The sequence below is a fragment of the Pseudorca crassidens genome, chromosome 7 (genome assembly GCF_039906515.1).
Source record: "Pseudorca crassidens isolate mPseCra1 chromosome 7, mPseCra1.hap1, whole genome shotgun sequence".
NCBI classification, from domain to species: Eukaryota; Metazoa; Chordata; class Mammalia; order Artiodactyla; family Delphinidae; genus Pseudorca; species Pseudorca crassidens.
In genome coordinates this window covers 108,770,802-109,059,159 of record NC_090302.1, presented here as the reverse complement: position 1 = coordinate 109,059,159, position 288,358 = coordinate 108,770,802, and the positions used below count along the sequence as shown (strand labels likewise).

The 288,358-nt window shown below is 37.3% G+C and overlaps 1 protein-coding gene and 1 long non-coding RNA gene across 2 annotated transcripts; one reads left to right on the top strand and one right to left on the bottom strand.

Annotated features, from left to right (window-relative positions):
- Window positions 1-43,397: 43,397 nt before the first annotated feature.
- On the top strand, window positions 43,398-59,611 carry LOC137227154 (uncharacterized). The gene is made up of 3 exons (XR_010944723.1): window positions 43,398-43,996; window positions 54,593-54,769; window positions 57,268-59,611. It is a non-coding gene; the product is annotated as an uncharacterized lncRNA (long non-coding RNA).
- A 1,547-nt stretch (window positions 59,612-61,158) lies between these two features.
- Window positions 61,159-225,500, bottom strand: GLRA3 (glycine receptor alpha 3). Its single transcript, XM_067745337.1, has 10 exons — window positions 225,415-225,500; window positions 194,660-194,787; window positions 176,632-176,699; window positions 130,662-130,885; window positions 118,837-118,919; window positions 103,264-103,401; window positions 100,983-101,197; window positions 87,350-87,493; window positions 85,013-85,057; window positions 61,159-69,539 (listed from the first exon to the last, which is right to left on the bottom strand). Exons 1-10 carry the CDS (start codon window positions 225,483-225,485, stop codon window positions 69,261-69,263), a joined length of 1,395 nt encoding a protein of 464 aa, XP_067601438.1. The 5' UTR covers window positions 225,486-225,500; the 3' UTR covers window positions 61,159-69,260.
- Window positions 225,501-288,358: the final 62,858 nt, after the last annotated feature.

Genomic DNA, 288,358 nt, shown 5'->3' with positions numbered 1-288,358 from the left:
GTGGAATATCATGCACGCTGTATAAATATTATTTATTTTTGTTTGACTTAAATTTATCTCTTTTTAGCATTACAAAATACATGTTAGCTTTGTTGACGTTGGACTCTGGCGAGCAAGTTTAACCCTAACCCTGTACCTGATTCTGATGTTATTCGTATTTTCTACAGTTTCATTTCTTTTTGGCATATTCTCTGGTATCATCATTTAACTATACGAAAAGAGATCCTTGTTTCTCTTTTGCTGTTACTGTTACTGTTGCTGTTTTTATTACGCTCAGGTATAAACTCCCTTAAACACTTAGTACCTTAAATTAATTACCTCTTTATTTATTCCTTATCACTAATGTACGACCATGCTCAACACTGCCACCTACGCTGTCTTTTTCACACCATCATGTCAATTAAACAGTTTTGATGGTCTTCTATGACATTGCCTCTGGCCGTTAGCTCTCTCTGTATAAATAACTCAGTTGCGTTTCTTTCTTAGGCTTTTCTCTGTAGGGGGGCAACATCCACTCACTGTTCAGGTTACTCCCTCTTTCACTATGATCTAAGCAAGCGTGGGAAGGTGGCCTCACTTCTTCCTTGAATTCTTGTGCCCCTTTGTAAGAAACAAACAAACATGTGTGTAAACGTAATGAGCAGTTAAGTTTTTTTCTCTCATGGTGTTTTGGAGGAAAGTCAAACCCGGTTGCTCAGGTTAGTGTGGGTTCATAATCAGAGTAATATGATATTTGTAGAGACTTTCAACTAAGTGAGACAGACTAAAACACAGATCAAATAAAATTCTACCTGAGACTAAAACAACCATTGGAAATAATAAATCAGCCTTTTTCCCTTGAGTGCATACTTCAAATGTTACATTCAAACTTTCCCTTATTGTATTGAAACGGATGTATTATTGTTAGGGTGAGACAGTCTGAACATAGTAGTAATGTAAGTTTCAGAATCTTTTTGACGTATGCAAAACACTTCAGAGTCAACTGCCTAAAAAAATCCAAATCTGACAATTTTTTTTTACTATGAATCCAAAAACCATTTTAAATGAATCAATATTTTATGAATCCTCATACACAAAGTAGTTATATGCATGTATAAAAATGTGTAAAAGCTACTTTTTATGCATCTACAGACAATGTTTGGAGCCAATGTGGGTTCTCAGACACTTTGGATGATGTGTCTGTGGAAGGCAGATGGGACAGTGGGGTTTGGTCAGGGGAAAGAAGAGAGAGACTCAAGAGATAAGTCCAGGGGAGGTTGAGATGATCAGATTCCTCTGTAATAAGAAAGAGATGCCAGCTTTTGTTCAGACATCCACACGTCCGGCATCCCTAAAACTAAGAATGCAACGGGCATTTCAGGTCAAAGGGAGGCCAGGTCGAAGGTTGAGATATGTCAGGCAGAGAACGCCCTGCAGTAAATGGGTAGCTCTGTGTTCTAACTTCTATTTGAGGAGTCCCTGTCTTCGGGTAGAACCAGGGATTGCCGTACTTTTGGAGATCTGTTATAAATTTGATCATATCTTCACGTTTTCTCTCCTGGTAGAGTTTTTACCGGCCTCAGCCCTATTGAGTTGTAGCTAACTGAATGGGCCACAGGCGACATCTTGCTCCAGAGTTCAAGGGTAGGGCTCAATTAATGGAAAGAGATTTGTGGCGCCTCCACATAAATCCAAGGAATTCTAGAAACCAAGCCAAGTCAACCACTGTAAGTGGGAGCCAATGATAAGTGAAAATAGCTCCCCAGGCCACTGATACTTGACACTGAATAGCAACTGTATGATTTATATTGCCTTTATGTTTTTCCAAGATCAAAACATTTTTTAAGAAAAATTTTTTTTTCAAATATACTTTGAAGAATAATTAAAAGAACTTTAAAATAACTGAGGAAACCTTGGAGAAAGTGTTTTTGCCACCTTATTCAAGGCAAAGGGTAGAAGCTTTTTTTCTGCCTTTGTTTCATGTTTTGATCTCAAGAAACCATTTATTTTTCCTTTTTTGAGGCATTTAGGTAAAAAAGATTTAACTATTTCATGATAAATAAAGTCCCCATCCCCTTGAACATTTCAGATACTATTACTGTTCAGTATATCCCTCCTAAAATAGATACAGTCATTTGCATTCACACATGCCACTGTGCATTTAAAACTAGACGATGGGGCGGAGATGGAAACTGTTGAGATCGGGAATATCTTCACAAACTCTTCTATCTTCCCTTATTCTTCTAGTCAATTCTAAATGCATTTTGAGGAACTGTTAAATGTAGATATTATTTTATCAATAATATAGGAGCATAGACAAGACACCCCCCCCCAAATATTTCATTTAAAATCTAGAAAAACATTCTGTTTAATCCAGGTGAATAAGATCTAGCGTGGTGCAATGGAATCTAAGGAGAAGGTAAAAGGTAAGATTACATTTAGGTTTAAATTTTTTGCAAGAAATGCCTTATAAGTTTAGATAATTGCTAGGATTTTCTTTTTTACGTTAACGTCATCTGTTTTAGTCAAAGTGACACGTGCACAAATTAAAAAATCGAGAAAGTACTGATTATAAACGGTTTCTTGCCCCAGTATTCTCTGCACTCAAGCCCATTCCTCAGAGGAATGTGTTGTCAAATCTTTTAGCTATTTTTAAAACATTTTCTTCTTTATTCATACATATTATACTACTACTGTTAAGGGAGAAAGAGACAGACAGATAGACAGACACTGACTTCTTCATGATATTAGGGATTTAGATCTGTTATATAACCCTTGATGTTAATTTTTCATTTTCATACAATACTTTGTGTGTCTTGGACTTAAATTGCCTCACTTTTCCTGGTGCTTAGTTGTCAACAGAACAATCTCTAATATTTTCCCAAATGTTCCACCTGATATATCAAACACCTATCAATAAATTTGCAAAAAGTTCAAACATTTTCCTGTTTTGAATCTCCTTTTGTTTTAATCTCACGTTTTCCTCGTTCTTGATTTACTCGTTTATTTTGCTGAAATATATTGTCTAAGTGTTTCCAATTTTTTAAGCTTTCTTTATCTAAAATTATCTTTATTGTATCCTCACACTGATTTATAGTTTAGCTGAGGGTACAATTGTAGTCGAAAATCATTATCCCCTGGAATGATGAATATTCTGCTTTACTGTCTTCCAGCATCCAGTGTTAATGGTCAAACAATCAGTGGCTGTTCAAATACTTCTTCTATTCTATTTGAGTAGTTTCTCAATCTGTACTTTCCTCAAACTATTAGAATCCTCTTTTGATCTGTGGTGTTTTAAGCTCTCCCAGTGAAAAGTCTTGGAGTGGATGTGTTGCGACTGATGGGTTTCAATCTGGACACACGTGATGGGAATGTTCTGATATTAATCATTTTATTATTTTCCCCTGCTGTCTTAGCTGCCCTCTGTTTCTGGAGCTCCTTTTAGGTAGACACTGTACCTCTCAGACTGATACTCTCCTTTTATTTTTTCTCTCCTATTTTCCTTCTGTTTGTCTGTTTATGCCTTTCATAAAATTTCCCTAACTGTACCTCTATTCTTCTATTAAACTTGTATTTCATTATATTTTTAATTCCCAAGGGCCCTTTCTTTTCTCTGATTGTCCTTTGTTTAATCGATATATATTTTTTCCCACCTTCAGATCCATGCCACACCCCTGCCCTAATACCTGCTGCCATGAGTACTCATCTTTAGCTTGTCTGCGGGGCAAATTCATTAGTTCTTATGTCATAGCTTCCTCATTTTTCCCATATCAGTGACCAATCTCTGTCTACTTTTAATTTCATAAATATTTTTTCAAATCTCATCCTCTATTATTTCTTCTTTCATTTTTCTTTAGCCTTGTGGATTAATGCCCCGTTTGGTACTTTACTGTCACTTTAGTTTTGTCTTTGGAATAAGAGGAGCTTAATACACTATTCTTAAGTTTATCCTATAACTGTCTAACGTGAAACGACTTCTGTATATAACTTCTAGAATGGAGAGTTATCTCTAGACGTTGAAAATTTTCAGGACTTAATAAAATGAAGATGCTTTGGACATAAAAGTCTTTGTAAACAGCCAGCCAGCATCTGATTAATTTTAAAGAGAATATGAGAAAATTTTCCCTAGTACTTTTGTTTGAAGTTCCCTTAGCATGCAACAATGAAGAATCACGTACAATTTAAACGCCATTTGTCCCAACACATAATTAATCAAATAGACATGTACAAAACACTCCATTGTGCAAACCTAGAGTTATTTGCACTGTCCTACAAATAGCAGGAACTTTACCCCTTTCTCTCTCACCCTGAAAAGCACATCTGAATGCAAATGATTGTGAGTAATATTATTAATAAATTTACTGTATTAAAATTAGTGTCTTAAACTAAATAATTTATCTGTTTGGGGGACAATAATGACTACCTACCTCCTATCAAACACAAAACTAATTTCAGATGGATTGTTGATCTAAATATAAAAGGCAACACAATAAAGCTTCTGGAAGAAAATATAAAACAATTTCATCATATCCTTGGAAGAGGAAAAGATTTCTTAAACGAGACATAAAATCTACTGTGTGTAAAGAAAAATATTGAGAAATTGGAACTATATTAAAATTAAAGACTTAAGGACACCTTTATGAGATTGGATACACTGCAGACAGACTGGTAGAAAAGATCTGAAACTTATTTATCTGACAAAGAATACAAAAAGAGGATATTGAAAGAACTCCTAGAAATCAATAAGAAAAAGCTGAACCCCTAACAGGAAGTGGGCAAAAGACTTGAATGGGAGCATCACAAAAGAGGTTATCCAAACAGCCAAAATACTTATGAAAAAATGATCAACCTATCAACCACCAGGGAAATGCAGATGAAAACCACAGTGAGACAGCACTACACACGCACCAGGATAGAGTTGCCAAGTTTAGCAAATAAAATATAGAATTCCCAGATATAGGTGAATTTCAGATAAAGTGAATAATATTTTTGATATAAGTATGTCCCAAATATTTCAAATGTAAGTGGAAGTCCTATACTTTATCTGGTAACAGTAAGAAGAAAGGCTAAAATAGAAATGATTAGCATTATCAAGAGTTGGTGGCAATGTGGAACCTCTGGAACATTCAAACACCGCTGTGTGGAGTAGCAGTTGGTACCAAACCCCTTGGGGGAGCTCTTTAGGAATATTTATTAAATCCAAAGATAGTAAGTCTTAGGACTCAGCAATTCCTAAGGAATACACCAAAAGATATGTACATAAACGTTCACCACACCATTCTTTATATCAAAACTATTTTCAAAAAGCAAAACAAAATAGATGTCTATTAATACAGTAACGGACAAATAAATTATGGTATAATGATACACGGAATATCAAATAAGGAAGAACAAATGATTGCTGTACTCCACACTTTGATAACCCTGTGAGGTACAATATTGAATAAAAAAAGAGCCAGACAACCTACTACATTTTAGATGGCTCCATTTATTAAAGTTCAAAGACAAGCAGAATGAATCTCAGGGTGAGAGATCAAGGGTGAGATCAGGGTGAGAGATCAAGGTCATCATCCAAGAGGAGGCAGCGGACTTGGAAACGTTCCATTTCTTGATTTGAATGTCGGTTACATGGGTGTGTTGATTTTGGAAAACCGCCATGCTGTACGGCCTTTTTTTTACGTTTGGATATTTTGTTTATCCTGGATTTTTTTGCATTAAGATGATAATTGTCTTGATTACTGACTCTTTGCCCCCCTCTTCCATTTTGACTGAGTAGGCAGTATTTTAATCACTGTGTACAGCCTTTTGATCTGTGCACATTTCTTTGTGCAGATTATTATGTCAGTAAAAAGGTTTTGGGGGTTTTGTTTGTTTGTTTGTTTTAAACGAAATCATCCACAAAGTTAGTCATTTGTTTTCAGTGATAGAAAATTATTTGTGATACACGTGACAACTGATTTACCTGGTGAATAGTGACGATGTCTTTGAGGTGACCCACTGGAGAGCTCCTGAGCCTCTGCTCGGATCAGGGGTCTCTGCATTCTTCCCATCCCAGCTGGGGGAGGAGAAGCAAATGTGGCTGTTCCGGGCAAACACTCCCAGATGCACGTGTCAGCTTGTGCAAAATCACTGTTCCGCAGGGTCAGGTCATCGTGCTGTAAATCTGTCTCCTTCACTCTATTTTAAACGTTCTCTCTCTGGTGTGCTCTCTCCAGCTCCTGTCTTTTGTCTGAATTCTTAGCAGTTGGCTGGGACCTGGCTTTGCTTTAAAGTTTAAATGTTTCCTCTTTGCCTTGGCTTATGCTTCATGCTTGTTAGCACTTAGGATAATCCGAATCAATACCCACACCCTTCCTCCATCCTGTGCCCTGGGACGCTGCCTTTCTAGGATGCAGTAAAACTAAAAGCATCGTAGTAGAGAGAAGGAACATCACTACCAAGCTATTAACTATGGGGTCCCTTTATCTCAGAACAGGAAAGAAAGAAGTTACCACTGAGACTCAGCCATGTATCATTATCAGAAACTCTAATAGTCATGATAATGACGATGATATTGATGATCATACTAAGCGTATAATGTGTCATTGCTCCTGGGATGTGGTCTTGGCCTCTTGTTTGGTTGGAGACAGATTTCTAGTCTTCTGTTGGCTCTTCCTAAAACTCCCCAGATTTTACTATTATTTTTTAACTTAAGAACAACGCTTAGCTTTATATCTTCTCCGCGACTCTTTCTTGGCCTTCCTGCTATAAACTTGAGTACAAGTCCTTTGAAACACATGCTATTTTTCATGTAGTGGAGAGAAGGATCAGACAGATTTGCCTTTGTACCCAGGTTCCCAGACTTACTAGCTGTGTGAACTTAAGCAAGTTGTCCTATGAGCCTCTTTGACTCTGGTGTTAAAGACGATATTCAGATATAGAGCATGGAGTTATGGCTCGATTATATAAAGTATAAGGCACTTATCACTTTGCTTTGAATACAGCAGACTTTCAAACAATGCTAGTGCCTGCCCTTCATCCTTCTTCCATTCCTACCCTGACACTCACCGCTTAGCCGGTCCTCCCTAAGTTAGTTGATCAAAGTCCCCAAAATGTATCAATTCTGTGCATAACAACACCAGCACATCCATAGCTGCTTAAACATTCATTTCCTAGGGGAATACCTTCTAATGGTAATCTTGGTATATATTTATTGAATCCCATGCATTAACCATAAGCAAACTGCAGCTGAATAAAAGAATGGGAGGTGTTGTGGAAAGATCGATCACCTGGCAGATAAGGGCACACTAGGGATATGGAGGCAGAAGAGAGAGAAGAGAGAGCACAACCCAAGCCATGAGGAGGGTAGTGTCAGCGGAGAGCAGCATGTTCCTTCCCAGTTCTTCTTGTGAATCTTTCTCGTGCAGAACGGACAAAACTTAACTTTCATTTCCCCCAAGTATTCTCCTTTTGCTTCCTCACTACGACAGAAACAAAGAAGTTCTAGATACATAATAAATACGTGCTTGTTGAATGAGTTAAACAAATGCAGTAATGACCAGTGCAGAGGATGGATAAAGAGTTTGGATTCCGGTGCGAGAAAAAAACAGGCTTAAATGCAAGATCCGTCCCTTACTGTTGGAAAATTTAATTCAGTTACTTTGCCTAAGACTTGGTTTCCTAACGTGCCAAATAGAGGCAATAATACCTATCTCGTAGGACTGGGGTGAGGACTGAGATGAGGTTTACGTGGTCTCTAGCGCATGGCTCAACAGTGTTGATGACTAGCACGCTGACCACCACCACTGTGACTATTACCACCACGCTGGTTAGGGGTCATTCATCTCATGGGTCCACTTCACGTCTCACAGTCAAATACAGACCTTTTCTTCTTCCATTTATTTATTTATTATTTATTTATTCCCTCATTCATTCATTCAAGTATAGTTGATGTTCTATTAGTTTCAGGTGTACAGCGTAGAGATTTGATATTTTTATAGATTACACAGCAGGCAAAGTTATTATAAAACACTGACTATATTCCCTGTGCTGTATGTTACATCCTTACGACTTACTTATTTTAAAACGGGCCCTTTGTACCTTTGAATTCCCATCACCTATTTCACCCCTCCCCCACCCCTCTCCCCCATTCTCCTTCCATTTAAAGGGACAGAGACCCCAGGCTTGAATTCCTTCAGAGACACAGGCTCCCTCGCTGCTTTTGAGAGTCCTGGTTTGCTGACTTTTTCCAAAGTTGGGGTACTTGGAGTCCCAGCCTCCCTCCTTCTCGACATTCAGGAGTTACAAGAACCCCTCAGTCTTCTCTGAAGAACTGGAGAAAACCTTCAGTTCCTTGATATTCTGTACTCCTGGCTTAATAAATTTTCCTGCAATTAAATAATCTAGGTACTCTTCAAACCACAGATGAAAATAAGAAACACTGGTGGGTCTCTTCAGTCATCCAACATAAAATTTCCCTAGGCCATTTAAATCGGATGTATACGTCGTGCATTTTGTGTGAATAGGTTGTAATTTGTCTCTGAAACTTAGCTTTTTTATGGCTGACCCTCATTTTCCATCACATTTCTATAGGATAAATCCAAAAAACTTGCAGTATTGTAAACAAATATTTCTGAAAGCAGAGTACAACCTTTTCTGAAAATATAGGGCTCCCTTGATAACATTTCCTGCTGTTTTTGTCCAAAAAAGTGGTTTCTTGGAGAAAACTCTAACATTTTGTAGTACCAGCTTCTTTTCCCTCTTTTCTGTCATTTCCGTAATTTGAAATGTTTTGTTGTTGGCAGTGCTTAGGTAACCAGTTTATGACATCGGCAGGGTTTGATTAGGTATGAACATGAAGCAACTTTGTTCTTTCTCCCTAAATGCTCCTTTCGACTTCATCTGTCAAATCGTTCCCTTCTATCCCTGGATGAAGATTCCACAGCTTCTCCAGCCACTTTTAGGAATTAATGAATAGTAACTTTTTTTTTTTAGCAGGTAGAAAGTACAATCCAACCCAAACCATCAGGATGTCATCGTATTTAAATTTTCTCTCCTCCTCCAGTTCAGTCCTGCTGCAGAAAAATCTGTGGTAGGAAGGAGGATACTGAATTTTTTTTTGCACTGTTTCCCCATCTTTTCCTTTACGTCTTTCTGCTCCACTCACCTCGGGACCTCTGACTCTTCAGATGTCACGTGTGAGAGCATCAAAGGGTGCACGAATTCTTACTTGCCTGGTGCAGTTGTAATCTTGCCATGGACCCTCTGGTGTGGCAGGTTCCGAGTGCTGATGATTTCTCTTATTAGCAGACTCGTGGGTTCTTTGAAGTTCCCCCATAGGGAAGCCCCATCAGCTTCCTGAGGTGGGTCATATGTATCCCAGATGGTTCCCTAGGAGGCTGGCTTCAGTCCCTGGCTTCTGGCAGCCACCCCACACTGACTGCATCTCTTGGGTCACTTAATTCTAGACAGTGCTCTCGGGTGTCTCCTTTTTAGGGTGACACAAGCTCAGAGACTTTCATCCAGCCCCTACCTGGTCTATGAAACAGGACCTGCAGCTCTGGAAGTGGAGACCTGGCTCCACCTCTGGGCTTGTTGCCATAGTTTGCTCTAGTAAGCCTCGTGCCTCTAGACTCCCCAGACACGAGTCAGGTACCAGACCTGCATTCCTCAATTTCCTGAGGTCAAAGGATCATCCCTAATTCATCCTTCTCACTTAGCATGGGGGTTGGGGGCTTGGGTGGGAAGGAAGTCATCCATGAGGTGCTCTCATGCTGGAAACTCCTGAAGAAATCCATGGTCTGCTATCTCTCAATGTTCAAGCCTCCTTTTACATACATTTGAGAAAACAAATTAAGAAGTTAAGGGTCATGGGACTTCTTTCTTAGCATCTTATTAGTAAGTTTTGCACAGATGCTGGAACTTGTCTTTATTTATTTTTATATGTCAGTTGTACTGCTTTTATTATTATTAGTTTTTATCGAAGTATAGTTGATTTACAATGTTGTGTTAATTTCTGCTGTACAATAAAGTGATTCACACATATATACATTCTTTTCCATATTCTTTTCCGTTACGATTTGTCACAGGATATTGAATACAGTTCCCTGTGCTCTACAGTAGGACTTTGTTGTTTATCCAGCCTATAGACAATAGTTTATATCTGCTAACCCCAAACTCCCAATCCCTCCCTCCCCACCCCCTCCTCCTTTCTCTTTAGACTGTATGGGCCCTTGAAATTCTTTGTTCTCCACTGTGGAGGCTCAGCTGAGAGTAAGACAAGAAAAATATGTTGTACGTATGTAATAAAATACATGCCAGGCGTGGCAGAAAGGTCTTACAACAAATTTCTGATAGGTAAAACATTCATCATAATATATTAGTTTTGTTTTAATTTTATTAATTTTATTTTTTGCTGTGTTGAGTCTTTGTTGCTGCGCGTGGGCTTTTCTCTGGTTGCGGTGAGCGGGGGCTGCTCTTCGTCGTGGTGCGCAGCCTTCTCATTGCGGTGGCTTCTCTTGTTGCAGAGCACGGGCTCTAGGTGTGCGGGCTTCAGTAGTTGTGGCGCACGGGCTTATTTGCTCCGCACGGGCTTATTTACTCCGCAGCATGTGGGATCTTCCCGGACCAGGGCTCAAACCCATGTCCCCTGCATTGGCAGGCGGATTCTTAACCAATGTGCCACCAGGGAAGCCCCATCATAATATATTTGAAATTTAATAATGAAAGTATTGTCACTTATGATACTAACACAACGAATGTAATGGTATATCAATTGAATGTAAGCTACTGGTCCCTCTCTTTTTTTTAATGTTTGAAAATCCTCCTTTCTATTAATGTTACCATATTTATGTGAGTATCTCATCATTTTCCTTTGTTACAGGATGAAAAATAGTAAGCCAAGTCTTTTATACAAGCTCTAATCAAAACAGCCATTCTTGAATAGTATAAAAATGTCACTTCAAATGTTATTTGTAATAACACAAAATAGATAGTATATAAAAATAGTAAAAGCTTATTGTTAAAAAACAAAAAAACATAAAATAAATAACAAGGAAATTGAAATCACCAAGAATTCAGAAAACAATACTAGTTTTTTTTGAATTTTGATGCCTATTCTTCTAGTTTCTACTTTAAGAGTAGAAACTCTTAAGAGTATATTTTGATTTACTAATGAGATCATACTATGTGTATGCAGTTTATCCTACTTTTAAGTTTAATACTATACATTAGCATTAGTGTATAATAATATAGGCTATAACAAATATATTTTAATTGTGGAAGACAACTTATCATATAGTTGTAACACCATATACTTTATCACATCTTTATCATTGAACACTTATATAGTTCCCAGGTTTTATTATAATAAGCACATCAAGAAATTTCTTTACCCATAAATCAATATATACAGTTATTATTGTTGCCTTAGAATGTATACCTACACCGACTGAATTGAAGATCAAAGGGTTTGAACATTTTTGAGCTTCTTTAAATATATGTATATAATTATTTTCTAGATTCCACCAGCAATATATGAGTCCCATTAATGCCAAGCCCTACAAGACTGAGTACTGCTTTTTAAACTTTAATAATTTCACACTTGAAGATGGTATTTTGTTATTTCTACTTGTATTTCTCTGATAATCCTGCCTTTTAAGTGACTTCTGTTTACAGCACATAAAAATCTAAGCCATTGGAAATATTCAGTCTGAAGCTGCCTCACTCAAAATGAGATATTTAATGAGAATCTTTTCTAGTGGTTTTTTTAAAAAGAAAATTTGTATTGACCATGATGGTGGATTGGTAACTCTCCATGTGGAAGTCTGGGCCAAAACCATGTCGACTTTGGCTGGTGTTCTAGAACTTTGTGGTCTTGACTTTTCATTTATTTTGTGTGCAGGAGAGAACTCAACTACCTTCTAATTTCCGTGTGGAGTCAACCCTCTACTTCTTGTCCCCTTGCCTTTCCTGTGTCATCCTAACCACTGGTGCCTACAGGCACCAGTTCTTCCTCATAGCAGCAGCTGAATCCCATTTGCAGCTTTTCCAGAACTTGCAGAACCAGCTCCATCACATCTCATCTTATTGATTGCCCCACTGGGAGCAGGTGGCCTCTGCAGAAGTTGGGGTGCTTCTCCAACTTCCAAGGAGCCCTTCTCCAAGCTCAGGGGCACCACCATCAGTTGGCAGCCAGCTCCTCTCCCTAAGGAGTTTGTCACTTCCAGGGGCTCCTCCTATAAGTCTCTACATTTCAATAATCTTAACCTTTCTCCTTGTTTCCCCAGCCCTAAGGGTATAAGCTGTTTCCTGCAGTTACTGCCCCAGTGGTTAACTTCCAATTCCCTTTTTACCCTTTTGTTAACTAGTTAACGACTTTATATCTAGTTAGCAATTCTGTATATGAAACTATTTTCCCTTTAAATAACTGGTGAGATTTCTCTCTCCAGACCAGACCTTGACTGATGTACTCAGAAAAAGGCAGTTGCAGAAAATATGATCATATTGTCTTTATTGAAAATAAAGGGCCAGATGCTTACTACAAAAAACGGGCCAGAGAGTTGACATTTATTAATGTGCAGAAAACTTCAGGTTAGATTTGCATTTTATAGTTTGAGATACGTAAAATATGTTAGTATAACACCTTTTATAGTGGAGAAGATAAAAATGGCAAAACTAAAATCCGGAGTTTTGATGGGTTCTATGGACTGAATTGTTTTGTCCCCCAAAATTCATATGTTGAAACCCTAACCTCCGGTGTGATGGGATTTGGAGATAAGGCCTTTGGGAGGTAATTAAGGTGGAATGATATCATGAAGATGGGGTCCTCATTCTGGAATTAGTGCCTTTTTAAGAGGAGACACAGAGAGTTTCCTCTCTCTCCCTGCCACGTGAGGACACAGAGAGAAGGCAGCTGTCTGTGAGCCAAGGAGAGTTTTCACTAGAAACTGGCCATGCTGGCACCCTGATCTTGGACTTCCCAGCCTCCAGAATTGTGAGGGAATAAATTTCCATTGTTTAAGCCACCCCGTCTAGGGTATTTTGTTGTGGCAGCGTGAGCAGACTATTATAATAAGACAGAACAGTTTCCATCTCCTTTGAAAGAAATGATTAAAATTTGATGGCTTGGGAATGAAGTAATGAATGAAAATATTTTTAGGGAGAAATTCAAAGTGGAGGAAGTGTGTTTACATTCATTGGCTCAGAGGAATTCTGTGGTTTGGGATGTCAGACACCTAGGAGATTCTTAGAACTGACAGTCATTAATTTAAATCACAATGATATTTTACTCACTTATAAAACAACACCACTGACCTTCCAATGCAGTCTTCCAGGCGTTGTGTTAAATTTTCCCAGACCCAGTCTTCCTCTCTCATACGATCCACCTCAGTGACCAAGATGCTGTAAGAAATGATTGAAGAACAGATGGAAAAGAGTTATTTTGATCAGTACCAGACCGAAGCTGCAGCTGCAGCTTCTCCAGCACTATGCCCTACTTGGCCCACCAATCTTAGCCTTAATTTGTAGTATTTCGGTATTTTGAAGGACCAGATCAAATTTCTTGGGTTTGGTAATGCTTACCACGCTGGGAAGGAATTTTAGGTCACAGAACACTGAAAGGCAGGTTAAAATGACCTTTTCTCTGGCAGTTGACATAGGCCACTGTGCGTTAAGGAAAGAACAGGAAAGAGAGCAAGCAGAAAGCTGAAAGAAGCATCCTGTGGGTACTGTTGCCCAGAAACTGCTTATTACCAAGTCAACAACATAGGAATAGGCTGCAAAACCTATGCAAACCTGCAGAGGGGAGAAACACAAGAGAGTAAGCCTTGAAGTAAGATGTTTGGTTAAGGGAAAATAACGTAAATGAGATATAGACATTAAGAAATGAGGAAACACTTATCAGTACACATTGAGATTTGTGGCACATTCTAAGCTCTGAGAAAGAGCTGATGAATGCAGCATCTGGTCTTCTGGGGGCATGCTGTGGCTTCAGTGGCAGGAAGGAAAGAGCAGGGACACAGAATGTGAGTTTGTAGTTGTGAGTCTCCACTTTGGTATTCAATTTTTATATTTAAATCCATGTTAAGAATAAACATAAAGTGTGCCCTGTAATGCTATATATTTTTTCTTGCCTCTGAGCTAAATCAGGTGATTTCCCATTATTTTTCATTTCTAAGAGGAAGGTTATATTTAGATATTCACAAATCCAGAGACAGAGAAATCAGGAAATAAAATGATGCAAAAATAATAAAAATATTTATATAGTACTACAGTTGCTTCATGAGAGCTTAAAATAGTTTCCTTGGAATTTTGTAAGACTACTCTGTCTTATTAAATCTTTCTCAGTGCTCCCTCATCTGCAATCTTGCAAGTCAGAAATCAGCACACACGATATGGGTGTTTCTGTAACGACTGTGTAGCAGTTATTGGCAGAGTGAATTATAGTTGTAAACTACTAGCAGATTCACAATTATGGCATCATTTGTTCTCAGTGCGACACATGAAACCATGAGGCCTTGTACAGCTGCAGACTTGGGTTGTGCCTGCACCTTCCATGACCAGACAACCTACCACTGTCCCAAAACCAGAGTGAGGGAGAGGAGCAAATCCCAGGGTCAAAAGAGAACGAATAACTAGGAAGGATTCAAGCCTTCCTTCTCCATTTGCATGTTCTAATTGCTAACCTGTCAATAATCAAGAGTTGTTTTGTGGTTGGAAATTATCAGGAAACCCTACCCAGGTTTTAGAAATCCTGAAGTAGGAGGGTAGGATTACGTGGATCAGGGAATGTATAAATAAATACAAGAACGTAAATGTCAGGCCTGACCACCAGCTGGTTATCTGAAACAAGTCAGCAAAATGCCTTCTACTTACCGAAAACTTTTGTGATTTATGAGTCCTTAATCTTAAATGAGATTATTGACTGTTTGTTTATATCTGATCTACAAATACATAAAGTCAGTTGTACTTCTTCTTATTTCTTTATTTGCTCATTTATAGTAAAATAACACAGAAGGATACATAAAAATGAAGGGGAAAATCACCTGCAATCCCAGGAAGTAACCTACTATTATTTGGTTGTTTCCCTCCAGGTTACTTTCATATATATATTTACATAAGTGTAACCTTAGTGAAAATATTTTTATTTTAATAGTTTATAAATTATTGAATAAAAATTTATGTAACTATCCATTTAATGACAATATAACATATACCATAACTATATAGCATATATTTTACATGTAATATAGTATATGTAGTATATATTCTATAATAATTATATGGTATAATATAAATATTCTTTGTTAGAAAACAAAGTTACCATTTTTTTTTTTTCTATTAGAAACAATGGTTCTACGAATACCTTTATTCTCTCACTTTTGGGGTTTGTAGTTTTTAATTGTTACCAAAGACAGCAAAGATAAAAAACCTATATGGGAATGAAGGCTATGGCTTGGAACTCATTAATGTAGTAATGGAATTAGCCAACACACATTAGCTAGAGTTTCTAATCTACATTAGCTGAGCTGGTGCTTTTTAAAGGATGACTTAAGAGAATTACAGGACAAGAGCATGAAGCACTTCAGGGGCATTCTACTTCCTGGCTTCAATTTCTGACTCTACATAGTTCCCCCTTTGACTGGTGGAGACCCCTACATAAGGTGGGATCTGGCCTCCATGGAAATTGGAAACAGGTGGGCTTTGAAATGGTGGATAGTTTGGACCGGACACTGGAGGCTCATTGTATAAGCTTAACATGAGTTGGAAAGAAAAATAAAACAAAACCCAAGAAATTCCAGTGAAGGTAGAGAGAGCCTGAGGTAAGAAAAACAAAATCTGTGAAATTTTTCTTCAGAGACTCTTAGATTTCATGACCAGAATGGTGTGAAAGGAAGCAAAAGGAAGAAAAGGACGAAGACATTATTGGCTGCATTTTAGCATTTCCAACTGCCGTGGAAGTATGCAGAGTATGGAAAGGTAGTATATTTTGTCTAAGTCCAAGAAAAATTCATTTTGATTCAGTGGGGACTATTTAAAATAGACATTTGGCTACTTCGTAGTGACCTGGGAGCAACAAAAATCTGTTTTTCCCAATTTTTCATTAGCTCAATTTGAATCAAACTGCCAAAATGTTATTTTATGAATTTTATGGGTCAGCTTCAACTCTAAGTTAAATATAAACATACACACCCTTTAACCTCAGTTTGGTCTTATAACATACATATGTCTCACATAGATTTAAAAAAACTTCCAGTTACTGAATACATTTTTAAAATAAGTTGAATTTGTTGACTGGACTTTTCCAAGAAGGGTTTCCATGGATTTTTTGAAAATAAACATAACTGTGACCACAAAAATAGAACATTATTAAGATATTCTTCCTGATCTTCCCTTGACTCTTTTCCAAAACGAAAATTGAAACTTAGTTTGACCTCTTATACCATGGTGTTTGCCATGTATTCCAAAACCAATTATCATCGCAAATAAAACATTCACTAAAACAGCTGCCACGGAAAACTGAGTTTTGAATGAGGCGTTCCAGAGTTACGTGTTATCCTCAGCATCAGCATCAAATGAAACCTGATCCTTCAGAGGGTGTTTGTTACTCTAATTGGCAGTGTATTTACATTTTTTTTTTTACAATTTTTAGTAAACTGTAACTAGTATTGTTTAAGATAATATTAAGTAATACCACTTTGTTACCTCAATGTAGTTTTGACTAGAATATTCTTCTATTAAGAAAAGCCTAAAGGGAATCTTTCTATTCAACTAGTGACACAAAAAGGGCATTTTAAGCCAACTCAATGGACTGCTGTAAATTTTTATTCCATTCATAAAGGGGAGCCCCTCTGTCGATGTAACATACACTTTGACTTGGTATTAATTTTCCCCATCCCTGCTGCAATTGCACAGAGCAGACCGCCTTCATGCCACATGAAACCTTGTCCTTGCTCAGGGTGTGCACAGGGATGGACCAGTCGTTGAGTTGGACCCCTGCCCTCTCTGGTGCTCCACTGATGGCAAGTCAAAAGCCAGGATGGAGCCCTTCACTGAGGCAGGGTGATACACTTTTTTTTTCCTCCAGTGGTGGGATACAATCTTGAGCAAGAGTGTGTGTTTTAAGGGGACGTGAGGAGGCACTGATAGGGGATTTCTTCTAAATTTCTTGTATTTCCCCAGATATAATCAGTTCACTGTCTCATTAGACCTTTTAGGTAGTATTGCTCTAGACACTTATTTAACCTATAGGTATAGGATTTAGATGATAACAAGAACGATGATAAGGAACGAACACTTATGTAACACTTATTGTACACCAAGCATCATCAGCTGAGTACCTCATCTGACTCTAGGTAGGGAGCTTTATTACCCCATTTTGTAGATGAGGCAATAGAGGCTCAGCTCAAAGATGTTTAAGTAAACTGCTCAAGGTCACACAGAAGGTAAGTAGCAGGACTGAGATGCAAACTCAGGTGGTCAGGCTCTAACCTAACGTGCTATGGTGATCAGTACTCCTTGTAGTGTGTCCCTCTGTTACAAACAGATTTTAAAATAACCTCAGTTTTTCTAGCTGCGGTTTTCAATAATTTAAAACTATGGATTTTATTTATGAGGGCTGGTTCAGCCTCTTAAACAGAAATCATGTTATGTCTGAGGATGTCTGGGAGCTGTACACGTCTCAAGAGATTATCATATCACCATATATCATATCATCATATCACCTCACAGGTGACTTAAGAAGCTAGTTGAAAAGAGAAAATGAAAAGGCAAGTGTGCTGTCTGACCTGCGACCTAGCCCTACACAGTCAAAGGGACATTTTCCCTGGTTTCTTAGTGGAATGGTAACTGTTTATCAGAACTTGCTAAGTGCTGGGCATTGCACTAAACACTTTGATAGTAAGGTATCATTTAATTGGTATCATTTGCAATTTATAGATGAGACAGTGGAGGCTCAGGAGAGGATGCAATTTGCCAACTCTTCCACAGCTAACAAGCGGCAAAGTTAGGATTTAAGCCCCAGACTGTTTGGGTTCAGAGCTTATACTTTAAAAATATTGTACCAAACTTTTCCACAATATAGATCTGGCTCAAGGGAGGCGGAGTGTAATGCAGTGCACTTTGGCCCGTGTGGACCTTGCCGTTTTAAAAGCTCTGGGATGTCCTGTGATATTTTCCACAAGGATGCTGTCCACCATCCTTATGTGGCTTTGCAGTAAGAGATACCAGTGTGATACAGGAAGGAGGAGAGCATATATGAAATCCTCATCAAATCTGGAGAACAATTACACTGAAGTCTCATAGCAAATGACTGCAAACACTTAGTCAAATTTCCCTGTTAACGTTTCTGTGCTTCATTTGTATCTAAATGCTTTTGTAGTCTAAAGACATTTGAGTTGTTAGGTACTCTTTCATAATACAAATTAGAGATTTGGGGGAGGCTCAGAGTAAGTGAATACCTAAGCACAATAAGAACTCCTATGGTAGATAAAATTTGTCTCCCTAGAGAAAGAAATAATCTTTATCTTTAGAAATAATATTTATCTAAAGTCTGTATCTTGTAGGAGACTGAGTCCCTCGATCTCTCTTCTTTCCTTTCTAGATGAGAAAATTGCAAACACTCCCAACCAATTGAGAAGACATTTATCCTCTTTGGGTGACTCCCTCCTGGCTCCCCACCCCTCACCAAATTTCCTAGCTAAGTGTCCATGGCTACACCTATTTGTCCCTCCTTATCATTCTCTGGGACTGTGATCTTCCCTTGATCTGGGCCAATTCCTCAGCCTTCTTTTTTTAAAACTTATGTTTGTGATAATGTATGTGAAAGCATTTCGTGTAATCCCTGACCCTCAGCTTTGCACAATTCCAGACTTTTTTGTAAGAAGAGTCCATGCAGTAATCTTTTTGAAGGCAGGGACTAGGAAATTTATCTTGGATCTGTGTTTGCCTAGAAAGTATGTTGCTTTTACTGACATTTTATGTTTGCTTTCAGTGGCTTTGGGAAGGCTGTTGGAGCATATGGAGGGACTAAAGCTCTCAACAGTCCTCTCGCAAATTAGTGAGAGTTTTCTTACAAAAAAGCAAGTATTTTAGAGTTTGTTGAAATTTATCCAAGCTGTTTATTATGATACAGGAGGTCCAAACTTGAATATTTGACAGATAGCATGAAAAGAATGTTAGAAAATATGTTGGTTATCTTTCAGTTAACGAAATTTGACTGATTTTTTTTCTTAATAGGACAGTAGAGCAAGAATGCGGGTGACGTTATTGTTTAATCTCTCATCTGTTAGTATTAGTAGGGTACCCTACAGTTACAGCAGTTTCCGTATTTAAATACTCCTTTTACTCAGCTGACTTACGTGAAATGATGGCTATAACCGAGTTACAGTGGAGCCTGTGTTGGCCACCGCAGCATCCATCCTGTCCTTCCTTTATTGTGTAGCTGCAATGTGATTTGAGTTTTGTCATCCTCCCTCCAACTCTAGGGGTGAGCCCTGATTGTTCCAAGGCAATCAGAGCAATCCTATATTTACTTTGCCACAGTGATACTTTCTTGGATGGCTGAGCCATCCAGACAGAAACAAATCCACACATGACTCCAGGGTTTGGATCTGAAGTTAGTTAGCGTCTCACGAAGAAGGAATTGATTAGAATCAAACTTGGAACTTTTTTGATGACTGCAAGAAAATAGGAGATGTAAATGAGGTAGAATATACCCAGCAGTGCTTCCAGGATGAAGCCGGCACACCAGGAAGTACAGAGCCTAGAGAATCAATCACAAGGAAATAGAGTGTGAACCTTGATCAAGTCATGCCTAAAGTTTGTCCTCCTGGGCTCTCAGGTTCATAAATTAATAAACTCCCTGGATTGATTTTTGTTTTTATTATTTGCAACCAAAAAGCATCATAGCTGTTATAAGAGGGTATATAGCCAGTGCCATTTTGGTGTACTTTCATAAAAATAATAATGGTATCTTATCTTGGGTGAGGAACTTTGGGATTTGTTTTCAAGAATTTACCTGTTTCTTCATTAATATTTACAGTGGTTGGTGCACAGCAGTCCACAGTTTTGTGATTATCCTTGCTTCAAAAAGAAATTGTGATACAGAGAAATTAAGCACTTTCTTGCAATTTAATCCAATAATTATGTAGAATTAAGAAATTAGAGAAGAGATGTACAGGAAAATAGAGGGGAAGAGTTGAAACACACACAGTAATTTAAATGGGAAAAAAAAAAGCTTCTCTTGTTACCAAATTAAAGAAAAGCATCTGGGTTAGATCTTAAATTTGGAGAGAGAACATTTATGTCTTTAGTCTTGTTTTAATACCTTGAACTCCACAGTAACTAAGTCCTTTCAAAGCTTAATATATTGAAGTGAGAAGGAACACACAGAGTCCTAGCTGAAAACTGGATGCAAAGGAGGATTACCAGTAGAATGATAAGATGATAAGCTTATTATTAATATTTTTTTATTATTCCAAATTTTTTGGATTTGTCATGTTCATGTATTATGAATGAATAAGAATGAACAGTACCTTTTTTTTTTTTTCTAGTAATCAGTTATCTTATTGTAAGTTATTTAAGGAATCCTGGCACACAGTGGCTTTCCTGCCCAGTTTGGGGGTCTAATCCAGGGGCCTGTTCCTCTAGGATAAACCTGGACCAGGGACTATAGCTATCACCTACCACCAGGTCAGCTTCTACTTTTTATTTTCACCACATGACTAGAGGCACAAAGCTGTGCTGGGTGAGTCATTAGCTGATGGTCATTCTGTTGCTAGAATTTTCCATCCTGCAAAAGTCAAAATTACAGTGCTTGAGAGTCCCAAGAGATTTCAGAATGAGTTTCCAATCAAAACTCAGCATCTATGTGGATTAACAAGAAGGGAGGTACTCTCCAGAGTTCTAAAACATGGGCAGTTTGAGACAAGCAGACATGTGGCATTGTTGGTCTTTTTTCTTCGTTACAAAATGTTGAGCATCTGTTTGCAGCTGACATCATATTGCCTCCTTACTAAGTCTAGCCCTTTATATTATTTCCTCATTTATATTAAGCAGCCTTATGTTTTATGGTTGGTTGTTCAGATTTTCATGAGACAAGCTGGGTTATTTAAGGTATTTTTCTTCACTTTAGTACCTCTAAAGTAGAAGGCATTAACATTTTAAAGACATTAAGACCTTTCATGTTTGGTTATATGTAATATTGAATCGTCATACTAATATTGATTAAAATAGTTTCCAGACAAAGTACTAAGTCATCTATTGTATTCAATGACATTTACCACCTATATAACTTAAGCCCTGAAAGAGACTGGTATTTACATATAAAAGCTTGTGATCAAATTCCTGTATTATTCTCCAAATAATGCAGACACTGTAACTCTTATTTCTGACCATTACCAAAAAGATTTCATTGTTTTATTGCTCAAGACTGTAGAAGTATTCTGGTTTTCCTTAATTCAACCTTTTTTTAAAAATTGAAGTATATTTGATCTACAATTTTCAAGATAGACAGCGAAGTGATTTAGTTATAGAAATATATGTATATATTGTATATTTATATATGTATATATATATAAATATATAGACAGATATTATTATTTTTCAGATTTTTTAAAATTTTTATTTTATCTTGGGGTATAATTGGTTTACAATGTTGTGTTAGTTTCAGGTATACAGCAAATTGATTCAGTTATACATATACAAGTATCTATTCTTTTTCAAATTATTTTCCCATTTAGGTTATTACAGAATATTGAGGAGAGTTCCCTGTGCTATACAGTAGGTCCTTGTAGATTATCTATTTTTTATATAGTAGCGTGTATATGTTAATCCCAAACTCCTAATTTCTCACCCCCTTTCTGCTTGGGTAACCATAAATTTGTTTTGTAGGTCTGTGTATTTTATTTTTTAAATTGAGGTATAGTTGAATTATATTATATTAGTCTCAAGTATACAACATAGTGATTCAAAGTTTTTATAGATTATACTCTATTTATAGTTATTATTAAAAATGTACATTTCTTTTCATCCAGCAATCTCATTGTAAGCAATTTTTCTTGTGCACATACATGGAGACATTTTCCAATACACATGTACAAGATATTTATTGAACATAGTTTGTTAAAGAAAGCAATAAAGATGTCAAATAGAAATGTCCATCAGTGGGTGAATGGGAAAATAAGTTTAATTAATACACGTTGTAGAATCCTTTCTAATCATTAAGAAGAAAAAAAGTAGATCTATATGTACTTAAATACACACATAAATATTCAGAATATGTATATATATATATATATATGGTTTTTGTTGGTTTGTTTTGTTTTTTGGTGGAGTGAGTGCTGCAACTACTGCTTAAGAATAAAAGAGAAGAGAGGGCAGACAGCAGAAGCAAGAAGAACTACAATCCTATAGCCTGTGGAAAAAAACCCACATTCATAGAAAGATAGACAAGATGAAAAGGCAGAGGGCTATGTACCAGATGAAGGAACAAGATAAAACCACAGAAAAACACCTAAATGAAGTGGAGATGGGCAAACTTCCAGAAAAAGAATTCAGAATAATGATAGTCAAGATGATCCAGGACCTCGGAAATAGCATGCAGGCAAAGATCGAGAAGATGCAACACATGTTTAACAAAGACCTAGAAGAATTAAAGAACAAACAAACAGAGATGAACAATACATTAATCAAAATGAAAAGTACACTAGAAAGAATCAACAGCAGAATAACTGAGGCAGAAGAACAGATAAGTGGCCTGGCAGACAGAATGGTGGAATTCGCTGCTGTGGAACAGAATAAAGAAAAAAAGAATGAAAAGAAATGAAGACAGCCTAAGAGACCTCTGGGACAACATTAAACGCAAGAACATTCGCATTATAGGGGTCACAGAAGGAGAAGAGAGAGAAAGGACCCAAGAAAATATTTGAAGAGATTATAGTCGAAAACTTCCCTAACATAGGAAAGGAAATAGCCACCCAAGTCCAGAAAGCACAGAGAGTCCCATACAGGATAAACCCAAGGAGAAACACGCCGAGACACATAGTAATCAAATTGGCAAAAATTAAAGACAAAGAAAAATTATTGAAAGCAGAAAGGAAAAAACGGCAAAAAACATACAAGGGAACTCCCATAAGGTTAACAGCTGATTTCTCAGCAGAAACTCTACAAGCCAGAAGGGAGTGGCATGATATACTTAAAGTGATGAAAGGGAAAAACCTACAACCAAGATTACTCTACCCAGCAAGGATCTCATTCAGATTCGATGGAGAAATCAAAAGCTTTACAGACAGGGCTTCCCTGGTGGCACAGTGGTTGACAGTCCGCCTGCTGATGCAGGGGACATGGGTTCGTGCCCCGGTCCGGGAAGATCCCACATGCTGCGGAGCAGCTAGGCCCGTGAGCCATGGCCACTGAGCCTGCGCGTCCGGAGCCTGTGCTCCGCAACGGGAGAGGCCACAACAGTGAGAGGCCCGCGTACCGCAAAAAAAAAAAAAAAAAAACCACCTTTACAGACAAGCAAAAACTAAGAGCATTCACCACCACCAAACCAGCTCTACAACAAATGCTAAAGGAACTTCTTTAAGTGGGAAACACAAGAGAAGAAAAGGACCTACAAAAACAAACCCAAAACAATTAAGAAAATGGTCATAGGAACATACATATTGATAATTACCTTAAACATGAATGGATTAAATGCTCCAACCAAAGACACAGGCTTGCTGAATGGATACAAAAACAAGACCCATATATATGCTGTCTACAAGAGACCCACTTCAGACCTAGGGACACATACAGACTGAAGGTGAGGGGATGGAAAAAGATATTCCATGTAAATGGAAATCAAAAGAAAGCTGGAGTAGCAATACTCACATCAGATAAAATAGACTTTAAAATAAAGAATGTTGCAAGAGACAAAGGAGGACACTACTTAATGATCAAGGGATCAATCCAAGAAGAAGATATAACAATTATAAATATATATGCACCCAACATAGGAGCACCTCAATACATAAGGCAACTGCTAACAGCTATAAAAGAGGAAATCGACAGTGACACAGTAATAGTGGGGGACTTTAACACCTCAGTTGCATCAGTGGGCACATCATCCAAACAGAAAATTAATAAGGAAACAGAAGTTTTAAATGACACAATAGACCAGATAGATTTAATTGATATTTATAGGACATTCCATCCAAAAACAGCAGATCACACTTTCTTCTCAAGTGCACACGGAACATTCTCCAGGACAGGTCACATCTTGGGTCACGAATCAAGCCTCAGTAAATTTAAGAAAATTGAAATCATATCAAGCAACTTTTCTGACCACAACACTATGAGATTAGAAATCAATTACTGGGGAAAAACCATAAAAAACACAAACCCATGGAGCCTAAGCAATAAGTTACTAAATAACCAAATGATCACTGAAGAAATCAAAGAGGAAATCAAAAAATACCTAGAGACAAATGACAATGAAAACACGACGATCCAAAACCTATGGGATGTGGCAAAAGCAGTTCTAAGAGGGAAGTTTATAGCTATACAAGCCTACCTCAAGAAACAAGAAAAATCTCAAATAAACAATCTAACCTTACACCTAAAGTAACTAGAGAAAGAAGAACAAACAAAACCCAAAGTTGGCAGAAGGAAAGAAATCATAAAGATCAGAGCAGAAATAAATGAAATAGAAACAAAGAAAACAATAGCAAAGATCAATAAGACTAAAATCTGGTTCTTTGAGAAGTTAAACAAAATTGATAAACCATTAGCCAGACTCATCAAGAAAAAGAGGGAGAGGACTCAAATCAATATAATTAGAAATGAAAAGGGAGAAGTTACAACAGACACCACAGAAATACAAAGCAAGCTAAGAGACTACTACAAGCCACTCTGTGCCAATAAAATGGACAACCTGGAAGAAGTGGACAAATTCTTAGAAAGGTATAACCTCCCAAGACTGAACCAGGAACAAATAGAAAATATGAACAGACCAGTCACAAGTAATGAAATTGAGACTGTGATTAAAAATCTTCCAACAAACAAAAGTCCAGGACCAGATGGCTTCACAGTTGAATTCTATCAAACATTTAGAGAAGAGCTAACACCCATCCTTCTCAAACTCTTCCAAAAAATTGCAGAGGAAGGAACACTCCCAAACTCATTCTATGAGGCCACCATGACCCTGATACCAAAACCAGACAAAGATACTACAAAAAAAATTACAGACCAATATCACTGATGAATATAGATGCAAAAATCCTCAACAAAATACTAGCAAACAGAATCCAACAACACATTAAAAGGATCATACACCATGATCAAGTGGGGTTTATCCCAGGGATGCAAAGATTCTTCAATATATGCAAATGAATCAACATGATACACCATATTAACAAATTGAAGAATAAAAACCATATGATCATCTCAATAGATGCAGAAAAAGCTTTTGACAGAATTCAACACCCATTTATGAGAAAAACTCTCCAGAAAGTGGGCATAGAGGGAACCTACCTCAACATAATAGAGGCCATATATGACAAAACCACAGCAAACATCATTCTCAGTGGTGAAAAACTGAAAGCATTTCCTCTAGGATCAGGAACAAGACAAGGATGTCCACTGTCACCGCTATTATTCAACATAGTTTTGGAAGTTTTAGCCATGGCAGTCAGAGAAGAAAAAGAAATAAAAGGAATACAAATTTGAAAAGAAGTAAAACCGTCACTATTTGCAGATGACATGTTACTATACATAGAAAATCCTAAAGATGCCACCAGAAAACTACTAGAGCTAATTAACGAATTTGGTAAAGTTGCAGGATACAAAATTTTGCACAGAAATCTCTTGCATTCCTATACACTCATGATGAAAAATCTGAAAGAGAAATTAAGGAAACACTCCCATTTACCATTGCAGCAAAAAGAATAAAATACCTAGGAATAAACCTCCCTAAGAAGACAAAAGACCTGTATGCAGAAAACTATAAGACACTGATGAAAGAAATTAAAGAGACCAACAGATGGAGAAATATACCATGCTCTTGGATTGGAAGAATCAATATTGTGAAAATGACTATACTCCCCAAAGCAATCTACATATTCAATGAAATCCCTATCAAATTACCAATGGCATTTTTTACAGAACTAGAACAAAAACTCTTAAGATTTGTATGGAGACACAAAAGACCCTGAATAGCCAAAGCAGTCTTGAGGGAATAAAACGGAGCTGGAGGAATCAGACTCCCTGACTTCAGACTATACTACAAAGCTACAGTAATCAAGACAATATGGTACTGGTACAAAAACAGAAACATAGATCAATGGAACAAGATAGAAAGCCCAGAGATAAACCCACACACCTATGGCCAACTAATCTATGACAAAGGAGGCAAGGATATACAATAGAGAAAAGACAGTCTCTTCAATAAGTGGTGCTGGGAAAACTGGACAGCTACATGTTAAAGAATGAAATTAGAACACTCCCTAACACCATACACAAAAATAAACTCAAAATGGATTAGAGACCTAAATGTAAGACAGGACACTATAAAACTCGAAGAGGAAAATATAGGAAGAACACTCTTTGATGTAAATCACAGCAAGATCTTTTTTGATCCACCTCCTGGGGTAATGGAAATAAAAACAAAAATAAACAAATGGGACTTATTGAAACTTAAGAGCTTTTGAACAGCAAAGGAAACCATAAGCAAGACAAAAAGACAACCCACAAAATGGGAGAAGATATTTGCAAATGAATCAATGGACAAAGGATTAATCTCCAAAATATATAAACAGCTCATACAGCTCAATATTAAAGAAACAAACAACCCAATCCAAAAATGGGCAGAAGACCTAAATAGACAGTTCTCCAAAGAAGACATACAGATGGCCAAGAAGCACGTGAAAAGCTGCTCAACATCACTAATTATTAGAGAAATGCAAATCAAAACTACGATGAGGTATCACCTCACACCAGTTAGAATGGGCATCATCAGAAAATCTACAAACAACAAATGCTGGAGAGGGTGTGGAGAAAAGGGAACCCTCTTGCACTGTTGATGGGAATGTAAATTGATACAGCCACTATGGAGAACAGTATGGAGGTTCCTTAAAAAACTAAAATTAGAGCTACCATACGACCCAGCAATCCCACTACTGGGCATATACCCAGAGGAAACCATAATTCAAAAAGACACATGCACCCCAATGTTCACTGCAGCACTGTTTACAATAGTCAGGTCATGGAAGCAACCTAAACGCCCATGGACAGACGAATGGATAAAGAAGATGTGGTACATATATACAATGGAATATTACCCAGCCATAAAAAGGAACGAAACTGGGTCATTTGGAGAGACACGGATGGATCTAGAGCCTGTCAGACAGAGTGAAGTAAGTCAAAAAGAGAAAAACAAATATCGTATATTAACGCATATATTTGGAACCTAGAAAAATGGTACAGATGAACCGGTTTGCAGGGCAGAAATTGAAACACAGATGTAGAGATCAAACGTATGGACACCAAGGGGGGAATGCGGCGGCGGGTGGTGGTGGTGGTGTGATGAATTGGGTGATTGGGATTGACATGTATACACTGATGTGTATAAAATGGTTGACTAATAAGAACCGGCTATATAAAAATATAAATTAAATTAAATTAAAAGAATAAAAGGGAAGTTGCCAATTGATGAGCATTTGTCGCCCAACTCACCACTTTTCCTGGCCAATCTTTGCTGTAAATATCCTGGATTTAGTGGGCCATGTTGCTGTTCCACCCAGATTTCTGGGATACCCTTCTCTGTCTTCTATGAGGGTTGGTAGCGTGCCCTGAGATCTTCTTTCAGTGGCCGGGGTCCCTCTTCAGAGAACTGCCCTGGGGCCTCTGGAGCTCATTTACCAGCAGACGCAGTGAGCAGAAGTGCCTGGAAGCTTCCTACTCTACGCCCTGACTGCAGGTAAACGATGGCTGTTGAGTAGGAGAGTTTACGAAAGCCCGGCTTCCTTACCTGGGGTTGGAACACCTCTGAGGTGTCACTTTCATTCCCGTTTGTTGATGGAATCAGGCTGAAGCCTACCCAGCAGTGGGACTCATACCTGTGGTCCCCTCAATGCTTGGCTTCGCCTTTTTACTTTGACCTGCTTCCCCCATCTCTTTACCCATCTCCCCCAGGAATCCCTCCTTAAGGAATCACTTGCAAGTGAATCCTGGTCTCAGCATGTGCTTCTGGGGAGCCAGACCTAAGGCACTATCCACTCACATGCTGGTGTCATTCAAGAGCTCCTTACTGCTATTCTGCCTTCTCTAAAATATGGCAAGACCTTGGGCAATCCCAGATTTCTCTCTTATTTAATATGAGAAAACAAAAGTAGTCAATTCATAGGAGAGAGTCAGTGCAACTCTATCTTTAAAGATATATGAACATTATTACCTACCAAGACAAGTTCCAACTTTAGATGTTGGCTTTTTCATGATATAATGCCAAGTTCCCATGAAACGATAATATGATAGGACTGCTCAGACCAGGATATTGGCCTCATGCCTTCCTTTCTTGAATTGCTCAGCCAGTGTATCTAAGATGTAAATGCCTTAGGCCCTTTCTTTGGGCTTTCTCAGCTTTCTCTGCCAATCATGCTTTGGTTTTGTACTGTGCACCATTGTTTATCAGGAACAAATTGAGAACATTTAGTATCAAACAAGTGCCAACCAAACTCAAGTGGATAATGGAATCCTAGGCCCTGTCCCAGCACCTCCTCTTCTCTCCCCATGGATGAGAGATGCAGAAGTAAGAAGAATCCATTTCGTGAGTCATTTCTGAGCTCTAACTGTTGACTTTTAGTAGTCACAAGTTGAAAGCATGAAATGAGATTCGATTTTTAGGGAAAACAATTTCTGCTGCAGCAGACTTAGTGGTCTCTGCTGATGTTCCTTTCATGATTCCGAACAGCCTTATCGTAATCATATTTGATAGAATACAAGCTAGCAGAAGAGCTTGCTGCCTATAAACCATGCTTGAGACAAAGCCAAGTACATAATTAAAGTATTTCCATTCCATGGAAAATTTCTTTTCCATGGAATTTATGATTTGGGGTGTTTTATGTTCACTACAGAAATTGTAGTGTACGCAAATTGTACACTGTAACACTGATTGTCAATTCCCACCTATTTTTTCAAGAGAATTCCTTCTCTTCAGGAAAAGAATTTCCCCAAAGGTTAAAGTATGCCATCTTACAAGTTTTGAAAAAGGCTTACACTCCTGCAACGATAACCTTATCAAGATAGGATGGTACTATTTCTGGAAAATTCCCCACTCCTCTTCTTGGAGAGTTACCACCCCTCCTCACAACCAGGGGCAACCAACGTTATGTTTGTTTGGTTGGTTGTTTTGGTTGTTGTTTCTACCACTAATTTGTTTTTCCTGTTCCAGAACTGCAAATCAATGGACTTCTAGTCCATTTCGTGTCTAGTATTCGCTTAGCATAGTCTCTGGGAGAGTCGTCTATGCTGTTGAATGCAGCAGTAGTTTGTTTCTTTTTATTGTTGAGGAATTTTCCATTGAATGAATATACTAACATTTGTTGATGCGATGTGTTGTTGATGGTCATTGGGCTGTAAGAGTGTTTGGCTATCATGAATAAGGCTGCTATGATATTATATTAGTTATTGTGCACGTGTGTTTTCATTTCTCTTGGGTAAACATGTAGGGATGCAATTGCTGGGTCACGTTGTAAGTGCATATTTAATTGTATAAGAAATGTCCAAGTCTTTCTCCAAGTTGATTCTACCATTTTACATTCCTACTAGCCATGTATAAAAGTTCTGGTTGCTCCCAACATAGTATAAATGTTGTCAGGATTTCCATTTTAGCAATTCTCATCAGTGCGTGGTGGTATTTCACTGTGGTTTTAATTTGTATTTCTCTGATAACTAATGATTTTGAGTCCTTCCTAAGTGCCTTTTAGCTATTCATACACAGTATTCTTTTTGAAATATCTATTAGCCCACTTAAAAATGGAATTTTTTGTCTTCTTAATTATTGGGTTGTAGGAGTTCTTTATATAGATTAGATATCATATTTTTTTTCAGTTTGGGCTTTTATAACTATGTTTACGCATTCTGTGGCTTGCTGGTTCATTTTGTTAATAGGATCTTTTGATGAAAAGATTTTAATTTTGATAAAGTCTATTAATCATTTTGCTTGATGGTTATTACTTCTTATGCCATACTTAAGAAATCTGCATCTACCCACAGATCAAAAAGACATTCTCCTATGGTTTCTTCCAGATTTGTCCAAGCTGGCTAACCACTGGGAGGAGGGAAACTGGGGCAAGAGGCAGATACCTACCTGGGTTTGGAGAGGGATAGGTTTAGCCCAGTCCCCAAACACCCCTACTCCAAGCTATGAAGCCTTCCTCCTGAAGGGTTGAGGTGTGCAGTGGACAGGAACCAAGTGGCCTGGAGTGGGATGCAGCCCATACCCCTTCCAGGTTGTTGCTCTTTCCCCCCATATTGTGAAGACCCCCTTGTGCCTGAGAGCTTGCTCTTTGGAGAGTGCTGGGCCCAAAGTGGCCACGGCCAAGTCACGTGCTCCTGCCCACTGGCCTAGTTACAGGGACCTTGCCTGGGGGGAGGAGAGCCATGCCCCTCTGGATTTGTTACTATTTTGCATTCTTAGCGCCTGCCAATAAAGGCCATCTACCCTGGGAAAAGGCATTAAAAAAAATGTTTTAATACTGTCCTTAGTATTTACTCTTTGGAGTACTTTTTGCATATCTTATTTCCTAATTTTCCATTGGCTGTTGTCTCAAGTTAATACATGTTATATGTATTAACATAACATGTTATATGTCTCAAGTTAATACATAATATATGTTATGTTATATTTTCTGAGAAAAGAATTAGTGTTACTCTGTTTTGCTTTAAGGAAACGGGAGAAGAATATATGTCAGGATTGTGGCCGAAACTCGGCCTCTGTTCACCGGTGCCGAATAGAAACCCAGAGACACAGTTTTGGGTGAAGTAGGAAAGAGCAGCTTTTATTGCTTTACCAGGCACAGGGGCCACAGCGGGCTAATGTCCTCAAGACTGTATGACCCACCCTGGAGGGGGTAGTGAGGAGTTTCATAGTGTTCAAGGAGCAGGGCGTGATCAGCTTGTGGACAATTCTGGCATTGGTTGCCATCAAGGTGAAGTTTCAAGCATCATCAACCTTCTGGTTCCAACCAGTCTAGGGTCAATGTGCTTGTGGTCAGCAGTTTTCAGCTGGTGGGTCGGCTTCCTGTACCAACAACTTAGGAATGTAGGTCAGGCCTTTATCTATGTCTTTCAGGGAACTGGGAGTTCGGTGATTCTGCGATGTGGCAGATCTATAGTCTAAATTGTTACTGGTTCCCCAGCCCAACGGCTATTCTCTGTTTCTCCATCTTCACATTTCTCAATCATTACTCTTGAGTCAGCATTTTACTTCAAAAGACAAGGACACAGGGGCTTGTACACGGTTTCATGATGACTAGGTACTAAATACCAAATCTTTTCTAACAGTGACGTCAGTTTTTTTCCCACTAAAAATCTAGTCAAAATACTAAATGAATGGCCTGAAAAGACTTTGATCCTAGAACTAAAATTCAAGAACTACAAGAGAAAATATCACACAGGTGAGGATAACAAGATTTTACATAAAATAGACTGGGAAGACTTCCACCTAAGAGAATTTAGACACTCGTGCTGCTGCTGAAGTTTGAAAAATATTCATATTTCAAGGAAGATGCAAACCTAGGTTGCACGTGATAGGTGACCATAGTTGTAATACTGGAAACTGCAATGTGGTATTTCCAAAGGCAAACCAAAGAATGGTTTTCACATCTCTGTCTTAGAGCACTTATTAACAAAAACAAACAAACTTACTATTGTAAATTCTTCCTCTGTCCCTTTGGGATGTGTATGTATCCCCTACAACCAAGGGTGTCTTTTTCAGGGACTTGAAAGCCATTCCTTTGAAATGTAATCAGCAGGAAGGATGGGGCCCCTGTCTCCTATTCTCTGTGGGAGGACAGAATCTTAACTTCAGTAAGGGCTAGCTGGAAGGGACAGCTGGCCTCGAGGCAGCCTTGACCTTGACCTCTTACCCCGTTTTTTGTAATGTTTCACTTCCCTGAATGTGCTTGGGCCTCTGCTCACCACGCCCTCCACTCCCCCACTCTTCCTTTAAAACCCCAGTCGCCCCCTCACCAATCCAAGGAGGGCTAAGTTTACTCTGCACTCTTTCCTACTACAGGAAGTATCACTAAACAAAACACTTTTGCCACCTTGAACTAGTATCCAGCTTTATCTCTGACAGACAGCTGTTGTGTCGTGGAAAACATTTTGCTGAATTGCTGTGTGTGGTTAACGGTAGGATCCACTGAGAGAGATCCTCCCTTTTGCCCTCTATTTATTTCATGGTCCTTTGCATATACAAGTGTCTACGATTACCACAGTTTTAAATCTGTCCTGTCATCCAGACATTACTAGTCTAGTTAAACTTTCTAGTTATGGATTTGCAGAACTCTGTACTATTGGACGTAAAAATGCTTTCACTCCCATTTGGTGATGAGCAGGACCCCCGACTGACCTTATTTATCAAGTTGTTCTGCACATGGTTTTAAGGTCTGTAAATACTTCCTAGTTTTGAAGCCAATTGTTTAAATGTTCAGACTGTGCAGGTCATTTATTGTAGTTACAGGGTAGTTAGGCTGACTATTTCATCTCTAAAACCCAATGAGAAACTATTGCTAAATGTAATAAACTGAGATTTGTTCGGCCAACATATAAATACATGCGTTTTGCAATTTTTAATAATATGATCCAAGCAGAATATTTATGTAGTATGTATGTAAGTCAAAACACATTTGAGTGTGTTTTGTTTTGGTAAGGAGGTAAGCAGAATAGAACTTTTAAGTTTTAGGATTTACCGTAATAACAGATATTATTTATTATTTACATACTAGGAGTCAGAAACTTTATGTAGTTTATATTTAAGCGTTACAACAGAACTGCAGGGTAGGCAATACTTTTCCAACTTCAAAATGAAGGAAGTGAGACTCAGAAAGCCTTTGTAATATGGAATGTAAACCTCAATCTGTGTTATTCCTAAATCTGTGCTCTTTCTACTATGCCATGCTCCCTCCGGACTCACACACAGTTGATAGTTTGGAAAAGAAAGAAGGTTTTGCTGAACTATTCTCACGAATTTGCTCCAGAGTCAACAACACTGCAAAACTTTAAAGGGAAATCCCTGACTGAAACTTGGAGACCAAAGAAATGAGAATTTAGGGGCTGTTGCTTAACAAATAGAGCCAAAATAATTTCAAAAATAACTGCGTTCTATGATGACTTTTGTTTACTCCAAATTTAGAGTTCCAGGGGACCATGGAGAAAGGTAAAAACTTGGCTGTTTTGCAAACTTAGAATGAATACGTTGTATACTATTTTTTTAATGTTGCAAAGAACTTTCCTAGGAGGTGTGCTAAAATTATACAAAGGAAAAAGCTGTGTGAAAGGAAATTGGAGAGAAAATACAATAAAAAGCAAAAATATCCTCCATAAGTAGAAGTTAAATATTCCACTTGTTAAATTTTACCTCTTTTATGGTTTGTAATTTAATTTATTTTCTTGTCAGACATGGTGCTTAAGTAGAAATAACTCTCTGCCTTTTTATTTTTCTAGTGTGTTATTACTTATTTTTGCTTCTGCTCCAACTGGCAACCCTCTGTAGTTAAACTGCACTAATATGTTGAGGGTAATTATGACAATAAAATTAGTTTGCCTATTTGATATAATAAGTGGTCCCTATCCAAAGAATTTCTAGCCTTATGAATAAAATAAGTATTGTAACAGGGTTTGCTATAACTCTATAAGGCTAAGGGTGACATAAGCATTTTTTCAATCAGGAACTGAATTTCATATCTCTGAAGGTTTCTAAATTACCACTAGACAGGGCTTAATTTTAAGGATCAGATTAAATTTAGAATCCATAGTATGAACTCTTTTAGACTTTAGAATTAAACATAATTCTACACAATTGTGGAATTTCTCATTTTGGCTTTGTTTTTCCTCTACCCATCTTGGGTTCGTTGCCTGGAGCCCTATACATTAAACTTGAAAAAAACAGATTACCAAGAAAAAACATGAACACAATTTTATTAACGTGCATCACGCATGTACACATGAGAGTACTCAGTGATGAGTAACACAAAAGGGTGGTTAGAAGTTGGGTTTATACACCATCCAAGGCTACAGAAAGGGAAAGGTTTTGAGGGTTGGGAATTCTGAGTGAGGGACACAAGTTAATGGAATATGCCCAGGAAAAGTATGGTAAACAAGGGTTGTTTAGCATTTTTAGGGCAGATTTAAGTCAGAGATTTCTCCACTGATGAGTTAAGAGTCCTCTTCTTCCTGGTACAGGAGAGGGATACACCTTTACAAATGGAAATTTCCTTTACAAAAGGAAACCCCATTTTTAGAGCTTTTCCCGGATTTGCTGATTCTCTTCGGCTTTTAGATCAAAATAATCTATATGCTAAAGAGGCATATTTTGCAGTGGCATATTCTGGTGCCCTTTATGGTAATGTCTTTAAATCTCCCTTTTGTCTTTCAACATTTGGTCCACAGAATGGTCTTAGTACCCCCAACTATTTAAGAATAAATCCTTAAATAGTTATTATTATTATTTTTCATTTGGACACAACAGTAGAATTTCACAATCTCAGAAACAAAAAAAATTTTTTTGTTGTTGTTAGGGAATAATTTCTTTAAATAATCCAGAAAATCCAAATTAGTTGTTGTGTTTTCTTTCTGTGCATAAAGGATGGGGCTAATGAGAGGGTCTTGTACCCATCAATGTTTTTTTATGGTATTGGATTCATGGGGCGTCATGACAGCTTGGATTTGGACCCGTAGCTTTGGTTTGAGACAAAAAATACAACTGCAATGTTTTTACTTCTTTTTCAATAAAAATTTTTCCACTTTATTGTTAATAAAAAGCTTCTGCTTAGTTTCAGGGTTCTTCATCTAATGCTTTTTTAGTTTCTCATGCTTTATATCTTCTTATTGTATTTTCTAATCAACCTTTAAAGTGAAATTGTATGGTCAGTGCTGAAAAGACCCAAAAAGCTTAAATAATTTTCACTGCCAAGAAGGTTGTTTTTTTTCAGTCTTGTTTTCTCCCTCTTACTCTCTCTCCCTCTGTCTCTCCATTCTTTTGCTCACTTCTTTCCTTCCTTGCTTCATTCCTTCTGCCATCTTGACACTTTTTAAAATATATTTCAAATACATTGAATATTAGCATCTTCTGGGCTTTTGACTCCCGCCCCTGCTCCCACATAAGGAATCTAGTTTCTTCCTGAAGACTTCTCCCAGTTGTCCTATTTCTCATTGCTCTGTTATTCAGCACACGTTATAACTAAAAGAAGTCAGAATTAGAATTGTATGTGATGTAAATCAGCTAGGTCCTCTAATTTGATTACTTAAAATATTCTAGTTTATCTCTGCCCTTGAAATCTTTTCCCTCCTGCCCTTAACCATATTCTACTATTGTTGCCTTATGAAGTTGGATATAAACACAATTTAAAGAAGACAACTAGGTGTTACTGAAATCCAAATTAGGAAGCACAGATATTTTTAATAAACTTTCTCATTGTTGTGGTTTTTCAAACATGGAAACAAGCCCCAGTTGGGCAGTGTTGGGGGCAGCAGGCCTCTGGGACTCTGGGCTACAGTTTCCACGGGAATGTGTGCCCTTCAATTCCTAGTCTATCCATTTCAGACTGTGACTTCTTACACTTAATAGAACAGAAAAAGTAATTAGAGATGAGAAGGAGTGGGAAAAGAGGGCATTGATAAGAGAGATCAGGGTTAAATCAGGTCTTGAGGGAGGACACCGTGTGGGGGTCAATAGTTTGAACTCTGTTTATCAGAATTCTATGAACATTTCCTACCTTTCTTATTTCTTCTTTCTCAGCCTTTGAGGAATGATGTCATCTGTTTCTAGTGTGTTATGTAAGTCTTCTTCACATACATATTTTATGTCTTCTTTTTTCCGATACTTATTTTTGGATTTTATTCGAATATAAATATTTGACTTTATGTTTTCATACTTCATATAAATACAGTTTTATAAACCACAAAGGAATAAATTTTAGTCGTATCAAGTGACTCTGCAGGTGGGAAATACCTAGACACTTAACTGGGGCCTTTAAGGACCTTCAAAATCTGATCTATACCAACCTGGTCATCTTCCCAATTCCCTTACAGAGAAATTCACTGTCTGTTTGAGGAGACAGATATAAATACAAATAGAAGATACAGATGAAAACTCAGACTGACTAAGAAAAAGAAGTGATACTTGAATTGGGCTTTAAGGGGTGACTGACATTTCAGTAAGTCTCGGTGGATTAGTACTATCCCAGGAGTGAGAAACAATATGAACAAATTTCTGTATGATGGTTTGGCAAGTTTCCTGGTATGATTCGTCTCCAGGGTTGTTGTAGTGGTTGGTGAAGAGACGTATTTATTATTTTGGGTTAGTCATAGCCCTGAAAACATGCTCAGAGGTTAAGACATTATTCCATTGCTTCCAGAAGAATCATAAGGTATCTGGAGTGAGGAGAATGATAAGATTAAATCTGTACTTTAAAAAGAGTTGTTTTTTTCTTAAGCCATACCACCTCCTAAAAAACTATGCAATTTATTTATGTACTGAGTTTATTATTTACTATCTATTTTCAAGTCCACAAGAACAGGATATTTGGTCTGACTTTAAAAAATAAGGCTTCCAAATGGCTAGTATGTGCATGGTTCAGAGAAGATACTCAGTAAGTATGTGGTGAATGAAAGAACAGATACACACTTTGGGAAGTTAATTCTTGTGATAATGAGAAGGGCATGCACGTTGTCCGGCGATCCTGCTTTTGTTCAGTCTCCAACTCGACTGGTTCACTTACTCACTCTTTTTTTTTTTTCTTTCCCTTTTCTTTTTTTTTTTTAACGTCTTTATTGGAGTATAATTGCTTTACAATCGTGTGTTAGTTTCTGCTTTATAACAAAGTGAATCAGTTATACATATACATATGTTCCCATATCTCTTCCCTCTTGTGTCTCCCTCCCTCCCCCCCTCCCTATCCCACCCCTCTAGGTGGTCACAAACCACCGAACTGATCTCCTTGTGCTATGCGGCTGCTTCTCACTAGCTAGCTATTTTAGGTTTGGTAGTGTATATATGTCCAGGCCAAAACCATAATTCAAAAAGAGTCATGTACCAAAATGTTCATTGCAGCTCTATTTACAATAGCCAGGACATGGAAGCAACCTAAGTGTCCATCATCGGATGAATGGATAAAGAAGATGTGACACATATATACAATGGAATATTACTCACTTACTCACTCTTAAAGTCATATCCTGTATTTCCTTCTTGCTAATCCTCTCCCTTTTACCTATAGGGTATTTTCTGTGACCCAAGCCTTCTGTTCACCTACTTGAATCTCACCCACGAAAGGGAATAGAGAGAACATTGTACACCTGGGTCCAAACTTTTTTTTTTTTTTTTTTTGCTTCCTTAGGGCTGTTACCTCACCTACATGTAAAATGTGCATAAAAATCCTGCTTCAGAGAATTGCCATGAGACTAAAATGAGAAGACTTATAAAATTCCTAGGAAAGTAACCGATATAGAGGCTCACTAAACCTTAGTCTCCTTAGCTTTCCGTTCTTCAAGAACTCAAGTTTCTATCAGATCCTTAAAGTCTTTTCTGACCACCAGAGATCATGGCGCTGGCCCTCAGTGCTGAAATACATCCTTCCTCACACACTCGGTGATGATGTCACTTGGTTAGCATATGGACTCTCTTTTTGACGCAGAGCCCTGCATGGCCATGTATTCTAGCTGTTTCTGAATGTACGTGGCTTCAGAGTGTTACCACATCTGATTATCCTTTGTCGCCAACTGGAGCTACTAGCACATAACCTCATGTCCAATGAACGTTCCTATTTTTGTGTTTGCCTGCATTGCACTACTTTGTATTTAATCTTCCCCACATTTTATTCTTTCAATATTATTTACTGAGACCCTGTTGTCTAGGCAATGGAGATAAGACATTTTCTCTACCTCACAAAATTTACAATATCATAGAATAAAGTTTTATTTTACAACAACTTACTCCTACTAATAAAGTAACTGCTTTGTATTATTTGCAAAGGATTCTCTGGAGTGCATGCCATGAAATTTCAATAAACTTGAACCTTGCTGGGTTTTTATCTGAAGGACAACATAGGAGGGTTGGGTTGTGCTCTTATCAATTTTTCTTGCATCTATTTGCTGCCATACCATAAGTTCATTCTCTAAGTCTGTGAGTCTGATTTGTAAATAAGTTCATTTGTATCATTTATTTTTTGGTTTCCACATATAAGCGATATCATATGATATTTGTCCTTCTCTGTCTGACTTACTTCACTCAGTATGACAATCTCTATGTCCATCCGTGTTGCTGCAAATGGCATTATTTCATTCTTTCTAATGGCTGAGTAATATTCCATTGTATATATGTACCACGTCTTCTTTATCCATTCATCTCTTGATGGACATTTAAGTTGCTTCCATTATTGGAATATTAATAGTCAGTTTGCCCAGAAACTGGGCTTTGTTTTATTTTGGGGAGATTAAAGTGTTTAGAAAATCCTTCTTTTGGCAAAGCTATTTATTTAAGTCTGTAGGCTTATTGGGGTCTCAAAAATCTTAAATCTCAACATCTGAATATTGACAACACTTTCTTTACATTTTCTTTTTTTATCACCAATCCTGAGCCACCTTGAGGCAAAAGCATGCCTTCGGTAGAATGGAGATGAGATGGGTAGAAGGAAACGCAAAGGAGAAAAGGCACATTCATCCCGTCCTATACATATGACCAAGCTGCGCTGGGGAGGCAGCCGTGCCGCGAGGGAAGGGGCAAGGTCCCAGGGTCTTCATCTTTTGATAACAGAGGTGAAAGTTCACTGGGGAGCTCTAGGGTGGAACTTCTGGCAGGAAAAACTTCAAAACCAGGAAGGGCTTGGTGCTGCCATAAAGCAGAGCAAGAAAGTCAACCATGAAAAGGAAGCATTAAATCCAGCTGAGAAGGGAAGGAAGTGCAATGTCACAGCAGAAGTACTGAAGGCACCCAAGACTTCCCTGAATATTTTAGCTTCCTTTACAACCAGTGACATTACTCATGTGTTTCTCTATGTTGCATCTGCAGAGGGACTTATGAGAGAGAATAATTCGATGTATGGTATTCCTTAAGGATGGTAGGACGCTAGGTATACATTGCTAGTTGGGATGATGTTTCTTGTGGTCTTTATACAAAGAAAGTAGGTCGAGAAAATTTAGATTAGGTCTTGAAACCTATAGAATGAAAGCAAACCAAATTATCTAAGTCTTGGGCTTTTGAGCCTAATAGCCTATGCTGAAATTTACAATCAAAAGTCAACAGATTAAATCCATGGGGAGAAGGTATAATGATGAACACTAGATGATTGTGTTGAAAACTTTCATTTGAATACAGATCATCTGGGGATTTTGATTCTGGTTTCGTAGGTCTGGGCAGGGCCTGAGATTCTGCATTTCTCACAAGCCCCTGGGACAGTTGATGGCCTTAGTAGTCATGGACCACCTTTGAACAAGACGCTAAAGAAGAGCTCTCAGAGAGACTTGATTGGCCTACTTGGGTGTCAAAATTGTCCTGGGGGGGTCCTTGGACTTGTATTTTTCCAAACGAATTTTAGAATTCGCTTACGTAGTTAAGGGTGGCAGAAAATGCCACCCCAAAATATACCACTTGGCATCAGGATTATTTTGAGTTAACGGCACTTGAAAAACAGCAGATACCAAAGGGATACTCTGCCTGCCTGCTTTCTGCCCGAAAGCGGGAGATTAAACTCCATGTGAGATTTGCCTTCTCTGTCCTAGGAGAAAAGAAACATTCTTATCACCAGAGATGCTGAGTTGAGCCTGAGAAAAACCTGTACAAATAGACTTTGAAAAATAACTCTTATCTTCCTTTCGCCTCCCTCTATGTTTTAGTTACTTTTCTTCGGCTGCCACTCTTTGTTCAATCTACTAGATAAACATCTGGGTCTTGCTGCTGCTTCTTTGGGTCTTTATTTTCCTGTGGGGCTGTGAGGTACATGGAAATATCTGTATGCTTTTCTTCTGTGAATCTGTCGTCTCAGGCCCAATCACAGACGCAAGGAGAGTCCAGGTAAAGCTTTGCACCCCCTTACGGTAGCTTCATGAAAAATTCCCTGGATATTTTGGTTGAAATTACATTAGATTTGCAGATAAATTTGAGGAGAAATTGAGATACACATAACATTGAATCTTCCCACTCAGTATTAATAATGTCTTTCTCCAGTTATTTAAATTTTATTTATATCCATCTATGAAAATTTATAATTTTTCTGTATAGCAGTTTTACATTCCTTTTATTAATTTTGTTCCTAGAAGCACCATGTTTGTTGCTGCTATCACCATGTTTGTTTTTATATTAGTGCTTTTTCTTTTCTTTTTTTTTTCTTTTGGCCACACTGCACGGCATGTGGGATCTTAGTTCCCTGACCAGGGATCAAATCCCCGCCCCCTGCATTGGAAGCTCAGAGTTTTAACCACTGGACTGCCAGGGAAGTCCCATTAGGGCATTTTCTAATGGGTTATTGCTGGTGTGTAAAGACACCACTCACTTCTCCATATTGATCTTTCCCCCAGATTTCATGCAGAACCCTCTTATTTGTTCTAACAGGTTGTCTATATATATTTTTTAAATTTTTTCTGTGAAGGCAGATGTTTACAGATGACAGTTCTGTCTCTTCCTTTCTTCCCTGCTCTTATTTCTGATACTTCTTTCTTTTATTGTCAAGGAATTCCAATATGATGTTGATTTTTGTCAATCACAATAGACATTGTTGTGTGTTCTTCTCTTAATGGGTGATACAGCTATTTGTTCTCAGAAAAATTAAAATTATTTCCTACCTCAGGAAACTTTCACCTACCATTTCCTCTGCCAGAGATGCTGTTTCGTCCATATTCTTCCCAACTCTTCCCTACTCTTTCCTTTAGGTCACTCATGCCAAAGCTGAAATCTCACCCGTGAATAACTCATGATTATCTCATGAGTAATGCTACAGGAACCAACGACAAGCTAAGTAACTTAAGCAATTTAGGGGCAGTGCATTGGCCTCAAACTGAAACATGCGGAGGTGATTGTGGCTTTAGTCACAGCCGGGATTGGAATTGAGGGCTTCCTCTTTTTCTCTTTCACTTCTTGGACAAATTCCCTGTAGGTTGTAAATGTGACTGCGGCCAGCTTTTCAAAAGTTTAGCAACTCCACGAGATGGGAATTTTTTTTCTCTGTTAAAGTACCAGATTCTGACTGCCCTCCTTTGGGTTATGTGCTCATCCCCAAACCAATCCCTGTTATAGAGGAAAAGACACAATCTTATCTCCACGGTAGGTGGACTATAGGCACCTTGGCCAACGGTCTGTCCAAAATTTCTCAGTGCCGAGAGTGAATAGCTCACAGATCAGGCTGGATAGACCAAAACCTCTGAAGTCCACCAAAGTCGCTCAGAGGCATCCTTCCTGACACCCGCCCCCATCCTTTAATTCTCTCCCTAAGCCCTTTGTAACCTGCCTATCACTGATCCTGATTTGGAATTATTTCATTTAGGCATATTTCCTGAACTAGAAAATAAGCTCCACAACGGATGGGACACCAGCTTATTTGTTCACCGTTGCGTCTCCAGGGTATAGGCTGATGGGGGCCACATGGGAGGAATTCAATAAATATTTTGCTAAAAAGAATGACTAAATTGAACTGTAAATATCAGGAATCTGTACTTAAGAAGGATAACCTTCTAATACTTATTGAGGCGACAATACTCAATATTATCGTCTTCTTCACTTTTTTTGAAAAAAGTTGACAAGAGAAAGTGGAACATGAGCTTTTTGCTTCTCATGTTTAAGGAGGTCTGTTGCCAGTTAGATGCCTACTTACGGCCAAGCAGAGCTATGACTGTCACTGTGAACTTAAATGAATGAAAGGCCGATCTACATGAACAATTTATAAGTTCTCTTTTTTTCAGAACTACACCTTACTTTTTACACGTATTGATTATCAGTATGTTATTATATGTGTTCTTGTTATGTTATCTCAGTCATCTTACTTAACTTCTCTGAAAGCCTTCATTATCATGTCTGTAAAACTGGAGCCAATACCTACCTCACAGGATATCAGGAAGATTAAATGAGAAGATATATTTTTGAAAACTAAGTACAATACTTTGCAATAGTGGGAACTAAAAAATGATCATTCTTACTGTAATTGTTTCTGGCCTTCTGGTATAGAGTGTCTTTTTTGGGCAGAATTCTCGTCAACAACGTTAGAGGTGGCTGGATTCCCTTATAAGCCGTCTTTCATATAAAATCTTTGGCAAATATAGCATATACGTGGCATTCCTAGTACAGTCCTCTGTCTCTAGGCTAACCGTTTCTTTCAATTCTCTAAAAATCATATGGCAATTTCAGTATATGTGCCGCCAAAGCGAGCACTAAAAATCGTATTGCAGAGGACACAGTGACTAAGTAGAAAAGAGAAAAAGGATATCACTAACATCATTTTCTCATAAAACATCAGTGCTCATGGCAGGCACCTAGGCCTCAGGAACTCACCGATGTTCACGTGGGTGGTGGAGAAGTGGGAGGACGGGACGCTGGGAGCTGAACTTCCTGTTTCCCACCGACTGTCCTAAGGTCATTCCTTCTATGTGGCTTATAAAATGTTTCCTAGGGTTATTACAGATTAGCGTAGTAGATGGGTTTATCATTAAAGACATTGGCTTCCATGTAAAGTCATCTAAAACATGCCAAGTAAAAAATGTAGAAACAAGTGCAAATCGTTTCGAGCAGCAGCGATAGGCTGAACTGTCCAGATATGCTTGATGGACGCTTTCCTTCCGGAAGGCCCACTCCTTCACCTGAGCCAGCTGCATTCACATTCTTGCTCCCAGATTCATGACTTAGCTTTGTCCTTCTAGAACTTTCCCAGTGAAGACACTAGAAGCAGCTGGGAAGGGGTGCTCAGCCAGAAGGGGCTGTGGGACTCGATTTTGCAGGGAGACCTTCCTGGGATGTGAAAGCCGTACAGGAAGGTGAAAGATACCTGGAACCACAGAGCCAGAGAGGCAAATAGTATTGAAAGCCTGCGTTCAGAGCCAAGCCCTGCAGGACAAAGGAGACAATAAGAGAAGCAGATTAAGGTGTTCCAGTCGATTCCTTGAAACAGGTTTTGTTGTTTTATTACTTCCTCTTATGGGTAAGCCGTGGTGGTGGTGGTGGTGGTGGTGGTGGTGGTAGTGTGTGTGTGTGTGTGTTTGAATGTGAGGGTGTTTGGATGTGGGTGTGTGCATTACAAGAACCTGGACGAGATAGACACTTATCCCAGCAGTAAGCAAATAGGTAAGTCAGACTGAAACATATAGGGAACTATCAGTCATTAAAACCTCAGTCACTGATGCTTGATGCACTTGCTGTCTGATTTTCCAAAGTTTTGTATAGATTTCCTATTTTTCTTTTCATTTATTTATTTACTTTTCCCTTTATTTCTCCATATCTGCTTGGATACTTTCCTACTGCATGTTTGAGTGTTTGACGTATCTTCCAGGGACCAATTTCATTTCGCACGTATTTTCTCTTGGTTTCTTCTTGTCCGTTCATATTATTGCCTGCTTTTCAGTTTAGTTATTTTTCTCATCTTCTTTTGTTCCCATGTTTATCCAGAAATTGATTTTATGTTCATCCTTCGATGCTGGTTTCAACTCGTAAGTTTTGCCTGTGTGATGACTCACTTCCTGGATCGTGGGACACGGATGGGTGGATTTTTCAAGCCCTGCCGTGGGCAGCCCAAAGAAACCAAGAAGTAGTGTGCGCGGTCCCTGGGGTGAATGAAGAAGGAGAAGCGTCTGCTAAAGGGAGAAGGTAACTGCTTCCCCAAACCTTCGGCTCTTACATACTTTTATCCAAATCTAGCCTGGCTGATCATAATTTGTTTGAATTTGTGTACTATCCTCCCAAGTGACCTTTCTGTCGCCAGTCTTTGTAGCTCATCTGTCTATCACAAAGAAGCCCTGATGATTCTTTCTTAAAACAAAGCAAGTATGTTCTTTTTTTTTTTCCCCCGGTGCTATGCAGTAGGTCCTCACCAGCCATCTACTTCATACATAGAGTATACATATGTCAGTCCCAATCTCGCAATCCATCCCACCCCCTTCCCACCCCTGGTGTCCATACGTTTGTTCTCTATGTCTGTGTCTCTATTTCTGCTGTGGGGAGGGGAGTGGAGAGGGGGAATGGAGAGTTAGTGTTTAAAGGGGACAGAGTTTCAGTTTAGGAAGGTGAAAAATTTGGGAGAGAGACGGTGGTGAGAGTTGTACAACAATGTGAATGTACTTGGTGCCACTGAACTGCACAGTTAAATATGGTTAAAAGAGTATGTTTTATATTGAGTCTTTTACCACAAGAAAAAAAACATGTAAGAAAAGTATGGTTCTCCTCCAATGACACTCTTTTCTTGCTTTCCATTATCTAAGAGAAAACCCTCTTATCCCTACGAAGCCCAAGCTCGATTATCAGGATCTTCACAGCTTTGCTCCAACACCATCATTCAAGCCTCACCGCCCACTACCCATCACTCTTGTTTCCACCCTGGGGACCTAGACTCCCATCTAACAGTACTTCTTCAAACCACTTGTGTTATTTTCTGATTTGTCAACATCACATATATTCCCTCAGCCCAGGGTAGTTTTGTTTCTTCACTTCATCTTTTACAGCTCACTGTCAAAGATCACCTCTTCTTCCCACACTGACTTTCTGAAATGCTCACTCACGTTTAATGCATTTTCTTTATACCTTCATTGATAGTTGCTCTTACCCTCCTCTCCTCCCTTTCCCCCTTCTCTTCTTTTCCCTTTATTCTTTCAACTGTAGACAGAAATAATAACCAATCTATAATACAAATAGAAAAGAGTTTTATCTGAGCCCAGCTGAGGACTGTAGCCCGGGAGGCAGCCTCTCAGATGACTCTGAGGAAACGCTCCAGAGAAGCCCGGTTTTCAGGACAGTGTTAGATCTTGTCAGGACAAAGAATCTCAAACAAGTCAGGGGTACATTTCTTCAAGGTTTCGAAAAAGAAAAAAAAAACAGAACAGCTCAGCACATACACAGCAAGTCAGTATGGCCTTGGCACCTGGGAAGGAAGTCTTATCACTGAGGGAGTACAAGCATTGGTGTTCCAGGAAGGGAGACATTTAATTTTTATTTTTAACATGGACATTCTTTACTTCTGGTCCATGCACCCTTTTCTTTAATAATTAAAGTAGATGTGCAATGTATGTCTGATAGTCCACAAACAGGCTCTTCTAGTTAGCATAAAATTCAACTTAAATTGTGTATAAGCCAGAATGACTTCCCTAGACCTCAATATGTGAAAATTGCTTTCATCACAACAAATACTTTTGGAGTGTACCCTTTGTGCCAGATGGTGTGTTAAATGGAAGCCAAGGGTCCCTATCCTCAAGGAGCTCACAGTTGCAGTGCAACCTCATCGTTTATTGCTTGTGTCCCCTACTAGTTGTAAACTACTTGCAGGGCAGGAACTGACTTGTCATCACATTTGCAGTAATTGTACAGCAGAGGGCACAGAATAGACTCCCAGAACTGTTTCTAGAAAGAATGACCAAAGAAGTTAATGAAGTTTTTAAATAAAAAAATTTTTTTCTAGCTGTATTATGCATATTTAGTATGTTTTTGTAATCTGTCTGATAAAATGAACAGACAAAAACAAATGCAACGCTACCATTTAGGCACTGGACTGAGCTTGTATGTGCATGATCTCATTTATACTTCACAGCCCTCTGAAAAATGTTGTTATCTATAGTTGAGGAAACCAAGGCATGAATGGTCACTTGCAGATCTTGGTGGACTTCAGCGTCTGAGTTTTCAATCATTTGCTCTCTCAACTGTCTCTAAGTTCAGTCTTCTGGTCTCTCTTTGTAATGATTGGAGCTACAGTAAAACTGTTTTTTGTCATACCTATACATTAAAACTCGAATGGCCTAATATTCATTCAATGTATTATGATTTTTATGAAAGAAAACAATGTCCCATTTATAAAACAAAAAAGGGGGCTTCCCTGGTGGCGCAGTGGTTGAGAGTCTGCCTGCCGACGCAGTGGGCGCAGGTTCGTGCCCCGGTCTGGGAAGATCCCACATGCCACAGAGCGGCTGGGCCCGTGAGCCATGGCCGCTGAGCCTGCGCATCCGGAGCCTGTGCTCCGCAATGGGAGAGGCCACAAGAGTGAGAGGCCTGCGTACCACAAAAAAAAAAAAAAAAAAAAAAAAGGAACATGGAATGTTATAGTACTGAACATACACTTTTGATTTTAAATATTGAAAACAAGAGTATGTCATAAGTGGATAAACAACAAGGTTCTGCTGTATAGCAGAGGGAACTATATTTAATATCCTGTGATAAACCATAATGGAAAAGAATATGAAAAAGAATATATACATGTATATAACTGAATCACTTTGCTGTACAGCAGAAATTAACATAACATTGTAAATCAACTATACGTCACTAAAATAAATTTTAAAAGAGAGTATGTCGTAAGTTCCTTTAAGGTGTACACCAGAGTTATTGTTTGCTTAAGACTGTCTCAACTTGGTACAAAAAGTTCCTGCTTTAAATTTCAAACAGGATCACAGTAAATTTCATAATAACTTGTCAGCTTGTTTAAAGTAATGAGCTTCTGGAGGCTTACACCCCACTGGGCATGTTCTAATGACAAGGAAATGCCAAATGAAAGTACAATAAATCTGTACAATAGAGACTGGGTGTTGTGACAGTACCATCATTGGAAGATTGGTTTTATAATTTATTCTGCTATTATATTCCCTTAAATTTGGTCTCCATGCTGCTGGAAGGATTAACAAATGCCATTAACACATGTTTAGCCTGTTTAATGCTTTCATATACTAAATCAAATCTAAAAAGGAAGCACATTCTTTCAAACATATGGAAAGTTTTCTTTTCTGCTGCAAATATTAAATATAAATATTTAATATCTATAAATATTATAGATAAAGGCAAAAGTATAATATAAAATGCCTACTTCACTCAACCTTAAGATCAGTGTTATAATATAAAATAATATAAATATATAAGTATTTTATATATCTATTTAACATATAGGTTATATGCTATAAGGGTGAGTGAGGTGGACATTTTATGTTATACTTTTGCCTTTCCTGAGGGCCTACTATGCTTGTCTCTAATATGTTCACCATTTTACTTTTCAGAAATATTTATGGAGTATAACTAGCTGTTAGTTGATGTGTTAGTCTCAGGTACACAGACATAAAAAATAAAGTTTCACCTCAAAGAACTCAGTAAATTTGGGAAGATGGTCAGGAAAAACAATAATAACATAGAGAATAGCTGTTTTAATAGATGTATACACAGAGTATTTTGGAAGTCAAGAAAAAGTGACTCAAAGGAAAGTCTGAGTTTACTATAGTCAACATGCTTCTATAATCTACTTGATACTGTTTTCCAAGGGGAGCTGAGTATTGTAAGATGATGACATGATATTAACTGCACATATTAGAATGCCAAACTCAGAGAACAACAGGTATAAAGGTGTCCCTGACATATGGTAATATTTAGAAATTTTTCAGTAATTTAATATATTTGCAGCAAAAGATATATGTAGGTCCCAGCTGAGGGATATGGCTGGAGTAGTAGGATTTCCAGACTGCAAAAGTCAGTGATAGAGTTCCACTAGAGAATTTTAAGCGGTGATGTGACATGATCAAAAGTGTATCTTTCTTTTTAGAATTAGCCTTTTGGACTGGTTGAGGATAACTAAAACCTGCGGTATGGAAATTCTTTGGAATCCATATGAGAAAAGATTAAGATCTGAACTATAATAATGGCAGCGGGAACAGATACAAAATTACCAGAACACATAGAGACCCATAAATCAAAGGGTGGATGGTGAGAGCAAGACATTTCAGATAACTTGAAAGTCTAGGGCAAAACCTAATGATGCTCCTGAGAGACAGAACACAGGAAGTTGTGGTTAGTTAAGTCTGGCATTAGAAACGAGTTTAATGAATTTGGAACCCAGGTCAGTGAACTGGGCTGTTGATATTGACCTGAGAGTAGTTATCACATGGGTGATAGTTGAAGCTTTTTGTTTGGATGAAATTGTCTGAGAATCACACAAAGTGTGAGATGAAAAGAGCTGGGCATATACCCCGAGAAAACCATAATTCAAAAAGAGTCATGTACCACAATGTTCATTGCAGCTCTATTTACAATAGCCCGGACATGGAAGCAACCTAAGTGTCCATCAACAGATGAATGGATAAAGAAGATGTGGCACATATACACAATGGAATATTACTCAGCCATAAAAAGGAACGAAACTGAGTTATTTGTAGTGAGGTGGATGGACCTAGAGTCTGTCATACAGAGTGAAGTAAGCCAGAAAGAGAAAAACAAATACCTTATGCTAACACATATATATGGAATCTAAAAAAAAATGGTCATGAAGAACCTAGGGGCAGGATGGGAATAAACATGCAGACCTACTAGAGAATGAATGGACTTGAGGACACGGGGAGGGGGAAGGGTAAGCTGGGATGAAGTGAGAGAGTGGCATGGACATGTATATACTACCAAATGTAAAACAGACAGCTAGTGGGAAGCACCCTCATAGAACAGGGAGATCAGCTCGGTGCTTTGTGACCACCTAGAGGGGTGGGATAAGGAGGGTGGGAGGGAGGGAGACCCAAGAGGGAAGAGATATGGGGATATATGTATATGTATAGCTGATTCACTTTGTTATAAAGCAGAAACTAACACACCATTGTAAAGCAATTATACTCCAATAAAGATGTTAAAAAAAAAAAAAGAGCGAGAGCTAAAATTGAAGACAGCTGCTGTTGAGAAGCCCATGAAAATCAAGGCATAGAAGTGTCCATTAGGGTTGACCATATTAAGGTTGCCTTTGGGAGATAAATTTAGTTAGAATATGTGGGGTTAGAGCCAGACATAGTGTGATATAGATAATAATAATGTATTGACATGTAACAATCATTTTTTAAAATCTTTTATTTTAAGGGGATACAATGCCATTTTGATAAGTGAGTAAATTATATGCATGAATATGACAATGATATTGTTTTATGTCTTAGAGATCACCCAATCATACTCCATGTAAATAACTGAGTGACTCTCAAAAACATATTAGTCATATGGGGACAAGAAGTTTTCCAAACGTAAATCAGTATATGAGTGGTGAACTCACACTGGCTGATTTGACAAGTGACAAAGCACGCTATTTTGGAGATACTCTATATTACAGCAAGAGGACTTAACTTCAAAATCCAAGAGTTCTCATAAGGATTTGGGTGGAAGAGGTCTCTGCTCCAAAAGAAGTAAAAATTTTCCAGAAGAACAGCAAGTTTCATCAGCTTTCCTGACCAATGAAAAAGTTAATAGATTTTCAAGTGGATGAGGCATTTTTTTCTTTCCGGTCATAGAATTTGAGTGGAGGGCTTCCCTGGTGGCGCAGTGGTTAAGAATCCACCTGCCAATTCAGGGGACACGCGTTCAAGCCCTGGTCTGGGAAGATCCCACATGCTGCGGAGCAACTAAGCCCGTGCGCCACAACTACTGAGCCTGCGCTCTAGAGCCCGTGGGCCACAACTACTGAGCCTGTGTGCCACAACTGTTGAAGCCCGCACGCCTAGAGCCCGTGCTCCGCAACAAGAAAAGCCACCGCAATGAGAAGCCCACGCACCACAAGGAAGAGTAGCCCCAGCTCACCACAACTAGAGAAAGCCCGCGTGGAGCAACGAAGACCCAATGCAGCCAAAAATAAATAAATAAATAAATTTATATAAAAAAAAGAATTTGAGTGTAATTGCTGGTTGTGTTTCTTTTTTTTTTTCGGTACGTGGGCCTCTCACTGTTGTGGCCTCTCCCGTTGTGGAGCACAGGCTCCGGACGCGCAGGCTCAGCAGCCATGGCTCACGCGCCCAGCCGCTCCGCGGCATGTGGGATCTTCCCGGACCGGGGCATGAACCCATGTCCCCTGCATCGGCAGGCGGACTCTCAACCACTGCGCCACCAGGGAAGCCCGCTGGTTGTGTTTCTTGAGTTCCACTCTTGTTTGTCTTCATGAAACATCCGAGAGCAATAACTATGTTCGAAGTCTCAAATTAATTTATTCCACTTTTTTTCTGTTGTCTTAATTCTTTGTTCTAAGCATATCTTTCTTAGTTGACTTTAGCATCTGTTTTCATGGAAACTTTTATTTTCTCAGCGAATGTCTTGTACACTCAGAACCTTCCATCATTTATTTGTTCTGCTTTTTCTGATTTTGGATATTATACCGGAACAGATACATGGAACAAATTTCTCACAGAAAAAAAAAATCTTTGTAGTTACCATAGTCACCATATCATGAGTAGCATGGCAAGAAAGGGCAAGGTGATTAAAAATAAAAGATTGAATCCAAAAAACTTAAAGTTTATAAATAACCTAAGGTAACCTGTAACCAAGTAATAAGAAGACTTAATTAATGGGATATAATTGGATTTACTTTTCTGGACTGATGTTCAAGAGGAAAAATAAATTAAGCATTTATATCTGTGACCTGTATACTTCTGTATCTCTCTCTAAGCACAACAGAAGTTGTATTTGGAATAATTGCTTTTCAATATTTAAATTATCATATTTTCAAACAACATAATTTTACTTTCTTACTATATTATACTTACTACAGGAGAAAAGTAAATTACCAAGTTTTGGAAAATTTTTCAGTAGCAGTACTCAAATTGAATAGGTCCTTACATTAATACTCAATTTTAAAAAGTCAAATAACAAGAACATTCATCCTCCAAGCATATAGATTGATTACAATTTAACTATGACGTGTATATAGAATACTTGCTTAGTAAAGTATGTAATAATTTTAATACATGACAATCATATGTCACTGCCTTAGAATGGCCATATCAAGTAGCAGTGGATATATTTACATCATGGACAAAGTCTAGTACATCCCCAGGATTCAATAAATATGTTTTTAAAAAGTTGAAATATTACAGTCTTGTAATTTGACTAATAATGCAGATAAGACTCAATCCCAAAGAATCTGAGGCGCTTGATGACTGAATTATGTCCAGATCACAAGTGGGAAGACATGTGAGATCCACAGTATCTTAGATTGTCGTCTTATCAACTAAAAGGCTCTGTTTAACAAGGAAAATACAACAGAACACAATTTTCAAAAATATGAGGAGGTTAAGAATCCACTATTACTGCAGATCTTACCTTTTGAAGACATCATACCCATATTGAATGCATTTCTGAGATGTGTGCTCGGTTGAATCCAATTTTGAGCTGCTATTTTTAGAATCTTGTTAACTGAATTGACTGACCTTTTTAGCCCAAACAGTTGAGCCATGTTTGCTTGTATATGGCATTTTTACCAGCTATTCTTGGACTGAAAAGTGCTCTGTACTATGTGGTCTCAGCAATTCTGTTCACTGTATTTCTAAATGCTCTTAACAAAAAATCAACAAGAACTCTTATATTCATACCATGGACTATCATTCTGCCATAAGAAGGAGTAAAATGTTGATTCATGCTACAACATGATGAGCATAAGAAAAGCCAGATACCAAAGGTCAGATATTGTAAGATTTAATTTATACGAAATGTTTAGAAGAAGCAAATCTATAGAGATAGGTCAGTGGTTGCCTACAGGTAGGGGAGGAGTAGGGGGAATGGGGGAGTGATGGGTAACAGGTGTGGGATTTCTTTTTAGGGCAATGAAATGTTCTGGAATTAGATACTGATGGTGGTGACATAACCATGAATATACTAAAAGCCACTGAATTGTACTGTTTAATTTGTGGTATGTGAATGATATTTCAATTCAAATTTATAAAAATTAGCTACATCTTTAAGTCTTCACCTTTTGACTACTAAGCATGGATTAATTCAAAGTGTATTTTTAGCCTGTTTTGCAATTTATTCTTAAAAATGTATTTTTCGGGCTTCCCTGGTGGCACAGTGGTTGAGAGTCCACCTGCCGATGCAGGGGACGCGGGTTCGTGCCCCGGTCCGGGAAGATCACACATGCCGCGGAGCTGCTAGGCCTGTGAGCCATGGCCGCTGAGCCTGCGCGTCCGGAGCCTGTGCTCCGCAACGGGAGAGGCCACAACAGTGAGAGACCCACGTACCGCAAAAAAAAAAAAAAAAAAAAAGTATTTTTCTTAAAGGTAAATATGTGATGTGATGGATGTGTTAATTAACTCCATTGTGGAAATCCTTTCACAATGTATATGTGTATCAAATCATCATGTTGTACACTTTTTATACTTCAATTAAACTGGGGGTGAGGGAAGAATCTAGTAAGACAAAAGAAAAAAGAAAGGCTTAGAAAACTGGAGCTGGAGGATTGGGAAAATATAGATACATGAACAGTGAATAACCTGGTGAAAAGTAATATAAAGGAAATAGGAAGATTATGCGGGGATTTCTTCTATGCTTCTAAAATGCCATCTTAGTTATTAGAGCGTAGGTGTCTTTTATTTTCTCATATTAAAACTTCTCTGCTCAAATCAGAAACATCCAGGGCACTGATTTCACTTGGCTGTACACCTGAAACTAACACAACATTGTAAATCAACTGTATGCCCATAAAAAATTTTAAATACATGAAGAAAGGAGGACAGCACAAACAAACAGACAAAAAAGTATGTTTTTCTTGTGCAGATCGTAGTACTAAAGTGGTGTGAATTGTAAACCCTTTAATTAGGCTATAATTGATGTAGTCTGAGGAAAAACTGAACTTGAGACACACCCCAAGAATGATACCGGTGGTAGTTTTGGGTTATGATGACCTGTTTCAGTAAGTGCTATTAGTGATGTGATGTGTGGTTAATGATTTGATTTATGTTCATGTGCAAAATAAAATAGAAGTGCTGTATGAAGTGACCATGGTGGGAGTTTTAGTAGACCAATGTATGCCATAGCTGGACTTAGTTTATGTCCCATGTCTATGTAAATACTACTCCACATTCTGCAGTTGGCTCTGCTTGAAGGATCTGCATATGTACAAGAGTGGGTCAGCAAAGGAACAGCCAACCCTTGACATCTGGTGCTATTTCCACAAGTTTCTACCTAGTCCCATTTTATTTTGGCAACACAACTGGTGAATAACGGGATAAGTCCTCCTAAATGGATGTTTCATTCCTCTTAAAACTACTCCTGGTGGATGTAATAATTTATAAACCACTCCTTATACTTATACTTTACATATACGTGGTTGCATCTCACCAATGATGCTGTTTATCATTTAGTATACTTTTGGGTTTCCCCCCTTTCCCAAATGAAACCATAATGTTTTATGAATTTGTCTTGGATAGGGTAAGTAAGCGTTTTGCTATTTATATGGTCCCTTTCCGGGAGCCTCCAAATGAATGTTATTCTTAGTCTCCTCAAGGTTTTCTTATACACAGATTGCATGTTCTATCTTTACTATCTCTATACTAGATGACTGTCTTATCTCGACCACAACTAATGAAACCAGAAATGGTTACCTAAACCAAACTAGGTCGAAGTAATAAAGTGGGTGACAAATTAAGACCTAACAGAGATGCAAAACTCTGGCCGCCAGAAGCAGACTATATTGGAACGTGACGAGGTGGACCAGTTAAATTCTTGCTTTTGGGGCGGTTGAACTAGGGGACCTACTGAGGAAGTTGGTAGTTGGTAATGGTAACTAGGAGATCAAATGAGGAAGTTAGTAGTTGGTAATGGGAGCAGAAGCTGAAAAACAGTGTGGAGACATGACAAGTCTGGAGCAGCTATTATACATGGAGAAAAAGTTAGGGGAGACTCAGTCGTTATTCATGGGGGGAGTTGAAGTAAAGCTGGAGTATGTTTGAAACTCGGAGCCTTGGAATAAGTGAGCCACCAAGAGTAGGAAGCAGCGTGTGCCTGCCATTGAGGGTGTGACCAGGTAGTGACTTACGGCCTGTGTTCTGCTGTGTGTTTCAGATGGCTTCTCAAGGTCTAGGAACACTGGCTTGGCAGTGCCTCGTCACTATCTAGTCCACAGATACTTATCAACTGCTCTATGCCAAGTGCATATTCATTAATGAATAGGCGAGCTCTCACCCCTGTGGAGTTTATATTCCAGCAGATAAGATTATTTTCATAATTTTCTCCATATCTTTATAATAAACCTTTATCACCTGAATTAATGCAAGTGTGCCTTTTTCCCTTGTAGTCTGAAAGAGTCTAATAAAAATGCTATCTCTTTCTGTTTCATTTTCACAGGCATTATTTTAAAGTGGTTTTTTTTTACAAATATTAATGCATTAAACTTTCTTGATAATTCTAAAAGTATCAATTTTACAGAAGAGGCAATGAAGGGGAAAACAAGGTTTAAAGTTTTCACCTAAAACAAGGTTTAAAATTTTCTCCTAGAGGCTTCTCTGGTGGCACAGTGGTTGAGAATCCACTTGCCAATGCAGGGGACACCGGTTCGAGCCCTGGTCCAGGAAGAAGTTGCAGGGCAACTAAGCCCACGCACCACAACTATCATTGAGAAAGTTTTCCATAGGATTCTCACCTTTGCTACATGGTAAACCTCTACTGGTTCAGGTACCATTATTTTTTGCCTCTTCTTTAGATACTTTTATTCTGTGGAATTATGTGAAATGGTTGAAAACATGCAGACGCTTGGAATGATTACACAACCCCAGTTGGCCTCACTCTTGACTCCGCAATTTACAGAAGTGCTGACCCAGAACACAGACTGTTATGTTCACACTAAATTACTTACAAACATATTTTGAATATCATCTATCTTCTCATTTTTCTTTCGATTTATTGAATTTCGGTGTCATTCACCAAGATTCCCAAATCTACCACAAATGTTTTTGATATACACCTAGGAGCCCCAGTGGAGCAACGTTTGTTGAAATTCAAAGTTGAACATATGCCCTTGAAATTCACTAGCACAAAAGGCTTAAAATGTTTGAAATGCTGCAGGTGACTTTCAGATTTATTCCCTGAGGCATGTACCTGTTAACCAAGGAAACCTTTGGCAAATGTTACTAAACGTCTTACCGACTTGCTTTTTCACGTGTCCCCCGGTTTGTGCACGTGCCCCCAGTTTGTGGATTGGTGCTTATATATAGTCAGAATATTTATATTTAATTTTTTAAAGGAAATTATTAAGGAAGCTAGGCTAGGAGCATTCTGACAATTCATTACATGCTTCAGTTTCTATAATAACCAACATTTGGTACTTTGCTTTAGTTCATTAATTTATTTATAAAACAATCATATATTGATTGATCACTTACTAGTAAGTGTTTGATGTTGAGGTTACAAAAATAACCTATGGTCCCTAAAGAATGCAATTCTAACAGGGACGTGTAAAGAGAGGAATTATAGTCACGTGGTATTAGACATATGAATTGGGGAGAACATGTGTGTGTTCTATTGATCCTGACCCTCATTACTAGACTTTTAACTCCATCAACAGATTGTAAAGAATATTAGTCTTGTTATATCTGAGGAATAGCTTGCTCATGGTTTCATGCATGGAATGACACTAGGATTAGGAAAAGGTCGTAGGGAAACACATCTAATACTAGGTGGAAGGCTGTGGTTTCAGCATTTATAACAAAGGCAAATCCACATAGTTTTGCCCTCGAGCACTCTTTTTTCACACCCATTTGTGGGTTTTTTTGTTTTTTTTTCACTAGAGAAGACTAGAGAAAATTAATCTGGCTCAGAGGTGGCCGGACTACTGCTTGGCCACCCCCAAGGTTTAGGTTGCTTTTACGTGGACCAGTGATCTCATTATTGTGGTACATATTGAGCAGGACCCTGAGCCTTCTTACTCTCCCCTAAATTCTAATAGCTGATGATGACATAGGCAGGTATAAATATCGAAGGGGCAGACAACTTATTTATTTTGAAACATTTCAATGAAACTCAACCTGACTTTATTGTAATGGTTTGTAACTTGCCAGAAGGAGTCATATAAAAAATATTTTAGTCATTGAAAATTCATTGAAAATTTTATTCATTGAAAATTCAATAAAAATTGATTTATTTAAACCATGACTATGGTTTGATTTTTGTGCTTGCTTTTCCGTTTTTGAAAATGGCAGCTAAGCAGAGTTTATAAACTGCAACAATATCTTAAGGAAATTTTATTAATAAATGTACAGAAAGTGAGAGTAAACTCATACTTTCAATCTTACACTGACCATTAAACAAGCAATAAAAATGTCATAGATCTATTGAAGAATAAATACATACTTAAAGAAAGACATAAGGGTGAATAATAAAAAGCACAGAGACACCCAAATTAACTTTCAAACACTAGTTCAATTCAAGTAATTTCATGTTTGCTTTCTTCCTCCAATGCATGCTTCTATATGTTACAATTTTAGCAGATTTAGCATAGTATTTCAAGGCTGCTGTCAATTCCTATGTTTTTAAATTAGTCTGAAGTTGGAGTAGATTATCTGTAATTTTTCTTCTTAAATTATAATTTTACCATGTACAGTAGTGGTTTACAATATATTTTATTTTTCTTTAGGATGTCATAGATAGAGCAGAGATGAATAAAGAAATTTTATCTAAATGCTTTTCAAACCCAGGGATTCATGCATGAGATGAATGTTTTTAATGTCTAATTAAAGTAGTTCTTTTAATTATTAAATAGAAATTGAAATTAGAAATGAAATTTATCCACGTATTGAAAGCCAGAAAGAAACAGTAAAAGGAAACATCTGAATTAATGAAGTTTTTTTTTGTGGTTTAAGGAACAATTTAGGACACTATTGCTATTTTGAAAGTATAGATTTTAAATCATACATTGAAACAGGCAAATAACATGACTGATGGTTGGACTAAAACTTGGTCATCTCAAGACATATTTTAATTTTCCATAGATCATATCTCTTAAATATTTGTGGGGTTACATCTTCTACAGTATGAGTGGCCAGTTCACCCAGTCAGAGAATTTAAACCAGTCGTGTCAGTATTTTAAGATGGAGGTTCTTCGTATGCTGGGATGATGGAGAGACAGAGTAAGAATCTTTGTGTTCTCTCCTTTCCTTTTCTGTCTCTACATGTAGCGTTTCCAACCTTTTGGGATCCAGTCGATTGTGGAAGAGTTAAGCTGACACGAAACGAAGCACAGAGAAATGGAACATGACTGCTGGGATGTAGATGATGATGACAGCCCTGCATATGTTTTCTCGCTTTCAGAATTAGTATATATCCCCAGCAGTGCTGACTCTGTATTTATACTTCTTAAATTAGCTCAGGAGCAACTGCACGGCTCCCAGCAAGAATCCCTGATGCAATTGGAATGGAATTAGAAACCAAAATGGGCACCATGGCAGCTTTCCCTCTATAACACTGAAATTTCTCTTCTGTTTCTCTTTTTTATTTGTTACTTATTTTAACTTTATATTTCTTTCATGATATAGTTTTCTCAAACTTTATAGTGAAATTGTCACTCTAGAAAGACGTTAATATTTTTCTTGGAACTTCTGATCCCAGCAAACCAGGGCCCTCTTACCTCAATCAAGATCAACATCAGGGTCCACCTGAGAGGGGAGCCCTGCAGTCTGAAGCATGGGGTAAGATTGCCTGTATCTTTAGGCTCCATTTCATCACTAGAAAAATGAGGGTTTTGAGTAGGTCATCCCTCAAAACTCTGTTTAATAAAACTGTTAAAGAGTAGGATTATACTGACATGTATAACTTGTTTTCACTTTAATACACTCTTGTATGCCAAAATATTGCCCTAAGTCATCAGTGAAATGACATTTAAAATTCCCAAACCAATGGGAGGGAGCCATCTTGTGGTTTAGGCCCAGCGCAGCTTACATTTAGAAGAGAAAAGAATGTGAAACCTTTGAAAATGTAATATTATATATAACATTATATATAATATAATAAATATAATAATAAATGATAGATAGTTTATGAATGTGATCTAAAGTCTTAACTTACAGGTAATTAAAAAAACCCTTCAATTCTGGGTATGAGTAATTGTTCTTTAGACAATTCTGGGAACTTGTTTGAAACTAAGGGTATATAGCACATACCATGTTGTGATTTATTTTCTTATTTAATGAAGATGTTTCAGTAGGTACTGAGTTAGTAGTTGTAATGCTTACTGAAGATGCCAAAGGGGTTTGGCCCATCTCACTTAGGAAGTAATGCAGAAGACAGAATAATGATATGAAAAAGACAATTGCATATTACCTTTATATTCTGTAATTACTTTTCTGAGTCATAAGAATCAAACATTGATCTCTAGAATCAAACATTAACTCTCTAATTGATCAATTAGAGAGTTAAACATGCCGATAATGGCATGTGAGATCGCCATATTTTGTTGCTTAATAATACAATATATAACACATACTAAAAGGTATGCATGTTTAGCATAAATAACACCAATGTAGCAGTTAATAAAAATATGATAATATTAAATACTATCACATTAATATTACTTTTTAAAGTTTCCTTTTAGAAACTAATTTATATTGTTAGGTAAATAAGTCGTATGAACATATTTTCCCTAGGTGCATTTCTTTATATAAATAAAACAACTTTTTTCATTTATCCCAATATTTTCAGTAGTTAACTTTCACAGACAATATGCAAAAAGACATTTCTAACATAAGCAATTCAGCATCAGTAAATGGGTGCTGACTTTTCAGATTCAAAGTAAATTACAGAGAATATATTATTTCCATTTATTTCTCATTCTTCCTCTTTTTCATGTAACATGGATAAAAACTGAATCAATAACCTGAATTGCAAAAATATTTTAACTTGCTATATGCAACACATCAATTTAAATTCCATAATTTTAGAAAAGGTTGAGTCTTGTATAGAGATTAATGATTGCTCAGAAATGGTACTCACATAAAGTGTGCATAAAATAAGCCTCTTGTCCACGACACATGGTTCCTGCAGATGTTCTTTTCTCCTTTGCTTTGCTTCTGAAGGTGTAGGAAGCTTTCCTATTTGCCGCCCCTTGCAGGAGGGACTCAGAAAGATTTGTTGGTGGTAATGATGGGAACAAAGGAAGAGCCCAGAGATAATATCTCCAGGTAGACTTCTGGTGCCCATTCTGGTGTTTATTAAATACACTGTAATAGATTAAAACTATATTTCTTTCAAGGGGTTTAATAATCCATTATCAACCTTCTATCAGCAACTTTCTGGTAACTAAAAAAAAATAAATCTATGCTTTTGGATTTTCTACTCTGTTTCAAATAATTTGGAAATTTGAAAAAAATCCACTTTGTTTCCTATTTATATTTCATTCCATGTTTTTTTGGTTAGTCACTTAGCAAATACAAGGCTACACTTTGAATGATCTTGCATAGAACAAGTATTTCAAGCTAGGTCAATCTGTATGAAATTACTTTTTGGAAGAAATGTCACTGTTTCAAAAAAGACCCTGTTAAGTCTAGAAATACAATTATTTCTGTAACTAGTTATTTGGAAGTCTTTTTATTTATGTATGTATTTATGTATGTACGTATGTATGTATTCCAAAGAAAATTGAATCTAACATCGTCTCAAAAGATTGAAAGAATGATTTTTTATGGATGACTTAAACACAGAGACCCATTTGGAAGAACAGGAGCCATTAGGTTACACAAGCAGATGTTGTCATTTGGTTTCTAACTAGGATTCATTGTTTGGAGAACAAGTCTTCAGACCCTCTTGCCTCATGTCACAGCAAGGATGATGAGTGAGCCCAGCCTCCAGTTTCCAGTGTCCTGAGTGGGCTTTTTGGAGCAACACACTGTTGGGTAAAGACCGCCTACTGAGATAACTTGATAAGACAACACATGGGGTCAAATATTATATAGGGAAAGAGAAAAGCAAAATAGCTACATATTTATAGTATACCATAGTTCAGTAACTATGGTCAAATTGCAATTTAAGTTTTCCACGAATGGGTAATTAACAATGTAAATTGTACAAACTTATAAACAAGGAATATATACATAGAATATAAGTTTATCGAGGAAGAAAGCAACAGACAGCAAGAGTAAATTAGGATAAAATACCTAGAGAAAAACAACTAATTTAGTGGTACTGAAATGGTGAATAGAATGAGAATAATGAAAATATTTTAAACCATGAAAATAAACATTGGTTTTTTTAAAGTTATAGTTTACCAATAAGTTATGCACATTATGCTTATTCACATACATTTTGGTTAAGTATCTTTCACCTGTTGATACCTCTAGCACTTGTAGATGACCTTGCTTGAGTCTAGGGCAGCATTTCAGTCTAGAGTTTCCACTGACATTATGGGATGAACCATTCAAGTGCAAATTAAGAAGCTGGTGAAGTCCAGCTCATCAAGGAAAACACAGTGCCAATTTAGCAAGGAATTTCCAATCAATTTTCCTGAACCTTGTGCAGCCAATAAATACATAAAGACATATAAATTATAGGTACTCCAAAAATGAGAAGCAAGTTATCATAGACCATACTGCAATATTTTCTTAAATTTCCTATACATTAATTTTTCTCTTATTTCTTTATCAACTATTGTACCATCACTAAACTCCAGCCTAATTGTGTAAAGTAAAAAAAAGCATACCTAAATTCTAAAAAAAGACCAACATTCTATCTTGAAGTGGTCTCTATGGGCAAGTTAAAAGTGGTTTATTCAATAAATAGATTTTAAGGAAAAGACTTCCAAGCAAACAAAAATTATAAAGAATGTCAAATTATTTTTCTACATAGTAACACATCTTCTCTCATTCTATTCTGAGTTGAAAAGTTCCATTCACCAGCCTCCTTACTGTACTTTTCCTATAATGGAAGGTGTATGTTAAGGCTTCTCTGAATGATATATCACTGGGTTTGTAATCTCAGTATAATCCTTTCCATCAGAACAGAAATGTATGACCTTTGTCAGGAAAACAACACGACCCCCTGATAAAATTTGATAAAATGGGACAAAAGAATTATTCATATTCTTGAAAAGTGTTCATTTTTATTGTTTTTGATCAAATAATCTGCAGTTACATGATAAATACCATATACTATATATGAGTTAATGACTCTGACTTGAGAATTTGTCACTTGCAGAATTGAACTAAAGGTAATACAGAGAGAAACAAGTTGATAAAACCATGCATACAATTTTAAATATATTTTCAGCATAGTTTCCTGAAAAATATGACATCATCTGGACAGGAAGACAGAGAGACATCAAACTCAGGAAGACGTGTTTTAAAACTACAGAAAAATAATTAACACCGTAGAATAGCAATACTTTTTTTGGTAGTCTTTTAAACATCTTGACTCACTAATAATAAATCCCTGTATATGACATTACCATAGTACATTGAAAATATACGGCACATTTTCTTTTCATTTTGTTTTCCACAGCAGGTTATATAATATTCACAGAAGGACAGGCTACTTCTCTCTATTTTTCCCCAATATCATCATCTATCATACATTAAAATACAAACTGAAGGAAAAGCCATTGCATAATTCATAGAGATGAAAGTGAAGGCGTGCAAAATTATTCAGGCACGTTCAATACAGTCTCATGCCCGAATCCTTTCCTGGCCTTTGACCCACAGCTTTTTCCTCTTTGTTTACATTACAAACCAGATTGGATAATGAGTCTGTAGAGGGGTTGCCAGAAGGCACGTTGGCTAAAACCACCACAGAGAAAAACCATCTATTAAAATAAAACAACTTAAATCACTATATTTTTATTATAGCTTTACTCTAAAAATATTATGTGTGGCTGATAGTTCTTTAACTCATATTACTTTGTAGGTTTTTTTAAATAATATATTCGTATCATGAAATAGATTGTTAAATACTTAATTTAAAATTATTGTGTCATTATAGGAAGACATTTAAAATTACTAATGACAGTCTCTAGGTCCATCCACATCTCTACAAATGACCCAATTTCATTCCTTTTTATGGCTGAGTAATACAGAGTGAAGTAAGTCAGAAAGAGAAAAACAAATATTGTATATTAACACATATATGTGGAATCTAGAAAAATGGTACAGATGAACCGATTTGCAAGGCAGAAATAAGGACACAGATGTAGAGAGCAAAAGTATGGACACCATGGGGAGGGAGAATCGGGGGAGGGGGGAGTGGTGGTGAGATGACTGGGAGATTGGGATTGACATATATACACTAATATGTATAAAATAGATAGCTAATAAGAACCTGCTATATAAAAAATAATAAAATTTAAAAAAGAAAAAAAATAAACTTACTGCAAATGATTTACATAAACATTATATTTCATTATTTTATGAACCTGAAAACATCTCATCATTGTTTAACACAATGTGTATTGATGAGTGGCTTAAATGAGAATAAAGCTAATGATCAGGGATTGAAAAAGTGTATTGATGGAGCCTGCACACGGGCAGCAGATATGGAAAAACACATGATGAGCTGCCCTTAAGGGAATGGAGGAGACTTAGTTGGAATTTATTGAGTAAAAGTCATTTCTTGATGAAGATAAACTTTTTTTTTTAAATCACTTACAGCTGTGTCACAGCAGAAGAGGCTGGCTTCAGAATAATGACCTACCTGTTGCTCTAAGAGCTTGAGGAGAATGTGGATAATTTTGTATCAGGAATGTACCAGGGATGGTGAAGATTCTGACATTGGAAGGGAAGCTGAACTGAAACAACTTAAAGATTTATTTTTAATTTTAAGGACATAAAAGAGAAATAGTTAAAATGAATTTGAAGAAAAGATTAAAAAGCTTTCAGTGTTAAATCAAGTATTATTAGAATAGGTTTGTGTATGTTTATGTCAATTGTTCTCACTTGTGGAACTTTATCAATAATCCAGAATGTCATGCTTACTCTGAACATACCTTATTCACTTTTCACTCAGAAAAGTGCCAGGTACCTAGAAGGTGCTTAAGGAATAGTTGTTGAATCACTGATTGAATTATAATCTCTTATGCTGAACACTAGTATGTATACATGTTTAAAAATGTGTTTAAGAGGGCTTCCCTGGTGGCGCAGTGGTTGGGAGTCCGCCTGCCGATGCAGGGGACACGGGTTCGTGCCCCGGTCCGGGAGGATCCCACATGCCGCGGAGCGGCTGGGCCCGTGAGCCATGGCCGCTGGGCCTGCGCGTCCGGAACCTGTGCTCTGCAACGGGAGAGGCCACAGCAGTGAGAGGCCCATGTACCGCAAAAAAAAAAAAAAAAAAAAAAAATGTGTGTAAGGGATTCTGATGTACAGGTAGGAATCAGAATCACTATTTTTTAAAATACTACTCCACCACCTTTAAAATTCTCTTATTTTGTTTATGTGTGAGCCATAAAAAATACTGAGAAAACTGCCTGTTAAGACACTGTGAAATCATCCAATAGTACTAGTTATTACTGATCGTCTTTTGGAAGCACTGTTTGACAAATATTTAGTCATTCTTCAAAGACAGTCCGAGCAGTGTTTTAGAATTCTATCATTAATAGTTGGAGAAAATTTGATCCACATAGCTTTGTTCATGAGCTGTTGCAACAAAGTATTATGGTTTCATAAATAAGGGATGGCCAAATCAAATGACTGCACAGCTCATATTTCCCACCAGGAATCACTGATATTGCAAAACACGTCACAGGATTATGGACATTTGCCCAGAAAAGTTGACTTCCTTTGCATTTCCAATTTGAAGAAATTTACCCCATGAACAATATATAATGAGAAGTGTGTGTGCACGTGTGTGTATGGGTGGGTGTGTGTGTGTATGTGTAAGAGAGGGAAAAGGAAAGAGATTAAGGCAACATAAAAAAGGTGGAAGAAAAAATGAGTAAGAGGATCCTAGCAACTAGCTCAGGACTCTGTCTTTTGGGCTGATTTCTGGTAGAAGCTTCTCCAGAATATTTTCCCTGCCCTAGTTATTTTCAAATCCTAGGGGGCTCTATTTTATGCATGGGCTCTAAGCATCCTGGTTATGGAAGAATATGCGTCACTTTACTTTTTAAGTAATTAGAACAACAGCTATTTCCCTATGGAAGTTCAGTATATTCTTATAGAGGAACAGGGGCTGGGATAAAAGTTTAAATTTAAAGTTAATTAACTTAACACAATTCCTATGGTGTGCTACGTATTTATTCACAAAGAATTTATATAGCAATGAGAATAAAATGGGATTGTTATTTTTTATCACTCTTTGTAGTATATGAACCAGGAAATAAAAATCAATGCATCTGCTGAGGAAGACAGCTCAGGTATTATGGGTGTTTTGTTTGTATTCAATCAAGAGGGAATGTGTGTGTTCATATACACTGTATTTTCTAAAATATTTCATTGAAAACACCCCATTGTCTTACAGCCACAAACTGTAATTCTTCTTATCATTTTTAGCATCCCTTTAACCTCATTTTTTAAGGTCTAAAATATGTCTTGGAAACGAGAGATGGTGAGTGTTTGCTTAGTTAAAGGTTGATATTCAATGCTCAATTCAATTGGGATGGACATGATTGTTTCTGCACTGCTATGAATGGTCCCAAGCAGAGGATACAGTAAGGAATTACGGAGGCATTGTGGAGAACAATACTTGCTCGCCATTATATTCAAAATTTCAGTCTTTTATAGAATTCTAATCTTCATGGTCGTACTTTTCCACTGCCCATTGTTCAGATAGGTTCAGCTAGGGAAAGTGGCCTTGTCAAAAATATTGGAAAAACTGCACCAGAAAGTCCTTTAATGTTGCTTGAACAAGTTAGACATTTCTGCATACAGTTTTAAGAAATATTGAAATTTGTCACTTTAATAAATTGTGCAGTTTTTGCCACTAAATTCTTCTCTGAAATGCATATGATGCCAGCAAGTTTTCATAGTCTGCCAGAGCTGATGGTGCTAAAAGTTCCAACACTGCTATAATAGCGTGTAACTCAGTCCAAAAGCCAAGGCTAGGCAATAAAATTATCGAGTTCAAAAACTGAATACCCAAATGAACAAGCAAACTGTCGTTATCATAAATGTGCTTAAAAGGTAAGTATAATTCAAAAGGCAAGCTTGCAATTATAAAGGTGCAAAAACTATTCTCTGAGTCACTAAGACAATTTCCAACTAATCCCTTCAGTGAACTAAGATAATTATAAGTGCATAGACTATATTTCCATTGATGATATTTGCCTTGGATAGACTGTTAAAATTAAAGTGCCTTGAGGTGGAAACCATACTTATTCTCTTAATGTGTTTCAATCAAGTTCATTACTTTGCAGTCTTCACCTTGTCAGCATGAATGAATACAGACTATATAAAAGTTAGTGCTGTGTCCTAGGAGTGGTCTGCTTTTCTTTACTAGGTCAGCATCAACTAGCTGAGAAATACAGATGGTATACCCCCGTAAATTTTGAGAGCTTTTGCTATTGTCTATATTTCAAGGTCTGTGAAATCTATTTTAGAGTCGGACACATGACCTCAAAGATTGTTAATGATTGATTGGTCTAAGAACTGTGGCTTATATTCCTTCTGAGTTTCATTCTGAGAGGGCTCTAAGTGGCTGTCAGGGGACACCTGTGGATGTCAGTATTGCCAGCTTCCTACTTTTAATATTGAGAGTATTTTCTATGTTTAATATTGGCAAGTCCCATATTTCCTCCGGTCCATTTCATGGAATGTGTACTTTATCGATGAAAGAAAAATTTAGCTGCCAGTATAACATTCAGTCTTCCAAAGTGACTAGCAGGTGAGGTATATCATGTTAAGAATAGAAAAGTATATTTTTTAAATGGGATGAAAGACATTCAGAAAAGAGAATGTATAGTATGGAGGATACACGTATTATTCTCTTAAAATTATAACCACTTAGGTCGCACAGAGTGCTGAAGTAGTTAACATCTTGCTCTCTTCTATAAAACATGTTGGCTTATTTTTTCACATTTTTCCCTAAAATTTCCAGTATCTTCCATAAGATCCTGGGAGTTTATAAACCCAGTGTATGTATCTATATTTTAGGGGTATACAGATTTAAAGCATTTATAAATCAAAATTAAAGTAAAAATTGTTAGAATATAGCCATAGAATAGGAGTTGACTGTAGGATAAGATAAGTAGTCATGACAGTCCCTTAAATACAGCAACCGGGAGTTGGATGGGCTCTCCAGGTGAGTCACTGTTATGCAGAAACATCCAGAAAGTATGGAGAAGTTTTAAAGACCCTTGGCTTTCTTGCTTCTACAGTAACTTTCTGGAATCTCTTAAATAGTAAAGAAAGTTCTAGGTCCTCACTGTAATTGAACTCCAGTTCTAATAGTTGGGAAAGAAAGAGAAGGATGGCACATATATACTAAGGTACAAGGTTTCCTAAAAATTCATATGGAACCATAGATGTCAATGGTTGAGATACATAATTATAAAAAAAAGTGAAGTAAACGGCATGTAGAAAAATTACAAACTTTCTAATGTGACTATTTCAAAATGCTTCAGAATATCCAGACTAGAATTCCAGCTTATGTGTGGGTACTCAGGGTACATGCACACATTTTAATTTTCTCATCGTTAATAGATTTCTGTCTGGTTTAGTTTGAAATATTAGGGTTTGACACAGGGCTTATTTAGGCAAATACCATCTCGGGATGTTAATTATAATGTCGTTTTCCCATTTTAAAGGGTCTATGAGAGTTCATTAGAGGGGACAGATTCCTTTAAACATTTTGAATTCAGCTATATTTGTAATGTCACTGTTGCCATATGAGTGAAATGTCCATGTATTTTCTTAGCATAGTGAGACAACTATATATACCTAAGCAAAGTGTAATCCTTCTGAGATAGGGAGATTTCTACCATACCAACGCCCCTGCTGAAAAAGTTGTTGTGTGGCTAGTATTCTTATATTCTAAGTTTCAGGCTTTAAAAAGAGACATTTTTAATATTCTCAAATATGAAAACAAGTGATGTCCATGAATTTCTTTGGGAGCATAGGTCCATTGTATTTGTGTTTGCTTTTGGCATAATTCACTTAATTTAAGCAATGATGAAGAACTTTAAAACTAAGATGTGTGAAGTACAGAAAAATGTATTCAAGTATTTCAGAGACACATTGAGACAATGTAGTTTATCATTAATTCAAACCAACTAGCTTACCCTCAGAAAACACCAACAGCATATCTTGGTCTAATCTATCTTGAGTACAAGAATATATTTTCATGGTTTTGGTTCATACAATCCTCAGTGAAGAAGGACATGTTTAACTCTGGGGTGAACAGTCCTCAAAATAAGTAAAGTACATAGCAATAACTGCTTTCGGCTGTGGCATTTGCATTTAATGCCAAACATTTTTCTTTCCTAATAGTTTTAAATTACTTATAAAGGAGGGTAATTTGGTCTTTTACTAGCAAAAATTGCTAAACATACATTATTTTTTAAAGTTATTTAAAAAAATACAATTAGACCAAAGTTCAATAACATTGAGACATGTTAGCTTTAAATGGCAGTTCTTACTTTTAGTTTGATAGTGGTTAAAGGGCAGTAACTGGTACCATCCATTTCAAGAACTGGCTTTTTTTTCCCTCTTAAATCTGAGTTAATCGTTTTCTTAACGGTTAAACTTTTCTCTGTCAATAATCTGGTACGAGTTTCCATCTAGTGAATCTGACCAGTAATTAAACATTCCTAAAAAGCATTCTAGAGCTTTTTAAAAATACAACATTAATGACAAAAATAATGCAAAAGTGGCAAAACTGGAAAAGAATCAGAATCTGGTTCAGTTTAACCTAGAACTCTATCATATATTTGCACTTAATTACACTGCACGAAATGAGTTAATGCCCCATTGTAGTTGAAATAATTCCATGGGGATGCTGATAAATTTTAAGTAAAAATTTTATTTAGAATTATTCACATCTAGTGGATGGCTTATATATTGAAATCATTAATTCAGAAATATAAAATAATCAATCCTCACTTTGTAGAAATGACTTATTTATATAATTTAGAATTAAAATCTTCCATCTTTACATTTGGAGCTAGGAGTTGGAACCCATATAACTTTGATGTGAAAACTGTTCTTATGAAAAAATCTTTCTAAATCCATATTTGTTTTCAGTAAATTCATTTTTATCAAAATGTAAATACTATAATCCCATTGAATTTTAAAGTCTCATTCTAAGCTAAAATATAAAAGCCTTACTGAACTTTATTCAATTATATCAAAACAGTAAACATAATTACTTACAGACAATTAAGCAACTATTAAAAATCTAACAAAACAAAGATGCTGGCTTGAATTTTTCAGTGTTTGGCAATAATTAAAATTATTTAAAAAATTTAAAATACACAGCTATAACACTTTTTAAAAACAATAATGTTTTCAGTATACCTACATTCATTCATAGAGATATAAAGTTATGAAAAGTAGATTTTGTATATAATATGATCGCTTAGGCCATTAAAAAAATTTCCAAAGAGGGAAATTTAGTATTTTAAACAACTAAATTTAGTATCTAAACAACAAAGTTTTTAATTTTAATCTTCTAATTTAAATTTTTTATTCCCTAAATTGGTTCTATAGCATGTGTATGTACAATCTTCTATCATTATTGAGCAAGTTTCCCACTGACTTATCTGATTATTTTTCTATTTTGTAACTACAGTATAAGAAAATATTTTAAAGCCTCAAACTACTGATTTTTTATCTTCAACGTTTCCCCTTTTTCCTTTTCCAAAGTTTTCTGTGCAAATTTTACTTTTGTGATATTTAATATTGAATTAAAAATCAAAGAATTCCAAAGTAGTTTTCACATGTACTATATTATGTGATATATTAGATACGAACACGTTGACAGTAATACTTCCACTTGTACGATTTACTGTGAAAAAACAGATAATCTTAAATTAATATGAAATAGAATCCCTATAATATATATATTTTGTATCCATTAAAGTACTCAACTGCCTCATGACTTTGCATAGCAAATCATAATAATACCTTTCCATATGCCACATATGACAAATGGTCATTTGTACACCACACACACACACACACACACACACACACACACAGCCCTATGGCAAAAAACCTTCCTTCTGAGTTGACAGTTTGCACACTTGCACACCCCCAGAGACTTAATCTTGTTGCTGATGAATATCCTCATGCCTAAGAATTTTATAGATAACCCAGTAGAAAATATTAAAAATCAAAAAGGCTAATGGGAAGCAGGCTCGGGAGATGGTGTCAATCTTCTTGGCCCGGTCAATGAAGACCTTCCTCATTTCATCCAGGCTCTTTGGCATTACCTGGACAGGATGGTTTGGGCCCTTTGGAGTCACACCGTCTTTTGTTTGCAGACACGGTCCCATTCCATAGGCTGTGAAACTGAATCGGCTTTCCCTTACCTCATCATCCTGTCATAAGAAAAACATTAGAAAGCACTTTAACCCTGAGAAAACCATAATTCAAAATGAGTCGTGTACCAAAATGTTCATTGCAGCACTATTTACAATAGCCAGGACATGGAAGCAACTTAAGTGTCCATCGACAGATGAATGGATAAAGAAGATGTGGCACATATATACAATGGAATATTACCCAGCCATAAAAAGAAACGAAATTGAGTTATTTGTAGTGAGGTGGATGGACCTAGAGTCTGTCATACAGAGTGAAGTAAGTCAGAAAAGAGAAAAACAAATACTGTATGCTAACACATATATATGGAATCTAAGAAAAAAAAAAAAAGGTCATGAAGAACCTAGGGGCAAGACGGGAATAAAGACAGAGACCTACTAGAGAATGGACTTGAGGATATGGGGAGGGGGAAGGGTAAGCTGTGACAAAGTGAGAGAGAGGCATGGACATATATACACTACCAAACGTAAAATAGATAGCTAGTGGGAAGCAGCTGCATAGCACAGGGAGATCAGCTCAGTGCTTTGTGACCACCTAGAGGGGTGGGATAGGGAGGGTGGGAGGGAGGGAGACGCAAGAAGGAAGAGATATGGGAACATATGTATATGTATAGCTGATTCACTTTGTTATAAAGCAGAAACTAACACACCATTGTAAAGCAATTATCCTCTAATAAAGATGTTAAAAAAAAAAAAAAGAAAGCACTTTAGTCATGGAATAGGGCATGTACACCAGGCATTTCAGAACCATAACTTAAGCTTTATCATGATAAATGATAACATTATTATAATGAAAAGGTAAAACATATAAAGGTGAGTTGCTTTTCTTTCCTATTCAAGTTTTATTGATTTATCCCGCTGCATCATACAGACGTGTTCATTCAATGAAACACTCAAGTGTTATGTTTTAATGGAAAAATTAAATATTCTGGTATTGTCTACATATTGCTAGAATATCTAAATAAATTGAGCAAGAAAAAAATCTATTTGGATATTATATATGTTCATGTACTAGATTTTTTTCACATCATGTGTTTAAATGTGTACATATATGATGTCAAAGGGAAAATACCATGATCATAGTTTGAATTTTTCTTTTTCATGGAGGCAAACATTTTAATGCCTGTTTCCTACAATTTCATGTTACTTCATTGGGAAATACAATCTAGATCGACAACACTGCTTGGTTATTGTTATTCTCACTTGATGTTTTATACTAACCCATTTGGCATACTATCAGATGGCCAGATATTCTAGTTCATATACTGTTACTTATAAGGTACATTGGTTTTGTTGAAATTATGAAGGAAATCTGGCAGAAGTTTCATGTTAAAGAAAATTATAACTTATCATGGTCCTAAAAGTATTGTTATTTTTCTCTAAAATGTTGCAAATTGAAGAGAATTCTCCATGTATATATATGAAAAAAACAAAATTTAAAGAAAAAATTACTTAATAAAAACATGATAGGGCTTCCCTGGTGGCGTAGTGGTTGAGAGTTCACCTGCCAATGCAGGGGACGCGGGTTCTAGCCCTGCTCTGGGGAGACCCCACATGCTGTGAAGCAGCTGGGCCCATGCACCACAACTACTGAGCCTGCGTTCTAGGGCCCGCCCACTGCAACTACTGAAGCCCGCGCACCTAGAGCCTGTGCTCCGCAACAAGAGAAGCCACCGCAGTGAGAAGCCCGTGCACAACAATGAAGAGTGGCCCCTGCTCACCACAACTGGAGAAAAGCCCGCGCACAGCAACGAAGACCCAACGCAGCCAAAAATAAAATAAATAAATTAATTTTAACAAATGATAAATGAAATGTGTTCATGATAGGAAAATATGGTATTTAATCCTTTATAATGAAATTCATTAATGAATAATTTAATGCATTTGTTTGGAATGTAACTGTAGATAATTGCCAATTAATTGGATTTTTGCTACTAAAATTCAATGTTTAAAAGATGACATCTTAAAAAAGTTGTTACAGCTCAATTTTTATGAAAGTACTCTGTGATGGTAACATAAGAGTTAAAAGTAATTAACTGGCTCAAACTCTTGAAAATTTATTTTAGGTCTGTGATAGTACAGGCCTAATGAACAGTATATTACAAAATATGAAAGCGAAAAATAGAAATTTAAATGGATTCTAAAACTGAGAGGATGATCAAAGTTGATGTAATAATGTATGAAACAGTTTTTTGGGGAATTAGGAAATAAGGCAATTATACCTGAAAAACAGAAAGATATAATTACTGGAATATATCTCAACTGTAAGATGTATAAGCAATTGAATTTTGAGGAAACAAGTCTAAAATAAAAGCTGATGATCCAAATTACATGTAACTGTTGCAGTCTTACAAAAATTGGAAATTGGTTTTCTAGTGGTCTTTAATAGGGATGTTCATTTATACTGCCAATGTTTTTAGCCACCATGGAAATGTTAAGTCTAAGTAACTGTTTTCTTTTTATTGTCTTTATCTTTATGGGGAAATAATCGATACATCACCGTAGAAGTTTAAGATATACAGCATGATGGTTTGACTTGCACATATTGTGAAATGATTACCATAATAGGTTTAGTGAACATCCATCGTCTTGTATAGATACAATAAAAAGAAAAGAAAAAAATTCTCCTTGTGATGAGAACTCTTAGGGTCTACTCTCTTCACAACTTTCCACTATATCATACATGATATATCTTACAGCAGTGCTAACTCAAGTCATCATGTTGTACATTATGTCCCTAGAACTTATTTAAAACTGGAAGTTTGTACATTTTAACCACCTTCCTCCACTGTCCATCTGTTCTGGAGAATTGAATATTTTCAGACCTTTAGAGAGCCTCCCACATACACACTTGTCTCAAAACAGAGATTTGAGATTTAAGATTTAACATACATAGTGAACAACTATATTTTCTCAGTTGGATCTTTCCAGCAAACTGTGAGTAAAGGGGTAACACCAAGCCTGGCTGTTGAGAACTGCAGAGAAAGACCTAGTTCTTCCAGCATGATTTCCTTGAAAACAGGAATGTGGAGTCTTCTCCCTTTACTGTGGCACCTGCCCTGGGGGAGCAGTTCAGTGGCCTGAAGCCTGGAGGGGCGGGGGGAAGAAGCTCTTGAGTCGCTGTTGGACCTCCCCATGAAATGAAGATGCTGTGTCTGGTGTGTCACCTGCCTCGCATGCTCCTAGAGGACCAAGTAAACGCAATATTAGGTTAAAGCCTACTGTGTCTGGAGGGTCTGATTGACAGTTTGAACCTAAAACCTCAGTGGTGGTGACGGAAGGAGACCTGGCTTTCAGATCCTTTCAGACTCAATGCAGCCAAAGGTTCTGGGAGGGAGTTCTGATGAGAATGTGACACTGACCCTCCCTGGGTTTGAGGTTGCAAAAGCTCCACAGAAAATACTGGGGATAAATCATACTGTTGGGATATGGATGACACACACATATGCCCTGTTGAACTGGCAGATGAATGATGAGTGAGATAAAACCGAAGGGAAACAGGGTCATAAAACTGAGGAGAAAGCGGCTTTGTCTCCTAGTAACCGATTAGCTTTGTGCAGCTAAAACCACTTGGGGGAAAGAGAAACCAGAGCACGTACATCAAGCAGCTTTGCAGCCTGTGCTCACGATGAAAGCACAAGTCCAGTGGGGACTTCGAGGGACACTGCACTTCATCTTGATGTCACTCCTCTGCCACCCCAGGCAAATAACACTGGAAACTAGTGACTACAGTGCAGCCCTGGCCAGTGGAAATATAATGGGAACCACCAACGAAAGCTATGTGTGTCATTTTAAATCTAAACTTTACATTAGCTACATTTAAATTAAAAGAAATAGGTAAGATTAATTTTAATACGTCCTAAATATTATTCAAACGTTGACTCAAGTAGAAATTAAAGGAGAAATGTTGTGTTCTTTATTGCATACTAAGTCCTTGAAATCAGTGTGCACTTTACATTTGTAACACCCCTCAATTCAGACTCCATATTTCTAGGGCTCAACAGCCTCATGGGGCTAGTAGACACCACACGGGACAAAGTAAATAGGAGCTGGGCCGCTTTGCTGAGAAGAACCAGCAGATATCTGGGCGGTTCACACTTGCCAGGATCTTTAGGTTAATTGACATAAGAGCTGATCATTTTTCTGCATGCTGCAGCTGAAAAACAACGTTTGATGTGAATGCGAACTCCTAACTTGCTGCAATGTTGCCGTTTGGGAATTGCTGGCAGGCGTAAATTCAAGGACGCTTTTGGAGTGGGTGAAGCCTTGGGTGATGTGAATCTATGCTGAGAAGGAAAGCCGCCTGTTGTCTTTCTGCTGTGTACTGGAACAGCCCTGAAGAAGACGCAGCTCTCTTAAGGGATGTAGCAAACCTGGGCTGGCCATACAGTAATTAAAAAATAATAATAATAATGCAAAAAGAAAAAAAAATGAGCCTCCCCAAACCACATGCTCTGAGCTAAACTCTGGTAGACATGGTGATTCGGGGAGTCCCCCAGGCCTGGGTTCCCAGGTGGCTCTCTTTAGGGAGAGGCAGGAGAGTATATACAATTCATGGACACGTTTACTCTTGCAGCTGACATGCTGGGTTTCACTGAAGGAAAAAAAATCTGGGCCATTCAGAAGAAAGAACTTGGCCAGAGAAGACTCTATCAGCTCTCTTTAGGTGGCTTTCAAGACACAGAGTGAAAAGAGCGAAAACTGACAGAATTCCTATGAAAGATTTCCTGACACGTTGTCGCCAGCCGGGGGGGGGAAGAAAATCTGTTCTAGTTCCGGCAGCTGCTTCCCTTAAGGAACCCTGTTAAATCTGACACTCTCATCTCGGAAGTTAATCCAGTGGTGCCAATGGGAATGCAAACAAAAGGCGCTGACGCGGTGGCTGAATTGACTGCATCTGCGAAGACACAAAGAAGCCTGCCCACGAAGGCCAGGGTCTCCTTGTCCAGTTCTGAGTGGGGTCCCAGGCTGTGTGCCATGGTTAATGGAGAATGGCCAGGGGTGGTGAACACAGCTTTTTGGGATTGTGGAAGCCAGTGCACCATGAGAAGTAAGACTGCTGGGAAATGAGAAGGCGAAGTTAACAGCAATGTTAAAAAGCTGGTGGAGCAGAGAAGGAGGCAGAGTGACGCTGCATTCGTAGGTATCATGGTTGTAGTGAAAACTGCAGATAGGAAAAGAAGGGACTAAGACGTAGCCAGTAGGCAGTATCACCTCTGGCTAAATGTATAACTGGGAAGGATGTGACTGTGGATGAAGGACCTTGCCATTTCTGGCGTGAGCCTAATCTTGGACTGCTGTTCCTTAGCCCAGTTGTAATTGGATGTACTAAAATGGGAGCCCTTAGAATTGCCTAAACCTTCCGCTGTAGTAACTATTAAACAGCACAAGATTCCAGGGAGGTAAAGAAAACTCAGCTCTGATTAAGGACGTGATGGCAGCAGGGGTGCTAGCCCCTCGTTAATTTTCTCTGGAATAGTCCTGATTGGACTATGATAAAAATAAGCAGGTCTTGCAGGCTGACTGCTGACTACATGGGTTCACTAAGGAAGTCCCTACAACTGCCTCCACGAGGTGGACATGGTAAAACCTCTCTAGGTGTTTCAGGACAGAGGAGGCTGGTATGCTTTGGTCCACTTGGCTACATCTTTCCTCTCAATCCCAATCTAAAAAAACCTCAAACAGGGCTTCCCTGGTGGCACAGTGGTTAAGGGTCCGCCTGCCGATGCAGGGGACACGGGTTCGTGCCCCAGTTCGGGAAGATCCCACATGCCGCGGAGCGGCTGTGCCCGTGAGCCATGGCCGCTGAGCCTGTGCGTCCGGAGCCTGTGCTCCGCAACGGGAGAGGCCACAACAGTGAGAGGCCCGCGTACCACACACACACAAAAAAAACCCAAAAAAACCCCTCAAACACAGTGAGTCTTCATGTGGGGTAGACTGTCACCTTACTCTTTGTCCCTTAAGGAAACCTGACTTCTCCAACATGTGTCACAACCTGGTTGGAAGCAGTTTGGTCCAAATCATTGTCAGACTAAGCTGGTTAATGATGAATGAGAACTTTCCTCTTGGAGGAGAAAGTCAGGCAAGGTTTGGAAAGTGTAGTAGCACACGTGACTAGGTAAAGCTTAAGATTCACACTAGAGGCAGCCAAGAGTCAGAGCCCAGTGCCATCAGTGAAGTTTCTGGAAATATCCTGGATAAACCACTCGAGACAATTCACAAACAGTAAAGGACACACTGCTATTCTCCTGGATCCCACGACAAGGAAAACAGCGTTCAGCACTATTTGAAATCTGGCAGATACGTTCCGGGTTTCTGTTGGTCATGGTGTACAGAGTGACAGAAAGACAGGCTGAATTTTTTTTTTTAAGATTTTTTTTTTTTTGATGTGGACCATTTTTTAAGTTTTTATTGAATTTGTTACAATATTGATTCTGTTTTATGTTTTGGTGTTTTTGGTCGCGAGACATGTGGGATCTTAGCTCCCTGACCAGGGATCGAACCCACACCCCCTGCATTGGAAGGCGCAGTTTTAACCACTGGACCACCCGGGAAGTCCCAAGATAGACTGAATTCGAAAGGGGAACAAGGGCCAACTGTAAGACGTCTGAGGCAGGCAATAACCCAAGCTGCCTCTCTGAGGCCTTAAAAGTCATCAACTGTAGAGGTATCTGCTACTAAAACATGCAGTCTGGAGTTTCTGGGAAAAGCTCAATAATAGCACCCTAAGGTGGCTGCTAGGATTCTATACCAGAAAACGCTCTAATGCCGTGAGCAGATTAACCTATTTGAATGACAGCTACTGGCATTCTCTTGGGCTCTGGTAGAGACAGTCCCTAGACTAAAGGAATCTGAAGAATACCAGACTCTATTTAGGTCTAAGATATCTACCATGTCATGCGTGATGTCAAAATGGCATCTCCATTCAAGTTCCCTGATAAAAATGAAAATGACATATTCAGGAACAAGCTAAGAGGAGTAACTTGGGTGAAGTACATCATATGAAAATGTATCCTTTCGACAATGGACCCATGATGGAAGCTACCCAGAGTGGTATGAACCTCATGCTTCTCTTCCCACTGAGGAAAAACAGGTCCCTTCGTTCACCAATGGAAACTCTCATATGGATGGTCAGGACTCACAGCGTACCTGCAGTGGAATGAGTAGGTAAGTCTACACAATGGGCTGATTTGAGAAGCAGTGAATGTGGCAGTATCACAAGAACCGGTTCTTGATCTCAAAGCTATAGCTTTATATCTGGATATTCAGAGACTCCTGGGTCCTGGCCAGTGGCCTTGCGTTATGGTCAGGCAAATGAGCCCTTAATTGGGCAGTTAAGAACATCCCAAGGGGGCTTCCCTGGTGGTGCAGTGGTTAAGAATCCGCCTGCCAATGCAAGCAACACGGGTTCAAGCCCTGGTCCGGGAAGATCTCACATGCTGTGGCAGCAAATATGCCCATGCACCACAACTTCTGAGCCTGCGCTCTAGAGCCCGCAAACCACAACTACTGAGCCTGCATGCCACAATTACTGAAACCTGTGTGCCTAGAGCCCGTGCTCCATAACAAGAGACGCCACCGCAAGGAGAAGCCCGTGCACCGCAACGAAGAGTAGCCCCCGGTCACCACAACTAGAGAAAGCCCATGCACAGCAACAAGACCCAACACAGCCCAAAATAAATAAATAAATAAATTTTATATTAAAAGAAAAACGAAAAAACAATTTCTTCTTGAAAAAAAGGAACATTGCAAGGTGGGAGATGCAATTCCTTATAGAAATCCCAGGGTAGAATTAATTAGGTCATGTAGTCCCCATCTAATTACCAGCTCAGAAGGGGACTACAGCGCCAAGGCACATGTCTTGGATTGGTCTTTGATGTAGTCATGGTGGAGTCCAGGCCATGCAGCAATGGACAGAACATGTCCCTCTGTTGCCCAATGAAGCCACTGATGTGGTCAGAGCTTGTCTGGAATATTAACAAGATAAAGAATTGCTTGAAAATCGCCTTTGAGTTGAATCTCCCGAGGACAAGAGCTAACACACAGCTGGCAGATAGAATGCTTAGGGTCTTTGCCCAAGTCTCTTGGAGGATTCAGTGGATTTTAGCAGAAATAGATGGTCCATATTGGGCTTGTTTACACTGTAACAGAAGCCATAGCTGAAAATACTATTAATGGCTTGGAACAGGCACTTTTATATCAGTCGGGGCCCCTGGAATAGATCCCTTTGGAGAAAGGAACACATTTACAAATGGCTAGTGTATAAAATGGCCGAAGAACACAACATAGTAAGGGCATCTCACAGAGCTGAGGTTTAAACAGAAATTGGAAGGAGCAATGAAAACATTACTACTAAAGACAGGATGGCCAGGACATGAAGGGCTGGTTGGTTCACTGGATGAGTGCACAGACCACGTGGGTATGAGCGACAGTAAGGGGGAACACCTTTACAGAGGTTTCTGGTTTCTGGTAGTGGAAGTGTCGGGGGATAGAGAGCAAGGCTGTGACTTAACTCTGTCCCACCTCACAGGTTTTTTTTTTGTATTACCTGATAGCATGGTTTTGGGTCCACGACTGCATTTGCATTGTCTAGCTGAAAGGATCGTTGCTACTTAGGATACTGTATCTGTTTCTTTAGACTAGGAAGCCATTCATGCCCTCTGTAGGTGAGGGAACTAAGAGTCCTGTGTGCTTGAGAAGCTATAAGGCCTCGCACTTAGATGAAGACGCTTTATCTGCTCTCTCTCCTGCTTTTTATCCTACTGTAAAGCTGAGCAAATGACATATGAGATTAAAGTTTATTTCTGTCGTGCAAGTAAGTTGGTCTCCTCAACCTGTAATCAGAGCTATGGAGTTATACTGACAAAGCCACTTTACTCTGGATATGTGTTTAAATAGAAAATGACACTTGGAACAATTTAAACTTCATCATCTTCATACAGCACTCGTCCATCATAAAAGCTGGCAACGTGTAAAATGACCACATTCTATGTACATGCAATAATGACAGTCCAGACGAGGACAATATTTCTCACACTGTGGTCCACTCAGCAGCTGTCTCAGAATCGCTGGGAGGGACTGCTGAGATCCAGTTTTCTGGATCTCAGTTGCGGAGATCTGTACTCATTAACATTTAGGTTGTCCCAGTAATCTGCATTTCCAAGCTCTCCAGGTGATCATAACGCACAATTTGTGGAAACAAAAATTTCCAAGAGGCACAATGCAGCTATCCTAGTTAGCCTGAATTCATGGTGATATAACATTTTTTGAACACCTCTAACATTTTCTAATTTAAATTTTAAGTGGTAGCTTATGAAAATATACTCTGTAGTGACTTCTGTGTTAGTATGGAGGTATTATTTTATTTTTTAATAATTCCTGTTTTTAAGTAAGGCTGTTTCTAGGAGAGGCTATCTGTAAGGCTATTTATATGACCTGTATCTCTACTCATTTTTAAATTTATGACAGACCTAGGAATACTTTAGGAATAGACTTTGGACAATTACATTATATAATGTGACTTGGTGCAGTATTGTTTTTTCAAAAGCATCTGGAATATGATTTCACTAACAAATGTACCGCCAGTGGCTTTCCTGTTAATTTTGGAGGTGAAAAAATAGAAACTTTAATTTTAAGTAAAAATATTTCCCTTATTAAAATGTCTCATTCAAATATTTATTTCCTGGCAAAGGTAATAGAAAGCAAGATGTTCAAGGATTCTTGTTCTAAAAAATGAAAATAAATTGGGCATCTGCATTATTTTTTAAAAATGTCTGTGCTATAGGAAATAGTTTTCAACTATTTTATATAGTCACACAAATATATTCGATGGTCCAAATTTAAAATCTGACTCAAGATTGACATTGAAAATGCAAATGTTTTTATCGTAGTTAAGCAATTCCATGGCTTCATCATTTATTGCCGGGGTCTGGATAGTTCCAGTTATTTAATTCTCAGATTCTTGGTTTCTTATTCTAGGAAAAGATGATGATAGCACTACATAACAGATTTTTTTAGGGTGAGAAAAATACATACAACCCCCGATAATTGTTGCTATCGTATTATCAATATTTTGTTTGTTATAATTGTATTATTATAGACATCACATAATACACAATGTGAAAGAAAAATACAGCTTAAACAATTTTACCATTAGATATTGTAAATCTACAGAAACTAAGCGAGCACTAAAGTTCTGTATAAAATAGGCCTACCAATTGCTGACTCCCCAGATGGCCTCACACTTGTAGACTTTTCACTAAAAATTAACTGACAGCATAAAACTAGGAGGATCACTTGGCTGCCTCACTGTCTTACTGTTGTGATGGATGGGCTTTGCTCTACAACTGCTGGGATTCTTGCAGATCTAATTCCTGCAATCAAGGAGGCTTTAGTGTTGTTGGTATGTTCCATGAAACAGCACAGGTATTTGGGGTGAGCCCATGAGATGAGGCACATGGAGTCATCTTATTTCTTCAGCAACAGGATCTCAGCTCTACTGGACCAGACTCCAGTCGCTACCCCAGAGAGAGGATGAGAGAAGCAAGGACCTCTGAACTCCAAAACGATCTTATGATTTTTTTAAAATGACTTGACTTTGGGGATCTTTTTGAAGGGCTACACTTAAAATAATAATTTTAAGCATGAATGAAGTTTTTCTATTAGCTCATCATTAATAATAGATTGCTATACTAGAAGGTGCATTAAATTATTTTATGACTCAACTAATTTCTCTGTTTTGTAAAACTCAGTCATAAAATTATCCCGTGTTTATATATGTTCAGAGGTGCAGTGATATTCTTTATTCAAATTAACACTCAAATATTTTTTTGAGATAATTCAATTTTCTGGTGAGGTCTTTAGCTTGGGTTTCTAATGGACTAAAGGCCACAAAAGCAAGGTTTAGACAAACATCTAAAACTTTTGACTCAGGCACTATACGTTAGCCAGTGCTCAACGTTCATAAAATTAAGCCACTTTGCAACTCAAAATACAGACAATAATAAAGATTAAATAGAATGAATTAAAATGAACCAAAGAACGTGGCTGATTAAAAAAGTAAAATTGAAGAAACAGCTTCATTTACCCACAAGTCAATCCTCTTATGCTTCAAGCAAGTTAGAAGGGTAGGCAATAAAAAATATAAAAAGCCATTTTGTTAGTGTATAATTCTTTCTACAGGAGGACCTGTTTTCACTAAATATGGAAGTGAGAAAAATGTTTCAGTAATTAAGCAACAATACCATATTGTGAAACATTCTAAGTGCTTTTCACTTTAATTAGAGAATTATGCCAAAGACTAACTCATGTAACATGCATATTATAACTAGAATTATTACAGAAAGAAAGCCCAAGGGTAAATATAGTCATTCAGTTGAATTGCTTCATCTTTATCATCAAACATAATAAACTAACATATATATGAAACAAGAATTAATTTCCTATCCTCTTAGTCTTCAAAAATAACAATAACAAAAAATATTGTTTGCAGGCTTGGTGAAAGCATGAAGATTGCTAGTGAGCAGTGACAAAACATTAATTATATAAAACAGCGTGAGTGATGATTAATTATGTGAATTGGTCTGAGATACAACAGCACTAAGTATGTTACTTTCATCCTAATGTTTTTTCCCTACTGGATACCTTTGAGATGTTCTTTATACAATCAAGATGCTAAGTAAATTATCCCAAAGGTTTTTTTGTTTAAATAACTTTCTGTAACTTTTCATTGTCAAGTAGGAAAATGACAAAGGAAGGAAAAGTGAATTGCTATTAATTCCCATTTATATGATTTCAAAGTGTGTAGATTTTGAAAAAATTATTAATAAACAAAACAATGGCTTGGTTTTGTTGAGAAAAAATCAACATCACTTAGAAAATTCTAAGGTAAGAAGAAGTATGTGAATGAATTAAAAGTTATTTTTCTGAAATAAGAATCAGCTTAACATAAAACCCTCAGTTTAGACAACTATATACATTTCTATATCACTTAAAAATGGAAGGCTTAAAAAAATATAACTATATATGAGGTTAAAAATACTTTAGACTTGCAAGTCTATTGTCAATATAAAATTCCTTGAAATCCCAGGGGAACCTTGCATTTCTTATAGATGACATGAATTAATTATGAATTAGCCAAGTTTATGCTTGGCATATTGAATTTAGATTCAGAATGGTTTGGAGATTATTGAATGGTAAAATGTAAGCTTAAAAAGATGAATATTTTAGATGAAATATTATGAAAATGTAATACATATATTTTGGGGAATTGCTGAGAAGTCAATGAAATATTTTTAAAAATCTGTACATCTATTTCTATTTAATGTGCTAGATTCTTTCATTGCCAACTCATAATTATGGGGCAAAATAAGATACTATATTACAGTGGACAGCATATATAAAAAGCAGTGTATCTTTTTTAGTTAACTTTGTGATGGAAGTCACTAAAGTGTCACTAAATTAAGTAGAGATTATATTACTTTATTGAATATTATTTTCCTAAAGAGATATTTCAGAGGGGATATAGTTCTAAGAAATAGTTATGTTTAACATAAACTCAAAATATTTGTTGGCAGGAAATAATTAAATTCTTACAACTTTTGTTTTACTTGAGAAAATGGAATTTCTAACCCCTGTGTATCAGAGTCACTCATATAGAATTTACTTTGAAATTACTGAGAACCTACTTTTTTCTCAGGTATGTATCAAAGAAATTTGTAGGAAGTACTTACCTATTGAAAGAATATCTTCTACTCTAGAATATAGCATAAACTGACCTCAAATGGAAACTTTATTGAATAATTTAGTGTATATGGGTACGATGTTGCTTCCAAGCATGGAGCCTCATCCCTTCAACCAAAATAGTACACGTATATATTTGCATTTGTCCTAAGACTGTAGAGCTGACAAAAGGTTCAAGGCAGAAAAATCAATTATTTGTTATTCTTAAACGTTACCTTGAGTTATTTTTGAAGTAAGATAGGATATAAATACATATATAAATGGAAGTTTTTGTACTGATAGTCAAAATGCAGTCAATTATTTAAAAAAGATAACTATCACGCCTAACAAAATACAAACTTGGTAATTATTTTTTGAATCTAGAACTAGTGGTCCATTCTTATTTCATTTGTGTACACAAATAATAATTAATGTACAGTAATAAGTAGGAAGATAGAGGTACTAGAACACCGTGTGTATGTGTTTTCACTCAGCAAACCATTGCAGTATTCTACTGCAGTGCAGAAGCTGCATGAAATGCATTAAAGCAATCCCATATCATCCATATTGCTCAACAAATAACATATGTTCGGAAATATTTTGAAGACTTTATAACCCTCCAGGACTCAAGTAATGATATCATACACGGGAAGAGCAACTTCCAACCAAAATACTTTCATATCATGCATGCACCCACACACACACAGCCCCGGGGATAAGCATTTATGACAAGGTGCAGCGGTGGGTGATCAGCACGCAGCAGGCTACGACAGTGTGGGGTGGGGAAATTTGGATACAAGAGTGAATGTGCATCCTTTCACAGCATATAAAAGGTTCCCTGGTACCTTCATAGAGGAAAAAGTAAGGTGTAAAAGATTGTATGCAATGCCTAAGCCAATGCTGAACCAACTTAAAACTTTCCTTGGAATACCATGTACATCAGTGTACAGCCCTCTGTTGTGATCAAGCTTTCTCTAAGGGGGTGATTTTAGTTATTGCCCCTTTTGCCAAACTAAAGTACTAAGAAGAACTCATGCAAGTCAGTACTCATGACAAAGGGCATGGCATCCACCTTGAGCCTCCTTTTCATTATATTGATTTAAAGATTTTGATTGCTCAGATTGTTTCTAAGCAAAGTGCATAGTTTAAAAAAAAAAAATGAAGAATTCATTCAGCCCAGAAGGCTATTAGGTTGACAAAAATCGTTTTCAAAGAGTGAAAATGATCAACCCCAAATTTGCATGATGATTAGAATATTATAAAACTAAATGGCGTGCACGGATTTCTAATCAATGTATTTGCATTTATTGTATTTTAGAGTGTGTTTGCATTTTAAACGATATTGTAAAAAAGCATACTGTTTCTTTTTTAAAAAATAAGTATTTATTGACTGTTGGTGAAGGAAATCTGATTTTTTTCATCAGAGCTCTTTTTGCATTGTTTTGTAAGGCAATATTTAATTGAATACCTGTATTTTATACTAATGCTACTATATGTATGAACTGTTTAGTTACCGAAAATTTAAATATGTACCTTTCCCAAAGAGGCTACTATGGGCTATTGTGCAAATTCAAGGCAATTAATTTTTTAAAAATTACCGTTAGGATAATCAAGTAAAAGTAATTGGATCATGTGAATTTTTTTTCCACCAGGGATGAAAACTGAAGAAGTAGCTAGCTATGTTGGGAACAACTATGCAATTTTAGTAGAAAAGAAAAATAGTTTAGTGATTATTTTACTAAGGTGTGTAGTAGAATCTTCTGGGGAGGTTTTTCTGTTTTGTTTTTTTTGATATGGAGCTTTTTTTTTTTCCGAAAGTCTTTATTGAATTTGTTACAATATTGCTTCTGTCTTATGTTTTGTTTTTTTTGGCCATGAGGCATGGGGGATCTTAGGTCCCTGACCAGGGCTCAAACCCGCACCCCCTGCATTGGAAGGCGCAGTCTTAACCACTGAACGGACCTCCAGGGAAGTCCCTGGGGAGGTATTTTAAAATACACTGTATCCCAGAAATTTTAATTTAGTAGACTGGACTGTTTGTATATGATTTCCCAAGCTAAATTCTTGGCTTTTGGTATGTTTAAAATTTAATCACTGAGTGCTATATTATGGACCTCCAAGTCAAGCTACTGATATGCTCTACTGTAGATTACATTTCTAAATATTTAGCCATTATAATTGGACATGTGTCCTTGTGACCTCTTTTTAATCGAACACTTCCGAGGATGCTATCAAAACCAAAATCATTCATTTACTCTAAAGAATCTCAACATGTTTTAACATTAAGAAAGGATGCTTAAGATACACAGGCCGGACAAAGCATTTTATTTTTGCCTTATTTTTAGGTCTCTATTTTCTGGCAAGAGGGGCTGTTTTCAGAACTTATTTATATAAATAAATTTCCCATTTATTTTGAAACTAATTTTGTCAAGGCATATGATTATTTCTTCTATGGAGACTATTATAAGATACATGTGATATTTCTGTTTAATATATATTTTAAAATCATTTTGACCAGTTTGGTTAATAGGATGAAAGACAATATTTCAATATCTTTTGATTGAGCGAGGGAAGACAAAGGGAATTGTTAGAAAAAGAGAGTATCCTTAGCTGAAGGGGGTTGGTGGTTGTTCAGCTCTAAGTGTGCAAGGGGCTGTGTTTCCCCACCAAACACTGCCTGAGTGCACAGTATGCTGTCTGCATTTCTACCAATGACCACATTCCTCTACTTAGAGTTAAGAAAGTGAATTTACCGTGTCTGAGAAACGGTAAAACTTCTCCAATGCAAAAGCTTCTGTCTGTGGGAAGGTAAAGTGGACCAAAAAGGATTGAGAAACCAGAGATAGATGATTAAAGTCATAGATGATTAAATATAATTGCACAATTGGTTTTAATTGCATAGATCATCTTAACATACATATGTATCAATTAATAGATTTTCACATATGCAAGGTATCCACCCCCCAAAGTATGAAGTGAACTTAAAAAAAAAAAACACTGGATTTTTTTTCCTGCACTAAATGTTAATTACAATATTTGCTCCCTGAATATTTCAAATAGTGATTAGAAAATAATCAGGTGTAACTATTTTTGCATTTTGATACTTTTCTAGAGTGCCAATCACTAGAAACATTAATCTTGCTGTCTTTCTGTGAGCCAAAGAATATGGGGTGTCAAATATTTTTATCCCAATACACTTACAGGTGGTAAAATTGGATAAAGAGCTGCTTTGGTAAGGATTTTTTTTTTTTTTTTTAAGGAGAAATCAGAATTGAGTATCTAAACTTGTAGCCTGTTATGTTATCCATTAGCTACTCTGACTGCTGGATGTGTGATGGGTGCAGAAAATGTCTGAGCTCTCAGACCTCCCTTTGGACACCACATGTGAACGACTTCCCATTTCTGGTGTTTGCAGCACGTGGCTGATACATCCTACATGTAGGAAGGAGAAAAAAGGTACAGAAATGAAAAATAAATGTAAAAAAGTGAACGAAAATTAGAGGGGGAAATAAGTGTTGCTTTACTTCTGATTCATGTTAGAAGGAAAAATAGTCTTAATCAGTCATTAATGGGAAAAAAAGACAACAGCTTCACCCTGTGATACAGAATGCTTTGTTCTGTTACAGTGCTTCAGCCTGTGCCAGGTATCATATGAAAGAGAGGAGCAAATAGGCAGTAAGGGAGGGAAAGAGAAGGAGGAAAGAGAGAGAGGGAGGGTTGGGCAGAGTGAGAAAAGTATAAGGAAACCAGCAGACTGGGAGAGGTGGGGGGCAGGAGATAAAGAAAAGTTAATCTCTCCATGAAAATATATGTTAATGTATAAATGATGTGCTTTAATATTTATAAAAATTTGATCAAATGCAAGCCCTGGCATTGTTTCTTCTGTCCACCGTGTTACCCAGAGTATTGCAATGCTGAAATTCCTTCCATGCTACAGTGAATTGGGGTATTTATTGGAGCAGGTGATGATTCTGGGGAGTCAATTAGACATGATTGGATAAGTTACTGCCCTAGAATATGTTTAATACTGAGTAGGCTTAGCACTGGGAGATCATGGCTTAGAGCTTCTTAAAAAAATTTATAAAATATATAAATCACAGTCAGTCATTCAGAAACCATAAGAAATTCCTTAAAAAATTAAATCCTTAAAAATGCACACTACATATAAACCAGACTATTACTTTTAAGAGTTGAGAATGTTTTGACTTAAATATTACAGTATTTTGGATTCTGGCCACAATTTCTCCTGTAATATACAACTTTGATATTTCTCTTGATTAAGAGACCATTTGCTTTCAAAATGTCAGCTGGCACATTCACATTAAAAGTAAGCTCAAAGATATGCTGGTTGATAGAGACTCTCCCTTGCAGAAAAGGAAAGGGGCTAATTGAAATTATGTAAATATAAAGAGAGATGACATTACAAGTCTTAATAGAGGTGAACAACTGCCATCCTGTACTTACAAATCCAATTAGGAGATTACTTCTACAATTTCATGTGGTCTCCCAATGATGCTCTAAATAAAATTTCTTCTGGGTTTGACTTATCAAGTGATAGCAAGGCAAAAATACACCTTATTGTGTTTCGAGTGGGGATTCAGAAGAAATGTCTTAAAAACATAAAAGTTTACATAAAAAGGAGACCACAGAGTTTTACATCAACATCATAGTATTAATAAATAGGTGATATTTGATGGAAACAAAGGAATTAGTTCGAAAAAAGGTACAACTTTAATAGCTATATTTGTTGACTTATGTCAAGTAAAACCATCAGAAACACTGCAACCTTGCCAATAAGAAATGATAGATTTTGTTAGTGGAAACAAATAATGGTGTCGTTCCAGGACATACATTAGAAAGAAGTTGATAAAACTCTCATGTCACCAGATCTGCTGTGTATAGTTTGATGTTACCATTTTCTCCCTGAGGCTATTTTTGACAATGTAAGTTTCAGCTGGACAAAACCAAAGGGACATCATTTCATTTAGTCCCTGTCCCCATTTCCTCTCTGTACCTCCCTATTACATATGCCAAATTCACTTTCCAGGGAGAATTGTATCCCAGAGAACTTAATGCATTTAATCGCCTACCCTATTCTTTCTCTTTCGTCGAAATCTCAGAAGTTCTTTATGTTGTCTCGATACAAAATTGACAGCTGCATATTCCAGTAGTGCTGAAAACACGAAAAGGAGACACACTGCCATCCAAATGTCAATAGCTTTGACATACGAAACCTAGCCAGGAAAGAAACAGCGAGAAAATTGACTTGTCACTTCCATTGAGCACAATAATGAATTATACTATTTATATACCAGCTTGGAAAAAAAAACCAATGAAGTAACATTTCTTTTTTTACTTAAAACATTTTTTTTACTTAAAAATTTTTCAGAAATTAATTCTGCAAGTTTTATGTTTTAGTCATACATTAAAATGTGTATTTTTTCCTAATAAGTTTTTTCAAATGAAGCGCTAGACCAAATGTATGATGAAAGAAAATAAGATGAAATGTAATTTTACCTTCAGGGTAGAATAGTATCATGCTTGGTTAGTGTGCAGTAACATTGAAATATACCTTTAGGGTAGCAGAATGCTTGAAAAAGTATGAAGTAATATTGAAACATAGATAATGCTGTTGAACTTGTAGCTCCTTATTTTCTTCATGAAAAATGTTTTTTATTTTGAAATAATTTTAACCCTACAGACACTTTGCAAGCACAGTAAAAAGAATTCCCAAGTTCTGCAGTTGTTAACATTAAGTTACATTTCTCTCCCTCCCTCCCTCCTTCCCTCCCTCTCTCTCTCTCATCTCCATCTTTATATGCTTTTCTGCCTGAATTATTTGAGTGTAATATGCAGACATGATGCCCTGAACGTTATGTGTTTTTTCTAAAAAAAAAAAAAAGGACACTCTCCTACATACACCCAGTTAACCCTTCAGGTCTCACGCTAAACTTCACCCAAATCCGATTCAGAATCCCAGGAAACCTGTGCTTACCTGAACACATTGCATTGTAATTGCTTGTTTCTTGTTCTCTGTCTGTTTAGAGTGTGAAGTCTCTGAGGACAGATGGCATCTGTTTTGTTCTCCGCTGCAGTGTTGTTTGACCCATGTGTGAGTGAATGGGCAGATAAATGAAGGTGTAAAATGTCAAAACATGGGGAAAAGTGAGCCATAGGTGATGATTCATATGGAAATTCACTTTCTGGAGTGACACTCTGGTAATACCTTGGAATGAATTGATTTTCTTTTCAAAAGAGGTGTCAACTTACACCACATCCAATGGTGTCAACTTACATGTGAAATATGCCAACAAAGGGACCCTCTGGGTCTCCTCCTGCATCTTTTTTTTCTAACACCTTTATTGGAGTATAATTGCTTTACATTGTTGTGTTAGTTGCTGCTATATAACAAAATGAATCGGCTATACATGTACATATATCCCCATATCCGCTCCCTCTTGTGTCTTCCTCCCACCCTCCCTATCCCACCCCTCTAGGTGGTCACAAAGCACTGAGCTGATCTCCCTGTGCTTTGCGGCTGCTTCCCGCTAGCTATCTATTTTACATTTGGTAGTGTATATATGTTCATGCCACTCTCTCACTTCGTCCCAGCTTACCTTTACCCCTCCCCGTATCCTCAAGTCCATTCTCTACGTCTGTGTCTTTATTCCTGTCCTGCCCCTAGGTTCTTCAGAACTTTTTTTTTTTCAAATTCCATATATATGTGTTAGCCAACGGTATTTGTTTTTCTCTTTCTGACTTACTTCACTCTGTATGACAGACTCTAGGTCCATCCACCTCACTACAAATAACTCAATTTCATTTCTTTTTATGACTGAGTAATATTCCATTGTATATATGTGCCACATCTTTATCCATTCATCTGTCGATGGACACTTAACTTGCTTCCATGTCCTGGCTATTGTAAACAGAGCTGCAATGAACACTGGGGTACATGACTCTTTTTGAATTATGGTTTTCTCAGGGTATATGCCCAGAAGTGCGATTTCTAGGTCATATGGTAGGTCTATTTTTACTTTTTTTAGGAACCTCCATACTGTTCCCCATAATGGCTATATCAATTTACATTCCCACCAACAGGGTGAGAGGGTTCCCTTTTCTCCACACCCTCTCTAGCATTTATTGCTTGTGGATTTTTTAATGATGCCCATTCTCACTAGTGTGAGGTGATACCTCATTGTAGTTTTGATTTGCATTTCTCTAATGATTAGTGATGTTGAGCATCCTTTCATGTTTGTTGGCAGACTGTATATCTTCTTTGGAGAAATGTCTATTTAGGTCTTCTACCCAGTTTTGGATTGGGTTGTTTGTTTTTTTGATATTGAGCTGCATGAGCTGCTTGTATATTCTGCAGATTAATTCTTTGTCAGTTGTTTCATTGGCAAATATTTTCTCCCATTCTGAGGATTGTCTTTTCATCTTGTCTATGGTTTTCTTTGCTGTGCAAAAGCTTTTAAGCTTCATTAGGTCCCATTTGTTTATTTTTGTTTTTATTTCCATTTCTCTAGGAGGAGGGTCAAAAAGGATCTTGCTGTGATTTATGTCATAGAGTGTTCTGCCTATATTTTGCTCTAAGAGTTTTATAGTGTCCGGCCTTACATTTAGGTCTTTAATCCATTTTGAGTTTACTTTTGTGTATGGTGTTGGCAGTGTTCTAATTTCATTCTTTTACATATAGGTGTCCAATTTTCCCAGCACCACTTATTGAAGAGGCTGTCTTTTCTCCATTGTATACTCTTGCCTCTTTTATCAAAGATATGGTGACCTAATGTGCGTGGGTTTATCTCTGGGCTTTCTATCCTGTTCCATTGATCTGTATTTCTGTTTTTGTGCCAGTACCATACTGTCTTGATTACTGTAGCTTTGTACTATAGTCTGAAGTCAGGGAGCCTGATTCCTCCAGTTCCTTTTTTCTTTCTCAAGATTGCTTTGCATTTTCGGGATCTTTTGTATTTCCATACAAATTGTGAAATTTTTTGTTCTAGTTCTGTGAAAAATGCCAGTGGTAGTTTGATAGGGATTGTACTGAATCTGTAGATTGCTTGCGTAGTAGAGTCATTTTCACAATGTTGATTCTTCCAATCCAAGAACATGTTGTATCTTTTCATCTGTTTGTATCATCTTTAATTTCTTTAATCAGTGTCTTATAGTTTTCTGCATACAGGTCTTTTGTCTCCTTAGGTAGGTTTATTCCTAGGCATTTTATTCTTTTTGTTGCAATGGTAAATGGGAGTGTTTCCTTAATTTCTCTTTCAGATTTTTCATAGGAATGCAAGAGATTTCTGTGCATTAATTTTGTATCCTGCTACTTTACCAATTTCATTGATTAGCTCTAGTATTTTTCTGGTAGCATCTTTAGGATTCTCTATGTATAGTATCATATCATCTGCACACAGTGCCAGTTTTAATTCTTCTTTTCCAATTTGGATTCCTTTTATTTCTTTTTCTTCTCTGATTGATGTAGCTAGAACTTCCAAAACTATGTTGAATAACTGTGGTGAGAGTGGGCAACTTTGTCTTGTTCCTGATTTTAGTGGAAATGGTTTCAGTTTTTCACCATTGAGAATGACGTTGGCTGTGGGTTTGTCATATATGGCCTCTATTATGTTGAGGTAAGTTCCCTCTATGCCTACTTTCCGGAGAGTTTTTATCATAAATGGGTGTTGAATTTTGTTGAAAGCTTTTTCTGCATTTATTGAGATGATCATATGGTTTTTCTCCTTCAATTTGTTAGTACGGTGTATCACGTTGATTGATTTGCATATATTGAAGAATTCTTGCATCCCTGGGATAAACCCCACTTGATCATGGTGTATGATCCTTTTAATGTGCTGCTGGATTCTGTTTGCTAGTATTCTGTTGAGGATTTTTGCATCTATGTTCATCAGTGATATTGGCCTATAGTTTTCTTTTTTGGTAACACCTTTGTCTGGTTTTGGAATTAGGGTAATGGTGGCCTCATAGAATGAGTTTGGGAGTGTTCCTCACTCTGCTATATTTTGGAAGAGTTTGAGAAGGATAGGTGTTAGCTCTTCTCTAAATGTTTGATAGAATTCGCCTGTGAAGCTATCTGGTAGCTGGGCTTTTGTTTGTTGGAAGATTTTTATTCACAGTTTCAATTTCAGTGCTTGTGATTGGTCTGTCTATCTTTTCTATTTCATCCTGGTTCAGTCTTAGAAGGTTGTGCTTTTCTATGAATTTGTCCATTTTGGATATCTTTATTATCATTACTCTGAATTCTTTTTCAGGTAGACTGTCTATTTCCTCTTCATTTGTTTGGTCTGGTGGGTTTTTACCTTGCTCCTTCATCTGCTGTGTGTTTCTCTGTCTTCTAATTTTCCCTACCTTACTGTGTTTGGGGTCTCCTTTTCGCAGGCTGCAGGTTCGTAGTTCCCGTTGTTTTTGGTGTCTGCCCCCAGTGGGTAAGGTTGGTTCAGTGGGTTGTGCAGGCTTCCTGGCAGAGGGGACTGGTGCCTGTGTTCTGGTGGATGAGGCTGGATCTTGTCTTTCTCTTGGGCAGCACTGTGTCCGGTGGTGTGTTTGGGGTGTCTGTGAACTTAGTATGATTTTAGGCAGCCTCTCTGCTAATGGGTGGGGTTGTGTTCCTGTCTTGCTAGTTGTTTGGCATAGGGTGTCCAGCACTGTAGCTTGCTGGTTGTTGAGTGGAGCTGGGTCTTAGCGTTGAGACAGAGACCTCTGGGAGAGCTCTCGCTGATTGATAATACATGGGGCCAGGAGGTCTCTGGTGGACCAATGTCCTGAACTCAGCTCTCCCACCTCAGAGGCTCAGGCCTGACACCTGGCCGGATCATCAAGACCTTGTCAGCCACATGACTGGCATGCCTTCAGAGTTGGAGAAGCTGGCCTGCAGTGGCTGTCCTGCGCTGCACATTAGAATCACCTGCTTCTTCCTTGTTTTGCCCCAAAGGCAGTGTTCCACAGAGAAAAAGATTAGCCTTGAAAATAGTCACAGCTCTGTGATGGCTTTTTTTTTCCCCCTTTGTGCTTAGTCAGGTTTCACTTGCTCACAGGGGGCCACGTGCAGAGGCCTTGCACCCAGCTCTTCTGACCGGAGTTACTAGTGCGGAATGGCTGCTGCCAACACCTCAGCTCAGGCGGGCCATGTCAGTCCTCCTGCATCTTAAGTGTGATTTCTACTGATCAGAATGACCTCTACTGAGCAAAGAGATGTATGCCTTCAATTTATTCTAGTGCTGTGCTGAGTGTCCAGCTCTTTGTAAAGGGTAGATTTCAATCTCATGAGCTCTGCAATTATGTCAGAAATTTCTGGTTGCCCTCAAATACATACAGTCCTGGAAGATATAATACAGCTTTCAAAGGCACAGTCTCAAGCTACACCCTTCCTGGAAGAATATAACTCATAGAGTGTGTGTGCATTTTTTAACAACCTGGATCTATAATAACATGACCGAAGAGATTAAATCAGATATTTAACTTCCAAATGAACCCGATGACTGTTTTCAATGACAACAGACCTATGCAAACATCATCTGTGCAGCCAGCCTTCTGCTGCCTGTGATCCGTACCTGAGCGTTGAGCCTGAAAAGTCTATTTTCCTCATCCTCTCCTGACTCCCATCACCAACTTCAACTCTCTTTCTCCTCCATCGTCTCTGCCCCTCCACGGACAGCAAGCACAGGCCCTGGGAAGTTTGGAACTCTAGCGCTAGTAACTTCAAAATAAAGCAGCAGTTTCTACGCCAACACGTTCACGATGTATTCACAACACACGACTCACTCCCCCTGTGACTCAGAATATCACCTTCTTTCCACCCGCTGTCACCTCTGTCCTTTGGGGCAGTCTCACTCTAAGCCAGCCCATCCCTCTGGACCACCTTGCTGAAGTCCCATTGTCCACCGTGCTGTTGGAACCCTGACTCTATTTTAAGCAACCGTCTCTCCTCAGTGTGACTCCTTGGACATATGAGTATGAGAAAATGAAACCTGAATATCTGCTAATTAGACGCACCAGGCAGGAAGACTGTTGTCTTGGAAACCAATCCAAAGCCACGTGTGGAAGACCACCTCCTTCTCTCAAAGCACGCTCTTCCTGTGGCTCCTTGACCCACATTCTCTGGGTTTCTTCCCTCCACCCCACCCCACTTGGCTCCGCGGGCCTTTCCTCCCCTTCCTGAGATCCTCAGAGACATGGCCTGTGCCCCTTCTATTCTCACACTGACACTTCTCACTTCTAGCCCTTACCTGTTTCCAAGGTCAGTTCCTCCTCTGTGCTCTGGGCCTGCAAATCTCCATTTCCTGACTGAACCCCTCTCTAACCACGTTCTTACCTGACAGTACCTTCTGGATGGCACACGCACCTCAGACTTAATCTGACTTAAAAAGAACCTGTGAATCCCTACCAGACTCAGCCAAATGAACAGCAAACACACACAACGGCCACTTCCTCCTGGTGAAAAGGCGGTATGCTGTTCGTGGTTGTTCACCTCCAAATCTAGGATTCTCTCATATCAAAGACCCAAGCCTGGGAATCCTACCTTTTTGCTATTTCTCAAATGTATCATTTTCTGTCCTCTCCTACTGCCATTGCACTGATCTCCACCACAATAACCTGTTTCGCAGTTTCTCCTAGTGCTGAAGTTACAGAGATGAGGAAGACGGACAAGATACATCTTTAATTGAACCTACATTCAAGTGGGGGAAAACATACAGTAAAAAATAATCACATAAATAAAGATAATTTAAGAGAACTGCAAGAATGAAACTGCAATAGGGTAATGGGAAGAGAAGGACAGTGCGAGGGGGGCTGTGTTAGTTGGGGATGATCTGCAAAGGCCTCTCTGCAGATCTGACAGTTACCATCTCAGGCCACTTTCTTACTGGCTTACTGTGCTCTACTTTCCTTCCTTCAGTTCTTGGCACCTGAAAGCGATTGACAAGCTCCATCCTGACTCAGCAGCTTTGAACTCCTTGTTAACTTCTGTCTGGAACATTCCTTCCTTTGTGTAACTACTGGTTAATTCTTCAGGTCTCAGCTTAAAAACGACATTCTCAGGGAAACCTTCTACAAATGCCCAGAACCGTACAGCCCCTTCCTGCCTTCCTACCTCTGCTTTGCTCCTAGAACCCTTGTCTCAGGTCACTCATCACAGTTGTAACGATGTTTATCTGTGGGTAGTCCTTATAAGGTGACTGCTGGATAGCATCATTTAAATGTCCCCCCTTCAGCCAATGACTCTGTTCCACAATCCCTAAGGGCTATTTTCCAAAAACTTTGGTTAGCAGGATTCAAAAATGAGTATGTTCTTGAGGATTTCAAGGTGAAAGATCTATATTGATATTTTAGCAAACTATGTGTTGATAGCAAACAACAAACAATTCATCTTATTATTGACCTGGCCCCACTGTATCAACATTATCTATTTACATATCTTTCTCCTTTCAGGCTAATATATCTTGTGAGCTAAGACAAGGGCCAGATCTTATTTGCCTTTGTATTTCTAGGACCCAACACAGTGCTCGTTATACTATGGGCTCTCAGATAATGTTCAACTGATTGAACCATGTGAAGTGACTTGCCATCATTGGCCATTTATTATTACAGAAATAATTATAATAACTAACATGCCAAGAATATTCTTAGTAGTGTCCATAAAACTACTGAGTATTCTTAGTAGTAACACTTTTAATCCCCAGAATAGTTGAGGAAACTATTCCCATTTCAAAGATGAGGAGACTGGGACATGTAAAATAACTTGTCACATAGCTACTGCTATAGACTGAATGTGTCCCTTCAAAGTCCCAGTGTTGAACTAAAGCCCCCAAAGTGATGGTATTAGGAGGCTGGAGCTTTGAGCGGTGATTAGGTCATGAGGGTGGAGCCCTCATGAATGAGATCAGGACCCTTATAAAAAGGACCTCAGAGGGCTTCCCTGGTGGCGCAGTGGTTGAGAGTCCGCCTGCCTATGCAGGGACATGGGTTCGTGCCCCGGTCCAGGAAGATCCCACATGCTGCGGAGCGGCTGGGCCCGTGAGCCATGGCCGCTGAGCCTGTGCGTCCGGAGCCTGTGCTCCGCAACCGGAGAGGCCACAACAGTGAGAGGCCCGCGTACCGAGGGAAAAAAAAAAAGGGACCTCAGAGAGCTCCCTTGCCCCTTCCACCATGAAAGAACACAGCTAGTAGATCACCAGCTATGAACCAGGAAGCAGGCCGTCACCAGACACTGAATCTGCCAGTACCTTGATCTTGAACTTCCCAGCCTCCAGAACTGTGAGAAATAAGTTTCTGTTGTCTATAAACCAGCCCATCTATGGTATTCTGTTATAGCAGCCTGAACAGACTAAGGCAGCTACCAAGCTGCAAAGCTAGGATCGAAAGACAGCTAATCTGGCTAAAGAGCCATAAACTCAACTACTATTGTATCAATATATCACCTGGTTATTAGGCTGCTTCTATTGAAGCTACCACTGTAAGTTAACAACTGTGAACACACTAAGTAGAAATAACTCTCTGTATCTTAATATTCCAGCCTCTTCAACTTTTATCTGAGAGTTAAGAGTGAAGTCAGCACATAAAATACATGCTGTAAGGTCCTATATGTTTGTTGGTTCTGATCCGAAAATCTAGCAATCAGCTTCCTAAAAGACAATGTAGAAAAGGAGTTATGAGCACTGTAATTACCGCATAAAAATAAAATAGTTGCTCTGCAGAAGCAAAACTAGATCAGGGAAACATTGTATCCTCAGAAATACAATGAAAGTCTCCCCAGCAACATTCTCACATTAACTATAATGAAGTGTTTTTATGAGCTGGGAGACCATTGACTACTTGCCATGTGATAATCTGGGACCAGATTAGCTTGATAAATTACCACTTGAATGTGCAGAGCTGGTTTACTGCAAGGCTTTATCTTTTTCATTCTAAAAAATAAGTTTTAGGGACTTCCCTGGTGGCACAGTGGTTAAGAATCTGCCTGCCATTGCAGGGGACACGGGTTCCAGCCCTGGTCCAGGAAGATCCCACATGCCGTGGAGCAACTAAGCCTGTGCGCCACCACTACTGAGCCTGCACTCTAGAGCCCACGAGCCACAACTACTGAAGCCCGCACGCCTAGAGCCCGTGCTCCGCAACAAGAGAAGCCACCGTAATGAGAAATCCCTGCACCGCAACGAAGAGCAGCCCCCACTTGCCGCAACTAGAGAAAGCCCGCGAGCAGCAATGAAGACCCAACGCAGCCAAAAATAAATAATTTTTTTAAAAATTAAGTTTTATAATGTAGGGAAAGGAATATAAGCATCATAGGTTCTGTAGACTTCTTTCCAGAAGAAAGTTTTTTTTTCCAGAAAAATCTGCATTTATTCTACTTTGCAATGTTATTAGAAAACAGAGAAAGTCTGCTTCTGGTGTCCTGAATATGTGTATATTGGATTTTATCATGATTAATTATCCTGGTTATAAAGATTGGAATCCATTGCCCATTGCCCAATTTAATTACCGCTGATATTTACAATTTACTCTCCTTTAAAACTGCAGGGTATTTTTTTTTAGAAGAATGAGAGCTAATTAGAAAAGAACAGAGTAGTGAATACAAATACTTCATTTTCCTTCCCATCCCGTCTTTTCAGTGTAATGTCATGTAGATCTTTGCGTGCCCACACAATCATGGCATCCAAATATAAATATAGCAGTTAGATTTATATGTTCTGACAGCTGTAATCACTTCTATAGTTCGAGTCTTTATGAAGAATAAAAACTTAATATCAGTGCTTTGTGACCACCTAGAGGGGTGGGATAGGGAGGGTGGGAGGGAGACGCAAGAGGGAGGAGATATGGGGATATATGTATACGTATAGATGATTCACTTCGTTATACAGCAGAAACTAACACACCATTGTAAAGCAATTATACACCAATAAAGATGTTAAAAAAAAAACAATGTGAAAGCTATTATGTTTTCTAAGAACCAATGTTTTTATTATACTGTACAGTAGATACATGGCAATATTTAAATTCTTTTTCATTAATTTGGTGATTCTCAGGGGAATATATGATTCTACATAAGAGTAATTCAATTGAGTTTTTACATTCTTTTTGAGAGAGATGAAAAAATGGCATATTCTTGCTTTTCAAGTTAACTATGGAGTAAAGTTTAAAAGCTCACACTGTCTTTAAGTTATCTGCATGACATTTACTCAATAGACCTATATCATGTACTGATTTAGGCTCTGAGGATAAAAATATGTAAGAGATAGTTTGTCCTCTCAAAAAGCTACTCCTGGTGGGTTTCACAAACAAATTGAATGGGGAAAATTATTGCTGTATACCCAGATCTTCCCAGAGTTTTCTAAAGCAATTCTTTCTAGAATCATAGTTTACAAATTAAAATGATATTTTGTCCCTCCTATGATTTTCTCTATTCTTACCCATCCCTACACTTAATAAAAAATATAATTCCCTCAGTGCCAGGATCTTAACTATGTATCAGTGTAAATCAAATATATACTCAAAAATAGTTCAGTGACTAATACTATCCTCTCTTTGACCCCTGATTAAAATCTAATTCTCCCAAGGAGGATTGCTTTTCACATCTAAAAAAAAAATCACAAAATGTTAGGAATCTCAACGAGTTTGGGGGAAAAGTTTTGGGGTGAGTGCGTCTAGCTTTTAACTGAGCTGTCTAACCTATTCTGCGTGTGGGGGAGAGATGGACCTAGAAGAGGAAAGGAGAGAAGGGACTTTGAATATGCAGGTCCATTTCCAACTGGAGGAGGAGGGCCAACCACAAATACATCTTCTTTCCCCCTCTTTCTGGACTTTCTTTTACTCTTAGAAGAACCATCTCTGGTCTGCTTCCCTATGCATCTGTAGTTTACTCCTTGAAGTCTGAGCCTTGGGTGTCCTTTCCGATGATTCCATGTGACCGTCATAAACATCTCAAACTTAACATGTTCAACCATAGAACTCTTACCTCCCCCAGCCTTCCCCATGAGTAACTATTACCACTACTTGCCCAGTTACTTAGCCTAAGGCTACCCTTGACTCCCACCTTTCCCTTACTCCTCAAAGTCCAGTTCATAAGCAAACGCTGTCTATTTCATCTCTATTTGAAATTTTCTCAAAAAAAAAAAAAATCTACCTCTTTCTAAATCCATCTGCTACTCTCCATCTCTGCGACTACCAATCTAGCCAGACCATCCTCTGCTCTGAGCTATAGTTTTCTTGGTAGTATCTCTGCTTCCATTTTTACCTCTTCCTATTAAGAGTCTTCCAAACTCCATCCAAAATAAACTTAATCCTTACCAACTTCTATAAAACCCTCCACGACATGGCTCTATGATCACTGCCATTTTTTCTCACTCACTCTCCTCCAAATACACAATGTTAGGAAGTGTTCCTAAGTTTTGCAACTTTGAAAAAATGCTGGCCACGGGATGCATTGTCACCCTCTTCTGGCCACCTAATGCAGGCACTGCGGAAATGCCAGATTGCTCCAAGTTCCAAGAAATGAATCACAGGAGCCTTCTTGCTGTGGGCTATTACATGCCTGATCTATGACACCGCAGAATCCAGTGCAACAGGAAATATCAGCGAGGAATCTCAGGTCTGTAGTTCACAAGGCGTTGGCTCAAGTACATTTTCTGAGATTTTCTACTTTGGGTCTTACTTGACCAATGTCCAAGCTCCTTCTTATCTACAAGAGATGCATTGGCAGAGAGCCTGGACAGAACACTAAGCGATTATCATAAATTAGTGATTTATTGTTTCTTCCTCCTGTGTCTGATAATCCCCTATTGTTTTCCTGAATTTAATTTTGTTTTCCTCCTTCCTGGATTTTTGTCAGTATGAGAATGGTGGATGTTTCTGTGGCAAGATTTTCAGGCATTTGAGGGTTCTTTTGTGAGGTTGAGAATAGCAGATCTTAAGGTGCGTGGTTTCAGACTCCTATTCCTAAATGCAAGTGTGAGCCCTCGCCCCTTGCCTTTCCAAATCACAGAATCAAGATTGCGTTTTTCAAGAGAATTCTACTCTTTTGAATGATCTCATCCAATAGGATAATTCTTGTTTATTCTGGGACTTCAGCATCTGTCATCCTGAATTCTAATGTACATAACGTCTGTACATAACCCATTCCTTAACTATCACAAAGCCTAAGATGATATAATCACCAACTCTTAAGATATCTGTTTGCTAATCAATTCTTTAAATCTGTTATCATATTTCCAGTGTCTCTATGATCTGAGAGATGGAGAGGTTTTGTATATATCTATGTGTGTATTTGAGCTAATGACTGAAAATTTATTCCTTCCCTGAGATCACGGTGAAATTAATGCCTTTAAAAAAAACTTCTTGAGAAAAACTACGAAGTCATCTCAGACCTTTCTTTCCTTAAAACAACAACAACAACAACAAAAAACTCCTGTCTCTGTTCTGTTTTTTTAATTTATTGCTTTCTTTATTTCTGTTTCCTCCACCCAAACCTTCATGCTCTCCCAATTCTGCTTTCATCTCTGTATCCAGATGCCTTTTTGCTCTGCCTCACAGAAACTGTAATTTCCTTAAATGAATCACTAAAGTGCCCCACTATCTGGATAACAACTTACGGAATGAATGAGCTTTCATTTCTGTTTAGCTCGTGGAGAAAAAAATCAATAAGTAAACTGGCAATTTCATTTACAAATTGACTATGGAACTTCAACTATTACTCAGAGCCCTTGAGACATTTATCCATATATAGAAAAGCATTTAATCTTACAAACAGATTTACAATTTTCATTTGGATGATATTTTATAAAACACTAGTTGATATAGATCATTTTGAAAATACAATTATGTGTTAATAAAAGTAAACCTTATTTTGAAAGACAACCATTAAATCTTAGCAAGGCACAGTGAGCATCGTTAAATATCAAGTTCTTCTGATAGTAAGTAACATTTTTAGTGATAAAATATCCTGCCATCAACTTTTATTTATTTAGACATTTTTAATTGAATAAATTGAGCCAGAGGATGCAATTCATAGTAAGGGGTAAGGAAGCCATGACAGCAGATTTATAATTTACTTGGCATGGCAGGGAGATAGCATCAAATGCACCAGGAAAGTGAATATGATTTTATTACATTAACGTACATCATTGTAATGAAAAGAATAGTGAAGCTTGTTGGAGGTCAGACAGGATTACTTAATTTAGACAGTAGAAATTTCTCTCTTAGAAATTTTTTCATTTAGAAAAAGAAAATAATTTTCTATTGCTATGTTGCTAAATGCATAAAAAGGTATTCCTATGTTTTATTTCAGCACATCTTTAAAACACACAAAGTATATTTTATAATAAAGTGTTAACTGTCTCATGTAATTTATTGAATATTGTACTGACCATGGAAAACAGAATGGTTGTCTGGGTACAGAAGGGTTGTGAGTGTATCATCGTTTACCCTCCTGATCACGTGGCTGACGGGAGCTGTAGCTGCCACTGCCCAGCATCATGAGAGCAGATACCACACGTCACTGGCCCAGCAAAAGATCAAAATTCAAAACTCGAAGTGTGGTTTCTACTGAATGCCTATCACTTTCACACCATATAAAAGTCAAAAAAATCGTTAAGTCGAACCATGGTAAATCAGGGACCAACTGTAAATACTACTGAAAAAGATCTGGCCAAAATGGATAATGATATATATACATATTAGTGCAAATATGCGTGTGTGCCCATTTAGCGCACTCACCTTTGGTAAGGAAGCTCGTGATCCTGAACTCTGTGTAGTCATAGTCAGCACAGTGGTTATTCCCAAGGCTACCCTGGCTGGAGCAGCATCCATATTGATCCAGAATGAAACCCAGGAGAGAATGACAATCAGGAGACTGGGAATGTACATCTGGATCAGATAGTAGCCCATTTGTCGTTCAAGATGGAATCGCACTTCTATACATGTAAACTTTCCTAATTGGTTGTGAAATAAATGCAGTAATTGGTAAAAATAGGTCTTTGTTATTGCAGCAAATGTCACAATTTTGTTTTCATCATAATTTTGCCCTACACCTTTCTGTATAATTATACAATTATAATGAAATTATATAACTATTATTTCTGTATAATTATAAAGTTATAATGAAATGGGATCCCAAATCATATATGCAAATTGTTTTCTGTTTCTCATTTTTCTGTTAGCACCTAGAAGCAATGTAATAGAACAGTGTACTATTTCAGGAAATAATATATAATCTTATTACTTCACATTTGATTAGCACTTCATACTTGCAAAGTACTAAAATGTCTATTATTTCACTTGATTCGTGTCTGCTTTTATGCCTTCTTTTAAACACTGTACCTTGAGGTTCTAGCCAGGGTAATTAGGCAAACAGTTAAATAAAAGTCATTTAGACTGAAAAGAAAGCAGTAAAACTATCTTTATAAGTTGAAGCCATTACCTTGTATTTAGAAAATCCTAAAGAATTCACTAAAAATCTACTTGAGCTGAAGAGTTCAGCAAGGTTACAGGATACACTATCAGTATACAAAAAGCAATTGTGTTTCTGTACACTAGCAATGGAAAATCCAAAAATTAAATTGAGAAAACAATTCCATTTATAAGAACCAAATAAAATAAAATATTTAGAAATAAATTTAACAAAAAAGTATAAAACTTCTACACTAAAAATTACAAAACACAGTTGAACAAAATTAAAGAAGATCAAAATAAATAGAAAGTCATTTTGTAGTCATTAATCAGAAGAGTTAATATGGTTAAGATTGCAATACTTCCCATATTGATCTACAAATTTATTGCAATTTCTATCAAAATCCCAACTGGCTTTTATGCAGAAACTGACAGGCTGATCTTAAAATTAGTATGAAAATGCAAGGGACATACAATAGCCAAAATAGCCTTGAGGGAAAAAAAGAACAAATTTGGTGAACTCACACTTCCCAATTTCAAGACTTGCTACAAATCTACGATAATCACAAAATATGGTACTGTCATAAGTAAAGATATACGGATTAATGGAATAGAATTGAAAGTCAAGAACTGATCATTTATGGTCAATTGACTTTAGACAAAGGACTGAGACTATTCAACAGGGAAAGCATGGTCTCCTTAACAAATGGTACAGGGAGAACTTCGCTTTTTGGAACTTTCTGGAATTTTTTTTCCCAATATGTTCAATCCCCAGTTGGTTGAATCTTTGAATGTGAGCCCATGGATATGGAGGGCTGACTATATAGTGAAAGGCCAGGTCACAATTCTGGAAATGTTGAGCCCAAGAAAAATCATAGTTACTATATGGAAATAATAAGAGCAGCCACAGATGCTAGTGGGAGGCCACGCGCTCACCACTTTGGAGTGATGCATCATCTGTGGGCAGTTTAAGGGAACTTGTAGATTAGGCAATTAGAAGAGATATTACGGAAATAGCCAGTTCCAGTTGTGAGAGAAGTGAACAAATAACATGAACGTACAAATCTTGCAGTCTTTGATGTTGATGACTGTATCTGATATTTATTCTCAAAGGTAAAACGCTACTGTGTCAATGTGAGTAGTAGGTGCTTAGTAACAATATCTTGAAATGCATGACATTGTGGCTAAACTAAAAATTTAGGCAAGTGGAGCCTTAAAAATAAAGCGACCTCTTTCATTTTTTAAGCAAACACAATGTTTACAGCTACAGGACAGTTAAAAAGTACATTTTATCTCTCACATAGAAATTAAAGGAACTTTTTTGGAAACATCATTACTATGTAACTATAGGCATTTCACAACAAAAGAAATTAGTTAAATATAACTGAACACCAAGCATTTCTTTTTTTCCATACAAACCAATTATATAACAAGATGTGATGAGTCAAAGCTTCCGTAAGTTTCAAAGACATCCAGTCTCTGCTCTATGACTATAAAAAAAATTCAGCTATAAATTGTTAAAATAATTAACCTAGCGCTATAATTAAGAAACATCTGAATATCATAAAACCACAAGTCATAAGTGTAATGAAGAACATTCAACTCCTACCTGTGTTGTAATGTTTAGTGCAGTATCGTAAATCTTTCTCTTCTTTCAACAGAAACTGGGGCAAAGTGAGTCCTTCTGCCACTTGTACAGGTGCCTCATCTTGCCATTCAAAAATGAGATCATTCATTGTGTACCCAACTAGGCAAAACATAATAAAAATATTTATAGCGAAAAGGGCATTCAAAGGAGTGAAATTTAAAATAATCACTTGTAGTGTTCCCATAGGATGGGAAGACCAAACAGTGTCACCTTAACTCTATTGATTGAGCTATGCATGGCACAATTCCAGTCTACTGAAGTCTTTTCATACAGAATATTTATCAAATAATGTAAGAGAATGTAGTAGGCTAATAATAAGTATGGCATGGCATGTAGGAACCTTAAAGAATAGGCATATACATTCTTTCCTTGGAATGGGCAGCTACTGCATTAACTCAGCAATTCATTTTGGTTCCACTGCATTAGATCTCTCCTCACCTTTTCTCAAATTATTCAGGACCCCTTCAACAAAAACTGAAATTGTCACGGGTTAGGAAATGACCTAAACTATAACATCCATGGAGGGAACGAACCAGAGTTGATACCTTTCTTGGTTTAATCATTAACTATTTCAGTTTATGGCATCTGCTTCTACGTCCCGGGTCCCAAAATGGACAAAAGGATATTTTAGATAGAAATGTCTGCTGTTCAGGGAAAATCGGTATACAAAGAAAATCCACGTTTGTGGAGGGATAAACTCTTGCACATAGCATGAGTGAATTCTGACTAGAATTCACGAATATATTTTGTAATAAGCCAGCGTCTTTTAGCAAATTAAAATGTCATCTGTCTATAGGAGTGGTATCTGAGGAAAGCAGAATTTGATCTTTTTCTTCCCTCTGAGTGAGAAGCTGTTGAAAGGTGCACTTGAAGGCCGTTGCAGAGAAGGAGTCAAAGGGAACTTCACCTGCGGGGAAGATTGCAGGTGGTCAGAGTTCACAGCTGCCCCGGAGGTAGGAAGAGAGGAAGCACAGTCTGGCCTTTGAACTAAGGCAAGGGGCCAGGTAAAGGAAGCAGAAGCTCTAGGTGCATGAAGCAAGTGGCAAACAAGGGAAAGTGTCCCAAACAAATTCTCTGGTAGCTAATGTTGTCGACAAGGGGCTGTGTGCATGATTAGAAACAACTGGCGCGGGGCAGATTAGGCTGAGCAGGGCGAGGTGTCTGGAAGGGAACTGATCACCCTTCTTCCTCCCACAATACCTGGAAGACATCTCTGAAAGAGCTGAATCTGATCCAGCTGTGGTGATAGTGACTGGAGCCAGATGCCCAGCCCACCCTCCTGACCCGTGGGCACACCTCACGACATCCACTCCACTGGCTACGGGGAAGGTGGCTTTAGCAGCAGCAGCATCCGTATGATGGCTCATTACGGAGCAAGCGCTATTTGGTAGAGGTTGTAAAGTCCTCCAGACTGAAGGGGACACGCCTGAATTCTGGTTCCAGGACAGATAAGAAGACCTGCAAGACTGTCCTCTAGACCATTGGACTTAGCACAGCAAGGACTTATGTTTGACTTGCTTACACTGGAATACATTTCATTGAACCCTGCAATTAATGATTTGGTGGCTAATAATAGAAGGCTTTCACTTTTATCTGTAAGTCTTTTGATATATCCATTGTCTATACCACCTTACCTAAAGAGAAAACAGATGCACATTTCTCAAGGATCAAAAGGAAAATAGGCACTGATTCTTATTTACTTCCAGGTAAGACAAGTACCCTATTCTTCCATATGTGCAATCCCCGAAGACAAAAATATGTGAGATATTTCCCAATTTAGACAGATAAATGGAGAAATGAACTGAAACCCTGTTTTGTTTTTATGTTCTAAGTTTTTCTTAGGGTTTTCTGTGAAAAGAAAGTAGCTCTCTGAAATTCCCTCAAAGACAAGGCTTAGTTAGTCTCTGATGCAATTTATAGACAGCATACTCAGCTTGCTCTTGTGTCAAATAATCATGCACACTAAGTGATTTAGGCATGGGCATATCCTAGTCAAGCTATGCTATTTCCTTAAGGTCCATAAAGTATTTAAGTTTGAAACCAGAAGGAAAATAGTGAAATGACAATTTTAGGCGGTAATGCTTTTATTCTAAGTAACTAAGTGGATGTTCAAGGAAATTAACTAAATGGTAATTTTGCCTCAATAAGCCTTCAAACATAACTTTAAAAAAAAATCAGTACTTTTCTACACAGTTCACAGTGTTTTAGCATCCTTATGCTTTTGGTTGGCAGAACTTTATACAATTCTGAGAATTGCCAAGGTGAAGAGACCGGCTAATGAGATTGAGGCTGTGAGCTGAATGGCCTTGTACCATAATGAGTTCCACAACAAGGAATAGTTCATTGAGGGAACAAAAGCATTAACCCTACCTTCAGCCAACAATCTTATAGGGTAGCTGCAGGGAAACGTGTAAACAAATGACTCAATGAAAGCAAACACTTGTTTCTTCAACAAGTATTTGTTCAGCACAGACCATATGTAAGGCATCCTACTGGGTTTCATGGGATGTGAGGTGCTATTACCAGGTAGAAAATAAGTGGCACGGGGGAGGTTCAAAGTGCTACGTGCTTTCAGAAGAGGGATCTATAATAGCCATTTAAGCCTCATTTGAGTTGCACCTTGAAGAAAGGCAAGACCAGCATACAAAGAATGTGAGAGACAGTGAGGCACTCAGGCAAAGGAAATAGTATAATTGGTTGAAAGAAACCACAAACTCCCAAGGTTTATAATAGGAATAGCAATAACTTTATTTATCTAGAGCCAGTTTGCATGAAGAAGCATATGGAATGAAAAGATGAATTAATGTAAGATTACATAAAATTTATACTCCAGGTTGCAAAGTTTGATTTTTTAAAATTCCCTGTGGGCAATGATAAACAATTGAAATCTTTTGAGCAGGGGAGTGACATGACAAAAATTGTGCTTTAGAAACATTACTCTAGTATAACCTTCTCATGGGATTCACAAAATCCAAACTGCTTTCATATTCATAAGACATTATCTGCCTTTTTCCTTGTGTTGACATTGGTCCAGATGGTGAAAACACAGTAAGTAAAACTTCTAGTGCTTTAGAATAAAAGCGGTGGCTGCAGACTGTGCTAGTGGTTATTGTATTCTTTACTGCCGTATCTTGCAGTATAAACAATGCCATTTTATTTAAGAATGTCCTCAATCCTTGATGAACCAATAACAATTATAATCTTAGTAAATTTTGACCCTTATATAAATGTCCTTTTACTATTCTGGGTATCAAAATGGGAAGTACGGATAAAGCACTTCAGCTGCACGTTGTAACACGATGGTTCTTTTAAGGGAAAGCACTGGTGTGATTGATTTGCAAGTAAACCAGCTGGTTTTGCTCGAAACACCATTTTTACTTGAAAAAAAAAATGACTGGCAAACTGCGGTTATTACAATTAGGTATATGGCCAATCATTTTCTTGAAAATAAAAGAAGTGAGTGAACCTATCGTGTTGAGGGAAACAACTGACAGTATTTGTTGTCAATGGTAGATTTTGAGCTTTCTATTTAACATTAAATTTTGGAAAAATTATTTTCCCAATACTTAAAGATTTTTTGATGAGCTCAGTGGTGCTATTAACAGATGTGACTTTTCAATATTGTATAATGTTATGTGTCAATGTTTAGAATATCTGAATAAGTTATTAAGCTAATGTTTTCCAAATGATCAAAGCATGATGTTAAAAATCATGCATAGGCAAAAGATCCATTTAACGTTCAAGACACAAACAGATTTTAATTTACAAGAGCATGAAGAGTTCATTGAAAAATATACAGTAAAGTGATTTAGTTATATATTCATATTTTTTTCAGATTATTTTGCTGTATTTTACTATACACCTGAAACTACCACCATATTGTAAATCAATTATACTTCAACAACAAAAAAAGAAGAGTTCATTGCTATGGTTTCCAATTTCACACTGCAACCAAGATTTAAGAAACTACCACCTTCAGAAACTAAGGGTTTTTTCCCCCATATTACAGAATTTCCTTCTTTTTAAAGGCTGAATAGTACCCCACTGTATGTATATATTACATTTTTTGTCCATTCGTCTGTCAATGGACATATAGCTTGTTCCCACATCTTGGCTACTGTGAACAGTGCTACAATGAACACAGTAGTGCTAGTATTTCTTCAAGATCCTCATTTGAATTCTTGTGATAAATACCCAGAAGCAGGATTACTGGATCACACGGTAGTCTTATTTTTAGTTTTTGCGGCACCATGGATGAAGCTCAAGGATATTGTGCCGTGTGAAATAAGCCAGCCACAGAAAGACACATACGGCATGACTTCACCTGTATGAGGCATCTTAAATTATCAGATTCATAGAATTAAAGAATGGAATGGTGACTGTCAGGGGCTGAGGGATGGGGAAATGAGAATACTCAACAAGCATAAAGTTTTAGTCAAACAAGATGAATAAGTTCTAGAGATCAGCTGTATCGCATCATACCTACACTCAACAATAATGTATTGTACGCCTAAAAATCTGTTAAGAAGGTAGATCTCATGCTAAGTGTTTTGAACACAATAAAATAAATTCAATTTTAACAGGTTTATCTGCATTCTTGAGAAGGTAAAGAAAAAATTTTCATTCTTCCTCAATGGTTCTTCAGGAATATAAGGTAGAGGTAATACTTCAGTAGATCATTTTGTCAAAATTGGAAATTAATTAAATATATAGTTAAGGGAAAATAAGAAGTTAAAGAACTTTTCAAAGTTTCAAGTCTAAGTCACTGACAAGTAGCTATGCCACAGTCTTTGCTTACATGTCATGTCAGTAGAGTAGCCTTCTCTGACCATCTTATAAAATACTTTTCTTCCAATGAGTCTACATTACCCTTTCTTGTTTATTTTTTTCCTTTGAACTACTCTTTACCTGCCATGGTATATAGTCATCAAGTTTTTGTTTTGTTTATTTTTTATCTAGCCTCCTGGAATTTAAACTTTATAAAAGCAGAGATTATTCTATTTTAGTCACTGACATATTTTTCCAGTACCTAAAATAGTATGTAACATGTATGAGGAGGTTGACTGTTTGAATTAGAAATAGATAAAGGGAAAGGAGGAAGATGTGCTTGTGTGTTTGTATCTGATGGGTTTACTTGGGGGTACACTGAATTTAAGATGCTAGCAGGAGACGCAGGTATGGCTAACAAGTTTGAACGTTGATTTATATGTTGCAAATTGTTGAAATCACGGACCTATACATTGAAAGTGAGATCAGGATTGTAGTTATAAGTTTGAGAGTCACCTACCTAAGGATGATATTAAAATTATAGACTATCTGAGATTATCAAGGGAGATAATATATAAAGGAAAAAAAGCTATAGGAAGGATCAGAGAATTTTCACCTTGGAAAGAGAAAGGTGAAGACAGAAAAGTAACAAACAGGAAATTCAAGAAGGCACATTTCAGCTAAATAAGTGTAAGTGAGAATGTTCTAAAAGAATTTCACAGTGGAATTGGTAAGGTAACAAGTTTCCCTCAAGCAGAGGCTAGCAAATGATCTGTCAGGAATGTTATGAGACCCTTAATCATTGTGTTAGTTAAAATAGATGAACTCCAAAGTCTTTTCCAGCCCTCTGATTTTATGATATCATTGAATATAGCCTTATAAATCTAATTAAAATACACTATAAAAAAAGAATAGGAGGGCTTCCCTGGTGGCGCAGTGGTTGAGAGTCCGCCTGACGACGCAGGGGACGTGGGTTCGTGCCCCAGTCCGGGAGGATCCCACATGCCACGGAGCGGCTGGGCCCATGAGCCATGGCCGCTGAGCCTGCACGTCGGGAGCCTGTGCTCCACACAGGAGAGGCCACAACAGTGAGAGGTCCGCGTACCGCAAAAAAAAAAAAAAAAAAAAAAGAATAGGAAAGGATTAGTTACTGTTAAAGAAACAGACAGGCTGATCAAAGGAATCAAAGTTAAAGTGTAGAAAGCTATCTAAGCATGTATAAACATTAAAAACTTGTGCCAATTGCATGCGGCACTGTAACTGGGGGGAGGGGAGTGTAGAACATCAAGTGGACCATAGCAGTGTGAATACCTGTGGGGCGGGAAAGTAAGACGTAGGTATAATCTTGAGATGCAGAAAAAGCTTCTGGAGCCTGAACTTCTTGAGTGGTACCTCTGGGGCTAGTCGAGAGTGGGCCATAGCAGAACGCAGCCCAATGTTCAGCATCTGGTAACGACACTGATGTCCATGTGGAGAAGCGGCAGCATGGCCATAATAGCCTCACAGACTTTGGTTCAAGACTCACATAAACCCAGACACTGTTTCCTAACACTACGAAAGAGGGGGCGTCCTGAAGAATTTATGATGTTGGACTTCTCATCAACTTTGGCGAGTGGAGAGCTTGCAATGGATGTATGCAGAATTTTTTTAAATGTGTATAATTTTGTGCACGCAAATATCTTAGAAAATACACTCCTGATATATATTTAAATAAAGAATCATAGTTTGAAGCACCAAAAAATGGGTTCAATAGATATGCAGTTAATATGCTGTGGAAGTTTGCAATATTTGAAAGAATTGTAATTTTTCCTTGCGATCTTTTCCAGCCCTCTGTAAAAAAGCCCTCATGCAAATTCCCAATTTCTCTGACATTAGATAAGAAAATAGTTTTTTAAAAACTCTAATTAAACATAAGAAATGGTAGGGGGCTTGTATAAGATATCAGGAGATATAAATTTATAATCTTTTAAAAAATTCTTGTTATGTCATTAGAGAATTTCATATTAAAACAACAAGAAACCAACACACCTATTAGAATGACCAAAATCCAGAATACTGACAACACCAAATACTGACGAGAGGATGTGGACTAACAAGAATTCACTGCTGGTGAGAATGAAAAAATGGTACAGCCACTTCGGAAGACAGTTTGGTGGATCCTTATAAAACTAAACATATTCTTACCATAGGATCTAGCAATCAAAGGAGTTGAAAACCAAATGAGTCGAACATATGTCTACACAAAAACCTGCACATAGAAATTTATAGCAGCTTTGTACATGCCGAAACTTAGAAGCTACCAAGATATTCTTCAGCAGGTAAGTGGTTAAGTAAACTGCAGTACATCCAGATGATGGAATAGTATTCAGCACTAAAAAGAAATGAGCTATCAAGCCATGAGAAAACATGGAGGAACCTTAAATGCATCTTACTAAATGGAAGAAGTCAATCAATCTGAAAAGGCTACAACTCCATGACATTCTAGAAAGAGCAAAACTATGGAGGCAGGAAAATGATCAGTGGTAACCAGGGATCTGGGGGAGGAAGAAGTGAATAGGCAGAGCACAGAGGATATTTAGGGCAGTGAAACTATTCTGTACGATACTACAATGGAATACGTGTCATTACATATTTGTCGAAACTCAGAGAATGCACATCACCAAGAGTGAACCCTAATGGAGGTCCACGGATTGTAAATCTGGTGTGGGGTGTTGACACTAGCAGAGGATGTGCATGTGTGGGGTTGGTAGGGAAGTGTAAGGGAAATTGTCAATTTCTGATCACTTTTGTTGTGAACCTTAAACTGCTCTAAAAACTCTATTTTTAAAAAATCTCATCTATAAAAATATTCAAATATTACCAACAAGAAAAAATTTTATTACCGAAATGTTGCCCTGGAATTAATTTAACTAGTTCATTAATTTAATAAATAATTGTTGAGTTCCTACCCTATATAAGTACTTAGGTAAACGGCTGGAACTGCCCAGCTCCAGTCAAGATGCTCGTAGAATAGTGGCAGCTGACAATAAAACAGATAAACTAACAGATTGTGAAGAGTCTGATAGAGAATAAGCGGAGTTCTATGTGAGTGCAGAAAGGGGTCTAAACTAAGCTGGAGTACAGGAGCAGAAGGAGAATCAGATAAAGTCTTCCAGAGGAAAGACTGTAACAATTATTCAGGTGTAGCAGTATTAAATTAAATATTTACTCTTCTCAGATGTGAAAAATAGAGGGGTGTTTGTTTTCAATTATTTACAACTGTTTGTATCTTAATATGATGCCTCCATCCCATCTGATTGGGGTAGACTTAAAGATGACTCAGGGACTTCCCTGGTGGCACAGTGGTTTAGAATCCGCCTGCCAATGCAGGGGACACGGGTTTGAGACCTGGTCCGGGAAGATCCCACATGCCGCAGGGCAACTAAGCCTGTGTGCCACAACTACTGAGCCTGAGTGCTAGACCCCAGGAGCCACAACTACTGAGCCCGCATGCCACAACTACTGAAGTCCACGTGCCTAGAGCCCGTGCTCCGTAACAACAGAAGCCACCACAATGAGAAGCCCGCGCACCACAACGAAGAGTAGCCTGTGCACAGCAACGAAAAAAAGCAGCCAAAATAAATAAATAAAATAAATTTATTTTTTAAAAACGATGACTCAGTTGTTTTTTGAGAGCTTAGTGTCTTAAGAGAAAAAATATTCAATCTTCCAGGATTTCCCTTTTTCTTCCTTTCTCTTAGTAAAGGAGTCAGTTGGTTATAAGAATTCTAACCATACATCTTCGTTTGCCAAAACAGCCCTAGATTACCTTTTTTTTTCTCCCCTATGTCCTCTCTGACTTATCAGTTGTTCTAGATTCTTCATTTTTAGATTAGGTATCATTATTAATCATTGTTTGAAAATACATCATTATTGGTTTGGTATATCTTCAATTTTACTTCTAGATTCTCCCATAGTATAATTATGAAATATTAGGTTAAACCTGTAAAACAGCCCGCTTCAGCAATGTTCCCTCTATCTTTATCAGACCCCTTCAGTAACTAACATTTCAAGGGCAGCTAACTCCTGATCACAGTAGTGGCAGTAGTTTTCACCTTTGTTCCCCCCTCTGGGCACTTGGTGTACAAACCTGGGACATGTGTGAAGTGTCAAAGTGCCTAAGTGTCACAGAAAATTATGTTAGTTGTAACTGAAAGCTGAGTACTGCTTAGTACTACTAGCTTAGTACTGCTAAGGATCATATAGGAAGTAACCCGAATGCTTTAAAACCTACAAACATTTATTTTATTATTTGGCAACACTCATATTTTGTAATAAACTCTCCTAGGTGCAATGGCTAAAAGAATTCAATATTTACTGAAAAAGCAAGCACCAAATTTCCATTTCACACAAAAAGTTGATGGTGAAGGTGCAACTTGAACAAAATGTTGTTTATATTTACCATTCACGAAAGGGGCTACAAGGATAGCACTGTCCACATAAAAGCCACAAGACACAAATGAGCTAAAAACATATCAGCATCTATTTCAAAAGATACAGTCATTTTTGGAATACTGCCCAAATATGATCATTTGATAAGTGTGTTTGCAGGGGGAGCATTTACGTATCACTCTATGAAAACTGAATTTTTATTTAGATCGAATGATTATTTTTCTGAATTAATTTCACTCTTTTTTGACTTCAGGTTTTCTTGGAAAAGCGCATAACAGGAAATTTGCAAGCAATTAAATGATGGCAGTTTTGTTTCAGTATCATTTCCTCCTTCAAAGAGAAAATTGGTTAAAATGATTTTAAATGAGTTTGATTTCTAAATCTAATTCTTTTGGAATTACATGTGTTGAGGATGAAGTATGTGATGTCACTGTAAATTCTATTGTAAAGTCTGTTAAATTCATTTTAAAAGTTCAGCATTGAAAATAAATGTCACTTGTTTGTGATGGATCTGAATAAAATATTTGTTGGAACTCATCACCATGTTAAAAATTATGTTCTTACTAAATTGAAAAATCTATGGAGATGCAGTATTCTTGAAATTAGTAACGATGCACATATGATTTATTTTACATCCATAAGCTCTGCTCCATTCCATCAATTGAAGAGAAGTGATAGTTGTTAAATTTTACATTTTTATAGGAACGTCGAGTTAAGTGAACTATAATTCTCTGTGTGACAAAGCAGATGTTGAATTAAAAATTACATTTCATCATGGCATAACACATTTCTCTATTTACTGTTTGCCATCAGATAAATTTTTTTTTTAATTTGAACATTAGAAAGTACTTTAAAAATGAACTTATATATTCTGCAATGGTATTGAACTCTCAGTAAAAAGGTTCTCTAAATTTCGGTTGCATTTGTTCAAAATCAGTTGGAAATATTTAATCAAATTATGTTATGAATGGAGCACTAAAATTTTAGAGTCTGAAACTTTTTATCAGATAGGAATTATAAATATGACGTTTATATTTATATAAACGTCATATTATATATGATGTTTATATATGTATATATAAACAGGTACACATGTACCTGATGTATATATAAACAGGTACACATTGAGATTAATCCCTACAATATTAAGGGAGAACACTGAAGTCTCAAATGCTGTACAATATTTATTTATGTATCTAATAAATGTGCTTTGGAATATCTTAACTTATGAGAAAATTATATTGATGGACTGCTTGTTTTTAATTGGATAACTTATATTGAAATTCAATGGAATTCAGAAGGCCTATTTTCCAGCGTGTGAATTAGGTGAAGAATTTTAAAAGATTCCTAAATAAAAGCAACTAATTTGAGTTTTGTTCTATAAAAACATTTTTTGATAAAAGGTACTCAAGACAAAGACAGAGACAATATCTGTAAAAATATATGGGCTGAACTAGTTACCCACTTCAATACAAAGAAAAGTAAAATTAAGCTTTATAATTATCAAGTACTTTCGCTATCTCAACTGCATACAGATTATTTTCTTAATAAAACCATTATAGTCTATATAGCAAGATCCACTAATGGTGTCAACAATTTCAAATTTAGTACCAAAATTGCAGCTTTAAAGATGATTCCAAATTAGTTTGGTTTGATTTAGGAAGGATTATATTTAAAAACCTAGAACGATACTCATCCACTAATATAAAAATCATGTCAGTTAATAAATATATATTACAAAGATATAAAAATTTAAATACATGTGGTGCCCTTCATTTATTCTCCTAAGTGTCCCCATTTTGATGATAAATTATATGGTCACCCCTGTCATCAGATATACTTTATACCAGGAGGAAATCGTAAAAGTAATACTTATTTAAAGAGAAAATGTGGGCTGAGCATACATTTAAGTTCAAAACAAGTTTGAGATTTATTAGTAAATTATAGATTCACATTTAGTTCTAAAAGTGAACTGGAATCATATTTGGTCACATATAATCACATATATACATAATCACACACACACACATACACACGAGTAAAGGAAAAAGGGTCATGAGACAAACTCCAAAAGGGTTAATACACCTGAGGACAGTTGTGAGTCAAGGTTAAAGCATGTCCCTCTTTGTTTTTCTATTGTTCAAATTTTCTAGTACAAATTTGCTGATTTTGAACACATCATTCAAATGTATTCCATTATCATCTTTAAAAAATTTCATCTTCGGTCATTTTTTAAAAATAGGTTAAAAGACTACAGAAGAAAGTCAGAAAGAGAAAAACAAAACAAATACCATATGCTAACACATATATATGGAATCTAAAAAAAAGAGAAACGGTTCTGACGAAACTAGGGGCAGGACAGAACAAAGATGCAGATGTAGAGAATGGACTTGAGGACATGGGGAGGGGGAAGGGTATGCTGGGACGAAGTGAGAGAGTGGCATGAACATATATACACTACGAAATGTAAAATAGATAGCTAGTGGGAAGCAGCCGCATAGCACAGGGAGATCTGCTCGGTGCTTTGTATCCACCTAGAGGGGTGGGATAGGGAGGGTGGGAGGGAGACACAAGAGGGAGGGGATATGGGAATATATGTATGCCTATGGCTGATTTACTTTGTTATACAGCAGCAACTAACACAACATTGTAAAGCAATTATAGTCCAATAAAGATGCTAATAAATAAATAGAACAGTTTAAGAAAAACACCTTGAAGAATTTGACTTCAGTAGCTTTTACTTTGACAGGATTTTCTTAGCATCTGCTAAAAGAGTTTAACAAACAGTATCTCTATTGTTAGCTAAATTAATTTCTAATAAGGGGGCAGGAAGTGTTTAATGACTGAAATATGAAAGGGATACTTGAGGCAGTCTACCAACTCTTGATAAAGAAATTAAGAAATAAGGCGGGGCTTCCCTGGTGGCCCAGTGGTTGAGAGTCCGCCTGCCGATACAGGGTACACGGGTTCGTGCCCCAGTCCGAGAAGATCCCACGTGCCGCGGAGCGGCTGGGCCTGTGAGCCACGGCCGCTGAGCCTGCGCGTCCGGAGCCTGTGCTCCGCAATGGGAGAGGCCACAACAGTGAGAGGCCCGCGTACCGCAAAAAAAAAAAAGAAAGAAAGAAAGAAGGCAGAGGCAACAAGAGGCTTTGCTTTCCCGCATTGGGTTTTTGATTGATTGGAAATGTTCTGAGAAAGGCAGGAAGATGAAAGGTCTTGTTACATGAGCATGTGTGTCTGCAAAATAGCCCAGGAAGCTTTCCTTATTCTAATGAAGTCCAGTGAGCCAGCTGTCCTTAGGCCCTGTACCCTCTCATCTGTAATAACGAACATTCATGGAACTATGGATTTCACTCACTGCTACCACTTGCTCATCATGTTCCCCCTTTTTCTTAAAACTTCTTGGAATCCAGCTTTGAGCCTCATCATTCTAATCACATTTGTCTTTATCATCAATAAAAATGACTTTTTTCAAGTACTTTAAAAAAAAAAACACCATTTCACAGCACTTGATGCTCTTAAACAGATCTCCTCAGCTGCCCCTTCTCTTTTGAGATTGCATGATTGCGATTTTAATTTGCTATCTATGAAAACCCCTTGACTGGAATTCCTTCCAACAACCTCGAAATGAAGGCCTTTGTTAAGCGTTGGCTCTTCTTTGTGTGTTTGTTTTCATCTGTGCATTCTCTCCATTAAAAATTTCGTTATGGTTGAACCACTCTGTAGATGGCTGTTAATAGTATGTCTTCAGGTCTCACTCTTCCCTTTGCTTTATACCTAAATTTCCTGAACTTTAAATATATTAAGATTGGATTTATCAATATTCCCTTTAACATTTACTTATTCGATGTTTTCTTTCTCTGTCAGTATTTCCAAAACGATTCTACCTATGAAAGCTCTTTAGCTCTGACTCACTCATTCCCAGAGCCTTTGCATCCACTTTGTATTGAAGTGAATGAAGAATGGTGGAATATGCGCCCCCTAAATATGCCACTTTAGTAGAAGGATTATTTTGAGCTAAAGACACCTGAAAAACAGCAGATGCAAGAAGACCATTCTAATCTCCCCTTTTCTTCCTGAAAACTGTAGATAAAAACTCCCACATGAAAGACGTGCTCCCCGTACCAGGAATCAAAGCCAAGAGAATTCTGTACACACAGACTTTTTAAAATAATTCTCATCTTCCTTTAGTTTCCCCACACAGTCTAGGTACTTTTCCACAATTGCTTCTCTTTGTTCAACCTGGTATAAAAGCATTTAGTTTTGGCCACTTCCTTGACTAGTCATCTCCTTATGACAGATCCCATGTTATGTAAAACTTAACATTAAATAAATGGGTATCCTTTTCTTCTGTTAATCTATCCTATCTCCGTTTAATTTTCAGGCCCAGCCTGAAGAGCCTAAGAAGTTAAAGATAACATTTTGCCTTCTCTACAGCATCAACCTGTACTGTTCCTACCTTCCACATTGTTCCTTTTTGTCCCTACTTTTATTCTTTTTGTTGGAATATTATGAAACCTTCTTAAATAACCTTGGTTCCTCTGGCTGAGAGAATCTTTAAGAGCATAATATTGACCAACTCATTTTCTTGCTCCTACATCTTGAATAGCTCCTCACTATTGGATAACATCCAGCATCCTTGGTTTAGTAATTAGGGAACCAGTGTGGCTTAGACTATTTTTCATACGATTTTTTTTCTCGATTACTCTCCCATGTACCTAATTTTGCAACCAAGAAGCCTGTCCTCAAAATGCCTTCCTGGGGACTTCCCTGGTGGCACAGTGGTTAAGAATCCACCTGCCAGTGCAGGGGATATGGGTTTGAGTCCTGGTACGGGAAGACTCCACGAGCCGCAGAGCAACTAAGCCCGTGCACCACAACTACTGAGCCTGCACTCTAGTGCCCAAGCGCCACAACTACTGAGCCCGTGAGCCACAACTACTGAGCCTGCGCGCCACAACTGTGCCTAGATCCCGCACTCTGCAACAAGAGAAGCCTCCGCAATGAGAAGCCCACACACCGCGATGAAGAGTAGCCCCCGCTCACGGCAACTAGAGAAAGCCCGCGCGCAGCAACGAAGACTCAATGCAGGCAAAAATAAATAAACGAATTAATTAATTAATTTTTAAAAATGCCTTCCTGGAACAGTTAGAAATGCACACTGCTGGGAATCCTGTCTTTCTCCCCACCACCACCCCGCATTTTTTGATAAATAGCTCCCCCAACTAAAACTAGATTTTTATTTTCCTTTCATTTAATTTAGTAATTTGTCCATGAGTATGATTAATATTTAAGAACTACGTATAAAAGTAATGCATTTGAATTTAACAAGAAGGCGATATTATCAGAGAAACGGGTATTTCCACTTCCTCACTTTAATAAGAATCACCAAATGTGGAGGGCGGGTTGCATCCCCCCACGACATAGGCACGCCATCTAGTGGCAGCTCCCCCGCACTACAGACCTGGCCTCTGAGGCCTGCAAGTCTGAAGATCCACCTGCAAATTTTTTCTCAAGGAATATGTCAAACAGACATTTTTTTCTTGATATAACATAGTATAAGAAAAATATTGCATAATGCTTACTTTCTGTATGGCATTAAACACTGAAAACCAATTAAGTTTGGGCTGATTCTATAGATAAGTGCAGAAAAACAGAAGGACCTTAAGTTTTCGTGTGTTAACATTTAATCCGTGATGCACACGGATCCACTTTGAAAGAAGAAATTTAAAGAAACGCCTATAAGCTTGGATAAATCTCTGATAAAGTGTGAGAAATGTCTTTTCTCCGGAGATAACACACAACACAGCCAGCAGTGTACTCTCTGAGTAAATACTGAGGGGTCAACAAAACGGTTCAGAGTAAGCATAGCTTTGAAGCCAGATGGTTTGTTGTTACCACCTCCATAAATTGGGGCAAAATCACTTAAAGTGACCATTTCCATATGTGGAAACATGGGGATAACAACATCTTTGTTGTGAGTATGAGAAATAATATATTCAAAATGCTTGGACTACAGCAGACACTCCATTAAAAAGAATGGTAGTTTGTCTTTAATGGTCATCATCCTTTTTATCTTTGATTTGTATAGAGAGAATAGCTGTTTTTCAAGCTTAAAAACTGTTATTTCTAGTCCTGAATTTACTTCTTTATCACAGTATAGAGTGCATGTGCTGACAGACATCATTCCTTTCCATACTATGTAGAGGATAACATGCCCATTTAGTAAATGTTAGACAAAAACAATGACAAAATAAATTATCTATATAGCTCATCAAATATACATCTACTCTCTTTTTTTAAAGTATTCAGAAAAAGGAAGTTGTTCCTACTTACAGCTTTCCAGTTGCATAGTACAGGTCTGTACATCCATTGGAAAATTCTTGAGATCCATTGGACAGGAGAGTGTTAATGTCAATCTGAAAGAATTCAAAGTAATAAATTTTAAAAGAAATTTATAATATCACATTAATATTCTATTGTTCAAGGTACAATTGGAAAACCATGTTGCTTTGGTAATGACTAACATCTACTCAAATAAAATTTGCTCCAGCTTGGGTATGTCATTTACTGCAAAACAACGGTATTCTTTTACATCAATCTGGTCTGGGGGGAAAGAAAAGCTGTATATATAAACGTGCAATCACGTTTATTTATTTATCTATTTATGTTTTCCTTCAGAGAGGGCTAGAGGTGTCTGAGACCCTTAAAAAAGATATTTGAGTGTGAGTTTTATAAAATGAATACCAAAGGCCAAAGACACACTTCTCCCAAATCACTGGGACAGCACTCCTGAGGAGGGAAGGAGATCCAGGGTTTGGAGTATGAGTGTGCAAAAGGCTGGGTGCAGGGAAGCAGTGTGTCTGACAATTTTCATCGTCTTTGTAACTACACTGAAGAACTTCTCAGTGAACACCCAGAGTAAAACACTCAGAATCTGGAGGTCTCCAAAATTCTCGGTATTAAAGAGGGCTTCCCTGTCATGGAATTAGAGCATTTCACCAGATCTTATCAGGGCCACGAAACAGCCCTCTCGAAAACGTGGGACACAATTCCATGCTCAACAATTGAACTTCTGATGTGGCTTCCCACAAAGTGAGATGATCTGATGGCCACCCCAGCGTTCCACCCACTTTTCCCCCTTCCAGAAAGCTTTAGTATGTCGGCATTCCAGATAATTCACTACTCTTGAATGTCTTTTTCTTCGAAAAGTATATTACTGAGATATCTTCAAGGATTACCAAGAATTTGTAGTTTCCAGACGTGAGAAAAAGAGGCCCAGATCCAAACAAACCTAAGTTTATTCAAACGAAGTTCTTTCCGGAGAACTCTCTAGCCAGCCCCTTTTATTGAAAGTCTTCCCATTGAAATGCAATATATTAGTGGGCACCTAGGCTGAGTCATTCACATAGACTCTGTGACCACAGAGTTTATGGTCTCAGATCACTTCATTTCACTCTATTTCAGTTTTCACATCTCCAAAAGGAAGATAAGAATAGTACTTACTCTGGGGACATGTTGTGACCAATACATGAGTTAATACATATAAAACGCTCAGCTGAGTGCTTGACACATAGTAAACACTAAATCAACATTAGTTATTAAGGATTACTAGTACATTCTCTCAACCCCAGCCTTCCCCATCTTCTCCTCCCCCAAATTATATAGGATGCACACGAAGATGACTGAACTAAATCACTGGTAAGAAACTATTTAAAGTTTGAACAAAAAAATGGCCATCAGCTCCACTAAATGTAACCCCATTCTCCAAAGTGACATTTTTATGTAGCCCATAGACATAAAGTTATAATGGTGCATGTTTGACATTGAATACTCTTGGTGGGGCCCCAGTGACATCATTTGAGAGACATAAACGGACAGATGTGAAGCTGCTGGATTTTTAAGAGTCCCAGGGGATCATCTGACAATTCATTCAAGTCAGAGTCCAGAGCACACTAAAATAATTCACAGAATTTATTCTTCAAAAGCAGTTTTCTCCTAACTCAGCTAGGTTAAGTGATCCTGTAAGTGTGATCTTGTCCATTTGCAAAGTTCTCTCTTCAAAAGGCAATTGTAAAATCAGCTGGACACAATGTTCTCTGTCTTATAAAAGGGTTTATTAGAAGTGTATGAACAAATACATTTTGAACGTACACCCATTAATTTTCCAAACATCCAAGGCTCTCTGGTCAGCCAATTTCAAATGTTGGCTTAGAGAATTAATTCTGTGACCTTTTGTATGGAAGTAAATAGCATTCTCAGAATCTTCTCCAGATCTCACCATGCTTGTGATGTCAAATTCATATCCTAGCTGTTTTTCTGGTGTAAAAAAAAAGATATTACATAATTCTTAAAAAAAAAAAAAAAAGACCCCGGAAGGAATTATTTGGCAAAGAAAAACACTGTTTGTAGAACTTCTGTCTTAACTCATATCCTGAAAAAGTCTATTTATTGACTTTCTTTTTGTTTAAGGTACAATACAATTGCTTCTTTAACAGCACAAGGATGAAAAAAATGCGTCGCCTTGGTGACTGTGATCCTGAATTTCTTTATCAAAACATTACATATAAATTAAAGATTTGTCCTGACCACATCAAAAGAAAACTAAATCAAGAGGTAATTAATCGCATTCTCCTGTTTTGGAAATGTCTTCTTGTGTAAGAGAGGACACAGAGTTCTCTTTTCTGAGACAAGACACACAAACAGGATGTGCGTTTTTTTAATTTTCCCCTTAAAAATTCTTGGCTTAGTGAAGCAGTAATTTTAAAAAAAGATGACTATAATCTATGACAAACAACTCACCTCATTAAAATCAAGGTATTACCCATTTTCAAACAAACATTTCCCAGAGTATGCTGTCTATCTCAACCATTAATTGAAGTATTAAAAAAGGCTTTCTGACTCCATTTTAAGTTCCTTATGCAAAAGATAAGTATTTTAATAGTTTTTAATATTTCTAAATTTAGTGTTATAAGGACAATTGCCTCTTAGCTATCAGCTTTGAAGTATTATCTGTAATATCATACTAGGTAATACAGCTTTTGCTTACTATGTGGTAGGCACTATTTTAAATACTTTATATCTGTCTCAACTCATTTATTTCTTAACATGAATTTATAAGACAGGTAAGCTACATTACCTTTATTTAGAGATGAGGATATTAAGAGGTTAACTCACCTGATATTACAAAGCAGAAATTGATAGAGCTGAATTAGACGCTCTGGGGGTCTAGCTGTCCATTCTATGCCCTTAACATTTAAGTCTACTGCCTTTCAAAGGCATCAGAACATTTTTCATGAAAATGAGTTATCTAATTAATATGACTTTTAAAATATATATTTCTATAACACAAGAAATGATACATCTCACACACTATTCGTTATTAAATTTAAAGTAAAAGATACATAAATGGGGCTTCCTTGGTGGCGCAGTGGTTGAGACTCCGCCTGCCGATGCAGGGGACACGGGTTCGTGCCCCGGTCCGGGAAGATCCCACATGCCACGGAGCGGCTGGGCCCATGAGCCATGGCCACTGAGCCTGCGCGTCCGGAGCCTGTGCTCCACAACGGGAGAGGCCACAACAGTGAGAGGCCCGTGTACAGCAAAAAAAAAAAAAAAAAAAAATACATAAATGATTCTTCCCCCAAAAATCAGTTAACTTTAGAAAATATAAGGAATTTGCCCATGGATTTTACATATTTGCTTGAGTGATTTGATATTTTATCATGAATAATTCTACAGGAGAGATGAGATTGTTGGAGCACTAGAAGGAACATTGGTACTAGCGTTCTAATTGGAGTTTTGTTGTCATCCGATGATGGAGACGATCATAAAGCTTATTAACCCATCACAGTGCAAACTCAGTATTATTGATGGTCCCTTCAGGAAGCTGATATAAGCTGTGGACCTCTTCAGAAAAATATATAAAATCACACACATGCAGAAATCTCCTTACAACATATATTTTATGGCATTGTAAATTGATATCCTTTGAATAAACAGCCTCTTAAAAAGCATCTGTTGAAATCAGTTTGCCTTGTCTTTTAAAAAATTAATGTCTGTCAAAGTTCAAAAAATAAGTACATATTGTACAAGGAAACTTTAATTATTTTCACAACTGAATTTCAAAGAAAGTGGTTGTATTTAGCTTAAGTAAAAGTTGAAATTGTGTTATGATCTTTGACAACTCGCCGTGTTTGGTATTTTTGATGTAAAGTTTCTTCCTGGTATTTATTTGACGGTTAATACAATAATGCTTCTGCACTGTAAGTAGTAGGGTTGGATGTCCTGGTACATATTAGTAGTATCAGTAAATGAAGCAGCAGATAATATTTAACTGCCCGTGATGTGCTTCCATTATCTTGTGGATAGGATGTTACCATCCCCGTTTTCAATTGATAAAACCAAGGCTTAGATAGATTGTAATTTGCAAGAGTTCTCAAATTTGCTAATTTATGGATTCTGGAAAAGACCAGAACTTAAGGTTTTTTGGGTTTTGTTTTCTCTTTGGAAGGATAAAAATTAAAATCTTTAGTGCTAATTGTACGCCTGGCATTATCCTGAGTGTTTTACATAGATTATTTCAGGCTCAAGGTGATTAGTATTTTCACCATCATGCATGTAAGAAAAATGAGTCTTTCATAGGTAAAGAGACCTGCCCGAAATCACAGCTAGTAAATCACAGATTTACCTCCTGCTGGGTCTACCAAGATGGTAAGGCCCTGACAATACTTTCACCTGAGCCATTTCTCATGGCTGTTTCTGTAGCTGCTAATTTTGAGAGATGAGATAACATTCCCCTGGACAAAGAGAAGGTTTGCTTACAGCTTGCTATATAAAAGCAGTGGATTCCCCACACTCAGTGTTCCACAGCTGTGAGGCAGACCCGCAGGTGTGTTGTGCCCACCTGAGCCTGATGTATTGTTCCCACGAGACCTGAGGATGATGGGGAAGTTGAGCAAAGACCCTGAGGCTTCTGCTGCTTGCTGGCAATAAGGAATAAATTCCTTTGTCTCTGGCGCTGGAGTCCTGTGTCTGCAGTCAGCACTCATGAGATATTGGGTCGGCCATAAAGTTTGTTCAGGTTTTTCCGTAACATGTTATAGATACATACATATGATACATAATAGGCTAACTTTATAAGTAGAATAAAATCAAATCCCAAACTTGACGATCTAGAGTCATGTGTCTCACCCCAACACCCTCACTTGAAAAGCACTTCATTTAAAAAATATCAGTATAATTCATGGATATCATTTAGAAGTTCAGACAGTTATATAAAACATACTAAAATCAGCTGTACCTTTGCCCTGCCCATCCCTATCCCCAGTTCATTTCTAGCTCCTCAGAGGCAGCCTTCTTTAGATATGTGTCTGCAACTTACATTCATATATTTAAACTGCTATCACGTTATGCTTGATTTTTAAAATTTGCGAAGGTGTCTATTAAATTGCTACAAAGGAAAATAAGAATTTACTGCCCTTATACCACACTCTGTGTACACAACTCTCCAGCAGAATTCGAAATTCAGTTATGTAAACATTAATGGTTAAATTAATATGCAGTGTTTACATGTTGTGAATATGTAATTACTGTTCATGGTGAAGCTTAGTCATTTGCTGTAATTACAGTGCTTGGATAGCATTTTGTTTTCCCTAGTGTTAACAATTGTCTCATTTTAATCATCTCTTCCGTTTCTATTCCCTACTATTACTTCACACTCAACAAACTCCCTTTCAGAACCAAATCCCTCTCAGTGATTAAACAGGGCAGGCAATGGATCAATTCCTTGCTTTTCATAGAAATCTCATTTCTTTTTCTCATCTCCCTTTCTGGTCAGATATTGAACCTCTGTATTGATACTCTGATTTTCATATCCTTTCCTTCTGATTTCCTATTTCTTAATATCTTGATTCTACTTCTCGGCAGATTTCTTCACTTCATTTGTTCTTTGCAAGAACAAATATTTGATTGATGTTTTTTCCACTTTGGTTTACTATTTGCACTTTCTATGCTCTGAATGACTCCGTTTCTCCTTTCCTAAATGTCTCGTATTTCATGCCTGCTGTTGCATCATCTGTCCAGAGATTTTTATTTTTTCTTTATGGCCTTTTCTGCTCCCTGAATTTTCCCTTGAGTCATTTCTTTGTTTCTTTAATTTTCTTCTCTTTGCTCTTTATTTCCTCTGCATGTGTATTCTGGCCTCTGCTTCTTTTTTCATTACTGGTCCTATTGCAGGATGTCCTCCAATGTCTGTTTATATTGAAGAACGAGGTACTAAAAACTATTTGGAGTGCAACTAACAGCAGATGATTCACTGAGTAATGGTCTTCACCATAGGATGGCTGCCCAGATTTTTCACTGGTGGTTCCCCAACGGTCTGTACATCTTTCCTCTTGGGCATTTTAGGGGGAATAGGAATATCACCATTCAGTGTGCAGAACTCACAGAACCCTCATTTTCTTGGGGTGATGCTTCACCACAGATGCCAGGTGTGCCTGGAGTCCCTACTCTCCAGAAGTTCTTGGCCCAACTTGTGGAGGTTTTCTGTTCTCCTGCTTTCTGCCCAGTTCAGAAGGCAAAAAGTTAGATCCTAGTCTGAAGAACACAGGCAAGAAAATCAGGATAAAGGACTCACTGTCATTCCTGCTTAGGTTACATCAACTCTTTTGCTTTATCTCCTTTCTAGCCCCCATTTTCTTATTTATTTATTTAGGCTGTGCCAGGTCTTAGTTGCGGCATGTGGGCTTCTTAGTTGCGGCACGCATGCAGAATCTAGTTCCCCAACCAGGGATCGAACCCAGGAACCCTGCATTGGGAATGTGGAGTCTTGCACACTGGACCACCAGGGAAGTCCCCTAGACCCCATTTTCTGAAGTCCTACCTGCCTCAAATTTCTAAAAGTTTGAGGATATTATTTTCTTCCTTTTGCATTCCCCCACTTTGGCTTAGGTTTTGGTTATCTCTGTGAAGTCAGTTTTCACAAGTGCATTCATTTTCAAGTTTCCTAAAATATCTTGTCATTACTCATCTGTCACTGTTTTCTTTCCCATTACTTTCATCTTCCTGTGTGTTAATGTCATTTCATTCCTTATTCAGTTTATTTCTTTGTTTTAGTGGCTTTAAGAAGGAAGTACATCAGCCATAAAAAGGAAAGAAATTGGGTCATTTGTAGAGATGTGGATGGACATAGAGAGTGTCATACAGAGTGAAGTAAGTCAGAAAGAGAAAAGCAAATATCGTATATTAATGCATATATGTGGAATCTAGAAAAATGGCACAGATGATCTTAGTTGCAAAGCAGAAATAGAGACACAGACGCAGAGAACAAATGTATGGATACCAAGGGGGAAAGGGGTGGGGTGGGAGGAGTTGGGAGACTGGGATTGACACATATCCATTATTGATACTATGTATAAAATGGACAACTGACAAGAATACACTGCATGGCACAGGGAACTCACCTAGTGCACTAGGTGCACTAGGGAGGGAAGTCCAAAAGGGAGGGGATATCTGTATGTGTACGGCTGATACATTTGGTTGTTCAGTGGAGGCGAACACAACATTGTAAAGCAACCATACTCCAATAAAAATTAATTTAAAAAAAAAATTAGAAAAACATTTTAAAAGGAGGAAAGAGATTTCAGAAAGTATAATTACAAATTATACTGTCTCCAGATGATTATCAATTGAAGTAAATTGGCCTCCTAATGGTAGTTCAAGTAATCACAGATTAAGCTAAAATGCTGTCACCAAGGTGCTAGGAAATATGAAGAATTTTAAGGCAGAGAAAATGAAGAAATAAACATGTACAAAAAAAAGAGAAGGAAGTAGTGAGAAATGGATAAGTTCAATAAGTCAGGTTTGCCAGGATATTTTGCTTCTTTCTTTGAACAGGCAGGAAAGCAGATCTCTCATGAAACATCACAGATGCTCCATTTGTAAACTGAACAAGATTTTTTTTTCCTAGCACAACTTTTGTTAACAAAGAAACTGTTTGCCATTTGAAAATTTCAAAGTCCTGTGAGATTTCCAAAAACAACTCACAAAAAAATGAATTTAGTCTTTGATCATGTGAGCCAGGATAGAGCAAACAAAAACCAGGGGCCAAGAGACATCATCAGTTTCATCTGAACTCATACTGAAAGACGAAAAATGCAGTTCTGAATTATTCTATAACTTTTCTCAAAATATTAGAAGAAATGTGGGAAATTCATAATGGATGGCACCATTTTCCAAGTCCAATGACTTGATATAAACAACTAAATAGCCATAATCATATAGGATACAATAGAATACACACACACATTGCATTTCAATTCTATCAATGGAAATCTTCTAGACATTATTATTTTGCAGAATGATTATTTCATGCTACCTGGTGATATATTCTTGCAACCTATGACACCAAAATCTGTCTGAAATGAAAAGGTACCTTACAATTAAAAATAAATTATACCTTTCACAAAGTTAATTTTCAAATTAGCAGGAAAAGAGGTAAAGTTGCTTTGTTTACAGCTGGCATGGATCCCCTGATAGCCATCAGAAATCCACATCACAGAGGAGTCAAGGGTCGTGACTTCAGGTTAAAAGCCTCTGTCGCTTAAAACATATGTATTTAATTCATAAGTAATATATAACTCTTACTGAAAAAGTCAAACAATATTAACTTACATATAGTGAAATCTATAGTTCATCTTTATTTCTACCCAAGTTTTACAGCTCATTTCCATAACTGGTTATTCTTAACCAACTGTGGGCATCCTTCTGCACTTCTTGTATGGAAGTAGATATACGTGTATCTTTCCATACACTTTTAGGCTTAAATATATAGAATGTTTTAAACAAAAATAAGCATGAAACATTTCTAACCTTAAAGATATTTTGGAGTCTTTTTCTTATGAATACATTTAGGTCTATCTCATGCAGGGTACTTCTTGATGTTGGGCTATCATTGTGTTCTGTCTTGTTCTCATTTGTGAATATATAGGGTCTTTTCTTTTGTTGCTATTTCAGTGGTGCAGCGGGCATCTTTGTAAATGTGTCTTGTGTACACGTGAACACATAAGTAATGTAAATTCCTAGAAGCAGAATTGTTGAGGTGAAGGATAAGTGTATTTTATATTTTTATATATACTAAGAAATCATCTTCCCCAACAGTTAATTTCAAGTCATATGCCTACAAAAGGGTATTAGACAATGCTGACTATTACATCTTGTTAATTTCTGCCAATATGTTTATAAAAAATGTTTTATTATTTATTTTTCATTTTCCCTTACATCAATGTTATAATTTTTGCTTCAACTGTCAAATATAATTTAGAAAACTTAAGAGGAGAAGAAAAGTCTATTATATTTGCTCATATTTCTAAAGACAGTTTCCTTTCTTCCTTCTTGACGTTCCAACGCTGCTTCTTTTATTATTTCCTTTCTGTTTAGAAAACTTCCTTTAGCTATACTTTCAGGGGAGTTCTACTAGTAACAAATTCTCTTAGTTTTCCTTTATCCAAGGTCTCAATTTCCCCTTCATTCCTGAAGGATATTTTCACTGGGCACAAGATTCTAGGATGACAATTCCTTTCTTTCAGCACTTGAAAAATATGTGTCACTTCTTTCTGGTTTTTGTCATTTCTGATGAGAAATTTTTATTCATTTCAATTATTTTTCCCCTATAGATAAGCTGTTGTTATTCTCTGGATGTTTTCAGGATTTTTATTTAGTTTTCAGAAGTTTGTGTATGATGTGACTTGGTATGAATATCTTTGGGATTTAATTCAATATCTTGAATCTGCAGGTTTATGCCTTTTGCAAAATGTATATGCAAGTTTCAGTCATTAATTCCTCTAGTATTTTTTGTAGCTCTATACCCTATTCTCCCTCTACATCTGATTGTTAGACTTTTGTTATACTGCCAGAGGTCCCTGAGGCTCTGTCCTCCCCTGGTCCCCAATCTATCATTTCTCTGTTGTTCAGAGTGGGTAATTTTTTTACTATTCTTAGAGTTCACTGAATATTTGTCCTCTCCATTTTTCTACTGAGCCCATCCACTAGGTTTTTATTTTAATTATTGTATTTTTCAGTCCTAAAATTTTTATTTGGTTCCACTTTATACCTTCTATTTCTTTGCTGAGGCTTTCTATTTTTTTATTGCTTTCAAGCATATTTGTAAGTGTTCACTGAATAATTTTTGTCATGGCCATTTTAACGTCTGTCGATAATTTTAACAACCTCATCATCTTGTTGTTGGCATCTGTTGATTTCTTTTTTCATTCAGTTTCAGGACTTTCTGGTTCTTTGTATGGTGAATGATATTTGGTTGAAGCCTAGACATGTTTATAATATTTTATGAGACTCTGGATCTTATTTAAACTTTCTGTTTGCACTGGTTTTCTCTGACACTGCTCTGTCAGGGCAAGGGGGTGTGGGTGCTACCTTATTCCTTCCAGGTAGAGGTAGAAGTCCAGTTCATATCCCAGTCTAAGATTTATAAAGAAAAAATTATCCCACGAATTCACTTCCATGTTGTTTCTTGGGTTCCAAGGTCCTTACTCAGTCAATGTTATTATAACTACCATTGGGAGTCTCCCCAAGTTTGTGATAGACATTGTGTCTAGGGTTTTCAGTTGTACTTGGCAGAAGAACTAGGGAAAACTATATCTGCTCCATCTTCCCATTATCTTTTTATACTTATGCTTTTTAGTAATTTTCCAAAAAGGTTCAAAATTCTCTTGCTTAGACCTAGGATTCACCACTAAGCTATTCATTCATATGGGAGCACAGGGCTTAATTAGTGAATGAGACCTGAAATCTTCCTTTATGTATTATGCAACAATTAATGATTCAGAATTATATTAACACATATTAGCTAGTTTTCAGAAATCTGATGAAAGTGTCAATTCACAATAGAGTGATGTCACCTTGTCATTCTTAGGAAATGATAAATGTATTGAAAGGAAATTTGTTCACATGGAACAGAAAAATATGCAAAACAGATATAATATACTGGGATAGAGATATTAGCATTATTTACAAAACCACTTTGTAGAAAAATGTTTTCAAAATCACTAAGCTACTAAGATTAAATTTTCATTCCTGTTATTTCTATTTTATACTATTACCTGGCAAAAATAGCAACCATCCCTGATATTGAGCAGATGAACTCAAAATCAAATATACCCATTCCTGATGAGAAGAAAAGTTAACAAAAGGGAAAATAGAGAGGTAAAATCTAAGGAATTAATATTCAGGCTACAGCTCCAATATTAAGTTTACCTTGATACCTTTAAAACATGTTACTGATGATACAAATATTTTTGAAGCAGTTGCCTATTACAATAAATAGAGCATATTGTCTCCTCTAAGAAATATGACATGAATTCTCGTCCTAACTTCCTGTTTTTTTTTTTAAATTGAACTAAGTGATAAAAATAATTATGGAAAATTTAAGATAACCATTTTATTTTAGAATGTTTAGAATCGTTTTCAGATGGCACACAAGTCATCAAGTAGATTAGTGTAGCTATTTACTGAATCTATACCTGTTTGCTATTAAATGAACAGCCAAAGCTAAATGAGTTCTAAAGTTCAACTGTCAAGAAATGTTATTTTTTGTGTTTATATTTTGGTATTATTGTTATGTTTTGATATTAGCTTTAAAAGGCTACATGGTCTTCTGAGAAATGTATAATAAATAACTAAAATGTAAATAAGATCTTTTTCTAAAGGATGACCACAGAAGCTCAAGGACATCTTAAAAAATACATACACCTGATAAATAATTTATGGGAAATGAATCCCAGACAAGAAAACTTAAATATTTCTTCACGTATAAATATTTAAAGGAAGTATGCATACATAAAAATACAATCACAACATATGATTCAGGCTACGTTCAATTTGCCTTTAAACCACCCACTAACTTGGCTGATGTAAGAATCTGGGCCATTTGTTAAACAAGTGGATTTCCAAGAGTTACTCATATAGTTCTTGGATCTGGAACTTGGTGTCTTATTGTTGATTAAATATATTTGGGAAATGGTATAGTGGGAACTTAAGTGGAACAATGAAAGCACTTACTCAAACATTTTAAAACACTCACTAAAAACTAAAAAAACCCTGCTACTCTGTTTCACTGAAATCAGGAATTTAAGCCTATGGCTCACCTTATTGAATAAAGAACATTCCCATTCTTGAAAATTCTTAACAATTTGTTGTCTGTAGTAACTTCATGAAAGTTGGCTCCCTTTTCATTGGCAAAGAACAAATCAGGTTTCCAAATGGAGTCCAACATGGAAGGGTCTAGGTCTAAGGAGTCATCAGGATATTCACTATATGCAAGTCGAGGATCGTTCCATTTCTGACGAAGAAAGATATTCACTCTGTAATCCTGTGACAAAAGAAAGAAAGGGTGAAAAAAGCCTGGTTTAAAATATTTAGACTTGTATGTGTTAGTCTTTGGGCTGCGCTGAATTAGAGCAAAAGCCACTGACATCCTTGTGAGCTTTCCATACCCCTCAATCCTCACTTGTTACCACCAAGAGTCGTTCTAGTTCTGAGGATTTGCCCAGGTTTTTTGTGATCTATATGCCTCCAAAGAAAAGGCCACAGAAGAGCACAATTTTATCATGCTTGTATTTTGCTGTTCCATTAGAATTTTACTTTCCTGGCTTGTCCGAATAAAATATTGGAATTGCTATTAGACACTCAGAATAAAATATTTTCGGATTTGCATTTATTTTCTAGAACCATTTCTTTTAGTAGGTATCCATTAGCATCCAGAATGCATTTAGTGAAATTTTCTTGAAAGCTGTCTATTTTCTAAAAATGAACATATGTACTTCTTTACAATAAAGGCACATTTTCTCATCTTTAGTATAATATGTAAGTTCTATGAAATTGGTGATTTGGTAAAAATAAAAGGTGGTTTTCAAATAAGGGATGAAACCTTTTGCTAGGTGTCCCATGTGTTTTCCAAAGTGACAAATCCTTTAAGATTTGACTTAAGAGATTTCCCAATTAGACCTTTCATAATTAAGTTAAAAGAAGAATCAATGATTTCAAAGTCTTGCTCACGATTTCCAGACTAATGTATAGAGTGACAAAGATTGACAGCTACGTGTATGTGTGGTATTTTTACACAGTATATGAGTATAAGTACTATCTATGACTTTACAAATACAATTTTCCCCTTAGACTTTTGAAACGAGCAAATAAACATGCAGACTTCATTATAAGTATAAGTGAACATTTTAAGAAAGCTTCATTTCCACAAAAAATAGCCAGGGCTGGAGATATTCAGAGAAACTGAATATCAGTTTTCGTCTATTTTTTCATTCCTTGAATACCAAATTACCAGTAGTCAAAATACAGTGACCAAGCAATCACAAAGAATGCTTCCGTAATATCAGACCCGTAGATTGGTTATCTTGCAAGGAGGTCAGATTCAGAGTTTGTAGTGAATGTTACAAATGTATATGTGGCCTTGATCATTAGTTGTGCACTGAGATCCCTGTCTTCTAACTGTAACTAAGGTTACATACCAGATAGTATTTTTTCTGCTTTCTAGGTGCCCCATGTATTTTCCAAAGTGACAATGGAGCAGAGGTCACTTCAGCTTTCTACCACAAAGCTCACGATAATGTGGAAATCTCACCAGCCTCGAGAATCTGCAGAACTTATAAACGGGGATACATGAACAAGCTTCTACCAGACAAGGACGGGTCATCCTCTCCTAGACTAGGGTTCAGAGCCCCAAGAAGCACAGCTCCATGGCTGGTGGCCAGTTCCTGCATCCCTCGCTGTCCTGTAATCTGTGCATCCACCCTAACTACCACCAAACACATTTAGTCCAATGATTGGACTAAAGTCAGTTTCTCTCTGCCTGACCTCTAGGGAGGACTAAAGCAAGACAAGTTATAATGATACTTGCCAGGAAAAATAACTGACTCATAAAGAATTTCCTTTTGGACTGATTCTTAAGACATATTTTTAAAGGTGAAGTATTTTTATGCTGTAACAAATTTATTGATTGAGAACACACTGTGATGCTAAAATAAAAAGTCCTTTTAAGCTGTAGTCTATGTGATAAAATTTGGTAGACTCTCCCCATCTTTATGTGATTGGTTTACTGATAAACTTTATAGACACAATCTCAGATCTTCCAGGAATGCTTTTTGCTCCAAGAAGGAGCTGAAAAAGGACATCAAGTAGACTTCAGTTTCTGTTTCTAAATCACACAAGGAAAACATCAACTGTCATCTGTCACCAAGGCCGAATGTTATCCTGTATCCATTGTGCTCTTTTTGTGAATAACCAGGACTATCTTTGTTTACTAACATGTTGAGGTCTTCGGTTTAGAGCCAAGGTTCAAAGCAAAACTGAAAAATGACCATTTCCTGAAAACCCAGAAACTTAGGTTTCAACAGTCCTCACAATTTGGGTTTTGACCTGCCTGCAAATGAACATTGTAATGGGAAGCTTCCCATCTGTGCTCAGCAACCGATTATATTATTTCTGAATCCTGATCATAAGTGAAAATGTGCAAAGAAAAGGGTATAAAAAACATTCAAATAATACCACTCTAAAAAAAGTCCTTGTAACTCAAATTGAAATAACTTGCTTATAATAAAAGGCCATGGACCAAAGAAGGAAAGAGCTTTGCAAAACAGAGACAAATGGATGTGTATGCAGCATATGAAAAAAAATGTCAAGTGGACTTACTAAAGCCAGTTTAAAGATTCAGTCATTCCTTGGACATACTTAAAGACTAAGTGTTTCTGTTTGTTTGTTTTGGGGGGAGGTTTCTGTTTTATTTATTTATTTATTTATTTATTATTTTTATTAACAGTGTTGTGTTAGTTTCAGGTGTAAGTGTTTTATTAAAGGAATCTTCCCTGTTCGCCCTGGCTATGCTTCTATAAGGATGAAAATGTAGAAAGCTTATATGTGAGTAAAAAAAGAAGAAGAATAAATATGAGATAATACATCATGAGAATGAAATCAATATTTGTATCTCACATTTCTAAAATCCACCCATGTATTGAATTCATTCATAAATCTTATAAGGCAGCTGAACTGACATTTACGTGTATGGAATCATTATATTTTAGAACAGAGATATTAATGATTCTTTTTCCCTAGAAACTTCTTTTGTAGTAATATACATTTTTGCAAACCCTTCAGAAGTTAATTTTATTTTTTCATCATTTTGCATGTTACACAATTAATGAGTTATTTTAAATGTTATATAAGTGTATTATTAATCTTGTACAACAGTGATAGAAATGTAATCATTATTTCATAATATAGAAAGACTAATTTTGACATTCTGGAAGTCAAATTTTATTATTATTATTAGAATAGAGTGTATCACGCTATTCTAATCACTTTAAATTAATTGTGTAGGAAAATATTTTGTTGACCAAGTAAAATTATATATCATGTTTGGATTCGAAAATAAGTATCCATTAATACGTGGTTTAAATTCCATCTGTATGTCACATAGTAAAAGAAGAACCACACTAAATTTTCTGACCTAGTATTTGAAATTCTTACATTATGAGGTACAAATAAATAATAATTCTATTAGGCGAATATTATAATGATTATAATATACCAGGCTCAGAAGTAAGTCTTCTTGGGATCAAATGTCAGCTCTCACAGTGAATAGCTTTCTAATCTCCCTGCACCTTGTTTGTTCAACTGTGAAATAGGGATGGTTATAACAGCACATCCTCTGATAGAGTTCTTGTGAACATTGGATTGATCCACATAAAGTACGTAGAACCACACTCATTAAATGTTAGACCCCCAAAATTAGAAGCCATATTAGATAGAAATTTGCTTGCATTTTCTGTTTCTAAATTAGTTTTGAAGTACTAGGGACATTTTGATTTGAATCTGGGATAGTTGAATTTGCCATAGAAGAATATGGGACAGATAATTGTAATGTTGAAATCTGGTGAATAATATCTTTGAAAATTTGCAGAACTATTATGATAAGCTTATCGTTGACTTCTGTATTTCAACATTTCTGTATTTTTATATTTTGTCTTTAATCAATTGCCCCTCCTCCCTCTTTATATATAAACATACATACATATACATTTTAAATTTGTTTGAGTATATAAGGCCCTTTTCCCTCATAGCAAATACAGCTGTTCACGTTTCACTTTGTGCCAGATGTTATACTAGGTGCTTCATGGGTTACTTCTACTATTCTCATAGCAAATCTGTGAGGCAGGTGTGATTATTATGTGTGCTTAGCTTCACAGATGTGGAGAAAGGAACAAAGACACATTAAGTAACTTCAATGGGATTACAGAGCTAATAAATGAAAGAGCTATAATCCAGACCAGAAGTTCTGATTTCAGCGTTTTAACGATATACTGACTGCATAATACACTGCCACTCATGATTGCTTTGTATGTAAAACAAACATTTTATAAACTAACGCAGATTCTGGTTTATGTGGTTTATGGTGGGGTCTTTTGGTAAGGAATTTGGGGACTTACTGATCAACATGCTCGCTGATGGGAAATTGCAAGCACTAAAACTAAGTGTTCCCAGATTAAATCGAATTGTTGCCACATTGTCATTTGTCCTTAGGGGTACCCTGGTGGGAGACCAAATTTAGTAGAGAGCACAACCCTATGTATCAGCTAAAATGACATATAGAATATTATTGTCTTATTTTGCCTTACAGGGAAGCATAGGATTGCTAGAAATGAACTGAAATGACCAATTAGAAAAAAAGTAGAAAGAATCACCTAAAGTTAACAAAGAAAGTTAAGTACTTCTCTTTTCTTTGGTTCATAATTCAGTTAATTTTTAAATTCCTTAGTGTTTTCAGGCAATTTCTAATCCAGTAGCTAAGCCTACCCCCAACCCCTTCCCCCTTCCTTTTCTCCCTGCCTTCTCACTCCCTCATTTCTGCACTTTTGTGCCCTTTCCTCTCCTTCCTTCTCTATTCCTTTCTGTTTCTGTGTCTCTGTCTCCCTCTCTTTCCCTCCCTCTCTCCTCCTCCCCTTCACTCACAAACCTGCCCGCAGCACTCCTGCCCCCTCTGCCTCTTTAAAACCTGCTGCCAAATTATTATTTTGTTGTTGTGGGCAGGTGTTTTTACATTGTATTGTTACAGATCAAAGAAAATATATATCTACAATGCTGCCACTGTTGATACCTTAATACCTTTGTTTTCTTTCCTTCCTACACATTTTCACACAGTTGAAATTTATCATACCTGCTCTATGCATCCTTCATTTCACTTAATGTATTTTATGCATTTCCTGGTAATCCTCTTAATCATCATTCCAGTGGATATATGATGCACTTTTCTTACACAAATACTTTTTCATGTGATTGAAAAGGGTCTAGTGCCTATGGAATTACACAGTTTGTGAAAAACTGAAATGTGTTCATTTATTTTCAATAACCAAATATATATTTTTGCTTTATGTCTCAATAAATCTGAGCAAGAATTAGGAGTATAAAGTATTTCTAAAAAAGAATGTGCCAGGCATATAATCAGAAGGTAATATGTCTAAAACAAGACTCTTTGAAAATGGCACTGTAAAAATAATCATCACAAAACAGCACAACAATAACCACCAAGTACAGTATTTTTTCTGGACCACTTGAATGCTTTCCAGTTGATTATAAAAATTTTCATCTAAAATGGGGTTTGTAGTGGCAATTATCACTGCCTTTCTTATTTATAATTTGATTTAATGAGAATGGTTTTACGAATTCAACATTCAGTATACTAATTAATCTTTTGAAAAAGATGCTCTTTCCCAGGTTAAAGAATTCAGTTTCTACCTCTATTTTTAAAGTTATTGATGATACTGTTGAAGCTATTGTTAGGAAGTGGTACTTAACCTTATTAAATTATTGGAAATTTATTTGAGAGTCATGTGGTTTTTAACTTGATACAAATTTTGCCCCAGTATATCATTAATCATTTACTGTCTGTAAAAAGTAAGATGTGAATACCTAATGGTATATACATATATTGGAGCACGTGTACATTGAAAAGTTGAGATAGATTATATATTTTTAGCTAAAAACTCAACAGAATTTATTCAAATATTAAAAGATCAATATTATTCTCAAAGTTATTTAGCATTATGCAGCAAATGCTTATTTTATCATATATTGCCAACCTGGAATTTAGTTTAGTGTTGATAATACAATAGTGAAAGATAATCTCTGCTCTCCAATTGCTCACTATATTGTAGAAAATAGCCTGTAAACAGATAATTTTTTTCACATTATAATTGCTATGTTGGAGGCATGTACAGCAAGCTAGGAAAACACAAAGAAGGGCTAGCTAATAGGGACCAAGGTGGAGTGGTTGGGGAAGACTTCCTGAGGAAAATCTAATTGGGCTTCGTTTTCAAAATGAAATAAAATTTAGCTGGGCAAACATTGGGGCCATAATAAAACGTGTCCTGTAAAATATTGGACAGAAAATCCAGTAACCACTAGATTTTTGTATGATTAATATAGGAATCTGGCTGAATCTTAATTATTATAATTTTTATATATATATGGGGCCCTATGACTGCAAATTATTTTCTGGATGAAGGTACAAACTATATATACTTCTTAAAAGTATTGCTGTCTTACAAGACAAGAAGAGGATTCTTCAAAGACAAAAAGAGTAGCAAAAATAAGAGTGAGCTAAAACCAAAGGAATGATAAACAAACACAAATGCCTAAACTGGGAGACTGAGCCTTGGGCCACCACAAGGTAGAAAAACAGAACTTGTGACTGAGGATTAATTAATTAGACCCTCAATATTATCATAGATTAGGTTGAAACAAATATGAGCTCATAACAATGACAATACTTTAACTAAAGACAAAAGAAACCAGACATGAGCAGACATGGACTTCAATGGAAATACCAGATCAAGAATAGGAAATAAACATGTAAAATGTATTTAAAGAAATAAAAGATAAAGTTGATAATAGGAAGCTATAATACCAGAAATAGTTTTTAAATAATCGAATAGAATAATAAATGAAATGAAAATATAATTGTTGAAATTAAAAGTTTAATGAATGTGTAAAAGCATATAAGAATCAGTTGAAATGAGAATTGAACAGAATGTACAGCTAAAGAAATATCCCAGATTAAAATAGTGGGAGAAAGGGAGAAAGAAAAATTTTTTTAAAGTTGAGTCTTTAAGGATAAAATGGAAAAACCTGAAGTAATCTGCATCTAATTAGGATCCAAGAAGGATGAATTAGAGTAGAGAAAGCCAATAGTCAGAGAAAATGACAAGGATTTTCAGAACAAACATAAGAAACTAATGCTCAGATTCAGAGAACTCAAAATATATCAATAAAGGTATGTAAAAATAAGTTTATATGAAGACATTATATGAAAACTGCAGAATAGCAAAGGAAAAGAAAATACCTTTTAAAAAAATCACCTTTCTATTGCCAAATAATATTTCATTGTGTGGAATATCACATTTCATTTATTCATTCATCAAAAAGGAATGGAGTACTGACACATGCTACAACATGAATGAAATATTACACTAAAGAGGCCAATTACAAAAGACCATGTATTGTACGATTCCATTTATAGAAAATGTCCACATCAGACAAACCTATGGAGACAGAAAGTAGATTCCTAGTTGAGGGGAAGCAGGGAGTGACATGGATGTTAGGGAGTGATAAATGTCCAAAAATATTTGTGATGATGGTTGTGCAACTGTGTGAATATTCTAAAAATCACTTAATTATAGACTTTAGTTAGATTAATTGTATGGCATGTGTACAGTAAGTACTTATCACCTATACTGGAAAATACTTAGACTGGCAGAAGACTTCTCAACATCAATAATGAAATTCACAATATAATGGGTCTATTTACTCAAAATACTAAGAGAAAATTACAGTGAACTCTGAATAGTGTACTCAGTAATATAATCTTTCAAAACTGAAGATGAAAGAAAGTCATTAAAGAAAAATACACAGCTTAATCTTGAACATTTATAAAGTGGACTTCTAATCAATTTACTTCAGAAAGACAGAAAAAAAAAAAAGCCACAGAATCCGGTTCCGAAATGCAAACAGAAATGATGAGAGGGCCTTCCCTGGTGGCACAGTGGTTGAGAGTCCGCCTGCCAATGCAGGGGACACGGGTTCGTGCGCGGGCCCGGGAAGATCCCACATGCCGCGGAGCGGCTAGGCCCGTGAGCCATGGCCGCTGAGCCTGCGCATCCGGAGCCTGTGCTCCGCAACGGGAGAGGCCACAACAGTGAGAGGCCCGCGTACCGCAAACAAACAAACAAACAAAAAAAAACCCTCAAAGAAATGATGAGAAACTGATTAAAGTGGATATAAATTCAACTAGTCTTACTCTATATAAAAATGTTGCTATGAATACATAATTTATGAGGTTTAAATGAACTGAAAGATTGGAAAGATAATATCATATACTAAGACTAAAATTGTATGTAGAAATACATCCAAAATATGTTAAAGACTTTTATGCAGAACATTTTATAATTTCTTGACAGCATAAGTACTTAAATGGAGAGAGATGCCATGATTATACAAAAAAGATTAAATATTATGAAGGGAGCAATTGTTTCCAAATTAGTTGTTAGATTTAGTGCAATTTTGTCAAAGTCCAACAAATTTTTTGAGGAAATTGACAAGCAAATCTTTAATATATATTTATATTAATCACACAAATTATAAGCTTCAGGAATAGCCAAGGCATGTTTATAAAAGAAGAACAAAAGTAGAGTGATTTCCTGTAATAGATACTTAAAATGACTAAAATGCTGTAAGACATTATGATATTGGTGCAAAGATAAAATGACCAATGGGACAAAATGAAGAGTCTGAAAACAACCCTTATTTGATATATAAAGGAAGTAGTTTGCAGATTAGCATTGGGTGCTTAATAAATGTTTCTGTATATGACAAAAAGTTCACATTCTATCCCAATGTGACACCGCTCAAGAAAGCAAGTTTTGGGTAAAAGTTCAAGTATAAGAGTAAAATTTTTAAAAATAGAAGATATAGCAGAGTAGTCTATGGCCTTGAGGTAGGGTAGATTCTTTAATAAATTCTATGATGTCAAAATTAAGAAATTCTATTCATCAACAGGCCACTTAAGGAAAATGGAAAAACAAACCACAGTGGAAAAAGGTATTTGCCACACAGGTATAACTGACAATTGGCTACTGCCAGACTATAAAAAATCTCATACCAATGGATGAGAAAAAGACAAAAAACTGAGCAGAATATAGTCAGAAGAAGACATGTTTCACTGGGCAGAGACCACAAATGTCCAACAAATATGTGAAAAAATGTTCAAATTCACTGGTAAACAAAGATGTGCTAATTACGATATTGAGTACCATTTTATACCCACTGGGTTATTAAAAATAAGAAGTTTGATGATACGCAATTTGGCAAGGATATGGAGCAAAATGATAGTTTATATACTGCAGCTGAAAATAGAAAAAGTGGGGAAAATTGACATTGTATTATAAATTTGATATGTGAATACTCAAGATACAAAAATTTTAGTTCTAAGTATAAATCTTAAAGAAACCCTTCCACATGTGCACCAGGTGACATATACAAAATATTTATAGCAGCACCATTAGTGATAGTGAAAAACAAAAGCAAAACAAAACAAAGACTGGAACCAATCCAAACATTCATTGGCGGGAAAATGTATAATAAATTATGTCAACAAAATCAGATACCATATAGCTGTGAAAATGAATTAACACTACTATTTGCAATGAGGATAAATCTTAGAAATGTTAAATTTAGTAAAAAGAAAAAAGCATCAAAGATATGTTATAGCACCATTTTCATAAAATTCAAAACCAAGCAATCCTGCTCTCTCTCTCTTTCTCATTTATCTATTTCTATCTATTTCTCTTTCCCTCTCTCTAATAAAATTTTGAGAGCAAAGGAATTATAAACACAAAATAGTTCACAGTGGTTACCTAGGGAGATATTAGGAGAATGGGATTTGATGGATTATACAGGTATGTTTAATATTGGTAATATTTTAGTTTTGAAATTAGGTGGTGGTTTCCACAGTGTTTGTGTTATTAAATTATACCTTGTCACTTAAATATATTACTTATGCAATTACATACCAAAATATTATATCTGAATATGAAATTAATCACTGGAAATGCTCACTGGAACTACCCTATTCATTCATGGGAAATACCCTACACACTGTAGTGTTTTGTCATTTATATACTTTGTGCAATATATTTTATGATTTATAACATGTTTTTATTAGCATCTTGTTATGCCCATCTTACATGATGTTGTAGTCGGTAGAGTGATGACCCAAAGATGTTCAAATTTCAATCCTCGGGACCTGTGAATGTGTTAACCTTATTTGGCAAAAGAGATTTTGCAGATGTGATTAAGAACCTAGAGATGGGGTTATCTGGGTGGGCCCAATGTTATCATGAGGATCCTTATGAGTGAAAAAGAGGCAAAGAGTCAGTGTCAGTGATACAATGTGGGACTGGATTGGTTTAAGATGGGGGAAGAGAGCCATGTGCCAAAGAATGCAGGCAGCCTCCAGAAGCTGTAGAAGATGGGGATGAATTCACTCCCAGAGCCTCCAGAAGGAACATCGCCCTGCAGACACCCTGATTTTAGCCCACTAAAACCCATTTTGGAGTTCTGACCTCCAAAATTGTAAGAAAATACATCTTTTGTGGTTTTAAGCCACTAAGTGTGTGGCAATTTGTTACAGCAGCAATAGGAAATGGATACATATACCTCTTAAAATTGATTTGCATACATTCTCATTCTCATTTTTTGAAGAAGTTTCTAGAACAATAGTTGTTTTTTTTTTTTTTTTTGCTAGTCATTCAAGAGGGTAGAACATTTAAGGCAAAAATCACTGGATTTACAGACAAATGGAAAAAAATAACCCAGAATGCTTCCTGTTTGTAGGAGTAGTACTCAGAGATCCTGACTAATTTCAAAATGATCAGAAAATAACTTTCCTTGCTCAAAAAACAAGGATAAAGTGCAAACTTCCTAATAAATGTTTCGCTGGTTTAGTGTTATAAGATTTTCTCACTCCGAAGTACTGTACAACATAGGTTGCTGTGCTTCAACAAAGCGCAGAACACAATAGTCAATGGTGGGGTAATTACTCGTAATGTCAGCCCTTGTTGCTCCTACCATCTGCTCTACAAACCCCACCACAAGGAGGGTGGTTGTCTGGGTCCACTGATTCTGAAATAACGGCCCATTGGGAAAGTGCTTTTCCATTCTCACTACACCAACAGGGAAGAAAGCAGTTTTATAAGAACAATTTAGAGGTTCAGAAAGATTATTTCAAATCTCTCCTTGACGTCTTCATTATCCGTATGTTTAATTATTCTCTAGAAAAGGGCAGAATTATTTTAAAATTATAACTTTTGAGGAAACTTATTTATGTACCAATGCTGGAAACATTAAGTTAAGAATTCCCAAGAACTGAGTCGACTTTCAAAGATAAATGGAAAATGAAACATAAAATCAATCCCTGTTTTTCAGGAATTGAGAGGTATTTTCTTATAAGAATGGTATTTAGGACTTCCCTGGTGGCACAGTGGTTAAGAATCATCCTGCCAATCAGGGGACATGGGTTCGAGCCCTGGTCCGGGAAGATCCCACATGCTGCAGAGCAACTAAGCCCGTGCGCCACAACTACTGAGCCCACGTGCCACAACTACTGAAGCCTGCGTGCCTAGATCCTGTGCTCCGCAACAAGAGAAGCCACTGCAATGAGAAGCCTGTGCACCACAACCAAGAGTGGCCCCTGCTCGCCACAACTAGAGATAGCCTGCGCACAGCAGTGAAGACCCAACTGAGCCAAAAAAAAAAAAAAAAGGTATTTAAAGGAAATAGTTATATAAATTCATACGATTTATCAGGATCGATTAGAACATGTGTGTTGAGTCAGTGAACTAACACACTATGTTATTCATTCAGTAACCTCTGTTTAGATTTGTCTTAGTTTGTTCAGGCTGCTATAACAAAATACCATAGACCGGGTGGCTTATAAACAACAAAAATTTATTTCTCATAGTTCTGGAGGCTGGAAGTCTGAGCTTAGGATGCCAGCAGCAGGGTGAAGGCCCTCTTTCTGGTTTCAGACTTCTCACTGTGTCCCCACATGGTGGAAAGGGCTAGGGGCTCTGGGGGATCTCTTTATAAGGGCATTGATTCCACTCATAAGGGTTCCACCCAAAGGTCCTACCTACTAATACCATCACCTTGGGGTTTCAACGTATGAATTTGTGGGGGACACAAACATGCCGACAATAGCAAGACTGAAAATCAAACCACTGGCAAAAACAATAAAAGGCTACATTCATTTAGAACACTGCCTGTGCTTACACTCTAAGGGTAGAAATTCTGGTGAGGGAAGCTTAGTCCATGGGACCATTCTTCCGAAGTTGATGGAGGTTTACTCCAACTAATATAGTTCATCCAGTTTGGGCGTGCCCGGCTTTAGAGATAAAGACTACACAAAACCACTACTTCCAGTAGCTGCTTCCTTTCAATGAAAATCAGTAATTTACGTTGCTCTTTGGTTGTAAGGTAACAGATGATCCTCTGCCTTCATGTGCTCCTAGCTCCACAGGCTCCATCGATCCAGCGATGCCCTTCTGCCTCCGGTGCTCACCTGCCTTCCTACTTGATTCCCCTGTGTCTGCAAATTGTTTGCCCAGGGCTCAGGCTTCCCACAAACTGGGCTCAACAGTCAGGTGGAATGCTTTTTCTCCTTCACTGCAAGTTTTGCCAACAAACCTATAGGTAGGGGGGCAGAATGGCACCATTTCCTGCCTCATCTTTCTGCCCAAATCATTTCATAACATCTGCTCACTCCATTTTATATTATACCAAGTAGGAAGAGGAAGTTTATATGTTTCTCATGGTTAAAGCAGCATAGACATGGAAATTCTGTCACTACTTCCATTCATGACCCCAAGTTTGTATCAAAATGTATACCCAACGTAGAATGTGCTCACTTGTTTATTTCTACTTAATGCTAATCACATAACTGACACGTTAAAATGAACCTAACCCTTTACACATAGCACTTATTAATTTTCAATTTGTATATTGAATGACATGTGGGCAGTGATCTGCTTATTATTTATTTTTTGGACTTCCAGTAAGTAATTGTTCCACTACTGGAATGTATGATTTGGATCACAAAAAGCCCAAAGTCTCTTGGAAAATGAACTATTATTTGGTCTTCAGAACATCCTATGGTCAATCAATACTATAAGAGCTCCTCAAATAAAGAAATTCTAAGGACCCACTATTAGGAAGAAAACTTTTCTGAGGATAGCTGAGAGACACTTCACAGTTTAAAAGATGGATAATAGCACCACATAATAATAATTTTTTGAAGATTTTCCAACTAGTGTTTCCTTGAATGTCTGATGTGAACTGTGTTATATTTTATGTGTCTTTTTCTTTAATTTAAATTGTGGTCAAATACATATAACATTTACCATCAGTGACTTTTAGTATATTCACAATATAGTGCAACCATCACACTTTCTAGTTCCAGATAATTTTCATCACTTAAAAGGAAACTCTGTGTCCATTAAGTGGTCACTTCTCATTCCCCCTTCCTTCCAGCCCCTGGCAACTGATAATCTGTTTCCTATCTCTACAGACAGGCCTACTCTGAATATTTCATATTAATGGAATTATACAATATATGGCCTTTTGTGTCTGGCTTCTTTCACTTAGCATAATATTCCCAAGGTTTATAATATGGGTGTTTTTAAAGTGTATTTAAAAATACATAGACATCATCTGTTTAATTTACAGAAACTTGAAGGGTCTCACTGAGATAATTACACATACAAGGTGATATAATTTTAAAGATGTGTTTTTAGAAGTGAATGCCATATATGCCATATATATACATATATATATAATCAAAATCCACAAGAACATAAAAGATGAAAACAGTATTTTTAATTGAATGATTACTTTCAGGCTTGAAACTAGATACCTTAAATAAAATTTGTAATTGAAAAAATATTGATTAAAATCTGCCTTGCGTATAAGTTTTCAGGAATATATTTAATCTTATAAATGACTAACAGCCTCACCTTGCGTTACAAGTATTTTTCAATGATACTGATATCATATCATTAATATTGAGTATGATAGCAGAGTCTGACACTAACAGAGCATAGCTAGTCTTTTCCCACCGATCAGGTCTTAATTTACTACCATCTGTAATTTGGGATTAATGTTACAGAACAGACTAACAAAGGAAGATTTATTCTGAACCTATATAACATCAAACATTACTAAAGTAAATAAATTATGCAAATCCTTTCTTTACCTTAAGGTATTCCCAGTTTAAAAACAGATTTTTTAGTTATACACTAACATAATTTTTAAATTTAATATATTATTTTGCAACAATGTTCACACTTTCCTTCATAATTTTAATGAACTTTTAACACAGCTTGGATTTGGGAAAAGACATAGTTTAATAAATAAAAACAAAGGAATGCATATTATTGGCAAAGGATTTTTATTTTGTGTGCTTTTACATTTGTCCTCAGTAGAAAAGTCAGTCATGTAAACAAATTATTCTAATAAATGTTTTCAGTATTTTTAAATTGTTAACACTGAGGCTTAAAATATGACACTTTTATATTTTAATTGATATTTAAATTTTCAGTGATTTTTCTGAAAAAACTCCTTATGACCTTTGGAAATCTTTTGATTTATGAGGGCTTATACTGTATATTATTTACTATGAAATGGTAGAGGTTGAATATTAAAAGAAAAATGTTCCACTTTGGAAAAGTTTTAGTGAGCTAAATTTTTTTTTTTTTTTTTTTTTTTTTGGCGGTACGCGGGCCTCTCACTGTTGTGGCCTCTCCTGTTTCGGAGCACAGGCTCCGGACACGCAGGCTCAGCGGCCATGGCTCACGGGCATGTGGGATCTTCCCGGACCAGGGCACGAACCCGTGTTCCCTGCATCGGCAGACGGACTCTCAACCACTGCACCACCAGGGAAGTCCTTGCCACATTCTTTTTGATTAAACCAAGTGACAAAACCAATCCAGGTTCAAAGAGAAGAAAAATAAGATTCATTCTCCCTTTTGATGAAAGGAGCAGGAAATTCACATTTCAAAGAAGTATGCAAAGAGGTACGGAAAGTTATGGCAGTGATCTTTGCAAATCATCTACCATAAGGCATCAGGGCAATAGATGGAAAATCATTATAATGAAAAGACCACAACAGGTGAAAGGAAAAGCTGGCCTGTATTTCTCTCCAACATGCATACCTCACAGAGATATCACTGCTTTAAGTCATAGTAGTAAAATATTTTTAAAATATTATTAAAGAAAATTTATAAATTAATCAGACTTGCTCTTAAAAACAGTAGATTGACTACTTTTCTTTTTTCTGACTTAGACAACTTTCTCACGAGTAGAAGGATCACATAAAGTATTTTTAAAACAGAGATTTCTTGTGCCCATTTATATCCTAAAAATCACAAATACATCATAATTAAAGGCTATGTAGAAAAAAACCTAGGGAGGGCCATATAACAAGGGCATTCTGTATTTTGAATTTAATAAAGTATTACTTTAAAACTACAAGAATGATATCTTTTTATGATGCAGAACCTAGGTAGAAGAGATCTAACACTGCATGAGGTAAGAGATTATTTGCTCATCTCTGAGTTTTGTTCAGCTTTGATCCAAGTAAATAAAATTTTTCTTTTTTCAACACACATCATAATCGGCATGATCTAGAAATTTCATAACATGTTTTTGTAAAACTAAAATTAAAAAATAAACAAGTATGACAAAACATAATACAGCTCAGCGACTGTGTTTTTAAAAGAGAAAAATATGAAGAAAATATTTTAAAATTTTAAGAAATATTTTTTGTTAGGACTGACAAGCCAAAATTGAGTCATATTTGCATTCATATTGACCAGGGGCATATCTAAGTCATTTGGGGCTAAGAGAATGTATTGTTCAGTGTTTTTAATATATATGAAATATTTTGAAAAATCTGATTTGAAGAGTAAGAGCAGTAAATCTTGCTTTGAATATTGAGTTGGTCAGAATGAATTAAGTTTTATAACGTATTGCACAATAACTGTAGTACTAAAAATTGTCAAGGGCAAACAATTTAGCCTTAATAAGTAAGGCTTATAAGAAATAGAAGCCCCAGAAAAGAAAGAGGATTACAGAACTATATTGCATTTCAAATCCAATAGCCACTGGGCTTGTAGGGGGCAAGATACTGCTTCAACTGATGCAGAAATTTAAGAAGGTAAAATATCTACCTCTTTTGTTTGAAATGTTTGCTTTTTCCTCTCTGTTTCAAGAGAAGAGGGGAAAAAAAGTAGTAATTCAGACTAGCAATATGTCATTTGCAAGTTGTAAAGTTGCCATGATCACGGCAGACAAATGACAGCTCTTACAGTCATTTCATCACCTTTCCCAGAAGGACATAAAGTACTAGAAGAGAATGTCTGTGAATACATCATTCCCCTTCTTAAGATACCCTGGTCCTTATGAAACCCAACCTTTATCCTAAGGAGTGGAGCTGATGGGAAGGGATGATGCCATAGAAGAGAGATGGCAGATGACTGAAGGCCCATGCTGTGGCTCTTTTGTTTTACCTTGCCCTTCTCATTTCATAGCAGCAAGAAAGAACCACCTGTGTGATTATACAAACCTCCATGTATGTTGCGGAACAAAAGCATTTCTTTGGGAAATACAGAAATAAGGTATTTCCTCCAGTCTAATTTTAGACTTGCTGACTTACACAAATAGTAGAGAGTTCCTGTATCCTCCTGACCCAGCTTCTCCTAATGTTAATATCTTATATGACAATAGTATAATGTTTGGAACCAGAAAATTAACATTGATATGATACTATCAACTTACCTACAAACCTATTTTAAATTTCACAAGTTTTCCCTCTAATGTCTTTTTTTCCTTGGCCTAGGATCTGATGCAAGATCTCACATTGCATTTAGCTGTTCACTAGCTCCAATCTGTGACAGTCTCTCAGCCTTTTTTGTCTTTCATATCCTTGACGCTTTTGAGAAATACTGGCGAGTGATTTTATAGAAGTCCCTCGATTTGAGTTTTTGTGATGTTGTCTCACAGTTAGATTGGTATTGTTCGTTTGTAACAAGAATATCGCTGAAAGGATACTATTTTCTTCTAAGTGCATCCCATCAGGGCAGACGATGTTGACATACCTCATTATTGGTGATATGAAGCTGGATTATTTAGTTAAGGTGGTGTCTGCCATGTTTATTCACAGTGAAGCTACAGTGAAGTTTATTTGTTACTGTTTGCATTATATTTGGGGTCTTCCCACCCCAAATCCTGGCTGATTTCAATCATTTCTCTGTTTTTGCTGAGGTAAAACCTTACCATAGTTCTATAAGTCAGAGCTATACAAAATTATTCCCAGAGATCCCTAGGGCATTTTAAAGACTTTTTGTTATTTCTGAAATTTGTATGTTTCATACACTAGATGTTTACACTTAAGTCAGCATTTCCATAATTTTAAGTTGAAAAACTCTTATTCGAACAATGGTGTGTTTTAAAAGTGACAGCACCTTAGAATGACAAGTGAACTCACAGGAAGAATGGAGCCTTAAGTTTGAAGAAGTTAGGTCTATCTCAATTACATTCAGAATTTCTTTTACATACTCATAACCAAACTACACATGCTATAGATCCTATTGTGATATGTTCTATTATTAGTCACCCAATATTCTTGCTTTTCTCTTTGTGGCTCTTTCTCTGAAGTGGAATTATACATCCCTGCCTTCTGAACTCAGGAATGGCCATGTGACCTAAGAGGTAAATATGAGAAAATTAGACAGTGAGGTGGTAGGGGTAGCAGTAGAGGCAAGAATAGCTGAGGAAGGACCAGAAATGCAAAGGAAGGAGGCAAGATAAAATATGGCACCTGGAAAAGGTGAAAGTTCCATGATTTATCCGGAATGCAGAGTGGGTTAGGAGTTGGGATGGAGAGAAACATGGGGTGGGACAGGTTATATAGGCTATAGTAAGTCAAAGGAATTTGAATTTTTCTCTAAGAGCAAATAATTGGGAACCAATGAAGGAGCAGAAAAACGACAGGATCTTATTTGAATTTTGAACGATCCCTGTAGCTTCAGGGTAGAGGCTGGACGGGCAGTATAGCAGGCGCCGAGTTAGATGCTGTGGCTGTGACTGTCATGGCAGTGATAGATGATCTCTAGAATGGTGGCAAAGCAACAGACTTGAAGAAATATTTGGGAAGTGAGTTGCTGGGACTTTGTGATTCATTAGATATTGGAGTACGAGAGAGGAAGAAATGGATCCTCAGTTTTCTGGCCAACGCAATGAGATAGCCAACTCAGGAGACAAAGCAGACTCAGACACGGTGATCTTCAGGGTTTTGTGCAATTGCAGAAGATACACAGTTCAGATATTTGAGAAAAACTTATTCACTAAAGTGCAGTATCTGTGTACAATTCATTTAATCTTTGCTATTACAGCATATGTACAGGCTAGTTCAAATACTCTGTTCCAAAGTTATTTATGTTTGTTCTTTGCTTTCCCATCCTTTTCATGTACAGACAGGCTACAGCTACTGAGATAAAAATTACCACTACATGTGTGGATGGCAATTAAAACCAAGGAAGAGGAGTAACTCACATAGAGAGGATGAATATAGCAAGGAAAGAGCCTGTGATTGAACCCTGAGAATGCCCAGCATTCGGAAAACAGAAGGAAGAAAAGGCGATACATTTATTTGGGAAGTAGTGGTCAGAGTCAGAAAAGCAGGAAACCAAGGCAAGAGAGTTTTCAGGAAGAACAGCATGATCAATAGTGGCCAGTTTGCAAAGAGGTCAACAAAGTCAAGGGTTAAGCAATTTATTGCGGTTATTGAATACACTGGAAATAGGAGTTTTAGTGAAGTGATTGGTGAGAAGCCAGATTGAGGAAAGAGTACTAGATAAGGAATTAGAGAATGGGATCTTGTACAACCACTTGAAGTAATTCAGCTGTCAGAGGAAGCAGAGAAATATGGGAACAGCTAGAAGTGGATACGTCATCCAGGGAAAGGTTTAACTTTAAAAAGACAATTAGCAAATTGAAAAGTTTAAGGGAGGACACAAAGAAGGCAAGATCATAATGCATTGATAAGACATTGAAAGTGGTCCTGGAATACAAATGACTTCAGGATTTGATCTAGAAAAAATTGGGGATCAGTCTTATGTGAAAGGAGCGAAATATGCCTCAATATATTATCAGAAACATTGGTGTGGATACAGGCTGGCTCTTAGGTTTGGTGGCAGGTAGATAAGGGGGTTTTGTGTGCTGGTTTCTACTTTTTCTGTGAAGACAGAGGTAAGGTCCTCTGTTCAGAATGGGAGGACAGGTTTGGAAGTTTGACTACAGTGTGGTCTGCGTGGAAGACCCACACTCAACCTCCATTTGACCCTTCTTCTAATGCATCTTCCTGTGCTGCAGACACCAGAAAGACAGAACATTAAAGCGAGGGATCTTTAGACAGATAGACAGATATTAATAAAAACTGTATGTATTTAAGGTGTACAACATTATGTGCAGCATGTATATACATATACTTAAAGAAATGATTACTTCAGTCAAGCTAGTTAACATATCTCTTCACAGAAGTTACATGGAGATGTTAACTTTTTTTTGTGACAACACCTAAAATCTACTCTCTTAGCATCTTTCAAGTGTTCAATATGGTATTATTAACTATAGTCATCGTGCTGTACAAGAGACCTCTAGACTTATTCATCCTATACAACTGCAATTCAGACCCTTCGATGAATATCTCCGCATTTCTGCCACTGCCTACTCCTGGTAGCCACCATTTTACTCACTGCTTTTATGAATTCAGCTTTTTTTTTTAAGATTCTATAAAAAAGTGTGATCACACAGTATTTGTTTTTCTATGTCTAGCTTATTTCACTTAAAATTAGCCATCTTGGGAATTCCCTAGAAGTCCAGAGGTTGGGACTCAGAGCTTTCACTGCGAGGTCCCAGGTTCAGTCCCTGGTTGGGGAAACTATGATCGTTCAAGAAGCCACATGGTGCAGCCAAAAAAAATAAATAAACAAATTTTAAAAAAATTAAAACATAAAATTAGCGATCTTGATGTCACTTATGTCTCACCATTCAGGTGCACTTCTTGGCTTGACCACAACCTGCTCATTCTGAGTTTCTGGGGTTGTGATAGCATTGAGTTTTTCTGCAGCAGTATCAGTGGAGTACCCATTTTTTGTCACTAGTTTCATTCTTGTTGAATTGGGTCAACAGTGCATATCTAGCAGTTCGTGGTGGCTTGGTTGTTGTGATGGTTTCCTGAATCCTACATTTTAGCAGACAGTGTGATCCTGGAACCTCCTGATTCACCTTCCTTCTGATTCATCATCTTGACAGCAGCTTTGCTGACAAGCAAAATCTGTAGTATAATTCTTCTTCCACTTTCCAGGAATTTTATAGGCATCTGATTCCCAGGCGTAAATCCATTTCTGTGAAGTAGTTCCTGTTACAGCCACTGAACACCAACTGGATCAGTATTTGTCACCAGAAGTAAGTTGCAAAAAATGGAAACCACGGACTCTTCAATTTGCCTGTTTATCTTTGAAGACCATGCTTATTTCAACCACAGAAAGGAGAGGACACTAATAGTGCATGGAAACCAGTGGGAAAATGAACTGAAATTTTTAACCAGGACCATCCAAAGTGAAGTGTATGAAAAATGTAAGGCCATAGGATTCAGGGAAAGAGAAGTGGGCTGCTTGCTTCTAATTGTACTGGGAGTTTAAAGAAAAAAATATTCAGTTCAGGAATTTAAATCCTTAGGTGAAGGCATGGCTGGAAAGCCAGGGATTTCTCATGATCTTCTTCACAGAGTGTCTTATCTTCTGTAGCTTCCTGGGTGAAGATTGTATGGCTGAGAACTAGATGCAAAGGATGAACCTGTGGATTACTAAACCAGAAAGCACTTTCGATTCACTTCTTTGCAGGGTGACATATGTGAATGTTAGGGCCTTGACTGGGAAGGGGTGAAGCTTCAAGCATTAGAATGGTAAACATTAGGAAGATTTGGAAACCTCCAAGTATCCTGAGCAGCAAAGCTCCACTGCTCCTGTGTTTGCAAAAGCTTCTTCTTCTGGCCAGTGTGATGAGGGGTATGCCTATTCTCACTGTACTCTACTTCAACCAACCATCGTTGCCCCCAGACTTATAACTAGGATTAGATCTCAGAAAGCAGCCAGTGAGCCAGTTACAGGCAATCCCAGGAGGAGAAGTTTTACACCCCAAGGTATTGCTAGATGTTCCTAATTTATATGTGCATAAATATTTATATGTGGGATGGATTCTGAGAGTACTAGACCATGGAGTGTGAAATGAAATTTTAGAATTGGTTAAATTTATTGATCTGGGTGCCTTTACTGAGATTCTGGATTTAATGTGTTAGCTCAGGGAGCTAGGAGTTGTTCCGGTTGCTTGCTGATTTGGTTAACTAAAAGCTGGAACAGCAGGGACCTGTGCAGAATGAGGTTGGTATACTATACATTTGTTAGTCAATCACAGAAGATATCCAAAGACTTAGGAAATAAGAGACATAGAAATGGATTTAAAATGTGTGACCAGTTTATTCACTCCTCCCAGCTCAGTACCCTGAGAGGGCTTATTTACCAAGGCTTTGAAAAATACACTGGAGAGTGACAGAAAAGCATCTTTTTAAAAAGCACTGCGATGGCTGTCCTTTGAAAGCAATTGCCATCGTAAGATATTGCCACTGAAATGTGCTCCTAGATTTTAGTGGTGAGATAGTTGCCAGGGTGACAAATATCACTTAGCATTACTTACTTAATCCCAGAGGCAAAATAGACATAGTTCCCATAACTGGAGCAGAGTTGGAGTGCCTATTCAGAACATGTGAGCCACAGCGATCTTTGATGGTAGGTGGTTGATCATGGGGTCAATAAGTCTGAAATATATGGGTAACTCATTAAGGAAGATCCTACTTGTTCTGAATAATCGAAAGAACTCTAGGGCTGACGAATAGAGAATTTACTCAGGTTACCAAGAGAGACACAAACTTCATTTAATTAGAAGACGTGAGTTCACAGACTCAAGCTCCTTTGGAGAAGGACCCTCAGTACATCACAAATGCATGCTGTGTTTCTTCCTACAGGACTCAGAAGCAATGTATTATGACTGCATGCTGAGAAACAGGAAGTACAAAGATCAATCCTTCTGAAAATGTTGGACCACAGATCTCAGTTAATCCCAGTTCCTGGACATACGAAATACTACTATTGTCAACTGGTCAGAGTGGCAGGTTATGGGAGAGTTAGATAGTAATTAAATTTTGACGAGAACTTATCTCACTTTGGTTTCAATGATTCTGTGAATCCATTCTGTTTTATGTTCTCATTTCCTAAATGAATGGCTGGAGAGTTTATATATATAAAACCCCACCAACTGCAGAATTCTTACATAATCTCTTTGACTTGTGAAGTAAGAATTATTAAGATGAGAAGACTCATATGGAATTCTCTGAAGCCCTTTTCTTCTCAATACAGCAAATGAAGAGTAGCGTTGAATTCCTGGGAGAGCCAATGAAATGAGTGACTCCTTCAAAGACTTGCATGGTGGTGGGGTAGTGATTCCCTTCACATCTCCATATAACTTTCCTTTTGGCCTATGCAGCAGACACTTCAATCTTGAAAAATGACAATGGACTATTTTAACTTCATTCAGCTATTCTTCAATTACAGCTGTTGTTCCACGTGTAATCCCTTTATTGCAGCAAACCAATAGTACTGTCACCAGCACCTGGTTTATGACTGATGCATTAAAGACATTTTTCTATATCCTAAAGCAGAGAACATCAGGATCATTAGCTTTCATCTGGTATAGATATCTCTGCTGCTCTGCAGAGAAGAAATGGATCCAATTCTGCAGCCTAGTGCCATAATTGTCTATGAGAACGTTGATCACCCAGCTTCACAAGACATCCCACTGTTTGGCTATATTGAAGAGATCATGCTGCTAGAATAGGTAAGTAGAAAATAGCAGATGCCTTTAGAAGAGCCAGAGCGTAGGAGATAAGCCCCAGGAGACTTCAGCAATGTTTTAGGGCATAGAGGGATTGGAGCATGACTGGATAACTCTTTAAAAATGAAGGACAAGCTTTTTCCTTCCCACTAAGAAAGAGACAATACTGACTGGGCCTTTTTGAATTATGGCAACAACATATACCACATTTGAGTATGATGTTTTGCCCTGTTCACTAAGTAACCATGAGAATGCGAATTTTGAGCGGTAATCAACCTACCAACACTTCCAACACTTTTATAACTCTCTTCATCTTTGCACTGTATCCATTTCCACATAAAATAACTAGAGTGTGTTTTGTTTTTATGCAACTCGGTGCCAAAAGACAGGAGACAAAGAGATCTGAAATTAACATCAAAGCTTGAGATTTTTGAATTTGTTCCAACTTTGGAGGAAATTTCATGTTTTGACCAAGTGCTGGGTATCCATAGCGATGGGTGATGGAAGTTAAGTAAAAAAGATGTTTATCGAAGGTAAGCTCGGGGGCATGGAGAGGCTGGATGCTCCACCTGCTTAGAACTAAGGCCGACCTGGAGACGGAGGACCGCCAAAGTCTTAAATGCATGAGTAGAGTGACCACAGCCCTGGAGTGTGACAAGCCTATGCAGGGAAGGAGTGTGGATGGTTGAAGATAGTAGCTTCAAAGCCGAATTGAAGAGGAAGGGTCAGGAAGTGGAATAAAGTAAGGAGGACACTGAGATACTCCCTGACCTGAGGTTCGCGAGCGATGGAGGCTGAATGGCCTGCTCTTCACAGGTGACGGAAGTAATGGAGAAAGTCCTCCTTCAGTAATATCAAGAAAATGCAGCTACTCTTCATGGGCAAGGGTGTGTTTGTGTGTGGTGGGGAAGCAGCAGCAGACGAGCAGGTAGGAGTAGGAAGAAGATAGCTGTTAATCGGGAAACAGGGCTTGTAGAGGGAACAGTGGGCACATTAAGGAGGGAGATAAGACGTGGGAGGAGGGTCATAGGTGAGGCTGAGAGTAACAGTTTACTCCAAGTGCTGTGAATGAAAATATGTGGAATGTGAAACATAGCATCTGGGACCAGCATCAAGCTGTTGAAAAGATGACCCCTAAGCCCCATTCTGGTTAATGGGGGTGGAAGGGAGAGGAGGACAGAGGCCCATGACCGGGCCCTGGGCATCCTGCTGAGGCTTTACTAATAAATGGGTTGATCTTCAAGTTCTTAAGGAAGTTTTCAGGCCATTCTTGAAAGTGACTTATGAAGCACTTTCCCCTCTGTGACCCTATTTCTGTTTTATAAATAACTTCATTTGTACCATTTTCTTAGATTCCACGTGTAAGTGATATCATATGATATTTGTCTTTCTCTGCCTGACTTCCCTCAGCATGTCAATCCCTAGGTCCAGCCATGTTGCTGCAAATGGCATTATTTCATTCTTTTTTTATGGCTGAGTAATATTCCATTGTATATATGTACCACATCTATTTACAAAAGAGAAATAGAGTCACAGATGTAAAAAACAAATTTATGGTTACCTGGGGGGCAGGTGGGGGAGGGATAAAGTGAGAGACTGGGATTGACACATACACACGACTATATATAAAACAGATAACTAATAAGAACCTGCTGTATAAGCACAGGGAACTCTACTCAATACTCTGTAATGGTCTATATGGGAAAAGAATCTAAAAAAGAGTGGATATATGTGTATGTATAACTGATTCACTTTGCTGTACAGCAGAAACTAACACAACGTTGTAAATCAACTAGACTCCAATAAAAAATTAATAAAAAAAAGAACTTTCCCCTCAGAGATCTACTAAGGTACAGTGTCTTCCTAGTAAAAATTACTCTTATAGCACCTTAACAAGGAAAAGAGAAGCTTATCTATTTATCTATCAATCGATTTATTTTTGAGTAAATCACGCTTTTCTAGAACCTTCCTCTGGCTAAGCCACGATAGTAACATTATATGTCATATATACTATGTGTGTTTCACAAAGATCTGTCGCCACTGGAGCAGGCATGAGGGATGCACTCCATGGAAAATATTTTGAGAACAATTTTATCAAATAGTGAAAGATACGATGCAGCGATGTTTATATAAGTGAAGTCAAAACACAAAATCATCACAGAAGCAGAAAAGGAAATAAATTGGGCCCTTGTGTCAGACATAGAAAGTAAATCTGAAACAAATGTGAACATATTTACAATCTGTATAGGGGTGTGTGTGTGCAGGCACACACATCATGTTTGAAAAATAACCTTGAAAGAAGAATAAATTCATACATTAATAAAAGGGAGCCTATAGTTTGGCCTCCAGTCCATATGTATTAACAATTTTGTAAACAGCTAGCGGCATAAAAATGTATCCATTCCCCCTCAGAATCCCCAGTGTTTCTACCCCATTTTCTTCTGCTGTTCCAAATCCACCAAGCAACTAGGAGAGAAATATTAGCCTTGGGCAGTGCACTCATGGGCACCCCCGTGAATACATACTTTAGAGAATACATTCTCAACAAAGACAATATTGTTCCCAAGGGAACGAAAATTGGTTCTTAGTGGGTGAAAAAAACTTACTCTTTTTATGTATAATCCAGATACATACACAAAGTATATAAACAGATATACAGTATATCTGAATTATTAAAATTTCTTGGGGAGGACAGTTAGGGGAAAAGATGTCTAAAAAGGCTCCTTAAGGAGGCATAGTGGGGAAAAAAGGTTGAGAAACACTGCCTTAGAAAAAAATAAAGAGAAAAAGTGATACAGAGCATATTCATTTCATTTTGTGTCTGCTGTCAAGTTTTGATTAATCACATTTAATTATAGTGCATGGGTGAGGAACAGTAATTATCTTTATAGCTCGTTAAAATATGATAAAGAGTAAAATACATTCAGAATCTGAATTTTTAGGCTTTTTAGTAGCTGCTTCTTGGGATGTGTATATAACAAGCATATAATACAGGGTATGTTAGAATGGCCAATGATTATTGAAAGATGGGATGAGCAGAAACCATGGGAAGACCAGATGCGGGTAAGAAATGGCTCTAGGAAAGAGAAACCCAGTGAAAGAACAACCTAAAGCAGACTAAATAACTTCCACCAAGGAAAGGGGTTAAATTTCATCTCATCAGCTTGGAGAGGGATCTGGCTGCTCCCTTATTACCTCTGGGGGAGAGTCATGTGCCCGACTTCCTGGAAGTCTAGAAGTGAAACACCACCACTGCCCAACATCATTAAAGAGAATGGAGGCAAGTCCAGTGGAGAGACAGGGAGATAAGAGCTCAGTAGGATAAAGTAGGGGGAATTCTCCACTAATTCCAAGAAAAGAAGAGTCCCAGTTGGGCTGGGAGATTTAAGGAAGAAGCAAGCACTCCCAAATGTCTTCCCTGCCCTAAGATGAAAAACAAGACTTTATTATCATCTACAGAAAAATTGAATGGGTTTTGCAGATGATGGCAGCCCAGCACAGATTGTGAATATTTGCACTTTATCTTCTTAATGTTGATATATGTTATAAGTTCATTTTTGTGAATTAAACCTCTTAATATACCTTTGTGGCAGGATTATTTGTTTTATGCTTTAGCTAGTCTCTGGAGTGTTGGAAATGTTCCAAGAAACTACTAAGGAGATTTTCTAAAAGTTGGTGCAGGTTATAGTAATACATATGTGCTAATCAATCTGTGCTGCTTCTCCCGTAGGACAAATAGTCCCTTATCAAGCCTCCTTGACAAGATTGAGAGCAAACGATTTCCCTTATATTTTAAAAACCAAATCTTGAAGTACTAAACTCATTTGGGGGATCTATACACATCATTGTTGAGTGGGAATTTTCCATTTTCTAATTGACTGCCCAGCAACATGAGCTAACTGACTCTGTTGCCTGATCTGGTGTATTTGATAGGACACTTGCGGCACGGCCCCAGGTCCCTGTCAATCTGGATTGTTTGAAGCCCACCTGAAGCATAGTTAGTTGGCTTGTTTTTTTTTTTTAGATTAGGCTGTTAGTTTCATTCCAGCAACAGAAATGTGTCATCTAACTGGTCTAGAGAATGTCAGTGTTAACTTTAACTCACTCATCTGTGGAGATTCAGCATCACAGCTGAAGAGCTATTTGCAATTTAAATTGATTGCCAAGTATTTAACATTAATTTACATGCAAAATCCATGACTAACAAATTACGACTAGTGCCAATCATCTTAGAGAACACAATTCCCCATCTCGCTGCCCATTTTGTATTTAGAGGTTGAGATGACATTTTGGAGTGTATTCTTTCAGAAAATCAAATTCTCTTAGAAAAAGGTTCATGATGATAAAGGCCATGAAGAGGAACACCATTGCTCTGAACCGTTTATGGACTCTCAGATCATTTCTACGTCTTGTTAGGTGGCCAACAAAAGTGCTTAACTGATCTGGTAACAGTGAATTCTAAAAAATGTCTTCCTCTAGAGAGGACCTCATGCAAATAATAGTCACTTTGCATTACAAATTAGCTTTACAGTAAGGTAGAGGGACCGGAGTTAAATTAAGTGCATACATCTTTGATACTACATTTACCCCTAGAATCTTCTTCATTTACTCCCCACCTCAAATATTTCACATGCCTAAACAAAATACAATTTTGCAATCTACTCAGCCAGAGTAAAAGGAAACTCTACAAAGATATATATTCAAATAAAGGAGAGAAGTTGCAAAATATGTGCACGACAACTACCCCTCCCCCGCCCCTGCATAGAGTTTTCTTGTCATCAGTTTCTTTTTGGCACTTTCCCCCCACAGAACTGGAAATGTGCTTTCAAACGTTGTGTTTGTTTTAACAACACTGTAGCACAACTAGACAATTGTACTCTTTGTTATACCCTTTATAAGAAAATTTATCTGGGTGAACAAGATCTGCAGACTGTCTCTTTTTGAGATACGGTGATTTTAAGGATGGTGTTGAGGATGACTACGCCAGGCAGAGATTTATTCCTATTTCTGATGGGGTCACCAGGATGTGTAACCTTCATGCATACCTACCTTTCTGCAACCTCTTCCATAAATATGCCCTGTTTCTGATTCATGCTTATAAATGAGAGTTCAGAACACATTCATGCTGCCAGTCACTGGTTACTCATGCTTGAAATTAAAAATCTTTCAGACCAATGTTGCTGTGATATTTGGTGAGGCTTTGCCTATTACTCAAAGTAAGAAAAATAAGACAGAGAGGATAAGATGTTAACAGATATAATGTGGAAAAGATAGCAAGATGTTTTTGGGTTATTCTGAAAGTAAGTGAAATGGCATCTATCTAATCATATGTTATATTAACGTTATTAAATTTAGAAATATGAATTAGACAGAGCTAGTCACTGAATACCATTATGGCACTCATAAAATAAGTTCTTTTACAAGAAGTGAATTGTTTGGCAATAGATACAAAGTACCCATGACTCATGTGGGGAAAAGGTTACAAAAGGAGAGAAAAAATGGACTTCAAATTACACACATTTCTTTCCAAATGTCATGAAGAAAACATTACTGTGAAACCTAATTGATACCTGAAATAATTGCATCTTAATATTTCTGAGTTTTAAACATTATTCTTCAATTACCATAAGCACTATATAATAGCTCTAATTTCTTATCATAGTGAACTACCCACACAAAATTTTAGCATGTGTAATGAATTTATCTCTCTATCAATACAGCTGAAAAAAACACTTTTTGAGGACAGATTTTAAAATCCCAGGGGAAGATTTGAATTAAAAAGCCAAGTTCATTTGCACAATATGAGCCAACATTAACTTGTGTACAATAGTTACTTAGCTCCTATTTTAGCAACTGTAGCACCAACTTAAGATGGTGACAAAGACTCAGATGGCAAAAACAGATCATGCTGCAAAGCAGTAAACATAAGTTTATCCACTTGTGTCAAGTACACAATAGCGAAGTTCTCTTTTCAGAAACAATACTTTTGGTTAGCCAATATATATATAGGGCAACAAAGAATATACATACATATGTGTGTGTGTGTATGTGTATATTCAACAATACATATTTAAGAGCTACTTTGTGCTAAGATTATCCTAATTATTAATGATATAATGATGAATTTATCAGAGTGGACTGCTGCTCCATGGAGCCTATTATCAAAAAATTTTAAATAAATGCCCATAGAGTTAAACAAAATATTAAAAAGGAAAAGATAAATAGAACATAAATTTGGTTAAAATATAGGATGTCAATGAAGTCTATTTGATAGAGCAGTACAAGGAGTTAAATGCCTTCCTAACAGAGCCAAATAAAGTAGCATAAAAAAATCATCATCAGGGCTTCCCTGGTGGCGCAGTGGTTGAGAGTCCACCTGCCGATGCAGGGGACACGGCTTCGTACCCCGGTCTGGGAAGATCCCACATGCCGCGTAGCAGCTGGGCCCGTGAGCCATGGCCACTGGGTCCGCGCATCTGGAGCCTGTGCTCCGTAACGGGAGAGGCCACAACAGTGAGAGGCCCACATACAGAAAAAAAAAAAAAAAAAAAAAATCATCATCATAATGTGTGAATGAATTGCCTTTATGTAAGTTGTTATTTGCACTGAAGGAATCTAAAATGGATTCACATGAAATCACAGGTTATTTGAGACTCATATGAATTCCCTACAATTTACTTATTAATCACAATTCTTAAAAGACAGGGAATATGCAGCAGAGAAATATAAAAGAAACTCTGATGGAGGGAATGAGGTATAGAATATCCAGTGTAGTAGGTTTCACAGAAAGAACAAATGGAGAAATAAAAGTTGAGAAGTATTATTCTTAGAAGAAGATTAATATTAATCATAGATTCAGAAAGCAGTGAAAATCCCTTGCAGAATAAAAATCCATATGTAAGCTAATGAAGAAAAAAAAGGAGTTAAAACTAAATCACCAACAAGAGGAATGAAAACGCTGTCATTACAAATATCCCTCAGATGAAAGGATGAGGTATTGTAAATGTTTATGTCAATAATTTGAAAATTTTAAGGAAATGGACAAATTCCTTGAAAAACAAAACTTTTGCAAAATGTACAGAATAGAAAAACTGAATAGTCCTATATTTGTTCAAAGAATGAGATCTATGATTTGAAACCTTTCAACAAGTAAAATGACTGACCCAGAAAGCATAATTGGTGAGTTTTACCAAATACTTATGGAAGAAATAACACTGGTTTTACACAAACTATTTTAGAGAGTAGAGGAAGAAGGAACACTTCCTAATTTTTTGAACTATCATAATATTTTTTTTCTTTTTTTTCCTTTTTTTTTGCGGTACGCGGGCCTCTCACTGCTGTGGCCTCTCCTGTTGCGGAGCACAGGCTCCGGACGCGCAGGCTCAGCGGCCATGGCTCACGGGCCCAGCCGCTCCGCGGCATGGGCATGTGGGATCTTCCCGGACCGGGGCACAAACCTGTGTCCCCTGCGTCAGCAGGCGGACTCTCAACCACTGCGCCACCAGGGAAGCCCTATCATAACATTTTTACCACACTCTGCTCTTAACATTGTAGAAAAAGAAAATTATAGTTCAATATTCAGAGTGGACATGGCAAACCAAATATTAAAAAATTAAATCCAGCAATATATAAAAAGGGTAATCAATTGTGATCAAATGGGGTTTATCCAAGGAATGCAAGATGATTTACTATTTGAAAACCAACCCATATTTAATTTATTTGTATATGGTCCATAACATGAACAGAATGAAGGAGAGAAGTCAATCATTTCAATGAATGCTGAGATAGTACTGAGTAAAATTCAATGCCTCTTCATGATTAAAAAATAGCTAACACAACATTGTAAAGCAACTATACTCCAGTAAAAATTAATTAAACAACAACAACAAAAAACCCTCAGCATCCAATTAATGGAAGAAAACTTCCTCAATCTGATAAAGATCATTTAGGAGAAACCTAAAGGTAATACTCTTCTTAACTGTGAAATATTGCATGCTTCTTAACCAATATCAGAAAAAAAGACAAAGTTGGCCATTCTCCATCCATTTGTTTCAGCGTTGTACAGGCGTTGTGAACTAGTGCAGTAAGATAGGAGGGGAAATGAAGAGAGGACGAGGAGGAAAAGGAGAAGGACAGGGAAAAGAAGAGAGATATAAAGCATAAAGATTGGAAAGGAAGATGTACAACGGTCTTAACAGTTTGCATGAACATATTCACAGAAAATGCAAAGAAACTGGCAAACTACTAGAGCTACTTGTTACCAAGTTCTTAGAATATATGACAATATTCCAAAATATATTGTCTGTCTAAAGATTCATAGAAACAATTGGAAAAAGTTTTTAATTATAACATTTACACACACATACACACACACACACACATTTCCGAGCTCTGTCTGGTGAAAGGGCCTAGAAGCAATGACACTTCAGCATCAATGAGCACACCTAGTACCAAGATCTGGGTTTCTAGTACTATTCTCTAATAAAAGGAACTGAGGATCCTTGGAGAAATTGCTGATTCTAGGGCAGGAAATATACAAGATGAGCCTGGAATATCCTATACTGGCAGAATCCAAGGAAGCACACAAAAACCAAAATGATGCAGATATGTCAAAGGGACACAGGAGCAAACAAGATGAGCCAACCCAATGGCCAAAACTAGAACAATTTGTACAACAAAATGTATAGCGTAGCATTGAATTACAACCCAAAATACATATTGATATAAATAAATTATTGAACAAATAAATTAATGGAAAGGAATAAATAAATGTCCTTTATCAAAGAATCCCAAATAATGCATAGATATGACCCCATAAAGGAGGTAGAGCATAACTCTCCCCTACCCTTAAGTGTGGGAATAGTCACAGTGACTTCTTTCTGAAGAATACAGTATGGAGAAGATGAAAAAAAGGGGTAAATTTACAATGGAGTAATCTGACAAACACCTCAACCATGTGATCAAGCTTAACACACTACCCTAACTGACAATGCGTGGCTTTAATATGAAGTGATGAGAATGACACTTTACCTCTCTGGCCCTCCTTCAAAAATCTCATGATCCCAGTCTAGTCAAATAAAAATCTTCAACTGAGGGACATTCTACAAAATACCTGATCAGTACTCAAAATTGTTAAGGCATCACAAACAAGGAAAGTGTAAGGGAGACATGACAAATAAATACAATGTATGAGCCTAGATAGATTCTGAGACAGAAAAAAGACATTAGTAATTACTAAGGAAATCCTAAAAATGTAGAAACTTTAGTTCATAATACTGTATCAAATATTTGTTCATTAGTTGTGACAAACGCATCATACTAATGTGAGATGTTAACAATAGGGGAAACTAGGCAGGTGGTTATAAGGGAACACTCTGTACTAACTTTGCAAGCTTTTCATGGATGTAAAACTATTGTAGAATAAAAATTATTTTAAAAATTTAAAAATATAACATTCATAGCCATACATCAATACTTAGAAATAAATTTAACAAAATATATGACAACTTCTGAACAATGTAGGTGAAAGGACCTGCGGAAGACAAATCATTACAATATGTTCATGGATTAGAAGACTTAATACCTGTTTCTGGTTTGTTTTGTATTTAATGATTTCCATGTTCTGCAGACAGCGTGATGAGTGGGAACTTTAAAATCTGATAAAGGATATCTACACCAAACTCAAGCAAATACCATGTTTATTTTAGAAGTATTTCCTTTAAAGTCAGGAACAAAATAAATTTCATTCAGCACTGTTTTTGCTAAAACAGCAAGACAAGAAAAAGATACAAAGCTTATAAAAGACTGAAAAATTAACATGCTAATATTCCTAGACAATATGATTGCAGGAAGGAGCTATAAAGTATTAGGCCTGAAATGAGAGTATGTATATTAGGGCAATGTGAAAACAATCATGTTCTTATATGTCATCAATGAAGAGTTAGAAAACATTACTAAAATGTAATTTTTAAAATATATTTTAAAAATAAGGTGGAAATTGTCAAATTTAACAGATACGTAAGAAATTTTTGAAAAGTTATATGCCTTTGTTGAAAGATATTAAATAATACTTAAGTAAAGGGCGAGATATATTGTATTCATGAATGGGAAGACTCAATATTTTAAGATGATAATTCTTTCAACACTCTGCATATTCAAGTTTTATTTTGTGGAATTGACAAGATTCTAAAATTTATATGAAGAAGCAAACTTCGAAGAATAGTTAAGAATACTCTGAAAGAAAATAAAGTGTCTGTTTGGGAAGTATTAAATATCAAGTCCAATTTAAACCTATATTAAATTTAAAAATGTGTCATTGGTACAGGTATAGACAAATTGATCACTGGCACAGAACTGAGAACTTTGAAATAGACTCATTCAATTTAGGAATATATATGTCAGAGGTATAGTTACAAATTATTGAAAATAATTATTCAAGTGTGAAACAAATAAAACTTAATGCATCCTGCACATCATACAAACATATAGAACTACACAAAATTCCAGGTTAACTAAAACCTAGAGAGGAAAAGCAAAAAAATTTTAGGAGAAAATATAAAAAAATGTCTTTATGAATTTAGGTGAAAGAAGGATTTGCTAAGACAAAGCAGCACAAACCAGTAAGTAAAACAAGGTTACATTTTGTAAATGAAAATTTAAATTATTTCTACATTCCAAGACATCATAAACACATTGAAAAGAGCAGAATGGGTATTTTAAATGCATGCAACTGACAAAGTATTCACCTTCAGAATAATACATGTATGTGTGTGTGTGTGTGTGTGTGTGTGTGTGTGTGTGTGAGGGTTATTTTGTGTGTGTATAATAAAAGCAAACAAATATAAATGGGGAAGCAACACACAGAACCGTTTCGCACAAAGGACAACAGAGTGGCTAAAAATCATTCAAGAAAAATGCATAACCTCACTATTAATCAAGGAAGTACATGATAAGAAGCAATTAAAATCCAAGTGGGTAAATACTAGCTGTGGGAGATGTAAAACTCTAAATCTCATAAAATTGCTAGTAGGTGTTTAAAGACAGACTGGCCACTTTGGAAAGCAACTTAGTTAATATCTGAACCAAGTAATTTTACTCTTGAGAATATAACCTTGTGCCAAATAATTCCACTCCTGGGTATATACCCTACAGAATATCTTGCATATGTATACTAGAAGATAATGTGTGACAATTTTCAATGCAGAGGTTTTTGTGGTAGCAAAGACATTACAAATAATCAAAATGTCCAACAAATGTAGAATGAATACATTATGCAATATTTACTCAAATGAAAATGAATATAATAGTATAAGCATGGATTACCTCAAAAATATACATTTGAACCAAAATATCATGTTATATGTAAATACTACAGTGTGGCAACTCTGTTTATATTTCATTCATGCAGAATGAAATTTTATGTCTATCAAATTCAGGAACAAAGCTTCCTTTGGAAGGTAGAGAAATGTGCTTTGGGCAAGAGTTCATGGTCAACTTCAATTTATTTGTAATGTTTAATTTCTTAACATGGCGACGGGTGCATGAGTGTTACTTATTATCTATGCAAAAAGTGCATAACTTTATTTGATTAAAAAATACACTTACAAAAAAAGAATGTGTAGGAGTTTAAAGACTCTGTTAAGAATATGTGAAGGAAAAAAAAAAAAGAATATGTGAAGGAACGCTATCAATTTTTTATGCCACATTAGCTTAGATTTCTCTGCAGAATCTAACGACCCAGTGATTCAAAGAAACATTTACATGTGCATGATTACTGTTGCAACTAAATGTGAACCTTTAATTTCTGTGGAAAATGCAAGAACTGTACGGTTTGACCATTCTGTGAGAACACAGCACACGTTCAGACACTCTCATCCAGCCTCACCATACATTTCTGTATACAGGCATCTGAAAAAGCATTATACCAAAACACCTCAGCGGTTTTTTTTTTAACATCTTTACTGGAGTAAAATTGCTTTACAATGGTGTGTTAGTTTCTGCTGTATAACAAAGTGAATCAGCTACACATATACATATAACACCATATTTCCTCCCTCTTGCATCTCCCTCACAACCTCCCTAACCCACCGCTCTAGGTGGTCACAAAGCACCAAGCTGATCACCCTGTGCTATGTGGCTGCTTCCCACTAGCTAGCTATTTTACATTTGGTAGTGTATGTATGTCAATGCCACTCTCTCACTTCGTCACAGCTTATCCTTCCCCCTCCCCGTGTCCTCAAGTCCATTCTCTATGTCTGCATCTTTATTCCTGTCCTCTCCCTAGGTTTTACAGAACTTTTTTTTTGTTGTTTTTTTTTTAGATTCCATATATACGTGTTAGCATACGGTATTTGTTTTTCTCTTTCTGACTTACTTCACTCTATATGACAGACTCTAAGTCCATCCACCTCACTACAAATAACTCAATTTTGTTTCTTTTTATGGCTGAGTAATATTCGATTGTATATATGTGCCACATCTTTCTTCATTCATCTGTCCATGGACAATTAGGTTGCTTCCATGTCCTGGCTATTGTAAATAGAGCTGCAATGAACATTTTGGTACATGACTCTATTAGAATTATGGTTTTCTCAGGGTATATGCCCAGTAGTGGGAATTCTGGGTCATATGGTAGGTCTATTTTAGTTTTCTAAGGAATCTCCATACTGTTCTCCATAGTGGCTGTATCAATTTACATTCCCACCAACACTGCAAGAGGGTTCCCTTTTCTCCACACCCTCTCTAGCATTTATTGTTTGTAGATTTTTTAATGATGGCCATTCTGACTGGTGTGAGGTGTTACCTCATTGTAGTTTTGATTTGCATTTCTCTAATTATTAGTGATGTTGAGCATCCTTTCATGTGTTTGTTGGCAACGTGTATATCTTCTCTGGAGAAATGTCTATTTAGGTCTTCTGCCCCGTTTTGGATTGGGTTGTTTGTTTTTTTGATATTGAGCTACAGAGCTGCTTGTAAATTTTGGAGATTAATCCTTTGTCAGTTGCTTCATTTGCAAATATTTTCTCCCATTCTGAGAGTTGTCTTTTCATCTTGTTTATGCTTTCCTTTACTGTGCAAAAGCTTTTAAGTTTCACTAGGTCCCATTTGTTTATTTTTGTTTTTATTTCCATTTCTCTAGGAGGTGGGTCAAAAAGGATCTTGCTGTGATTTATGTCATAGTGTTCTGCCTATGTTTTCCTCTAAGAGTTTTATAGTGTGTGGCCTTACATTTAGGTCTTTAATCCATTTTGAGTTTATTTTTGTGTATGGTGTTAGGGAGTGCTCTAATTTCATTCTTTTACATGTACCTGTCCACTTTTCCCAGCACCACTTATTGAACAGGCTGACTTCTCTCCATTGTATATTCTTGCCTCCTTTACCAAAAATAAGGTGACCATAGGTGCGTGGGTGTATCTCTGGGCTTTCTATCCTGTTCCATTGATCTTTCTGTTTTTGTGCCAGTACCATACTGTCTTGATTACTGTAGCTTTGTACTATAGTCTGAAGTCAGGGAGCCTAATTCCTCCAGCTCCGTTTTTCTTTCTCAAGATTGCTTTGGCTAATCAGGGTCTTTTGTGTTTCCATACAAATTGTGAAATTTTTTGTTCTAGTTCTGTGAAAAATGCCATTGGTACTTAAATAAGGATTGCATTAAATCTGTAGATTGCTTTGAGTAGTATAGTCATTTTCACAATGTTGATTCTTCAAATCCAAGAACATAGTATATCTCTCCATCTCCTTTTATCATCTTTAATTTCTTTCATCAGTGTCTTATAGTTTTCTGCATACAGGTCTTTTGTCTCCTAAGGTAGGTTTATTCCTAGGTTTTTTATTCTTTTTGTTGCAATGGTAAATGGGAGTGTTTCCTTAATTTCTCTTTCAGATTTTTTGTCATTAGTGTGTAGGAATGCAAGAGATTTCTGTGCATTAATTTTGTATCCTGCTATTCGACCAAATTCAATGATGAGCTCTAGTAGTTTTCTGGTAGCATCTTTAGGATTCTCTATGTATAGTATCATGTCATCTGCAAACAGTGACAGTTTGCCTTCTTCTTTTCTGATTTGGATTCCTTTTATTTCTTTTTCTTCTCTGATTGCTATGGCTAAAGCTTCCAAAACTATGTTGAATAATAGTGGTGAGCATAGGCAACCTTGTCTTGTTTTGGTTTGTTTTTCACCATTGAGAATGAGGTTGGCTGTGGGTTTGTCATATGTGGCCTTTATTATGTTGAGGTAAGTTCCCTCTATGCCTACTTTCTGGAGGGCTTTTATCATAAATGGGTGTTGAATTTTGTCAAAAGCTTCTGCATCTATTGAGATGATCATATGGTTTTTCTCCTTCAATTTGTTAATATGGTGTATCACAATGATTAATTTGTGTATATTGAAGAATCCTTGCATTCTTGGAATAAACCCCACTTGGTCATGGTGTATGATCCTTTTAATGTGCTGCTGGATTCTGTTTGCTAGTATTTTGTTGAGGATTTTTGCGCCTATGTTCATCAGTGATATTGGGCTGTAATTTTCTTATTTTGTGACATCTTTGTCTGGTTTTGGTAACAGGGTAATGGTGGCCTCATAGAATGAGTTTGGGAGTGTTCCTCTCTCTGCTGTATTTTGGAAGAGTTTGAGAAGGATAGGTGTTAGCTCTTCTTCTCTAAATGTTTGATAGAATTTGCCTGTGAAGCCATCTGGTCCTGGGCTTTTGTTTGTTGGAATATTTTAAATCACAGTTTCAATTTCAGTGCTTGTGACTGGTCTGTCTATATTTTCTATTTCTTCCTGGTTCAGTCTGGGAAGGTTGTGCTTTTCTAAGAAATTGTCCATTTCTTTCAGGTTGTCCATTTTATTGGCATAGAGTTGCTTGTAGCAATCTCTCATGATCCTTTGTATTTCTGCAGTGTCAGTTGTTACTTCTTTTTCATTTCTAATTCTATTGATTTGAGTCTTCTCCATTTTTTCTTGATGAGTCTGGCTAATGGTTTATCAACTTTATCTTCTCAAAGAATCAGCTTTTAGTTTTATTGATCTTTGCTATTGTTCCTTCATTTGTTTTTCATTTATTTCTGATCTGATCTTTATGATTTCTTCCCTTCTGCTAACTTTGGGGGGTTTCTTGTTCTTCTTTTGCTTTAGGTATAAGGTTAGGTTGTTTATTTGAGATGTTTCTTGAGGTAGGATTGTATTGCTATAAACTTTCCTCTTAGAACTGCTTTTGCTGCATCCCATAGGTTTGGGGCCATGTGTTTTCATTGTCATTTGTTTCTAGGTATTTTTTTATTTCCTCTTTGATTTCTTCATTGATCTCTTGATTATTAAGTAGTGTATTGTTTAGCCTCCATGTGTTTGTATTTTTTACAGATTTTTTCCTGTAATTGATATCTAATCTCATAGCGTTGTGGTTGGAAAAGATACATGATATGAATTCAATTTTCTTAAATTTATCAAGGCTTGATTTGTGTCCCAAGATATGATGTATCCTGGAGAGTGTTCCATGAGCACTTGAGAAGAAAATGTTTTCTGTTGTTTTTGGATGGAATGTCCTATAAATCTCAATTAATTCCATCTTTTTAATGTATCATTTAAAGCTTGTGTTTCCTTATTTATTTTCATTTTGGATGATCTGTCCATTGGTGAAAGTGGGGTGTTAAAGTCCCCTACTATGATTGTGTTACTGTTGATTTCCCCTTTTATGGCTGTCCACATTTGCCTTATGTATTGAGGTGCTCCTATGTTGGGTGCATAAATATTTACAATTGTTATACCTTCTTCTTGGATCGATCCCTTGATCATTATGTAGTGTCCTTCTTTGTCTCTTGTAATAGTCTTTATTTTAAACTCTATTTTGTCTGATATGAGAATTGCTACTCCAGCTTTCTTTTGATTTCCATTTGCATGGAATATCTTTTTCCATCCCCTCACTTTGAGTCTGTATATATCCCTAAGTCTGAAGTGGGTCTCTTGTAGACAGCATATATATGGGTCTTGTTTTTGTATCCATTCAGCCAGTCTATCTTTTGGTGGGAGCATTTAATCCATTTATATTTAAGGTAGTTATCGATATGTAGGTTCTTATTACCATTTTCTTAATGGTTTTGGATTTGTTATTGTAGGTCTTTTCCTTCTCTTGTTTCCTGCCTAGAGAAGTTCCTTTAGCATTTGTTGTAAAGCTGGGTTGGTGGTGCTGAATTCTCTTAACTTCTGCTTGTCTGTAAAGGTTTTAATTTCTCTGTCGAATATGAATGAGATCCTTGCTGGGCAGAATAATCTTGGTTGTAGGCTTTTTCCTTTTATCACTTTAAATGTGTCCTGCCACTCCCTTCTGGCTTGCAGAGTTTCTGCTGAAAGATCAGTTAAGCTCATGGGGATTCCCTTGTATATTATTTGTTGCTTTTCCCTTGCTGCTTTTAATATTTTTTCTTTGATTTTAATTTTTGATAGTTTGATTAATATGTGTCTTGGGATGTTTCTTCTTGGATTTATCCTGTATGGGACTCTCTGTGCTTCCTGGACTTTGTTGACTATTTCCTTTCCCATATTAGGGAAGTTTACAACTATAATCTCTTCAAATATTTTCTCAGTCCCTTTCTTTTTCTCTTCTGCTCCTGGGACCCCTATAATTCCAATGTTGGTACATTTAATATTGTCCCAGAGGTCTCTAAGACTGGTCTCAATTCTTTTCATTCTTTTTTCTTTATTCTGATCTGCACTAGTTATTTCCACTATTTTATCTTCCAGGTCACTTATCCATTCTTCTGCCTCAGTTATTCTGCTACTGATTCCTTCTAGAGAATTTTTAAATTTCATTTATTGTGTTGTTCATCATTGTTTGCTCTTTAGTTCTTCTAGGTCCTTGTTAATCGTTTCTTGTATTTTCTCCATTCTATTTCCAAGATTTTGGATCATCTTTGCTATCATTACTCTGAATTCTTTTTCAGGTAGACTGCCTATTTCCTCTTCATTTGTTTGGTCTGGTGGGTTTTTACCTTGCTCCTTCACCTGCTGTGTGTTTCTCTGTCTTCTCATTTTGCTTAACTTACTGTGTTTGGGATCTCCTTTCACAGGCTGCAGGTTCGTAGTTCCCATTGTTTTTGGTGTCTGCCCCCAGTAGCTAAGGTTGGTTCAGTGGGCTGTGTAGGCTTCCAGGTGGAGGGGACTGGTGCCTGTGTTCTGGTGGATGAGGCTGGATCTTGTCTTTCCGGTGAGCAGGACCACGTCTGGTGATGTGTTTTGGGGTGTCTGTGACCTTATTATGATTTTAGGCAGCCTCTGTGCTAACAGGTGGGGTTGTGGTCCTGTCTTGCTAGTTGTTTGGCATAGGGTGTTCAGCATTGTAGTTTGCTGGTCATTGAGTGGAGCTAGATCTTGGCATTGAGATGGAGGTCTCTGGAAGAGCTTTCGCCATTTGATATTACGTGGAGCTGGGAGGTCTCTGGTGGACCAATGTCCTGAACTTGGCTCTCCCACCTCAGAGGCACAGGCCTGACACCTGGCCAGAGCACCAAAACACTGTCTGCCACATGGCTCAGAAAAAAAGGGAGAAAGAAAGAAAGAAAGGAAGAAAGAAGGAAAAGGGAAAAGAAAGTTATTAAAATAAAAAATTTAAAAGATTAAAAAACTAAAAAGTAATAAAAAAGACAGAAGAAAAGAAAGAAGAAAGCAACCAAACCAAAAAACAAATCCACCAATGATAACCAGTGCTAAAAACTATACAAAAAAAAAAAAATCCAAAAAAAACCCTAGGACAAATGGTATAAGCAAAGCTATACAAACAAAATCACACAAAGAAGCATACAAATACACAGTCAGAAAAAGAGAAAAAGGAAATATTTTTTTTTTATTTTTTAAAAAAAGGAAGAGAGCAACCAAATCAATAAACAAATCTCCCATGATAATAAACTCTAAATACAAAACTGAGATAAACATAAAACCAAAAATAAATTAGATGCAGAAAGCAAACCCCAAGTCTACAGTTGCTCCCAAAGTTCACTGCCTCAATACTGGAATGATTCGTTGTCTATTCATGTATTCCAGAGATGCAGGGTACATCAGTTGATTGTGGGGATTTAATCCACTGCTCCTGAGGCTGCTGGAAGAGATTTCTCTTTCTCTTCCTTGTTCGCACAGCTCCTGGGGTTCAGCTTTGGATTTGGTCCTGCCTCTGCATGTAGGTCACCTGAGGGCATCTGTTCCCCCACCGCCACACAGGATGGGGTTAAAGTAGCAGCTGATTTGGGGGCTCTGGCTCACTCAGGTCAGGGGGAGGGAGGGGCATGGAATGCAGGGCGAGTCTGCAGTAGCAGAGGCCGGCGTGACGTTGCACCAGCCTGAGGTGTACCGTGTGCTCTCCCAGGGAAGTTGTCCCTGGATCACAGGACCCTGGCAGTAGAGGGCTGCACAGGCTCCAGGAGGGGAGGTGTGCAGAGTGACCTGTGCTCGCACACAGGCTTCTTGGCGGCTGCAGCAGCAGCCTTAGCGTTTCATGCCCGTCTCTGGGGTCCGCACTGATAGCCGTGTCTCGCACCCGTCTCTGGAGCTCATTTAGGCGGTGCTCTGAATCCCCTGTCCTCACTCACCCTGAAACAATGAATGGTCTCTTGCCTCTTAGGCAGGTCCAGACTTTTTCCCGGACTCCCTCCCGGCTAGCTGTGGTGCACTAGCCCCCTTAAGGCTGTGTTCACACAGCCAACCCCAGTCCTCTCCCTGGGATCTGACCTCCGAAGCCCAAGCTTCAGCTCCCAGCCCCCACCCACCCTTGTGGGTGAGCAGACAAGCCTCTCGGGCTAGTGAGTGCTAGTTGGCACCGATCCTCCGTGCGGGAATCTCTCCACTTTGCCCTCTGCACCCCTGTTGCTGGGCTCTCCTCCGTGGCTCCGAAGCTTCCCTCCCATTACCCCGTCTCCACCAGTGAAGGGGCTTCCTAGTGTGTGGAAACTTTGCCTCCTTCACAGCTCTCTCCCAGAGATGCAGGTCCTGTTTCTATTCTTTTGTCTCTGTTTTTTCTTTTTTCTTTTGCCCTACCCAGGTACGTGGGGAGTTTCTTGCCTTTTGGGAGGTCTGAGGTCTTCTGCCAGCGTTCAGTAGGTGTTCTGTAGGAGTTATTCCACATGTAGATGTATTTCTGATGTATTTGTGGGGAGGAAGGTGATCTCCATGTCTTACTCCTCTGCCATCTTGAAAGTCTCTCCCTACCTTTATTGTTTTTATTTTGTAAAAATAATTTATTCTATGGGCTCTGGTGAAAAGTCATGGTTCATTGAGTAAATATTGACTTAAGGCACACAGCAGAGCAATTCTCTCTCCAGCATATGTGTGACAAGATGGAGAGCCATCTGTTTGCTGAAGATAGGACGTTATGACAATATATCCACTTTGAAATACAGCTCTATATACACACCCTAACTGCTATATAGTTACATATGAATTTTTTTTTAAAAAGTCCAACTTACAAATGCTGTCACCCCAGAATATAATCCTTATCCACAACTCACCACAGGTTTGCAGGAGTACGATTACTGAGAGTCACTTAATGTGGAGATATTAAGCTTCACCTCATTGTAACAATAAAAAAAATTATGTTCCTTTTGTCACCACCATTTTAAAAGACAGGATAGACGCATCTCTCTCACCAAGGCCATGTTGCAAAATGGAAGAGTGACTGATGATGGTAAACCAGTTTTTATTTTTAATTTAATCTTTTTAAGAACTGTGGTTTCCAACAGTTGTTGAATCATCATCTGCTGAAGAAGAATGTGAACTTGGGGTAATGGAGGCTAAACAAATCCTTAGAGAACCCCATTATATATAATGACGTATGATTCAAATGTGAGGGAAATTAGGGAAGTTTAGAATTTCCACAACATACATAGAAAATTTTTGATGACTATATGTCAAGAATAATAAAATTGTACTCAAGTGAGAATGGTTGGCACTACATTAAGTTAATTAGACAAACACTGGGAAAGGATGAGTTTAACAGTTAAAAAGAAATTTGTGCTTAAGCTATTGGGGAAAAAATGCACATAAATATTAAGAAAAACAAAGTTGGTGCAAGAAGAAGATGCAAAATATTTTAAAGATTCAAATTAACTTAATTTTCAAAAAATGGCTAAAGTAGAATATCTACTAGAGATATTTTCTCAAGAATCAAATAATTACCTCAAATGGGACTAAAGCTTATTTTAAAATGGGGAGAGATACAATAGGTTAGAAACTAGACCAGTAGAGGGAGCATAATATAGTTGGTCAACGAAGACACTAAGCATGGTTAAGATCTCTGTTAAGCAAAGATATAGAGATTGGGAGAATTATTCACTTTTATATTAGATATAAATTCTCAGATGCAAAGATATCCATTAATGATTACAAGTAATTTAAATTCCATCCTCTCAATTTAATACATTGTTTCAGTTGAATTCAGTTATTTGTATTGTAAGAACAAAATTAAGTATATTTGTATAAAAAATGTGAATGTTAAAAAAATAAATGCAAGATTTTGTAAAAATAAATTAACTTAATACTATGGCAAGTAAAACAATGGGGTAAAGTTTAGTTGCAGAGCTGTGATGGTGGAAACTATGAATAAAATACATCAGAGTAATCAAGTGGTAGCAAAATATTTTGATTCTTAAGATAAAAAAAAAATTGAATTTTCTCTATGCCTATGTAGATGGACACCATATTGCAGCTATCCTATCTGATACCAGTAAAATTTTTTACAAATATTGAATCTGATTATGTGAACAGAAATAATGTCACATGTTTATGAGTCTGGAAGGTTAAAAAGAAAGATATCAAGGTGGACTTAGTTAATTTTATAATACTTTACCTCTGGGGTGTTTGATTAATGTTCATTGATGCTGCTTGTGACTCTGAAGAAGTAAGTGATAGATGCTAAAAATGATTTCAAAAGGATACATTATGATGGAAGATGAAGGAATGGAAAGGATTTCTATGCTGTAGAAGGGAAATAAAACTGAGTGAGGGTCCCTGGGAGGGTGTATTTGCAATATTCTGCAAGCTTTTGGCATAATATTATTCTGCAAAGGAAGTCTGTCTAAAATTATTAAAGGTAAGAAATTTAGCAGATGTAGTCGTCATCCTATGGAGTGTGTGTTATAAACACTTAGTGCTAGACTGATGAACTATGTCATAAAAAGCAGCAACCTTCAGGAACATGACAATCTTTGAGGTTTTAATGAGGAAATCCAACCATGTCTTCTCTTTTTTCCAAATCCCTTCCTCCACCCCACAAAGACAAGTCAGGCTAGAAACCTTTCCAACTATTGCTGTTGAAACTGTTTCATGGAAATGATCTTGCAAAAGAGAAAGTATAAGCATATGTCCAGGCTTTCAGGATGATACAGTGTTGTATAGTAGCAATTAAAATGAGGAAGTTGTCAGGGCTAGAAATATAATTTGGGAGGTCTAGGTAGAAAAAAATCCAGTAGAGATTCCTTTGTCTATAAATATGATTTGAATTGGGTCTGTATAAATACAGGGAATAAATCAGGACCAGAATAAATAAATAAAAGTCATATGAGCATCCTAAAAAAAAAAGAATCAGGACCAAATATTCAACCAGAATCCAGAATATGTCAACTTTTGAAATAGGATTATAGTGACTTCAGGGCCAAAACTGCACCAGAACCACACTGTGCTTACACTAGCAAATCATGTCATTTCCTCTGTGTTTACACACAGGTACACACATTAGTGTTTATTTATATACTGCAGTGAAGATAATTCTATATAATGCCCCCAAAATGAGTTCAGTTCTTCTCCACTGAGGCTTTTATTGTAATTATAGTATATTGAGTTTGAATAGAACCACAGAGATGCTGCTAAATGACTAAATATTGCATACATGAGGAAAACAGCATTTTTAAAAAGTGGTGCCTGAATAAAGTCTCTTCCAGTTGAGAAAGATCCTCTATACACACACACACACACACACACACACACACACACACACACACATCTACACAGCCTCCCACATAATAATTTACATATTAGATTTTTCCTTAGAAAATTCATTATCAAGTCATTCTGATATATGTAAAATAAGAATAATTCTCTTACTTAATAATGGCTTTAGAAGCTAATAAATCTTTAAGCTTTTCATATCCTATTTTAGCTAAAATCAGCTTTGAAAATTAATGCACATTATACTTGCTAAATTTAGGAATGGAGTATAATTCTAGGTAATTTAAGAACCACAATACATAGTTTCAATTTTTAAAAAAAGTTCCTAAAAATAATAAAAAATAAAATTTAATTAATTAATTAAAAGTTCTGGCTAGACAATCTTACAAATATTCAGTGGTTCATGTGTCTATTTTATTTTAGCTAAAATGTACAATGAAAACTATAAGGCAAAGAAAAGATACAACATGATCTTTAGAGAAAGTTATAAAATTCGAAACAGAATACATTTGGTTTGGAAATGATAATATTTTAGCTTTAATAACTTGATTATGTAAAATGTTCTCAATTACACAGTGATGAAGTCTCAGTTCAGTGAGTTCAGTTAAATTAAAGCATATACCACAATTTGCAAAATAGTTATGATATTTGATCAAATATTATATTCATTTGGAAAGGTAATCAGAATACTTAAAATAACATTATGAACACATTTATAAGTATACAAAATAATTAAATGTGACATTATTTACTCCTATGCTTATGTCTGCTTATTAAAGAACATTGACAATAAATAAATAATTCATAAGGTAAAGTTTTAGTTTTAATTTGAGATCTAATATTTAGTTACTGAAATGGGAAAAATCAATCTTGTTTTCACTAACCATCTCCAAATGAAACATTGACTGCAGTTGATTGTAATTTAATTATACTATTAAGTTTATCTTTTAAAATCTCACTATATGAATTTTGGCTTTCAATTACATATTACCAGCAGAAAAATTGCCATGAACATGATTACAAACTACCCCAGTGTGAAATTCATTACGAAGTCAACATGCCTACTTACCATGGTTGTCTCAGCGATCGAACCAAAGCTGTTTATGAATATGTTGCACGTGACATTAACTGGAGAGCCTGAAAAAGAGATTAAAACAGAAAAGCTGTTTAGATACTGATCTAAAATATTTTCAAGTAGCTCCATGCCTCTAATTTGTCGTTTAAAAAAAAAAAGAATTCAAAGCATTTCATTATCTGGCTATAAAGCTTTGTCATTAGACTTGATAGCTATACAAGTAAAAAACACTGAAATATTGTGTGGTAGGGGTTAAAATAACTCAGTTAATCTCTGCCTAAGCTAGTCAGATAAAATCACACACAAAAGCTGATATCTAAGCCTAATTTATTTTGTTTTTACATGAACATAATTGAGTTACTTAATTTTACAAGGTTTGCTACAAAAAAAGACAGCAGCCCCTTCCCCTATACCCCCATTTAATCCCTCCCTGGAGATGATCACTTCAACTCATTTAAACAATTCTTTGGATGTTTACCTCAATTTCTCTGAACAATAAGTTTATTTTACTCCTTTAGATGTTTTCATTTTAGACATATGTTCTGACGGCCACAGCAGAAGGTAAGGATTTCGCTTTCTTTCACACCTTATTCCCACCCCTGCTACCTTACACCTCTTTTCTGTCCTCCCATTACCCAAATACAGCTACATTGTCACTGTTGTTAGATCACTATTCACTTTTTACTTTATTATGACAAGGTAAGTGTTACCTCCAACTAACCATATAATATACTATGATCACTCTTTCCTGCAGAACGTGTTCCTGAGGTCGATAATTGTTTTATATATTTCACATAGTTTCCTCCATAGGTATCATTAACTTATGCACAAGTTCTGAAATGTCTAAACTGTGTTTCTGTATCAGACTCATCAGATACTCTATTAACTTTCTCTTCCATCAGGCTTACTCCATTCTAGATTTGTTGTCCTGGAGCATAGCAGTCATCTTATGCTTTCCCATAATCCTCCTACTGGAGATGCTCATCCTTCTCCTTTGTGGGACCTCTTTTCATGGTCCCCATTCCTTCTTCCTTCTTGACCCATTTCTTCATTTTAGTGGAACATGTCCTTCAGTAATTTTTTGAGAAATGATGCATAACGATGTGAAGCTTTTCAGAACTTGCTTGTTTACAAATGTTCTTTTTTATGCCCTCACACCTAATTAACACCTAGATTTGGTACCACATTTTAGGCTGGAAATTGTTTTTTCTTCTGAATTTTAAAGACTTTTCTTCATTAGCTTCTATTTTCTAGTATTGCTGTTGAAAGGTCCAAAGCCATTCTGATTCTTGATCCTTTGTCAACATAAAAGGGATGTTCTCTTTGTACCAATATTTTTATTCTTTAAAAAAACGGTTTCATTAGTTAAGATAGCTTATCACTCAAGGTTTTAATTTACATTTACTTAATTACTGGTGCACAAGTTTCATCTTTGCTTTTCTACTCATTTTCTGATAGCATTTATCTTGCCAGAATGAGGTACAGAAAAAAAAAAACAAAAAAATTATTTAAAAGTAAAGTCTAGGGCTTCCCTGGTGGCGCAGTGGTTGAGAGTCCACCTGCCGATGCAGGGGACACGGGTTCGTGCCCCCGTCCAGGAAGATCCTACATGCCGCGGAGCGGCTGGGCCTGTGAGCCATGGCTGCTGAGCCTGCGCGTCTGGAGCCTGTGCTCCACAACGGGAGAGGCCACATCAGTGAGAGGCCCGCGTACCGCAAAAAATAATAATAATAAATAAATAAAATAAAAAAATAAAGTCTATCCATAGGCCTATGAATTCTATGTACATTGAAATCGCCTGGTGATCTTTAAAAAAGATTGATACATGATTCTTACCTTCTAATTTAGTTGGTATGACATGCAACCAAGGCACTGGTATTTTTAAAAGCTAGCTACATAATTCAGATGTGCAACATAAGAAATTCCAGAGTAGGAAACAGCTGTGGCCATTAGACCATAGGACTAAAGTGAATTGGGGTTTTATTAGAGATAGAGAAAATGAGAGACGGGAGTCAGGACTTAGAACATTAAAAATGCAAAGCTATTTATTTTAATAAGAGAGTTGACTATTATAAATTTGGTCAACCTGCTAACAAAACATGGTGGCTGTTATGTACTTAGAAAGAGCCCAAATTCTATTGCGTCGAGATGCCTAGAACATAACATTCAAACAGATATAGAGGCTACATTGTTTGAAATATGAAGGATGGACATTTAAGAAAACCTCATAAAAGTTCTGAATCCTGGAGGTGCTATAATTAGTTATTACTAGTAGAATGGGTTTCTTTTTTACCTTTAAAAAACGTTTTTTCAAAATGTTATTTCTAAATATTAACAATTTTTTGAAAATTTGTAGGATGATAGAAATGTCTTGTCACCACGTAAGAGATGAGAAAGCACAGGTATTGTACTCCACGATTATTTTATCCCACCATAAGAGACGTATGAAGTCACAATTAACTGTTAGAAGATACGTGTGTGTGTGTGTGTGTATATATATATATATATATTTTTTTTTTTTTTTTTTTTTTTACTTAATGTAAGTCTAAGGTGGTGAATTCTAAAATATATACACAGCCTGACTGGAATCTTGAAAAACTAAAAGCCAATCTTTGATATTCTCTAGGCTATTCTCTTTCTTCTTGAGAACTCTAAAATTCTGCTATTTTCGTTTGCTGTTAACAGCAACATGAATCTGGGGAATATCTTTTCCCTCAAGACATATTCTGTCATTGACTCAAATCCATTGGAGGAGGGAAAACGCAAACGTTTTAGTATTGGGTTAATTCATCTTCCAGTAAAATGAAGCTAGAGGTACATCCATGTTGGGGAAACATGGCCCTGTAAGAAGCTGCTGCTACACAACTGCCAGCTCTATCTGACTGTGATCTCTTTGGCTGAAGCTGGAATAAAGAGAAGCGGGGGGATGAATTTCTTATTTTAATTCAGCAAGGGGCAGAGCTTTTATTTTTTAGTCTCATCTTCTAAATTTAATCATTATGCTTAGAATTACAGACAATATTGGTGAAAAATAGGATGAAGGTGAAAATTCAGCATAGGCTTCAGTGACCTGAAGTTAGTAATGTCTGTTCTGATGCATTTCAGGGTCCCCTGAGAGCAGGTGCTGTACAGCACATCCTAATGATTCCAGAAAGGTTCTGAAAGGGAGCAATATGAAGTACTGTGCTAGGAGGAGACTCCTCTGATGCATTTGTTTTCTCCCTAAAATAACATGTTTCCGTAGAAGAGCAATAGTCCCAGGAGAGGGGGCTACTTTAGGCTTTCACTAGCAGTTGGGAACATGATGCCTCACACTGTATGAACCAGACTCCAGCCCTTGCTTCTCCAATGCCTCCCATCAGGTGCAGAAAACTCTTCCTAAGGTCAGAAAGTCAGCCTGCCCTAAGCTTTACTGTCTAATCCATCAGTTATCACACGTGTTCCTCACCTGGTTATTAGGACATACAAAAGTGCTATTTAGTTTCCATTTTACTACTTATTTGTAGGTATTCTCTTCTTCAGCATAAGGAAAGGTGAATTGGATTCAGGCACCAAACTTTAATTTCAAATTTGAAAAATAGAGCACTCACTTGAAAGATATACATATAAGATACATACTCACATGATATATATATATATATATATATAAAATACATATACATATATAGAATTTTATTTTAAAGAAATTTAAAATAGATTAAGGTATGAAGCAATTTGGAAATAAAGTCTACTGTTTTTAAAGATAGTCTTGGGCTAGATCATAGAATTTCTTCAATGTAATACCAAGGTATTTGGAATTTACTTTATGAACATGAAGGAGTCTTTACAGATTCTTGTTCATGAGAGTGTAGTAAACCAACACAACATGGTGAATGGTTGAATGGATAGCAAAAGCTTAAACACAGAGAAAACAGGAATTTATTGTAACAGTTTAGATGGGAAATACAATGGCCCTGACCAAGGACAGTGACAGTGGAGATAGAGTACAAGGAATGAAGTGGATACAGTTTATAAGGCAGTATATTCTACACTTTAAGATTCTGATCCATATCAGATCAGGGGTGCAGTCTTGGAGTAGTCTTTCTACCCTCACTATTAATATATATTATATATTCAAAAATTTTGTAGGGAATGAAGCTCAGAGAGGATTGTAAATCTTCTATTGCCATTACAGAGAGCACCTGTTTAGCAGTCATTGGTCAATCTGGTACTTCTCTGTGCCAAAGCAAAAAACTGTTATATCCATCTAATATACTGCTATGTTTAGCAACAGAGCAAATAACTGCTATAGCATCCATATGGCAAATTGTGCTTTAAAATTGTTCACTGCCTTAGCCATCGTTGGCCTGAAAAGCAAATGACAGTAGTTGCAGATGTTTTCAGCAGCATGTCTTCTTTTAGATGCCTCTTAAAGAAACAGAACATGGGGCTTCCCTGGTGGCGCAGTGGTTGAGGGTCCGCCTGCCGATGTAGGGGACACGGGTTGGTGCCCCGGTCCGGGAGGATCCCACGTGCCGCGGAGCGGCTGGGCCCATGGGCCGTGGGCACTGGGCCTGCGCGTCTGGAGCCTGTGCTCCACGGCGGGAGAGGCCGCAACGGTGAGAGGCCCGCGTATCGCAAAAAATAAAAATAAAAAAAGAAACAGAACAAGGCTTTTAAGCTCAGAGATGGACAAAGGCAAAATGGCAAAGTACAGTGCAAAGCCTTGGCAGTTACATTATTGTTATTCATGTTGGGGAAAAATTGTTCACCAGGCAAATCTAGAGCAAATAAACATAGAGACAAAAAATAACCCAAGTGTTCATGAAAATGACTCTAAAAAACTTTTAATGTAATGTTGCTTTAAAGCCACACCCTTTCGAAAGACATAAGAATGCAATCAAAACATTAAATTTCAAAAAAATCTGTTTAGTGATTTGTTTTTATTTTAGATAAATATATATATTTATGTAGTCAGGTCATGAGGAAAGATATTTATTTTTTAATTGACAAAAGCATATTTGATTGCTGTAAATCCATATTTTAGATTATTTTTTAGATACTTGAAAAAAGGTTTGAAATTTGTTATAAAAATAGGATCCAATTTATTCTTCCCTTTCCCTTCCCTTTCCTTCTTGAAAATGTAGCCGAAAGCCATTCTCTTGGGCAGTACAAGAAAGGCTTCCGCGCTGGGGATGGCTGTGGGGAGTGTGGTGAGAAGGACATCAGCGGGGAAGGATTTCACAGCATGGGGTGTTGAAGCCTGAGTGGGGCTGCCTTGCATGGGGAGTGAGAGTTTGAACAGGACCCTGAGGAATTTGTGCAGGAGAGGGAGTGGCAGCAGACAAGGGAGATTCATTACGTATTGCTCAAATATGTAATTATATTAAGGATAATGGGAGCCTTACTGTCAAATGAGGGAGTTAAAATATGGAGACTCAGAAACTAGAATAAACCTATGGTAGCAGAGATACCAGGGAGAACTCATGGTTTTCAGCAGATAGAGAATTAAATACATAGATCTAAACGAATATATGTGTGTGTGTATATACATATGTGTGTATATCTATGTATACTTATGCATATATGTGTATGTTTATTTATGCTCATATGTGTATGTATATAGATACATTCTGGCAGACACCAACTTAGCCAGTTAATCAAAGTGAACATCATCAGTCTTGGTAAAAAATTAACATCGTCCACAACCTAATAAGATGCAATTAGAACACAGCATCACTGCTGTGATATTCCTATCAAGATGCATTACCTAAATTGAATCACGAGGAAACATGAGACTAATGCAAATCGAGGAACATTCTGTTAAATAAAGGAATAATAATATCTTTTTAAATGCCAAGATCATGACAGTCATAGGAACAATGAGGCTCTGTTCGGACTGAAGGAGACAATGAGAAATGACCCGTAAAACACAAGACATGATTCTAAACCGGATTCTTTTGCTATGAAGCCATTATTTAGATAGTTGATAAAATTTGAACGGGAGCCTGCAAATTAGATGGTAGCAATATATCCATGTTAATTTGCTTGTTTCAGTGATTAGACTGTGGTTACCTAAGATAATGTTCTTTTTGGCATGATACACCCAAGTATTGGGGCATCAGGTCAACAACTTACTTTCAAGTGGTTTGGGCAAAAAAATAGTTTGTGCTATACTTGCAAATCTTCTGTTAGTTTGAGAATGCTTTAAAATAAAAAAAGAGAAATAAGTACTACAGAGAGAATATATTAGAAAATAATCAGGGGCGGAGTCAAGATGGCAGACTAGGAGGACGCGGAATTCTCGTCTCTGCACAACTAGGGCACCTACCAGGCACCGGTGGGGGACCACGGACACCTCAGGGGACGGGAGGAACCCCCAGCAACTGGGTAGGATGTGGAGTGTGGGGGGAGTGAGGGGAGGAGAAGTGGAGGCGGGACAGGACTGGCGTCCCTGAGGGGAGGCTGGGGAGGGGAAGGGATCCCACGCCCGAAGGGGGAAATTGGGGGACGACTGGGAGGGCAGAAGATCAAAAGGGAGCGTGGCCAGGTTTCCCCTGCCCACTTGGGCCCCCAGGAAACTGCTGAGCTGCCAGGTATGATCCTCTGCCCACCTAGGCCCCCTCCAGATGCATGGGTCCTGAGGGAGTGGGAGGGAGGGAAGGGGGAGCAAATGTGAGGGCCAGACCTACGGGAACAGCACTCCTGAGGGGCGGCTGGGGGAGGGGAGGAATTCCTACATGCAGCAGGACCCACCTATGGATAGGGGTCCAGCAGCGATGGAGGAGACCCTGGGGGTGATGGGGGAGGGGCACAGAGGAACAGAACGGAACGTGGCCAATGCCTTCCCTGTCCACTTAGGCACCCGGAGCTTGTTGGGCCCCCAGGCCTCGTCCTCTGTCCTCTGAGCCTCCCTCCTGCCGTGCAGAGCCGAAGCCCCGCCCCTACACTCCCACCCAGGGCCCCACCTCTACACTCGGAGACCCCCTCTGAGACCCCCTCCAACGCGCTGGGCCTACACCCCACCCACACACCCTCACTCAGGGCCCCACCTCCAAACTCCAGAACTCCACACTCCACAGGCTCTCCTTCCAACGTGCTGCCTCTCCCCTTCCACGCAGGTCCTAAGCAGAGGCCCCGCCCCACGCTCAAACATCACCCCCCCCACCCGCCTAGGTCCTGCCCCACCCTAAACCCCACCACTGCCTAAGTTCCACCCCTTACCTAAACTCCACACCCATTAGCAAGGCTTTTTTTTTCTTTTTTCCTCTTTTACATTCGGGCTCTGTTTTACCTTGTTGATTCATTCTTATTGATTCATTTATATTTTTATTTTTCCTAATAAATCTTTTATTTTTCTGATTTTATTTTATTCTTTATACTTTATTGTTCTCTCCTTTTGGCTTGTTCCCCCCGAACCCCCATTTTTTTTTCTCTTGTGGTTTTATTCTACCTTGTTGCAGTTGTTTCAATCATATTTCTAGTTTTCCTAATATATATATATATTTTTTTTTTTTTGCGGTATGTGGGCCTCTCACTGTTATGGCCTCTCCCGCCGCGGAGCACAGGCTCCGGACGCACAGGCCCAGCGGCCATGGCTCACAGGCCTAGCCGCTCCGTGGCATGTGGGATCTTCACGGACCGGGGCACGAACCCGTGTCCCCTGCATCGGCAGGCGGACTCTCAACCACTGCGCCACCAGGGAAGCCCCTAATATATTTTGATCTTTCTAATTTTATTTTGCTTTTTATTCTTTGATATTGTACTGCTCCTTTTTTTCTTTCTTTCCTTCTTTTTTTTTAGTGTGTGTACCACACCATGCAGCTTGTGGGATCTTGGTTGCTAGGCTGGAGGTCAGGCCTGAGCTCCTGTTGTGGGAGCTCTGAGTCCAAACCACTGGACTAACAGAGAACCTCAGACACCAGGGAATATTAATCAGAGTGAGGCCTCCTGGAGGGCCGAATCTCAGCACCAAGACCCACCTTTATCCAACTGCCTGAAAACTCCAGTGCTGGATGCCTCAGGCCAAACAACCAGTAAGACAGGAATACAGCACCACCCATCAAAAAAAATGAAATGACAAAAAAATGTTACAGACGAAAGAGCAAGGCAAAAACCTACAAGACCAAATAAATGAAGACAAAATAGGCAACCTACCTGAAAAAGAGTTCAGAGTAATGATAGTAAAGATAATCCAAAATCTCAGAAACAGAATAGAGAAAATACAAGAAACGTTTAACAAGGATCTAAAAGAAGTAAAGTGCAAACAAACAGTGATGAACAACACAATAACTGAAGTTAAAAATACTCTAGAAGGAATCAATAGCAGAATAACTGAGGCAGAAGAACAGATAAGTGAGCTGGAAGATAAAATGGTGGAAATAACTGCCAGGGAGCAGAATAAAGAAAAAAGAATGAAAAGAATTGAGGACAGTCTCAGAGACCTCTGGAACAACATTAAACACACCAACATTCGAATTATAGGGGTCCCAGAAGAAGAGGAGAAAAATAAAGGTACTGAGAAAATATCTGAAGAGATTATAGTTGAAAACTTCCCTAACATGGGAAAGGAAAGAGTCAGTCGAGTCCAGGAAGCACAGAGACCCCCATACGGATAAATCCAAGAAGAAACATCCCAAGACACATATTAATCAAACTATCAAAAATTAAATAGAAAGAAAAAATATTAAAAGCAGCAAGGGAAAAGCAACAAATAACATACAAGGGAATCCCCATGAGGTTAACAGCTGATCTTTCAGCAGAAACTCTGCAAGCCAGAAGGGAGTGGCAGGACACATTTAAAGTGATAAAAGGGAAAAGGCTACAACCAAGATTATTCTGCCCAGCAAGGATCTCATTCATATTCGATGGAGAAATTAAAACCTTTACAGACAAGCAAGAGTTAAGAGAATTCAGAATCACCAAACCAGCTTTACAACAAATGCTAAAGGAACTTCTCTAGGCAGGAAACAAGAGAAGGAAAAGACCTACAATAACAAACCCAAAACCATTAAGAAAATGGTAATAGGAACATACCTATTGATAACTACCTTAAATGTGAATGGATTATGCTCCAACCAAAAGACGTAGACTGGCTGAATGGATACAAACACAAGACTGGTACATATGCTGTCTACAAGAGACCCACTTCAGACTTAGGGACACATACAGACTGAAAGTGAGGGAATGGAAAAAGATATTCCATGCAAATGGAAATCAAAAGAAAGCTGCAGTAGCAATTCTCACATCAGACACAATAGACTTTAAAATAAAGACTATTACAAGAGACAAAGAAGGACACTACATAATGATCAAGGGATCAATCCAAGAAGAAGATATAACAATTGTAAATATATATGCACCCAACGTAGAAGCACTTCAATACATAAAGCAAATGCTAACAGCCATAAAAGGGGAAATCAACAATAACACAATCATAGTAGGGGACTTTAACACCCCACTTTCACCAATGGACAGATCATCCAAAACGAAAATAAATAAGGAAACACAAGCTTTAAATGATACATTAAACAAGATGGACTTAATTGATGTTTATAGGACATTCCATCCAAAAACAACAGAATACAATTTCTTCTCAAGTACACATGAAATATTCTCCAGGACAGACTATATCCTGGGTCACAAATCAAGCCTTGCTAAATTTAAGAAAACTGAAGTCGTATCAAGTACCTTTTCTGACCACAACACTATGAGACAAGATATCAATTACAGGAAAAAAACTGTAAAAAATAGAAACACATGGAGGCTAAACAATACACTCTTAAATAACCAAGAGATCACTGAAGAAACCAAAGAGGAAATCAAAAAATACCTAGAAACAAATGACAATGAAAACATGACGACCCAAAACCTATAGGATGCAGCAAAAGCAGTTCTAAGAGGGTAGCTTGTAGCAATAAAATCCTACCTCAAGAAACAAGAAACGTCTCAAATAAACAACCTAACTTTACACCTAAAGCAATCAGAGAAAGAAGAACAAAAAAACCCCAAAGTTAGCAGATGGAAAGAAATCATAAAGATCAGATCAGAAATAAATGAAAAATGAAGGAAACAATAGCAAAGATCAATAAAACTAAAAGCTGGTTCTTGAGAAAATAAACAAAATTGATAAACCCTTAGCCAGACTCATCAAGAAAAAAAGGGAGAAGACTCAAATCAACAGAATTAGAAATGAAAAAGGAGAAGTGACAACTGACATTGCAGAAATAGAAAGGATCATGAGAGAATACTACAAGCAACTCTATGCCAATAAAATGGACAACCTGGAAGAAATGGACAAATTCATAGAAAAGCACAACCTTCTGAGACTGAACCAGGATGAAATACAAAATATACACAGACCAATCACAAGCACTGAAATTGAAACTGTGATTAAAAATCTTCCAGCAAACAAAAGCCCAGCACCAGATGGCTTCACTGGTGAATTCTATCAAACATTTAGAGAAGAGCTAACACTTACCTTTCTCAAAGTCTTCCAAAATATAACAGAGGGAAGAACACTCCCAAACTCATTCTACGAGGCCACCATCACCCTGATACCAAAACCAGACAAAGATGTCACAAAGAAAGAAAACAAGGCCAATATCACTGATGAAAGAGATGCAAAAATACTCAACAAAATACTAGAAAATAGAATCCAACAGCACATTAAAAGGATCATACACCATGATCAAGTGGGTTTATCCCAGTAATGCAAGGATTCTTCAATATACACAAATCAATCATGTGAAACACCATATTAACCAACTGAAGGAGAAAAACCATAATGATCATCTCAATAGATGCAGAAAAATCTTTTGACAAAATTCAACATACATTATAAAAAATCTCCAGAAAGTAGGCACAGAGGGAACCTACCTCAACATAATAAAGGTCATATATGACAAACCCACAGCCAACATAATTCTCAATGGTGAAAAACTGAAACCATTTCCTCTGAGATCAGGAACAAGACAAGGTTGCCCACTCTCACCACTATTATTCAACATAGTTTTGGAAGTTTTAGCCACAGCAATCAGAGAAGAAAAAGGAATCCAAATCAGAAAAGAAGTAAAACTGTCACTGTTTGCAGATGACATGATACTATACATAGAGAATCCTAAACATGCTACCAGAAAACTACTAGAGTTCATCAATAAATTTGGTCGAGTAGCAGGATACAAAATTAATGCACACAAAATTCTTGCATTCCTATACACTAATGATGAAAAATCTGAAATAGAAATTAAGGAAACACTCTCATTTACCATTGCAACAGAAAGTATAAAATACCCAGGAATAAACCTACCTAAGGAGACAAAAATCCTGTATGCAGAAAACTATAAGACACTGATGAAAGAAATTAACGATGATAGAAACAGATGAAAAGATATACCATGTTCTTGGATTGGATGAATCAAAATTGTGAAAATGACTATACTACCTAAAGCAATCTACAGATTCAGTGCAATCCATATCAAACTACCAATGGCATTTTTCACAGAACTGGAACAAAAGATTTTACAATTTGTTGGAAACCCAAAAGACCCTGAAGAGCCAAAGCAATCTTGAGAAAGAAAAACGGAGCTGGAAGAATTAGGCTCCCGGACTTCAGACTATACTACAAAGCTACAGTAATCAAGACAGTATGGTACTGGCACAAAAACAGAAATATAGATCAATGGAACAGGATAGAAAGCCCAGAGAGCAACCCAAGCACATATGGTCACCTTATCTTTGATAAAGGAGGTAAGAGTATACAATGGAGAAAAGACAGCCTCTTCAATAATTGGTGTGAAAAACTGGACAGCTACATGTAAAACAATGAAATTAGAACACTTCCTAACACCATACACAAAAATAAACTCAAAATGGATTAAAGACTTAAATGTAAGGCCAGACACTATCAAACTCTTAGAGGAAAACATAGGCAGAACACTCTATGACATAAATCACAGCAAGATCTTTTTTGACCCACCTCCTAGAGAAATGGAAATAAAAACAAAAATAAACACATGGGACCTAATGAAGCCTAAAAGCTTTTGCACAGCAAAGGAAACCATAAACAAGAAGAAAAGACAACCCTCAGACTGGGGGAAAATAATTGCCAATGAAGCAATTGACAAAGGATTCATCTCCAAAATTTACATGCAATTCATGCAGGTCAATATCAAAAAAACAAACAACCCAATCCAAAAATGGGCAAAAGACCTAAACAGACATTTCTCCAAGGAAGATATACAGATGGCCAACAAACACATGAAAGGATGGTCAACATTACTAATCATTAGAGTAATGCAAATCAAAACTACAATAAGGTACCACCTCACAACGGTCTGAAGAAAAGGGAACCCTCTTGCACTGTTGGTGGGAATGTAAATTGATATAGCCACTATGGAGAACAGTATGGAGGTTCCTTAAAAAACTAAAAATAGAACTACCATATGACCCAGCAGTCCCACTATTGGGCATATACCCTGAGAAAACCATAATTCAAAAAGAGTCATATACCACAATGTTCATTGCAGAACTATTTTCAATAGCCAGGACATGGAAGCAACCTAAGTGTCCATAGACAAAGGAATGGATAAAGGAGATGTGGCACATATATAAAATGGAATATTATTCATCCATAAAAAGAAGTGAAACTGAGTTATTTGTAGTGAAGTGGATGGACTTAGAGTCTGTCATACAGAGTGAAGTAAGTCAGAAAGAGAAAAACAAATGCCATATGCTAACACACATATATGGAATGTAAAAAAAAAAATGGTTCTAATGAACCTAAGGGCAGGACAGGAATAAAGATGCAGACATAGAGAATGGACTTGAGGACACGGGGAGGGGGAAGGGTAAGCTGGGATGAAGTGAGAGAGTGGCATGGACATATATACACTACCAAATGTAAAACAGATAGCTAGTGGGAAGCAGCTGCATAGCACAGGGAGATCAGCTCGGTGCTTTGTGACCACCTAGAGGGATGGGATAGGGTGGGGGGGGGAGGGAGATGCAAGAGAGAGTGGATATGGGGATATATATATATGCATATAGCTGATTCACTTTGTTATACAGCAGAAACTAACACAACATTGTAAAGCAATTATACTCCAGTAAAATGTTGAAAAAAAAAAGAAAAAAAGAAACAAAATCTAAAAATATAGGGTGCAGAATTTAAATCTGTGAACATTTCAGGTGTTCATCTACAGTTTTAGAAAGACTTATTTTTTTTTGAAGTTTTCAACTTTTTTTTTTACATCTTTATTGGGTATAATTGCTTTACAATGGTGTGTTAGTTTCTGCTTTATAACAAAGTGAATCAGCTATACATATACATATGTTCCCATATCCCTTCCCTCTTGAGTCTCCCTCCCTCCCACCCTCCCTCCCTCTCCTACCCCTCTAGGTGGTCACAAAGCACCGAGTTGATCTCCCTGTGCTATGCGGCTGCTTCCCACTAGCTATCTATTTTATTTTTGGTAGTGTATGTATGTCCATGCCACTCTCTCACTTTGTCCCAGCTTACCCTTCCCCCTCCCCATATCCTCAAGTCTGTTCTCCAGTAGGTCTGCATCTTTATTCCCATCTTGCCCCTAGGTTCTTCATGACCATTTTTTTTTTGATTCCATATATATGTGTTAGCATATGGCATTTGTTTTCCTCTTTCTGACTTACTTCACTCTGTATGACAGACTCTAGGTCCATCCACCTCACTACAAATAACTCAATTTCGAGAAAGGCTTATTTTTAAGAGATTTTTCTTGTTAAAATGACCTTGTATTACACGAAAATAGAAAATACAGTTTTTTCAAAAAATAACTGTGAATTTTATTCAAGAAGCATTGTGTCTGGATGGATAGGAATAATTAAAATGGATAAAGAAGATTCTAACACTTTCCCTGAAAAAAAATATGTGCAGAAATGAGTAATAGGTACACATTCCATTCTGGGGATAGAATGAGTTATAGCAGAAGAGACTGTATGAAAATTGCACTTGTGATGTGGGAGAAAAGGATTAATATAGAGAAATATTACAGATGAAAAGACAGAAACCACAGAGACATAGTGAAGGCGAACAATGTTATTTCTAGATAAAGAGAATGGTCATTGGAGACAGAATGAAAAAACCTAACGAAAATGCAATAAATATATAGGAGGAATACACAAACAGGTGATTGCTGACAGAGTACTTTCTGCCTGAATCCAAATTAGTTTTAAGGTTATCAAAGACCAACTGAGGGCCTAAACAATAGAGTCAAAGGAAAGAAACAAAATCTAGAAAAAGCTGGTAGATAGTCTAGTGAAATAATATTTTATTGTCTATGGATGTACTTTTATTTTCTATGCAATTGCTTTTTGTCTGTTAAACTGGTTTCCAGTTTCCAATGATTCCTGGAAACTTCTATTTCAGGATGGAGGATCGAGCATAGTTTTCTTCTCTCCAAATGCATAAAAATGATATTATTGAATAAAAATGAGACTAGATATATCACACCAAAGAGAACGAGAGGGAAGTCAGAATTGGTTTAATCACATAAAATATAGAAGGCAGAAGAAAATGGTTGACAGACAAAACAGAGAAAAGTCTAAAATAAATGATGATTAGAACTGCATGGAGAAGGAAGCTAAGTGCTAAGAGGCACAAAGTTCAGGGTCATCATCCACAGGAAAGGAGGTGGGTAGTTAGGCTGGGCAGCAGGGGAGGCCATAGACACCTGTCTCAGGAAGCTCCCTGCTCCCTTATTCATAGTCCCCTAGAGCCGGGATGGCCTGGAATTTCCATGGGTTTGAAGGATGCACATAACTTTTTTTTTCCTTTTGCAAACATAGCTTATTAAGGTGATTGGAAATAATATGATTCTGTAAGCAATGCTGACTTTTTAAATGTTTTCTTTTTCCAGCTTTATTGAGATATAAAAGGCATACAACATTGTGTAAGTTCAAGATGTACAACGTGTTGATTTGATACTGCAATAAGATGATGACTTTAGCATTAGCTAACACCTCCATCATCACATAATTACTGTTTCTTTTTTGTGGTGAGAACTTTTAAGTCTATAATAGAGTACTGTTAACTATAATCTGAAGGCTATACATTAGATTCCCAGAATTTATTCAACTTCTTTTTGCAAAAAAAAAAAAAAAAAGGTAACTGGGGAAAACAGGGTTCCTGCCAGTACCTCAAAACGAAAGTCATCGCTATTCTGGCATTTGGAGAACCCCAGACCAAAGCCTCGCCACTCAACACTCACCTAAACCAAAGCTGTGCCCAGGGCAGTATCATCTCTGTCAGATTTCCTTTCCCAGAGAGAGAAACAGCAGAAAACTATCTCTCTCCATACACAGCAGACAAAACATGTATCAGCACCTGGGCAAATCAACTCAGCCCTTCCTCAATGACAAAGCATTTCCATCACATGCAAGAAAACTAATGGCTTCAAGAGAGTGAACAAGATGAATAAACATAATTATTCCTGCAGGAAAAGAAGAGAAACTATTGGGCAGAAAAGAAAAACAGAAGAGGTAGAATGCAAGAATGGAGGCGTCCAATTAGCAGTCTAGTTAGTGCAAAGAACTTTCATAGCACCTTCTTTGTAAAAGGCCTGGAAAGCCATCAAAGAGATTAAACAGATGCTCACTGGAAGTGACCAATTTTCCTTTTGCAGTGTTTGCCTCAAAGAAGTAGAATTGTGCTGAAGGTCTGTTGAGGCTATTCATCACTAATATTTTTGGACAATTTAATTTTTACCCAATTCAGGTACACGATTTTTACTATTATCATAAAACAACAAACAGATAAACATACAAAATAACACCCGCCTGGCAATGTGCAACACAACCTTCCTGCAGTTTCTGTGGCTTATGCCTGGTACTGCAGTGTTTTCTCTCAAACAAATAGGATCTTTAAAAGGTGTACTTATTTTAGAGAAATGATACAAAATAGTACAAATAAGTATCATAATTTTGTTTAAAGAAAAATGTCTACATCTAGAGTTTTTCAAACTTAGCAGTATACAAAAGAGCAAATACAAAGTTACTTTTTTTTTTTTTTTTTTTGCGGTATGCGGGCCTCTCACTGTTGTGGCCTCTCCCGTTGCGGAGCACAGGCTCCAGACGCGCAGGCTCAGCGGCCATGGCTCACGGGCCCAGCCGCTCTGCGGCATGTGGGATCTTCCCGGACCGGGGCACGAACCCGTGTGCCCTGCATCGGCAGGCGGACTCTCAACCACTGCGCCACCAGGGAAGCCCCAAAGTTACATTTTAATAAAGTCATTTTATAGTTTTCTAATAATTGTTCTTTTCTATGGTCTGGAAGGTAAATTTTGTTTTAATGCAAATGTACTTGTGAAAACAATCACAAATTTAAAATCAGTATTCCAGAAATAAATTTTATAATAATGTGTTTGAGACTGAAATAATTATCAATAATATTATTGTTAAATGTTGATAATTTGAAAGGCGAAAATGCTGTCACATTATTATAATTTGCACTTCATTGATTGTTAATTAGGTTGAATATTCTAATTTATCTTCTGCAAATTGTCTGCGAATGTCTCTACTAAGATTTTTTTTTTCCTCGTATGAAATTTATAAATTCCTGAAAGGTCAAACATACAGATTTTTCTCAATAATTTTATATTTTAAAAACATTTTCCTATTGTCTGATCAGTTATCTAGGTATTTTCTAGGTTGTTTTTTTTTTTTCCATTAAGATTTTAATCCATGTCCAGTGGTCAGGACTCCGTGCTTCCACTGCAGGGACATGGGTTCCATCCCTGGTCGGGGAACTAAGGCCCTGCATGCTGCACAGCACAGCAAAAAAATAAAAAATAAAAAAATAATAATAATTTTTTTTTAATCCATGAAGAAGTGAATACTAAATCATTTAAGTTATTGTAACATATTGTCACATCTGTTTGGCAAATTTCTGTTCCTATTCTTTTTTAAAAAATATATAGTTAATTTTGCTCCTTTATTTTTTTCAAAAAAACTTAGACTAGTGGAATATCACATTATTGATAGACATGCCCCTAAAGTCTCACAGTATTAATTCCTGGCTTTTGACAAATTGGAAGGGAAAGCATATATAATACCCACTTTAAATTAGTTCATTTGATTCAGTAGGCACATTTTTTAAAAGAGAAAGAAAATAGACAAGGGAATAGAGGGGAAGGTGGTAGGGTGATGATCGAAATAGGTGAAGGAGATTAAAAGTTATGAACTTCCAGCTGTAAAATAAATAAGTCAATGGTGATGTAATGTACAGCATAGGGAATATAGTCAACAATGTTGTAACAACTTTGTATGGTGACAGACGGTACCTAAACTCATTGCGATCATCATCTCATAATGTATAAACATATCAAATCATGAGATTGTACACAAACTAATGTAATGTTGTATGGTCCAAAGAAGACTAATTGTGAGAGCTATTAATATGAGAATATATTTCTTCTTTCAAGACATATCTTTGACCAATATAGTGCTTGGAGGATTATTGGAAATAAGCTTTAGAATTTGGGGGGAAATCAATTTGAAAATTTATCTTGTTTAATCATCTGTCATACAGAGTAAAGTAAGTCAGAAAGAGAAAAGCAAATACCATATGCTAACACATATATATGGAATCTAAAAAAATAAAAAGGTTCTGACAAACCTAGGGGCAGGACAGGAATAAAGATGCAGATGTAGAGAATGGACTTGAGGACATGGGGAGGGGGAAAGGTAAGCTGGGGTGAAGTGAGAGAGTGGCATGAACTTATATACACTACCAAATGTAAAACAAATAGCTAGTGGGAAGCAGCCGCATAGCACAGGGAGATCAGCTCGGTGCTTTATGACCACCTAGAGGGGTGGGATAGGGAGGGTGGGAGGGAGGGAGATGCAAGAGGGAGGAGATATGGGGATATATGTATATGTATAGCTGATTAACTCTGTTACAGGGCAGAAACTAGCACACTACTGTAAAGCAATCATACTCCAATAAAGATGTTAAAACATAATAAAAAATAAAACACATGTCATATATTGTAGTAAGTAAAACAATTACCTTTAAAATTGGGTCTGATTCTTGCATCATACCCCGATGTCCTTCCCATTAATTTATCCAGAAAGTCAGAAGGTGACATTGGGGCACTTCGAGACCTTGCACTATCTGTTTCCTTTGTTGCAACCAAGCTGCAAATGAGAAAAAATAATACAGATTTTACCCAAAGAAAAAGTCTTCCTAACAGTTGTTACCTAGAAATAGAAAATAAAAATGCTAAGCAAAAAACAAAAAAAACAAAAAAAAAACAACTTTATGTTCAATAAAACAAAAAAATACAGTTTGGGGCTTCCCTGGTGGCACAGTGGTTGAGAGTCCGCCTGCCAATGCAGGGGACATGGGTTCGTGCCCCGGTCCGGGAAGATCCCACATGCCGCAGAGCGGCTGGGCCCGTGAGCCATGGCCACTAAGCCTGCGCGTCCGGAGCCTGTGCTCCGCAACGGGAGAGGCCACAACAGTGAGAGGCCCGTGTACCACACACACACAAAAAAATACAGTTTGAAAACAATAAAACAACAAAAAAAGGTTTATATACTGTATAGTGAATATTATCATAGTAACAGATAGGTATTTATAGATTTACAGTCAGAATTTATAATTTTTCACATGTATTCAGGAGTGACAATATTTGAGTTAAGTCTGGAAACAAAGCCACTCCAAATTATTAGGCTTCCAAAATTTGTATTTATCCAAATTTGATTTCTGATTGCAATTTTTAGCTAAAATTATCCTAAGTTGTTCAGACATAAGAAAATATGAAAGTTCAGCTGTGAAATACAATTCTTATTGCTTTTATAGAGGAAAAGAACATCACCTTTCAAGTTTTAAGAATTGTTCTCAACAGTAATAAAATTTCGGTCCTATAGATTAAACAACAATGTTCTTTTCTTCAATTAGAGTGAGTGCTTCCTATATTAGTAACATACTCAGTTCAATTCATTCTGCTTTCACTTGATGTCATTCATACGCAGTACATTTTGTTCAGACCTAAAATTTGTGCATGGAGTTTGAGAAATTACCATAAATGTGGTCTGTGCAGTCGGCTATTATGGAATGAGAACCTGTGTCCAGGAAAGTTAAAGGGTTATTGTATTTTTTTCATTCAAACATTTTCCTTTTTCTGCAGCTGCTCATCCTAGAAGCCCACAAATGACTGAACCCCCGACCAGCTCCTCATTTACCTAGGTTGGTCCCAGAAGGTCTAGGCCTACTTGCTAATATCAAATGATTCTTCTTATCCACAGAGTTTGCTCAGAAAAGTGAAGCAGGCTTTCTGAACACACATCTGTTTGAAATATTTATATTCAACCTGATGTTACTTCCTGGCGATTGTCAGTCATCACGTCCTCCCAGCTCTGTCACTCAACTTAGAGCATCGCCAAACCCTGAACCTTTGTGGTCACTCTCAGCAGTATCAAGTTATTAAATTCCTCCTGCCAGAATGTTTAATAAGAAGGGAAAATAAACCTTAGAGCCATCACCATTAAATCGTCTACCACACACATATATTCAATAATTCATAATCACAACGGTAAAATCCAATATCAATGGTAATGTGAGAACAATATTTCTGAAAGTATAGTATCACAGTTAACAGCACCTATTAACTCTTGCCCTGTTCTAGAGGATATATCTAGTTCTGGACATTCTGAATCACTTATCTTCTCAATAACTTTGATTCTGTCTTTCTTTCTTTCTCTCTAAACAGAAGCTTCTTCTCTCCCTATTCTTCTGGTTCCATATTACTTTGTAAGCCTTTATCTCTGATTATTACTGGTCAGTTGAACTCCTTGCCATGCTGATCCCTGGAAAGTTTATTCTAATGTCATCATCATCATCATCATGAAAGGAAAAACAACACTCCTCTCCTCTCAGTAACTCCAGAACTTTCTTCTACCATCTGGTTTTAAGTAACTTTTACCTGCCCTCTTAAGTAGCATTTGTCCACTTTCCATGGCCCAAGAACAGCAGGCAGAAGAAGGCATTGTCAGAGCTCTCCTAGCTACATATTACTGCTTCTAAACTATTCCCTGTGTTTCCTTTGCAAAACCCTTCCTTTCAGTTGTCAGAAAATAGTACATTCTTTCACCAACAAATAAACCAACTTACCTGGCTCTGAACCAGTAATACTGTGTCTCTCTACTTTTTTTAAAAAAATTATAGTTAACTATGTATGCTGAATTGGCATTCCCTCACATTTTGCACTGAATGGGGGAGATTATCATAGGTTATCCATGTCAGCCCTATATGCAGTGACATGTATCCTTAGAAGAGAGATGCAGAGGTATATTTGATGGCAGGCAGAAGAGGGAAGGCAGTGTGGCCGAGAAGCAGAGATTAGAGTGATGTGGCCGTAGCCAAGAATGCCGGCGGTCAACAGAGGCTGGAATAGGAAGGGACTGAGTCTCCCCTAGAACCTCTGAGGGAGCATGGTCCTCCTCACATCTTGTTTTGGGCCCAGTGAACTGATTTCAGACTTCTGGCATCCAGAACTCTGAGAAAATAAATTTCTGCAGTTTTATGCCACCCAGTTTGTAGTAAATTGTTACAGCAGTCAGAGGAAACTACAAGAAGCCTTCCTGTGAATTTTTCATTTTAGTTACTGTACCGTTCAAATCCAAAATTTCTCTGCTGTTCTTTCTGTAATTTCTCTCTCTCTGTTGGTATTTTGTATTTGGTGAGACATTATTGTCATACTTTCTCTCCAGTTCTTTGGGCATGGTTTCTTTTAGCTCTTTGAATGTTTTTAAAATAGCTGATTTACGGTCTTTGCCTAGTAATTGACTTTTCTGAACAAATTCTGTAAAGTCTATATTATTTATCGTATATGACTATGCGATATCTTTTCACTTAGCTTAGAGATCAGCTAATAATTGGACAGGGATTTTTTAAAATTCCCAGGACCAATAAATCTCATAGTATTTGCTGGGGGTCCTGAGTTCATGGGGTTTTGCTTCAACTTTGAGTCAGGCAGTTGACAAATCTGCCTTAGCCTTTACCTCCTATTTACACAGGGCCCAAAGGCCTCCAGAGTTGAGAATTCAGGGTCTCTCTGGGTTCTTCCTGAGCATGCATACAGCCCTGGGTGTATTCATTTGCCAGGACTCTCTTAACGAATTACCACTGACTGGGTGGTTTAAACAACAGAAATTAATTTTCTCACAATTCTGGAGGCTAGGAATCCAAGTTGTTGGCAGGGCTAGTTTCCTCTGAGGGCCTCCATCCTTGCTTGTAGGTGGCCGTCTTCTCTCTGTGTCTTCACATGGTCCTTCCTCTTTGTGTGTCTATGTCTTAATCTCTTCCTAGAAGGACACCAGTCATATCAGATTAGGGTCCACCAATTTGACTCCATTATACCTTAATTATCTACAAATAAAGTCATGTTCTGAGATATTGGGAGTTAGAACTTAAACATGTGAAATTTTGGAAGGATGCAGTTCAGCCCACCATACGGAATGCTCACAGCCTTGTACATAACGTGTGGACTTCTAGATGCCCAAGAATATGTGGAGCTTTTCTAAACCCCTATGAACATATCATTCTGCTGCTTTTTCTTTTTCTTCTTTTTTTTTTTTGCAGTACGCGGGCCTCTCTCTGTTGCGGCCTCTCCTGCTACGGAGCACAGGCTCCGGACGCGCAGGCTCAGGAGCCATGGCTCTCAGGCCCAGCCGCTCCGCGGCATGTGGGATCTTCCTGGACCGGGGCACGAACCCGTGTCCCCTGCATCGGCAGGCGGACTCTCAACCACTGCGCCACCAGGGAAGCCCTGCTGCTTTTTCTTTTAAGATTCATGGTTAGTCTGCACCCACTGTTCTCTACTGCCTCAGGTACTCATGACGTTAAAAATTTGACAAACATCTCCAGGAAAGGGTAAGCTCCAAGTTAGGTCAAATAAAAGTCTTGTGAGTGGGGTATCCCAGAAAACCTCCAGACAGGTTAAATAATGACAATTTTCCAAGAATATGGTTTTAAAGGAATTCAAACTCCATTCTGTCCCCTCTGGTAGCTGCCAGGCTGCTGTTTTTACTGTTATTGTAGGCTATTGGCTTACAATGCTACCGTGGAGCTCGAGACAGGGGGATGGGAATAGGGCAAGTTATAACACCAGAAATCCCACTGTTCTTACCAAGATTCAGATGTTTTTCTTGATTAAACTAATTCGTGGATTACTGCACATCTCTGATTAATTACCAGAGTTCTGAACAAGTTGTCACTTTTTTTGACAGTTTTCTCACTGCTTTTACGAAGAAGGGAATTTACAGAGGTCGGTATTCCACTAATTTTGTTATCACTGATCTGACAGTGTGTTCCTAGATTTCTTTTTATATTTGTTTTTATTGTATTTGTGTTTTAAAGAGCCACACTCCTCGCAGCTCCATCCATCTTTCTCTCTGGATAATTGTAGTCACTCCTGTGGTAACAGCTAACTCTCATAATACTATTTTGTAAGACTCTAAAAAAAAATCTTTTCTCATAAGTAATGTAAAGATTTGCTTTTAAAAGAAAAGATACAGAGTTTACCTTCTGGGTTTCCCCATAACAAATAGTCAACACTTGTAATTGACTAAATACCAGTAAATATTCTATTAAGAGACATTCTTTTGATGTTATACTTAAAAATTAATAAAATCCCTAATATAATTTGATTAATGAGCTTTGAGAAGAATACATGAAATACACATTGGACTGAGATGGAGTGAAGGTAGGTAAGAGATGATAAATTATTTTAAAATTATAATACATAAACTTTTTAAAGACTTGTATAAGCTGAGAGGTTTACTAACAATACAATTAAAGCAACTTATAACAATAAAATTGTAAAGATATACCTTCTCATGCCAAAATGTATTTAAATATCTGTTAAATGCTGAAACAATGAATTCTGAGTTCTCATACAATTTGTTAGGTGCAAAGCACTCTGTTAGGAATGGTAAGTATGTATAACACAAACTTGAATCTGTAGTGTTCACAGTTCAGTAGATTACTCTGTCTGGGCCCATCTGGGTTCTACAGAGAATCCTTGGGAAGGCTCAGAGCACAGAAGCTGGGAAGTGAGATTATAGTGAGGAGAATGATAGGCTGGCTCCTTTGTTCCTGCCACTTCGAGCAAAACCTTCATGTTTTATAACGGATTCACAACCAAGCTCTGCATGATAATACCTATTAATAAATGAGAAAATTCTGAGCAGAGAAATAGTCCAGATTTCTTTACTAGTTATATTTCTTTCAGTGACACGAGAGCCATTCAGTGACTTATGGACAATTGATTTTATTTCTAAAGATTCACAGTTTTGACTCAAAAGGAATTACTGTTGGCAAAATTACATTGGGTATTTGGCTAAAAAGCATTTCTACACAGGCTATCCCTTCGCTTCTGAAAATGGTGGAGTCTGTGCATATGGGGAGACTTCTAATCACCTACAACTCTTGCTCTGGTATATTTCTCCTAGAACTTTCTTCCTATTACAGTAATATCTAGCACCATGGAGACTAGCACCGTAGGAAAAATGGTAGACTGTCTTCAGACAACTGTAATCATTTAAGAGAGCTTATAGTAATAAATACATACATACACAGTATGAGGCTCTGTGTGACCAATCTGAGATCTTACTCTAATCTTTAAATAGTCAATATCATCTATACTTACATATTCAAAAACATTTTTCTTAAGTTGTTAAAACTCAGGGTGGGGGGAGCTACCATATGATGCAGCAATCCCACTCCTGAGCATATATCCAGACAAAAACATGGTTCGAAAGGATACATGCACCCCAATGTTCATTGCAGCACTGTTTACAACAGCCAAGACAAGGAAGGAACCCATCGACAGATGAATGGATAAAGATGTGGCACGTATATACAATGGAATATTACTCAGTCATTAAAAATAATGAAATAATGCCATTTGCAGTAACATTGGTGGACCTGGAGATTATCACACTAAATGAAGTAAGTCAGACAGAGAAAGACAAATATCATATGATATCACTTACATGCGGAATACTTTAAAAAATGATACAAATGAACTTATTTACAAAACAAAAATGGACTCACAGACTTAGAAAACAAACTTATGGTTACCAAAGGGGAAAGGGGTAGGGGGAGGGATAAATCAGGAGCTTGGGATGAACATACACACACTACAATATATAAGATAGACAACCAACAAGGACCTACTGTGTAGCACAGGGAACTCTACTCAGTATTCTGTAATAACCTAAACGGGAAATAATTTGAAAAAGAATAGATATATGTATACGCATAACTCAATTATTTTGCTGTACACCTGAAACTAACACAACATTGTAAATCAACTATACTCCAGTATAAAAAAAAAAAATTCTTAAAAGGAAAAAAAACTCAGGTTAGGGGGAGGCAGTAAGAAGAAATCTAAGTTGCATTTAGAGTAGATTTTGGGGGTTTTTGTTTTAAGATTTTTTTTTTGATGTGGACCATTTTTAAAGTCTTTATTCAATTTGTTACAGTGTTGCTTCTGTTTTATGTTTTGGTTTTTTGGCCCTGAGGCTTGTGGGATCTTAGCTCCCAGACCAGGGATCGAACCCACATCCCCCTGCAGTGGAAGGAGAAGTCTTAACTACTGGACCACCAGGGAAGTCCCTAGAATGGATTTTGGATAAGAAACTTTATTATGAAGTCCATTTTTTTTTTTGTCTAAACCTTGTCTTTCAACATATTTATAGCAAGTTACTAAGTTGTTAGCAAATGACTCATGATCAGTATTTTTGAAGGAAGCATCTTTGGATATTTTAGAAGTCTTTTATTTATGAAAATCTCAAAACAATCTCTGCACAAATTTGCCTGGCTCCCACACTTGGCTTGTCTTTTCTATGCTGTGCCAAGTACTGAATTTACTATTAACTTTCTTGGAAACTCTAGGTGGGCTCATACACATTCCCATCAATTTACACATTTTTCACTTAAGAATCTTATATATTCTTATTTTTATAATGACTTGTCACTTGAAAGTTCAGAGACTTCAATTTCTGAGAGACTGGCAGAAGCCTATATTTTTTAAGCATTAAAATCAAATACCAAAATCCATCAAAAAGATAAGTCTCTCCCCCTCCCCTTCTATCCCCTCCCTTCCTCTTTAATGAGACAAGAAAGTAAAATATATCCACTTTTGGAGGGCAGAAATAACTGCTAAATAGAGATGCTGTAAAGATGGATTTAATATAATTGTCCATACTTATTTCACTCCGCTAAATGCACCTTAAAATTGAGAGAAAATATGAAAGCTGTAGCTAGGAAACGTAATATGGGTTTGAGATGAGTCTTGGCACGAGGGCCACAAATCTCTGTGCATCTATTTTCATGAGTTGATTTGCACAGAAGCACAGTGACTTATGGGGAATAAATCAGTGCCCAGACTCTTGAGGCAGAGAAGGTTTGGGGTATAAGGGGGAAAGACAGTTGACTATGTATTCTCTAGCTTTATAAACCAGTCCTATGGGGTTACAACACTTAGTGAAAAAAAAATTGTCACAGTTACTATTATTTGGAACTTTCTGAGCTGCAGACACAAGCAATTGATATTTCAAGCCCACAGTTTGAAAAATAAAACCCAGAATTGAAGAGATGAACATTCTTTCCAATTCTTTATGGCTTTAGTCTCTTTATGGGAGAACTAAAGAGAAACTGAAACATCTGAGAATACGTGATGTTTTGAGCATTTCACGCTAAAGCATCCTGCCTTAGAAGAGGACAGATTGTTTACCATGATGACACAGGCAGTGAAGCAGGCTTTAAGTTGATTGTTTAATATTAATTATTTTAAAAGGAGGCCAAAGTGGAAGAATATAAAAGGACTATTCTAGAATACCCTTGGAGGCTCAGAGAAATAACTCAAAATTAAAAGGGTACTGGGATCTTGATTCTTCCCACTGTGAGCCATGTGCCAGTGAAATATGATTATCATTTTAAAGCGATTTCATTTCTCTCTGCAGTTTGATGAGGCTTGGGTTATTTTAAATTCACCTAACAATAAAAATGGTAGCTGCTTCCTGATCTCTCAGGCACAGAATTCATGTATATATATGATATCATTTTATTCTCATAACAACTTTTCTAGTTAGATATTATTACTTATGTATTACAGATGAAGACACTAAGGTAAAGAGGTTTTTTCCCAGGCCACTCAGATATTAAATTTATAAGCCAATATTTTAATTTTATTTTTTTATCTTATTTATTCTATTTTTTTAATTAATTAATTAATTAATTTTTGGCTGCATTGGGTCTTCGTAGCTGTGTGTGGGCTTTCTCTTGTTGCAGCAAGCAGGGGCTACTCTTCATTGTGGTGTGTGGTCTTCTCATTGCGGTGGCTTCCCTTGTTGCGGAGCACGGGCTCTAGGCACGTGGGCTTCAGTAGTAGTGGCACGCGGACTCAGTAGTTGTGGCGTGCGGGCTCTAGAGTGCAGGCTCATTAGTTGTGGTGCACGGGCTTATTTGCTCCACGGCATGTGGCATCTTCCCGGACCAGGGCTAGAACCCGTGTCACCTGCATTGGCAGGTGGATTCTTAACCACTACACCACCAGGGAAGTCCCTATAAGCCAATATTTTAAATCAAATTAAACTTCCCACTGAAAACACTAGACAAGGTTAAAAAGAAAAAACTGTGCATCAGAGAGCTAAAAACACAGTGAAAAGTCACATGGCTAAGATCTAAGACAAGGAAACTTACAGAAGTGAGTTTCCCTTAAGGATGGCAATAAACTTCAGAGTACCAGCTGAGAGGTTAACAATCTGTGTACAAGTTTTGAAAGCTTTATGGATTTTAGGGGGACAAAAAGGCGTGAACTCCTATGAGGTGGTCTGAGATCGCAAAGAATTACAGCTGCTGAGTAAGAATGAAACAAATACAGAAGTCTTAGCAGGAAGCTAAGCATAGCTTGGAATTGTCTCCATTTCTGAAACTGGAATAAAATAATCACAGATTGCTAGCAACCTAGCTCTCTGATAAAAGCAAACATACATTAAACTCCTGCTATTCCCACACAAGCTTGTTTCTCTTCCATTCTTTTCAAACTTGGTTAATGGTAACAAAATCTTTACATTTCTCAGCTGGAAAATCTTTGATAACTCTTGACTCCTCTTGTATTCCACATATCATATCCTTCCAGTTGGTCCTACCTTATAATTTTATCCATAATCCAACCACATCTCACCATATCCTCTTCAGCTCCTCTGGTACAACCTACTGCTAGGCATTACCTTTGGAATACTCATTGGTCTTCTATTCATTTAATTAAATTCTACTTATCTTTGTGATCTTGGTTTAAGCATCATTTCCTCAGGAAGCCTTACCTATTCTATCTCATTCTGCAAAATCCTGTTACAATATTTATCAAATTTGTATCTCATTAACAGCACTTGTTACAATTGTATTTTTTTTTTTGCGGTACACGGGCCTCTCACTGTTGCCGCCTCTCCCGCACAGGCTCCAGACGCGCAGGCTCAGCGGCCATGGCTCACGGGCCCAGCCGCGCTGCGGCATGTGGGATCCTCCCGGACCGGGACACGAACCCGTGTCCTCTGCATCGGCAGGCAGACTCTCAACCACTGCGCCACCAGGGAAGCCCATGTAATTGTATTTTTAATAAGATTAATCAATCAATGTCTATCTCTGACTTTATAGGATCTTATATTTAAGCAAAACTCATGACTGTTGCATGTGTTTTAATAGCCCCAGAAGTAATCCAGAGCACCCACAGTAAATAACTGGATAAGTATTTTTGAAATGAATTAACTAAATATAGTGATGGAGAGGTCAAACATTATACACCAGAGAGTGTCCAACATTTTCATCCTTCTGTCCTTCTGCCCAAGTTAGGAGTGATGCTTATGAATAATCAGGGAAGAACCTAGAACAAATATTTAGAAACGGGAAAATCAGGATATAGAAATCTGAAAGAGAAAATTAAAGCAAAGTTATATGTCTGAAAATCGTCATTTAATGGTGGAACTGGAGAATTGTCAATTAGAATGTGATGGGTGCTTTTTTAGCCAGACCTGATTGCAGTGGTGTCTACGTTCAGTGCTTACATAAATTAGGACTTAGTAGGTATGTCTGTTCAATGCTTGCTAGTTGTCAGTGGTAAGTTACATATTGTTTGCGTGTTTGTATATGAAGGGTTAATACAGGGTTATAGGTGTGGGATAGGAGGTGGAGGGATAGGACAGGTGGAGAAGGAGGACTCCAGTGAAAGTAGATGACAGGCAGAGTGAAGTAAGTCAGAAAGAGAAAGACAAATATCATATGCTAACACATATATATGGAATTTAAGGAAAAAAAATGTCATGAAGAACCTAGGGGCAAGACGGGAATAAAGACACAGACCTACTAAAGAATGGACTTGAGGATATGGGGAGGGGGAAGGGTAATCTGGGACGAAGTGAGAGAATGGCATGGACATATATACACTACCAAACGTAAAATAGATAGCTAGTGGGAAGCAGCCGCATAGCACAGGGATATCAGCTCGGTGCTTTGTGACCACCTAGAGGGGTGGGATAGGGAGGGTGGGAAGGAGGGAGATGCAAGAGGGAAGAGATATGGGGACATATGTATATGTATAACTGATTCAGTTTGTTATAAAGCAGAAACTAACACACCATTGTAAAGCAATTATACTCCAATAAAGATGTAAAAAAAAAAAGTAGATGACAGGGATAGATAGTGTAGTCATCTGAGGTTTCTTAACTCTCATCGTTATACAAGTTTGTTCGTTTCATCTACAAAATTTATTTTTATCATAAAGTCACTCAGTTTTACTAAATGCTTTCAAAATGCTGTGCTCAAAACTCATGCTAATTGTTATAACTTCTATGGAAACTGTCTATTCTCATGGGTAGTAGTTTACTTCTTTATAGTTTTGACATCAGCTTATTTCAACTGAAAAATCTAAAAGGCCATAACACAGCTAATTAACTCATTGATTTGTAGCTTCTTAATGACTTGTTTATTTTAAAGAAAACTAATTAAGCATTTCAGAAACATTGAAAATTACTTAGAATAGACTCAATAGTTCTATTATGTGTCCAGTGCCCAAGATAATTAAATGAAAATCATCATAGTAGAATGGCTGAAGCTCCAGATGGACAGCCAGGAGGCTTACATTTTGTTCTAGTTTTGTCATTAACTAGTTGCTTCACGTTGGGCAAGCCAGATATTCTTTAACCAGTATAAAAATGGAGACTTAAAAGTGGTACACATTTTTCACAGAAAATTGCAGTAAAACAAATGACATATTCTACACATATGTTTCAAAAAATGTCAAATTCTTAAGCCAATGTTTGGATTTTGCCTTTGATAGCATGACTCTTTTGGTCAGGGATATTTTTAATTGAAATAAAGAGAAATTCACTCAAGCTAATTAATGTAAAAGGGCCCTGAATGGTATAATAGTATCTCATGAAATCCAAGTGTAGAAAATACCAACAAACTCAGGAAATACTGAGCACCATAAAGAAAAAATCTGATGGACCCATCCTAGCTTATGAATTCAATTCATGGTTGAAGGCACCTTAGTAAGAGAAGTTCAAAGTCATATTGCAAATGTATAATTATAGGGCCCCTAACTGACACACTTGTTTACCACTCTTCCTTAAATAACTTCTTATTCAGGACATTTAGTTTTCAGAAATCAACTACTGAATGAATATTTAAAGCAATTCTGGTTTTATATTGTCTTTAGTTTAATAGTTTTATTTCAGTTCTGGTATTCTAGCAAGATTTTAAATAATCAAAAGAAGTCTATCAATTGGTATAAATTCAGTGAACACTTCTAGGAGGAGGGGCTGCTGAAATAGTAGTCCAGAATTTCAGGCAGAAAAAGACTGAATAGACATACAAGAGAAAATATCTTAGAACCTGTGGTGTCATGGGAAGGACAGAGACTAAAGGAATTGTTAGTGTGTCTGGAATAGAGACAGAAAGTGTCAACGTAATAACAAATGAGGCTGGAGACGGCTGTAGGTACCTAATCATGCAGTGCCTCATGGATCACATTTTGGACTTCTGTCTTTACAGCTCCCATTTGGAAACAACTCCTGCGGTCAAAGTGAGAGCTGAGGATAGTGTGAGTAATTTTGATCGCAGTGGGGTTGGAGAGAGTAGAATAATCTAAGAGATATATATATCACTGATAAAATCCATAAAATTTAGTGATGGTTTGGTACTGGTTGGGAATGAGGAAAATGTTTCAAGCATGATTGCAATGATTTTAAAAATGCTTATTTAAATTTTTTGACACACCTCCCTTCAAAGGGTGGAGCCTAATTTTCTTCTCTTGAATGCTGCCTACACAATGTAAATTCTTGATGACATGAATTCTGTAGTTTGATCATAAAATGCATTGCTACTTCCACCCAGCTCTCTTCTGGGTCATTCACTCTTCCCTCAGCCACTCAAGTAGCTACATGGAAGAAAATGAGAGCTTCTACCAATAGGATTCACGAACTTGCCAGTCATTTGACTGAGCCAACTTGAAATCAGATTCTCTTCACCAGTCAAGCCTTCACGTGGCTGCAACCATGGCTGACATCTTGACAGTAACCTGACGAAAGATTCTGAGCTAGAACATCTACTTAAGCTGTTCCTGAATTTCTGACCCATGCAATGAACATTCATTGTTGTTTTAACGCACTAAATTTCAGGATAATGTGTTATACAGCAGTAGTTAAGTGATGTCGACCCAGCTTTCTGGCTAGAGCAACTGTATGGATGGAAACATCATTCACTGATATAGGACAGCGGGAAAAGGGGGACCAGCTTTGAGAGTTACGATAATGTGTTCAATTTTAGACCTGTTGAATTAAAGCATGGTTTTAAAACATCTAAGAGACACATATCCAATATCATAGGTTATCTATATTGAAAAACAGAAATTTGCAATGATATTTTACTGGATGGTTTCTTTGAAAACTTTTAGTAAGTATGCTGGCACCTAAGGGCCATCACACTTGCCACCCCTTCTACCTAAACCAATCTCCTCTAGATCCCACTGTATGGCTCCCTCGTCACCTTCAAGTCTTCACTCAAAAGGTCTCCTTGAAAATGTCTTCCCTTCTGCATATACACACTGCTATATATAAAACAGATAACTAATAAGGACTGACTGTATAGCACAGGGAACTCTACTCAATACACTGTAATGACCTACATGGGAAAAGAATCTAAAAAAGAATGGATATATGTATGTGTACAACTGACTCCCTTTGATATAAAGCAGAAACTAACACAACATTGTAAATCAACTATACTCCAATAAAAATTAATAAAAAAAAAAAATGTCTTCCCTTCTCACATTTTCTCTCTTCCCTATCTGTTTCTGCTTTACTTTTCTCCATAAAACATATTATTAGATAAAATACTATTCATTCACTTATTTATTTTTATGTTTTCCTCTACTGGAAGATAACTTCTTAAGAGCAGGGATTTTTGCTTATTTACTATTATACCCCCAAATCCTGGAACACTGATTGAGATATTATATAAATATACTGAGACATTATATAAAACCACTGAGAGATTATATAAGTATTTTTGGAATAGAGGAGTAAAAATAGTACTTGAAATATATCATGAGACGGATAGGGCTTCCCTGGTGGCACAGTGGTTGAGAGTCCGCCTGCCAATGCAGGGGACACGGGTTCGTGCCCCGGTCCGGGAAGATCCCACATGCCGCAGAGCGGCTGGGCCCGTGAGCCATGGCCGCTGAGCCTGCGTGTCCGGAGCCTGTGCTCTGCAACGGGAGAGGCCACAACAGTGAGAGGCCCGCGTACCGCGAAAAAAAAAAAAAAAAAAAAAAAAGAATTGTGCTGCTCTCCTGAATCTTATTTGACAAAACACCACTTAGACCTTTAAAATGTGCATAAAACTTTTTAAAAAACACATTCTCGGGCTTCCCTGGTGGCTCAGTTGTTGAGAGTCCGCCTGCTGATGTGGGGGACACGGGTTCGTGCCCCGGTCCGGGAGGGTCCCACATGCCGCGGAGCGGCTGGGCCCGTGAGCCATGGCCGCTGAGCCTGCGCGTCCGGAGCCTGTGCTCCGCAATGGGAGAGGCCACAATGGTGAGAGGCCCGCATACTGCAGAAAAACAAAAACAACAACAACAACAAAAAAAACACATTCTCTAAATTTCATTTTAATCTATTAATCTACTGTATTTCATAAAAATACAGTAAAATAAGGGGAAAAAAGCACCGTAATCCCACAAGCCAGAAATGAGTGATACAGAAATCATCCTTTTACTTGAGATGTTTAACTGAGTTATATTTACAAAGGAAACAATACAGCAGAAGTAGTACTGCTTTATTTTGATCTAATTGTGCTTGCATGAATGCTTACTAATAAAATGCATTTTTATAAATCCCCAAATCAATAAGATTGAGGGCATAAAACCATGATATTTTTAAAGCACCAGTCTCTGAGTCTCTGAACCTGAAAAGAATATTAAAGTGGAGCCATGCTAAGGTTGTTTTCTGTAATAATATTGAACCAGCAGAGCACCGACTTATTCAGATTATGGTAGATATTCCCTTTTGTGTGACTACAAATGTTTATGTTAATGTCACCTTTCAATGGAATGTGTTCTGACTTAAGCATATTTGAGTTATTGGACATTTTTCTTCCTGTGGTGCAGGAAGCCCTACATTTGTCTGTTCGTTACATTCCTTTAAGGAGAGAGGAATGGCACAGAAAAAAGAAGGGAATCAAACAATAAAGCAAAAAGGAGTTTATAATTGGAAGTGGTAAGGAAAGGTAAATATAGCAGTGAGTATAGTGTTGTTCAATTTCCCTCTAGTGAAAATTAGACTACACATCAAGGTTTTTACTGGATTATATTCTTTTTAAAAATTAAGAGTGAGAAGAGCTTAGCAAGATACAATCAGTTACTGTACATCATACTTAAAGCTAATATTCATCTGAGGTTATATACACCCTTCTCCCTCTGCCTCACCTCCATTCTTTCTTCCCGTTTCCACCTTCCTTCTACTTAGGTGCCTAAACTATTTTGGGCAAGACATTTACAGTTTCCCAGGAAACAAAAGGATTGTAAAAGCTTCTAGATTATAGAAGTTATTTCCTCTTCCTGTAAGAACATGTTTTCCTTTAATCAAGCATAACAAAATCTCTGGAGGTAATGCCTCCTAGGAAAAGACTACCTATTTTCAAGATTGAAAAGAAACGGGTCAGAGATGTGAGTGGACACACCTACACTGCCACACATGGTGTTCATGTATAGAACCCTGAGAAGAGCAAAAAGTTTGAAAGTGGGTCTCATTCTTATATTTTTTGATGAAACTATTCATTAAAAAAAACTTACTGTGATTCTAGCTGAATGAGCCACATTTCACCTTTTAAAGAATGATGTGATCATTCCTTTTTCTAGTGTAGAAGAGCCTAAATCACTGTGCTCTTTTGGAAAAATAAGCAGTTAATTTGAATTAAGTGATGTGGGCTCTACCTCTGACTTTGCCACCTAAATGAGCGAGGCCTGAATAAAGATCATGTCCTAGGCTTCATCCCGCTCCTCTGCAGAGTGATGGGGGCTTTTGCTCTCACGGGGCTGGACCGACTCTTCCAAGAAAGCTGGGAGCACAGCCTGTCCAGTACCAGAGGTAATGTGGACTCAGCTATATTCTGTGTTTTGTAACCGTTAAATCAGCCTAAACCTGTCTGCTTCGTTGTTCATCTTTATCTCGACTAATGACCTTGTCTCCTACTTCAAAGAGATAACTGAGCATGCAACTGAATAACAAAATCACAATTCCCATCTCTACCACCTGTCACATTCTGCCTCCGGTCCCAGAGAAAGACTTAAGACTTCTGGTTCAAAAGCTACCCCTCAACGACTGCTCTTAAAACTCTTCCTTTTCACCTCATCAGTGACTTTGCCCTTTCTCTTCTGAACCTCTCTTGTGTTTTCCTAAGCATTTCCTAATCTACTGACTTCTTTCTTCCAGGATGTGAGCAAGCTCAAATCTCCTTTCATTGTAAAAGCAAAATTAAACAAGCAAATGAAGAAGTGCCTGCCACATCTGTGTCCACTGTTACTTCCTCATGCAGTATAGCCTCTTCTAAAAAAGGGAATCTATATTTTTCTTTAACGCACAATTCAATCTTCTAACATAGCTGTACATGTATTTTTGTATCAAAAGGCTATTTATAATCTTCCACATTTCTTTTGGTTTTTATGGCATTTGATATTATTGTGTTATTGATCATTCTTTTATTTCCAAAACTTTTCTTTTTGGTTGTCTGACGCACTCCGTGTTAGTTCTCATTTTTCTCTTATCATAATCCCCATCCTTTTTTTTTTTTTTTTTTTTTTTTGCCAGTACCTCTCCTTCTGCTCATCCCTTAGAAGCTGGTGTTTTTAAGACAGTGCTTTTCAAATCTGAATGTGCTTTATGACTCATCTGCCGGGCTGGATAAAATGCAGATTCTGACTCAGTAAGTCGTGGTGAGTTTGCAGGTCTAACAGCCTCTCAGGTGATGGTTATTCTTCTGGTTAAAGGACCACATTTTGAGCAGCAGTGCCCTCGGCAGGGAAGGACTTTTTGACATCTGCAAGCCCCAGTGGATTACAGGTGTGCTGTGTTAGCCACAGCTCAGCCTGCAGTGTGTGAGATGGTGCAGCTAGAGCCAGGCTTGAGGACTGAGAGTCACCAGCCTTATTTGTTTGTACAATGAGATGAAACATCCATGTGTGCTCAAGTATTAAAAAATGTAGGAAAACCTTGCCCCAGAATTCTAGCCATCCAATCTTATCTAGTCCCAGGTCTTGTGTTCTCACCTCTGTGCTGAAGTTTTCCATCAACTGGATATCTCATAGGCATGACATTCACCATACATATCTGGAACTTAACTTATGATACTTTTCTACATGGCTATGCCTCTTCTCTTATGCCCTATTCTTGTCGTGGCACTATTTTTCACCCAGTTACTAAAGGTATAAATATGAGGCTTATCCTAGACCATTCTTTCTGATCCTCCACGTCCAAGCAGCGGACAAGACTTTTTTTTTTTTTTTTTTTTTGGTCATTTCTCATATTGCTCCTTTCTCTCCATTTTTGGGATGTCCTATTGCATTAACCGTTTTCTACTCTCCCTGAGGCCAGTTTTTCCCTTCCCCACTGTGAACATACTTTCTGTTAAGTTCTCCATATTGCTTCCTTTTTTTGGATAATAGTTATACTTTATTTGTATACTGGAATATTTATTCTTATCACAAACATTCAACCATTCTGCTTGAATATAAGCAGCATAATGTGTTGTAGAAAAATAATAAATTTCCCCTTTCTCTTGAGAAAAATCAAGGTAATGATCTCAAGTTGTGCATTTTTCTACAAATATTAGGATTGAAAAAATAAGAAAAAGGGGGTAAAAATAAAAATAATGCTAAACACTGAAAATTAGAAGAGTCAACCATGATATCTACTATTTAGAATAAGCTGATGTTTAGAAACATTTGAAAAAGTTTTGGAGATTTTCAGATGTCTTAAGTTTTCTTCAGTGTTTGCAGTAACTTTAACTAACCTGCAAAATTATCAAACTGTTCCCTTTTTTCTATATAATAATTTGGAAATGATTCATATTATAAAAAAGATATACAACCCCAATTTTAAAAATTAATGTTTGAAAAACAATTAATTTTGGCAAAAAGTAAAAGGTGGTATAGTTGAAACATTTTGAGAAACATTTTAAAATGGAAACTTCTTGGGACTTCCCTGGTGGTCCAGTCGTTAGGGCTCGGTGCTTTCACTGCTGTGGCCCCGGGTTCAATCCCTGGTTGGGGAACTAAGATCCCACCAGCTGCGTGGTGTGGCAAAAAAATAAAATAAAATGGAAACTTCCCTTTATTCTGGAAAATTATATAAAAAATATGACCTACATCCCCTCCAGCCTTGTCTGTCATCCTGCGCCTGACATATAATGTAGCTTCCAGTCACACTGAACCAGCTGTGGTTCCTACATTTTTAATGCTGGTTTGTGCATACATCTTTGCACAGGCAGTTGATTCTGCCCAGATCACCTTTGCTTCTCACTTTGACAATTCAATTCAAGGACCACATCTTTTGAAAAGTTGTCCTGCCTCCACGCTGCACCCCCCCACTAACAATTATGTGCCCTCTTGTGCGCTTAGTGAATCCTATGTTCTCATTAAAGCAGTTCTCTCTCTCTCTCTCTCTCTCTCTCTCTCACACACACACACACACACACACACACACGTATTATCACTTTCCTGTGTATCTCTCGTCTAGACAAGTGCTCTCCAAACTTCTATAATTGCCCACTCCGAAACTTCAAAAATATCCAAACATGCACTTCCAATAAATGTATACATTATTACATATATGCTTGCATGTATATGTATTGATAAATATGTTCCTTGACAATATTTTACTCATATATATGCATATTACTAGTAATCTATATATCAAATTTGCCTGAGGCTTATTTTATTTTTATCAATTTTTATTTTTTAAAACATAGTGATTCAATATTTTTATAGATTGTACTTCATTTGTAGTTATTATCAAATATTGGCTCTACTCCCTGTGCTGTACATTACATCCTTGTATCTTACCCATATTACTTCTTTAGTGATATTTCTGAGACACAGTCTGATCATGCTCCTTTCCTACTTGCAATAATTCCCTTTGGCTTCACTTGAAAGACTGAGTTCCATAACGGTGAACGTAAAATATGAGCTGGAGCCTCTGGACCTCCCTTCGCATGCACTTCCAAAAAGCCAAACATGCCACTTCCATTTGCAACTTAGTGGCCGGAACTTGGCCACATGGACACTCAAAGCTAAGAGTGAAACTGAGAAATCTTTAACTTCTTGGAAATGCCTTTAAAGATAAGCCTCTTCTTCTTTTCTGATAGCTGGAAAGCAGCTATGATTTCTGAAATCAGAGCATCTATCTTGGGTCTCAAGGAAGAAATCCTACGTTAAGAATGACAAAACAAGAAGATAGAAAGATCAGTGAACTCCCATTCCAGATGTGGTCTGGTTGCTTCCATGGTTTTTCTTTTCCTTTTTTTTTGAAAGAAAAACAAATCTTTCTTAAACCAATATTATTGTGCACTTTCTGTCAGTCACAAATGAACCTAATCTGAACTAACACAGCTATAAAGGGCTAGTCTGTTTATCCCTTGTTTATTTTCCTGCCACTCAACATCTTTCACATCTACCACTACAATGGATTTTAGAAAAAAAAATAGCTTCTTTGAATAAAGGCTACTGATATTAGGTGAAGTGAGAAATTAGAGCTGTAATCCTAAATACATATTTTCTCTTAAGGAGTGATTAGTGCGTTTCTGACTGTGTTCGTTTAAAAAAAAAATGTATTCCATAGGTGGATACAGCTTTACCCATTACATTTTTAAAGTAGCATGTTAAGTACAATCACTCAGTGTATAGAAAAGCCACCCAGCCCTTCAAAGACAGAGCTGAGATCTGACCCTGAGTCGTCTTTCTCTAAATTCCTTCTTGTTTTCACATGTGCACACAAGTGCATGCACAGAGAAGACTGAGGCAAGAAAAGTTAGTTTAGAAACCACCTAAAATAAACTAGCCCTTTCCTGTAGAGGTATAAATCTCATCTTCTTTTACTACTGTATTTTTGAGCTTGAATTTTCATATGTTCCAGGAATTTGAATTTTTTTCATACTGATTAAGATTTTCCGATGTAATTTTTGCTGTAAGTTGACGTATATAACCGTACAAAAGCACACAAAGAATGTCATACACTTTGGCCTTTTGAAGTAGAGCAAAATTTTAAGTTTACATATTATTATTTAGGGGGAGATAGTTAGACTACACATAAAACCTAATTCTCTATATAATCTCAGTAGGCACCAACTGAGGTCTGCAGTAGATTCTGTGTCTTTGATGATACGTACCGTATTTAAGATTTGTCGGAAGAAAGAGATAAGCCCAATTTCAGGAATTTAAAAGGGGAAAAAAAGATTTCATAATCTTTTAAAGGGTTTTAAAGTTTTTAGAAAGAAGCAACATGAGGCAGAAGGGAGATTTCTAATGGTTTTATCCATATAATCCTCTGCTACCTCTATTCTTCCCAATAAATAAAACAAGAGGCAAGAGAAAAACACGGAAGGTGCATTTCTTCTTACTAGGCAGTACTATACAAAGTTGGGTCCCTTAGTGTTTTAATAGACTAAAGGTAATTCTCTTCTTAAATAGGAGCAATTTAAGAACTGGTGGAAAATATCATTTAATGTATATTAGTGTTTTATTATTTTATAATAAGAAAGGAATTTATAGAGATAGATTGCTTTTAAGTTTTTCATTACGATTTTATCATGTGTCATTCTTCTTTCCCTTGTCAGGAATGTAATTGTTTATAAAACTATGAAAAGTCATAACTCTCTCCTTTTCTTGGATTTTTGTTTTATTTGATCTACTAATAATTAAGTTTCAGTACTCAGACTTCGGATACACATTTAAATGATACAAATTAAAAAAATATATGTATAGTGATATCAACAGAACTAGTGAATACAAAGTAGCTTATGTGAATATTCTCTTCCCTCATAAGCAAGTGATAACAATGAAATATTTTGTTTAGAGAAAACTATTATTGGAATAAATATTTGCGGATGTTTTCTAACACGCTACAATAGTCATATAGATTTTCCCCAGGAAGTTAGTTCTAAAACAACATAAAGCATGAATTTATTAGACAGGAAAACTTGGGGGGCCCATGGTTGAGATGTTACTATCAAGTTTGCCGTATCCTCCATTTCACATGGAGACTGGCCCGTTGTCTTTTCTAAGGATGCTTTTTCTGTCTGAAACACTCTTCCCTCTTTCTTGCCCACTCACATTCCATCAACTGTTCACGGTCCATTTAAATTCTCTGCCTCTTTATAAAAATTTTATACTCCTCTGCATTCCAAAAAAGATATTTTCTTTTCCCAGTATTTATAATTGTTACTATTTTGGGTAGTTGTTCATGATTACATTTTCAACAATTGCCAGCAAAAAAGAAATTGTCAATCAACCACCCTTTATAGAGTCTCTTGGGCTTAAAACATTAAATGTATGTGAGTAAACAGATTAAAGGCAAAAATAAATATTCTGTGATATCAATGGTTCTCAGTTTATCTAGGGAATTGGAAACGTGTCAGTGATTCTGATCCCAGAACTGTGAGAGGTGCCATAATAGAAATTCAAACATTATGCATTGAGAATATGCATTATTTATTTGATTATTATTTAGAATGGTCGTTTAATTATGTCTTCTTTTTTCACTGCAGAGATCTTACAAAAAGTAGATAATTAAAAATTATATGTTGCTTTAAAATATATTTTATATACGTATATATGTATTTTATATATACATGAAATAGTTATTTGCTACAACCATTTTTATATTAAGTGCTATTCCCTTTTTCCAATGTTTAAAAGAAGAAGCTATCATGACATGGAAGCTCAGTACTGCTTCATTTTGTAGAGGTGGGGATAGATCCCAGATAGGAACAAGTGAGACATAAGTAAGTAGTGAGGAAATGGAAAAACGTAGAAGAATATTTTCTGTGAAAGAAAAGAGAGATAAGAGGCAAGTGGGTAAATATATTACCACAGACAAATAAAATTGGGAATAAAGAGAAAAAACAAAGCACCAAATCTCTCACTAATTTTCCTCCTAAATGCTAGAAGGAAAGAAAGACAGCATAGTATTTTTATTTATGCCTAGAATTATTTATTTGAAATTGTAAATCTGCTTTGGGGGGGTGGGGAGAAGTGTTTCATTTCAGAAATGAGTGAGCCCTGTCAATGTGCAAGACACTCTTTTAAGCCCTGGTGATAGAACTAGAAATATGTTACTGTCGCTGCCGTCCAGGGCTTCACGGTTTGAACTAGAGGCAGTATTCAGGCCATTACCACAGCCCTGGGACATATGCAATAATAAAGGTACTGTATTCCTGGAAGCACAGAGGAGGTATCCTCACCTAGACTTGGGGGAGCTCAGAGAAGGATTCTTCAAGAAGGTAAAGTGAGTTGAGTAGAAATTAGCCAGACAGATAGAATGCATATGGTCCTCCCAGGCATTTGATGGATGGTATTTGAGTGGTTGTTTCATCAACGTTCACATCATTTATCTTCCCCCAATTCCCCACCTTAAGTATTGTATGGCCAGTATGAACCAAACCAAAGCAAAACAAAACCAAACAGCAAGATAAACATCGTTTTCTGATGATTTGCTGACATCTTACTGCCAATTAATAATCATTCCTACTTTCTTTTCTATTAGTAGCATTTTACTTGTTACTCTATTTTCTTTCAATCAGTTTTTTTGTTTTATGTGGACCATTTTTTTAAAGTCTTTATTGAATTTGTTACAATATTGCTTCTGTTTTATGTTTGGGTTTTCTGGTCGTGAGGCATGTGGGATCTTAACTCTCCGACCAAGGATCGAACCTGCACTCCCTGCATTGGAAGGTGAAGTCTCAACCACTGGACCGCCAGGGAAGTCCCAATCAGTTTTTATTTTAATGGTAACATTACTCTCAGCTTTTTGTACATATCCCTGAACTCCTGAATTGAAGAATATCCAGACCTTATGTCAGTACTAACTGTTGAGATCCTTTCTATAACAACTATAAATTTAACTTTAAAAAGGAATTTGAACTTTTTCATTTATCTTACTTTGAAAACAAAAGAAAGTCAACAGAGTCTAAATCATGGAAAAATAAACTGTAAATGATATTATCTCCAAGATTTTGTTTTTTAAAAAATAGTTTCATGAAATTATGAAAGTCATTGAACAGTGATGTTGGTAGAGGCAACTGTGATTTGAAATTTATTGATGGAAGCCTAGTGGCTTCTGGGAACTTTATGTACTTACAGAAAAAGATGTCACTAAAGTTTCCTAATGCTTTTAGGATTAAATTATCTTAAACGGTGTCAACAGATAAATGATTGCTTTACTTCTAGGTCATGACTCCAAACAATGAAACTATACAACTATAGTCTAAGTATCATAAAAAGTAGCAACCTTTACACCATGCATTCTCAAGAGGGGTGTTATCACCCCAAGGAGGGTGGGTGAGTTTTATCTTGGGGGTGAAAAATCTTATTCTTCTTACATATAAAGCACAAATCTATCTCTATCTCTATGTATCTATGGCTATATACTACACATGAGCAAATATACAATGTACTGTGATATTACAATTTCATGCAGGCAATTAGAAAAAAAAAGTCTAAAAATATCTTTAAAGGGCTCCTTAGGAGGCAATGATGGGGAAAATAAGTTGAGAAATAATGCATTATACAATAGAAATCTCAATTTCTCATGGTGATAAGGAGAAGCAAATCTATCACTTTTCCACTGGGAGCTGCCAATTTATGTCTGTTTTACAACTTCTCAGAGCCGGTAACATCTTCTGAGGCAATTTATTTGATCTTATAGCCTTTATGGTATCTTGAACACAAGATTCTCTTTCCACTCCAAGTAATAACACAGGTTGAAATAAAATTCAAATCTAGAGTTATAGACAGATAAACAGAGATGACAGGTAGGTAGGTGTCATCTCAGTGCGGATCTGTTGTTTTATCAAGCATCTACTCCACGCATGACATTGAATTAAATATTATGGCAGTAAAACAAGATCAGAAACAATCCTATCCTCATGGGAGTTACAATCAAGAAGGAGAAACAAGACTTGCATGAAAATCTAAAACACACATTTGAAGGTGATGTCACGTCCCCCCCCTAAGGTGGCATATTATAGAAAGTTGAGATTCTGCTTCTCTAGCACATTGCACACTGCCTGGAAATGCAGTCATTGCTCCATAGACTTTTATAAAGTTACAAAGAGATTCAGGTAGACTGCTACAGGCACCCTGCAACTGGAGTATACAAGCTTCATGCATGGAGCAACCACATGGAAAATATTATCAATTCAAACTGTGTCTCAAATAAAAAACACACTCTCCACAAGCAGGATGGTCATTTTAAGTGAAGAAGCAAGCATGAAAAAAAAGGGAAAAAATACAGAAACAAATATTTGGGGAGAGGGAGCACATGTGCCCAAAGGAAGTTTCCTATGTCCAGGAGAAAACAGAATGACATTTTGTTTTTTATTCATTAAAATTATTTGATAAACATTTTCCTTTTCAGGTAAAAAGGTCCTTATTGCTGGAAATTTTAACGTTTACAGGATGACTACCTGTTATAGATTTTTTTTTTTAATATTTATTTATTTAGGCTGCAACGGGTCTTAGTTGCGGCACGCGGGCTTCTTAGTTGCGGCATGTGGGATCTAGCTCCCAGACCAGGGATCGAACCCAGGCCCCGTGCATTGGGAGCGCAGAGTCTTACCCACTGGACCACGAGGCAAGTCCCTGTTATAGATATTTTTGAGAGATTTTCAAATTTAGGTACAATATTGGATGGACTAGTTACCTCCAATGTAAGCCCAACCAACCTATATTGGCAATGTTTGTAAAGTAGTATCAGAAATATCTCAGGGTCTATAAATCCTAATTGGTTATTTTTGTCAGTGTGTAAATTTTGCATGCACTCCTAGAGAATGCTTCATCGTTTGCATTGGAAGTTATTCCATGCAATAAACTATCTCAGAGGATGTTAATAACCTTTCCACTTTATGCTATTCTTAATTGTACCACTGAGGTTACTGCTTCTGTGCATCAAATTGTCTGAGAGGTACTGGCAATACTTCCTCCTAAAAATATCTCTAGTATGGAGATTCTGAAAGAATTTCAGAAATACACTGTAACGGAGCTGCTTTTTTTATTTTATTTTATTTTATTTTTTGCTATTGCTTCCTCTTCTGACAATATCTGAGGATTTCAAACTCTGTTTCTTAAAATGTGTGTGGTTGCCATGCAGTTGTTTGAATAGCTTCATTTTCTGGGATGAAAGAGCTCATTCTATTCACACACTCTGTTTGTTACTAAACAGTTGGTCCTGTTTTAGAATGCCTGCCTTCACTCCAGAACCAGTTCTCGAAGCTAACTCGCTTATCTCTCTTCTTGATGCATTTTTCCAACAAGACAAAGCTACAGCTTTCTTCTAGTGGAGAAAGACAAACCACCCATGTTTCAAAATGGACATCTGCATACACAGGAGTTCATTTTCAATAAATACAGTTAATCCAAGTATAACGCTAATCATTTGGCGAAGAGTTTAAGAGACAGGTTTGGTGGGAAAATCAAGGAGGATTCATCCAATATGCTTCATGTAGTAAGTAAAAGTTAAAGATGCATCTTCTCCAAAATAATTCCCTAAAAGTCTCCTGAGAAAACTTAAGTTTTTAATCATCCGTGACTGTGGACTAGTTTATGAGATTAGTTGAAATTAGAGCATTCAAAGGCTCTATAGAAAAGGGATAGATATATGCTATTGATAAGAGCAAGTCCTTGGGATCGACAGTATAAAATTATGATAAATCTATGACTTTGTCACTTATTTATGACCAGTCGCACCTCCACAGTTTAGCTCAGGACTCTCTCTGAGTACGTCTCTGTGCCCTGCTCTAAATATTCTACCTTCATCTCATATAAATATTTTTTCTGTTTCTTGTTCTTTGCACACAGTGTGATCACCTTTGTAACAGTTTAACTGTTCAGTCTACAGTTCAAGCATTGTCTCTGTGTTCTCAGCTGACAGCAGGATACCCAGATCTACTGCTACCATCTCAAACTCAAAACCAAGTTCACTGTCCCCTTTTCTTCCAACAATCCAAATCCTCTACCTGATTTTCTTTCTTTAAAGAGATCATATTTTGATGAAAAATTCAAACATGATCTCCAAACTCTAAAACAAGCAGATTGTCCTTTTCTTCTAGTAGTCTTGTCATTGTTGTCTGTTTACATAGTTTTTTACTATTACTGATGATTATTAGCAATCTTATGATTAATTGTAATTTTGAGGTAAACTCTACCTCTGAAAGAAAGGGATTTATAGAGATATTTTGAGCCCAGTTACCAGACCATTCCTATAATGATAACTATCCAGTTATAATTAAATGATTTGCTTCTAAATTTCATCCATATTCCATTATGAAAGGAAGCTGCAACTCCACATTTCGGCTGGTTTATTATTGTAGTCAGCTCAATAGTTGTTGCTAGCAGAATATGATTTTAAACCATAAATTGGAAATCTTTCAACTGAATTTGACCATCACCATTCCCTTAGCACATGATAGGCTTGTATCATTCCTATTGCATAGAATATTTTCTTTATATCTCATTTCTGCCCATTGAACAAGCATCTTATAAGATCCAGCACAAGTACCAACCCTCTGGGGAACTTCCCTATTTCACATTGCCTAAAACATTGCTGTTTCTGTTTGTCTTTTGTCACTGGACCTTTGTATTTTCTTTCCTGCTAGACTCTAAGTTCCATGATGAGAAAGGGGATAATTTCCCAATCATCCCTAGCCAAACTGTACCTAGCACAAACACGTGTGCACAGAATGTGATGAGGAAATCTTGTTGAATTGCTTAACATTACACGTTAAACACATATTTGGTGATTGACTTGCCTCAGTACATAGTTGTGTGATCAGGGGAGAGAAAAATTACATACAAGAGGAAATATTTAAAAGCTGTTTCCTGAATCTGCAGAGCAAACTGCTTGAGGCATTGACTAGAGAACTGGGCCACGATCCTTCTACACTTAGGAAAGCATATGATTATTTATAGATACAAAGGGAAGAAGCATATATTACGTGTAGCATAATTTAAAAACACTATGTAGAATCCTGCTACAGTACCTACATACAAGAAATCATCATAATAATGACTTTATCCCCTGAAGTACATTTTCTTCAAAATCTTACATAAGAAAATAGACCCAACATTAAAAAGAATTTTCCCCATCCTCCAAAACGTACCAAAAGCAAAAAATAAGAAATTCTATGCCAAAATGTTTTTCTTAGGCTTTGAAGTAAATCAAGAAAACATTTTGTTTGTGATTATCATAAAGTATGAAATTCATACATTCAGTGTTTTGACACAATATACCATAATTTATTCAAATAGCAAGTCTGTGTTGGTATCAAACTATAAAGATGAAAAACAAAATTGTATGTTGTGAAAATAATTAATTTAGATGAAATATTTTTGGCAGTTCTCCTGCTTTTGGAATTTGTTCTGTAAGCTCTTCATAATCATCACTTATTTACATTTCAAAGAAAGCTGAACACTGGTGTTTTGTTCTTTATTTTATTAGTATGAGAAGTAGAATCCAAAAGCCATAGGAAAATTTTTTCAAAAAACAGCAATATCTGAGCAAAATGTGAAAATTTTAAAAACTTCACTACTAGGAAAGGTAGATTTTTTATGTCTGTGTCTGACTTGTATTTATTAAAAGAATTCACCTCTTTAATAAGTTCCCTTTAAATATTACATTACTAATACCTGATGTATTCTGATAATGAATACTCCTAATTATAGTATAGCAGTAAATGTTTTTGTTTTGCTGTTTTTGCCTTAATAAAACTCATTTACTGGGGTTTCCCTTGTGGCGCAGTGGTTAAGAATCTGCCTGCCAATGTAGGGGACACAGGTTCGAGCCCTGGTCCAGGAAGATCCCACATGCCGCGGTGCAACTAAGCCCATGCGCCACAAGCACTGAGCCTGTGTGCCACAACTACTGAAGCCCACGCGCCTAGAGCCCGAGCTCTGCAACAAGAGAAGCCACCGCAATGAGAAGCTTGCATACTACAATGAAGGGTAGCCCCTGCTCGCCTCAACTAGAGAAAGCCCACGCGCAGCAACGAAGACCCAATGCAGCCAAAAATAAATTAATTAATTAATTAAAAAAAATAAAGTGGTACTGACTTGTAGAATCTCTGTGGGGAGAGAAGCTTCCTAATTAAAAAAAAAAAAAACTCATTTACTAAAATGTAGAAATTATGCCAAGATAGAAACTAAAATATTATCTGTGGACTTGCAATAATAGTCTACGAAAGCACTATAAATTTTTATAGTAATGTTGCACTGATCAAATTTTGTACTAGTAATAGCAACAGGAACTCTCATATATTACTGATAGGAGTTTAACTAGGTAAAACTACCTTAGAAAACTTGCAGTATCTACTAAAGCTAACCATACTCATATCCACCCTATATTCTAGCAATTCCTCTGCCTAGTGAAACTCTTGGACCCAACTTATATAGTCCCCAAAATGCACGTATTCACATGTATTCACCAAAAAAAGGCATGATCAAGGAGGTTCATAGCAGCACTAGCCAAAACCTAAAAAAATACCCAAATATTCCTCAGTAGGACAATGGGTAGATTGTGATGTCTTCATATAATGGAATACCATACAGAAATGAGAATAAACAAGCTACTGCTACATGCTATAACACAGATAAATCACATATGTTTCATAAAAATAAAGCAGACTCAAATAAGTATATAAAGTTCAAAAGCAGGAAAAAGTTTTATTGTCCCATAAGTCAGGATAGAGATGATTTTGCAGCAAAGTAGTGCTTGGGAAAAGATATGGTGGTAAGAGGGGGCATGGTGAATGCTCGTGTGATGCTGACAATTCTACTTCTTGATCCGTGGTCTCTTGACATGGTGTTACCTTTGTGCCACTTTATTTGGAACTCTGTTGTTTGCACATTTTTCTTTGTGCATTTATATCTCAATAAAAATTTTTAAAACCTTAAACCTATGGAAAAAAAACGCTTCTACTAGTATGTTATTTAATTAAAACTTCATATATGGTTTCTGGTTGTTGTTCTTACTTCCAAATTTCCCTGGAAATAATATTTTTCAATTAAAAAGATATATTTATGAATTTAAACAAAATACTTTTTTGACTTTAGTTTTTCCTTTACATGTTTCCTTTTTTGCTCAATACCTCACGAATAGGCTTAGCGAACAAAAAATGGTCTCCATAAAGAAACTGTATTTTGCAAGATATTTCCAGTAGAGGGAGCTTCACCTTCTAAAGGAAATTTCTATAGAAAATTTTCCTTCAAGGACCATCACTAAAAAATAAAAATACTTAATTTTTTTATGTATGATTAAAGTTCTTCATAGAGTGATGAGCTACTCTCATCTAAGACCAGTCTAAGATAGAGAAAACTTTTTTTCGATTTGTGAACGAAAAAAGAAAAACTTGATGAAGAATATATGTATCACCAAAACTTCTATATTGGGTATGTCTTTTTCAAGTGATTACATTTTTAGACTATTCATAAAAAGCATTTTAAACTAAATTATTTAATATTAATGAAGATAAATTCTAAGAATATATCATAACAAATATTATGGTGATTTGCCATTATACAAATTTGACCTCATCGATCAAAATATTTTAGTTATTAACATTAAACTTCCTAAACCTAAGTATCTATCAACTAAGCTCTTCTGATTTCTTTGAAAAAAATAAATATGTGTATTATCTAAGATATTAAGAAATAATTATGGTAAAATAATTTATCTTATGACATGAATTTTGTACTCCTTTCCATACAATTTACATAAATGTAAAAGCTCTACATTCTTTGCTTTGGTCACTACGTATGAAACTTGTAACAATTGTAAAGTTACAAAAATTTACTGTCATTAAAATATTTTTCACTGAAAATATTCTGATTTACAATGGTTTCAACACCTCACTTCAGAAAAAATCGATAATTTCAGAAATATAATAACCTTCACAACTAGTTCCTGTTACTAAAGGTAGTTATGGGATATGCTATGTTTTTCTAATGTGCCTAACGATAAAAACTTGACATAGCAACCCAGAAAAGAATATTTATATACTTCAAATGGAAACCATTATACAAATAACTTAGTTACTCTCATTATTTGATTTCAATCTTCTTGAAAGTCTTGTGAGCCAAAAAATGGAAATTTTAAGGTAATTATAATAGTAAAGTAAAATTTATATTGTTGGTTCAAAAATCCATGAGCAGTATCTTGCTTATACATTGTTTGATGAAGAATGGGGGTTAAATTACTTGATCTGTGTTTAGTCTCTCTTCTCTTTTAATTAAAAAGAAAAAAAAAGAAAGCCTACCAAATATGACTGGATATGATAAGAAAATGACACATCATAGAACAATTTTACCATTCAATAGGTTTCTTATTACTTTCTCCAAAATAATTATTCTTGGCATAGAACATATCTGGTGATTTATTTATTATTTTGCCTCCATGAACCAGGCTCTTTAGAAAATAGTACTTGCAAGGCCTTTATTATTCTATTCATTTGAACTTAACCTCTAGATATATCAACAATGTTCAGAATATCTCTGATCACTAAATGTTTATGCTCTAGATTTTTTTTTTGTCTTTTAAAAAGTAAGTAATGTTCCATTTCTAATTACTAAATGTTTTGTAACTTTCACAAAAGAGAGTAACACCCAGAATTTATAATTCACTTAGAAAAAAGAAACACTTAAAGCAATTTGAGAAGGAAGACCTAGGCTTTGGAAATATTTTTTTGCTAGGGTAACCTCAGCTGCAAATAATATAAGATGCCAGTTACTAAAATACATTAATTAGTGAAAACAGAGCAAAGTTATATGTTGTAGAGGTCTCAAGAGATAGACTGCTAGATACATTTAGATAGAAAACAATACGATTTAAGGGACACTTTCAACAAGTCAACTTCGAGTTGCATTCTTGGTTTCATCCATGACAAGTAGTTGCAAGGCTTGAATGAGTTCTCCAACTGTTAAATACAAGTGGACTCACCTGAGTAGCAGTGCTGCTTCCCAGAAGTAAAATCCCGAAACTAATGTCCGAAAGTGTCTCACGTAGGCCATGATACGGAGGGAAAGATTCACGACTCTGAAATGAGTCTTAGCCAAGGCATGGGGAAGGAGAAAGCCGGGAATGAGAGTGTGCAGTCTAACTGCGTGTGGTGTTGGTAGAGAGCAACGCCTGGAAAGCTTCAGCACCTGAGACAGCTCCCCGCGATCCGCGGAGACCCTCTCTTTCAAACACTTGAAATTCCCTTTCGACCCCTTCTCTGAGCAGGAGCTGAAGGGAGATTCACAGGATTACACATGTGCAGGTGATTTATACAGTGACAGCGGAATAACGGATGAGATGAGAAGTCTGAGGTGCCTAGGTTCTGGGCAGCAGTTCACGGGAGCTCTAGCGGCAAAAGAAGAATGCTAGTCCTTTCCTGACTCAGACCCACGACTGGAGAAAGAGCAACAGCGGGAGCAAGGATGCGTCTGCACCTGCTCCAAGCGCCGCCCGCCCGAATCCCACTGTCCACCTTTGGGTAAACCCCGGGCCACTAGCGTGGCAGAGGGAAGCGGGGGCGGGGCCAGACGACACGGTCTTGCCAGCCAATCACAACCGCACAGCGGGGCAGAGTGACAGGCCACTCACGACGGTAGGCGGTGCTTAGCTAGCCAGGCTTTTAAAAAAAAAAAGAAAAAGAAAGAAAAAAAAGGCGTTGAGTAACTGGTGCAGAGCCTAAACCGCAACTGGAAGGAACTGGGGGAGGGGAAGCCTCTGCGCTAAGAACTGGGGGAGTCAGCAGCATTTATGGATTAGGTAGCAGAATCGCGCTAGAGGGACCCTCCATTGTTCCCTTCCGGGAGAAGGCGCAATTTAGTAATAAAAGGTCTTTTCGGATGTGACCCTGTCTCTTTGACCTTACATCAAAATGCAAGAGTCAACAGTAAACCCAGACCCTTGGAGAGGTCTAGGGAAGAGCAGAGAATGTGGTGCTGAAAACCAGCGGAAGAGGAGAATCAGCTGCTTCTAGAATCGTCTCACAACCCTGGCCGGCTTCTGGCCGGGAAACGTTGTTGACTAGAGTCAATTGAGTTTCCTTCAGTGACAATACGGGTTCTAAAAAGATGAAGGTGGGAAATCTAAAGAGGTGGCTTCTGAGGGGACAACGCTACACACACACCCGTTTTTTCTTAGGCGTTTTCCATATCTTAACATTAAGCTCCAGGGAGAACGACAACTAGGTCATATGGTTCATCTTTTCTTCTGCCATCCAACTCTCTCCCTCGCCCACCCCTCCCTAACCATTTATATGGGGACTTGGATTGGAAGACTGGAAAGGGAAAGTGAGTGCGCGTGTGTGTGTGTGTGTGTGTGTGTGTGTGTGTGTGTGTGAGAGAGAGAGAGAGAGAGAGAGAGAGAGATCATGCACACGTTTCTATGCTTCTTCATGCACCTCAAAATAATGGAATTTTTAATCATTAAAACTTAGGCTATTAGATCTTTAAGTGGCTTTTATTTACTATCAACTAGGATCAAAATACTCACTCCTTGAATCTTAGCTTTTTCCCAAAACTCCCTCAGGTATTTATTCTGAAAGCCCTACTTTAATCTCTTACTTTTCTCAATGACCAAACTACATGCCAAGAATGTCTTTCCTTTCTCACAAACGTTTTCTTCTTAATTAAATCCAAGAGCAATTGACATATCAATTATCCCATAATTCTCTGTTTAACTGGAAAAGTATGTCACTAATTTTTACCCTCCAAATGAGGGCACGGTGAAAAAAAAAATCTTTCTCTTTACTCTTTAGTAGACAAGCTTATTTATATTCCGTGTAAATAAAGAAATTTTGGATTTATTTCCAGACATATTATTAAACCTGCCTCTTTTCACATTTGGTTTTCCGACTTAAATCACAAACTTCCAGAAGCCTCTTAAGGAATATAGTTGATTCTGCCCATGAATGTTTCTATCTTGAGAAGTGTCATATAATTTTAATTAACGCTGTTTTTCAGTGAATCTTTGGAAAGCTTTCTAAGTGCAAATGCTTTTTAGTTGGTCATTCTTTGAATAGCAGTAATTGTTTTAAAAACCACACACAATCAAAAAACAAAACTTACTATATTTCAAGAAGACCTGGGTTCCTTGCCTTGCTTCATCACTAACTATCTTTGGAAAAGTAATACATTTTTAAAAATACTTTTACTTAATATATCTTTAAAAATATATATTTATTGAGGGAACTGAATGAAATGACTTCTGAGATTTATACTCTGGCCCAAAGGAGAGAGCCAATGAATGTTTAAGTGAGCAAATCAGTGGATAATATTTAAAGCTCTGTGTTTACATTAATCTGGATAATTATGTTACATGATAGCTTAAAAGGCAGGATAATTTTAGCTGTTTCATCTCATCATTAACATGAAAACATAGGAACGTTAGACTTTATCAAATTTATATAGTCAATCAGTTTATTGAATATAATGTCATATAAGAGGATGGCTGGAATCCCCATATTACTTGTTTTTCTATTTCTTGCTTTTTTTTTTTTTTTTTTTTGACTGCGCCCTGAGGCATGAGGAATTTTAGTAGTTCCCAAACCGCAGAATGAACCCGTGCCCCTGCAGTGGAAGCGTGGCATCCTAACCACTGGACCGCCAGAGAATTCTCCCCATATTACTTGTTTTTCATAGCATCATGATTATTTCCTTCAAATTACTTATGGCAAGCTACCATTCCCCTCATTTATTTGTTTGACTTTTCCACCAGAGTGAAATAATGGCTGTTATTTAGCACAGCACCTAGCATACAGTAGATAATCAATGTTTGTTGAATGTGTCAATGATCATACTAGAAATATGATTATTTTTAAATTAGTAAATGAATGAATTTGTTACAGTGTGTGGGGTACTAGATTAACTTTGATTAAATAATTAGAAATGAATCAAAGTGCGTCATACTGTCTTGTTTCTTTTAACATTTGATGATTAATTTCCCAGTGCTTCTTGTCTATGTTGTTTATGTTGTTTATTCTTAATTTCTATAAAGTCAAAATAAATTTTATGCAACTACATATTGTGGTAGCCATTCTTGTAAATTTTACTCTTTGGAGAATAATTGTCCTGATTGTATGGTAGGTGAATGAATGTGTTTTTGGGAAAAAAGACCATTTTATGGCTGATGAGCATCTGACTAGCATTCATGTAAAATTAAGCTGGATTCTGATATAGCCAAATCTCTGCTCTTCTTCTTCAGGCCTTTATTATTTCCTTCTTGTACTAATAGATTATTTTTCACATTGGACAAGACATGGCACTTCTGAGCTAAATGAGATATTAATCTTCCTCATATTTAATATTTTCCTTTTACAAGGAAGGAATTGTAGCCCAAAGTGGTTAAGTGATGGTTACTAACCTTCATATTCAGCAAGCTGAAGATATCAAAACTGAATTTGGTGCTTCAGGTGCATTGTCCAGTATTTTGTATACTACCACAGAGCTATCTTTAATGGTGTATTTTCACTATTGTTTCAAGATATATGCATATTACTTAAGCTACAGAAAAGTAGATCAATTTCAATGTAAAGATAAAGCTTTTTTCATATGCTCAATTGTTACTACCAATGAGCTAAACATATATAATATTTTGTACATACTGCTAAAATGATTTGTTATTTAGTGAAAATTTTACTTACTTTTTTGAAGTTAATGTAGTATCGGGTTAATAACTATTTACTGAGAATCGATCAGATTCAGTAGCACTGGGTCATTCTAGTCATCTCATCAAAAGCTTGTGTATGAGTCAAAATGTCAGTTTTAAAACTTATAAAAGGCAATGTCACTTTTGGAATAATTAGAATAGTCACATCTTTGAATTAACACTCTAGGAAGATTGAAACAAAGCTTTAATTTAGGGCTTCCCTGGTGGCGCAGTGGTTGAGAGTCCGCCTGCCGATGCAGGGCACACGGGTTTGTGCCCCGGTCCGGGAAGATCCCACATGCCGCGGAGCGGCTGGGCCCGTGAGCCATGGCCGCTGAGCCTGCGCGTCCTGAGCCTGTGCTCCGCAACGGGAGAAGCCACAACAGTGAGAGGCCCGCGTACCGCAAAAAAAAAAAAAAAAAAAAAAGCTTTAATTTAAAAATCAATCAGGAAGTCACATGTTTAATACAAATTAGGTAGAGGAGAATTAATCCTATGGCAGTGATAGATATCATCACCAAGTATGTGTGCCTAGTGAATTTGTCTTTTGCATAGGGATCTACATACTGAACAGACTACAATAATAATGACATGTTAGCTGATCAGGTGACCCTCCTTTTTTGAAATAATAGCAGAAATATCCAATGATTTATCTCCTTTTTTTCTTTTTTTTCCAGGCTACAAAATTTTTCACATGGATCTCAGCAAAAGTCTCCTAATTTTTTCTCTTGCTTGCTCTCTTATTCCCCTTGATTAACCCTCCACTGTGAATATTAAGGGGTTTTTGTTTGTTCTTTGTTAGTTTTAGTATACCGAATGATGTCACTTCTATTCCTAAGACTGTTCAATGCCTTTCCATTGCAACAGATTGAAATCCACATTCCTCTTCACAGCTGGCTCTAAATGATTTTCCACTGACAATCTCCTCAGCCCTTTCTAGTGTGCTTTTCCCCCATAATGCACCAGTCACATGAGCTGTTTCTTATCTCATGATTTCTCTACTTCAAACTTTCTTCCTCTGTGCTTCTTATGTCTAGTCTCTTTCAGCCATTAACTCACAGTATAAATCTCTCTCTTCCTTTCTTTCAACAAGATTTCCCCTAAACCTTTATATTAGGATTTATTTCCTGCAGAAATCAAACTAGAATTTGTTTGAATCCTCCTGGAAGGCAGGGGAAATGTGCATCCTTATGCCTGGCACATGTCTGGCAGGTGGTAAATGAGCAAGAAATATTTGTTGAATGAACAAATGCAGAAACTTTCTCTGCTCTTTAGTTCTTTCTTTTCAAGATTCCATTCTTACTAATCTCTTTTAACCTATTCTTTCTTCATAAAATTGTTTAGATTATAGTGTTCTCTCCAGGCCAGATATATTCCTTAGCCATCTAAAAGTAATCTTTGAGTTTATATGTGGGTCTTCAGTTCCCTCTGAGAGTGCCTTATTTATAAATAAGATTAATATAATACACTCTATTATGATATTTACTTTTTTAACTCTCAGACTGTCATCTTTTCTCCGAACTGCAGTGAAAATCTGCCATAATTCCCTAAATGACTTCAAATAGTGGGATATTTGAAGCGCTTAATTAATTGGATATTTTGTTCTTTCTCTGAATATTTGGTCTCAAGTAGGCACAACTTGTAAAAGTACTTCCAAATTATTTCCTTAAACAGTTTCTTCACCAACAAATATAAGGTTTATAATATGTACCATCTTGGGAGCTTCCTGAGATATACATGTGAATGGGAAACAAATCTTGTCCTAGAGGAACTATAATACATAGTGTGTAAGGTGTACGTGAATATTCATAGTATCTCATAGAATGTTAAGTATTGAAAGAAGCAAAGAGAAATGCTATGGGAATTCAAATGCATTACTTCAAAATAGAAAGCACGAGTAGATTAGAAAATGTTGATAGAGTGGGGAATATTCAACAAAGCTTTGAAACCAGTTCATGGTTCATTTTTAGAATCTGAATGAGTGGAAACTATAGCAGAAAAACTTTGTAGGAGGGTAAAAAAAAATCTTCAAAAGCTTAGAAGCAGAAAAAAGTGGGGCAAATAGGATTTCAGTAACAATATTTGTGCAGTTAACTACTGTATTGGATATTTTACGTCTTATCTTAATTTCTGCTCTCAAGATTCTAAGGTATACATATTTCTGACCATGTTTTAATAATGAGGAAACTGAGTTCCCATGATTTTAAGAAGCTTTTCCAATATCACACTATTATTATTTTAAGGCAGAAATGACCTTCAAGTTTTATCTAACTTCTAAACAATTTATACTATCTAACTTCTGAACAATTTATACTATTGGTATGAAAAAAAGGATGACTGAAGGAAAATAGTGGTAAATAAGTTTGAGGCATATCATGGAGGACTGTAAATACTGGGTCAAATAATGAACAAATTTAAAAATTGTTGCTAAGTTTTCTGGTTAGTTGACAACATGTAAATGTGGTTGTAATGTCAGGAGATACCTTCACCCACTTGTTAATACACCAACCAATAAAACCTCCATTTCATACTTACACTCCTGAGGAGGTTTTCTCATCATGTAGATTTTTTTCATCACAGGCCTCTTATATAAATATAAGAAATATAAAAAGCTTTAAAACAAACAAAACCCCAAACACCACAACCTTAACTGATGTTTTCATTTTTCACCTGAGATGAATTATGAGTATGATACTCATTCTCAGTATCATATATGTGTCATGATATGCTAAATTGATTATGGCAGTCAACTACAGATTGGAATATATTGCAATATGTTATTTTCAAAATGAGTAACAACACTACTTCCAAACAAATCCAATAGAATATTTTCTCCAAAACTCTGATTTAATTTGAAAATGAAGAATATTCATATATATTGTTAAATATCCAGGTTAGAAAAAAACTGAAAATTTCAGCAATCCCTTAGCCTTATCATACTTTATATATTCTTGTTGATTATCACTAAAATAATATTATTTTCTTCATAGGTCAGCCACAGGACACGTACTACTACTAAACTTTAATTACTTGTGATTTGAAGTCTACATACTGCAATTCTATTATTGGTGGATAATACATAATAAGGTATATATCCATCTACACAGCTTTTGTCAGAAATAAAGTAAGAAGATAATTAGGGTGCATATACAATTATCAGAATATGTAATGATATGCTATAAAAATTAATAATTTACCTCTATAGAAACAATTATAATCCATGAATTGATATAACTAATAAATATTCTATGATTTTGACTATTAATTTCTAATTTCTGAAAACGAACAAATTTATATGTATTTTACAGGAAAATTATCACTCCCAACTTTCTCCAAAATTTCTTTAAGATTTTCTTAATGACTTATTTTTAGTATTTTTGACAAACTAAAAACAAAAAAAGCCCATTCCCCAAATACCTAAAGTACGAAGAAAAAAAGCTCATCCCCCAAATACCTAAAGTATGAAGAAAATACTTGTTTAAAAAACCTAAGTGGTAAGCTGAGATTGCATAGAAATCAGAGGCCCAAACTGATGAAAAATCAGGAAGCTAAAAATGCAAATGAGAACTAAAACTGAAAAGATTCCAGTAGTAACAAGCTGATCCCTCTTGGACTGGAGTTTCAGTGTTTACCAGTTGCCCACTGAATTGGAGACAAGAACTAGAACTCAAAGACCTAAAAGACTTGCTTTTTTTTAACCAGAAATCCCTGGAATTGATAACCACAAGAAGCAATTGAGAAAAACTATACACATCCCAAAGGATTCTGAGAAAGAAACTTGTCTGTCCCAGCTTTAGCTTGGAATGGAGGAAAAAAATCTCATTGAAGAGTTATTTGCCAAAAACTAGCTCACACACAGTTTTGAGCCAGAATTAACACCACATGTGGCCACATAAATGCAAGTTACAAATGTGTATTTAATTGGTGCTGTCAATGTAATATCCTTAGAAAACTGGCAGAAACAACTATAGTTACTTCCTAGAGGAATATATCTTAGGACCAAGTCTGAAAAAATTTCCTTAGATAAAAGTCCAAAGAACATACGCTCAATATCAAAAAACAAAACACATGAATAGACAATCACCATGAGTTATAGTCAACAAAGCAGTTAAAACAGAATTACAAGTGCAAAGACGGTAGGCATTTGAATAAATGGCTACAGAATATAAAATAAGTGCGTTTAATATGTGAAAAGAACAAAAATATGACTAGGACTATAAAATTGGCCAGGTAGTTGTGAAAGATAGCCAAGAGAGTATCTAAAAGTAAAAGTTACAATAGCTGAAATTAAAAAAGCATTTGATAGCTGAAACAGTGGATTTAATATGATGAAATATAATTAGTGGGTTAGAAAATAGATCCAAAAATTTACACAGTATGAATCATGCAGAGTAAAAGATATTCAAAACAGGTTTAAAGACACAGCAAAGAGATTCATAATTTCTTACAAACATTAGATTTGTGTTCCCCCCAAAAGAAAGATGTGTAAATTAAATGGAGTGTAAGTAAAATATGAAAAAATAATAACTGGAAATTTTATCAGAATGATTAAACACGAATTCTCACAATATAGAAGTGCAAAGTGTCCCAGTAGGACAGGTGGAGAAGAAACTACAACTAAAGTCATCTTAATACTGTTAAAGAAAAAATATTCAATACCAATTGTTAAAGCACAGTAAGGAAGACTTTATTCAAGGGGGCAAGGGGACTATCACAATAGGTAGAGGACCACTGAGATGGAATTTTGCAGTGGGGGAGACAGATTAAACTCAACTTCAAGTACAGCATGGGCGAGCGGTAATTTATAGCCAAGGAGCATGGTGGGGGTGGGTGGCTAGAATATTACTAAGAGGAAACAGGGGTAAGGGAAAATTCTGGCTAAACCAACCTAACAGGATTCTTGCTATGGGGCAGGTCAGCCCACCTTGGGGCTGGTGGAGGATGAGGAACTTGATGAGATTATCAATGGTCATCAGATATTGGAGCGGGGAGGGGATTCTGATTAAAATGACTTAGCAGAATTCTTGCTAAAAGTGGACAATGCATAGATGAACACAGAAGCCAAAAGTCAGGCCAAGTTGGAAAAGAGTGCAGGGGAGGCTGAGAAAATTTTGTCAATACAGCTATGTATTACTAAAGACAAATAGAAGGTCTCAAAATCCACTACAGAGAAAAGACAGATTATTTTTTAAAAATGAAAATAAAGACTAACAGCTATATATAGTTTATAAGAATCAGGAATAAGCTAAAGGCTATCTGGAAGGGTAAAACTAAAAGGTGGGGGGAAAGTACATCAGGTAACTGCGAACCAAAAAAAAACAAAGCTGGTGTAGCCCACTAATTTTAGACAAAATTAAAGGAAATTACTTATGTACAGAGAAAGAGGGTCTTTACATAATGAAAAAAGTTTCACCAAATAGATATGAAAACTAAATTTTTATGCACTTAAAAATGAATAATACAGCTTCAAAACTGTAGAGCAAAAAAAACAAAATCCACCACTATAATGGGATAGTTTAATATACTATTCAGTAGCTGTTGGACCAACCTTACAAGAAAATCTAGATATGAATTTTGAAAAAATTCTTTTCAATGCTTTATATATAATATATATGTAATTAACAAATTCGTTCTAATGAATAGTTATACAATATTACATCCCAACATTTTGTAATAAGCATTCTTTTTAGACATGCATTGAACATCTATAAAAATTGAACATAATAATGTGGGCTATAGATAAGTTTCAACTAATTTAAAGAAGTGGTTATCATCTCAGAAAATGAACCCATGACTGGAATTCAATAAAATTAAAATGAATAAACATGCATTAAGAAACTTGTGGATATAAGCAATGATATAAATAATTGAAATTTTAAAATAAAAATACTACATATTAAAAGAAGATAAACCTGTGATTAATTAGAAATGTATAGCCTTAAATGGTCATAAAATAAAGGCTGAAAATTAATAAGATACAACTTATGATGTTGGAATGAACAAATGAATGAATCTCATAAATGTAGAAATAAAGAATAAGAAACATAAGAACAAAAATAATTTAATGGAAAACAAATATGAAATAGATGATCAGGAAAGCAAAATGTTGTTTTTGAATTTTATATTTCACAAATTTAGTAATAATATATTAGTCAAGTACTGGTAGGCAGAGCATTTCTTAAAAAATCAAGAAGAATAAAGACTGACAACCCAATAGAAAACAAATATGGAAAGATTTCAGGAAGAGGAATTAAAAAAAAAAAGAATTAGGTCATTTATAAAGTTAAAGATGTTAAACTTTATTTGTAGTTAAGGAATGCAAATTAAATGAGACACAATTTTAGAGCCAAAAGATGGGCAAAGTTAAGTTTAATCATAATACCAATTGTCCCAAGAATGTGGATCAATGTAGAAGTTATACAGTGTTAATGAAAATATACATGATATTATACCAATTAATCTAACGGTTGTGAGCACGTTGTGTATTTTGTTTGCAAAAGGAAATTGTCTATTTTCTCCTTTTAAATTAAAATTGTCTAAAAAATTATTTTGAGTGGCATATTTTAGAATATTTCTTTTTAAAAAATTTTTATTGGAGTACAGTTGTTTTACAATGTTGTGTTAGTTTCTGCTGTACAGCAAAGTGAATCAAAGAATATTTCTTTTTTAAAGTCTACTTAGCTAAGAAGTTAGTAACTATCCTATTTAACAAAAAGTGACATTGTTTAAAATGATTCACTAATTCTTTTACTCTTGAGTCTTCAAACTAAAGCTTCTTTTCCTTTCTGTAATTTTCCCTGCCTTTCACTAAACTTAATTGAAATGTAGGCTATGAGTTGTTTTACTAGAGAGGGTCCCACTTGACACTTAAATAAAGTGATTAGACTTAAACAATGACAAGTTCTTACGCCCACTAGTTACTTTTCTGCTTTAAAAAAAAATGTATTGCAAAGGCAATATTTTATGCTTTATTGTTCACTCAAGTGAAAATGCAAATAAATTACCCAAAAGGTGGTTTATAGATAAGAGAGTTTGTAGTAACAATAATGCCTTTGAGTGTTTTTATAAATACTCATTTATTTTTCAGCTGGTAATATGTACGATGAACATTTAAAATTTTAGTTTCTTATGATAATTGTCTCTTGGCTCTCATGATCCCCTCAGGTCTTTTGGACTAGAATCCTTTTATCATTCTATCTACCTGAAGAATTTTGTGTTGCAATACGCCTACCTTAACGGCATCTGAGGTCATCACCAATCTAGAGCTTAATTAATATATTCAGCAGAGTCTCAGGGATAGACAGTTGACTTAAATATGGCTGTTGTGGGTTGAACCATATCCCCTGAAAAGAGATATGTTTGAAGTCCTAACCCCCAGTACTTCAAAATGTGACCTTATTTGGAGATAGGGTCTTTATAGAGATGATCAAGTTAAAATGAATCATTCATTAGTTTGGGTTCTAATGCAATATGACTAGTGTCCTTATAGAAAGGAGAAATTTGGACACAGAGATAGACAGGCTTAGAGGGAAGATGATGTAAAGAGACACAGGGAGAAGATGACCATCTAACAATCCAAGGAAAGAGACCTGGAACCAATCTTTCTCTGTCAGCCTTCAGAAAAAACCAACTCTGCCAACACCTTGATTTTGGACTCCTACACTCCAGAAAGAACTGTAAGACTGTAAATTTCGGTTGTTTAAGCCACCCTATTTGTATTACACTTCTATGGTAGCCCTACCAAATTAATAATATGGCTCTCTACATCTTTTCTCCAAATTCCTGACTACCTGTCTTTTCCAAGTCAAATTGGTGTTGAAACTGATCTATATCTGGGAACAGGTGAAGGTTTAGGCTCAGAGGAGATCTTGATGGAGAGAACTGGTACAGACTCTTTCTTCCTTGGGATAGAGTAAAGTTAACCACAATCTTGGAAAAACCTGGCACAGAGATTCTTAGAGGAAATTTTGACATTGATGAAAGTTTGTCCAATAAGTGTGACCTTAGGGACTATGGGGGAGCTGGACTAGGTCCTCTGCTCCTGAAGTTGAGAATAAACTTGGAGACCTGGAAACAGGGAAGCTTTAACCTGCTGCTCAGCGGGGGACCTGCAGCCCCTCTGCCCCGCGCAGCTAGCTCAGTGTTGCAGAAACAAGCTCCACTTGTTTACTTCTACCACCAGATCTAAGGGCTAATAAAGAAAATAACAAACCATCTAAGGGATTCTAACAGCCAGAGGGAGGAAGATCCAGTCAGTACAAACACATTTCATGCCAGCAAAGCAGAGTTGCTGTAAGAGACAGAAAGCCACTTGAACAAATAACACAAACACTTAAGGAAACTCAAGTGTATCCCAATCACTTGAGTTTGTTTTGAGGAACTATAACTGAATTAAACATTTTTAGGCCCGTTTCCTTGTCAGTTACTAACAGAGAGTTTTTCTCATTTTCTTCAAATTATGAAAAATCTGTTGACATCAGCCAATCAAATTAGTTTTTGCCACATGTACAGTTTTGTCAGAGTTTTGTTCCCTCATGTTTATTGGTGCTTGAAAATTTAATACTTACTATGTCACACAGAACATTGCTGTTTGAAAATCTGTTACTGTATCACATATATAATGTTTATGATATTAATTCTGTGGCTAAGAAACAATATGATATTTTATGTGTTTTATGGGTTACCATTAGAAATTTTGATTTGTTAATATTAACTTCGCCTCATTCTATGTAGTGTTTAGGAAAATGAAGAAGAGAGTTATAAGAGAACAAAACTTGTTAAGTCCTGTGAGTTGTCCTTATTATTTTTGGAATTAATAAACAGCTATTACGTACTTAACTCTTTCGTCCTCAATATTTGAATTATTCTCAGAATATCATGCTTGTTGTCTTTATAATACCAATTTAAACATAGAAGTACTCTTACTTAAAGATGTTATAAAACATTTATCTTAATAAGATTATGTATACTATATATTTCCTTTCTGAAATAATTTTTCGTATTATGGTATCATTTATGCTTTATTTTGGCATTCATAATTTTGCTTTTAGGCAAAGCATTTTATCATAATTTCATTACAAAAGATTTTCTCCAGTCAGATTATATTTTCCAGTTAATAATTTCTTGTTTTTTTCTATCTTAAAATAGAATTTTCCTACATGCTTAACTTCTTCAAACGTATTAACTAGTGTATTAGGTGAAAACTACTATAATATCAGAAGAATTATGATAATTTGCTTTGCAAAACTTCAAATGAGTTCCAATCTCTTAAGTGTTCTGTTTTATACATAATATATGATCTGTTCAGGGGATAATGTGATTCATTACACTCATGCATAATTTTGTGCTCTTACTTATCTGAAACTATACTGATTTATTTTCCTGAGCACAGTAGTTAGGTTGTAGCTGAGGGTTGCTTTTTTTTTTCTTTTAAATTAGTCACCATGCCATACTTTATATCCCCAGGATTTATTTTATAATTGGAAGTTTGCATATTTTGACCCCTTCACCCATTTCACCCACCTCCCAACCTCCACTTTTGGCAACCACCAATCTGTTCTCTGTATCTATGAGTTTTGTTTTGTTTTGTTTGTTTGTTTTTAGATTCCTAGAGAGATCATACAGTATTTGTCTTTCTTCTGTCCAACTTATTTCACTTAGCATAATGACCTCAAGGTTCATCCATGTCATTTCAAATGGCAGAGTGTCCTTTTTATGGCTGAAAAACATTCCTTTGTATGTGTATATATGTATTTTATATTATGTATGATTATATATATATATATATAAAACACTTTCTTTACCAATTCGTCTATCTATGCACAATTAGGTTGCTTCCATATCTTAGCTATTGGAAATAATGCTGCTATGAACATGTGGGTTGCAGATATCTCTTCAAAGTAGTGTTTTCATTTTCTTCAGATACTTACCCAGAAGTATAATTGCTGGATCATATGGTAGCTCTATTTTTAATTTCTTGAGGAACCTCCACACTGCTTTACATAGTGGCTGCACCAATTTACGTTACCACCAACACTGCATGAGGGTTCCATTTTTCCACATCCTCGCCACAACTTTTTATTTCTTGTCTTTTTGATAATAGCAATTCTAGCCTGTGTGAGGTGATACCTCATTGTGGTTCTGATTTGCAAATCTCTGGAGATTAGTGATGTTGAGCACCTTGTCATGTACTGGGGCTTGATTTTTACTTCAAAACTGAAACAGTTGCAGCTTTAATAATTGTCACAAATTTATTTCGGAAAACGAATTCTTCTTAATTGACAAACTTTAACACCTCCATCCATCTACCCACTTAATAGATTTAGATATCCCTCCTCTATACTGTATGCTTATATCAATTATAGAATTTATTATATTTCAAATTTTTATTTACATGCTTGCTTCATCAACTGAACTGGGAGTTCCTTTAAGGATAATATTGTCTTTGGTCTACATCACAGCCTTGAAACTTACTTACATACCTGACACAGAATACAGGCTAAACAAATGTTTAGAATGAATGAATGAGTAAAGTGTGTATTTTTATTAACAACTGATGTAGCATCTCTTGGTTAAGTTGGAATTTTTAGCCAGAGTGATTGATTTGCCCTCATTTAATAGTAACAGAACTAATAAATGGTCTACATACCAATTCAGCCTGTTTTCATACCAAAGGATATTTTTCATATTAAACAGATACTACTGAAACAGATGTTCCTCAATTAGGTGCCCAAAACAAATGAAACAGAGCTGATGCCACATATACAAACAAATGTTTCACAGTTGTAGTTTCAAATCTGTGGTCATGATGGTTAGTATTCTATTTGTGTGCAAAAAATTTTTATTAGTCATTTTCTGGACATGTTTGAAATGCTAAGTATCTGAAATACTTAATATGCACTTTCCCTTTCTTATGCCCTGGAGGAAATCTGTGAGAAGTGTAAATATTTTGAAAGGATTAATTTTTAACACCTTGTAGATTTTTCATTATTTGCGTTCTAGAAATATAATTTAATGTGAGAAAGATATTTATTTGCTGAGACACTGGAATTTTAAGGAAACTTCAAGACCAAAAAAGATTTTTAGCATTGGATATAACTGGTCTGAATTCAGGTCCCAGAATTGTCACTTAACCTCCTTGTTATTTTGGATGAAATCCTTGTTCTAACTTAGCTTTAGTTACTTATTATAAAATTAAAGTTATGATATTTTATATATTTTCCTTTCCTCTTCAGTTTCTCCAAATAAGTCTGACTTCTTTAGAACTTCTCTTGAAACTTCCATAATTATTACCTGAAAAGTTTGTTACTCTATATTCCTATTTGATTTTATCTACTTAAAAAACATTTTAATGTATAAAGATATTTCTATTTTATTAACTTTTAAAATAATAGCTTTGGGGCTTCCCTGGCAGTCCAGTGGTTAAGACTTCACCTTCCAATGCAGTGAGTGAGGGTTCCATCACCGGTGGGGTGGCTAAAATGCCACATGCCTTGCGGCCAAAAAACAAAAACATAAAACAGGAGCAATATTGTAACATACTCAATAAAGACTTTAAAAATGGTCCACATAAAAAAATCTTTAAAAAAATAAAAAATAAAATAGTAGCTTTATTGAAATATAATTTACATTCACATTATACAAATTCACTCTTTAAAATTACCTTTTAAAATGCACATTCCTCCATGTGCATTTCAGTGGTAATTAAGTTTATTCATATAACTATGCAACCATTCCCAGTATCTGATTTTAGAACATTTTAACCACTCAAAACAAAACAAAACAAAAACCCATACCTATTAATAATCACTTCCTATTTTCCCTGTCTTCTGCCCTTGGGAACCACGAATCTACTTTCTGTCTCCATAAACTGACCTATACTGGACATTTCATATAAATGGAATCATACAAGATGTGTGCTTTTGTGACTAATTTCCTTCATTGCATAATGTTTTTCAGATTTGTTGTAATACATTGACCCTGATATCCTAAATTAGTTTGATGTCTAGCAAACATAAGTACTTATGGTTCTATTTTGTTTTTATCTAATAGACTTTATTTTTTTAAAACAGCTTTATGTTCACAGCAAACGAGAACAGAAGACACAGAGATTTTGCATTTTCCCCCTGCACCTACTCATGCATAGCCTCCCCATCATCAACATCCCCAGACTAGTACGTTTGTTATAATTGATGAGCCCACATCTGAACATCATTATCACCCAAAGTCCGTAGTTTACATTAAGGTTTACTCTTGCTGTATCACGTTCTATGGGCTTGGACAAATGTATAAGGACATGTACCTTATAGTATTATACAGAATAGCTTCACTGCCCTAAAAATCCTCTGTGCTCCACCTATTCATTCCTCCCTTCCTGCCTCCAAACCCCGGGCAATCACTGACCTCTGTCTATAATTTTGCTTTTTCAAGAAATTCATATGGGTAGAATCATGTACTTCTGACTGGCTTCTTTCACTTAGTAATATTCATTTAGGTTTCCTCCATGTCTTTTTTTTTTAAGATATTTTTTGATGTGGACCATTTTTTTAAGTCTTTATTGAATGTGTTACAATATTGCTTCTGTTTCATGTTTTGGTTTTTTGGCCACGAGGCATGTGGGATCTTAGCTACCCAACCAGGGATCAAACCCACATCCCCCACATTGGAAGGTGAAGTCTTAACCACTGAACTGCCAGGGAAGTCCCCCTCCATGTCTTTTAATGGCTTGATAGCTTATTTCTTTTTAATACTGAATAATATTCCATTGCCTGGATATACCATAGTTTATCCATTCACCTACTGTTTCAATTCCATTTATTTCTTCTCCAATTTTTATTATTGCTTTTGTTTTGCTTACTGTGGATTTAATTTGCTCTTCTTTTTAGTTTGCTAAAGTGGAAACTTAGAGTATTGATTTTAGATCTTTCTTCTTTTCTAATATATTCTTTCAGTGTTATAACTTTCCCTATAAACACCGCTTTTGCTGCATCCCACAAATTCTGATAAACTGTGTTTTTATTTCCATTTAGTTCAAAATATTTTTAATTTCTCTTGAGATTTCTTTTTGACCTATGGGTCATTTAGAAGTATGTTGTTTATTCTTCATGTATCTTGGGATTTTCCATTATCTCTCTGTTATTGATTTCTATTTTAATTCCATGGTGGTATGAGAAGAGATATTATATGATTTCTATTATATGTTAAGGAGTGTTTTATGGCCCAAAATGTGGGCTATTTTGGGAATTGCTTGATGTGAACTTGAGAAAAATGTGTATTTTGCTGACGTTAGAGGAGATAGACTGTAGATGTCCATATATGCAGTTGATTAATGGGGTTGTTAGTTCAGTTATGTCCTTACTGATTTTCTCCCTGCTGAATCTATTCATCTCTGATAGAGGTGTGTTGAAATCTCCAATTCTGATAGTGGATTCAGTTGCAGTAGTGGAACTGGTGTGAAAAGACTGTAGTAATGCCATGGTGAGGTGCGGGCGCGTTACACATTCCTATGCTTAGTTCTCAGTCTTTTAATAAGCTTATGCCCTCTGGGTGGTAAACTTCACCAATGCTTCTCAGTTGTTTCTTTTTTTTACCCCTTAGGCAGTACAAGATGGCTAGAATGGTCTGGAGTTGGGTATTCTCTTCCCTCAGGTCAGTTAGGCTCTGATAAAACCCAAGCAGTTTAAATTAGGCGGTAGTTAAATGGTAGGCGGTAGTTAAATGGTTTCTCCTGAGGACAAACCTTGTAAAGAAGAACAGAATGCTCTGGTGTTTTTAAAAAAAGGCTTCTTTCTCATCTTCCTGCTGGAAGTATGAGAGGAAATTTTCTCTGCTGTTCACCCTGAGAACCTGGTAGAGCTCCAGGATGTAAAACTCACAGAAGTGTGGGACCCACTCACATGATCCTGGGTCCTCTGGAGTTTTTTTTGGTTTTTTTTGTTTTTTTCTACAGGTGCTCAATTTTAGTAGATGGTCAACTTCAGTAGTAATTATGGAATTCCAATGAAAATAAAAAATGAAATATTACTGACCTCAAATATACTAGCAACAATTAACATCCTTAGCATTACTAAGCAGTGGCATTCATCGCTTGTGAGAAAGAAAATTCAAATAATCACATAGAAGAGCAATTTGGTAATATCTATCAAAACTAACTATGCATGTACAATTTGACCCCCGAATTAGTCTACTAACTATACAACCTAGAGAAACTCTAACACATGCAGGCAATGAAATGATATTCATTACAACACTATTTTAAGCCCCACAAAATAGAGAAAACTTGTGTCCATCAATAGGAAAATGAATTGTACTTTTTAAATAATAAAATATTATACACAATGTTAAGTGTATGAACTGGAGCTCTCTGTACCAGCTTGGACACAAAGAAATAAGCTCTACCCCAGGATCTGGCCCTGTCAATCATCAGTTAGATAGATAGATAGATAGATAGATAGATAGATAGAACATTCTGTCCAAAAGGTGCAGAATACACACTCCCTTCAAGTAACATGGAACATGCCCCAGGATAGACCACATACTAGGCCACAAAACAAGTCTCAACAAATTTAAGAAAACTGAAATCATATCAAGCATGCCCCCGACCACAATACTACGAGACCAGAAATCAACTATGCTGTACACCTGAAACTAACATAATATTTTAAGTCAATTATATTTCAATAAAAAACAAGAAACAAGTTGCAGAAGAATATATGTAGTGTTACAAAATTTAAAGTCAAAAAAGAAAATGATTCGTTTAATAATGCAGTTATATGTAATAAAAGTTTACATGGGAATGATAAATAACAACTTGAGTACCATGATTACTTCTACGTAGGGAAGGGACCAGATATTATGTGAGTGGAATACCAACCAAGGGGTCTTCAACTGTATTTTTTTTTAACATCTTTATTGGAGTATAATTGCTTTACAATTGTGTGTTAGTTTCTGCTTTATAACAAAGTGAATCAGCTATACATATACATATATCCCCATATCTCCTCCCTCTTGCGTCTCCCTCCCACCCTCCCTATCCTACCCCTCTAGCTGGACACAAAGCACCGAGCTGATCTCCCTGTGATATGCAGCTGCTTCCCACTAGCTATCTATTTTACATTTGGTAGAGTATATGTGTCAATACAACTCTCTCACTTCATTCCAGCTTACCCTTCCCTCACCACAGGTCCTCAAGTTCATTCCCTACTTCTGCATCTTTATTCCTGTCCTGCCCCTAGGCTCTTCAGAACCATTGTGCGTTTTTTTAGATTCCATATATATGTGTTAGAATACAGTATTTGTTTCTCTCTTTCTGACATACTTCACTCTGTATGACAGTCTATAGGTCCATCCACCTCACTACAAATAACTCAATTTCATTTTTTATGGCTGAGTAATATTCCAATGTTTACATGTGCCACATCTTCTTTATCCATTTATCTATCGATGGACACGTAGGTTGCTTCAATGTCCTGGCTATGGTAAATAGAACTGTGATGAACATTGTGGTACATGACTCTTTTCGAATTATGGTTTTCTCAGGTTATATACCCAGTAATGGGGTTGCTGGGTCATATGGTAGTTCTATTTTTACTTTTTTAAGGAACCTCCATACTGTTCTCCATAGTGGCTGTATCAATTTACATTCCCACCAACAGTGCAAGAGGGTTCCGTTTTCTCAACACCCTCTCCAGCATTTATTGTTTCTAGATTTTTTGATGATGGCCATTCTGACTGGTGTGAGATGATATCTCATTGTAGCTTTGATTTGCATTTCTCTGATGATTAATGATGTTGAGCATTCTTTCATGTGTTTGTTTGCAGTCTGTATGTTTTCTTTCGAGAAATGTCTATTTAGCTCTTCTGCCCATCTTTGGATTGGGTTGGTTGTTTGTTTGCTATTGAGCTGCATGAGCTGCTTGTATATTTTGGAGATTAATCCTTTGTCAGTTGCTCCGTTTGCAAATATTTTCTCCCATTCTGACAGTCGTCTTTTCATCTTGCTTATGGTTTCCTTTACTGTGCAAAAGCTTTTAAGTTTCATTAGGTCCCACTTGTTTATTTTTGGTTTTATTTCCATTTCTCTAGGAGGAGGGTCAAAAAGGATCTTGCTGTGATTTATGTCATAGATTGTTCTGCCTATGTTTTCCTCTAAGAGTTCTATAGTGTCTGGCCTTACATTTAGGTCTTTAACCCATTTTAAGTTTATTTTTGTGTATGGTGTTAGGGAGTGTTCTAATTTCATTCTTTTACATGTAGCTGTCCAGTTTTCCCAGCACCACTTATTGAAGAGGCTGTCTTTTCACTGTTGTACATTCTTGCCTCCTTTATCAAAGATAAGGTGAACATATGTGCATGGGTTTATCTCTGGGTGGGTTTGGGGGCACTGGTGTGCCCTGTGACCTCACTTCTCTCTTATGAATTTAGGCAGAGTTGTTGATTTTTCACTTTGCTTACCTTTGTACTTGTTAGGATGAGTGGCAACTTCTGCTGGACCAGAAACCTGAAGTTTCTGATAGTCTTAAAGTATTTTAAAAGCCTGACCTGATCTTAATTTTTTGGGATTTTTCACAGCTTTGGGGATTTCTTGTCTTTTTTAATTACTGCATATTCTGGTCTGTAAAGAAGACTTTGCTTGAGACTAAATCATATTCATTTTAAGATGCAGGCATATTTAGAGCATTTCAAGTAGGCAGTGGGGTCTATGTACATGTATAAGTGAATATTAAGGGGGAAAACTTATTTTAAAGTAGAGTCAAGTCATGTAAATTCAATGATAAATTAGCCTCGTTTCAGTTCCTCAGTATACTTATATATACTTAACTCTCTCTTGCTTAAAGAATTTAAATTTGTTCTTGCCTCTAAATTGAATAGTTCCTCTCTGCATTATTGACTCCTCTTGTCCTTCATGCCTCAAGTTGAATAATCACCAAGGAAGACCTTCCTGACCAGCCTGTGTAAAGCAGGCACTATATCTATAACTTTCTATTATATCACCCATTTTATGTACCTCACAGGTGATGATTATTTATTTATTTATTATTTATTTATTTTTTTTATTCTCTGTCTCTCCTCCCCTAAGGTAAGGTCCAAGAGGTAAATACCCTCCATGACTTCCAATCTGCATTTCCTGTGTCCTAAGATGCAAGAAAGAGAGAATGAAAAAGAGAGACAGATAACAGAGAAGGGAAATAGGTGTTTTTCTATAATGTGGGATATGAAAATTTGAGAAGTCAGATCAGAGACAACATTTATGCTGATTGATGAAGACCAAGGTGAAAAATAGCAAATTTGGGAGTATTCCTGGCCTAGGCTGTGGGTCCTCAACATTATAAGTCATCAGTAGTTGGTGCAAACGTCAGCACCAAGGTCAGCTCCTGGGGCCAGACATTTGAATCTGTGCAGCAGCAGATGCAGTTGAGTCTCCAGTAGGTATTGGTAGCACAGTTGACACTTGGGGGATAGCAACAACTGAGATATGCAGTGAGCAAAAGAAGAAAGAGAAAGTGCTAAAATACATGCAGTAGTCATGGAGACAACTCAATTCTTGGAGCACTGAGTATGACACTTTCAGGAATCTCTCAAAATTATCTAAGAAGAAACTGGGGGAGGCTGGATTTCCTGAAGAATAAATAAGAACATACAGTACCAGAGAAACTTTACTTTGCAGACTTGTTTTTAATCTTTTCGTACTGTCAAATGAGGTCTAAGAAATAAAGGTTTCCTTCTGCAAATAATTAATTTTATTTATTTGTCCCTTTGAGAAAGAAATCAGGACACCAAAAAAAAAAAAAAATCACCACCTATCTCTAAAGATTTTCTGTACACAAGAGAATATAAAAATCTAAAACAAGTAATTGTTCTCTTTTTTTAGCCATATAAATTAGGGGAAAAGTAGATATTTAGAATAATTAAATTGTTTTTTTCGAGTGCCTTAAGTTCAAAGCCACGTTCTCTGCAACTTAATGTAGAAAAACATCATGACAAGTATTATTAACTCACTTTTCCAAATGTTCTCATATCCCAGTCATGCTATGTAAATTCCCCCCAGGGTAAAGCACATACAAACACTTTATTTGAGTGTCATCTTTTCTGTAGCACAAAGTGAAATTTCTAGCAACCCAGTATTGGCTATGAATGTGGGCATTGCTCTTGTCTCCACTCCTAAACAATAGACCACTAGTGGTTACTTAGGTTTTGTATGCCAGTTTTTCACAATTGTGAGAAAAGGGTTTCAGCTTGGTCACAGAGTTTCACAAATAAATGTTGAGTAGATGCTACCTTGGTCATTGCTCTTAAATTTTTGTTCCTTACTTTGTGGAAATACCTGTGGTGAGTAAGGTTGTGAGTTTTCTTGTGTCTTACACTAATCTATATCATATAGAATATATTCTTTCTTACAATGACTTTAATATAGTTAATGTGATCTACCATTTCTCTCTACAGAGAATCACTTCAACAGAGAATCACTTCAACAGTACTTGAAGACCATGCATTACTTTCAAGGCCTAGGATCACAAGATGTTGAACCATAATTTTTCATCCAAGTCTTATACCTTGCACCTAGATAGTATTAAAATTTCATATTTTCTTAGAAGACCTAGGAGCTGACAAAACCTTAAAACAGTTTCAGGTAAAATTATGTTTTATGTTTATAGATGAAGCCTAAAATCAAATTTATTGTTAAATCTTGACATTTATCTAAGAGGAGATTCAATTTAGAAATAGCTAAAGGGGGGCTTCCCTGGTGGCACAGTGGTTGAGAGTCCGCCTGCCGATGCAGGGGACACAGGTTCATGCCCTGGTCCGGGAAGATCCCACATGCCACGGAGCGGCTGGGCCCGTGAGCCGTGGCCGCTAAGCCTGCACGTCCAGAGCCTGTGCTCCGCAACGGGAGAGGCCACAACAGTGAGAGGCCCGCGTACCGCAAAAAAAAAAAAAAAAAAAAGAAATAGCTAAAGGGTATTTCTGAAATTAGAGATGAGATTTGAGGGTCAAACACAAAGAGGATACCTTTTATTTTTCAGTCATTTTCTTTTTCCCAATGTTGCTCTAGGTAAAACAGGTGCATATTATAGTTATTGTTGGATTTTCTCCAATTTATGACATTATGTATTTTACATTCCTGTAAAACTGTCTGTGAGAATAGGGATTTTATATCTAGAAAGTAAGAATGATATTTATAAATCTATAAGGCAGGACCTATAAACTAATATTTCTTGCTCAAAAAGATCTCATAAATTATATATAGCAGATACATGAATACTTACTTTCCTTTCAACTATGCTCACATTAAAACATGAATCTTTAGCCTTCTTTAATTTTTCCTCAAAATATGTATATATATATATATATATATATAAATGCTTTCAACTTTTAGAGCAAATATAGTAGCATAATATTATGCCTATGAGGATAAGACAGTATAACTATCAAAAGAATAAATGAATTACTATTTATGTGCATAGCCACATCTTTTAGGACAACAGACAGTCACAATATAAATTTAAATAAGTGATCATGTCTCATATCAGAACTGTTTTAGCCTGAAGATTGTGATGCATTGTCATTTACAGTAACAACTGCTTCCTTAACAAACTGAAAGAAATTTTATTTTTTTCCTCCTCAATCAACAGAAAGTCATGGATCCAAAAAGAAATATACACCACAAACTGGAAATCATGACCTGTATGCCATGTTCCTGGAGTTGGAAGTTTGGACAGATCATATTTTCACAGCAGGAGTGCTGTCTGTCTGAGAGTCCTTGGCTCAAGTGGAGGTTTCAACATACCCAATTCTCAGACTACATGCATGGCAATTCTACAGCACTGCATAGCAGCAAGCCACGGTCTCCTTCCTCTTAATGGACCTTTACTGCTCAAAGTCTACCACTCCCAAGACCTGTGTTTGGGATAACTGTAGCCCCAAAATGTGTTCACACAAGCACTGGGCTTTAGTTATTGTACCTGAACTACACAGTAGGTGTCCTGCCTGCTTGATGGACTTTCTGCCTCTTGATCTTGGCTACCAGTGTCATGTCTTGTTAAAACAACAACTTGATCACAAACTTCAAACCAGTTGAATTTCTCAAACCACTTGAAATCCAGCCCTAATTCATGCACCCCTCTGTAACAAATTTGACTAAATGCTTCCAGACTTTTACCCCACTCCCTGAGCCATGTCTTCTTCCAGAATTTTTTTTCATGTTTTCAGAGAACATTTATTAAATGTTCATGACACTTCGTTAAATAGAAAAATGTGAGTTACCAGACTGTGTGTTTGGACTAAATGTTTCTATTCCTCTCCCCACAACCAAAATTCATATGCTGAAGCTCTAGCTCCCTAGTGTGATGGTTTTGGAGGTGGGGCTTTGGGGAGGTAATTAGGTTTAGATGAAGTCGTGAGGATGGCGTCCCATGCTGGGATTAGTGCCCTTATAAGCAGAGGAAGAAAGATCAGAACTCTCACATTGCACCACGTAAGGACACAGCAAGAAGGAAGCTATGTAGTAGCCAGAAAGAGGGTCTTCGCCAGGAACTGAATTTGCCAACACCTTGATTTTGGACTTCTCAGCCTTCAAAACTGTGAGAAACAAATGTCTGTTGCTTAAACTACCTAGTCTGTGGTATTTTGTTACATTAACCCAAGGAGACTGACATAGTATGCATACTGTGTTCCCATGTTCTTCCAGTATTTTTTTGCATGAATCTTCATCTAGGATGTCTACATTAGAACTCCCTTTGAATCCTAGCTGCTTAATCCACTGATGCCCTGTGTGCCTGACTTTAAACTTTTTCTCTAGAAGGTTTTTAAAAATTAAGAAATCTCTACTTTTTAGGGTTTAAAAGACACGTGAACCTAGCTAATATAAAATTAGGACATTTGCATTATGGTGGGAAGCATCATAATCTTAACACATACTTGATAAACTATTTTTAAAAAAGCAAACATTAATTGTGTGGGTACTATATTTCAGGCACTGAGTTAAAATTTCACATACTTTATCTCATTTACTCTATCAAGAACCCATAAAGGAGTTGCCAGTATTATTTCCATAATATAGAAGAAGAAAGCAAGACTTAGAGATGTTAAAAACAAGACAGCAGACCCAGAATGGAGTTGCTTATGCTAAACCCTGTGTCACCAAGTTAAGACTTAACCTAATTACAGTTTCTGCTTCAATAGAATCTTAAAACCAGTCAATCAGAAATCACCTGATCAACACTAGTTAGTTAATCTGCCTGATAGACCCCTGCCAACCTCCAAAGGAAAGTACCCTTGCAATAACCAACCTGCTTTTTGCTTATTATAACTTCCTTGTTCCTGCTCCATTCTGCCCATAAAAGTCTTTCACTTTATACAGCTCCTTGGCCCCCCTTTCTATCAGCCAGATTAGATGCTGCCCCATTCATGAATCACTGAATAAAGTCAATAAAATCTTTAAAATTTACTCAGCTGAATGTTTGCGTTTTTTTTAACAGAGAGATTATGTAACTTGTTTATGGCCAAACAGCGAGAGCAGATATGACTCATCCCTATGGCTGCCTGACTCCAAAGGCTATGTTCTTACCTACATCTCACCAACATTAAGATTTAATGTTAATTAAATCTTACCCACCTCTGAATGGAAGGCTGAGGAAGATGACTTGATTTCTTGTTGCTTTAGACAGGGTATACTGCCTTACCTATGAATATATTTTAGAGTCATGAAAGGTGTAATTGATTTTTCTGTTTTAAAATTATAGTCAATGTTTATGATAATCTATAGCTGGTTAGTCAGGCTATAAGAACTATGCTGCTAACAAATTTTCATTTCAAGTTGGTGTTTTGCTAGCCATTCACAGACATATTTGATTGGTTTCAAGGAGCTCTGAGGATTAGTGTGAGTCCATAACCAAAAACAGAAAAAAAATAGCAAAAGCTGGTGTCCTAGAATATGGTAGTAGTTCAAATGACTTCATGAAACAATTTTAATTTTACTTTAAATAATAAATAATTGAGTTTTAATAATATATAGCTAACCATTATGTTTACCATGATAAAGTTTCAAGATAAATGATAGTACCTCAGTATAATCTACATATGATACATGGACATCATGAAATATTATCAATAAATTGAGAATATAAAAGTAAGAATATTTTCATGTTTTTGTAAATGATTTTTTGAAACTAAAAATCTTAAATCTAATTGGTTAGAAGTAGAATGTACCATTTCACCTGCCAAGAGCCTTGAGAGAATTTCCTCACATTGGAAAGTCTGGGCGCATAAGAATCTAGCACCATCTCAGATGATTGTGTCCCCAGGATGTTTTCCTCTTCCTGGCACAGGAGAAGGAGACATGTTTACAAATTTAAATTTCCTTTATAAATGTAAATTTCCTTTACAAAAAGAAAGTGTTTGCTCTGTTTTTAGAGCTTTTCCTGTGTCTGCTGTTCCTCTGTTGTCTTTAGCTCAAATTAATCCTTACGCCAAAGTGACATGTTTTAGGGTTGCATATTCTGGTCCCCTTCTCTGATTAACCAGCAGGTAGGGTAAAATCTCAAACTGTTCACAGTTCTTGATGGTTTTGTCTATGGAGGAGGGCTGCTGAAAGAGGAAGGACAATGACCTCACACTCTGAGATCAGTGATATGATTACCTGGAATTCAGTAGAGAGTGTTGTCACCCACGTGTTCAATGTGGGGAGGACTAAGGGACAGCAGTGCCCTGCCTGTTAAAAAAAAGTTCAGAGGCTGAGTGGTGAGATATATGACTGAAAAAAACTGGTCAGATGGTGCCTTGGTCATTTTCATCTTATCTGGGTGAGTGGAGGAAGAGGTATTATCAGGAAGATGGGGTGGCCATCTCCACAGTCCCATATGAAAGGTAATGCCATTGTGGCTACTGAGCCAGGGAACTCCTAAGCTGAAATAATGTTGGCAATGAGGACTTTGCTCTACAGTATGGAAGTGTGCATGTACTGAAAGCGTTAGAAGTTCATCTGGTTGAGTAGAAGGATGGAAGAGATTGGAAGATGGCTGAGTAGAAGACCGTGCTCTCACTCCCTCTTGCGAGAACACCAGAATCACAACTAACTGCTAAACAATCATTGACAGGCAGACACTGGAACTCACCAAAAAAGATACCCCACATCCAAAGACAAAAGAGAAGCCACAATAAGATGGTAGGAGGGGTGCAATCACAATCAAATCAAATCCCATAACTGCTGGGTGGGTGACTCACAAACTGGAGAACACTTATACCACAGAAGTCCACCCACTGGAGTGAAGGTTCTGAGCCCCACGTCAGGCTTCCCAACCTGGGGGTCCGGCAACAGGAGGAGGAATTCCTAGGGAGTCAGACTTTGAAGGCTAGTGGGATTTGATTGCAGGACTCTGACAGGACTGGGAGAAACAGAGACTCCACTCTTAGAGGGCACACACAAAGTAGTGTGTGCATCGGGACCCAGGGGAAGGAGCAGTGACCCCAGGGGAGACTGAACCAGACCTACATGCTAGTGTTGGAGGGTCTCCTGCAGAGGTGGGGGATGGCTGTGGCTCACCATGAGGACAAAGACACTGACAGCAGAAGTTGTGAGAAGTACTCCTTGGCATGAGCCCTCCCAGAATATGCCATTAGCCCTGCCAAAGAGCCTGGGCAGGCTCCAGTGTTGGGTTGCCTCAGGCCAAAAAACCAACAAGGAGGGAAAACAGCCCCACCCATCAGCAGACAAGCAGATTAAAGTTTTATTGAGCTCTGCCCACCAGAGCAACACCCAGCTCTACCCACCACCAGTCCCTCCCATCAGGAAACTTGTTCCAGCTTCTTAGATAGCCTCATCCACCAGAGGGCAGACAGCAGAAGCAAGAAGACCTACAATCCTGCAGCCTGTGGATCAAAAACCACATTCACAGAAAGATAGACAAGATGAAAAGGCAGAGGGCTATGTACCAGATGAAGGAACAAGATAAAACCACAGAAAAACAACTAAATGAGGTGGAGATAGGCAACCTTCCAGAAAGAGAATTCAGAATAATGAGAGTGAAGATGATCCAGGACCTCGGAAAAAGAATGGAGGCAAAGATCGAGAAGATGCAAGAAATCTTTAACAAAGACCTAGAAGAATTAAAGAACAAACAAACAGAGATGAACAATACAATAACTGAAATGAAAACTACCCTAGAAGGAATCAATAGCAGAATAACTGAGGCAGAAGAACGGATAAATGACCTGGAAGACAGAATGGTGGAATTCACTGCTGGAGAACAGAATAAGGAAAAAAGAATGAAAAGAAATGAAGACAGCCTAAGAGACCTCTGGGACAACATTAAACGCAACAACATTCGCATTATAGGTGTCCCAGAAGGAGAAGAGAGAGAGAAAGGGCCCAAGAAAATATCTGAAGAGATTATAGTGGAAAACTTCCCTAACATGGGAAAGGAAATAGCCACCCAAGTCCAGGAGGCACAGAGAGTCCCATACAGGATAAACCCAAGGAGAAACAAGCGAAGACATATAGTAAACAAATTGACAAAGATTAAAAACAAAGAAAAATTATTGAAAGCAGCAAGGGAAAAACGACAAATAACATACAAGGGAACTCCCATAAGGTTAAAAGCTGATTTCTCAGCTGAAACTCTGCAAGCCATAAGGGAGTGGCATGATATACTTAAAGTGATGAAAGGGAAGAACCTACAACCAAGATTACTCTACCCAGCAAGGATCTCATTCAGATTCGATGAAGAAATCAAAAGCTTTACAGACAAGCAAAAGCTAAGAGAATTCAGAACCACCAAACCAGCTCTACAACAAATGCTAAAGGAGCTTCTCTAAGTGGGAAACACAAGAGAAGAAAGAAACCTACAAAAACAAACCCAAAACAATTAACAAAATGGTCACAGGAACATACATATTGATAATTACCTTAAACGTGAATGGATTAAATGCTCCAACCAAAAGACACAGGCTCGCTAAATGCACACAAAAACAAGACCCATATATATGCTATCTACAAGAGACCCATTTCAGACCTAGTGATGCATACAGACTGAAAGTGAGGGGAAGGAAAAAGATATTCCATGCAAATGGAAATCAAAAGAAAGCTGGAGTAGCAATACTCATATCAGATAAAACAGACTTTAAAATAAAGAATGTTACAAGAGACAAGGAAGGACACTACATAAGGATCAAGGGATCAATCCAAGAAAAGATATAACAATTATAAATATATATGCACCCAACATAGGAGCACCTCAATACATAAGGAAACTGCTAACAGCTATAAAAGAGGAAATCAACAGTAACACAATAATAGTGGGGGACTTTAACACCTCACTTTCACCAACGGACAGATCATCCAAACAGAAAATTAATAAGGAAACACAAGCTTTAAATGACACAACAGACCAGATAGATTTATAGGACATTCCATTGAAAAACAGCAGATCACACTTTCTTCTCAAGTGCGCATGGAACATTCTCCAGGATAGATCACATCTTGGGTCACAAATCAAGCCTCAGTAAATTTAAGAAAACTGAAATCATATCAAGCATCTTTTCTGACCACAACACTGAGATTAGAAATCAATTACAGGGAAAAAAAACGTAAAAAACACAAAGATATGGAGGCTAAACAATACGTTACTAAATAACAAAGAGACCACTGAAGAAATCAAAGAAATCAAAAAATACCTAGAGACAAATGACAATGAAAACACGACCATCCAAAACCTATGGGATGCGGCAAAAGCAGTTCTAATAGGGAAGTTTATAGCTATACAAGCCTACCTCAAGAAACAAGAAAAATCTCAAATAAACAATCTAACCTTACACCAAAAGGAACCAGAGAAAGAAGAACAAAGAAAACCCAAAGTTAGCAGGAGGAAAGAAATCATAAAGATCAGAGCAGAAATAAATGAAATAGAAACAAAGAAAACAATAGCAAAGATCAATAAAACTAAATATCAATAAAACTAAAAGCTGGTTCTTTGAGAAGATAAACAAAATTGATAAACCATTAGCCAGACTCATCAAGAAAAAGAGGGAGAGGACTCAAATCAATAAAATTAGAAATAAAAAGGGAGAAGTTACAACAGACACCGCAGAAATACAAAGCAAGCTAAGAGACTACTACAAGCAACTTTATGCCAAGAAAATGGACAACCTGGAAGAAATGGACAAATTCTTAGAAAGGTATAACCTCCCAAGACTGAACCAGGAAGAAATCGATAATATGAACAGACCAATCACAAGTAATGAAATTGAAACTGTGATTAAAAATCTTCCAACAAACAAAAGTGCAGGACCAGATGGCTTCACAGGTGAATTCTATCAAACATTTAGAGAAGACCTAACACCCATCCTTCTCAAACTCTTCCAAAAAATTGCAGAGGAAGGAACACTCCCAAACTCATTCTACGAGGCAACCATCACCCTGATACGAAAACCAGACAAAGATACTACAAAAAAAGAAAATTACAGACCAATATCACTGATGAATATAGATGTAAAAATCCTCAACAAAAAACTAGCAAACAGAATCCAACCACACATTAAAAGGATCATACACCATGATCAAGTGGGATTTATCCCAGGGATGCAAGGATTCTTCATTTTACACAAATCAATCAATGTGATACAACATATTAATAAATTGAAGAATAAAAACCATATGATCATCTCAATAGATGCAGGAAAAGCTTTTGACAAAATTCAACACCCATTTATGAGAAAAACTCTCCAGAAAGTGGGCATAGAGGGAACCTACCTCAACATAATAAAGGCCTTATATGACAAACCCATAGCAAACACCATTCTCAGTTATGAAAAACTGAAAGCATTTCCTCTAGGATCAGGAACAAGACAAGGATGTCCACTCTCGCCACTATTATTCAACATAGTTTTGGAAGTCCTAGCCATGGTAATCAGAGAAGAAAAAGAAATAAAAGGAATACAAATTGGAAAAGAAGAAGTAAAACTGTCACTGTTTGCAGATGATATGATACTATACATAGAGAATCCTGAAGATGCCACCAGAAAACTACTAAAGCTAATCCATGAATTTGGTAAAGTTGCAGGATACAAAATTAATGCACAGAAATCTCTTGCATTCCTATACACTAATGATGAAAAATCTGAAAGAGAAATTAAGGAAACACTCCCACTTACCATTGCAACAAAAAGAATAAAATACCTAGGAATAAACCTACCTAGGGAGACAAAAGCCCTGTATGCAGAAAACAATAAGACACTGATGAAAGAAATTAAAGATGATACCAACAGGGCTTCCCTGGTGGCACACTGGTTGAGAGTCCGTCTCCCGACGCAAGCGACATGGGTTCATGCCCCGGTCCGGGAAGATCCCACATGCCGTGGAGTGGCTGGGCCCGTGAGCCATGGCCTCTGAGCCTGCGCGTCCGGAGCCTGTGCTCCGCAACGGGAGAGGCTACAACAGTTAGAGGCCCGCGTACCACACACACACACAAAAAAGATGATACCAACAAATGGAGAGGTATACCATGTTCTTGGATTAGAAGAATCGATATTGTGAAAATGACTATACTCCCCAAAGCAATCTACAGATTCAATGCAATCCCTATCAAATTACCAATGGCATTTTTTATGGAACTAGAACAAAAAATCTTAAAATTTGTATGGAGTCACAAAAGACCCCAAATAGCCAAAGCAGTCTTGAGGGAATAAAACAGAGCTGGAGGAGTCAGACTCCCTGACTTCAGACTATACTACAAAGCTACAGTAATCAAGACAATATGGTACTGGCACAAAAACAGAAACATAGGTTAATGGAACAAGATAGAAAGCCCAGAGATAAACCCATGCACCTATGGTCAACTAATCTATGAGACAGGAAGCAAGGATATACAATGGAGAAAAGACAGTCTCTTCAATAAGTGGTGCTGGAAAAACTGGACAGCTACATATAAAAGAATGAAATTAGAACACTCCCTAACACCATACCCCAAAATAAACTCAAAATGGATTAGAGACCTAAATGTAAGACAGGACACTATAAAACTCAAAGAGGAAAACATACGAAGAACACTCTTTGACATAAATCACAGCAAGATCTTTTTCGATCCACCTCCTAGAGTAATGGAAATAAAAACAAAAATAAACAAATGGGACCTAATGAAACTTAAAAGCTTTGCACAGCAAAGGAAACCATAAACAAGAGGGAAAGACAACCCTCAGAATGGGAGAAAATATTTGCAAACAAATCAACGGACAAAGGATTAATCTCCAAAATATATAAACAGCTCATGCAGTTCAATATTAAAAAAAAAACCCAATCCAAAAATGGGCAGAAGACCTCAACAGACATTTCTCCAAAGAAGACAAGCAGATGGCCAAAAAGCACAAGAAAAGCTGCTCAACATCACTAATTATTAGAGAAATGCAAATCAAAACTACGATGAGGTATCACCTCACACCAGTTAGAATGGGCATCATCAGAAAATCTACAAACAACAAATGCTGGAGAGGGTGTGGAGAAAAGGGAACCCTCTTGCACTGTTGATGGGAATGTAAATTGATACAGCCACTATGGAGAACAGTATGGAGGTTCCTTAAAAAACTAAAAATAGAATTACCATATGATCCAGCAATCCCACTACTGGGCATATACGCAGAGAAAACCATAATTCAAAAAGACACATGCACCCCAACGTTCATTGCAGCACTCTTTACAATAGCCAGGTCATGGAAGCAAGCTAAATGCCCATCAACTGACAAATGGATAAAAAAGATGTGGTACATATATACAATGGAATATTACTCAGCTATAAAAAGGAACGAAATTAGGTAATTTGCTGAGACGTGGATGGATCTAGAGACTGTCATACAGAGTGAAGTAAGTCAGAAAGAGAAAAACAAATATCGTATATTAACGCATGTATGTGGAACCTAGAAAAATGGTACAGATGAACCGGTTTGCAGGGCAGAAATTGAGACACAGATGTAGAGCACAAATGTATGGACACCAAGGGGGGAAAGCGGCAGGGGGCGGGGGGCTTGGGGTGGTGGTGTGAGGAACTGGGCGATTGGGATTGACATGTATACACTGATGTGTATAAAATTGATGACTAATAAGAACCTGCTGTATATAAAAAAAAAAAAGTTCATTCAGTTGAGCCCTGAGTGATCGACAGCTGAAACTGAAAACAAATGTGCCATGCTTACCAATGTGAAGCTGTGTTCTCCCTCTTCTCCCACTGGACTCTCACCTTCCTTCTATTCCAATTTCATCTGCTTTAAGGATAAGGAGGATTTGTGGTGAGGCCCAGATCTCTCTGGTCCCAAGGAGGACCAAAGGCCATATACACTCTGAACTATGGGATGGAGAGGGTTTTAAACTTTTATAACTCTATTGGATCTGGCACCCAAAGTGCCAACCTTCTCGCTTCCATGGGGCGAGGAGGTGTCCAAATATAGCTAACACAGTTAGGCTAGGGTTCATAGGGGTCACAGTAGGTGAAAGAAGTTTGGACCAACTCAATGTACTTTTTTTGGCTGCTTCTACATCTCATGTATAGTAGGAACGGGTATATTATATGCATGTACTTCCCATCCCAATAGTGTCAGGGGGGTTCTCCTAGGAGTTGCTGTAGAAAAGTTGCTTCTACCTCTGGAGTACTGCAACCCTAGCTCTTTGAATTTCAGTGACTGATGATTTTGCAATTGGAGCCTACTGTGGGTTGAATTGTATCCTCATAAAAAAATATGCTGATGTTCCAACCACCAATACTTGTGAATGTGATCTTACTTGGAAATAAGGTCTTTGCAGATATCATCACGTTAGGATGAGAGCACAGGGAATTCAGTTGGGCTTAATACAATGTCTGGTGTCCTTGCAAGAAAAAATACATTTGGACAGACACATACAAAGGGGACACCATGTGAAGGTATAAGACACACAGGGAAGAAGACCTTGCAGTGATGGAGGCTGAGAGTGGAGTGAGTCAGCAGGAAGCCAGGGAATGCCAAGTATTTCCGGAAGCTTCCAGAAGGTAGGAAGGGGCAAGGAAGCACCTTTCTCTAGAGACTTCTGAGGAGACATAGCCCTGCTGACACCCTGATTTTGGACTTCCAGCCTCCAGAGCTGTGAGGGAAGAAATTCCTCTTGTTTTAAGCTACCTAGTTTGTGGTACTTTATGATAGTCCTAGGGAACTAATACGTAGGCTCTGGTTTCCACCTAGAGTGGCCAGTTGGGGGTTTGGATTCATCACCTGCCTGATGCGCCTATCAGGAATAGATCCTTTGAAAAGCAGCTATGAGCTTGGTACCGGGCTTTTGTCGAAGCTGAACTCCTGACTTATACAGTCACTGTTGTTAGTGCCAAGTTCCTGTGCCGAATGCACAGCAAGGCCAACAAACCAAAACGTCAGAGTTTGGAGCAGAGAAAGGTTTATTGCAGGGCCAGGCAAGGAGACAGGTGGCTCAAAAATCAAACCCCTGAGCTCCCCAAAGGGTTTCAGAACATCATTTTTAAAAGCCAGGTGAGGGATGGGGGTCACAGGGTACGTGGTCAGCTTGTGCACAGGTCTCTGATTGGCTGATGGTGATGTAACAGGGTGGTATCACAGGGTTTAACATGATCAGTCCTTAGGCTCCTAGAGGCCTGGGGCTATGTGCTCATGGACATCAAGTAGTTAACACCTTCCATTTGGTGGGGGGGTTTCACATCTGTAAAACAACTCAGGAAATGTGCATCAAATACTATTATCTAGGTACTTCAGGGAGGAGCTAAAGCAGAGGATATGGGGAAAGGGTCTGTCCCGGGAAGGCCCCATAGGGTCCTGCTCAGTTACACTGTGACTCTCCAGTCTGATATTCCCATTTTGGGGTGGTTCAACTCAGCCTTGATGATCAACAAGGTGGGAAGTAACTATCAAGCCTCACTTGTTAAGTAGAAGTGACACATTCAAGCGTGCAGCCAGCCTTGTTCCAGTGGAATCTCTGCTTTATGTGAAAAGGTGGCAGCTGTCCCTTTGGGGTAAACATTATATCCCACTCTACAGCCTAAAGCAAAACTGCTAGCTCAGTGGGGCCCACCATTCACAAAAGTTTCCCTAAAGGCCTGGTTCTGAATCACTATAGTATTGATAAATGGAATATTGCCTGCCATATCAGTAAACAAAGGACGTCACAGTCATCAGTGATTGTAGCCCCAGCCTGAGGTGAGCTGGTGAGCCCTGAGGGAACTCAGGAAGAAAAGAATACCTACCATCTAGCAGCCATCAGACTGCAGCCACTCCCCACAGTGAGCCCTGAGAAAACTCAGGATGTGAAAACACAGGATACTGCCCTCAGAGAGCTGAGGTGCATATCAAAGGAATGATTTCAGTGAGCCCAGGCTCTTGCACCTTCCCATACACAGAAAAGCACTAAATTCCTTAACTTGACATATCTGGTTTTCTTTAATTAACAATAATCTTTTGACTTTCACACTACCTGCCCTTGGTTGCAAAACTCCTACATATCCTGGCTCCCCCCACCCTCTCCTCCTTCGAGCAATTCTCTAAGGGTTACTTGAGATGCTGCCTCTGGAGCCTGAAGTCCTAAAAATTCCCACCAAATAAAACTTAACTCTCAACTTTTAGGTTGTGAATAATGTTTTAGTCGACAGTAGCCACTGGCATACTGGACTGTTCAACTTCAGCCCTGACTATGCAGAACCAAAAGCACTGGTGTCACTCCACTCAGCAGGCAGAAACAAAGGCTATTCTCATATCTCTGGCCAATACCCACTTTAGTAAATTGTTTTCTATATTTTTTCTGGATTGTGAACTGTTGCAAGTGACCTAGCTGTTAGGCATGCCATTTTAAACATTGGAAGCTGGCAGATTAAAGACACCTTTCTTTGGTATTACAGGCTATAGAAACAAATTGCAGTTGCTGTTCAAACTCTCCAGTTTGCCCCTATAAGTGTTCATGGTAAGGGCCTGTTTTCTAATACCAACTACAATGAACAATGGGCTCATAGACAAGGTATTTGATGGACTTTTCACACTCCCTACTATCCACAAGCATCTGGTATTACTGAACTTCGGAATAAACTCTTCGAAAATTTACTCAAAAAATTTTTTGAGTCTATATTCTTTCCTTCCTCTTGAAACACATGCTTTAGAAAACCACGTTAGTCAGTGACTTAGTCTCCAGAGATGCATCATTTCCTCTTGGGTGTTTCCTGGGTAATGATCAGGATGAAAGTGATGGGGGTTATATAGACCGGTTTTGAAAATTCAGGATTCTGCCCTGACCATTCCTGGGTATGCTGCTTCTATTTTCCCCCCTAGCAAGAACCTTAGTCTGGCCTTGTTTGTGTACCCTCTTGGTAGCAATCCAGTGAAAAGAGGACCTAGGTGATGCAAACTTAGTTCTGATTTAGCTACTTCGGTTATCTTATTGGATTAACATGGTCATAGAACATAATGAAATGATTACTTGCTTGAGTACACTGCTTGCAAAGTTCCTCTTTAGTGGCCCATGTGTGCACTTTTGGACAATGCAGTGGGTTTCTTTAGGTTTCATAAAAATTCCCTTGTACCTCTTGTACCTAAGTTTTCCAGACAAAAGGTTTGGGTGTGAGTAGGGAATGGCTGGGTAAAAAAAAAAAAAAAAAAAAGATGCAGTTATAGGTACTGGAAAGGGATTTGTGTTGTAGCAGACAGATACTGTAGCAGACAGATCCCCAGCAACTCCGCCTCTTTATGTATGTGGTGACAGAAAGCTTAGCAAAGTTGTCTACCAATGTTAGCAGAAAGCAGAACTTGTAAGTGATGAACTTGTTTGTTTAGCGGAGGAGATTTCCAAGCAAAGTGGTAAATGTGCCACCTGGTTTCTTCCTTCTGCTTATAATAAAACTACAAGTGAGAGAAATTGAGGGTAAACTGGTCAACAAAAAGGATCGAGGACTTGATGAATTTGGAAATCCTCACATGTTCAGATGGCAAACGATGCTGCAGTTCAGGCATCACTTCTGAAATCTTGGCATAGGGAAAAAGCCAAGGATGGTGACTACATAAACTTCGGCTAAAACTTCAGCAAAAAAGTATCTATTCTCACACAAAAAACCCTTGAAAAGATTAAGGGTGTGCCTCTTAGATCCTCTTAATCAAACCTCCAGGAGGCTTAAGGGCACTGACCCTTATCCGTCTCCACAGGAAGGTAAAACAGAGAAGGCAACAATTTGGAAAGATCTGTAGAGATGGATTTTGTCAAATGGAGTTAACTCCATTGAAGTCCAGGGAAGTCCTACAAAGTTTTTAAGAAGTTTATTTCAAAAAACAAAAACCCACTGATCATTGGACTGAAAGGGGCAGAGAGAGTGTAAGATGAAAAGAAGTTGTCAGATCTCCAAAATTCTGCTGGCAGGAAGCAGACTGATAAAATAATTCAGCTTTAGAAGTGTGCAACCTTCTATCAAAAAGGAGGAAATCAAAGAGTGGAGCTGAATGACAGGGAGGTTTAACCCCAGATTTTTAAAACTAATCAAGAAATGCAGGGCTTACCTGGTGGCGCAGTGGTTGAGAGTCCGCCTGCCGATGCAGGGGACACAGGTTCGTGCCCCGGTCCGGGAAGATCCCACATGCCGCAGAGCGGCTGGGCCCGTGAGCCATGGCCGCTGAGCCTGCGCGTCCGGAGCCTGTGTGCCGCAACGGAAGAGGCCACAGCAGTGAGAGGCCAGCACACCGCAAAAAAAAAAAAAAAAAAAAGAAATGCAGAAACATTTGCCCAGCTGTATTTCAGAACTGCTGAACCATTGGCCCCTTTGTACCTCCCAGTGTCCCTCCTTTTTGACTGTTGATGCATAGCAGAATATGCCACCCCAAAACATGACTTTCTGGCATAAGGATCATTTTGACCTGACTCATTTGAATAACTGCAGACACAGGAGAAACTCTGAAAACAGAGAGGTTACCCTTTACTAAAGGAAATCTACACTTATAAACAATTTTTACATTAGAAAGGGGTTCTCTACTAGGAATGAAACCGAGCAGGACCCTGTGGGGCTCCTGGGCATGGAAGCCTGTCTGTGTCCCCCATTTCTTGTTTTTAGGGAACAGACTCCAGTCTCCATGACCTTCTCTGAGTTCCAAAGGGCAGATTCAAACAGTTGCTAATCAGGGAAGGGAGGGGTGGCAGAGACAAGGGAGGAGCAGTCAAGAAACAATAGTGCACGCTTGGGGCAGGTCTTGGTTCTGCCTCAAGGGATACACACATAACAGTATCTTTGAGCTCTTCTGCAGAACTAAAATCCCCACCAAATGGAAGATGTTAGCATTCTTCATTCCAGAGAAGACCACCTGAGGCCAGATTAAAGAAGTGCAGGCCCTGCCCATGCCCTAATCCTTAACAGCAACGCCACCCTTGAACCATTGCTATAGAACTCCTCATCAAATCCCCCCAGGTTGGGACACACAGTTTCTGAGGGCAGGAGCCCACTGTGTCCCCTTTTGTTTGACAAAGCAATAAAGTTATTCTTTTCTACTTCACCCAAAACTTGGTCTCCAAGATTCGATTTGGTATCGGTGCACAGAGTTTTTGGCATCAGGAAGACAGCTATTAACAGAGATAATTTTTTCACCTGAGAGACTTATCTGCAGGGCAGGGCAACCTTTGTTTATCAAACATTTTCTGCACTGGCCTTCCCGCGAATTTCCTCTCCCCTCCCCTTTTTCTTTCTTTTGTCTTTAGCTGAAGATGATATTTAAGCTGGTGGCTTGGGCCAATTCAGGGAATTAGTTTTCCTGGGTATCTCCCATGTATACATGAAGTATACGTGCTAATAAAACTTCTATTTATTTTTTCTCTTGTTAATCTGTCTTTTATTATGGGGGAGGGATGTCTCAGAACTAAAAAGAGTAGAGAAAAAATTATTTTTTCCCTTTCACACAGTCTTTAGCTTTTATTCTATGTTATTCTCACCATTTTATATTGGTGTTGTGGATGTTGACGGCTTGTCTCTAGTTTTGCAGGTGCACAGATGGAGAAGAATTATGCCCTAGGAACAAAGAATTACCTCACATTACAACCAGGAGTCTCCTCTGCACCTGGACCTTATTTAGACGATGAGATTTTGGACTTTGGGTTTGATGGATGAATAACAACCTTGAGGCACTGAATGTATGCTGCATGTAAGGAGGGACACAAATCATTGAGGGGCAGAAAACAGACTCTGGGAGCACAGACTACAGGATGACGCTCACTCAATAATTCCTTCCTCTTGGTGTACATTCCCCTGTATAATCTCTTTCCATTGATCATGGGCATTGTGACAGCAAAGGTGATGTCATCCCATGATTATTTTACAACCTTATATGGCAAAGGTGATGAGATATCACTCCTGTGATTATATTGTGATATCCACATGTTGCTGGCCTTGAAGAAGAAGTGAGCTACTGTGTAGCAAGGAACAGTGGGGTTTTTTTTGTTTGTTTGTTTTTGGCCATGCCACAGCTCGTGGGATCTTAGTTCCCTGACCAGGAATTGAACCAGGGCTCCCTGCAGTGGAAGCATGAAATCTTAACCACTGGACCACCAGGGAATTCCCAGGAACGGTGGTTTCAAGAGCTGTGGGTAACCTCTAGTTGCTGAGGTAGTCGCCAGTAAGAAACTAAAGTCCTAGTCCTACAGCCACAAAGAAATAAATTCTTCTAATTATTTGAGGAATCTTGGGTGCAGACTTTCCCTCAGTCAAGCCTCTGATAATACCACAGCCCTGACCAATACCTGAACTTCAGTTGATGAAACCCTGAGCAGAGGATCAGTTAAGCCATGCCCAGACTCCTGACCTACAGAAATTGTGAAATAATAAGTGGTAGTTGTTTTAAGCTGCTAAATTTGTAAAAATTTGTTATACAGCATAGAAACCTAATACAAGGGTGATGAAGGAAGGAAAGCCTCAGCGTTTTGGGAAGGAACAACACAGACCCCAAGAGGGAGGGAGAAAAAAGGACATTATTATTTTTTTATCTTTCTGACAACCCAAGGAACTTTTCTTATAAAGAAAAATGCCTTGATATGCTCTGTGATGGTTAGTTGTATGTGTCAACCTGACTGGGTCAGGGGATGCTCAGACAGCTTGGTAAGACATTACTCCTGGATGTGTCTGTGGAGGCGTCTCTGGGAGAGATTACCATGTGAGCCAGCAGACTGAACAAAGGAGATGCCCTGCACACGTGGTGGGCACCATCCAATTGGATGAGCATCTGAGAAGAACAAAAGGGGATGAAGAGCAAGTTCACTATCCTTGCTTGTGCTGAGACACCATCTTTTCCTCTCCTTGGACATCAGTGTTCCTGGTTCTCAGGGGTTCAGGCCTTCAGACTTGGACAAGGGTGTCACCACTGGCTTCCCTGGATCTCAGGCCTCCAGGCTTGGACTGGAAGTAAACCCCTGGTTTTCCTGGGCTTCCAGGTTGGTGATGGCAGACTGTGGGACTTTGCAGCCTCTATAATCATGTAAGCCAGTTTCTCATAATAAATCTCTTCTTATATCTCTCTATATATCCAGTTGGTTCTGTTTCTTTAGAGAACCCTAACACTTGTTCTCACAGACTGTTGCTAGCATCTTAAATTTTATTGACTGCTGGGAATTCCCTGGCGGTCCAGTGGTTAGGACTCCAATCTTCCACTGCAGGGGGCACAGGTTCCATCCCTGGCCAGGGAACTAAGATCCTGCATGCAATGCAGCTCGAAAAATTTTATAGACTGCTAGGTCTACAAATCATCACCAGGTGACAAACACAATCTGATCATCAATCTCGTTGATAATTCTACTGAAAACTGCAGAGGATGGCTCCAGACCCTTTACCTGCCTCGGGGTAAGTAATAGACTGTCCATCATTTCTGACTCAGGAATTTTGTGCTTTCTGTCTGTATCCATGAAGTTGTGGCAGTCTAAGCTGTGAAGTTACAAGTAGGGAAAACTCAGACCTTTCATAGTTCTCAACAAGGTGATATGTGTCACTTCTGGGCCAAGACAGAGGAGAAAATTGTATGCATGTTCTCTCCCCCCGCCCCCCCCCCCTTTTTTTTTTACCTCTATTAGGCAGAAGAATGCAATGAAAGGAACTGTTTCTCTCAATCACTTCATGAAAGACAGCCCCCAGGATAACAGGAAAAATTGGTTGTTCTGTTAGATAAGAGAGAAATGATTTTTTAGTATACTAACTCACTGAAATATTGGGATTTATTTGTGATAGTGGTGGGAGGTGTGCATTAATTTGACCAAAAAATGACAGACTGACAAATGTGAGTGGCTGGACAGTACACACATGTGGACTCCTGAAAATACTTGTGGAAACCAGCACTGATGAGTGCTTAAGGCATTCCATTTTAGTAGGCACCCGAAGGAGTGATTCTGTTTACTCATCTGCCAGGTTATATAAGCTGTAATGTCAAGGCCTAAAGTTCCATAGAGTAAAGGGTGTGGGGAGAGGAACCAAGAAAAGACAGGCTTGAGCACGATTTCTAAGAAAGAATTTTGGCATGGTTCCTGGTACTCTGAACTGGCTAGAAGCAAAAACCTTCCCAAGTCATAGGGAATTTTATCGCCGAAGAAACCAAATCCCAGCATAGAAAGCCTTCGACATTTGTTCCTTAAACTGCCACCAGATCCCAAAACTTACCAAAGCAGAAAGCAGTCTGCCAAAGTTACCAGCATGGAGTATATAAGTAACATTCACCCTACCTGTGACTCTACAGGAAAATGAAGAAGGAAAAACTGTGCAGAACATAGTCAAGGTTCATAGAGAACAAAGTTCTGGGTCATTAGTTTCCAAGAGCAGAATTGTGATCTAATCAAGTAAATTTTCCACCTCTATCAGGGCAGGTCTTTGTGGTGCCTTCCCACAGGATTCCCTTCTCTGAATGTCCAGGTGTTTTTTTCCATATAATGGATCTCTTGTCCTTGCTCTGTAGCTGTATAGTGGATGGGTGAGGGGATAAGGGTATATGATTATACCTGATAGCAAGATCCTGGATTTTGAGCCCAGAGCAGACTGTCTGAGCCAAAATTTAGAAGCAGTCTGAGTGCCTGAATCGTCAAGTGGAAGAAAGAGCCACATGAATAAATTTGTGAGAAATGCAGTTCTATTATGTTAAGCCACTGAAATTGGAGATTTATTTCTTACAGGACTAGTGTTACCCTAAGTTGGTGATTCTCAAACTTATTTTCATTTTCAGCCCGTAGAAAGCTTTTTTTTAGACTTTTTTTTCTAATCACAGCCTCTGCATTAAATTTTAACACCATAGATATAATCTATATCTGTTTACTTACTATATGTGTATGTCACTGTGCTTTACAGAGTAAGATTCACCTCCTTCCCAACCCAGAACCAATTTTTGTCCCCTTGGGGGCACTGTTGCCCTGGTTGAGAACACATGCCATAAATGATAGTAAAATGTATCTGCCTCCTGTTCATCTCTCTTACCTCAAATTTCCCTCCTGTCCCTGCATACTGATCATTTATTTTAGCCTTTTTTCAATTCCTTGAACATACCAAGCTCTTCTGAACCTTAAGAATTTTTTTCCTGGCTTTTTTTCCCCTTGAAAACTCAATTTCAGGATGCACTGCTGCCTTCCTCTAATTTTTCATAATATTTCTTAGCATTTTCTTAAATGATACTTTTGCAGAGAAACCTGCTTTTAAAGTGGTTTTCACATTTGTCTCTTAGTACTATTGTTTTCTTTAATACCACTTATGACAATTTATAATAATATATTTGACTGTTTTGATACTTTTCTCTCAGTATTGTTGTTTTCTTTTAATACCACTTAGGACAATTTATAATACTATATTTAACTGTTTTGATACTTAACGTCTGTTTCACTCACTGAGAGACACTCCATATATACTCAGAACGTAGTGTTGAAATAGATTTCTAAGCCCAAGATAGAGCTCCTCCTACCCGGGGTGCTGTGTCAGAAGACTGAAACGTAGGTAACTCTAGTGTCCCTGTAAATGCTCCCCTTGACTAGAAATGCAGTGCATGTAACCAGGCAGCCGATTCCCAACTGCCAAAAATCTGTAATGATTTCCTGGTTCTAAATAAGGTCAGATATGCAACCCCAGCCAACCAACTGAAACCAAATACTCTCTTATTTCCTGATTGGCCTGCTAGCTTTTAAGGAAACCCCTGACCTCCTAGCCATTCACGCCCTGTTTCTGCATACTACTTCCAACACTTTACAAAACTCACTCTTCCTATACATCCAATGACAAATTTAAATTATGAAGGAGTGATCACAGTTCAGGTGGACAAAAATAGAGTCAGGCAGCCATTGAGGATCTGGTCTCAGACACGCCTCTGCACACTGAGAACTTGAACTTTCTCTGAACTGTACCACGTTCAAGGACACCACCAGCTGTATTCAGAACACCTGCCAGCTGCAACCTTGTGGTCTCAAGGTCTCCCCTTATAACTATGGAAGCTTTTCGGACCCCAACCAATTCTTTCTTATCCAGCATCCCCACTTCTTGCCAGGTCCAATTATAATTCTTGGTAAACAACTCATGTAACTCTCTGTAACCTTGCAGTTTTTTGCCTTTATAAGCCTCTCCCATTTTGTAGTCCGAGGGAACATAATTCAAGTGCTTCTTGAATCTGTGCCTGCCATACTGCAATCCTAACAAGCCTCAAATAAACACCTTTTAATTTCAATCAGGTCTCTGTTTCTGAAATTTTGGTTAACACATCCCTTGGGAATGCTCCACTGCTTGTGAGGCACTGTACTCATCCAATCCATGGGTTTTCCCTTGAATAAAGGACATCAAGCTCATTATGAAACTGAGCAGGACCTTGTGGGGTCTTCCTGGGTACAAGCCCCTCCATGTCCTCCACTGCTTGTTTGGCTTTCCCCAAGTCCCAAAGGGCAGACTCAAGCAATACATGATTAGAGAAGTGGAAAAGGCAGAAATGAAGGAAAGCAGTCCAGCAAGAGAAGTAATAATAGCTTGAACAATAGTCACAAGACTCCTAGTTCCTCCTGAAGGGATATAAATAACAATCTGATGCATCTCTTTGAGTTGTTCTGTGAGACTAAGACCCTCACCCAGTGGAGGATGATGACTACATGCAGACCACAAACATGTAGACCCCAGACTGGTTGGAACCAGAAAGTCAATGATTAATATTCTCTAAACATCACCCTATTACCTTACCACCAACCAATCAGAAGAATGTCCATGAGCTGATCACACATGCTGCAACCCTCACTCCAAACCCTTCCCCGGAAGCCATTTGGAAGTTCTGGTCTTTTGAGCACTAACTACCCATTCTCCTGGCTTGGCGCCCTGCAAATAAATGCTGTACTTTCCTTCACCACAACTGGTGTCAGTAGATTGGCTTTGCTGCCAAATCTGGACCAAGTTCAGTTCTGTAACAATTTCTAAAAATTTTTTTGCTATTTGACCATAGCTAATTAATATTGAAGAGTGGATATAAAAAAGTATAAGTGAAGAAACAAAGGCAGGAAGGAAGGAGGGATAAGAGGAAGAAAAGAAATCGACAGCAGGTCAATTCCATTCTTACTTTTATAACCTTCTCCTTCCATTTTCTCTTTGCTCTCTGGAGTTCAAAGCTCATATCTTGAGTAGAGGAGGAGAAATAATTTTCCCTCTGCCCTTCTGAGTTCTTGACTGAGACCCCTTGTAATAAAAGACAGATTAACAGAGAAAAGCAAACCGAAGTTTATTAACATGTATAACTCATGCATACACAGGAGATACTCAGGGAAAGTGCATAAGTCCCTGAGATGGCCCAAGCCACCCACTTAAATACAGTCTTTAACTAAAGACGAAAGAAAGGTGTGTGTGTTTGGGGGGGCTATGGGAGGTTACAAGGAAAAGCAAGGTAAACAAGGCTAACGTTTGTTATGCAGTTAAGTCATTTCCTTCTCCATTGATAAAGAGCTTCAGGTGTTACAGAGTTAATTCTTCTCCTGGTACAGAGAGGGAGACACCCTCAGAAATGGAGATTCCTTCATAAATGTAAATTTCCCTTACAAAACGGCAACTTCTATTCTTGTTTTTAGAGCTTCTCTTGTGTCTGCAGTCTCTCAAACATGATAATCTAAAAATAATCCTTGTGCCAAAGAGGCATACTTTGGGGTGGAATATTCTGCTACTCTTCACTACTTATGGTGGTTTGTCGCTAATACTGCAAAAACATATGACGTGATGGGTCTAACAATAATCAATACATGCTGGACAGTTTCAACCACATAGTCATTTGATGTTTCACAATCAGACACTCAGCCTCCAACAAGGCCCCCAATCCAGAGGTTGTACACAAGTGGTATGCAGTTCCCTGCTGAACATGGGAAGGTCAGATTCCACAACCCTAGTGGTCTGTGCTGTGACTCTCTTATTCAATTATTCCAAAGACTCTATGCAATATTCTTTTCTATAGCAGGGGTCAGCATACTCTAGCCCATGGGCCAAATCTGACTCAGGGACTGATTTTATAATTAAAATTTTATTGGAACACAGCCCTATCATTTATGGATTATCTGTGGCTGCATCTGGACTACAACCATGGAGTAAAGTAGTTCTGGTACAATAACAGGGTTAAATAGCTGCACATCAGCAGAATTTAGTAGTGGTCACAGAGACCCAATGGCCCTCAAAGCCTAAAATATTTACCATCTGGCCATTTGCAGAAACAGTTTGCTGACTCCCGCTCTATAACATCATCGAATCCACTAGATCACATGACCCAAGTGGTAGAGCTCTTTGTACTGTAGCCTAGTGGTCTCCAACATTTTTGGCACCAGGGACTGGTTTCGTAGAAGACAATTTTTCCACGGACGGGGGTGGGGGTGTGGGGGGGATGTCTCAGGCAGTAATGCAAGTGATGGGGAGCAATGGGGAGCGGCAGATGAAGCTTTGCCTACTCGCCCGCTGCTCACCTCCTGCTGTGTGGCTTGGTTCCCCAACCCCTGGCACTGGTCCACAGCCTGGTGGTTGGGGCCCCCTGCTGTTGCCTACATCTGATGCAGCACCTTCTGCTCTGTACCCCACTTGAAATTGGCAGCCTTCTAAGTCACCCTATAAATGAATTAGAGCAATATTCCTAAGTATGGTATATGCTCTTCCAAAAATCCAAAAATATCTACCAAGCACAGTGACTCTTTCTTAGTGGCAGAAAGTTCCAATGTCTTGGCATGTACCAGATCATCAGATCCTTCAAAAGTTTTACGAATGTGGCATAAAACTTCAAAAGTTTTATGAATGTTTTATGAATGTGTCTCGCAAGCCCTCAACTTACCAAGTCATACAGAGTATTTACTACTTCTTGCTTACTAAGTCCTCAACAAAGAATCAGAGAGATGTCCCACAGAATGTTCAGGTAATTGAGACCCCTTCAGACTATACTCTGACAGAATGCAGCAGAGTTAACACAGTCTAGAGCAGGACTGTTTTCTTTCCTGATGGGGAATGAAATGAAATGCAGATTATGTAGATGAATAGCTACTGTATTAATTTTCCATTGCTGCTATGACTAATTACCACAAACTTAGTGGCTTGAAACAACAGAAATTGTCATCTGTAGATCAGAAATCTGACACAGATGTCACTGAGCTGAGATTAAGGTGTCAGGTGGAGGGCATTCCTTTCTGGAGGCAGTAGAGGAAATTCCTTTACCTTGTCTTTTCCTGTTTCTATATTCTGCCCATTTTCCTTGGCACGTGGCTCCCCCCTTCCACATTTTAGATCCAGCAATGTTGGGCCAAGTTCTTCTCACTCTGCCATCTCTGTGATTCTGTCTTCATCTTTGCTCTTCTACTTTTAAGGACCCTTGCAATTACATTGGGTTACTCAGATAATCTCTATTTTAAGATCTGCTGCTTAGCAAATTTAACTCTCCTTTGCCAGGTAACCTAACATATTCACAGCTTCTGGGGACACAGACATCTTTGTGGGGCCCTTATTTTGTTTCCCACAGCTAAAAATCAAGGGCAGAATCTATGTTGCTCTGTTCTAGGAAATATACCACATCTGGCACAGCAGCTGTGAGAATGGGTCTATCTCTTGGTTAAACGTGTGAAACTCCACTGTCACCTGCCATGACCTATGTGAATTTTCTTGTATGTGGCTATTGGTGAATTCAATGAGGATATAAATGAGGATCACAAAACTTAATTTTTTAGTCTTTTGAGTTTGGCATTAATTTCTACCGTTTGACTTGAAATGCAGTTGTGCTTCTCATTTACTAGCCTGACAAGGAGGAAGAAACAGTATCAAAGATTTCTGCTTATTCTTTGCTTTCATAATGGTCCTCATTCTGATGCCGAAAGCTCAGCCTCTGTACACCAGTGCCAAATCGAATCTCGGAGACAGAGTTTTGGGTGAAGTAGAAAAGAACAGCTTTATTGATTTCCCAGGCAAAGGGGGACACAGCCAGCAGGCTCCTGCCCTCAAAAACTATGTGTCCCAACCCAAGGGAGTTTGGTGAGTTTTATGGCAATGGTTCAAGGGTGGGGTTGCTGATAAGAATTAGGGTGTGTGCAGGGCCTGCACCTCTAATCTGGTCTCCAGTAACCTGATGAGTTTCTGTGGTTCCTTTAATCTGGCCTCAGGTAATTTTTTTTTTTAATAAATTTATTTATTTTTGGCTTTGTTGGGTCTTTGTTGCTGCGGGCAGGCTTTCTCTAGTTATGGTGAGCGGGGGCACGCAGGCTTCTCATTGCAGTGGCTTCTCTTGTTGCGGAGCATGGGCTGTAGGCACATGGGCTTCAGTAGTTGTGGCTCGTGGGCTCTAGAGCACAGGCTCAGTAGTTGTGGCACACAGGCTTAGCTGCTCCGCATCATGTGGGATCTTCCTGGACCAGGGCTCAAACCCATGTCCCCTGCATTATCCGGCAGATTCTTAAGCACTGCGCAACCAGAGAAGTCCTCAAGTAATCTTGATGAGCCTCTCTGGTTCCTTTAAGTCTGGCTTCAGGTGGTCGTCTCTGGTATGAACAATGCTGACATCTATCTTCCTTTTGCTGGGTTTTAATTCTACAGAAAGCTTAAAGACATTGTTACGTGTGTCCCTTGAGGCGGAACCAGGACCTGCCCCAAGGCTGCACTATTGTTTCTTGGCTGCTCCTCCCTTGTCTCTGCATCCCCTCCCTTCCTGGACTAGCAACTGTTTGAATCTGCCCTTTGGAACTCAAGGAAGGTCATGTTGGCTGGAGTCTGTTCCCTACAAAAAACGGGGTACATGGAAAGGCTTCTGTGCCCAGGAGCCCCACAGCGTCCTGCTCGGTTTCAGTCCCACACACAAAACAGGGAACCAATATGAGGGTTCTCTCAACTGCTTAGCATATTGATGTCAGCACACTCAGGAGCCAGGAGGATGACCACAGAGGGTCTGCTGATCTACTACTGTACATGAACTGGATCCAGGCATGCAACATCTGGCGTCTATGCCCTCAACCCACTTTAACAGGTGAGTTATGATAATGTTTTGTTTTTCTTTGGCTGAACTTAGCTCAGACTTTATTTCCAACGGCTCTAGGAAGATCTTCAAATTCTTCTTTCTACAATATACAATTACTTTGCATATTGGATGGAGGTCACTTAGGGAAAGACTGGGAGACTATCTCCTGTACATATTTATTGTGGAATCAGGATCCTTCAACCTAAGGACCTGATTTGCCTTTCAAACTCCATTAATAAAATTTCTGAACGGGAGGTAAACCTGCTTTGTCAAGAGCGGTATTTCTCTATAGAGACATTAGTGTTGCAGAACACATTATTAACAATAGACTTTGTGGTAGCCAGAATTCCAAGTTGGTCCCCAAGATTCCTTCCCCCTGGTGCATGCATTCTTATATAATTCCCTCCCCTTGAGTGTGGGAGAACCTGTGAATATGATGGGATTTCACTCTTGTGATCAGGTTCTTATCAGTGGACTTTGAGTTAATCAAAAGAGAGATTATCTGGGTGGACTTGATCTGTTCAGGTGAGCCCTTAAAAGGGACTGAGAATTTCCTGAATTCAGAGAGACTGAAGTATGAGCAGGCCTACGGAACACCCGAAGGCAGCATCTACAAACTAAGAGCAACCCCGGGCCAACAGCAAGGAAGAAAAAGGAAACTCAATCCTGCAACTGCAAGGAAATAAATTCTACCAACATCTGAATGAGTTTGGACAAGAACCCCTAGATCCTCCTAAGAACCCAGTCCTGGCAAACAGCTTGTTGTCAGTCTGTGGGGACCCTGAGCAGAGAACACTGAATTTATGGTAATTTGTTATGCAGAAATAGAAAACGATGGGTGCACATGTCATTCATTTAACAAATATTTATAATGTTCTTGCCAATAAACTAAACAAAGTGTTACAAAATTTTCTGCTTAAATTAACCAAAATGAGTCTGGCAGTCTGCATTGGTGTGTGTGTGTGTGTGTGTGTGTGTGTGTGTGTGTGTGTGACAGATATTTTAAGTACTTTTCTATTTATGGGAAATCTTTTTAAAATTAATATGATTGCTATAGTCTGAAATGCTTGTGTCCCCCTAAAATTCATATGTTGAAATCCTAACCCTCAAAGATGACGTTGTTAGAGGTGGGGCCTTTGGGAGGTGTTTAAGTTATTAGGGCAAAGCCCTCTGGATGCGACTGGCGCCTCGTAAAAGAGGCTCCAGAGAAGTACCTAGCCCCTTCCACCATATGAGGACACAGTCAGAAGGCATTCACGGTGAATCAGGCAGAGGGTGCTCACCAGACTATGACCATATTGGCTCCTTGTCTTGGACTTCCAGCCTCCAAAACCATGAGAAATAAAATTCTGTTGTTTATAAACTTCCCAGTCTATGGTAATTTGCTATGACAGCCTGAATGGACCAAGATGATGATCATAATCAAAACCATTGGGACATTTCTTCGTGGTGGTCTTTATGAGCATATGAAATACCTGGTTTCTGTTTACATACATTTTCTTTTTACTCATATGTATCTAAAGTAATAATGTTTGAAGATCTATTTTATATTTTAATTGCCAGCATTTTCCTGTATAATGAGTGCAATTTTTTTTTTTTTTACTCTTATGCTTAACTAGGAGTCTGAGATAAAAATGTCAACTTCTTGTTTCAAGGAAACTATTTTGCCTTCTCATCTGTGATACACATTTCAAAGAAAACCTGGCGTTATTTTATTTGCTCTAATTTTAGAAGTAAATATATAATACTTTATTTGTATTAATTTAAACATATAATTTCCATTCTATGCTCTATTTTTATGTTTGGTTTTTTAAACTTTGCTTGCATTTTCATAAAAATTTACTTTTAGAGTACCTATCTTTTTATCTTTAAAGATTGCTATCACCTATAAGAAGTAAGAAAGGAATATTTAAGGAATACACTGTAATCCTTGACTTCCCCCACGAAATCTCCTGCCTGGTGATAATTGGAGTAATATTGCTTCAGATGACTTGCTATATAAGGTAACACAGCGAGTCAGTGGGAGAACCAGATTGTCTTAAACATAGTTCACTACTTTTGACCATATCAATGGCTTTTTAAAAATAGAAACGACACATATGACAGAGAAAAATTAACTTATCTGTCCCTAATAGTCAGCATGCTATATAAAATAAATTGTCCTTTGGAAAGTGAGATGCTGATGCAAGACATCGCAAAATAAAATAAAACAAAACAAAAACAAAATTCTGAGTTTCCAGCTAATAATTCAATCAGACCACATCACGTTAAATACCTGAGGTATCCTGTAAGCTCAGAATTGTTGAATATTAAATATATGGAGTCTCTCTCATAGCTTCTAATTCACTATCCGCTACGTGTATTATATGCAGATTTTTCTTACTTCACCAAGGATAAAAAAGTAGGATGAAGCATCACTATCTTTAGAAAGTACTTTACTCACCATCCTTAAGAGTCTGGGCATGCTGGACAGAGGGTTTGCCTTTGGAAAGGGATTTCTGATCTCTATCAAATGGAGGTGCCCAGGGAATCTGAGCCCCGGGTGGCAGCAACTCACTGGAAGCAGAGTAGTAGAATCAGTGGTGTGCTTGGGCAGCCTCATCTTGGCTTGCAAGAGCTGACTGTTAACATTTTCAGAAATATTGTGAACAGATTGTTAAACTGTGTGTATCTGTGTGTGTGTTTATATGAGTGTGTTATAAATATATACATGTATATATAATATGCATATATGTTTATCTGTGCTATGTATATATAACATATATGTGTATCTATCATATATGTTTATATATAGTGTATATATGTATACATAATTATATTAAAAACAAAGAAAACAATTTGGAAAAAAATTTCTCCCTCTCTATAATACAACTAGGCAGAAACACAGATATAAGCAAGAACATATATATATATACACATACATACATATATATATATATAAATACATATATATATATATAACTTGTTTTGCTGTGTCTCAGGTAAGAATTCCTATAGCTGAGCTTTTATAGATGCAATGGCAGGCAGTGTAGAATTGAACAGGAAGTATTGCGAGAGAAGACATTCACAAGAGGAAATACATAATTCATGAAGGAACAGATGGGTTTGTAAAGTTCAGAGAAAATAAACAGCTTTGTTGACTTCAGTGAGAAAAGAGGAAAAACTGGGAACTAAAAAGATGAAATTGTTTAAGTAAAAGTACATACTGGAGTATGTATTTGACGCTTGAATATTTAGGCCATTTAAAGTATCCTCCAATGAATAAAATGTAGACTATTTCTCTAATACTCAGATAAGCAGGTGCAAACTGGAAAGTAGGAGGGGGATTTTAAAAAGTTACTAAAAAAAATCTTTTCAAAAAAAAATAATTTTCCCTCATTATTTATTCTAGGTCCCCATCTCAGCTGTTTGTTTTTTAACAGATGATTCAAACGTATACAAGGTAAGTACATCATGGATGGTGGGAATGGGGTTTGTGGGTTGGGTGTGGTTCTCACATCAGGCCCAGCAAACTGCGGGAGGGTACCATCTCTAGAGTCCATCTTCCTGGTTCCTAATGCCAGGTTAAGCACCTATTACAGTAAGTCCCCTACTTACAAACTTTCAAAGATGCAAACTTGCACAGAGAAAGGACGAAGAGAGACAAGAGGAGGAAGAAGTAACTGAAGAACCGAAGAGATTCACGACGCAGGAAATGGCATGGGATTTTCTCACGGCTGGGCCCGTGAGCCATGGCTGCTGAGCCTGCGCGTCCGGAGCCTGTGCTCCGCAATGGGAGAGACCACAACAGTGAGAGGCCCGCGTACCGCAAAAAAAAAAAAAGAAAAGAAATGCAGATGCTTACCCAGTTGTTTGATCTTCTTTATACCAAACATACAAATACTGTTAATATCTTTGCATGTGTCTATATTTTAAAGTTATCTCACATTTTGACAAAGTATAGAGACAAACATTGAGAGCTTTGAAAAATTACAGGGATTTGGGAGTTAAAACAATTTCTGAAAAGTGTTCCTATTATGTAACAATTGTTTGGCATCAACACTAAACCATACTCAATACAAAACAAAGATTTAATCATAGGTCAAGACTATAATCTTTATTAAAGTTCCACTAATGAGCAACTGCTAAGGTAGTATTTCATTCCCAAAACAAGAAAGTTCTAGTTTCCAATTTAAATGCATTTAAATTAGCATGTAAATGTATCCTATAAACATGTATCAGGCTGAGATATTATTCAGTATGATCACTGTTGTGGTGATTATTATGTGCCATTTAGTGAACATTCACTGTGTACTTGGAGACTTGCTAAACACAGTGTGTTTAATTCTGTGGATTTCTGATGACTTTTTTCCCATGGGAACACAGAATACATTATAACATCTCCCTTCAAGCATAACACATAGTGTAAAAAGGTTAAAGGAAACTGATGCATTTTTTATTTTTGTTTCTTAACAGTTTTGTCTATTCACTGGAATTTAAGAACTCAGGAAAATTTAATATTTTTAAATTATAACTAATTGGCTGCCTGGCTTGCTATATTTCTTGTGAATTTTATGGATTTTATTCTGAGACTGTATCTTTTTTAAAAACTGAAACATTTTAAATATTTTTATTTTTTATCTAGTTATTTGATTAGTATTCTCTGTACACAATGCAATTTCTGTTTTTATCTAATATATATTATTTATATTTTACAATTTTAATTCAAATATATTTTTATTAATTTTGAAAAAAGCACACTACAATTATTATATAATGTTACTCTACAAAACACTATTGAATATCATAACTGGAACAGTATTTTGTGTATCAAAAACTGCTTTTTATTTTGATTAAATTACAGAATATTTTGTTTGGTGATCTTTCAGTGCTCTCCTTCAGTTACTTGGATATCAATGCATTTGTTTATAGACAAAAACTCACTGAAGAGCTGAAACAACCACATTCAACCACTTCCCTTGTTCCTGTGAAAGTCTATAAAAAAACAAATTGAGAAATAAACAGTCATCACAGAATTAATGTCACTGAATACCAAACACTGTTTAATATTAAATATTGTAGTTGGAAGTATATTAACTTGGACATTTCTTCAAAGTTAGGAACTTTGCTAATGTCAAATCATTTGACTGGAACCATTATCTTTCAAGGGTTTTGTTTAAAAAAGAAATCTTTCAAAACCTAGCTGTTGTGAATCTTCTCAGTGAAACAGTGATCACATGGTTCATAAATAAAATATTTTGTGGTATGAGATGTTAGGCTAAAAATCCACAAATGCAACAAATAGCAACTCAGTAAGATACAGAATTGTGTTACACTTGATCATCTTGTAAGTAAAAATCATTTATCACTGCATTAGGGTGCATTTCTTTATTTATATATCAATGAAAATAAATAACACAAATGTATACGAAAAGGCATTATATATTTTCATTAATAGCTATTTTGGGGGCTTCCCTGGTGGCGCAGTGGTTGAGAGTCTGCCTGCCGATGCAGGGGACACGGATTCGTGCCCCGGTCCGGGAAGATCCCACATGCCGCGGAGCGGCTGGGCCCGTGAGCCATGGCCGCTGAGCCTGCGCGTCCGGAGCCTGTGCTCCGCAATGGGAGAGGCCACAACAGTGAGGGGCCCGCGTACCGCAAAAAAAAAAAAAAAAAAAAAGAAGAGTTTATTTGAGCAGAAAATCAATTCAAATTGTGCAGTGCCAAACCAGAAGTGGTTAGGAGCATGCCATCGACAGGAGTTGGGAATGACTTAGAGGAAAATGTGGAAGCAAAGAAATTATTTAATTGGCTCTAGCTTAAAGCCTCCTTGGTTGTGATTGGTTGTCCTTAAGTTTTGATTCCGTAATCTTGAGGCATTTACAGGCTTAGATTTTGGTTTACTCACAAAAGCCACCAACGTATTAGAGCCGCCTCAGTTTAATGGCCTCCTTGTTTAATTAATTTAACAATTCTTCCTTTTTGGTCATTTTCTCATACATGAGAGATTGACCAAAAATTTGGTATTAGTGTCACTCCCAGTCACCATCAGGTTTAAGTTGTTCTATCATGAACAAAACACATAATTAGTATTCCTGAAAAGAGTCTTACAAGGATAAAATCAAGATGTCAGCAGAGCTGTTTCCTTCCGGAGGCTCCAGGGTAGGACACTTGTCCTTGCCTCTTCCAGCTTCTAGAGGCTGCTGGTGGTTCCTTCCCCCATTGTCAAGGCAGCTGCGCAGCATTTTCTGTTCTCTCTGACCAACTGCTATTTTTTACAAGGACCCTTATGACTACACTGGACCCACCCAGATAATCCAGGCTGGTCTCCCAATATCAAGATCCTTAAACACACCAGCAATCCTTTTTACAATATAAAGTAACATTCACAGGTTTTCCATGGATTAGAATGTGGACATCTTCAGAGAGACATTATTCAGTCTATCCTAGTTATAACAGAGTTTCTTTCCTTCATAGCAAAATGCCCTAGTAGTACATGAAAAAGCTGCAGACATTTGTTTATTTAGCATCCTCTAATAAAGGGAAATGGTCTTTCTCCCTGCATATACTGACCTCCAAACAAAATTATTCAGTTTTTGAGAAGCAATTTACTTCAATTTTTCACGTTGAACTCTGTTAGCTTCCCTTTTGTTCCTAATTTTTTTTTTTTTTTTTTTTTTTTTTTTTTTGCGGTACGCGGGCCTCTCACTATTGTGGCCTCTCCCGTTGCGGAGCACAGGCTCCGGACCCGCAAGCTCAGCGGCCATGGCTCACGGGCCCAGCCGCTCCGCGGCACGTGGGATCTTCCCGAACCGGGGCACGAACCTGTGTCCCCTGCATCGGCAGGCAGACTCTCAACCACTGCGCCACCAGGGAAGCCCTGTTCCTAATTTTTGATTAGTAGGTGGTAGCAATGAAAGCAGAATGGAGAAAGTGTGTGTGTATCTGTGTGTGTGTTGTGTAAAGGTCACACTCATTTTTAGCCTTCTAGGATGTAAGCAGGAAATATAGATATACCTTCTGTGATAGATCATAGAAATAATGTTATTTGATATAATTCCTTGTAACTGTGTTCAGATTCTAGATGACTGCTAGCAGTATAGATTTATGAAACTACAATTTTGTCATTTAGAAGTTGCTATAGACTGAATGTTTGTGTCTCTCCTAAATTCATGTATTTAAATCCTAACCCCCAGTGATATGGTGGTAGAGGCTTTGGGAGATGCCTAGGTCATGAGTGTGGAGCCTTCATGAATGGGATTAGGGCCCTTACAGAGAGATTCCAGAGAGCTCCCTTGCCCCTTCTGCCATGTGAGGGTGCAGAGAGAGGACAGCTGTCTGTGAACCAGGAATTGGGTCCTCACAGACACTAAATCTGCCAGCACCTTGATCTTGGAATTTCCAGCCTCCAGAACTGTGAGAAATAAATCTCCGTTGTATTTAATAATAGCCTCAGCTAAGACAGGTGAAAATAACTGGGCAGACTATAGCATGCGATAGTATTGACAATTTCATTACTATACTGTTTCACCTTATTTCTGCTCTGAACAATCTGACATGCATCTCTTAATTCTTTTTATGTCCCCAAATATTAAGGTTAAATATCAAGTTTAAAGAAAGTGAAAGACTACGTAATCTATCATTCTTACTCCATGTAAAATACAACAATAGACTTGGTTCTTTACACATGGCAATCAAATATATTTTATACATAGTCTTTATTCACAAACCTGAAGAGATCAAAGAAATGCTTTCACATTCAAATTTGAAGAATAAAATTATGTTAACAGCTTTCTTTAGAAGTCCTTCTGATTTCAGACTACTTTTGCTCATCAGGTGCTCAGATATTCAATTCATGGGGGTCCCCTTTATGCCAAATGAGGCACCCGTGTTTCTTGTCCCTCTCATGATTGTTCATTCTTCACACCCTCTAATGATTGTTCATTCTTCACACTTGGGGTCATCATTGAAGCTCTCTGTTTTCTGGATCTACTCTGAGGATTCACTGTTATTTTTTCTCCCCTATAATTTCCCCACAAAATGCTGTCTGATATCCTTTTTTGTTTTCTTCCAGTTTCTATAATCAATACTTTAGCCTGTTGAAACTGCTTCTTGACTGTGTTTCCTGCTTTCAGTATCAACTTCATTTACCAGTTTGATTACTCCTTCTGGACTTGTGAAGGCCTCTTCTAGCCTGTCATAAGGAGCTTTGATCTCAGTGTACGTAGATTTTCATGCCTATTGTAGTAATCATGAGGATTTAGTTATAGTTCAATAGCAGTGGAATTTTTCAAAACCTTGACTAAATATCAAAGGATATAACAACTCACTACTAAGTTGTCTGTAGTCATCACATGTAAATATATAATAATAATGTAACAGGTGAAGTTACAACTTGATGTTTGGGGATTGACTGATGGATATGCTGCATTTCTGGTCAAGTGGGGCATTCACAGGGACATGAAAGTTATCTAAGTTTTGGTTTGCTGATGCAGTACCTCTGGCAGAGGTGGTTCCATCCTGGGCCTAGGAAGTTATTTCAGCAGATGCAAGCTAAATGCCACATTAATTACTGAAGGCTGCTTAAGGCAGAATTTTGTTTTTGCAATTTAATTATAGTGCTGTGATTGGTTTATTTTGACTAGTATGGTTGCAAAAATGTAGAGTTTATTTTGTAATGTTTTCTTATAAACTTGTATAGAGTGATTTTCTCATAAAAGTGGAGAAAATGTATTTCCTATTGATGGGAAATTTATTTAGAAGAATTATGTAAGACTCTCAAAAACTTAACATAAAATAACTGCTTTAGGTAAATAATAACTGTACTTTGTCATATGATAAAGCTCAGCTTATTCAAAGTATGTTTAAGAAATTATTCATCGAAAATTCTTATAGATTAGAAAGCATAGCTGTAACATATAACTCTTTTGAATTAGACCTTGTAAATAATTACTAATGGTGACAAAAATAAAATGATAAACTTGAAATGTTTTACATTTCTCTGAACATTTTGTAAGCTCATTTTACATTTTGAAAGTTTATTTATCTTTGCTTACACATGAAATTATAAATGACAGAAGTTATTACTCTGCAATACCTCATAAATTATTGAACGGCTACAATTAATAAATTAAAGGTAAGAATAAGAAAATTTTAAATAGATTATAATGTGTCAATAGATGCTACTCTTTCATATTATAAATTTATAATTATTTGATTTCAACACAAGAAACCTGTAATTAACTTCTATTTATTTATTTATTATTTTTTCATGGTATAACTTCTTTTACTGAAGTATAGTTGATGTACAATATTATATGTTACAGGTATACAATATAGTGATTCACAATTTTTAAAAGTTATACTCCATTTGTAGTTATTATAAAATATTGGCTATATTCCCTATGTTGTACAATATATCCTTATAGATTATTTTATACATAATAGTTCGTACTTCTTATTCCCCTACCCCTATATTTTTCTTCCCACCTACCTCTCCCCACTGGTAAACACTAGTTCATTCTCTATATCTGTGAGTCTGTTTCTTTTTTGTTATATTCACTAGTTTGTTGTATCTTTTAGATTCCACATATAAGTGATATCATAGAGTATTTGTCTTTCTCTGACTTGTTTCACTTAGCATAACACCCTCCAAGTCATCCATGTTGTTGCAAATGGCAAGTTTGATTCTTTTTTTATGGCTGAGTAATATTCCATTATATATATATACATACACACACACCACATCTTCTTTATCCATTCATCTGTTGATGGACACTTAGGTTGCTTCCATATCTTGGCAATTGTAAATAATGCTATAAACATTGGGGTCCATGTATCTTTTTGAATTAGTGTTTTTGTATTCTTTCAATATATACCAAGGAGTGGAACTGCTGGGTTGTACAGTAGTTCTATTTTTAGTTTTCTGAGAAACCTCCATACTGTTTTCCACAGTAGCTGCACCAATTTACATTCCCACCAACAGGGTACAGGGGTTCCCTTTTCTCCACATCTTCAACAACATTTGTTTTTTTGTCTGTTTTTTAAATTTTTATTTATTTATTTTTAAAATTTATTTTATGGCTGTGTTCGGTCTTTGTTGGTGCGCGCAGGCTTTTTCTAGTTGTGGTGAGCAGGGGCTACTCTCTGTTGCAGAGAACGGGTTTCTCATTGTGGTGGCTTCTCTTGCTGCAGAGCAAGGGCTCATGGGCTCTAGAGCACAGGTTCAGTAGTTGTGGCGCACAAGCTTAGTTCCTCCATGGCATGTGGGATCGTCCCGGACCATGGATTGAATGCATGTCCCCTGAATTGGCAGGATTCTTAACCACTGCGACACCAGGGAAGTCCCTTGCCAGCATTTGTTATTTGTGGGGTTTCTTTTGTGTTTTTTTTTTTTTTTTTGCGGTACGCGGGCCTCTCACAGCTGTGGCCTCTCCCGTTGCGGAGCACAGGCTCCGGACGCGCAGGCTCAGCGGCCATGGCTCACGGGCCTAGCCGCTCCGTGGCACGTGGGATCCTCCCGGACCGGGGCACGAACCCGCGTCCCCTGCATCAGCAGGCGGACTCTCAACCACTGCGCCACCAGGGAAGCCCTGGTGAATTTTTAACAAGAAAGAAATCCAGTATCTTTCATCTAGAATTTAAATGTGGATTTGTTAAAATTTAGTTGGATAACACATCACATGCAGGTAAATAACCCGTACTGCTCATTATACTCAGTGTCACTCTGGGTCAAATATTTTAACAAGGAAGGGACTTTGTATAAACCCTATTTTTTAGTATCATAGCCGTGTTAACTAAAATATTTGGCCTCTTAAACATTCCCCAGCTTCACAAACCAACATTGCACATGGTTTGATGATTTAATAAAGGTGATCTCATGCACACACACACACACAAACGCACACACACACACCCTTTCTGTTTCCCCTTGACTTTTTAGATAAGCCTGTGGGCTAGTTGAGTTTGAGAAATGAAATGACAGATTTTAGTTCCTCTGAGGACTTCTTACACTTCAAATTATTTAAGAAAAGGGAAATATAAACCTATTTGAATTACTGTGTTTAACCTGAGAATAACCCATAAAAAAGACCCAGATAGATATGTAGAAACTGACATATAGAGCTACAGATATTTATATATAGATACGAATGTATATGTAAATAAAACCCACTGGTAGAATCAGTGGGAATTATCTCTCAGTGTCTTACCAATGATTTTAATCTGAAATGACATTTTCCCCTCTGATATTAACATGAATTATTGAGGCTAGGATTTTAGTCAAACTCTCAGTTTTACAGCGATATTAATTTTAAAAATTGACTTATTATATGGACTTGTAGTCTCATAAATAGAGCCACTGTTAACAAATTACCCACTACCAAATATGGAATGAAGAATTAAAGTATAAAATTATTATTTCTGGTTCCATCTAAGCAAATTCATTGGTTTTTAAATTAGTGTTGAGTCATATAATTAATAAAAAAGCAAGTTCATTTTTTGATGTATAAGCAATCTCTTCATAAAAATTGATTACAATAATCATGCAAAAATGAAAACAGGAGCTTAGAATTTAGCACTACTTGCTAATTTACTCTATGATTTATTATAATCTCCTAACCACTCTACACAGCTAGTGATCAGCTGACTTTCCAGAGAAAATGGCTTTGTTTAAGACACAGTACTAGAAAATACTTTAGATTCAACCAAAATGGTAGGAAAATTGCATAAAAACCAGCTGCTGCTAGGTTCTGATGTCTTCTCAGAGATGTGGAGAAATAGATAGTGTTCCCCCCCTTACAATAAGAAAAAACCTTGAAAAATGGAAATTAATAATTTTTTCAATTAGATAATAAAAATTTCAATGGAAAACATTTTAACTAAAATCAGGAATGTGAAAAGCACTCTCGGGGAGACGCAGGATCCAGCAATTTGCTTAGTTGAGACATAAGATGCTGAGTGGCATATAAGCTGGTAAGAAGAATCAACCAGATTTTAACTAATTGCTCAAGTCTGAGGATAGGTGAGCCTGAGAGCGACACGAGCAAATTAAGTTTGCACCCTTCTGCAAACTTCCCCTCCAGGAACCCCACAGGTACTCACAGGGAACACTGGAAAAAAATCCTAAGAAAGTTTCCCTCCAGGTGCTGTCTGGGGAGTGAAACAGGAAATACCAATATGCAAATACCAAATACCTAATGTCCACCCATCTCATCTTTCTTATCTGTCCTATGGAAACAAAGCCTTAATATGCAAGGTCCTCAAAACCTGATGCCCAAGGACACAGATGGGAACCCACTATAGTTACAGAAAAACGAGGAGAAAAAAAACCCTACCCCTTGTGAAGGGTGAACTCATACTAAGCCCAGCATTACCTCTCAAGAAGGGCCAGGATCACTCATGAAGACCTCAGATCTGGGTCCCACTGTTTATAGTACCTGCTTAGGACTGCAGCTTAAGGAGAACTTCAGAGAATGGACCTTCCTGCCCACCCCCCTGCCCCAGCAACCAGCTACCATACTCACAAGATTTGAGTAAAAATAAAAGTGGAATATAGCTGAGAGAGAGGCAAGAGAGAGATCGTTTCTGGTGAGAAAAAGTGAAGAATAAAATGTGAAATTTCATATAGAAAAAGAGTGAAGCTAGAATTTGACAGTAAAACTGTATTAAATCCTGCTTAGCAAAGGCAGGAGACTGCCCTTGAAAATTCTTTCTTAAAGACTCTTCCTTAACTCCTCAAATGTGTACACTTTGAACAGAAAGGGTATTGGAAAAATAGCTGCACCGTTTTTTTAGCTAAGATACAAAAGGAAAAAAAAAATAAAGTGGGGCAATTAATGAAGTTTCTCCAAGGGGGAATCAAGTGACCAATTTCCTTTTATTTCAAGGGCCAATTTCTCTAAATACTAAAGAAAAATCTTGCAAATTTTTGACTGATAGGTTGTATGACATCTGTCATATTTCCTGAAACTCTTCTCCAGCCTCTCACAGGGAACCAACAGCTATCATGTGCTAGGTACTTTCAATACCCTTCAAACACTTTGCCTGGCCCAGCTTGTCAACCTCAGACCTTCAAGAGAGAAAATTCTTTCCTCCTTTGTGACATCACACCCACTAACTAAATGGAGTGAGATGAAGGATTTACTTTAAAATAGATGCTCTCCTGATGGCCTATTCCTGGACATTCATGAAGACTCCTAGATCATAATCAGGTCATAGATAATTTAAACATTGGTTTCCCTGTACTCTTAATAGAAATTAAATGTCTAAGGAATAATCATACTTCTGGGCATAAATTATGCTGATTTTCCAACATTATTTGAGCTGAACCTATCAGACTAAACTCTCCAAATATCTCCCCAGGTTTGGACCATACCCTCTAAAACCAGAACCAAAAGAAGTACTAAAATCAAAAAGATAAAAACCTAACAGAGAAATGAATCATTAACCCTTGTATCATTCTTTGTAATACTTCTATTCTCTAAGTTAAAAAAGGAAAGGAAAAAATAATCCAAAGGGCAGGGATACAGATGCGTTCAAAATCTCAGGAGTATAAATCTAATAATCATTTCCTACTTCCTTATAGTACCAAATCCAAATATTCTCTTATTTTGGTGCATATGTTATAGATATAAATCTGTTTTCTGTTCTTTAACATCTTTTTTATTTAGTTATTTCTTTGCTCTCTCTTCGGAAAATCAATAAAGTCCTCAACCAAGACCTGAGTTACATTCCTTATATTTTTATCTCATATATTGGTCATCTTTTTTGGACTCAAGTTCAGTTGAGCTCTAAAACTGATTCCATCTATCTATTTATTGTTTCTTCTCTATTAGGCTATACCCTTCCTGAAGAGAAGTAAAATTTCCGTCAAAGTAAAGTATATTTCTTGGGTCGTAATTTATGTTGAGGAGTCAAATTTCTCAATTCTGAAAAATTGTAACGATTCAGAATTTTTCCTGGTTAGTAACCAACATACATTTATAATATCACAATGCCCATGGATTAGGAATCCAGGCACAGTTTAGATGGGCCCCCTGCCCAGGGTCTTACAAGCTGAAATCAAGGTATCGGCCACACTGCTGTTCTTGTCTGGAGCTGGAAGGCCTCTTCCAAGCTCGTTAGGCTATTGATAGGATTTAGTTCCTTGTGGTTATAGCATTGATGTCCTCAGCTCTAGAGGTTGGCACCCTCCACTGGCAGCTTTCAACCTGGTTGTTTCTTTCTCTTTGAGGAAGAGCCTCTTGCTTTTATGGCTTTCACCTGATTAGGTCAGTCCCACCCAGAATAATGTCCCTTTTGAATCACTCAGTCAACTAATTAGGGATCTCAATTACACCTGTACAATATTGTCCCCTTTGCCATATAACAAAATCTAGTCACACAAGTGCCATTTATCATGTTCACAGGCCCTACCTACATGTAAGTGGGAAGGACTATACCAGGGTGTGAACATCAGCGAATCTGGGGGAGGGGCTATTTTAAGCATTCTGCCTACCACACCAATTTACAGGAATTGCTCCAATACTGTAAGACTTAACCATGTCTTTGTTAACCAAATCTCTTACCTGGGAATTTAAGCATGAATAGGCAGTTTGTGCTTTAAAAAATCAGCTCTTCAACAGCCTCTCACTATGGGCCTACCTTGTCATAAATCTTGCTACCTATTTGTACATAAGAGATTTGGACAAGCCCTTGGTGTTCTGACTCAACTTTATGGAATCATCACAGATCAATACCAGGCAACTGTTTTTCTAGTATTAGCCCAGTATCAAGGTCCTCCTCATTTAAAGCTGATTGCCAACATGGTGGAGACTTCTGCTAACATAATTTCTTT

What these genes read in the sequence shown, in the direction of transcription:
- GLRA3 (XM_067745337.1), bottom strand. Translation starts at nt 225,485, where the DNA reads ATGGCCTACGTGAGACACTTTCGGACATTAGTTTCGGGATTTTACTTC. An exon ending in GAAGCAGCACTGCTACTCAG is followed by an intron (nt 194,788 to 225,414) that starts GTGAGTCCACTT and finishes TCTCATTTGCAG; the next exon opens with CTTGGTTGCAACAAAGGAAA. An exon ending in AATCAGACCCAATTTTAAAG is followed by an intron (nt 176,700 to 194,659) that starts GTAATTGTTTTA and finishes TCTCTTTTTCAG; the next exon opens with GCTCTCCAGTTAATGTCACG.